Here is a 288,358-nt window from a genome sequence, read left to right as displayed (position 1 = left end):
GGCTCTGGTGTGTAACTGCCAGCGAGTCTCATTCACGTTTCCTTAACAAGGCCTCTGTACCTACCCCTGTAAATGCAACTTTTAAAGTGAATTCTCTTATAACTAAATAATGTGAAGTATTCAGTACCTGTTCCAGTAGCAGCCAGAGCTTGGAGGTGATAAGTGCCTGAAAGCCTAAGGTTACCTTTGGGCAGAGGCTTTAGAACCTTCTGTGACTACTCTTGGTTTTTTCCTAAGCTGTATCAATTCCTCCCAAACATGAAGTATGCTGAAAGAATTGTGAAGGACAGATACAGCCTTGTAAAAAAAAAAACAACTAAATCTTTCTCCAGTCAAAAGCAGCAAGTTCTTATATTTAGTCCTTGATACTAACCATGCCAAAAATTAATTGCATCGACTTCCTTCTCCATCTTACAGAAGTAATTCTGATGCAGCAGCCTTGGTCTTTGAAGTCTCCTCTCTTCTCTGTGAAAACTCAATTCACACAGTACTTTGAGAGGGGAGAAAAAAACCCTTTCAGATACAGAATATCTAGATCATAAAAATATTCTGCAGTGTTATAAACTATACAAATAAGCTGGTCTTACACAGTTGCTTCCTCAATAAATTTATTGCTGCTTTCTCGAAAGCGTCACAGAGAACTGTGGAAGTTGTCTTAGCTCTCGGTCCTGCGCTCCTGGGCCCTGAGGAAGCTGGCCTTCTTCTGAGCAACACGGTCTTTCTTCTGGGCCAGAGACATCTTGGGACAGTTCCATCTGCAATGCAAGCACAGTGTGCAGTAGATCCAATGCAAAAAAGTAGCAGTGCATTACAATTAACTGTGATTAAGAGTGCAGTGAAGAATATATCCCCACTTTTGTACCATGCTTCATTTCCTCATAATGATCTAGGGCTGTAGTTAGGGCACCACAAAAAGCATGGCTGGACAGTTTTTGCTTCTCCAGAGGGAAACTCTGTACTCTCTGTGACTGAAGTACAGGCATTATCAAGCGCAATGTGACAGCTGTGTCAACACTTCCTGTCTCCCACACCCTTAAAAATCAGAAGAGTTTGGTACTGACAAAATAGTCAATGAGCTCTCAGCTGAAGAGAAGCACTTTCACACTGAAAAACACTGGGACCTGAAGATACACCCTGTTCCAGCTGTTCAAGCCACAAGCATTCTTCACTTTAATTCTTTCAATAGTTAAGAGCTCTTGAATTTCATATTCCTACTGCTAAAGTTAACTCCAAAGTTATACGGAACTGCTTGTATCTTAATCTTGTCCAGAACACATGACTAGTGACACAACTGCACAATGGCATTACTTGTTTGACTGTAACGAAGATATTGCCAATAGAAGAGTCACACAGATGCTAAAAACAGTGAGAATTTTACCTCTTTTTCTTGACTTCTCTCTTGGGTTTCTTTTCATGGACTGGATTATCCCGTATAGCAGCATGGGCTTTTTTATACATTTCTTCCATCTGGGGCAGGAAGCGGAAGAAAAAAAAATTAAATGTACCAGTGGTCCAGTTGAAGGATTATCAGAAATCCAAGATCCCTGTACCTGCATTGTCTCCAGGCATGCAATGCTGCTCTGTCCCAAAGGCAACTCTGGCTTCATAATGGCACAAATCATAACCATATTTTTGCTGGTGGTTAATTAAGATCACTAGATCTGAGCTGTGAAAAACTTTTTAGATGTACAAAGAGCAAGTGTCTGTTGAGTGACCTAAGTCCTAGACTCACTTCATCTGAACACAAGCTGTAACTGCTATTTGCTTAGGAAGCAGATGAAGTTAGCATTTACATTATTTTCTTTTAAAAATTTGTTAGAAAAAAATAGCAACTAGTTCAATTTATAAAAACCCCAAACCCCATAGAAATGAAGGGACAGAAAATGAAGTTTGCTGTAGCCTAAAAAGGGTATATGAGGGAGCTGTTTTAAAGCTCCAAGATCACTTACTAGGAGAACCAAGCTAGAATATTACATGCAGCAGGACAAGCCACATGGAAGGAGTTTAATACTTGGAAAAAGCAGAAGAAGCAGCTCTGTATTCTTATCCATCTTCTAGTATTTTATTAAGACTAAAATGTGAAGCAGTACTAAAATTAAGTGTTTTACAGTCTAGATTTTCATAAAATGCTATCTTGGGCTCTCTCTATTCACGTGGAATAGCAGAACTCCCTTCTAGGGTTGCACAAACAGGACCACAGATTTGACCCACAACCACGTGCTCACTCACAGAGCACTACAAGCACTACAGCTACAGAAATGACAGGCTCTGGGGCAGGATAAGGAAACAGCAGAGAGTCTGTACAGGAACTTCTAATTTAGTTTCTCTCTTGGAGAGGGGGGAAAGCGGTCCAGCACAGATTTAGGTCCTGTAAGGCTGGATTTACAGGCAGAATATTAAGTTTCACAGCAGGCAAAAAAGTCCCATTTTCAGAAATTCTACACTATATTACAGAGCCCTTAATGAAGGAAAAAAGTATGTTCTTTGCACGGGTAACACACAACAGTCACGTAATTTCACCTATCAATTAATTGCATCATTACAGAAGTCCTATCAGCATCTCTCTTCAAATGCCCCATCTCCAGCAGGATGACTCTTACCCCATCAGGTGTCACGTTGTTCTTTATGTACTGGGAGAACTGTTTCTTGTAGGCGTCCTCGTCCTCCTCCATCAGGTACCGCATGTAGTCGGCCACGTTCTGGCCCATGATGTGCTTGCGGTGCACCTCCGCGTTGAACTCTTTGCTTTCCGAGTCGTAGCCAGGGAAACGTTTGGTGCTGTCAAACAGCAGGCACAGTCACGTTAAAGCTCTAACTCACAGGCAAGATGCACACTGAAATGACTGATACATCAGCTTCTACTACAGATACCTGAGGGATAGGACCCTCGGAAAAGAATAAAACATACAAGTTTTAAGTTTATCTCAGCTGCCATCAGTCCCGTCTTGAAACTCTGCAGTACATCAAATACACACCATGGACCAACTATGGTGTGTTCAGTCACTGCAAGTATCATCATGTAGCAGCCAAGTCAAAAAAACTGGACAACAAGAAGAGGATAGCATGGGAGAGGGTAGGAACACACAAAAGATCTCAGGATTTTCTTTCCTCCACTGCTGCTAGCAGAAAGTAGCACTCAGCTATATCAGTGTTAGGTAACAGTCAAAAGTGTCCATGTGGAAATTCTAAATGAAGGTGGACTGCTCAGGCTTACTGCTGTATTGACAACTATAGCAAGTACCAGTGGGTTTGTACCTGGTATGTATTTTTTTGCACAGTGAAATCCATACCTGCACACAATTTGGCGAAGACTTAAACCAAGCACATACCCTTTCAAGATCTGGTAAGGGCATTCACTTGATGTTTAGTAAAAGCAACAAGATAGCTCTTTAGTTTCTACAGGTTTCATAACATCTCTTGACAGTTGTAATATTCCCAGCAGCACTATCAGAATTACACTTGCAGATTAAAAACCAACCAAAAAAAGCACTCCAAACCCAGAAACTAATTACATAAGCATTACTATGTCAGTACGAAATTATTTCAGCATGAATCGATGAGAAGTAAGTAGACTGTCACATACAGAAGCATCTCAGTTAACCCTGAAGAAATTCTTTGTAACACACATTACCTGTGAGGGATAGACAGCCCCCCATCCACTGCCCCCTTCAGAGCACCAAAGACTTTGTTTCCAGTGGTAGTTCTGGCAAGACCCGCATCCAGGTAGCATGTAAAAGCACCAGGCTTCCCATCCACACTCTCCACATTGTATTCATCACCAGTGACTTCAACTTGGCCTTCATAGATCTTATCAAGGCCAAATTTATTCAAAAGCTGCGGGAAAAGAAAACACACGTTTGAAATTTCATTCATTTATTGATAATAATGTAGAATTACCACTACTTTAAAATGTGAATTTGCATTAGAATCCCGTTTTTAACAAATTTCTTCACAAAAAGTATGTGCCCAATACCAATAACAAAACTTTTCAATAGCTACCACTCTAAGTGTGTTTGTTAAGTTCCAACCTTCTGTTCCTACAGGTACACCACTGAACTTAACACCTATTCGCGAACCCCTGTGGAAAACGGATGGCTGCTGTTCACACGTTTTTGAACTCTACAAGGTGCATTTCTTACATTTTTATCCTCCCTCCACCAAACTCAAGGGCTGAGACATTAAAGCAGGCTGCTGGAGCTGAGACTGCATGCTGTCATACCTCTCACTGTGACTTGACAGCCACAAGACACAGCAATTTACTATGGTAAAGAGCCAAAGTTACGATTCTGAGAGGCCCCAAGGCTCAGGTGGGGCTGAAGGAAGCCCGTGTACGTACCCTGCGTGCCAGGAGCAGGCCGGTGCAGTAGGCAGCGGCGTAGTTGGTCAGGCCAACCTTGACGCCGTACTTGGGCAGCTCGTGGGCGTAGGCAGCGCAGACGATCATGTCCCCCTCGATTCTGGCATAGGCGATCTGCAACAAGAAACCTTAGTGCTCCACCCTGGGGCTCCGTGCACTGCTCACACCTGGGGCTCCGTGCACCGCTCCTCTGACACCCGCTCAAGCCAACACCAATGCTGGAACCGAGTGACCAAAACACTGCCAAGCTCTGCTTGCAAGCTCAAGCAGTGGTGCTTTGGTTTGTTGGAGGTTGTTTGTTTGCCCTCCCCCTTATGGTCTGTTCGTTGTTGCAAAAGGAGTCATCATCTCTTCAAGACACAAAGAGTTCAAATCTGTATCAGGCCAGCTAAAAATGTTTTTGTTACCAGCAACAACTGGTAGTTACCTCTCCACATAGATCAAGAGCCCAGAAACTGCCAATAAAGCAACCTTTCAAAGAATCATTATGAATTCTGTCCCACTTTCTGATACATCTCAAAATACACAAGAAGCATGTGAGCCTTTGGGGTAACACTGTTAGTAACCTTATGGAACGGTTTTACTAATCATGGTCTGAGACCACCATCACCCCAGGGTCCCCTGTGGGACAACATGAGTATCAGACATATTTCTGCTTTTTCTTCCATGTATAGAACCTTTTCCTTTTGACTCTCACTCCTTCTCTCTACATCCAAACATTGTCCCATTTTTGCAGGATTCTGACATACTGGAAAGGCACTACCAGTCAGATATAAGCCCCTGCCACCACTGATTTCCATTTTGAGTTTCAAAGATAAAATAACCTCATTAATGGCTGAACTGATTGTTCTCAACAGATAACTACTCTATGAAAAAATAAATTAAACTTAGCTGCTTTTTTTTGAGCTCAACAACATATATTTATTACACAACAAGCATTCTTAAGTTTTTAACTTCAAAATTAGTCAAAACATTGTAAATATTAAACATGAAAAGTGAGCCACAGTGAGGAACTGCATATGATGCTACACACTACCACATACTTAATGACCATGAAAAAGTGCCTGCTGTTTCTGTTTACCAACCTCCTTTAATCTCCCAGGAAAGGAAAGCCATCATAAGGCCTCAGTGCTTCACAGAAACATCACAGAAATACAAGTCTCAAATGAGAAGGTACCTTTAGATACAGCACAAGTCAATGCAGGTTGACAGGTCACGCTGTCAACTTGGTTGTCTTCAACCAAGCAAAAAAGGCCTCATTTTGCAGCCCTTAAAATACAGCAAAGAAACCAACCCAAGATATCTTCCCTCTCCCAAAAATGTTCTACATATCCCAGCACCATTAAAGCAGTACAATGTCACTCTGCAAATAACCTCACAGCAGAAGTGCTAACACTTATAAAACTTCTTTTCTACAATGCACACGGTTAACTACTGAAGCCGTGGTAACCCTGAAGATTGTCCTCCTCTGAGGAGCTGTTTCACAAGACAAACACTGCGCAGATCTGGCCTAAAGCCCCCAGGCGCTCCAAGGCTCCCTGTCTGTGCTGCCTTCCCCCGGCAAACACCACAGGCCTTACCTGGCAGATGATGTCTCTGTTGGTAACGCGCACAATCATCCTGTATTTAGGAGTGTTGTACTTGTTTTTATCCTGAATTACCAAACGTTTGCGAGCATAGTAATCAGTTTTTCCCTCTGAAAAACATTTGCAGCGTGCAAAATGCGTGAACAAAGTAGGAATATTCACCAAGGACATTTAATTGTGTGTTATAGGGAATTTAATAATACCTCTCCTTCTCCTGAATTTCACTTGGTATCTCTTGAAGTATGCCTTATTCTTGACAACTTTCACAAACCCCTTGGATAAGAAAAATGAACTACGTGTTATTAACATGTAAAACCCTGTAAGCCAAGACCATGAGAACTACACGTGCCATGAATATACTGCAATCAGGAATTAAACAGATTTTCTCGTATGTTTAGATAAAAATCACCCGGCACATCAAACTCTAATAAAGTCGACCTCCTCCTCTTGAAACAAGAACTAATGTTTCAAGGGAAAACCAAAGTGTATCTTTTACCAAAGTATCTTTGAACTGCAGGCCCGACCGGAGCAGTGCCCGTGCTCATTTCCTGTCACTCCCGCACAGCCGGGGCCTTCTCTGGCACGCTGTGCCTCGGAGCCGCTTCCCCCGCAGCCCCCCGCCCTCGGCCAGTCCGACACCCGCACGCCGGGGCCCGGCGCGGCTGCTGCAGGGCACCGGGGGCTGCACCAGCCCCGGCCCCGCGGCTCGGCCCCGACCCGGCCGCCGCCGGCGGGACCGGGCAGGACGCGGCCCACGGGGGCAGCGCAGCCGGTCACGGGGCCGGGCCGGGCCCCGCTGGAGCCCCTGAGCCGCCCGCGGCGCAGCCCCGGCAGAACGGCAGCCATTGCCACGCCGGCGCCGGGCGGCCGCCCCGAGCCCGCGACAATCGGGCTTCATCCGTGCGGGCGGCGCGGCGCGCCGGGCGCGGAACGACGGAGGCGATGCCCCCGAGCCCCCCCGTGCCGGTACCGACCATCGTGCCAGGCACTGTCCGGTCCCTCAGGCCGGCGCCCGCTCCGCACAACGACTGCGCTCCGCAGCAAACGGGAAAAGGCCGCGCGCGCCGCGCAGCCGCAGCTCCTGCCCTGCCCGGCGGGGCGGGGCCGCGCCAGCGCCGTGCTGCCCCCTGCCGGCCCGGAGGACCCACCGCGCGCCGTGCCAGCAGCGCCGCCGGGACCGGGCGGCTCCCGCCGGGAGCGCTCCCTGCGCCGCCCGCCCAGCCCCCGGAGCCGCCACACATCCAGCACTGCCTCCCGCCGGAGACACTGAGGTGCTGGAGAGAGTCCGGAGCAGGGAAATGGAGCTGGGGACGAGTCTGGAGAATGCACGGATCCTGCGAGGAGCGGCTGAGGGAGCTGGGGTTTAGCCTGGAGAGAAGGAGGCTCAGGGGAGACCGTATCGCTCTACGGCTGCCTGAGAGGAGGTTACAGCAACGTGGGGGTCGGCTCCTTCTCCCAGGCAATCAGCAAAGGACAGGAGGACGTGGTCTAAAGCTGCACTAGGGCAGGTTAGGATAGCCATTGGGAGGATTCCTTCACAGAGTGACTGGAATGGGCTGCCAGGGAGGTGGTGGGGTCACCGTCCCCGGAGGGGTTTGAGACTGGACATGGCACTCAGTGCCATGGTTTGGTTGACAAGGTGGTGTTCAGCCAAAGCTCTGACTCTGTGATCTCAGAGGTCTTCTCCAACTTAATTGATTCTGTGATATCAGAGAAACATAATTCTAAGGAAACAATAATATTGCCTGTCATCTAATGTCCACACATACTGCATGATCGCTTCCAAGTCTCCTTATGTTAAATGTCTGGGTAGCTATTAGCCAGGGATATATCACAGAGAAGGGGTTCTTAAACAGAAAAAACCACCATAGATTTGGTCTTTTAAAAAGTCAGTTATGTATATGTTATAGGATTTTAATTCCCATCATTTTCTAGGGAAAATTCTCAGAACCGATCAAGCAGCAAGGAATTAATAACATCAACCAAAATCTCAATTGAATACAATTCTTACAAGAAATTATAGCTGCTTGGGATTATTGATATTTGATGAATAAAGCAAGAATATAGACTTGCATATATATATATATATATATATATACACTGGATCAAACAGGTCAAGTGGTCTCAGGTTTCTTGACATTGTCAGACAATAGTGAATCTTCATTCCTGATGCATTTGTCTGGTTATGCTCATTAATTTCACTAAAAAATATACCAACAATCCACTTTGTTACTGATACATAAGCCAATATTTTAAAAATATTAATTTGATATAAATAACCAAGAAAATGAAAGGAAAAATAAATGTTTACAGCATCAGGCAAGCACCAGCATGGTTCCTACTCGGTAGGGACCTGCCAGCTTCAGAAGTAATTTAACTGTCTGAAAGGATGTTTTACCAAGATGGAGATTGGCCTCTCCTCCCTGGCAACTAGTGACAAGAGAACATAGCCTCGAGCTGTGCCAGGGGAGGCTCAGGTTGAATAGCAGAAGGATTTTTTTCACTGAAAAGGTGGTTAAGCTTTGGAAGTGGCTGTCCAGGAAAGTGGCATAGTCACAATCCCTGCAGGAGTTCAAGAAATGAGGGATGTGGCACTTAGTGCTCAGCCTAACAGACAAGGTGGTGATCAGAGGTTGGACTCAATGATCTTGGAGATCTTTTCAACCTAAATGAAAAATGATTCTGTGATCTAAGAATGAATTTTAGAAAGTTCAGAATTCTATGTGCTTTTCAATTTGTACAGAAAGTATCTCTAGCAGAGCTGTTTTTTCTCCCCTCTGGCATATAAATCCATAGTCTTCAAAAAGTCTGCTGCTACTACTGGGCAGTTACTTCCCTGACATATGACTCACAGACAATGGTATCATAAGCAAGACTTGTTAGTCTTTCTGTTAAGCAAGGAAAACCAAAATCGATTTCTTGTTCTTCTCTGTAAGAAGACTTTTTACTCCTCAAATAGCTCAGCACAGCCAAAATCAGCCTGTTAACCTACCACACCCACATGCTTTCTTGCTCATTGCCACCCTGCAGAATGGAGACTCCAGCTGGGTTTATTAGCCCCACCCCAGCATCTCTTCAAAATTCAGGGTGGATGGCTCCTCTGGCTTTTTTTCCCTCTGGCTTTTAGTGACCATGTTTGTTGGAAGGGTGACTGCTCTTCATACACGCTCTGAACACGTTAAGGTAAAAGCTAGTATTTTCAATGCTTTAATGAAGTACCTTTTATTCATGACACCTTGATGTGGGAAAAGTACAAGCTTTCTTTTTTCCTTTAGTGCTATTTCTCAGTTCTTCTTGTATGTGATATTTTTACTTGGGTGTGTTCTGGACAGCAAAGGTATCAAGCATGGTTTTTAGACCAAGGTCTAGTATTTGTAAGTCTCTTGGACTGGCAAAACTGATGCTTGAGCAGATCTGCAAGCAGGGACTCTCTCCCTGTTTGTCTGGAGAGGACTCAAGGCAGTAAAGCCGTTGTCCGTGACTGGACTGACTCATGCTGTCACTTGTAGGAACTGTTTTGGATTTTTTTGCTATTGCTTGCAGGAGTGACAGCCTTATTTCAATGAAAAGGAGTTTGGCTGAAGGCCTAGCAATAACCTATCCCTGCCATTGCAGCATGCTTTTTTTTTAAGAGTGTATTCTTTGCATACTTGGCTATAAAGCAGTGTCGTAGAGTAGAGTATATATTCTGGTACTGTTGGAATTATTTTAATAAATATTTTTAAAATAAAAATTATTTATTAAAGGTTTTGTTAGAATTCTTCGAAATGAAAATGTCTGGATGGTTTTGTCCAGGAGTCTCTACTCACTGTCGAAGGACAATGGCGAAGGGGCTCACTATTGGATGGGGAGCTGCTCCGGGCAGGCAGTCTCAGATGTTTGTGTAACCTAATCGGCATCTGGCTGAACCGTGTCTGACAAACGAAGGGAAGGGCCCGTCTAGCCCGAGGCGGCGGTGCTCCGGGGAACGCGTTACTGTATGCAGACGGCGTTATGGAGATGCCTGGGCTGACGCCGATTTCACCATATCCCCGGCTGTTCGCCCCACAGGGGCTTCGCCTCGTGTGGCGGCGCGGTGCCTTCGTGCCGCCGTGAGCAGCGGGCGCGGGCGGCGGGGATGCCGCGGCCGTGCGGAGGCGGCAGCGGTGACACGGCGGGCGACCCGCGCGAGGGCAGCACACGAGCGACCCGCACGCCGAGGGACGGCTCGCCGCTCGGCCTTCCAGCGCACGGCGCCGGGACCCCCGAGACGCGGGGGCAGGAGCCGCGGCAGAGGCCGGGAGCGGCGCCGGTGGGTTCGCAGCCGCGGGCCCGGCCGGCCGCAGGCAGCGCGGCGGGGCAGAGCCGCCGCCCGCCCCTCCCGGGGGGCCCGCGGGGCCGGGGCTGCCCCTCGCGGCGGCTGCGCGCCCAGTGCGCCTGCGCGCGGCGCGGGCAGGGACGTGGCCCGGGAGCGGGGCCGGCGGAGCGGCGCGCGGGGCCGGCGGGCGCGGACGCCGATGCCCGCACGCGCCGCCGCTTCCCGCCGCGGGCAGCGCTCCCAAGGTGAGGCGCGCCGGGCGCGCGGCCCCGCCGCGGGGGGCGGCCGGGCCCGGGCGGGGCGCGGCGATCGCGGCCGCGCTGCGCCGTCCCCTCGGGCGGCGGCGGGGCCGGGCCGAGCGGTGTCGGGGCAGCGCCCGCCGCCCCCGCCCGGGCCCTCCCGGCGCGGTGGGCGGTGGAGCGGGCGGCGCTGCCGGGCAGGGAGCGTTCGCGCCGGGCGGGCTGAGGGGAGGCCGCGCTGCGCGGCCCTGCCCGGCTCGGGGGCCGCGGGGCCGGCGTGTCCCGGCCGCTCCACGCCCCGGCCCGGCGGGACACGAGTGGGCAGCGGGCGCGGTGGGAGAGCCTGAGGCACCGGCCGCGGGAGGGCCGCGGCCCGGGGAGCCGCCGGCGGGTCCGTCTGCAGAGGGCGAGCTCTTCGTGGGCTCGGCGGCGTAACGCCGAGCCGGGAACCCGCGGCTCGGTCATTCTTCACAGAGATAATTTTTAATTTTCAATTGCGAGAACTCCTGCTGCATCAGCCTCAACGTGATTATATAAGGAGGGTTAAAAGTCGATAATAGTGTTCTGGCTACTTGTTATATATTCCAGTTTTAGTTATTCAGTTATGGCCGTGCTTCTGTGCTTCCATGTAACACCTGCTAATCGTCGGCACAGATAAAGAAAGCAATTTTGTAGCAAACGAGAAGTTGGCTTATACGATATCAGTTTCCAGCCTGAGCTGCCATTAACACTGCCCGTATCAAAACATTGCATTCCACATCAGTCTAGGATAACTCTTTCTTTTTCAAAGATCATGTACAAAAGATGTAGAAAGGAGACACTGATACAGAGAACAGATAATAGTCAATATGTTTTACTTACGTCCAAAAGTATTTGCAAAGAAATCAATTTTTAAATTTTTTTTAAATTCACTTTGCTTCACATGCCTATAGGAGATGGCAGTTGGGTCTTGTTTGGCTTAGTGGTAGATAGCATTAAAATGTTTTGTTTAAATGTGCCTGTTTATTTCTTTTCCCTTTCCCAGTGTGAGTTGTCAGCTTTGATCACAATTGTACAGCTCTCTATTTATGCTTATAAAGATTTAAGGCTTATTTTGAAAAGCACAGATACGAGTTCTTTCTCAAGTAAGGATTAGGAGAGGAAATAGAGACAGCCAGTGAAAGAAGGGCATGATCAGGAGGAAAGCACTCAGTATTATGAGTCAGCATTGCCTGAATTTTATCAAGTGGGCTGACAGCAGCTGTAGCGATTGTCGCTGAGTGTCCGTCCAGCCTCAGTACGCGTAAGAGGAACAGATGTTTGGAGAAGAAAGCTTCAACAGAACAGCCCTACTTCCTTCCCATATCTCTTCCTACACTCCCACAGGTTGAGGCTGAAGGACTTCTCGAGCTACAGCTGGTGGCTTGGGTGTTTTGCTTTGGTAATGTTGGTTTGTTTGGTTGGGTTCTTTCAATTTGCTCTTTGTATCTTTGTCTTCTGTGGACTTGTTTAACTGCTGTTGAACAAGTAAGCAGGAGGTGGTTGGAGTAGTTGACAGGAAGAGATAGGAGAAAAGTCCTTCCAGATTTATGGCAGAAGGAGGGATGGAGAAAGTGGCATGCCTAAACAGTTACTGTCAGTTTATTTTCTGGGTAAGGCTGATAGTAAACAGAGAAGTTTTAAAAATGGGAAGACACGTTCTTTGTCAGTGAATTTTGGAAAATAGAAATGCTTACTTTGCTATTTCAAGGTTCTAATATCACCATTTAGAAGGGGGAAAACAGCTGCGTTGGGGATATGCATACTTAAGATTATGTTCACCCTTTCTTACTCTTAAGTTTCCTTAACTTGTACAAAAAAGAAATTCTAATGCTTAAGAAACAGATAGAATTTAACATTTTACATATAATTTTAAGTGTCAAGTGCATAGTTTATAAGAAAAAATCTTTTCTGCTTGATCCAAGAAACAATAATAAAAGATAACCCTGAGTTTCTGAATGTTGTTCTCTAAACCAACCTATAATTGACTTGATTATAGTCTCTTATTTCTTTTTTCTAGACCAAATCAAAACAGTAATAGTTTTAAAAAAGGCAAATAGTAAATATTATAATAATTTGTAATTCTGAGTTGTTAAATGTGTTCCCTGAAGTTCTTGAATACGTCACAAAAATTTGTAGGTGGCATGCTGAATTCCAGGCTTGTGCCTTCTGTGTTTGTAACGCTCGATGTTGTGCGTTGTTTGGGAATCCTGGCTCGCTTTCCTTGCGGTGCTCGGGTGTCTGTGCATCCTTCCCTCTCCAGCAAGGCGTGGCTGGCCATGGACGGTGCCTGGGCCCTGCTCCGCCCCCGCTCGCTTTACCCACGGTTGTGACGCGGTTTTGTCCTGTGTGTGTGCACAGGAACCGCCTGCTCAGAGCAACAGAAGGGATTGAGAGAACTGTCACCTTTCCATAATTACTCCTAATATCACCTAACTTCTGAGAGCTCCAAAAGCTGTTCAGTTTAGCCATCAGGTGGTGTTTTGGGGACAGCCTAGGAGGTGTTGAGCCTGCTCTAGGGCTCAGGCAATGGATCTCGTGTTAGTCATGATGACGGGGTGATGTTGACGGTGTGACTGTCGACTTTGTGTGCTCATTGTCTGCAGAAGTGATCCTCCCCAGTCCCAGCGAGGCGGTTGTGTATTTGGGCTTGAAGTAGAATACTAGGGTGGGTCTTTGTGCTGGACAAGAGGGAAAGTGGTGTGATAGAATGACTGTGGACACCTATTTTGTCCTTATTTCCAACTTGGAAAGCAGCCAAAAGCCATCATCAAATATCTTTTTGTTCTTTTGCTTGAACAAACTTTACCTGTCCCTGATGGGTTGTGTTACTTTATCATCTTGTCAGACCAGTATTGCTTTTGCTTCTATGGTTCAATTCTTTGGGACAAAAAAAACCCCAAACAAACCTAAACTTATCATTTTGGTAGTAGGCTGTGTTAATGTGTTCTGCCATGTGGTAACCTATTGATCTTCCCAAACTCCTGAGTCTTCTTGTGGCCTATTGTCATGACTAAATCTTGGTAATGCTTAGCATAGCATTAAATACCTGTTTGATGATATCATAACATGTTCTTAGCATTCTGACTCATCAGTATCTTGTATGGCATTAACTATATTTTTCTTCATTGTTTTCAATGTTGACGGATTGGCTGGCAGATGGGGTCATCTTACTTTCAGTAGTGGATTGTTGCCATAAATTAACCCTGCACTACTAGCTAAGATAATGTTAGAGGAGCTTACTGCTAATTTTTGTTATAGAAGGCTAAAACTGTCAAATGTCACTTAAAATGAGTGTAAAAATTATTAGTTAGCCAAAACCTAACATTTTGAACATGTACTGTTGACATAACTATTACGTAGAATTAGTTTTATGTCTCTAACTTATCATGCATTCTTCTTGATTATATGTGGCTCAAGCAGTGAACTACTTCCAGGCATAGTAAAAAGAAATTCCAGCTTCTATGCTGTCTGAAACAGCAGAGCTAAAACTCAATATTCATTGAGCAAAGTAATTTTTTCCTCCATTAGAATGCATTACTGGTGGAACTTTATGGGTTTGGCTGAAGTCTTAGTATTTTCCAGCCCTTTGGAGAAATTGTGATTAGTCTTTCTAAAGAAAGATTACAAAAGCAAGTTTAAATTCCATCATGAGACACATTATGTTAACATGGACTTGGAATTTTTACATGAACTTTTCGGTGTCAGACTGATATGAAAAATCACCTGTGTTTCATTGATCTCCTTTGTGTTCTTCCCCTAGTAGGCTGTTTTGAAAGAAGTAAACAGGCCCCTATTTCCAAATAAAAGTCCAGAAGTCAGTGGCCAACTAATCAGAACATAACTGACTTCATTTGATGATGAACAGATAAATCCTTTCTCTGAAGAGCCATTTCCCTTTTCTTTATTAAATATCTAAGGAAAATTAGATTTTTCTGTGCTGTGCTCAAAGAAGGCTGCTGGAGCACAAATACAGACTTGAATAGCATAGAGGGAGACCCTTCTACAGCACAAAAATACATTGCTTCCAGTTATACTGTAAGTGCTTGTGAAGGCAAGTCATGGCTGTGTAAGTAAATTAGAGGGCAAAGTGGAATATTTCTGCAGGACCACAGATGTTGGCACGGACTGTGTTAAAAGAATTGACTGTTGGTGTTTGCAGCCGTGTTTATATCTGCTCTGTTTACTGGATAGCTTGGACACCTTTCCTACGTGGAAATTACTAATTAGTTATGCTTCTCACTGCTGCAACTCTCACATTCTATTTCTTGTCTCTCAGCAGCTGCAGGTTCAGTGAGTTGTAGTTGACAAGAAAGGCTGGTTACCAGTCAGTCACTTAGAAACTGTTTCACTCCTGAGTGTAACTGATAGAAAGTTGGCCTTTTAGCTGATCATTTGAAGGAGAGGAATATCCTGAAGGTGAGGGTCTCACCAACCTCTGTCATGTTTTTTTTTTTTTTTACTTCTAGGAAGTAGTTAATAAAGTTTTAAGTGTTACCATATGCATAAGGGACATGTTTATGCCCTTTGGTTTCTCCATTAAGTCTCATTTCATAAACCTCTTTGGGAACTGTGCACAGCTTGGTAAACGAGGGATGGGCATTTTGGTTGTAACCTGCACATTGTGATGTAAGTTTATCTGGTCTCTGTAAAAAGGAGAATTAGACCTAGAGAATTCTTGAGCTGCTAGTACGTAAACCAAGATGCATGGAATAATATGTTTTCTTGTGTCAGATACTAAATCCTTTAAAACTTACCAATTTAACTACTTGTAAATTTTGTATCCTTTTGAAATGGAGAGTTGTGTAGTAAACACTGATTTTGAATAAGGGTCAGTGAATGTTTAAAAATAGGACTTCCAAAATATGGACCTAAAGCTTTTAGTAAATTTAACTGCATTTGTGTACTTGTGTTTATTTTTTCCTAATGTACCCTAGATACTAGACCTGTCTGCTTTCCAAGAGGAAGCTAGGCTTTGGGGAATGAGTAGGGAAAAAAATCTGTAGAAAGTAGCTATAATGATAAACATGTGTGCTTCAGAGTGTGTTACTCTTTTGTAAGTGCCTGATGATACTTGAACTCCAGTTAAAATAACTGAGCTGTATTTTACTGAAAAGACAAACCCCCTAAATCTTCCAATCTGTTGCATGAAAAAACTTGACATGGTTGATTTTATTTTAGCTGATTAATCTGATTGTTCCCTCTGTTTTGTTAGCCAAGGGGATGGTCCTTCAAGTATATGTGTGTGCCATTGACATGCTGAACCTCAAATACAAAGAATTTTTCCAGACTGAGGTGTAAGAGAACAAAGGAAGTTTTCTGTTAAAGGTTTTTCCTGTAGTCCATCAGTATTTTCTCTTGCAGATCTGAGGAACTCTCAGCCATCTTTTGTACAAAAGCACTGTACCTAGTTCTTTCCTCTTGAAAGAAGGCCTCGGTTTCTTGAAGGTTGTTACATTCCTAGGTCAGACATGAAACCTTTTCTGATTACCTGACCATCTCTAGATGGACAGAAGATAGTGTCAGCAAAAGCTCTGTAGTTTGTCTTCTCAGCACACTGGGACAATGCCTGTAAGCCACACTGGACTGCAGAGGTAATTAAAAACCTGGGATTGTTCTTGGAAAGAAATGAAATTTAGTACAATTTGCTCAGTGACAGAAATATTGCTCATGTGACTTTGAGCAATGGTTTCAACCTTTAGTGGGTTGCTACCACATTTCTAATGAAGTTCCTCTTTAAAACTCCTCATGTATTAATTGTACATGTGAACTGCCACTTCAAGTTTCTCTGGGACCATCAAAACCCCATGACATGTTAGTCAGATGACGAGTTTTAAAAAATGATGCTATGCAAGGCTTTGATAGCCTAAATTTTATACATTCTAAAATATTAGACTGCTTTATTTTTTTGTTTCAGAAAGACTTGGAAAGCTAGTATCTATCAAGTGAAATGAAAGCTAGGGAATGGTAGCCATGATATTCCTGACTATTGTTAGGTGATATTACAAGGAAAATCAGGAATATGAGGGTAAGTAAAGACTTCTCATTCACACTTTGGCAGAAATCAATTATATGAATTTTTAGTGTAAAAGACCCAGATGAAGTTTATAGTGAAGCCATGTTTGAGGTCTGAATTAGGATTTTAGTTTGTCAAGGAGCATGATAGCAGGCTGACTCACCAGCTGCATCTCCTGCATGTGTCATTGACTGAGTTGGTTTAATTTGTTCTACAGATATTAGAATGCTATTAACTTTGAAGCAGGAAGGAGACTGGGTGTATGGAATGCTATAAAACTAGCTTGAAAACCACATATACAATTTCAGACCCAATTATGTCAGGCTTCTTTTTATATGTAGAGTAATATGTAGATTGCTTCCTGCATTCTGGAAGTTCCCATTTCTTTCTCTTTTCATGAAGAGAAGAAATTGTTGAAAGGAAACAATACATACAGTAGTGTTTGTGTAAGGCTTGCAGTTATTTTTACTTTGTCATATGGTAAGAATAGTTGAGACAGTGTTTCAAGATATCTGTAATCTTTTGGGTAATCAAGATATCAAGATACAATTCTTTCATACAAATATTCCTCAAGGAAATGCAGGAAAAAGGTAGTAAGCAAATTGAACATGTACAGTATATAATACCTTTTTAAAAGAAATCTAAATAGACTTTTTTAGAAAAAACAGATTTTGTCTGGAAAATGCAAATACATGGACTGCTAGCATAATTAGGCCTTCTGTAAGGTGCTGCACATGACCTGAGTATTCTCAGGGAAAGGTTTATATGTTTGTATGTAATGTGGAATGTTGCAGTCTACCTTTAGCTGGCCTTACTTAATATTATATATGCATATACAATTTTATATGCAGCCTCATTGCAGTATGGCTTTGAGTAATTTGGAAAACCATACACAGTATTGTAGTCCTCTTGATAGTAAAGCCCTGTAATCATCAGCTAAAGATACTAAACGTAAAATTGAGATACTGAATTTTATATATTTTAGTTGACATATATATATATATCTGCTGCATATCATGCATCTGTGTTAGTATCAATATAAGTACTTACTATCTTTGCAGTGTCTTAGAGGATGTGGCAGACAGGTCTGTGTCTTGCCTGATGGACTCATTGGTGGCTGAGAATTGCTGGTAGTTCTGTTTTCCCGATGGAAACTGCCTAAGAGTACAAAGTCTTTGGTCATTAAGTCTTGTGCCTGTGTGCCCCCATCTTGTTAAAGATCACTATGTTCAAACTGGAAATTCACTCATTTCTTAGGAAGCATCTGCGTGACCTTAGGCAGGCGATGCCAGTGACTTGTCCCTGTGCTCTGGTGCGTTGGCAAGCCGGGACAGTGTAGCTGTTCGTAGTGCTGGGGGCCTGAACGAGTGTGCCTGCTTGGGAGCTCCCTGTGTCCTCCTGCGCAGGGCGTGGACGCTGTGCCCCTGCCTGCTCATCTCCAGGGCTGGCCGTCTTCATGGAAGGAGCTGAGGTCTCAGCCGTGGGCCAGAAGTGGCATTCGTGTTCAAAATCTTGGATAAATTGGCGGGTTCTTGAGTGACCCCTCCAGAGAAAAAGCACGTTTTAAAAGTTGGTTGATTCTATTTTTAATCACACATCAATAATCATTAGTAATAATTTGAGCATCCCAATGGTGTTTTTGATGGTTGGGCGTACATCCCAGCCAATGCAGGTTACCTTTTGTACTCTTTAAAGGTAACTTGGATTTCAGCATCTGAAAAATGCTGGTAATAACAAGGAAACCAATTCTCATTACGGAGTCGAAAAACTGGCTGAGGTGAGTTGAGAAAGAATCCTGTTTGCTGAGGACTTCCAGCCTGGGCTGGTTAGCTGAAGGGGGGTGGACCTGGGAGGTGTTGGGACTCGGAGCAGTGTGGGCTGGAGCTCTGTGTGCGGCGGGAAGCGCCGCTGGAGCAGCTTTGCGGGCGGGGGCTCTGGCAGTGAGGGGGAGCGGCAGAGGTGCAGAAGTGCTGTCTCGTGTGCAGTTGGATTTACCACCGTGACCTAGCTAAGGTCATAAGAGGGGCACTGTGGTGTCTCTGGCTGTCCTTGTTACTGGGACAAGCAGCTGAGCACACGACTACAATTTCTTTTCCGCAGCAATGAGGAGAGCAAAGGGAAAGACGCTTTGTAACTGAAGTGCAGAGCATCCTTACTGCGGGCAGAAGGCAGACACTGCTGCAGGCCTGCAGATGTAGCTGTTAAAATTATAACAACCAGGTTTTTAAAGAACCACTTGTTTGGGAAAGCCTTGAGGACACTGTCCAAAAAAACCAAAGATTAAAGGTTTAATAAGACTTGTTCTCGAGTCTTTCCAGAATATTGTGTTAAGCAAAATCACATCTCTAAAGAAAGGAGATTAAACCAAATGCTCACACGGATTTCCCTGCGTTTGCTGGAGTTGGCAATGCCCAGTGCCTGTCTGCTGTTGTTCATACTAAGTGTATTCTCCTTGCTGTCAATGTGATCTGTAAGTGGGGAGCCCCAGTTTCTCTGTCAGGGCTGCAGTGAAGCCTGTAGCTCTCTCCTTTGTGCTCAGAGGAGAGGTACAGCTCTCCCAGGAGTCAGTGGGACTCCCCTGTGTGCAGTGTGTATTGTCTCGGGGTGTGACCATCTCTGGTTGCAGGGATTGGCAGCAGAAGGGTGGGAGGCAGCAGTGCTGGTTTAGTGAGGGCCAAGTAGAGCTGTTGGCTGGAACAGTGTATGAGGAATTGGAAAGCTGGTGATGTAGCTGGGATTGTCAGTCTTTATTAAGAGGAGGGTAAAGAACTGAAAAGGCAGGTATACTCAATGTGTTCATAAGAATGCTGTGCATCTCTTCATAGGAGGAAAAAAATAATTAAACAAACTATAGATTTGCAGCTTAATTTTAATAAAATAATTAATTCAAGTAATTAGATCTTCACATGTTGATATTGGTGTTTCATGTTTTCCACATCACTAGAATCAGCTCAACTAATGTAACTGCTATTTCCATACTTTCTTGAAAGTTACTAATAAACTACCATCAAAATAATTTGCTTTATTTTACTTTGTTTTATTAGTGGTTTTATATGACCATTTAGACTAAGTTCTATTTGCATGTTAGTATTTAAAAGGAACTTAAAGTAAAAACATACTTAGAGGAAACAAGCAAAAACAAACCCCTAAAATTACTAGTGACAATATATACTCACTTTTAAAAATCCTGGCATTTTATAATTTACTTCCTGGACATTGTAATTCCAAATCAGAGTATTTTATTTCCACTTCTCATTAAAATACTGATTTGTTCTCAGATTAGAGTAAAACCACACAGAGGAAAGAAACACTAAAAACTGTGCATATGACTTATTTTACGCTTAGTGTTCTGATGCATATTGGATTCTGGAGGGAATTCACTAGAGCCATAGATATAAAAACATATAGAATCTTCTTTATTAATGAAGTATGCATTTGTTCAGATCAGGTTTCTTGGGATACAGCTCAAGATTTTCTTGTTTTCAAATTTCAGTGACCTGTTTTCTAGAAGGTCTTGAATCACTTTTCAAAGATTAACTCTGAAATCTTCTGCCACTGTTATAAATTTTAAAATTAAGGTAGGTGAAATGATGAAATATGAAAAATCCTGCTGCTGTATCCTACTTAGGGAAATGGATGATGAACACATAGCTAAATACCTTCATGTCTTGGTTCAGGAGTCTTTACTGATGCTAACAAGTTAAGAGAGCTGTCTTTAGATATTTAGGAAGCCTGGAGAAGCCTGGCAGAAAAGGATGTAGGTGTGACTAGTTAGCTGTTAGATCAGAATTGTCTTTTTCTTGATTGGCCCTAGGTGACTGCCATAACTATTTTCCCCCAAACAAATTCTTCATGTGTTTTTGATGCAAATTTCACTGTGAGCCTTTTGTTCTTCAAATATTTGCTTTTGACAGTTGTGCACTTTGCCTGCTCTGTGTGTCAGTATTTTCAGATGGCTGGCTAGAAATAGTTTTGGGGTACTAATTCTCTGGTACATTCTAATGCACCTCTGAGCTGCCCTGAGAAACAGGATTGTTAGGCACATTGTTTTGACTGACTTAAATGCTGTCTTGCATGGTTTTCTTGAATATTAACTTTTTGATATTCTTCACATAATTGGCTTCTTCACACTCCTGAGTTAATTTTTTTACTGCCCAGTAATATGTTGGTGAATGAATGTTAACAGGATTGTTGATTTCTGTCTCTACACCACCCCCCTTCAGCTCTCTTACTGGACATTGTAAGCCTCATCATTATAAGCCACATTGACCTTGAATTTTGTTTTATGCCTTAAGTCTTCCCAGTTACTTTACTTTGTGAAAAGATAAAAATTGAATGTATGTTTTTTCTTCCTGTTTGCACTGCATAGGGTATTATTCAAAATCACTGCTTTTCTAATCCTTATACCTAAGATCCTTAGAGCGGGTGACTCCTAAAGCCTGCTGCGTGTGGCAGTCATTTTTACTGTGTTAAGATTGGCCCTGTTTCTGCCAGCATTTATTTTTGGAATAGTTGCATTACTTGTGATATTTTAAGCAGTTTAAAGCCTTTGAGAAAATAATCAGTCTTAAGTGAGATGTATGAGTTACCTTCATTATAATGTGATTTTATTCAAAGTAAAACAGCAGTCATTTATCCTTTCATAGCAACAGTGAATAAAGGACATAGACTGAGTGAAATATTAATGCATGTATTAAACTTAGAATTTTGAAACCTCTAGTAATTTTCATTCCTTTCTTTTATAAAATACAGTGTCAAATGCTAGTATTGGAAGTAATTTTTTCCAAGATTATATTTAAAATATATGTGTTGAGATCTCTGTGTTTTGGGTTGTTGTGGGGTTTTTTTCCTTTTTCCTTCTTTTTATATACCTGACTTTTGCTGTCCAGCAGTGACCACTGCTGGAACCAACTGGAACCTTTCTCATACTTATGTTGGTATCTTACTATCCCCACCTGTGGTTTGCATCCCTGCCTCTGAAGACTTCTAGGAAAATTTGACATCATTTTCAGCATGAGTGCTAAGCATGTGGAAATTGGAAACTTCTTCTGGTCTTAGGTGTCATGTTGTTGTTGGAGAGTGAGTGGGAAGGTTGAGTACCACTTGTTTGAGTTTGGTCTGTGTTGTTCTTCTTGTATTCTGAAGATATTTAGTGTGTCTTCTTTCTGATATGAAATGAAAATAAAATACTGCTGGGTTTGATTGACAAAGAAGTTCTTTGTAGCATTATATCCAAATAAAAGCTTCTGTTTCAGCAATCAGTCTATATATTGTGCTTCAGATAAATCAGTGTGATAAGATGGAGTTTTTAATTTAAGTTGAAATTTTGCTTTAATTATATTCTATTGGAGGGTCTTGGGAAGGGATTTTTTCCCTGTAGCTCAGTGTCTTTAGTATCTTAGTAATTATTTATAGGCTGTACTGCAGAATTTTTTGTGGCATTGAGTAATTCAATGTTTTGAGGAAATCAGCAAAGTTTAAAATAAATAGTTACCAGCAACACCACTTCAGAATTTCCTCTTCAGCCTTGGTTTTGCCAACTTTTAACATTTGCTAGGCAGCTAGCTCTTCCTGCAAGGTCTGGATTTCCTCTGAGTTGGGCTGGGGAAGGATTAAACTCTGAGTTACTGTGTGTCAAAGCCTCTTATGTTTTTAGATGCTGAAGGGAAGCTCTAGTGAGGGGTTCACTGGAAGATGCCCCCAGCAGCTGCTCTTTCCATAGCTCTGGTCAGGAAGCAGCAGCAGATAATGATCAGCACCAGTTAACCTTTGCTTTCCCAGCCCACTGCTTCCCTGACTCTAGCAGCACCTCTTACTTTTCCCCCCAACTCTGGGGTCTGTCCAGGCACTCCAGTGGGACTGGGGATCAAGGACACTTGGTGTAGGAGTGACCTGAAGAGAAAGGGAGTAAAGAAGAGAGGCAGTAGTGTGGTGCCTCACTGTGAGGCTTTCAGGTGTTGTAGATTCATGGGCAAAGATTCTTTGTGACTGTTTTCTGCACACTGGCAGTGCTAGAGAATGCTTTGCTTTGGTGTAAATCAGAATTGTGGAGCCCCTGCTCCTCTGTCCTACCACTACAGGGATTAGTGAAGGTGAGCAGTGGGTGGTCTGTGGGGGGTTACACTGATAGTCTGCTTCAGTGTCTGTCAGTAAAGTGGCTGATTGTTTCTATAGCTATGTTTCTACAGTTTCTGTGCCATTATTTTAGTTTATCGAGATGTTTTAAAATAAGCTTTTATTTCTATTTATTTTTATAATGGGAAGTCGGAGCTGATCCTGGATCCTGTGGTATTTCTGTACTGCAGAGATGAGCTCTGTGAGTATACATCAGGAGTTTCTCGGGGTTTGTCTTTGTGGATTAGCAACATACTTGCATGATTCTTCTATAATACTGTATTGCTGGTGATGCGTGTGTTACTTCTGACAGCTTTGGGGTCCTGGAGGAATAAATAATCTCGGTGTTGCTTTGTGCGTATTGTATATTTCCCCCTTTGTTCGATGCAGCAGGTTTGCTGGAAAACAGGAGCTTATGCAGGACAGCTTCTGCATCCTCTTCTTTTTGTCGCTGCAGGTGGCGACAGACAAGGTTGCAGGCAAGCTGAGCTCCACTCTCTCATGGGTGAAGAACACGGTGTCGCACACCGTCAGTCAAATGGCCAGCCAGGTGGCGAGCCCGTCTGCCTCCCTGCACACCACGTCCCCCTCCACCACGCTGTCCACGCCCGCCCTCTCGCCGTCCTCACCCACACAGCTCAGCCCCGACGACCTGGAACTGCTGGCTAAACTCGAGGAGCAGAACAGGTGAATGGGAAACGCTTTGCTCTTCGAAGTACACAGACAAAAACTGGTTTATTGCCATTGTAGCACAGAGGCTGTTGAAGGGGAATTAGTTAAAACTTCATGGCACAGCGCTTCCATTTGAAAGCCCGGAGGTTTAGAAATTCGTATTTTTGTGCTGTATTTTTACAAGTTGTGTTTTTGTGGAACTCTAAAAGGTGTTTTTCTCTCCTGGTTTTACAGGAGTGTTTATAGCTGACTCTAGTAGTAAGAAAATACACTGTGATTTTTAAAGTAGAGTATCTCAAGGATGAGATTTGGGTATAACCTTCTCACCTTCTAAGATCATAACTGTAATTTCTATTAATTTCTTGAAATCTTAAATATTTCTCAATTCACAATATCACTAAGAAATGAAATTGAGCTGTATAATTTCTTAATGCCAAATTTCCAGAAGCCATACTCGTTTGCACTTTTGAGGCAGGACGCCTAAGTCATCTGTTGTTTTGCAAAATCTGGTTATATTTGACAAGTATGTTTCAATAGTTTTTGAGAGGTTGGCCGTAAACAACTTGAGCTCCAAGTAGATTTTTAGACTGGCAGGTAGCTGCAGGGCTTTGTTACCTACTGGAGACAGCTATCCCTGAGCTGTAGTGAAGTGCAAGGTTTGCTAATTTAGCTCAAACTAGCTTCTGTTCCAGCTTCTGTGAGTGTGCTGCCTTTGCACTGAGGCAATTGAGGTACTCGAGTTTTGATTGGGTTGGTTTTTGGTGGTTGTTGTTTGTTGTTTTGTTTCTTTTTGTTGTTGGTTGGTTTGGTGGATTTGGGGAGGGGGAGTTGCTTTTTGGTGATTTTTTGTGGTTTTCTTTTGGTGGTGTTGTTCTGTGTGGGTTGTTTTTTGTGGTTTTTTTTGTTTTGTTTTGTTTGGGGTTTTTTTAATATTATTCTTATTCTTGGTTGGGAGGGGTAATTTGGTTTGGGGTTTTGTTTTTGTTGGTTTGTTTGTGTGGTTTTTTCTCTGCTGAGTCACTTCTGAGGCTCGTAACTTCCAGTGGAGGAAGAGAGTAACTGAGGGGAGGAGAGGCAATGCCTGTGTGTTACCTGGCATGTCTTCTCTCATGTCTGCATTGTGCAGCCTGAGAGCAGCACAATTTGAAGGGAATTTGATACATCTGTCCAGATTTTTACAATAGAAGGAAGCCTCTAGAACCACCTCGTACACTATTCCTTGTCTTCGAAGATTAACTCCATGTAAGTTTTGCTGTGCAAATGAAAAATTATCAAAAGAAGCAAAAAAATAGTTAAGTGGCCCTTTTAAGAAAATTAACTTGTGTGTAATCTGAGGCTTTCTAGTCTGTTCATGACAAAGCAGCTAACTTGTATTTGAAAAGCAAACTGTTCTTTGGACTGCTTATCTATGTTGAGGTGTAATACCTTTACATCTAGAGTATTCTCATTAAGGCCTGCAGTCAGACTGCCTGGCTTGTTGAAGGAATGTGAGCTTGGGCTTTCTGCCTCAAGTCAGCTTTCTTCATTTTAGTAAGTAAACTAGCCAGTCTTGTCTGGTTTTATTTCATTTTAGCCAGACGTGTGGTTAGTCCCACACTGGTCTTGTGTGTGAATTCTGTTTGGAGGCTGCCCTATCGAGTGTGTCTTTGCTGGTGAGACACTGCCCTTTAATACTGAAATTCGATGCTCTGGTGCTGGCTGCACTGTATTTCAGAACAGTTTGCATCTGCAGTTTAGCACAGTGGCACTTTGTTGACAATTGTACTCTGTTCACAGGGAACCATTCTTTCTGCTTGCTGGAAGAACTGCTGCTGGGGATGTTTGTAAAGGTTTTGGGTTTTTTGTAGGCTTCTATGTCAGACAGAGAATATGAATTAGGTAACAGTTAGAATAGGAAAGAACTCAAATTGTTTCAGCTGTGTCTTGTAGCATTCTATAATCTGTAATTGTACTGAAAGTTCCCACAGAATAAAGAGGAAGCTCAGTCCAGAGTCCTGGTGGAACTATTTGGCATTAGTAAATCATTTATAAAGTTTTAAATGAAAGAAAACAGTGACTAAACGTCACAGAACTTGCGACTTACTGTGAAAAGAACTTCCTGTTTTCAAATCTAAGGACAATGAGTTTATCCAGGTAAGGTCAAATTACAGAAACTTAGTATAACTTCTACAGAAACCTGTGAAAACTGGAAGTGTCTCATTAGAACCTTTTTTTTATAATCTTAATGTTTATTCTGTGCTTTTTCCTCTGTGATTATTTTGAATTTGGTGTTTAGGCATTGTCTTGGATTGAGAGGAGTTTCAATTTTTTCGTTACGAATCAGTATAAGCCAGGTTTCTAAACATCTGAAATGGATTTTAAAGTATTTTTTCAAAACTAGATTTTATGCGTCCATTAATAAATGGAAAATTATTTGGGTTTTTTTTAAATAAAATTCCAAATGAAAATTTGTCTTGAAAAGGCTTCATTTTTTTTCTTTTTCCTGAGGTATTACCATTTAACACTTTTCCAAACAAAATACTTCTGCAGAAACTGTACTATTTGTCTTCATGAGTAAAATTACTTTTTCCCTTGCTTTCATAAACACTGGTAGGTGAAAGCTGGGAACAGGGAAGGCTAGTATAAATATCTTTATTGTAGCAGAGAGCTAAAAAATTGTAGGTATGCTGAGATTTCTGTACCATCTCAGACACAATATGCCTAGGGTTATAATTTGTTAAATATCTAAAACATAACCTGACCTTGCTGAAATGCTGGGGATTAATTTTGTGCTGATTTTTGAGAAATTATTCAACCACATGGCTTTGATGTACTGATGCTGGGATTCTTAGAGATTAAAGCACAAATGAAACTCTTGGTGTAGTGAAACACATCCAAGTTAGTCTGAATCTTTGCTCTTAAATAAAACATGGTCTAAAAAACTTCCCCTGCGTATGGGGCTCAATATTAGTTGAGGATAAACAAAGCATTGTCTTTTTGCCAAGTCCATGGCCACAGCAACCAGCTCACAGGGAAATCTCCGCAGGAATTTGTCGAGCACTTGACACATCTTTATTTATACTTTGCTTCTGGATAACCCCAGAGGTTCTCACGTTTGCACTCCTCACTTTAATTAGACATTCATTAGCTTTACTAATCACTTCTGTTGCCTCATCCTTCGTCTTTAGGTCTGGAATTTCTCCTGTGTATTTATAAAACACTGTGTTGATTTGTGAGTTGTCAGCAAATGTTAGTTGTTTTAAAATTACTTCAGAGGTTTTAATTGTTCTGTCTTTATTTATACTGTCAATTTTTAAAAAGTGTAATCAGGCAGACTTCTAGAAGGCTAATTTTTTTGTCTTTTAAATGACTGTATTTTTTAAAATTCTTTGACATTTGATGTTATCATTGAGAATATTTAACATCCTTAGGTTTTATTTGTCAGTCTGATGCATGACAGCTGTGGGTGACTTTTCTGTTTCTTAAAATGCTGCAGTGTGAACTATTCTGTCTGCAGATTTACTTGCAATCTCAAGAGAAAGCAACATTGAACAGTTCTTTTCACATTTAGTCCGAATGAATGCTGGTAAAACGGTTTCACTGAACCTCAGGCTGCATTCTTTGTCAAGAAAACAATAAATAGTATGATCCTTTGATTAGAAGAACTTGAATTTGGTTTTTGTGTGCTTTCTTTGCAGACTCTTGGAAACAGATAGCAAATCCTTACGATCAGTAAATGGGTCAAGAAGAAATAGTGGATCTTCTCTTGTATCTAGTTCATCAGCTTCTAGCAATCTCAGCCATCTTGAAGAAGACTCGTGGATCCTCTGGGGGAGGATTGTGAATGAATGGGAAGATGTACGGAAAAAGAAGGAAAAGCAAGTTAAGGTAGGAGTTGGAAACTATTTTTTGGGTATATTTTTAATGTGATGTAAGTGATACTGTTTTATCTTTGTGATGGGCTTATTCTTTTTAAATAAATATGTAATACAAACCTCCAGTTGAATCTTTCCATCCCTAAGCCTTAGTGCATCCTTTCTAACCTTCCTATGTTCTGTCACCCAGCAAATGTCTCCTGCTGAAAACCAGATGCATTTATTGTATCTTGAATACTAAAGCTTTCAGTTTACTTCTCGTGAGAGATTTCCATGAGTGGAGGGATGATTAGCTTCGTGTTTCCAAAAATGGAATTACTGAAAATCAACTTAAGGGCATCTGATAGCTTGATGCTATGATTATGTATATGTGTGCTGTGCTGCTGTATACTGAGCAGCTCTCTCTTTAAAGCATTCTTAATGTGAGAGCTGATAATTCTACTCAAAGGCTACAATCAGTTTAAGTTTTGGTGCTTGCCAAGTATGTTGACCCCAGAGATGACCTTAGGCAGAAGAACACAGTTTTTGAATTCTGGATGGCTTGGACCAACTTTGACCAGCGTGTCCAGTCTGGGTTAGTTGTGGTCATGTACACAAGTGGAGTTCAATTACACTTTAAATTCAAACTAAAAAGCATTTAGTGTATTTGAACATGGCAATGTTTCAGTGGCGGCAAGCACAGCAGCATGGGATTTTTTTTGTTGGTAGGCCAGTCAGTTCTGCTTTGGTTCTTTATTGGCTGTAGTCTGTAGTTTTATGTGCAGAATACAAATGTGTCAGGTCTTTTGAACAGTTTGAAATGTGTGTCTATGAATAGGTTGTGGGAAGGCACAACAATAGGCTAAAGTAAAGTATCTTCCATACAAAGCAGTTGTGAAGAGAGAACATGACTTGAGAGAGGAAACAAGGGAAGAAAGTGAACTAAAGATTTCCTGCTTGTATAGGGAAAGCAGTTTGTGGAAAGATGTTCCAAAAGGCCATGAAAAGAAGGCCACAGGAGCCTGGCAAGAGAAAGAAAAAGTGAGATGGTAATAAGAGGATATGGTTAGTTAGAATTTGAACATTTTCGAGTGTCACAAGTATCACTTGTTTTTACAGCTGGCCAAGTACAATTTGAAGAGTATTTGACTAACTTTCAGGGAACATTTAATTACATTACTGACTAATATTATATTGAAAAGTAGCCAAGTTTTCATTTGCTGTTGAATAATTCCCAGTATTTTTTTGTCGAAAGTCAACCTTAACTGTGAGTCTGCACTTATGATGGACTATCAGAACATCCACACGTATTCCCTGATTGTGCCAGTAGGTACATAGGCAGCAGCATAGGTGTCTTTGTGGCTGTAAAAGCCAGTGTTATCAGAAATCTGGTAATTTTTTAGGTTTTAGACGTAAGTGTCTCTACCTTCCTCCAAAGATGATGTGTTCCATCCTTTGCATCTCTCAGTCCGCTTCAGAACTTATGGAGCACTTCTGAAGGATGGCTTAAGTCCTGCTGTTCATTTGACATGCCATGCCATGCCATGCCTAGTAGGTGTGTTTTCCTGCTGTTTCTTTTAGGAAAGTTGGAGGTGTTAATTACTCTGTCAAGCAGGTACATTAACGAGGCATTAGCAAGAAGTTTCTTGCTTTATTAGTAGCCACTGAGGTTTTAGATGGCAGATGTACAGTCCAGTTGTGTTGTTGACAAAGGATAGGTAGAGGCAGTTGTGTAAGGCTGCTGTGTTGGGGTTGTTGTCTTGGAGTTGGGAATCTTTTAGGAAGAACACCTTGGTTTTGTGTTGTAGACAGGAGAAATAGTTGGAGTGGCATTACTATTGTGGTTCTGAAGAAGGATGGATTGAGAGCTTAGGGGTACTGGAAAATGGAGGTCAGTGATGCAAAACTCCTGCAGCGGAGGTCAAGCTTAAGAAAAACAAAACTTGACAGCAAGAATCTCTTGGAAAGTTATCAGTGTTGCATTAATCAGTTGTAATGTTGGAGATGTAGGAGAAATATGTGGAACAAACAGGAAGAACAGGAAGCTTTGCAGAATAGGAGATAACTCTGGTTTCAGAATAAATAATAATGAAAGAAATTAGCCTTTATGAGACAGAATACTTTATAACAATTCTTAAGGTACAAAATGGAAATAGTCTTGAAGAGATGATCTTCTAGGTTAGACTGATTCTAGTTGCAGAACGTCCTGCCAAGACAGTCTGTTAAATTCTTGAATAATGCTTCCTTCTCAGGTTTCAGATCAAGCAGCAAGACTACTTGTCCTTGTAATTTCTTCAAGGACAAGTAACAGGTTCTTGGGCATGTTTGAATACATCTAGGCATATTTGAATCTTATAAAACCAAGTAGATTTTTTTTTCAAAAGATAAAGTAAATTTAGTCAATTTAGTAGGTGTAAACTTAATGTTTTCTTGGGCCAGTGTCTGAAACTGCATTTAAATACTTTCTTAGAAGATAACTTGGAAATACTGGCATACCAGAGAAATTAGACATAATTTGTCAAGTTTGTTAAATGATAGTTGTACTGTGCAATTTTTTGTTGCAGTTGACTGTGCTACAGTTAGTTCTACTTTTTGCCATTTACCTATTTTGGAAGTAATTTCTAGTCGATAATTTCTTAGATCTCAATTACTACAAATATTACTAAGGGTGTTACCTTCAGTAATCTTTCATGAAATATAGACATAATTGTATTAAATTCTGTTTAATAAAAGCTCTTGTATAAAATATTTGAATGTTCAGTTTTTTACATAGCTTGGATAAGGGACTACTTTTGGTAGTTCATTTAGCCACTAAAAATTATTCAGACTGCTTACTTTTGTTGGCTTAATAATCCCACTAAATTTGACTTTATAAACTATATGAGTAATTTATGCCATAATGTAATTTTTTTCTGAAATTGTGAGGAACTTGATTTGAATTTCTTTTGTCTCTAGGTTTATTTTTTGTAATATTTTCAGGAAATATAAATTGTCTTTCTGTGCCTTAGGAGCTGGTTCGAAAAGGGATACCTCATCACTTCAGAGCAATTGTTTGGCAACTTTTATGCAGTGCTCAAAGCATGCCAATTAAGGATCAGTATTCAGAGCTTTTAAAAATGACATCTCCTTGTGAAAAATTAATAAGAAGGGACATTGCTAGAACGTACCCTGAACATGATTTTTTCAAAGAAAAAGATAGCCTTGGGCAGGAGGTCTTGTTCAACGTCATGAAGGTGAGTTGGTATTTCAGCCCTTGAAAATATATTAGCAAGAACATGTACCAGCTTGAATTTCATTGTATATAGAGAACTTGCACCAATTTCTTGTGCTGTAAGTTTTTTTTAAACCAAAGACATTGGAATGGTTTAACAAATCCCATTTTAGTTTCAGTGGCATTCCTGTAAGTTTTTTTATGTGTCACAAAGTAAAACCAAGTTGGCACCAGAACAGAGTCACATACTGAGTGCAGATAGTAACGGAATGGAGTGTGCCATGAGTTAAAGTAAACTGCATTGCTCAGGACAAGAACAGTGGCACTCAGAACTCGTATCCAGTGTGCAGGTATGTCTGAAGGGCACGGGGCAGCAGCAGTGGCAGGTACAAGCTAGTGTGCAGTTGTTCCAGTGCCCAAAGACAGAATGAAAATGCCAATGTAGTATTGTTTGCATTACTTAGTCTTCAGTAGAGGTCTGAAGGTCAGACTCTTCCATAGAACATAGTTTCAACAGAAAATTTGGCAGGTTTCCAAATCATAATAATTTCCATAACTCTAAAACAAAGATGCCACCTGCATGGAGATGACCACATTTCATCTGTCTGTAGATAAAACTGCAACACATGTTTTTTCTGAAGACAACTTGTTTCCATATCTGGTCTGTCTCCTATAAAAGTAGAACTTTTTGAGATTTGTATGCCGGTGGTAACTGCAGATGAAAACTGCCTGTGGTTTTGGTAGGTATGCCTTCATTTTAGCTTTGTAGGTGCTCAGAGAGCAGAGTTTGTAGCAGCAGGTAGAAACTACAGTGTCTGACTAAAACTCCTGGATGGGATGTCTGCCCTTGGTGGGTTTGGGGAGAGGAAAAATAAGTTATTAACAAGATAGCAGGATGAGCTATGATTAGTTTTCATTGATAATGAGGTTTTAATTGTTGAGAGTTTTAACTTTATTTCCCAGGCTTACTCTCTGGTGGATCGTGAGGTTGGATACTGTCAAGGAAGTGCTTTTATAGTTGGATTACTGCTTATGCAGGTAAAAATATTTAAAAATATGTGAAACTCTACAATCCATGCTAGAATGCATAATATGCATTGTGGTGGTTTATTGGAATTTTTTGCAATGATTTTCTTTCATAATTTTGTTACAATGGAGTTGTCAAGGGCAGCTGTTAGTCTGGAAATCAAATGAAATTTACTTTGTGACATTCTATTTGCTAAGATACTGTATTGGAGTGGGGGAATGTATTTGTTTCTCAGAGCTAAGGTAGGATTGCAGGCTTGCAGGCTATTTTGGTGAGTGATATTTCAAAAATAAATGAACTTCTCATTTCTATTACAGGAATCCCCTTAGAGTTCAAATGGAACTGAACAGTTGATTTGTTTATTTTAAAGCTGCCTTTGTATTATTGGTTTTTGGTTTATGGCAAAGTAGGGTATATAATAAGAAATTTAAAGACCTCCATTTCAGTTTAGAAATTATTTGCTAGAATGTAATATATACAAATGTTTGTTGGAGTAATTGGCTATAAATCCCTTAAAAAAAATAAAAACCTCATAACAAACAAACCAACAACCAAAAAAACTCTGCTGCGTGCACATGCACACACACACAAAACCCCAGCCCTAAGTCCTCCCAGGCTTTTACTCTGATATATTGCTGTATTTGTCCAGAGTTTTTACTGTGCTTTTTTATTTTTGATATAGATGCCAGAAGAAGAGGCATTCTGTGTGTTTGTTAAATTAATGCAAGATTACAGACTACGAGAACTCTTTAAACCAAGCATGGCTGAACTGGGCCTTTGTATGTACCAGTTTGAATGCATGATACAGGTACATACAAAATCTATCAAACTTGCTCTTCAGTAACCATTAATAAGGAACTTGGGAGTTACAGCTCATGGGCAGGCATGTCTGTTGGCTAACAGGCTCTACTCTTGACAGTAGAACTTCAGAAAGAAATGCATGTGGCTCTGTGAGCAATTTTTTTTTAACCTTTGGCAGACAGTGACTGGTTTTAAACATTGAAGCATGAAGATTTATATTGCTGCAGTTTAAGCATATGAATGTTTAGTTCTGTTTGGACTGAAGACTCTGAATGTCAAAGTCTTCATAGTCAATTTATAGTATCTTAAAAGATGAAAATTGGTAGATACCCTCATAAGTAGAATTGAAATTGCTTTCAGATTGGAATGCAGGTTCTTCCTGGTCAGGCTGACAGGGAAAAATAGGTTTCTGTTTTGTGATCCAGTTTCTAACATGCTGATCAGGGGTGAGATACCACATAGCCTTAGATTTTGTCAGCTCTTTTTAGTAGCCCACTTTGGATATTACTCAGGGATTTACAAGCTTGACTTCCCTGTGGGATCAGGAAGTGTTTTAGTTATCTGCTTTGCAGAGTAGACATTCCATAGGATGTTTTGTATTGGGACTTTTGTTGCATGGTTCTTGATAATGATGGTATGACTATGTCTTTCCTAGTCCTGTTGCTAGTACAGACAGCTGCTGTCTGTACTAAGTATCAACTATTTTCTTGTTTTCAAAATTTTTAAAAGCATGTCTGCACTAAAACTACAAGCAGAAGCTTAACAAACTTGTGTATTTTATTGCTCTTCTTTTCCAGGAACATCTTCCAGAGCTTTATGTGCACTTTCAGTCTCAGAGTTTTCACACTTCTATGTATGCATCGTCATGGTTTTTAACTATATTCCTTACAACTTTTCCACTACCAATTGCAACAAGAATATTTGATATCTTTATGTCTGAGGTAACTACTAAATAGTAGTCATATGTTATATTTCAAGAGTAGCTGTTGAAAGCAGTTATTTAGGTAGTGGTATAAATCCCATTATGATGGACAAATCTCACAGTCTTGCTTTTACTTTCTTATGCTGATGAGATTATTTTAAGGGAAGGTGTCTGTGTGTGCAGTTTGTCAAGGAAGAGTAGCTAAGTCTCTGAATGTTGATATTGTGTGTAGTTTTGTGCTCTAAGCCTGTTGAAGTGTTCCCAAATCTGTTCTTTCTGGATGCAGCAGGGACTTCCATTCCTCAATATTATGGTGAGTTTGCAGTGGAAACTAATGTTGCTTTTGGGCCAAAGTGAAAGTTCATTGAGGATATGCAGGCCAAGGAGTGGGAGTGTGAGTTCCTTTTATTGTCCACATGACGATCGGTGCCAAAGGAATTCAGTGTCATTATCACAAAGACACCTATGCCATGTTTAGGATGAGAGCTTTGCATAATTGTAACAAATCATAGCTTATGTTTGCTCTGCAGTCAGCTTTTAGAAAGCAGTAAGTCAAAGGTGGATCCTTATAGCTCCCCCTCAGGAAAGTCCAAGATGGGATTTATAGAGAGACTTTTTTTTTTCCCCAGTAGTTTAACTGCATTGTACTGTGTCTGAAATTAAAATGGCTTTTTTGAGAAGTCCTAAGGATTTTTCTAGTAGATATACTTAAAATGGTTGTTAGAGCTGACCTAGAGAATTCCTGTCACTCGAGGTTTTGCCTCATCTCTAACCTCTCTGAGGGAGATGTCTGGCATCAGGACAAACGGACAGACTTCTTGTCCTTGGAACTAAAAAAGAAACACAGAACCAATTTGTTGATAGATTTTTTCCGTAGCTCTCTTATTTGTGCTTAGTTAGGTGAGATTTCCAATGTAAGTATATAGCAGAAAAACTCTGTACTGCTGACCGTGCCATGAATAATTGTTGGATATTTTTTAACTTCTCTTTTCAGGGTTTAGAGATAGTATTTCGAGTAGGTTTAGCACTACTTCAGATGAACCAGGCAGAATTACTGCAACTTGACATGGAAGGAATGTTACAGGTAAGCTGTGGTTATAATAATTCTAAGAGATATCTGAAATGTGTGGGGTGTGTATATTTCCTTGCAGCTGTTAATTATATGTAACCTTGTCCTCTGATTGCTTTTAGCACTTTCAAAAGGTCATTCCACATCAGTTTGACAGTGGTCCAGACAAATTAATCCAAGCATCTTATCAAGTCAAATACAATGCAAAAAAGATGAAAAAGTAGGTATTACATTTTGAGAAAATAGATTATACTGTTGCTGAGTTACTGTTTGTTTACCCTCAGGAATTGTTATTCAGTGTTTTATTTTGAATTTTCCATCTTTACATTTCTTTGGGGTTTTATACTACATAAACAGTTAAAACCGAAGTTCTGCCTGCAAAAAATGATTCTAAAGTGGTATTTGCTATTTTTTTTAAATATAATAAAGTAACATCTCATTTACAAAAATAACTAAAAAAGCATTTGAATAAAACTGCAAGTTATGGAGAATTACAGCACTTCAGTAAAAAAAAGAACTGAATAGGAAGGCTGAGTAGGGGGTGGTTTTCTGGTGGGAGGGGAGATTGCTTTTGTTTTTTTCAGGGTGAAGCAGGGAAAGGAGATGAAACTTTTATGATCTGGCCTAAATTTTAAAGATTTTGGTTCTCAGGAACTGGAAGAATAATCACGGTGCTAAAGAGTGCATTTATAGTCAAAATCAGTGCTGTTTAAAATATAAATGGATAAAACTTTGTAGTAACATTGACAACAGTAAAACAACTTTCATTTGGGGTTTGAAATCTTGAGAATACCACTACTGGTTGTTGTTGTTGCTAAGGTTAGTTGCATGTCTCTCCTGCCTTTGGCAAATTTAGTTTTGATTAGCCAAGCTGTGATTTGCCAGGGTTGAATTTGGTGGGTCACCCGCTGGTTGTGAGTATCGTATGTTCATTGTTGCACTGCAGGTTGTGCCCAGGCTCTTCCAAGCTGAATTTGTCAATCTTTATCTTTTTCTTTTCTGTCAGCAGCCTATAATCAGTAGAGTGAGCAGTCTTCTCTAAAAAGGAAGTAACAACAAAGCTTTCAGGAAAAATATTTTCTTTGCAAACCAGTATAAGTGTATGTAGTTGAAAATCCTATCATTCCAAGTCTGAACTTCCTCATTTGCTGCCTTCTGTAGAGACATTGTTATCTCAGCTTGTGGGGTTTTCTTGCTGCCTTTTTCATTTGGTTTGCTGGGGAGAGGCTAAAATTGGTTTATATTTAAGGTACTTTTCTCAGATTTCTTTGCATCTTTTTCTTCTAGGCTTTCTAATGTCTGATTTCTTTTGCCAGAATCTATTGAACTGATGACTGTGTTACATAAAGGGGTTATTACAGAGTAGCTCCAAACTGCTGCCACTGTAAGGTATCCAAGCAAGCTCCTGCACTTCAGAGTGCTGGTTCAGTCTGTTCATATCTACTGAAATATGTGTTTATATTTAAGGTCCAGTCTAAGCATTACCAGGAGTGCATTTCAGAGGAAATATCAATAATCTGTATCTCTGTTCTACTGTTCTTTGTTAGGTATTACACCAACAAGTAAACTATCCAAAATGTGTCTGATCATAATTTACTATTTCTAATTTTTAGGCTAGAAAAAGAGTACACTACAATAAAGACAAAAGAAATGGAAGAACAAGTTGAAATTAAAGTAAGGAACCCTCAACAAATTTATTTATGAATAAATTAAATTCCTAGATGGGGTTACATGTTTGATCTCTGCATGTAGCAGGACATAACTAAGGTCCCTAATTTCTTTTCCTTCAGCATTTTTATTTTGGGATGTCTGTTCATAAAGGACACCTACAGTGAAATTACTGAGACTTCTGGTGGACATTAAAAAAAAATCTTTGAGGGCTTGCTGTACTTACTTTTGTAGTATTTCATGCTGACAAAAGTTTAATAACAGGTGGCCTCATTTATCAGAGATTCCAAATATGCTGGTTTAGATGTAGGTGCTCCACACATGAGGTTTGTATGATACTTGTTAAGATAGACTTCATAGAGTGCACTTGAGTGGTTTCTTGTTCATTTTGAGATCTTGATTTTTCTTATGCATTGGACCCAAGCTGTGATATCTTCTGTTGCAGTCACTTTTTCTTTTGGAGCTTTTGCAGTTAATACAGACTGGGGGGAAAAAGCCAAGCTGCCAGTGGAGTTTATTTTCCCTTTTTACTAACTGACCTACTTCCTGTATGTACTTAATCACTGCATCTTTTTGCTTTTGTGACATAAATAGGCTTTTGATGCTTTTTTCCCTATTTCCCTTTTTTTTTTCACAGCATGTTGTTTGATCTGGATTTTCTTCCTCGTGTTTTTAGCCAGTTTTTTGAGAAAAGACAGTGGGAGAAGTGATGTGCAAGTGTATTATGTAAACCTTTGTTGAGGGAGCTGGTACAGCCTTCCTTCTTCCTGTCCACTGCTAGTCATTTTGCCTTTCAATATCAGTTTTTAAGGTGTCAGTTCTTCAGAAAAAGGACTGTGAGATGCACCTGGGAGCACAAAGGTATTAGTTCAGGCAGTTTGTTATTGTACCAGGCAGTGAGGCAGTTAGCAGCATGAATACCTGCTGTACAGCAGCTGAAATCAGATTTGCAGGGCTCAAATGACAGCTCTCTGCAGAACAGGACAAAGTAAGACCATATGAAAGTCAACTGTAACTTCAGATTCTAGTATATGAATTAATTTCAAATAATTTCCTGCTTCTTGCCACCATCCCCCACCCCCAAAAAGAAGAAAACAAAAAAACTCCCCAAAACAAAATCCACAAAGTCTACCTCAACATAAAAACTACCAAAAAACCCCAACCAAACAATGCAAAGTTATCTGTTTCTAGGCCCTGCTTTGGGACATATGTAAATACTTTCTGACTTAGCAGAGCTTCTTAGCAGAAGAAACTATTTTAGAGGAGATAGAAAAACAAGCTTAGTTTGAGTTTGCCTTTTAGCCTGGCAGAATAAAGCATTTACTAAACTGATATCCCATGCCCTGTTCTGAGGGGTATGGATCTCTTCTATCTGAATCCTGACTGCTAAAATTTACAGCAAGTGCACTGGTAAAGTATAAAGTTCAGTACAAATCTTTCTTACTTCTGGGGCATTTGAGGTAATTCTCAGTATAACCTTACAGATTAATATAAGTTCTTGTGAGGAAATGGAAGGAAACCTTGTAGCTGCTTCATTAGCCTGTCCTAATGCAGGGAGTGCCCTTTCATGTCCCTTAACCATGAAGACTTTGTCTATGAAGGAGAGGCTGGCAAGTCTGGTGTGGGGTTAAGCCCCATGGTTTAGCTGCAGAATACAGCTTTCAGCTAATGCAACATAGATGTTTTCACATAACATGAGATGTGTGTTTAAACTCATTTTGAGCTAGTACATAATATGAAAGGATGTTAAGAAGGTCACTCATTTTTTTTGTACTTATATTGATTTTCATGCATGTGATGAGATAAAGATTTTTTAGTTTGCTTTGCTTTTATCAGACTTTCAATTCATAACTTGAGCAATGGATTTGTGAACTGTTTACCTTCCAGAGGTTACGAACTGAAAATAGACTCCTAAAACAGCGCATTGAAACACTAGAAAAAGTAAGTATGTTGGGGATTAGATATAATCTCTGTTAATTTAGACTTTATTGATGGCAATTTCATTACATGAAATTGGAATCTCAGAATTATAGTTTACTCTTTTCCTAATAATCTCTGGTGTTTACTAGCAGCACTTAGCCAAATAACATGGCTATCACCAAGCAATTAAGGTCAATGCTTTAAAGGATACGTAAGGTTATATCTGCTTCTTAGTGATTATAAAATCAAACATTTTGACATATCCAGCTTGTGTTGTATTGTTTTCTTTCTGAATTAGAAGCATATATTCAAAGTCCAGAAGACTCCATGAAACAGTGGACTGATTGGTTGGAAAAGAGGTCATTGTGAGAGAATCCTCAGTTTTGAAAACCTGAAGTTGCTTGGTGTTTTTATGTAGGAGCAAAGTGACAGACCTACCAATGACCAGAGAGGTGTTGCAGCATTCATCCTGAGAACAGGAACACTGCCATTCATTCGTTCTATGTAGTTTTGAGGTTTTGTGGCAGATTTGGGTACATGATGGGGAGAATATCTAATGACTTACTTCATACGTTTAACCTGGAGTAGAGTTTTGTTAGGTTTTTTTGTAACTGACTGAAACTTCAAAAGTATGTGTGGAGACTGCTGTAGATACATTGCCAGCTGTTCCCCTGTGGCCTCTCTGTGTCCTGGTTTCACACTTCCCGTGACACATTGCATCTGAGCTGCTCTGCTCAGGAATGAGAACGTGCCTGTCCATCTCAAGCACAAACAGGGACAACCTTTCAACAAATGGAACTGAATGCTCTTGTGAGTTGCAAACAGTTGTTCATGTTCCACAGGGAAGAAAATGGTAACCTGTCAATTAAGAGTGACATAATCGAAAGATGGCAAACTTCAGATGTTAAACCCCATTGCAATTTCTTGAAAAGCAGTCCGTCTATATCAGATTGTAATTAACTGATTTCAGAATTTAGTTTGGAAAAGATGCACAATAAGGATGCATTGTGAAAGCTGTGACCAAAACTACAATTTTATAAACATTGTTGTTTCTAGTATTGGAGATGTATAAAATGAATGGAAAAGAGTAGGCTCTCTTTAAGAAGGTTGAAGCTGTAATAAATAGTTTCAAAGCCCTTGGCAAATATATAATAGTTAATATCCTTGTTTTATATTTAACTTGTAGGGGTTTGAAACCTTTTATTTTTTGTTATGAAGTTCATGATGAACTGCCAGATGCTAGTGCTTTTGCAAATTCTGTACTTAGAATTTCAGAATTCACCTTCAGATTATCCCAATCTGATTGGAATCAAAACAATTCAAAATTGGAAAATATTATCTATTAATAAAATTTCTGAAGATCATTATCATTACAGCATTTGAAAAACATCATAAAGTGTGAAAAATACATTAAGTTCTTCTGTTGGAAACTTACTTTTAAAATATTTTTCCATCATTCAAACCCATCTGATTTAGTTGTGATTTCCTTAGCATACCTTAACTTCTAAGTAATAGCTCTTATCTACTGGTTTGAACTTCAGTTTTAATAAAAGTTTCAAGGATGAAGAAGGTCTATTAATAGATGTGTTTCTCTGTTGTAGAATGTTCAAAAAATGAGTGGTTTCAGGGGTGATAAAATAGAAATTAATTAAATGCAACTGCAGGATGATTGGGCTTTGTGCAAAAATGGAATTTTTTCTTGCCAAAGTTTGGCAAGGAAAGACTCCATGAAGTGCTCAATGAGTTACTGCAAGGGTTCAGTAAAACGGAACATGAGGTGTCACAGTTGGCATTTCCTCCCTGTCTGTCAGTTAGCCATTTAACTTCCCTGCTTGGTCTTAGTGGAAGCTGTAGTTGTGCATGAGAGCCTCAGTGCTTAGTGGAATTCCCTCTGTGCTCAAATTGTGCCTTTGTTTCATGCAGTGGGGGACTGTAGATCGTGTCTTGCATCTGTCTATTCGATCATGTCAGAGAATGTTTCAGTAACTTTCGTTAATTAGGGAAGCAAGCCATTCAAATAAAAACACACAGTCTCCTGTAGGTGAATTTTAAATGTTACAGAAATCTGGCTTTGAAACCTTTTTGTATCCAAAAGATTCAAAAGATGGGCTGTGTTAAATCTGTTGCAGAAAAGGCTGCTTCCTGGGACCTTTGGGCTGAGTTGCCTTCATTTATATGATGAGTTGTTAATTTTGCAAAAAGAGTTTGCACAGAAAATGGGTAGAATTTGGGCATTTTCTTTCTATCAGCTCTTGGTCTTTTTTGTCTCTATTGTCAGCCCCTTGTATTTTGGTTTCCCTTTTCCTCATTCCTATCTGAATTTTTCCTTTGTAGGAAAGTGCTTCCTTGGCAGATAGATTGATACAGGTATAGTCTTTTAGTCTTTTACTGTATGACTCTCTTCCTACTCATAAAAAACCCCATCTGCTTTAATGCATGCATATTTGCATGCTGTATTCTATCCCTGCTTTGCTGATTTGGAATAAATACAGAGCTAATACATCTTGCTAGAAACTTGTTTAATTTTGTTTACTAAAAATATATAAACCAAATACCTGCACGTTACAGTAATTTTCCTAACCTATTGTAATTTTTTGTACAAATTCCTGTGGCAAATGGATTCTATGACACTGTATTAACAATGAAATTGAATATTCAGAACTTCAATCTGTGCATGTACAACTGAGTAATAATGCATGAAAGCGATTTTATTGAATGCAAGTACAAAACTGTGCTTGCTAAATGGATGCTGAACTTCGTAATAAATACTAAAGCAGCTGTTTAGTACTACTATGTCCTAAAATTTCTACCAATTGTACTCTGTGCTGTTTGCAAAACCAATCTGATGAAATAAGCAGCTAAGCATCACAAAGGCAGTTTTCCTTGGATTTGTCATCAAGTGCTTAAAAAAATAAATTATGTCCTAAGGGACAAGTGACAAGGGCCCAGGAGGCTGAGGAAAACTACCTCATAAAACGGGAGCTGGCCACCATCAAACAGCAGAGTGATGAGGCCAATACTAAACTGGAGCAAGCTGAGAATACCATCAGGGAGCTCCAGCAACAGCAGCAATGGGTAAGGAGCCTGGCAGCACATCATCTCATCTTTTTCACCCACATGTGTTTAATTTTCCTCATCATTACATGACATGGTCACTGTGCTGTCTTTGTAAACCCCTGTTCATTGTGATTTGCATTCTCAAAATTACATAAATTGGATTAAATGAAATTTTGCTCTGTTCTACTGGTAGATGAGATTCATAACCCTGGATAGGTGTAAGTTATGAGTTAATTAAAAAAACTGGACAACATACCCACAATGAAACACACAAAGCAAAAAAACCCCAATAAACCACAGACCAACCCTAAACCCTTCCACCACAAAAGAAATACTAACCAAAAAACCACACGTACAACCTCTAATGCTAAGAATCTAGTCATTGCAAGTTGTGTATTCAGTCTGAATAGTCAAATTTAAGAATTGATTCACAGTGCCCTTACCTAGTGTAGTTTAAGTCAGTTTCTTTCATGTTAATGTTCTATCTACCTGTATTTGTTTTTTTCCCAATATGCTGAAATTTACTGTTTGCTGAAGTAGAAGACTATTGTCCCTGATTTTGTAACTACAGAACTTGGTTTGAAAGTGTGGGTTTATGTGCAGATGGAGCAGGAAAATATTTTAGTAGCCTTTTATAAAAGGCTGTATTGTGCTGTATTTGTGTGTACTCTGTGTTTTAGGTAGTAAAATGTTCAAGACTTCTGACTTTTGCTGTAAGACTGAAGTTACTTCCCCTAAGACACTTAAAGGGTTCAGCATCTTCTCTTTGAGGGGACAGGGGGAAGCATTTTAGCATCTTCACTTGCTGAATAAACTGAATAAAATGTTGATGTGAATATCTTCATATTGTTTTAAATAAGTGGTATCCAAGTACCTGCCTGGAGTCTTGGGAATCTCAGGTGTATAAAATATGACTTAATAGAACTAAGTACTGCAGCTGCTTACCAGGTTTCTTCATGTCAGTATGGCAGTTTGTTTTATATGTCTTCCACCAAAGCTCTAGAAATACCTGTGTCTCATATTGCAAGGTAAAGATGAAATTTACTATTAGACTGAAAAGAAATCACAACTTAAATGCAACGTTCTAGAACTAGTTTATTATGTCTGTTTAATGCATTTCAGCATAAAAAAGATACGTATTTTAGAGCAGTTGTAAGAGGGATTCATGAGCTGTTACTCTCTCATGTGAAATACTGGTTTTTGTAGACCTTGAACCATTTCTTTAGGGGGAATAATATGAAGAAATTATGATTAGCAAGATGGGGATGGTCCAGTAATGCTTTTCAACATTTTTAGATATATTGTAATCTTTCAAGTGAAATGCAATGAGATGCATTTATAGGCTTGGATATGCAGCTGTTTATTGTCTGGTTACAATAGTACACACACCTTTGGAATGTGTTTTTTAGAGGCATCCATATTAATGAGCTGTATGCAATTAAAAGTAATTAGAAGACTAAGATGCTATATTTATTTATTTGTTAATTGGTGGGAATATGGCTTTTAAAGCTAATGCCTCTAACTGTGCTGAGGGCCTTACTGAGCAGGAATGATGGGGAGGCCTGACAGGTTGCCTAGCTATGGGAACTGATCCTGAGAAACCTTAACACAGGTAATAACTGTGGATTGTGAATTTGGCTGGGTTGGATTTGAGTGCAGACTACTGGACAAGTACTGTGGGAATGGAGAGTAAGTGAATTGATGAGCACACTTCCTTCTTTCCATGCTTGCAGCATTGTTTTCCTCCGCTTACATGTGGACATGGCTGTAGGAAGTTGTCTGACTGTGTGTGGAACCAGGACTATAAATCCTTATTGTTATATAGAGATTTGTGCCTAACAGCTGCCTCATCCTGAAGTGCAGGGAATAGCACTGCGGCTTTGAGACCTATCTGAGTTAGATAACGTGGTGGAAGTGTTAAAATGGTTTAAGTGAGGAGCGTTCTGTGTTCTGCTGCACAGTAAGGCCTGTAACTGAGCAGGCTTTTAATCCTTTCCAAGCGTGCGTGCCTTTAGGACGCCACCTGGTGGGAACGCGCGGGTTTATTTGGAATTCTGGCATTTTACTGTGCACTGGTAAATTTTTTGCCACTTGTTAGTGCCAGTAGCTTTGTTCTTGACAATACTCCTTTTCAGTATTGTATTGCAAGTATCTGCTTTAATGTTTTCTTCTCTAATTATTTCAGCTTTGTTTATTGTTAGCAAAAATTATTGCACTCTAAACTTGTAAATCATTGCATAGTTTATCTGTGCTTATTTAAAGTTACATCTATTGTATATATTTTATCAGCTACATCTTTTTCAGTCTTGAATAGTCTGTTTCAGCATGATAAGCACTGTAATGTTTGGATATGAATCTCAGAATAGAAATGTATGAAAGGAACTGCCTAAGGGTACTTGCAACTGCCTCTTCTGAACAACACTGTGGGATTAAAAAACCCCACTGTTTTGTTGGTAGCAAAAAATTATCTAAACAATAGTGTTTTTAAGAAGGTTAACATATTCTCTGTAAAAAAGTTGTGCATTTGAATTTGAGTATTATCAAGGGTTTGTGGTATCTGTTCTATGAGTTTGGATAGCAAGGTTGGATGGCTTAAGGGGTAAGTATTGAGGGTACTTACTGGATTTTTGTCTGAAGAAATTCACCCCTGCAGCACTTCTGAATACAGAGATGGGTAGAGGAGTATTCTGGTGATCGAAGCCCAACACCAGAAGCCCAAATTACATACAAGTTTATTTTTTCCTGTGCTAAACTATTTATAGGGAGTTTTTAGTTGAACAAGAATGACTTCATTATGAAGTGTGGAGTCTACTTAAAGAGGTAATCATTATACTAATGAATGATACGAATCTCTCTTTGGCTTGTCTGATATTTAAATGTAGAAGCTTGCCAAAGGCAAGCTGTGCTGGGTTACCAAATGATTAAGAGGAAGGTGGCTTCTTCCTCATACTACTAGTAAATCAAGAACTGCATAAAGGAAGTTGTGCCTGACTTGAATGAAATACAGAGTTTTCTTTTGAGGCATGCAAAGGGCAATGGCATTTGAGGAGTCAGGGGAAAGGGTAATCAGCCTGTTGTAACTTACTCCTGATAATTGTGTGCTGAAGGTTTTGTTCTCTGTTCTCTTCCCCTTGTGTTTCTAAATGAAAAGGGTAGCTTCTTGCTGGATGTAAACACCTCCAGAATGCAAATCTTGTCTTTCCCTGTGACACTGTAATTGTCAATGATTACCCAGCTCATCAGTCTGAATGCTTTAAAATTGAATCTGATAAATTGAAAGTTAATCAAGCTAAAATTAGTTCACATCTTATTTTTAAATAGGCTCTTCAGCTATATTATGTGAAGATAGAATTTTAATTGACTAAGCATTCAGATGGAAGCATATGCATTTTGCAAGGTAATTTATAGTGATGTATTTGGTTATTGTTACAGCAACTTCGTAATGCAGTTTCTTTCAGGAACTCATGCTAAAATGACTGATAATATTTAAGAACATAGTAATTGATATTGGGAATATATGCCTGTAAATGAGTATTGTAACTTTATGGAAGGCCTCGCTTTATTTTACACTACATTTCCTAATACTGTGTTCCAATTTGCAACAAAAAAGCAGAAATAAAGAATACTGTATCTAGGGAAGTACTACAATTAGTGCTTAAATGTGTAAACAAAGCTAGCTGGGAGCTGCTGAATCGTCTGTTAATTGATTTCAGTTTTGTGTACTGGAGAAACACTGTGTAATTATATTTGTCATCAGCCAAAATAATATTTGGTACAGTTATGCTTAAGAAAAGTTGGGTGGAAATAAATCCAGTTGTAGGAAACCAAGCAAGGACATTTTTCTTTCAGAGTTAGATGGCTGTAGAACTACAGTTTTAGTCCTTTATATTATATATGTCTCTTCAACATAGGCAAGAAAGTGTCACTGTGGTTAAAATGTTTGGTGGTGCCTGAAAGTCTGTATTTGCATTGTGGCTTTTGTCAGAAATTCTGGGGCTTAAGGCAAGTATATAAAAGCGGATCTTTTTTTCTGCAGTCACTTGAAGAGTAGTTTTCAAACACTGTTTTAGCTATAAATTTGTGTTATCTTTATATATTAAATTACTGAAATTGTGCTTTGTTTTACTAGGTAGCAAAACTCATAACTTCAAATCTGTGAATCTTGATTTCTTCAGTCTGTTTTGATCTTGGCTGGGTTTTTTTTGCCAGTATATCAAGACCTGATTTAGCGTTTGTTGTGACTAAGTAAATAAGTACTCTTAACATATTCCTTAGGCAGGCAAAATCTGAAGACAGATCTAATGAAGGCATGGCTTGTTCCTCAAACTGGATTAATAACTTTTCTTATGTTCTCCAATACTAATTATTTGATAAACATCAATTAGATTTTTATAGAATACACTTACCTTATTGCAAAATCTGCATCTATTCAGTTCTTCAAATCTGCTGTTTTCTCTCAACGTCCTGGAAAACACTAGAGAACTTCTTACCTTACCAGAGAAAGAGACATCATTCCATATGTATCACAGACAGAAATCTGGAATGAAATGTAGAGTCTGTCTAAGTTGCTGTGTGTATGATGGGATGAACTTGTACAAACAGCCAGGGAATAAAAAAGAGTGGTTGCTTCTTCTGTGCCTCTGCATGATGTTACATATGGTACTTGCGTTGCTATGTGATGTGAAGCAGCTGTAGAAATGAATCAGCGTTGTCCACCATCCTCTTCCTTACACTCAAATCAGGTCTGCCTCCACTGCTTGCTGCGGCAAAAACACTGTGTGGGTTGAAAATAATATGAATTCAATTAGTATTGTATAAGGGAAAATTATTATTAATGTACTATATCTGGGTTCTCTGCGTGTTCACATGCCCACAGTATGCCAAGTGCTTAAGTGGACGGTGTCAATGACACTAAAAACTGCCTGCTTGAGCTGCCTTTGCCTTTTAATGCTTTGTACATACCCCCTTCATTACAGCTTCCTGTACATATCTACAGGAAATATAGTAACACTAAGAGTAGTGTACATTTTGAATTTGGATTGTACTGTAAGTCATGACAAAAGGTTTAGTTGGCATGCAGAAGTAGAAAAGCAAATGAAAAAATTATTTCCCTGACCATAGTTCTATTTAAATCCTTGTTTTGTCCTATTTGCCTTTTATTTGTACATAAGAAGTCAGGGAATGTCACACCCCAACAGAAGCATGTGGAACTGAAGACTTCTGTTCATTTTTTACTGTTTTTAGATGCAGAAAACTAAATTGTTTGATACAAACATAAAGTAAGACACAGCTGTATCTATAGTATAATGAATAACCTTTTAGAAGTTGAATTGTTAATTAAAACTTAATCTATGCATCCAAGCATAGTACTTGTATTTCACAATATAGTTAATGACACCAAAATATATTCAATTCTTTTCCTCTAAGTGTAATATTCAGGGTAGCTGTGTAAACACAGTAACTAAACAACGATGCTTTGAGGATTTCAACACCCACATTTTTCTTCAATCAGAAATTTAAAGGCTGATTTAGTTAGGTGCTGCCTATCAAGCAAGTTTGACAATCTGTCAAACTGACAAGTTATTTTAAAGTGACCCAGGAAAGAAATAAAAAGTGTTTTTAAACTATTGATTGGGGAGAAAAGTTAAATGAGTCTTTTGAATATAAGTGCTTCAGTTGGATACATCTGAATCTCAGAAGGAATGTATAGAGTGTGAGCAAATGAGAGCCAAGATCTGGAGTGAAGAAAGCAGCAAACCAAAGCCATTGTGCATTGAAGCATACATAGTTCTATTTCAAATCCAAGATTATGGAAGGATTCTGTTGGAGTTCAAGTGAACAGGGTTTGTGTGATACTTGTATTAACCTTGTAATTAGCTAGTCTTTCCTGAGCATCTTTTTCTGCAGATCACCAAATAATCACAGATTGTTTGAGAATCTTTCCATTTGGTTGAGAATGAGAGAAAAATATGTGTTGTGGCTTGTCAGTACTAGTAGGGGTCTGTTTTGTCAGACACATTTGGCTGTATGGAGGTGCAGTTGTTTGAGAGGCAGAGCAGTAGGGATACATTTCTTTGCACTCTGGATTGATATTAGTAGATTTGTACAAGGTAAGCACTTACCCTGGTATTCCTGATCTTAAGCATTTGAATGTACTTTTCCCACCAAATCTGGTATATAAAACCCCTTTCAAACAATCTGTACTTCATACTAAACATATTTCTGCAAACTTTGTAGCATAAATGCAGTTCACGATACAGTGAAGACTTTGTGCTACAGCTGGAAAAAGAGCTGGTCCAAGCCAGGCTGAGTGAAGCAGAATCCCATTGTGCCCTGAAGGAGATGCAAGATAAAGTTCTAGAGATGGAAAAGGTAAATCAAACCAGGACCCTCTATATAGAACAGCACTAGAAACAGACTACAGGTCCCTGTCATTCTTTGCAGAATTGTGCTCTAGAACCTTCTCCTCTATGCTTCTGTGACTGCAAGATGCTTTTCAAACCTGAAAGTACAACAATAAAACTAAGGTCTGTTTGCACTGGGAAAGGTTTGTGAATAACAGATCACTTTTCTTCTATTCCTGAAACCTGCTGTAGTGGAAAACTTGGATTCTGGTGAAGTCTTGTCAGGAAGCATCAATAGTTTCAAAATTATATCTTGCAACAAGAGCAGTGAGCTTAGAGCGAGCATTGAGATTATGTGAAACTAAATAGTTTGGGAGGGGAAGAAGAAAGGGTTCAATATTACCATTCCCATCCCATTATAAGGGAATGAATCCCTTCACTGCTCAGTATCAGAATATCAAAATCTTTACTGCTTTTCAGGTGCCATGCTAGCTTGTAACTTATTGATGCCAGAGTTCAAGCTGTACTCAAACCTACTGTCAAACATTTACCTTTCTTTGAAGCAAAATTTAACTGGAAGATAAAATGGCAAAAGAAAAAGAACCCGATAACTGACGTGATATAAAGCATGCTTTTCAGATCCTATTGTACTGGCTTTGGATTTAGTTTCCTTTGGAAATTTTAATGAGCTATAGACCCAGGCTTTGGCTAGAACTTACTAGCTAGTTAGATTAACCCTCTGGAGTCAAGATTTATTTTTCAATTATCTGATGGGCTTAGTATTAGTAGTGTGGTAGTTTTTGTATATTGACCATTGGTAAGAATTCAGGATATAAAGTATTCTTCAAAATTCAGGAGACCACTTAATCTTCATCAGCATGGAGACAGCATATAATGAAAACTTATCTGTGAGGAGAAACTGGAATAGTGGGTCAGTTCCAATGTACGAGACACTCAGACATACAGTAATATTCCAGTCTGTCACAATGAACTTATGCACGTGAGAAAGTGGCTGAAGTGAACTCCCTCAGATTCCTCCAGTACAGCTCTTTACTGCTGTTAGTGATGAGTCCTGTAATCTGGGGATCTTCTGCTGAGTAACCCAGGACTTGCATGGCCATAATGGCAGCGCTGTAAACAGTCAGACACATACCCTCTCATTTCTTGTATTTGCCAATGCTCAGATCCCACGATTTTGAAACATGGGATGCTAATCAAAGACTGTTGTGCTGTGTGCTGTTACTCATGTGCTTCACTCAACTCTCAAGAAAACCTGACAACTGTCACAGTACTACACTGCAAAAACACTTGATTTTGCTGAAACAGTTACTGGGAAATAAAGCAGAAAGTGATGAAGAACAGTTCAGCTTTGAATATTTGGTGACCGATGATTTGTTGTAGGGATATTGTAGACAACCTGTCCATTTTCTACCCCTCTTGTTTTTTTCCCAGATTTCCATTATTAGGATTTCATCTCTGTTTTGCTTTTCCTGGTGTTTTCATGTTTTCTGTTTAGCCCTCTCTCACCTCTCTGCTTTTTCCTCATGTGTCTTGCATTGTTGTCTCTAAGACCTCTTGACTGGTTGTTGCTTATAAATATTAACCGATGGTTCCTTTGTCAGCATATCTATTCTCCTTTTCAAAGGCTGATGACCTACTTCTAAAAAATAAATTTTCATTTATTATTTTCCTGTAAACCTAAACAGAAGTTACAGCTTTAAGGTATAATTTCAGTTCCTTGTTTGCTTTACTGTTTATCAACTAGATGAAAACCTTTCAGATTACTCTTCATATTTTTGATGATATGTTCAAGTATTTTGTAAATGTAATGTTTTGTTAGGGATACCATTCAGGGATATCTTGAAGTCAGAATACCTAGAACCTTGTAATTTTTTTTTTTGTAGTTGGGAGTTGGAAGTTTATTTATACACACTCACTATGTCCAGAAACTTAGATTTTTTGATGGTTTTTATTTTGCAGAGGATGTGCACTTAAAGTTTTCTTAGGTATTGTTCCATGTCTATGTTTTTTGACTGGGTTTCACTAAGTATTATTTTATTCAAATACATATTTAAGAGGATGGTCCTTGTTGCAGAGGAACAGCTCCCTCCCTGATGAGGAAAATGTTGCCAGACTACAAGAAGAACTGATTGCAGTAAAATTGAGAGAAGCAGAATCTTTGATGGGTCTCAAAGAACTAAGGCAGCAAGTCAAAGATTTGGAGGAGCACTGGCAGGTATGGGTAGCAATACACTTTTAGGAATTTTTAGTTTCAATGATAAAGCAAAAGACTATAAAATTTTAAGATATTGAGATCAAGTAGAAACTAATGATTATGGATCAAACTGCTGAGGTGAGAAAATCTTTAAATTCAGCTGTCAAAAGAAGCTTAACTTCAAAAGTATGTTAGAAATTGGTGTCTAGTTGTTATAGATGGGAGAGGGCCTGTGCTACCAGCTAACTGTAATGGCAGGAGGGCAGTACCTGATCAGTACTCCTACTTTGCTAAATGTTAAAAAGGGCTAGAAATAGACAACAGTCTCAGGATATACTTGCAATTCACTGACTTACTGTAGCTGGGAATGAATGTGTTCAGTTTTTAATTGTCTGTTCTTAAAACCAGTAAGTCTCCATGGGTTTCTAGCTTTTAGGATCAACAGAGGAGCTGTAGCTATTTGTCCTCATGTAACTCTGAGACCTTAGATGAAGTAAGGAAACACCAGGAAAGATCAGGCTTTACAGCAAATCATGCTGTTTTTCTAGCGTCACCTAGCTCGTACCACTGGCAGATGGAAAGATCCTCCCAGAAAAAATGCAGTGAATGAGCTACAGGATGAGCTGATGACAGTGCGGTTGAGAGAAGCAGAAACTCAGGCTGAGCTGAAAGAGACCAAACAAAGAATGATGGAGGTGGAGACACAGGTATGTTATTGAACACCAGGGCGTGTGAATGGAGCTGGAGGTGGGAGGTTTGGTGTTAAATGGTAGATACACGATGATGATCTTCACTGCCCACAGGCAGGACTTTAGTTGCAAAATGTGGGAGGTTTTTACTTCTGTTAGGCAGGGATGGGAGAATCTAGTCCATACAGTCCAACTTTAATGTCTCTTCTTTAATCTTTTCCAGGACTATGCTTCCTGAATTTCTCATTTGGGTTAGTTGTTAGACACTAAATGTGTGTGCATCTTAATTCATTAAGTTTTAACAGACGTAATAGCAACAAAAGTATGTTTAAGGTGTTTTAAATTTCAGAAATCTAATTGGCAATTCTGATAATAGTAATGTTTAGATTGCAGTGAATGCTTTCTTGTGAAGACATTGATGATTGATTTTCTGCTGAGATCATGAATCTGGTTACTAAGCTGTGGACTCAGCAAGCAGCTGTGTATTGGTCAGGGATTTTTAGCACGAGGTTTGTCTTTTATATGCCAGAATAGAAAAGCATGGGTTACTTCTGCTGAGGTTTGTGCAGAAAAGACAATCATACCTTGACTGCCAAGGTTCTTTTTGTTTAACTAGGTAATAAGTTACTAAGCACCTGAAATGAAAGTGCACTGAAGTGATGAGTTTGTATTATATTAGTAAACTTTCGCTCAAGTTAATAAGCACAATGTACTGATGATTGAGAAGGATTTGTAACAGACTTCTAAGAAATCTTCCCATGAAATACCTGCTAAATGTTACTTTTTTGAAAGAGATCTATGCATCCAAAAAAACTAAACTAAACAGCTTTACTTGACAAGGTTCAGCAATTCCAGAAACCAGGAGAGCATGTAAGGATGTGCTATTGAAGAGAGATTAGCCAACTGCAAGGCATATGAAGGCTTCTTTCTGACAGAGGCACCAATTCGCCTATACCAACTGAACAAGTTTCCTCTTGGCTCACCTTTTAAAATGTTCACTGGCGTGTTAATATTGTTTTGGTCAGTAGGGGGCGGAGAGATCCTGCCGTCTGGCTTGCATGTATTCAGGTGCTTCTCACTTCAGCGTTACACATGGAGCCTTTCTATGCGCTTAGGCTGTTCAGTTGTCATCTGAGAAAAATGCCACTCTCCTGGTATGGTGTGCACAGCTTCACGTACAAATGCTGTGACTTGTACTTGTGCACTGATCTCAACTAAAGTACCATGTTGCTTTCAGCAATTCACTGGACAGGGAAATGTACACTCTATTTCTGACATACCTGATCTTTCCTGGATGCATAAAGTAGTTGGGATACAAGTTCACAAAATCTGCCTTACCTAGGCAAGAAATTGGGAAAAACAGATCTCCTGGAGCTTTGCAATAATGTTCTTACAATGAGTCATCTGTTCAAGAATAATTTTAATATCCTAGTCATAAACAAAATGTCATGAAAACTCTTCTGTTACACTTGGAGAACTCTGAATGCTTTTTCGTCACAAGTTTTTTATGCTAAACGATCTCTAAGTCTATTTTGTCAGACTTTAGGGAGTTAGAATAATACCCTTTCCTTAACAAGTATTTTGTTTCCTTTTTTCTTGTCATAAATTCCAGAATCAGATCAATAGTAATCACTTACGAAGGGCAGAGCAAGAGGTTACCAACCTACAGGAGAAGGTGCAGTATCTTTCTGCGCAGAACAAAGGACTCCTGGCTCAGTTGAATGAAGCAAAACGTAGACAAGCAGAGATCGAATGCAAGGTAAACAACATCCTGAAAAGAATGCTTGTGTGCTAATATATGTACATTTTAGTCTTGTCTGCCACTGTTGGATAAAATTGTGTCTTAACTGAGAAGCATAAATCATAAAATAAAAATTCTTTTTAATGATTTTGACAATATTGTCTTGCATTTACCATCTCACAAAAACCATTTGAGGTTTTGACAGAGCTGCTTCTTTGTGGTCCCACAAAGATGAAGATTTGCTTTAAAGCATGGTTCTACTCAGAAGAGTGTCTGTGTATAACATAAGAAGACACTCCTCAACAACAGCCTCTTTTAGGTTTTCATTTTTCTTGCTGTCTTGCCAGTTCTGCTTGTTTCTAGTGGGACCTGAATGTGCAGTGCAGCAAAGGAACCTCTGCTGACTCATCAAACTACATCACAAGGTTTTAGGAAAAAAAACCTCTGAGTCTTAACTAGAAGAAATTACTTCTACTGACTCTCGTTTGCCATGATCTCTGCTTTCCTAAGTACTATTTTTTTAATGCTGAGGTTATTTTTTATGGATTTTTTTTTAATAATCACAATCTTGGTAATGTCTTTTTCATATAACCCATAACTTAGTATCTTTGATTAGTTTTTGATACTGAAGGTGCTCATTAATCCTTAAGAGACTTAGGATTGAGAGTGTGTAGTCCATATTCTGTTTTTATGTCGACTATATAAAGAACAGTATGTCTTTAACCTGATTAATGAGTTAGTACACATAATTATTCTCAGTGGGGTAATACATTTGTAGAACAATGTTCTAGTATGGACTAGAGAAAAGTATGAGAGCAATAGACAGAGCTCATATTCACCAGTCATATTCCTTAGAGATTCTGTGAAATTCTGAAAGTAGTTGTGGTCAATAGCCAGTCAAATATTTTCACTGACATACACTAACATTAGGTTCTGAATCTTGTTTTCCAGCTAATAGAAAAAAAAGATTACAATTTACACTAAGATGTTTTACAAGTAATATTTGATTATATGTCAGAAACAATGACAATTATTCCTGATTCTGTTGGTAACTGATGTTGGATTCTTTTTTTTCTTCTATTTTCCAAGGTTATTTGAAATCATGCTCTAGTTTTATTTTTTGTCTTGGCTCGGTAGCAATATTTCTACTGTCTGAAAAAGTATATATTTGGATTTTCAACTCCCCAGTTGTTTTATGCATAATGAACTGGTATGTTATTTCAGGAGCTTTTATTTCTAAAAGATGCCTTGAAATGCATAAGCAGAAATTAAAAATGTAGCCAGTTGCATCTCATACCACACCTGCATGGTGACTGTTTTTGTCACAGGTGTGTGTTATTATGTTTTTCCCTTTTTATCTGACTACTGCTTCTACAGCAAGGACTCAATTTCAAATTTTTTCTTGAAACTCACCACTGATCTTTCTAACCAGTGGTGCTAAAGAATTTACAACTTAAGATTTGTGCCCTCACCCAGTCTTGTCTTTCCTACCATATCAACTTCTGTGGTAATTATTGAGAACATGCTCTGTTTCAGAGATAAAGCATCAGTGCCATCTAGAGCAGCACTATTGGCTCATCTCTGATACCAGAGTCAAACCAAGCCAGTCTTCCCTTCAGCTTTCAGTTAAATACATGCAATCCTGTGGACTCGTCGGTTTGGCTTCATTTGAGCAATCGTGCAACAGAATTTAGCAAGAATGGCTAAACTTTGGCTAGCACATGATAGATTTCTCTGAAATGGGCTCCACTGATTACAAATGCAGTTAATTGGGTCCTGTAGATTATATACCTCCATTACAGGAATATTAAAAAAACCCAAACCAAAACAAACAAATAGCATGTTTAGAAGTAGCTACTATGGATAAGCTTTGATATGTGTGATTTGATCTCAGCTGTACTGTCTAATGAAGGGTGATTCAGTACTGTTAGTCTGAAGCACACATTAAAGTAACTGAAGTACTGGAACTGATTTGCAGCAAATGCAGTTTAGATACACCAGTCTGCTATAAAAGTAGGTGTACCTGAGCCTAATCTGTCTCTTCCCCAGAGCTGTTTGCTCTTCAGCTGATAGTATGGCTCACTAATTGTCTAACACTGCTTGCTCTTTGTGCTTGTACCAGGCTGCTGACAATATAATATTGTTTTGTGCTCTGAAGTCTTGAGGACTTGCCTCATAAAACAGGACATTTCTTTCTCTCTTTTTCAAGCTCAAATTGCCTATCATTTCTAGGCAGACTTATAGGTTAAACTTCCAGTAGGAGGCCAATTTTAAGTTATTAAAAGTTATAAAGTTATAAAAAGTTATTAAGTTAGTATTTTATTCCAAAATGTCTTTGTTAAATACTGTGACTAAGATAGCTGGACTAAATGAGGTTGAGAATACATTTGCTTTTGTATTTCATTTTTTTATCTTTTAGGACAAAGGAAATGATGAAATAAGTAACTCTTGTGTAGCTTTGCTGATTCTATCTATATAAAGTCCAAGATTAAAGCATGAGATAGTTTCTTTTATTATGTTGATTCTTTTTCTTAATTAATGGTGTAATATTTCTGGAAAACAAGACACTTGTGTTCTGGACTTTGACATTGATAACAGCAAGTTTTCGAAACTGCACAGATTTTTTTTTAGATTATTATATCTTAGAGTTTATATTAGATTATTACATACTCCTATGGTTTAAAATTAAATTTGAGTTCTTTAGAATAAAGGTAATTTGCACAGCAGTGTATTAAGTTTTCTCAGGATTTTGGATAAAAGCAGTGCACAGTCTTTAATCAGCTAAAACTGGTCCTAGTTAGCTCCCATTTCTGACTCCTTTCAGAGTAAAGAAGAAGTGATGGCAGTACGGCTCCGTGAGGCAGACCGCATTGCAGCTGTGGCAGAACTCCAGCAGCACATTGCTGAATTGGAAATCCAGGTAACAAGTGATGGCATTAAATGTGAAACTTGATACTGATTAGATTTTTTGCTTTGTGAGATTTTTCTTCCTTTCCTGTGTTTCTTTATTAGCCATGAATACATGACACTGCTTTGCCAAGTGGGATAATGCTGTATCGCTGAATTCCTGTACAGGTGAAGCCTTAAATATAACTTAGGTGCATACTTGTGAGCTGTTAATAATTCCTTCTGTACAAATACCATGTTAAAGGCAGCATTCTTTTTAACTCTGACTTCTGATTTTTTTCTTGTAATTGGTACTTCTTACCAATTAATAAATTGGTAAGATTGAAAACATCCTCTGTGCAAAAAAGTATGCATACAATTTTGATTCCAGCAACCCTTTTTTTTTTCTGTGCTTACTCTTCTGCTATGATCCATATTGAAGGATTTATTGTGAAAGTCTTACTCCCTTTATGTAAATCTTGAAACCAGAAATATTTACTACTGCCACGTCACTGTAGGATCTCAAGATGCATCCTTTGGCCTCTGTGTTGTTCCTTATACTTTCAGTTCCTTTTGGAGCTTTCACTGTCCCATGAACTTGCTGCTCCCATGATGAGAAAACCAGAAATTGCTGTGTGTTATATTTTCTTGGCTTTGGGAAATCAAGCTATAGTCTGACCTTTCTATCCTGTCTGAATTCTGATGCAAAGTTTTTTGTGGTTGTTTTTACTAAGTTACAAGCCAGCTACTCTCTGGTTTACTTTTTTAAAACCTCGTGCTGCTATCATGTTTTTTACACATATCTCAAAATGTAGTCAGTATCCTGTGAAAAGGTGAATTCCCTAATGATCAGTTGGGATTTTTTTGATAGTTATTACACAATTCAAATTGTGGTAATTTTTTAATGTAAATACATCTGACTTTATTTTCTGTTGTTTGATCAAATCATCCATGCCCCATCATTTTATTGCTCTCTTGTATTCCCTTTCTATATTTCTGCTTAATTTAGGGATCCCAGAATTACATGTGGATTTTTATAATACCTTGTCATGAGACAGAAAGAAGTGCAGGAACATAATCTATTTTATGACCCTAGCTATACATCCAAAGATCACACTGTTCCTTTTTTTGTCCTAATATTGCACTCTCAGGTTCAGTTGTTTATCCAAATCATCTCTCCTTCCTTTTCACAAGTAGTTCTTTGCACAATGCAATTTTTAGTTATGTTTTTATTATTCTAGATTTTTTGTTTCCTTCCAAAGTGCATTTCAATTTCCAGTCTTTATGGTATTCTCAGATTATCACCTGCTAATGATTTCAAGTTTGATCTCAGTAAAATTCTTCTGATTTTCCTCAAAAAGTGAGAGGGGCTATGCTTGCTTTGTATTTATTGTGGAGTATGAAGTCATTTTATGGCTGAGGTTCACGTTCATTTGATGAGTTTGCTCTATTAGGTTTTTGGTGAACATCTCAAACTTACACTTGCAGGAAAGAGAACTTCTTCAATTGTGAAATACAGGTTTTGAGTGTGAACTTTATAGTGTTTAAAACAAATGATTTAGCAGAAATAGGTTCTGCTAATGTTTATTTATTAATTTTTGACACTGTAGATGTTACTTGAAATGCTTTTATTGAACTATGATAGATGTTTGGGTTTTTTAAAGAGATATTTTTGACCAGTGTGTTTTGCCAGCAAATATGAAACTTATCAAAGCTTCCTTTTTGGGTACTCATGCTCAAAAGCCTTTGAAACACCTGCATCAAAAGAAATGTAATAATGGAGTTGGAAATCCTGAAGTCCCAAAGCTTGTAAACTATAAAACATGCAATTTATAATAGGGGTTAAACAAAAGCAAAATTTAAAGGAAATTGAAAATGTAGATAACTTCTTCCTTATTGGAGGAAGAGCTGCCTCCCATTCTCCTCTGTTTGTCTTGTTGCTGTAGTTGCTGTCACCTGATGTGGGGAGGGAGGTCCTTTTAATCATAACGACATGAAATGCAATATTTCATACCAGAAATAAATTTAGCAAGTCTTGGAGCACAGGTACCAGGATTAAAGTACAGATGCACAGAACATCACAAATAGGTCTACTTGTCATGCTGTTTCAAAGCTGATAAAAAGGAAGGGAGGAAGTTAACCTACCACATAACCTTCCCTTTTTTGGTGGGGGGAGCTGGGGGGGTGGCTTTTCTAAGAAGCTCAAGGGATTCATTGCCAGGTCCCCATGGGCCATAGCAACGCTCAAACTAAATTGCAAGGTTTTCTTTTAAATGTTTATGTAGGTGTAGGTGCAAGACAGTGATGTTAAATTTGTAATGCGGAGTATCACTACTCCCACATAAGAACTGATCTGACATCACACACACACACACATGCTAGATTTAAATCACAGTTTCTGGGTCACTCTTAGTTTTGGTTAGTAATAATGACAGGGATGGAGAGTGAACTATCATTCAATAAGAGATGTAATTCTGCAACAAATTCTCAGTTTATTATGATTTTAAGAAGTTACTTCTTAATATATTTTAAATGTCACCTTGTCTTGTTTGGGCATTCGCTTCATGATGCTGAGCTTTTAAACTTTTGTGTATGTATATTGAAATGCAATGAGTTGTCCAATACATGATGGAAAAACAGCACGGAATTGAAGTATAACTGAAGTTTAACCTACGTTGCACATAGCTAAGCCTCAGAAGTGACAAAGAAAAACCCTGATGTTATAACCCTGTTACGTGGAAACAAAGGTTTGCTTTGTCAGCATTTGTTTACACCTCTATCATGTCTTTATTTTTCTCTCACTTGCCAGCTCAGCTTGTTTGGGAGGCAAACATAGAATCACAGAATGGCTTGGATTGGAAGGAACCTTGAAAATCTTTTTCCAACCTTCCTGCCATGGGCAGGACAGCTTTCCCCTAGACCAGGTTGCTTCACCATCTTCACAGTGAAGAATTTCTTTCTAATATCCAATCTCAATCTACCCACTGTTTAAAGCCATTCCCTGTTGTCTATGACTATATGGCCTTGTCAAAACTCCCTCTCCAGCTCTCTTGTAGCTGCCATAGAAGGGGCTCTTAAGGTGTCCCTGGAGCTTTCTCTTCTGTTGGCTGAGCAGCCCCAACTCTCTCAGCCTGTCTTCCTAGAAGTGCTCCAGCCCTCTGATCATCTTAATGGCCTCCTCTGGACTCACTACACCAAGTCTATGTTCTTCCAGTGCTGGGGACCCCACAGACCCCAGGTGGGGTCTCACAAGTGTGGAGCAGAGGGCAGAATCCCCTTCCTCGAGCTGCTGCCCACACTGCTTTTGATGCAGCCCAGGACACGTTTGGTTTTCTGGGCTCCAAGTGCACATTGCCAGTTCATGTCCAGTCTCTCAGCCACCAGCACCAAGTCCTTCTTGGCGAGGCTGCCCTTGATTCATTCATGCCCCAGCCTCTATTGGTACAGGAGTTTGCCCTGACCCAGCTGTAGCACCTTCCACTGAGCATTACTGAACCTCATGAGGATCCCATGGGCCTGCTCCTGAGGCATGTTCAGGTCTCTCTGGATGGCATCCCTTCCCTAAAATGACTTGGGCATATTTAGCAGGTTTCTGGGTTTTGAACAGGACATGTGAGCAATTTATTAACAGATGAAGGATGGCTTTTTGGATGAGCGGGCTACTATTTTTTGTATTTCCACACTGGGGAGAAGCTTACACAGAATCATACAATCATTTAAGTTGGAAAAGACCTTTAAGATCATCAAGTCCAACTGTTAGCCCAGCGTTGCCAAGTCCAGCACTAAACCATGATCCTAACTGACACATCTACATGTCTTTTAAATACCTCCAGGGATGGAGACTCACCCACTTCTTTGGGCAGCCTGTTCCTATGTTTGACAGCTCTTTCCATAAAGAAAATTTTCCTGATAGCCAATATGAGCCTCACCTAAGTCAGGTTGCACACAATGTGATCCTGTTTGTCTCATCCTTTCCTAAGAGCCAAAGGGGCCAATGAATGGATATTGTCTCTCTCTATGTCTATAGTAAATCAGCAAATCTTCAGGTCTGCGTCCTCAGGAAGATACTCTTTCTTGTTTTCAGCTGAACTGAGAGCTTCAAACTCAGCAAGCAAATATTTTGGCCTAGTACTTAGCAAGTGTTCCTTCTGATTGCATATGGGCAGTCCTGTTGATCCACTGATGTCGTTTTGGTTTGGGGTTTTTAAGGTTTTCCCTACAGTAATTGAAAGAAGAATATAAAAATTCAGTCAAGGTTAAATCAGTTACAAGCTGCAGTCACTCAGCAGCCTAGGGTGAGGAGTTAGATCAGTGGATGTGTAGGTAGGTTGAGGGAGCAGACTGGGGCAGCTGTAGCCTCTGCTTGGCAGCTTAATCCCTTTCCCTCCATGTCTATGTGGGCTGATGACGTGTAGTATCCTCTTAAAATTATCCATGGCTGGGTTGAGTCGAGTGGTATAGAGCATACTTGTAACATGAAAAACTAGTTTTACATCTGAGTAATCTTAAAGCAAAAAATATCAGTAAAAATTAATTCTTCTTTTTGTTAGGTTGATCTGGACAGACAGTAACATCACTTCTTCCTGCTGTGTTTCCTGGCAGATTCAGAGAATTTTGTCACATTTACCCTATCTCTAACCCAGTCAAAGTTGCTTTGAGAACAACTATAAAGGAAATCCATGATTGTGCTAGTAATCTCCCCACAGTTTAAACTTTTAGCACTATTTCTTTAGAATGAAGCCTTTCTATGACCTCTGTTTAATAACTTTTCCAAGTACTGACTGTTCAGTAAAGAAATTGTTTCCATCTTTTCAAATTACAGGAAACCCGTTTTTTACTCTTATCAATAGTGGTGTGTGATGTTAGTGATGTGTTTTTTGAAAGTCTAGAATGAGTCACTGTAAAGTCACTGAAAGGACACTAGTTACCACATCTACCCTTCTGAATATACTTCATTTACATTTTTAATGCAATGTATTTTGCCACAAAGTAAGAATTTTAAAGCCTCCCCTGAAAAGAGGCTGAGGCAAATTGTTACCAAGTAAATATTTCTAAGTCAGAAAAGATCAAATTAAGGCTGTTAGGGAAACTTCCTATCTTCCAGTCATTTTTAGTAAAGATTATCTGAGGAACAGCAACTGTCTAGTGTGCTTGGATTTTGACTGCCTATGTAAACATTTTTTGTTTTTCTGTGTTTTTAAGTTCAGTTATTAAAATGAAAACAACCCTAGATGTTTTCTCGTTATTTAAAATGTCTTATTTTCTTATTGATGTATATTTCCTTTCCTATCTGATGTGATAACTGAGTGTTTTAGAAAACTTGTATTCCTCTTGGGATGAAACACCTGCAACTGGAATTTGATTACCCTGATCTTCTGTATCTTAAACTTTGATCAGGCAGCAAAAGCTGGCTTAAGGCCTCAAGTGTTTTTCAGGTGGTTTCTGGTGATTTATTTAATTGTTGTATAAATTTTTTTTTATTATGAGTACTAAACTTGATTTTGGGAGGCCATTATACAGTAATGGTTTCAGGTATTTTAAATCAGCATTATTCTTAAGCAGTCTGTCCCTGCTCCCTTGTGTTGCCAGCTGTACATCCTGGCCTGATGCTGATTGAGTTTGAAAGGTCCCCACATATTCAGGAGTTCTCAGTAGGATCAGGTGGTTTTTTGAGACTAGCTGTTATTTCTTTGCAAGATGCTTTTCTTTTAGAAAGCCCGACAAAAGAGAATTTAAGTGTGATATGAAAACCATGATTCTCAGCTGATAGGTTTTAGTGGACAGAATTTTTCCTCATTTTAAGGAGCAAATTTTTGGAGTGCAGATTTTTTTTTCTCAGGGGCTCTCAGTGTAACTCTTGGTTTGCACACAAGTACAGTCACTCTACTACTTCACAGCAGGATGAGAGAGGTGAGAGCTTCCAAAACTGTGAAGAGGCCTAAGTGAGTTCTGTTTTAGCAGCGGGGTTTTTTGATCTATAGAGCTCATTTCCTGCTTCACTGCCCGTGCTACTCCCACTTTATACACAGCCTCTGGGGCAGGGGGTTGGATTGTGTACTGGTTGCGTACACTGCTACAAGCACCTGTCCCTAGGGTAGAGGTGCCACGAGGGTGTTTGTTACCCTCATACAGATTTCTAACCCTGGTGGTGCTGTTGAAACTGGTCTGTCAGAAGAGACTAGAAAGGAGCAGTTAAAAATCTTCAAAAGCAGTGAAATAGAGATGATGCATCTTTAATTACAGTGTAACACCAATTGGCATTGCTTTTCTACAGACCCTTCTGGGAAGAGGAGGGGGGCACTGCAGTGGTGCCAGTATGCAGATGCAGTACGCCAGGGATGTGGGTGTAGAGAGGTTCATTCATATGTGACTGCAGGATGTTTTGAACAAACTCCTACATTCTAGAATGGCTAGCTTTCATAATTTTGCAATTCTGATAATCCCCGCACTTTGCCTATTGACATGTTGTCTCATTTTTTCTCTGTATATTAATTCTAAATTTAAAATTACTATGATGTGCCTAGCAGCCAGCTAGTTTTTGTGTTGTGACTGCTCCAAATATCACAGATTTGCTATAATAGTGCACCCCGTCACCCCCACCACCAAAAAACCAAACCAGCAACCCACATCCTATGTGTGTAACTCTAGATTTAAAAAATTAGACGTGGAGTTTACTAATTGCTTATGCTATTCTCTTTTAAAAGGTATGACATTCATAGCTGAAAGACTTCTAAATTGTAAGTGGAGTCTTAACATTCCGTTTTGAACCCATACTGTTGATCTGAGTGCTTTCCTCAGAAGTACAAAGCTGTTCAAGCACAGTAGTACAAAACTATTCAAGCACAGTATACAAGCAATGCAGAGTTGAATGTCCAGTTCCTACAAAAGTGAATGCCACAATAGGAAGCTTTAAATGAATTAAGCTGCATGAAAGCAATTTAATTTTTCTTATGTCAGTGAGACTGTGTAATAACTGGTAGTATGGCCTTACCTTGATTACTGTGTGCTGTCCTGGGCTCCACTATTTCAGAAGGATGTGAAGGGTACTACTTCTGTGTATGTGTGTGGGTTTGGCCATAGGTCACCTTGGAAACTAGATTCACTATGGAATTATGCATTAAAGGATCTTGTTCGTCATGTTACAGATTGTGGGAATTAATAGTGAATATGACAAAATTATTTTTTGAGTAATTTTGTAATGCATACCTCACTGCAAGAAAAAAAAAGCCTGAAAAAAGAGATATTGCTTTGATATTGCCAATACTGATGGTGTTCTAGATTGTTCTCCTCACTCAACAAAAGGGTTTGGAAGGTAGCATGTTATCTCTCCTCACAGTTTTGTCCTAGGGTTTATATTTCAGAGGAATGTTTTAAAGGAATATCTCCATTAAAGTTTTTTGTCTTATTCTTTGACGAACACTTAACATTTTTCATTCTAAAAGGCATTTAACCTCTCTTTGCTAATGACTTTCAGTTTGGCTGTTGAAGTAAATTGTTTGCTTTCTTCAAGTGTAATTAAAACTTAAGCAAAATGGGCCATATATAGAAAAACTACATATTCCCATTATATTTCTGTAATATATTGCTCATATGTGATTTACAGTCAAGGTGAAGAATTAATATAAAACCAAGATGCTTGCATTCTCTAGTGGTGGTGGCTGCTTCAGAAATTGTTTAACTGGAAAAAGGCAAGAGCAGAGTTGTTCTGCATGTTATTAGTAGCAAGTAGAAGACGTGGAGTGCGTGCCTCATCGGGGTAATTATTTATCTCAGATCTGCCAAATTTGGTTCGGTCACATTAGGATTCCCTTTAGGGACAAGATGGGAACCAGTGCTGCAGGCATTCAGTGCAAGTGAAACCTTTCCAAGCATCCTGAAATGTAGGCACTGCATTTGATTGCCAAGTGAGGGAAATGTCATATTCCTCCTAATCTATTTTTGTTTTGCTTTGTGTTTTGGGTTTTTTTACTTGCCAGTTTCTCTGTATACCTCTTGAAGCATTGGTATTAGGGGACATTCCTCTTTTCATTTACACTCTCTGGAACTCCTACGTGACAAAGACCACAATATTTTGGATGTTACAATTCTTCTTACAGGACAAAAGAAGCTTGTCATATGTAGTGTTTCCCAGTGTGTGTCCCACAATGTAAGGAAAGAACTGTTCTGTTTACTTGGAGACAAAAGGAAATGTGTAAATGTAAACTTTACATTAGTGAAAGTAAAATATACTGATGTGTTCCATGTTTTGATAGTATTCTGTAAGAGGGGTTTATTAAAATGCAATCTCATGTACATAGGATGTGGATTCCACCTGTGAAGCTGTTAGCTCTCCATGCCTACCTTGTGCTATTGAGAGAATCAGCTTGGTCTGAGCCACTGTCACCTCTGGACACCTGCTGTAACTTCAGCCAAATGAAAGTGTGGGATGGTGTCTGGGGATAGCTTCTGTTCGAGACAAAAATATGCAAACAGTTAAAATAAGATTTTTAATATAGTAGATCTTTGAATAATTTGAATATGATTCCTTTTTTTAACCAAAACAGAAAGAAGAAGGAAAAATTCAAGGGCAGCTTAATAAGTCTGATTCTAACCAGTACATCAGAGAACTGAAAGATCAGATAGCTGAGCTGCATCATGAGGTAAGTGATATTATACTACAGTGTCTGATCACTTGTACCTTTTGTCCTTTCACCTGTGGCAGGTTTTGCTTATTTAATAGTTATTACATCTTCAGTACCTGTTTTTGCAGAAGTACATTATTTTAAATGAATGGAATAAAAGTCTTGTACATGAATCTTGCCTTTATCTTGGAATGTAAGAGAACAAAATAACTTTTAGTTATGTGATTTGACGTTAAATGAGATTGGCATTTATGTTCCATCTTAGCTTTTTCCTTAGTTTCACGAGTTGATCATATTCATGTTGCATTTACTCCATTTGGAACTGCATATATGAAAATAAGCCCCTTTATGCCTTTATTTGCTACAGCTCTTAAGGCTACTATAGTTAGAAACTAAACCTCATTTGTGCAAGTACAAGAATCCATGCATAAATTTACTGGGTTTTGCTGTTGCAAGGATGAATTTTATGTGGTAGTACACTGAGATTGCTTAAAAAAAAAAGGATGCTTGCTTAATATCAGTTAACAGATTTTTAAGTTTTAAACTGCCAAAACCTTCAATCTATGAAATGTCTGTCTTCAAACTTCCTTGCTCTAATAGTTGAAGTAACTTTCTGTTAGTTAAAAAGATCAGAAGGTCTTGAGACAGAAATGGCTTATGTAACTCCTGTGCGCACTGGCTCCTTTCAGTTCATGCTGCATTGTGAAGAAATGTCTTTACCTAATAGTCCATTGTGTGCAAAATGCCCGGTCATCTTTGCAGTAGAGTCTCTTTCTAGCCTTTTCATACACAGCTCTGAGTGTTGCTTAAAACCATAGGATTGTAGAGCACTTCAACCTAATTATTTGTTGCCTTTTTGCTTTTATTAAGTAAACACATCCTTTCTTTAGGTGTAGATAGTGTTTTCATAACAATCTGAGTAGATCCAAGCTTTTTAGGATCAATCCCTTGAGACTTATAACACAGTTGAGTATCTTGGAATGTTGTCTATGCTATAAATCACTATGCTATAGATGGAGGATAGTCTCTAGGGCCATCAGTCCAGCACCTTTACCAATCATTAGGCTCACTTAAAAACAGATTTAAAAATCAATAATGTGGCTTTCTCCATTAAAGCACTCTAATTAGTTTTCTTTGTTGCTTGCATGAAGAATTCCCAGAAAGCCAAATATTTAGTGTATTTTTGCATTATGAACAAAATAAGGCAGTTGTACTGACTTTTTCCTCTGCTCACTGTAGGCTTAAAAGGTAAGAAACACTGCTTTGGGGGAAAAGTAGAATGACTCTTAAAAAGCTGTTGCATATTTTTCTCTATACAATCATTTGTTATATGCCTGGTTGAGCAACTGAATTGTCATGAAGGCAGCCAATATTGTACATCTTTAATGTGTATAAATTAATGTGAACAGGTTGGAAAGAAGATGAGGTTCATAAGCTCACAGAATAGTGGTAATTCTGTGTAATACCAGTGATTTCCTAAACAATTCAGTCTAGTCAAATCTTTATCAGCATTTTAATTTGATGGAAAGGAAATGCTGTGAAGAACATGAATTTCAGCTATAGCAGAGTTTGAGTAATTCCATGTAGAAGAACACTCCTTTTCCACATATATGCTTTGTAGTGGCTAAATTTTGAATTTCCAAATTAGGTAAACACTATAGGAAGGAATCATTCCAGGATATATAGAAAGAGTAGGAAGAAGTGGTTTGACTTAATGATTTTACAGATCTTTTCTGATTTTAGTCATTCTATGATTTTATGAAACTCTGTATGTAATAGATGTGTGCTACCTTGGCAGCATTCTGCATGTTTCTTTACACAGACTTTATTCAAGTTTGAAGGTCTTTGTTTACTAATTATTTCTTTTTCCCTTCCCCGCTTACTGTTACTTATCTATTTGTCTAGTTTTTAAATGAAATCTTAAGAGGGAAAGCAGTGTTTCCTGCAGTGTTTCCTCAAAAAGCAAAATCTGAAGAAAATGGCAACAGGAAGAGGCAAAAATGTTTGCTCTCAACTGCTAAATGTTAGGAGAAGTATAATTCAGTCATGCCAGTTAAATAAACAACTTCCTTAAATCTGCACTGAAGTGTCTTCATGCATACATCCATTAATGAGCATGTTCTTTGTTTTTGGCTAGCTGCTTTCTGATTCTACTTCTGCAAAAGCTAAAAGAAACGTTACACATTTGCAAATGCATCTTCCTGAAGATAGGGTGATGGTGTATGTGACATGCTGACCACAATCTCCCAACTGGTTAGCATGCAAAAGGCACTGGGAAAGGAACAGAGCTCTTGGTGACTGTATAGTTACCTTCTAGTATGTTGAATTGTGTAACTTTAAACTGCACATAAACGCAAATGTTAATTAAAGCAAAAGTTATAATTTAAGGTAGGTGCGGGACAGATATGTGTGAAACAAGGTGAAATGTCTTGGCAGGGTCATCAGTGTTGAGTCTGCTTATTTAACTTTTTTTTCCTCTCCAGCACTGCATTTTTACAGATTTTTACACCAGAAAAGTTGCAGATTCTCCATCTGAAGGATGGAACAAAATAATGACCAAATCCTATGTTGAATACAAGTAACTGCAGACTAAGTCCATATTCTGGCCTTTGGATAAACACTATTTTGTGCCTTTGGCCAGCAGTGTGAATGTTTCTGTGTCAGTGGAGCCTGGAGCAGCTACATACTTTAATTCTGTTCTGTGATATCATCCATCAGATGCAGTGGTACCAAGTTATGGCAACAGCAATATCCTCCCTAACTGTAGAGTTCTTGTGAAAGGTCTGCTGTTCCATCAGTGTTTGCAAGCCAGGCTAGTAGCCAGGCACAGGGCAAATCCAGAATATCAGTGAGGAACACCAGCAAGGACAGCAGAGAGTCACTATTACTGCCCAGTGTCTAAAGCTGAATTGTTCACTGAAAGGTGGGGTGGGGGTGGGAGTTTGCTGTGGCACAGGTGCAACCAGCTGCTGCTGTACCATCTCTGACTTTCTGGGTGAGAAAAATTTGGCCCTCAGTATTCAGATATTTCTCTCACTCGTTCCAATGTGGTAACCTAAATCAGCTATGTGTTGGAACTCTGCATTCTGTATCAAATGATTTATCAGTGGATTCATAGTACAAAGGGCAATTGGTTGGACGGTTTTGTAAGTATAAACAAAACTTTTTAAAAATCAAATTAATTTTGGTCATTATTCTGAGCTCAAAATTTTGGATGCTTCTTAAGAGTAATGCAGCTTACAGCCTAAAGGATAAATTTCAGCTGCTTTTAGTACTCATCTAGGAATAGTAATGCTACAGTCAGTCTTCAAATAATATTATAAGAAGACTTATTTGTAGGAAATTCACGTTGTGTTCCTGTTACTGAATAAAACTACGTGTACTGGAAATGGGTAGTATGGCATCCAAAACTGAACCAATGAGCCACATTGCTATTAAATGTACAAGGTAATAAAATAGAAGAATATCCCTTCTTTCTTACCATTCAAATACAGTAAAATAACTATAAATGGGATTATTGGAGTTTTGGCTTGTTCTAACAAGCTGCCTGCCTGATTCCTTTTATACCTAACCAGAGGATTTCTGTAGCGTGGCAAGCTGAGTTGAATACTGACTACTTCAGACTAAGTCTTATACATGTAGTTGATGAACACTTCAGGAGAACAAACAGACAAAATCTAGAGCTTTGAGAACATTATAACCAGAAGTTGTGAACTTCTGCTCTACTAGACTGTAGGCTTCTGTAAACTTCTGCTTTACTGGTGAATACTGCAGTGTTAGGTTAATGGTTGAACTCTGTAGAGGCCTTTTCCAGCCTTTAACAATTCTATGGTTCTATGCACATTATTTTAAATCTATTTACATGCACCTCTTTCTTTGCACTGATTCGAAAACCAAATATGGGTTAGAATATAAATATTAAGTCTAATTTGTAATGTTACGTAAAATAATGAATTAATTCTCAGTGCAACCATAACTTCACTCAGAAATCAAATACATGTAGATCAATTATTACTTACTTGCATTTTGAACTTAAGTAAACCGATCTGGTTTTGTGCTCATTCCCTAGAAAGTTACTGATGGCTGTCCTGTAATCTTTTACACAGCCTATCAGTATTCCAAGAACAGCTGATGCATAATGAAAGGACACTCAGACTTAAGTATTTCTAGTTAGCTGGTAGCTAATCCTTTGAGAAGTCACGTATGTTAAGTGCTGTACTTCCTTTCCTCCTTATTGGCTGAGTTTGCATTTTATTGGGCACAAAGTTGTTAGGTGGTTGGGACTTAGGACTATTGTCGAAGGCTGACACTAGTGTGAAAACCTGAAATGCTGAGGATCATCACAAACAGGAAGTCATGACGTAAACTTCTTTGAGAGCTTTTAATATGTACAAGCCTTAGACACTCTGCCTTTTGAGAATCTTGTGTTCAGTTGCCATTTGTTCTTTTCATTGATTGAAGTCTTTCCACCTAGCATTTTCTTTCTTCTTCCATTTCCCTCCCATTCTTAAAGCTATCTCTGCAGCATTCTTGATTTCTAGCTCAGTGGGATTTTAAATGCTTTCTCATTCTCCAGCCCCAACAGGCTGCAGCTTTTGTGAAGCTGCGTTTATTGCTGTTGTCATTAAGTACAGAAGCTTGGTTGCCCTGTGTTTGGCACAGCAGAAGTAAGGTCTGTAGTAAGTGATCAGTCTATTTTGTCACTTGACCTTCCAGTTCATGTGCTTTAACTGGTGTAACATAAATGGCATGAGCACACAGACTCTGTAAGGTTGTACTGTGGTTAGATACTTCCAAGCTGCACGAGGATTGCTACTATTCCACAGAGGTTGCTTTTGATTAGATACAGAAATGTTAAGTGAAAACAATTTCTGTGAAACATTTTTACTGTTCAAGAGAATATCTCACTTAGTACTGAAGTAAAGCTGTTAAACTATGTTGAAATTAATACATTGGAAGTTTGGCCTGCTACAAGTTTTCCATAAGTAAATTTGACTGCTTAAGAAAAACTATGACTATTGAACAAGCTATTATTCTTCTAAACATAAATCATACTGGACAAACAAGGAGGTTGTTTGTAGTTTCCCACCTTTTCCCTTTAATTCAAACTGAATGGAATTAAATGATTTATAAAGTGCTGAAATTCTGCACGTCATGCACTACCTCTCTGTATGTGCAGTCACTTTATATATATTACCCAGCAGCTGCTTCTGCTTCCTGTTGGATGTTGCAAGGCTTGTATGTGTTACCTAGATTACAGGAGTGGTACAAAAGATTAGAATTGATGTGCTTACCCACAAACTACACTGGCAGAGACCACAAGACACCTTTGGAGACAAAAGCAAGTGGTTTCCAGTCTTTCAGACTTTGTGATTTAGGACAGAAGTGCTTAAGTTGTTTCACAAGAAATTTTACAAAGTTTGCCTTTGTCACACTGTTAGGTAATTTTTGTTGCTCTTGGAATCCTTTAATGTGTTTGTTTTTCTGTAAAATTTTAGGGTTTTAATCTTTATATACTATAATATTTCAAATGTGGATTTGGTTTAATCTTATGACAGTTGTCATATTAAAAGCTGATTTCTGCCTAACGTGTTGCTTGTACAAAAGCAAGTACCTCTACAGTTTGGCAGAAAATGGGGTATTTTTAAAGGTATTTCCCATTTCAGTATCTGAAAACTTGATGGCTCTTCAAAATAGTAGTGAGCATTAGTTTTCTAATGCTAAAATTCTCTTCCATTTCCACATATGTATAGTTTATCTAGGAACAGATCTGATATTATGTTTTAAGAACCTAATGCAGTCAGTAAGATTCTGATATAGGTGTTATCTCTTGGTCTGATCATGCTCCTGGTAAGCTAACATTTTAAGATTGGCTTAATGAAAAGAGATATAAAAGTTGGAGATTAAATACTATGCTTTTAAAAGATTTTGCTTGTGTAAATAAAATTCAAGACACTTTAAGTAATGACTTTGAAGATAAATAATGTATAAGTTGTGACCAACAAAGTAATTGCTTATATGACTGAATTAAGGATACATCTTGCAACTCACATTAGCTTTCTAGGCTCTCACTGCTGAAATTAAAGTGGAGAAGGGAAAGTGAACTTGTAGCCGATCTGTGTGAAGGATTAAAAAAAATCCACCTATATGGGCCACTCTATTAAATACCTAAAAAATTCACCTAAAATTCAGTGCACTTTAGTACACAGAATGAAATATTAATCCACATTAACACTTTCTTTTATCTTAAATACCATAAACTTATATGGTTGGTAAACTGTGTTTTAAAGCTGTCAAATTATTTCCTCCTTATATTCTTTATTATTAGCTAATAATCTTAAATCAGTGAGTGGTTCTGGGCCTAGGCACAGATTGATCCAGTTTGTCCCCAGAAGAGATGAGGAAATGTCTTTACAAGCAGCTGAATGACAATTCTTCCATTGGCCATAGATGAGAACAAAATGCTGCTGCTGCTTGTGGCCCATTGCAGTAGCACAAGATGGACTGGCCACTTCTGGCAGCATTCCTGGCTCTTATTTCTCTCATAATAATAATTGCATCTGGGCTTGATGATGGGATATCAGTGGGAAGCATTACTCCTTTCATCTGTTAATTTTATTATTAGGCTTCCATTGAATCAAATTCAATGCATACCAAATCAAATGTTCTCTTATCTGATGCACCACTAGGCTACATTCAGAAGCAGAGCAAATAACTTGGAGTAAATAACATAGCTTTGCATAATGGAGATGAGGAGTAACTGGGAAAAGTGAATTCAAGTTCAACCTACTAGAAATCTTTTCAAGTTCTCTGGAGATGTACTTAGTGATAGATAGCAGCGGATCAGATCATATGTGCAAATGAGAATGAGAGAAGATCAGATTATCACCATTTAAGTACCTGAGGAGCAGAAATAGGTAACATTTCTTTCATCAGAACTAAGGCAAAACCAGCAAGGCCCAAAAGGCCTCAGTCCTCTTTCTCTAATATTTCCTGATAGATAAAATGTTCTTTTACTCAGTCTCTTGCCAAGTTATTTCCCTTCCTGGCCCCTCATTTCTTCTGGAAGAAGTGTACTATTCCTTTTTCATGTAGTACAAGCACAATTACATTTGTCTCTTGGAAACTTTTAGTTGCTCACTTTCATAAAACCAGCTAATATTTGTGGGATTCATTCTAGTCAATTTTTACTTCACTCAACTGTTTTCCCTTCATAGTTCTCAGTAAAACCTAGTTCTCAGTGGTGTTGGTTGAAAGTCTTATATTAACTCTTGTAAAGCACTTGTTTCTCAATACAGACTAGAGTCACATTAACATCTTCTAATAGGTTTTTTTACTAGACAAATGCTTTCAAAATATGTGACTCTCTATAAATGTTTTCTTACTTGATAAGAAATGTTGTCCCTGAAAGGAAATATGTTAGCCTTCAGATTTACAAAGCAAGCACTTCAGCTTGTGGTGGAAGTTTATAGCACAATAAATCATGTGCTTTTCTTTTACCATATCTTGCAAGAACAGTTGGACAAGAGATGATCAGATTTTTCCCTCCCCACAAGTAAAGCTCTTGCAAGGACAGCTAAAAATGTAGTTGCTTTACTAGTATGTGTCAAAGTTAGAGAACTTCTGTGCTGGCAGAGTCTGATTTAAGTGGTTGTGGTCAGTCTGAGGAACCTGTGATGTGATAAGATAGCGTTTGTGAGGTCATGTGGTTTGCAAACACCCAATCTAATGTAGCAGCTTTGTCTACACAGGATAGTTAAATATATACTCTGTACTTTAGAAAACTGAATTGCTTTATTTCTTTAACTCAGCTTGCCCTTAAAATGGTCAGAGATGTTATACTGGCTTGATAATACCCAGATTTATTACTGAAAGCCTGAACTGATTGCGAGACTTAATTATCCAGTAACTTTCTCCAATTTAGTTGTCCTTAATAAAATAACTAGCTTCAGAAACTATCTTGCTAAATAAGCAATCGACAGGCAGATGGAAGGTACAATGAAATCCCTGTATATTTTATGACCATCATTTGTTTAATTCAATTAACTTTGAGTGGTCACAGTGTAATTAACACACACGTTACACTTGCCCAAAATGACAGTATTGATTCCATAATGATGGTACTTCATTCCGTGAATCGTCATCTTTGCATCAGATAAGGTTGATTCCTCTCCCTTCCCCCCCCGGTAACACCATCAACAAAATATTTTCCATCCCTCGTGAGGGTGAAGAAAACCTCTAAATGTGATCAATGTAACCAGGACAGTCATGTAGTCTGTCCTTAAATGGAACAGGTATGACTTTGTTTATGTGGATCAGGGCAATGGTTTTTGGTATGAATCTTAACTGTTTCACTGCCACTAGTGACAGATTGAATTCACTGCTAAAATAAATGAAGATTGGTGATTGCTGTTTTTATAAACATTTTCCCCCTTTTCTTTACTGACTGTAACCTACACATCACAGCTTCAGATCTGTCTTGCTGAGCAATGTAATAGTTCTTGATTGCAGCATTAGAGATAAATGTAGCTAGCTATAATTAATTACACTGTGTCCTTTGAATTTAGTGTGGATTGCCAAAGCAAGTAAACTGATTAGAGATAAAGTTATTTCATTATCATGGCATTATAATGTTCTTGATTGTTGAAGCCGTGTGACCTGTCTGCTTTACTGATTAGAGCTATGTCAGAATCTGTCATGTTTTTCTGCCTATAAATCAAGTTTTGGGGATTGAAAAATGGAGGAATTGAGGTTCTGATGGTTTATCTGAGTTCCTTTCAAAAATTGTGTTGCACAAGTGCCAGCTATGGGAGAAGAGAAGCTCAGGACAAGATTGCTATCCATGAGTTTGTTACAGGTCTTTGTAAGCTTATTGAATGTAAGCGGGGCAAACAGTGGAAGTGGGGTGGAAACACCTCCCAAAATTCTTTTATCAGTTTGAGTGGCAGCCAGCACAGATGAAAGTAATTTCTGCCAGTCAGGGGCAAAAATGTTACTTAGTCCATTTAAAAATGCTGAGTTTAAGTCCTGCTTTTAAAGGACAGAGTAAAAGTGTGAAATGCTCATTTCCTGTAACTGTTGCCTGTAATGGGTGCATTTTCAGCCTCTATCAACCGGTACATTCTAGTTAATGCTTGAGGTTTCAGTAACGTTTGTATTTATAGATGCATATGATAGAGAGGAGGAGTATTGAGATTTAGGTGTTTTCTTGAATGTAATAATCGCAGTATATGAAGTGTGATTATACTGGTGTTTTAAAATATTTTTGTTGTTGTGTCCTCACTTCCATTAGAGCTTCTTGCAGAAAGAGTTTCTGGGAACTTTCTATAAATAACTAGCTAGTAGGTAGAAGGAAAATTCCTAAGCCTATCATCCTGGAACTTGCTTTGGAATCGCACACAGTCTCACCACAACAAACCTGTCAGCTCTTGGAAAAATTCCCTCAAGAAATAAAACCTGACACAGTTACCAAATACTGAGAACTTTTCAAAATAGCATTAAAGTTGGGTATTCCTCAGTGCTGTTGCTATTTCATTGTATATTTGATATGTAACTTCAAAGTTTTACTTGATTACACTGCACTAGATCAACACCTGATACTTTAACTATGTAGTGCAGTGATCAAAAAGTCATGACCTCCCATTGATCGCTGTATTGGTTTCCTGTTCTGATTCACTGGAAACCTTCTGGTCTGAGCCCTTGTTGCTGGTTTTTATCTTTGTCACGTTTACAATGCAGCAGACTTGTCTATGGTAAAACTGGTATATAACATACATTTAATTTAACAGCATATTTCGTTTTAGCTCAAGTACTCTCAAAATGATAATATTGAAAAACCCCACTTTTTATAAAAACTTAAGTCAAGAAATTTAAGAGTACATTCAGAACAGTATGAAATAAATAGGTGGACAGCTGGAGATGAGCTTTCTTTTAATGCATTAAAATTGTTCCGTAGATTTTATTTAAGTTTCCTGACAGCTGTAGGGATTTTGTAACACATTTTATATTACTCTTAGACTGAATAGGACTTACAGAAGCTGGCATTTAAAACAGAGGCCAAATATTTAAATGCTGTTGAAAAACCCCCAAAGCCTGAAATTACTCAGTCTTGGAAATTCTCTGCTGCTCTTTTGCTTTTCACTTACAACACACTGGAGGGGTTTTAGCTCTTTTTAGTGGTATGGTCAGCAAAATTCATTTGAGATAAATATTTCAGGTTGTACAGCAATATGTTGGTCATCCTTTTAAAAAGATGAGTTTCAAAAACAAAGGTAATCGTTTCCTTAAACAGGAGACTTTAGTAATTAATCGCATACATAATCTTGGTTTCCAAAGAACTGAGTGGGGCATGATTCAATTAGTGTTATAGTACCTCATGTCTGTTGCTTTTAAGCCTACTATAGATGGAAAGGGGAAAAAAGAAGTCAGTTCAAAGACTCTCTGGACTTTCAAGAATTGCAGCCATACTGGCACAGCCAGAAAAAGCAGCCTGGGTCTCTTCAGGTATTTAATATTGTCATTTACCACCGTTCTGGCTTGGGCCCACAGCAGGATTATCCAGCCTGGAGTTTACTGCTTCCTCTGATTTCTGATTAGCTACTGCTGCCAGTTTCAAGGGGGTTTTGCTGCAATTGCTTGAAGAAGTGGATAAATTATTCTGCAGCTGTATTAGACTGAATCCATCTATAAACTCCAAAAATCACAGGCTCACCGAATTAACTGGGTAGAAAAAGACCTTTGAGATCACTGAGTCCAACCAATGACCTAACACCCCTTTATCAGCTAGACCGTAGTACTAAGTGGCACATCCAGTCTTAAACACCTCCAGGGATAGTGACTCTACCACCTCCCTGGACAGCCCATTCCCATGCCCACTTTTTCTGTGAAGAATTTTTCTCCTAATGTCCAGCCTAAACCTCCCCTGGCACGGCTTAAGACTTTGTCCTCTTGTCGTGTTGCTGGTTGCCTGGGAGAAGAGCCCCTATCTTGCTATAACCTCCTTTCAGGGAGTTGTAGAGTTATAAGGTCTCCCCTGAGCTGCCTCCTGCCCAGGCCTGACAACCCCAGTGCCCATAGCTGTTCCTCACAGGGCTTGTGTTCCAGACCTTTCCACCAGCCTTGTTGCCCTTCTCTGGATGTGTTCAAGCATCTCAACATCTCTCGTAAACTGAGGGGCCCAGGTCTGAAAACAGCACTTGAAGTGCAGCCTGACCCTGCTGAGTACAGGGGAAGAATGGATTCTGCATTGTAATACCTGCTGCATATAATATTTGGACTGATATTCGTGTCTTTAATGGCAACATAGTTCCCACTAATTACATTGCAGATGCTTCAATTACTTTGCTCTGATAAGCATTTTTCCAAAAGAAGTTAGAGTGTTCTTAAAGAAGTGATAGTGCACTACTGTATGCCTTAAACTGGAGTCATCTTGTTACAATGGGAGAGTCATCACTAAGTAGCTGTTAAGTGTGATAAGAGATCACATCAGATGCTGTGAACAGTTTCAGGAATTTTTAAGGACTCCAATTAATTTGGTTTTAATAATATTAAATGTGATTATCATTTAATAGATCACAACTGATTTTTTTATTGGTTTGTAATTTTCTAAATCTGTTTTCATGGTGCCAAGTTGACATTTTTTTTCTGAAGTATAGGAAAGGTATTTGAAAATCCTTATTACTTGTTTCTTCAGCTAAATATGGTTAGATCGTATTTTCAGCAACATTCTAGTTTTCCTTTGAATCATGTTTGGGTTTTAAATAGGAAATCTTATGAAGAGTTTCAACTGTTACTAAGGTTGGAACAAATAAAGAGGGAACTCTTGATTTTTATATTCCTCTTCTTATGAGTAAAAGAACTGAGAATTCAGGATCTTTATTCTTTAAATAAACATTTCAGTTGATGTCTTCTGCCAAAACCAATTTTATTCACCCAAGGCAGTGGTCATATTTCAGTCTCACTTGTGTATTTCTTGGTTATGTTACTGTGACTAGATTTAATATTTATTGGCAAGCTTTGTTAAAACTTGTCTGTACCACTTTGGAATTGAGTACATTTGAAGAATTAGTTACTGAATCTTTTTAAAGGGAGCAGACAGTGGCATTTAGTTCAATTTCTCACCACTGAACTCCTAGCTTAAAACCTCACAGGTTACAATATAAAAATGTCTCCTAGAGCTTAAATCAAACTCTTTCACAAAGTCACACTTGAAAGTTTAACCTAGGTTCCCTACTCAAAAAAACTAAGGGACTTAGAAATAGAACTTGCTTGCAACTGACTATCACACTTCAAACTTGACTCTATGATTTAATACAGAACACCTTTTAAATTGTTTAAAACTTATAAATTTCTCTTTACTGTTTCTCCTTCATGCCTGGCTTGATGAGGCAGTCAGCATCAGGTAAGAAAGTTTATTCTAAGCTTCAAGGATCTGATTGGTAGCCTTTTTTCAGCTCTTCTATATTTGTGGAAGTACACTGTTACCTGTTAAGAGTATGTACAGTTAAATATTTTCATATGTTGACCGGTAGACATAAAGTTTATCTTTAAAATGCTGAATTCTTTAGACACAAGAAGTCTAAAAATGCACACATTATTAAGATTTTGTTCTTGATTCAGCTGGCTTTTGAAGGGATAATGATGATATGTATTTTGCTCACATAATGTCATTAACCCTGTGAAATGTCCTAAAGACCATGTGAATGTGCTGTAGTGAAAACTGGGTTGAAGCTGCAGTCATCTAAACAATATGACCTGGATTTGAGAATTAAAAGCAAAGCACATAGGGTTTACCAGACCTGGTTTTTTATTGGTTGCCTTTTTTTTTTTTTTTTAGCAGATGTGATAAGATTTGAGATTCTTGCAAAACTGAAGCAGTAAGAAACAGGTTCCTTTAAATGTTTCTTGTTGGAGTGACAGATCTAGTTCCCTTCACATGAAGGAAGGCCAGACCCAAAACTGAAAGCCTTTAACCAGTATTGACCGTACAAATGAGAACAGAAACTAGAAGACCCTGGGGTGCAAGTCCATGCTTTGCTAAACATGGCTGTAGTTCCTTCAGGGATAAGTATAGAGTAGAACTAGGGTATGGGGAGAGTGTTTGGGTTGGGTGCACGCATCCTGCATTCCAAGCCCCTGGTTGGATTTCCTGTTGTCTCGATATGCTTGGCTGGATGAATGGCAAGATCTTGGCCTAATGCTTTATGTCCTAACTTAAGCTCTTTTTCCATGTTGAAATGAAACACTGACAGCAAGAATCTCAAGTCTTGTCTTAAAAAGCTGACAAATTAATTTCAGTGTGAATAAGGTGATTATTCATCTATTGCAAAATGTAAGCCATACCTACACAATGGCAAACATAGAATTGGTAGTTACAAATCAGGAAAGGTGTTTTCACTTGGTATTGAGTCCTCTGACACTGCCTTAGCATGCAGCACCCGGCAAATCAGACAAGGCAACATTGGGCATTAATAGGAACTATATTAAAAAACAAATAAAGGGAGTTGTATTGCCACTTGATATCTAGATGGATGTAGAGAGTTTAAAGGTCTCTAGGGAGGTTAAAGATAATTGAATGCTGATTGTCTTGATTACTGCCTGTTATGGGAAGCTAAAATGGATCGGAACTCATCTGCTCTAGTGAGAAAACTGAAGGTACTTTGATGTAAGTTTCAGAATAATGACCACAGAACTGCTTTTCGCCACTTGTTCCTGCATTATTAGAATTTGGGGGCAGTTACTAAAACAAGGAGATTAGTTTAAAACAGATAAAGGAATTTCTGGAATTTACTGCCACAGGAAGATCTGGAGGTAAACAGCAAATTATATAATCAGTCATGGACAGCTGGTCTATAAACATATGCCAAAGCAGCTAGAAAAAGATTTCACTCATATTTGCTACAACAGCTTTGGGATAAGTGAATGGAGACCTGGTAATATGAACATCCTGTTGTCACTGTTGGAGGCACCATATTAGGCTGATGGACCATTGTCCTGAGCCAGTAGGACAGTAATGTTCCTCCCTTGAAAAAAGATATTGCTTTTCCTTTTAGAAGTGTGGAGTCTCACTTGCAAGACTGTAAAGTTATGTGAAAGTACAAAACTTCATTTTAGGAAACCTCCATTTTAGAGCTTTATGCTGGCACTGGCCACTGGTATTTCATAGCATTGGAGTGCAGGCTATCTGCAAGTTGTTTCAAATGCTTTGAGGAGCCATACAAAGCCTTCCTGTTACAATAAAAATTCCAAATAATCAAGCTCCTTGAGAAGCTCCTCCTGAACAGTTATTAGGTTGAAGAGCCCCTGAACAATCTTCACCTACAAAAGCACACTTGCCCTTGTCCCTGCAGCCTTGTATGGTGTTAGCCTTCACCACTGCCCAGAGACAGTGTGGATTTGAGCTTAGCCCCTGTGTGTCAGGGTCCCATTGTCCTGTGCAGCAGTGTTGCTCTCCACCTGTTAATCCCCACAATACAAACAAGGTCTGTGCCACAGTGTTGTGGCTGAGGGGGCCCTTTCTGAAGCAGACAGAAGTTCTGGAGTTCTGTGACCATTGACAGATGTGTAGTGTGTATTCTCTGCAGTATGTTCATGTTTCTTCACAGCAGTCTGTTTGCCTTGCATGTGAGGAGTACTTAAGAAAAAAAAGGTAGGCAAGTGTAAAGCTGCAGATCAGAAGTGTTTCTGGAAAGTCAGAGATTTGTTATTCTTATGAAAGGATGCACAAAGATAACACAGTGTTTTCTGAGACTCCCTAGGAACTGGCAAAGACTGTGTCTATTCATGATTATTTTCACCAACAGCATTTTCCACAGACTCCAATTTGGAAAGGTTGCTGCCTAAAAGCGTGAAACCATGATTTTGTCATGTTACCTAAATAACTTCATCTAAAGGTATCATGTTTAAGTCTTCACGAAAACATTTGAGGTCATTGGCTTGGCTTTCTCAGTGTTCAAAACAACTAACATTGAGTATCAGCTTTATAATTTCAGGTGAACCAATGGCTTAACTGTACAGACCTAGAAGCATATAATTTCTTACTCTAATATGAAGTTTGTAGCCACTTGTACAGCATTTTTTTTCCCCTGTGGTGAGGGTGGAGAGAATTGTTGGGTTTCTGTGTTTTATTTTCATAGTGACTAAAATTGATAGCTGTTTTGGAAAATTCATGTGGTAGCTAATCTGATCATATTGCAGGGTATTTTCAGGAATAATATTTCTAAATAACACAAGAGTGTCTATACTAGGCTTTCTGCATCTAGGTAGATAAGCTAGTAAAAATTATCCATTCCAGATACATTTATTTTTGGTATAAGCTGATTTTGCTTGCATTCTGGGTTATGCTGTACAAGTGTGCAGTTCTGTTTTGCCTGTCTTTATACAAAGTCCTTATGAAACAACAGCAGCCTTTGTGTATGTGAAGAAAATGCAAAAAACTAATGTTAGTATGCACAGTAACAATACAGGTTTAGGTCTACATCATGTATCCATATTCCTAATGGATTTTTTTGCTATTATATCAAAAGCTGGAGTTTTTACATGCTAACATGGAATTTAATGGCTTCTAGCATGATTATGACTCTTGTGATCTTTTTTCAAATCCTTTTTTATTCTCATCTTCTGCACAAGCCCATGGTAAGTACAGAGATTCCTTCTTCCCCAAAGGGACAGGTAAAAATCTCATATTGGTGTCAGTACCGAGGACATACAAGCACTTCTTATTTACCAAAGTGAATATTGCTTCAGATCTCTGAAACACCAAACAGATTTTGGTAAAGAAAATCTTCAGCATATTATTCCTTCTATTCTCCAGATTTCTTACTGTAAAAAGTCGCTTCCAAAGTAGTACTTGGTGCGTCTTCCTTTTTAAGCTTTTAGAGTGACATTAGGAAGGTTCTATATTCCATTTTTAATGTTTATCTGCATGCTCAGGATTTTTTATCTTAATACTCTTAGACTGTCAAACTGACCCTGAGAAATTTGCTACTAAAAGCTAACAAAAATGAAATTCTAGATCAAACAAACCAAAACGCCATAAAAGCAACCAAGCTCCAGAATGTCTTCATGAGTTGCAGTTGTTTTTCATTAAATTAGTAGAGGACTTGCCAGAATTTACTGCTTTGGGTTTTAGTTTCAAGTAGCTTGAGTGCATGGTTGAAATTGTGTATCACTTCAGCACATTGAATTAAAAAGTTGTCTGTCTATGGTCAGACAATTTTTGTCTTGTTTGATGTTCTCTTAGAATTGCAACTACAATCTCATTGTGCTGTACAGAGATGTTTCTCTCCTACTACTTGATCTGAAATCTCATTGGATCTGAATTAGATAATGAAGACACTTAATGTTACAATGTAGACCAAACTAAACATATTCTCAGGATTTTTTTCTGTGACTGTGAGAAGCTGGCAATATTCACTTGGGACCCTGTTCTTTGAAGGGGGGGCTTTCTCAAGTAAGAAATCAGACAATACGAGAAAGAATGGAGCTGTAAAAGTAAAATGTTAATTAAAAGTGCTGTCAAAACAAATAGGCCACTCTAGAAAATAGAAACCATCCTTGTGGGGATATTAAAGATGCAGTAAAAGAGGAATCTCTCATGACTGATTTTAAGTACCTTCATTATTAAGCCTTAAAACTGTAATCACTTGAAGTGATCATCAAATGTACTACTTTCACATCTTTCATTTTATCCAGTAAGAGTTCAATGAGGCATTTCTGGAAAATACACTTGTTGTTTTGGTTTGTTTTTGTTGTTGTTGTTGTTGTTGTTTGGGGTTTTTTATTGCTGGACTCTTGAGCTCTAATTAATTGTCAACTTCCACTTTTTCTAACAGATCAAATGCCTAAAAGGCCAGAGAAACTTCTCAGACCAACCCACTTTTGATGGGATTCACATTGTCAACCATTTCACAGGAGATGACGAATCATTTCATTCTTCTGATGAAGATTTTATAACTAACTCCATACAGGAGAGTGGGGTGAACTTTCATCTTCCCAGGAGGACTGGTCAGATGTCTTTGGATCACACACTTGTAGACAGCAGTGACAGTGACACAGAGGAAAGTGCCCTTCAGACTGGGAATTCGGGCAAGATCGTTTCTAAGCAGAGAAGAATGGAATCCTACTCTACTACTGTGTGATTATCACTGTGACTAGCACTGAAGACTTCCATATTACTTTAAGGCTGAAATTGTGAGGGAACTGAAACCATCCAGCAGTTGGTTTAGGTATCTATTGGATTTGGTCTGGCCTGTGATAAATATATACATGTACTGTCTCTCTGCCTTCTCTCTTTGCCAAATCTTGCTAATGACATACCATTGCCATAAAATAGGCTGGGAGGAAGTTGATGGATGACAGTTTTGACAGTATTACTGAATGTTCTTTGGTTTAGAAACTGCAAATATTTCTTTAATGTGTAAGAAGCATTTTGCTGTTCACAAACACAGGAATTATTTTCCTCAAAAGAAATTGCTTTTGTGCAATATTTTATGCTCTGAACAAATGTGTATGTTTTACGTTGTTATCCTTTTGTGATCAAGATGGACTCTAGTAAACCATCTGATCATGACACATATATATATAATTATCTTACGCTTCTCAGTTAGTTTTGGTTTTTTTACTGAAGTTATTGGATACCCACAGAAGGCTTGAAAGACATGCCTTTATCTGTACTACTTCATATATGCAAATAATGGTCACTAATGTCATAAAGGTGTTTTTCACCATTTTCACTTAAACTTATGTGCATCTGCTTTTGATGTTGCTAAATAATAACTGGTCTGAATATGTTAATTACAATAATGTTTATTTTGTACATATTTATGTATCTACACCAAGCTGAAACTGTACATTACTCCATTTTATATGAGGAATGTAAATGTTGCGATATTACTGTCTCTGGTATTCTAACAGGAAAATGAATTCTGTATATACACACTAAAAGTGAATTACTAAATAAAGGCAAAACACTAACTTTGCATTAAGTTTCAGCCTAGCTACACTAACAGGCTCATGTCAGAAATGCTTGTTCAAAACACTATTGATGAAATCTTTTACCTTCATGTATATGTAATGAAAATAAATTTTTCATGATTTAACAAGGTTGCAGCATTTACTGTTTAGTCCCTTTAGTTGCCACACAGTTGCTTGCAGGCTCTAGCTAGGTTCACATAAGGTGAAGAATTATTCATGTTTTAGTTTCAATGAAGACATGGTCAGGGCAGTGGAAATACTGTTCAGTCCTCTTGCAGTTTGTATTACGGAGCTATCTAGGAAATGAGCTATTGGTGCCATCACCAGATAGCTGTGATTGAGCAAAGCAGTAAGAGCTGAGCTGAGCATTCTGCTTCCAGCCTCCTGAAAACTGAGATCCAGTCAAACAGCCTTAGCTTCTTGAACAGAACAAGATATTCTACTGTTGTCATATCAACATTTACGTGCACCGTGCACTTGCAGTCAAGAATATTGACAAGAATATCTGTTATTGCCATCTTATGTAATTAGGCAAGCCTTAAGACTTCTTTTAGCAATGTTTGCAACTGTTCTGTTAAATAAAAAGTGGCAATGCAGAAGTTTGGTGCTGACAGGCAGTGGGTATGTTAACTGGTTTGCTACCCACGAGAAGCAGTGTAGTTGTTTAAAATTGCAAGAAGTGTGGAAGTGTTCTGCTGAATGCATCTGCTAGTCCCAGTAGGGATTTCCTTTCCCTTTGTTTTGAACGTGTTTTCAGAAAAAAACAGCACGACTAGGAAATAACAGACACTCAAAGAATGATAGAGAAGACCATACAGAAACTGCACATTATGGGCATCTCAACAGTATTACCTGCCCAGGTGCAATCTAATTTAATGTTTAAGCATGTAGGCGACAAATTCCAAATTACCGATTTCTGCAGCTCCTAACTTGGTTCAGTATTTCTGCCCAATTTCCCCACATCTACCAGTGAATGTGCAGTTCCAAGTACAGCCTGTGGAAATCGCCACTTCTGAGTTGGATTAGCTGAGTGATTCTTATTCCTGTTGAAAATGTCATGTATGCAAAACCAGATCAGGAGCACTTCAGTAGACAAATGAGTAACAGTTGTCTTCTTCCCTTCCAATGAGCATCTGCTAACTTATGTTTGCACCTGGAGCATTGCTGCCCAAGAGGATAGGTGACAAATGTCTCCTTGCCTGTCATCAATACCAGCTGCAAGCCTCTCTTAAAGGTAATGTTCTGTAATAAGTGGCAGGCATAAAATTCAGTTGGAGGGCCATAAAAACTCTGTCTGTTTGAATAGTGAAGTGTTATGATTTTGCAATAACTGCCTTACTGTTCAAGTGATAGCAAATGAGATTAGATGGCAAGGGTTGTTTCCTGAACTTTTGTGGTTTTAAAGTATACAAATAGAATAAATACTGATACTGAATAACAGCATAAATAAAAATATGCAAAAGTCCTTATCCAAATGACTACATCTCTTCTAGCAGATAAAAGTGAATCACTGAACATACTGCAGTTTCAGACTGGGTTATACACTGACTATCCAGAAAGACAGCCCAGGATAGGCTCTTCAGAATCATTCTGCTTTTTCTCCAACTCTTCTGGCAAATAAATGTCACTGATCTCTTTGCCTATGTATATTACAATTTGAATATACATCAGAATAACGACAAATCATTAACATAATAGACAATATATATAATAATGTGTCAATAAATAAAACATACTAATTATGATACACACCATGGTCTTTCTTTTGTGACCTTCTAACAAACATTGCTGTTTGCTTAGATTTGCTCTTGCATCCAGAAAGCTCAATATGAATACCAGAAGCATAAGGTAAAAAAGCATGTAAATGAAAATTCAGATTCCTGAATATGCAAGTGCTACAGCTGAGAAAACAGGTGGAATAGAGAAGAGGAATGCCCTGCTGTATGTGGAAGTTTTGTGCAAATTACATTTTATGTTTGGTAGTGAAAATGGCTCTGATTTCCCCAATCCGATAATCAAGTGTCTTTGCTAATCAGCAAATCCTCAACATTTACATTTTCTTATTTCTCCATGCTACAGGAGTGAATATTTTAGGTACTGATAGCATTTATCATTAGACTTCTTCTAAGTCCTTTCATTTCATGTAACATTTATGAAAAATCTGTAATGTGGCTAGTTGGGAGAAAGTACATTTGTGGAGTTAAGGAATGTGTATTGCATTTACAGTTCAACAACTATTTGTTGACTTCGGTCAGGTTTTTTGTTGTTTTGTTTCTTAACAAAAAGCAGACATCATCCATATACACATCCACAAAGTACTATCTTCCACTAAATTCAATTTTCAACTGTACGTGCAATTTCTTTATTAACTAAACTACATTGCTGCAAAAAGGATTAAAAGAAGCATTCACATTGGAGTTTGCATAAATTCATCGAAACACTTTGTACATCCTGCTATTGAACTTGATCAGTACTGAAGCCTTTTGTGGAAGTGCAACATGGAACTGTGTGTTTTACTGGGGTATTAAGAAGGAAGATGAAAGCTATGGATAATTAATGGATTTCTAGATTCAATGAAGTACACTTTTGTTCTATGAAATACTCTTATCAGTATATATCCTGTATATATCCATACATATCAGTATGTATCCTGTATCAGTATATATCCCTCTGAGGGTTTTACCTGGGGATGGAGTTTTTTTGGTTTTGTTGGGGTTTTTTTGGGGGGGGGAGGGAGGTTGTTGGTTTTGGTTTGGGTTTTTTGTTGTTGTTGTTTACAAACTAGTCCAAGACATAAGAAAAATCAGTAAAATGCATTTACACAGTAGGCAACAGAACCAGAAATTCTGAATGATGGAAAATACACAATAAATTGACTTTCAATATAACCTCCATATAGCATGAAGTTTCAGCTTCAGAGTAAACATGCTAATGTATGCATGCTTACTCATTCCTGGACACTAAGATACAACAGCTTAATGCTCTCTTTTCCAGGAACTAATACCTTATTTCCCAATTGTGAAAAACAGAGGCAATGTGGCATACTCTTTGAATTGCATAGTACTGCACAAGTGACTGAAATTTCTCGTGCCTCACTATGAGAACTAGAATTCCTATGAGAACATTTTGCATTGTCTATGTTCTATAACAATTGATTCAACTTTTTTCTCTTTCTAATGGAGGTACATTCTGAGTCCACTCCTTCCCAAAGTTGGGATCCCTCTTTTCATCACAGCCTTCAACACCACTGTCACTTTCCCTCTGCAGTTTGTGCTCACAGGGATCATTTTCTAATCTGATCTGGGAGCAGCAGAAGTTATTTTGGTTTCCCCAGCAATCAAAAAACTGCAATCAAAATCACTGATTAATTTCTGACATATTTACAGCATGCATTTGTGCCACAAGGAGGACCACAGAGAAGGTAGTGACAAGATGCTGGGAGAAAAAATAAACAATAAGCAGCATGTTAAAAGTAATTTTTAAAAAGTTTAAAAAAAGTAAAGACACAGTTCCCAACAGAAGGCACAGTTCTACAAGTTCTAGCAGCTTTTCATAGTGGAACTGTTCTGCATAACTGTGATCCCAAGTTTTATCGCTTTAAAGTGGGTATAAATTCCCCACAGTATCATCCCTTTTGCTGCCTTCTCCCAGTCCTGATTGCCCCCCACAGGAAACTGCTTCTCCTCCCCTCTGTACCAAGCAGCTAACCTGTCAAACCCTGTCCTTCAAGTCCTCCTTTCTGTTGCCAGTGTCTCATCACTCCTGAGCCCGAAGAACTCACCTCTAGCTTGTCACCTTTGGTGCCTTATCTGGTGTTTTAGCTCTAATTCTGACACCGGGCAGCTACTGTAAACGTGCAGTGAATTACACTGACTAGCTCTTCGATCTTAAACACGACTATAACATAATCCCACCCTACTTTAAACACCTCCTTTTATTTATTTTTTCCCCACTCTTGTCACTGCGGTGTAACGATCATGTGCCATTGCATTAAACTGCATCTTACCAAGTTTTTAACTTTGAATATCACACTCCCTTTGAGAGAAGCATTAGAGCAACTTCGTTACAACACAGCCCTACATTTCCCATTAATTACATCGCTGTGCCAGCTCTGGGCTTGGCTTACGGCTTTTCCACGCTGGACGACAGAACACTTGGCACTGTCACACAGCTCGGCACTGCACACGCAAGGCCATCTCAGTGGTTACTGAGCTGCGGCACGCAGGTCACACTGTAACCCAAATAAAAGCTGAACCCCTTCACCTCTGTTCGGCGTGCTGGTACTGCAGGTGGCAGCTCCTCTCGGGCGGGAAGAGCCCCGGGACGATGCCTGGGGCAGCCCGGGACGATGCCTGGGGCAGGCCGCGCTGAGGGCTCCCCTCAGGGCCGAGCGCGCGCGCGGCCTCTCGCCTCGCCGGCCTCGTGCCACCGCCCGCGGGCACGTGACGCAGCAGCCCGCGCGCACGAGGCGGCCCCGCGCCCGGCCCCGCTAACGCCGGCGCTGCCGGGGGCACGGCGGGCACTGCGGGCACTGCGGGCACGGCGGGCTGTGCCAGCCCTACGGGCCCCGCTAACGCCGGCCCGTGCCGTGACCCGCAGCCCGGCATGTCCCGGCCAAGGCTGCTGCCCGCGCACCTTCCGGTGACAGAGCTAAAGACAAGACTTCGCTCGCAGCCTCGGGTCATCCTCGGCACCCCTCGGGGGGCAGCGCCCGCCCGCGTCCCGCTTCCCCGTTCTCACCGGCGGCGTGAAACAAATCGCCCGTCCAGCCGAGACCGGGGAAGGCAGAGGATGTACTTCAGGCACGAACTAGTTTTGCAAAACACGAAACACAGCCGGTTTCATACCATTTCTCCTCTAATCGTTTGAGAAAGCTGACACCAAATGAGCCGGGGATCCGTTCCCGGTGCCCGTGCAGCACCCACCCTCACACGAGAGATTATATGCCGGATTTAGCATTTGCTTTGTTCACTAGTTTGATTTATTTCTTTCTGCTGAAGGGGTTTAACCTGATTAGGAAGCAGTAGGTGAGAAAGGGGCGTCTGCAGGTGGGCTGAGCACCGAGGGCTCAGCAGGTTCCCTCCGCAGGACAGCTCCGAGCCGAGGCACTCGGGGCCGGCAGCACATCCCGCTTCCCGAAGGGCTGCGAGCACCCTCCGAACGGAGATCACTACACCTCACAGCCCCCAGCAGCCTGTGTACATTTTGAATTTAGACGTATAAAGACGAATGTGTATTTTCTTGTAACGAGGTTACAATTATTTATGAGCGTTACTAGTAATTTAATGTGTTCTGGTGCTTTCACTATACAGTCAAAGCGGTGTGTAGAAAGGTAAACGAAAGGGCATGAATTTATCATCCCATTTCAGACGCAAACGAGAAAGAATGTTTTGCAAAAAGTAACAACGAATGAAGGAAGACGCATACACGAAATCACGCCTAGCTGTTAGGTGATTCCAGCATTGATTCTTGAAGCCGCAGGCGTGAATGATTTTCGAAGTAATCAACCTAAGGTGCAGCAAGGCGATTGCGTTACACAGATGCCGTAAGTAAAACTGCTGTACCCAGCACCGGCAAAAATGAAGGTGTCAGCTGTGTTCTTCAGCTTCCTTTTGTGTCACAGTAAAACATCACTCAGTTGTTGGACAGTTTTACTCGAAGCGGTGTTCGCTTGCTTAGTTAGATTTTGGGGAGTCAGGCTAGTCCTATGAACCATGGGGGCTCACAGGCACCAAGGGGCTAACTTTCTGTAAATGTTTTGGGCTGATGGTGAAAAAAAAGCATCTGGTCTCAAAGCCAGCATACTCCTGAGCGTGAGAGAGGCTGAAGTTTGCTTCTGTCATGTCCGACTTTAGTCTCAGCCGTTTCTGAACGGGAAATGGTGTTAAACCTCGATTCGCTCACTGCAGGGTCGCACTTTAGGCGACCTTACAGTCACCAAAACGAGGTGCTGGTGGCCTGACATATCTGAGAGCGACGCCCAGAACCACCTCAAGAAAGATACAGAGGACCCGAGCCTGACTTCCTGGCTGCATTAGGAATCCGAGATCAGACCCGGAAAACTGTATTTTGGGGTCGTGTGTGTGCATAAAACAAGGCGAAACTTTTTCTTTTTGCAGATGGGAGCAGGCTACCACATTGTGCAATGCAGGGGTCCCCACATCAGGATGCTGCCTGACGCGAATCCCGGTACCGCACGGATCCTCCCGTGTGCACCTGAGCAGCGGCACGCAGACAAGCAGGGCAATCTCTCCCCACTCGCCTGGCTCCGCTCCCCTTTCGCCTTAGTGTTTGAATCGCTGTCAAGCAACAGGAGCCGGAGGGGGTGGGACGGGACGGGGGGACGGCACCTCTCGCCTACCCCTTCCATATTTAACCATTACCTAAATCCGAAGGGAAATGAGCAAACCTCTAGGCTTGGGTCTTAAGGTATTTTCAGCGCCGTTGGGCGTATTTATCCCAGAAGAGTTTTCCACAACAAGTTATTTCTAGTCTAGGAGAGGTCTCCGTCGCGGAGGGCCCGGCCTTAGCCCCGATTACAACGCCACGCGCGGCCCGATGGTGGCGGGAGGAGATCCCGCAGCGCCGGGCCAGCGGCAGCGGATGCGGCGCGGGCTCGGCAGGGCGAGCGCCGGCTGCCCCAGCCCCTGCCCTCTGCCCGCCAGAGTCAATCTGTGTTTTGAATCTGTGACTTGTTCTCGTTGCGGAAGTCGAAGGGGATCCAAGAATAGTTCAGATAGATGTGTGTAATTTCTAGAGCAGAACCCCGAGAGAAACGAAACGCCCGATTCCAGAATGACACTTCGATGTCACTTCAGCAAGCCCTGTGAGGTGGAATACGGTAAGACGTTTTCATTTAAGGAAAACTGAGAGAGAAATAGAGGCGGGGAACACTACTGATTTGTGAGGCTTTGGCGCTTTTTGTAACTTTTTTTTTTTTTTTTCAGAAGCTCCTAACTAACGCTCAGGAAGTGGAATTTGTGGTTTAGGGGGCCGAGCTCTGAAGGAGTTGAGAGAGACAGAAAACTTAAAAAAAAAAAAGCCAACTCAAGCACCATTGCTCCTTAAAGGGAGGCTAAATTTAAAGTCACACAAACTAGCAGGCTACCGCGCATACCCCGTCTGCAGCCCAGCTTCCTTCGGCCCTCCAAATGGGTAAGCGTCTCGCTTCTGTCGCCTCGCGTGGGCAGCTGTCGGCGGGCGGGCCGGAGCGGCAGCGACCCCTCTGCTCTCGGCTGGGACCCCGCGCCGCTCCGGCCCCGCCTCAGCCACGGGGCCCGGAGCCAGCCCTGCGCCCCCGCAGCGACGGCCGCCGGGCAGGCGCGGCCAGCGGGAGCCGAGGCGAAAGGCGGCCAGGTGGGTTTCAGGACTCGCCTTCCCACGGGCCCGGCACCTGCCTGGCCAGCTCCGGCCTTGGGAAGCCGGCGGCGCCCCCGCAGTGTGCCTTTTGGAGGGAAACACGCGGCAGCAGAGGCGCCCGGAGCCCCCAACGGCTGCGGCGGCCGTTGATGTCGGGGCGCGGGTGGGCAATGCGTTATCGGGCCGCTTTGATTTCTCTGCCCCCTCCGTGCGGGCCCGGTGGCTGGTAGCCCCTGCTCAAGGATGAACGCAGACACAGGTGGGTCTGCGCAGCAAAGCTCCCACCCGGCTGCGTGCCGAGGGGCGGCGCCTCCCCAGCAGCGCTGAGCAGCCCTGCCCCTGTCGGGCACGGACGGGCCGGAGCTTTGTGGTGCAGTCAGTGCCGCCACCTGCGGGGCAGTTCCTGGGCCCCAGCTGACGGGCTGGGCCTCTTCCCTCTCTTCCCCGTTTGCAACCCTACGAAGTCACCCAATCCCCCAAAAGAACGTGGATTAAACTCGCTATTTGCAAAGTCAAGTGTAAGGGCAGAGGCGGCCCGGTGCTGGATAGGTTCGAATTAACTTCTTCGGCCTTCCCCCGAGGAGTCGGGGTAGTTTTGTTTAACTTGGTCCTTCCCGACTCCCGCAGGAGGTTTTCCACCTCGTCTCCTTTCCCCGCCCTGGCTTTCGATGCCCGCAGCTGCAAGGTGGCGCGGCGCCGACAGCTGCGGGCTGCGGGACAGATTCCGTTTTGTTCGTTTTCGTGTTATCGTGGTTCGCGCGCGATGGGTGAATCAGTCCCTCCGACAGCAACAGCCTCTCAGGCGCCAGGTTTAGGCCGTGGGGTTTGCAACAACTCCCCCTCCCGTCCCGGTTCCAACCCCGGGCCGGCCAGCCCGTCCGGGCTGGTGGGACGGGATAAGCTGTTTCGCATGGGGGTTGTGTTGGCGCCGCTTCTGCCGTGGCTGCCGGCGCGGGGGCAAGCACGGAGGCGCGGTGCGCCCACTTGGAGAGACGAGATAACACCGGACCGCGCCCCCCAGCTCCCTCGGCCCCCGCTCGTCGGAAGAACGGTGCCCAGCTGCTGCTACTGCCTGTTCGCCGCAATCCGGCAGCGGCCGTCGGAGCGTGGCCGGGGCGGCCCCAAGACCACGGTGGGAGGGAGGGAGGTACAAGGCGTTGGCTGGGGGCGGTTGGAGGCTGAGGTGTCTGCGCTCCTGGAAGAGGGGGCGAGGCGAGCGGGGCCGGGGGCGGTGGCCGGAGCCACCTGCGCGCCGCCACCTGGCGCACCGCCCCTGGCGAGCGGCCCCTCCTGGCCGGCGCCCCCGGCCCTCACCGGCGGGCGCGGCGCCTTCCCGCAGGTCGCCTCCCCGCCGCCGCCCCGCAGGAGATTCGGGGGTGACGCTGGCCGCCGCCGCCGGGCCCTGCGCTTAGAGAGGGAGTGCGGCCGAGCCGGCCGTGACAGCAGCCCACCATGCCGAGGTCCTTCCTAGTGAAGAGCAAGAAAGCGCACAGCTACCACCAGCCTCGCTCCGCCGACGAGGACTACAGCCTGCGGCTGGAGACGGTGCTGGCCCAGATCTGTGCAGGTAGGAGTCCCTCGGTCGCAGCCTCGCTCGGAGACTGCCCACCCGCCCGACATCACCCCGGGGCTCGTGGCTCCGGGCGGCCGCTCTGCAGCCCCTGCGGGACGCCGGAGAGGCTGATGCGGGCTTGGAGAGGGTCGGGCATCAAACCGTGGCTAGCTCCCACCACAGGCCCACACTGAGGAGTTCCCTCTTCTCCTTTGCCCTGCAGACAGCAAGATCCCCGAGGACACGGAGCTGTGCCGCACCGCCCTGCCCGATCCGGAGCCTTCCCAGGGTCGCTTTTCCCCGGAATCCCACCTTACCGAGGCTGCCGATGGCACCTCCGAGTCAGCGCCCAGCTGCGAGGGCAGTGTCTGTGACAGAGTGTCCGAGTTCGAGGATTTCTGGAGACCTCCCTCGCCCTCCGTCTCGCCAGGTAGGAGCGGGGCGAGCAGCGCCCAGAGATTGTCCGGCTGCACGTCTGTGCCCGTGCCGTGGGGCAGCGGAGCGTGCATCTCATGGCTAGGCGCCACCACCACAAACGAGCAGAAGGGACAGATTTGCCTGTCCCTTTTAAAAATTATTATGTTTTCCCCAGATTTGCCAGAATCTGTTCCTTCCGCTTGTTTTCGGGTTACCTCTTTCGGGTTGATTTTCCAGCCCACATCGTGCTGCTGAGGGAGCAGCGGGTGACAGGCTGTAGGAAAGTTGTCATGACATCGGGTGTTGATTTTTTTGTTTGTGATTAAATGTTAGAGGCAAGTCGGGTTATGTTTAAAAGGTCCCAGCACTCTCCTACAGGGTCGTGCTTACACGGAGTTTTTAAGTCTTTCAAGACAGTACAGGCAATCTATATACCTGTATTAAACAGCGCTGATTTTGTTTTGTACAACCTGCTAGACATTTTTCCTAACGCCCTTTCAGGTTACTTCTTGCCTATAAAAAAGATCTGGCTCTTCCTTTCCCCGTCCCCCTCTCTTTTGCTATTTTTTAAAATGTTTGTTTATTTTTCTTTTCTAAAAACACATTTCTAAAAAACAGAGAAGAAAAAACCAACGACGGTCAGATTTAAACACCCCAAATACAGGAAACTCACACTTATGGCTGCAGCTCCTGTCTCTAGCTCCCTTGTCCTATCTTTGATGTGGTTGGAGCAGTGGGAGATGCTGTCCCCAGCCTGGCATAAATACTTATCTCGTTTAAAAACACAATGGTGTCATTTTAGGAAAAAAAAATATATATAAAACCACTTTTTATTGCCTCGATTAAAAAGAGACAGCTGGAAAAAAAAGACAATTTTTGTCTTGATGAAGGAAAAATTGTGTCAGCTTTACCGATTGACAGCAAACAAATCTTTAGCCGCGGTTTGCCACCATTTCCCACCTCGTCTTTACAGTGTCCTTGCATATGAATGGCTAATTGTAATGATGTGGATTTGCATTTTTAAAGCCTCATCTTCTTTCAAGAATCCTAAGCTCCTTTGAGGGGACATTCAAAATGCTGTCTAGCATCAGCCACAGGACACTTTCAGTCTGTGCAAATGACACACCAGACCAAATGCAGCATTGCTGCATTACTCTTCTGGTAATATTTCTGCACAAACTGTAGCAATGTGTGTAATTTTTGTTCTAATGAATTTTCCTGCTCCTCCGCTCCCAAATAACTACAATCTCTGCACAGAGAACAGACCATTTTCACGGGGTGTCAGAAAGACAGATGTAAAATAGAGCAGGTATTTTACCAGGTCTGCTCTGCGTTTTCCTCTTTCCCTGTTATTTCTTCCCTCACTGTGGGATTCATCAGCTTCCAGCCAACCACCAGGCTGTTCAGGAAAGATAACTTTACAAAATGAGGATGATGTCCTCAGATCAAGATTTTTCAGGGTGGGGTGGGCAGTCCTGGGGCTCCATTCACAGGAGGTCCGGGAAGGTATGGGACTCCAAGTACTGTAAGAGCTTTATTAAATGAATCTCAGTGCATTGAAAGAGGTGCTGTTATATTAATGATGAAGGCAGTGGCAACAGGATTAGATAGCTGGGCTTTCCCCTACAACTTGCCTCCTGCAGCTCCTCTGCGTTCCTGCTGCTTTGTCAGATTCAGTGTGAAGCTGGAATTTGTGTCTAGGTCACTTCTGCAAGATGCAGTGGTGAGAGACTGTATTCCCACAATTATGTCTGGATGGGACAGAATTTTTGTGCTTTGCCAGGCACTATCATGCCCTTATCTCTAGAAGTGAACATAGGTGCAGGTTGCACTTAATATGCAGTGAAAGCTGTATTTATTTCACTTCTGTCTTTGAGTGCTGTGCTGCTGAGGTAGGAGGTCATACAACATAATACCTGTTAACTCCATCAGAGCAAATCACTTTGTTATTTAACCTCACTTTCTACATGTGTCTGTAATCACAAGCATGTGCATATGCAGAAGGTGCATGGGAGCTCAGTGCAGCAGTGTGTGTATCTCCTGATGAGTCTGTTCATGCTGCAGAAGGAGAGAGACTTTTCCTGGGTATAATGGAGTTGTGCAGAAAGTATGCTGTTTTGTGTAAGAGGACACTTGGATTTTCTTTGCTGTGCATATCAATCTGTTCCCACCCATTTAAGATTGAATTTGTCTTGCTTTCAAAAACAAGCATAGATTTTTTTCTCCCAGAAGTAGTTTCTATAACGGCTGCACAGAATTTCTAGGAAAATGGGGGGGAATATTTCTCTGTCTCTGCTCTCCCCTATATGCTGTGGAGAAGAGGCACATAGCAATGCCCTGCAGTGTGGCACAGCAGGGTTTGGAGGTTGCTTTGCCTCTGGGTTTGGACAGCTTGAGTATAATGTGAGGAACTTCCCTGCATTTGTGCTTGAGAGGGCTCCAAAACACGTGAGGTGATGGAAGGAACATAGCAAACTGATCTGTGGTGCAGTGTTCACTGTATACTGTATTGCCAATTCCAAGGGCTCAAAAATCAGGTCAGCCTTCCCTCTCACTCAATGAACTGGCTCAGAAATCAAGATTGTAAGTAATACCTTATGGGCATTCAGTTCTAGTGTTGAAATATTGGGGGTTTATATTTTCATGCTTTTACAGTTCAAGCTAGAAGTTGACTTTCAAAGGAAAAATAGTTATAACAAGAACAAACAAAAGCAAAGCTGAGGGCCTGATGAAATCATGCCATTTTAAGAGCTGGGACTTTAAGATAGGTTTAAATTTTGCGATAAAATCGTGAGAGATGGCAACACTGAAACCGGTTGCAAAGACACAAGATAGATGATGAGATGCTGACCACAACTTTGCAGTCAGTGCAGAACAGGAAAAATCATGCTGAACACCATGTCAGCTAATTTGATTTCATCACTCTCTTCAAATGTCCCAGCTGGTATGTGTGCATATATTTCCAGCCAAAAGACTGATAATTTCTTTCAATGGAAGAATATGAGACTGTTAACATCTGAGATTATGTCAAAGATAGGAAAAAGTCAAGTCATTCAAAGCTCAATTTAAACCTTGTTTCTTACTGGCTTCTGTAACTCCTCAGTGATCACTTGCCTATCCAAATAGATAGCCTAACATATCGTGCCTTCTTTCCCTAGTACATCCCATTTATATTGGTTTGCCAAAGGCAAAAGGCATGGGAGGTGACATAAATAAGAGATCCATTGTGAGTGGACAAGTTCTGGTTAAGAGATGTTACTCTGGAAGCCCAGGTTATAAGGGATGCCAGTATCTCTATACAGGCATCAGCATTTCAGTAGTTAATTGATTCATCTCTTCCTTGGCTCACTAAAACTGTTGTCCAGTGGAGATTTGACTCTCCCAGTGCTGCTGCCTGTTGTGATGAGCAGTCAGAGCAGTGCACCTTGGGCATTAATCAGCATCTCTGGCAGACACAGTTGGGATCTGGTGCCTTATGTTCCATGCCCAGTTGTGCTTTTCTCCATGTGAGGCTCTTTGAGCAGTTGTGCTTTTACACACTCCTCTCAAAGGCTGTGCTCCTGCCAATGTATCAGTCTGTGCTGTGGGCCCCCAAGTGTGATTCTTGTGGCCACTGCGTTGGTGAGATGCCACTGCTGAAGGCCTTAGAGCCTGCTGAATCCATTTGAGCTTGCCCTGGTGGAAATTTGCTTTGATTTCAACTGCTAGGAAAATGGGTTTGTGTCTTCAGGTTTTAATGTGGGCCATCCCAATGATTTTACAAAGCCCTGTGTTCCAGGTGGACTCAATTTCTTTATATGGAGAACCTCAGAGCAATCTCAAACAACCATGATTTTCTTTCAGATGAGGAGTAATTTTTTTTTTTCCTGAAAAAGTGAAGCACAACAAGCAAGAACCTCAGAAGGTGTTACTTATTTAAGTTATGCTGTAGTATAGTTATGGTCAGTTGTGGCATGAATTTGAGAGATTAGATTTGGGCATTAAATTGTGCAACAAGATTTTTTCATTTTGTTGACCAGATAAATCTCAGCACATTTTCTCTGTCTGGCACCTCTGTAAGGTTATATTTGCACACACACACACACACACACATATATATATATATATATATATATGGGGGGTGACGGGGGTGATCTCCATCAAAGCTTAAACATGTGGACTGTCAGCTTCGATGTCCCCCCTGGGACATGGTAGATACATATTTCCAAGAAGCTGCAGATAAAACGATAGGAAGTTGCAGACTGAGCTGTTTAGAGTCTTGCTAGTCAGATCAGTGTGTACACACCCAGGTAGCCAGAGATGGAGGTAGACAAAACTGGTGTTGGCTTTAAATAATTTCGCTGGGACATTGGACACTCAGACCCTAATGTGCAATATAAAATGTCCTCCCACTGAGATGGAAGGGCAGCCTCATAGTGCAGTACAGGGGTCTGGCTCTGGACATAAGCCTGAGTGCTGACACTGTTCTGCCTCATTATAGTGTCTGTATCATGAAGCACTCCAATTCCCATGCCCTTGTGTTTCCACAGCCTCGGAGAGATCTGTGTGTCCATCCCTAGACGAAGCACCCCCTTTCTCGGTGCCCTTCAAACCATACATGTGGAACAGCCTGGGTGGCTCCGAGCTCAGGCACCTTGTGCAAAGCTACCGGCCCTGCCCGGCGCTGGAGCGGACCTCAGCCCTGGGGCTCTTCTGCGACCGAGGCTCCGAGCCCGCCCTCTACGGCGCCGAGTGTAGCTCTTCCCTGGGACTGTATGGTGACTTCAGCTCCCCGGGTCCAGGGCTCTTTGAGCAGCCACCAGCAGCACCTCCTGGACTCTATGCCGAAACGCAGCCTGGGCTGCAACAGGAGAAGGGGCCAGGTGGCATCAAAGTGGAGTCTGACCTCTTGTGCCGCCCACTGCTCATCAGCACTGGCTCTTACAAGTGTGTCAAGTGCAGCAAGGTAGGGATCCCTTCTCTCACACTGGATGTAACTCTCCCCCAGGCCCTTCTCCCTGGCAAACTTGACACCGTGTACCGTCCTTCCTCAGGTCTTCTCCACCCCGCACGGCCTTGAGGTGCATGTGCGCCGCTCACACAGCGGCACGAGGCCCTTCGCCTGCGACATGTGTGGCAAGACCTTCGGCCATGCAGTCAGCCTGGAGCAGCACAAGGCCGTGCACTCGCAGGTGAGAGCGGGCAGGCCGCCAGCATGGACGGCGGGGGCCGGGGCCAGCTGCTCTATTCTGCTGCCTGGGGGAGCCAGGAAGGCAAACACAGGGCAAGGAGGGGGGACCTCAACTGAGGAGGGGAGGAGAACGGGGGGGCTGCAGTGGGCAGCTGTAGGTGAAGAATATGGTGACAATCAGAGGAAAGGGTGGCCAGTCAGTGTGCAAGGGAGCTAATCACGTAATTAAAGAGCCAGGCTTTGTTTCCATTCTTCACACCTGGCATGTGTCTGTATTAAGCAATGGGCACTTCTGGCACTCCAGAAGTAACAGAAAATAATAAATGTTCACTCTCAGAGCTGGAAATTGTAATGCAGATGCTGGCTATTTTTTAACAGCTAAAGCAGCTCAGTGTGCTTTCCTCTGATGCAGCACTCCTCATTCTTTCTCCTCCCTCCCACAAAGAAGTGACTCTTCCCTTGTTTGTAGTCATTTTTGTCAGTGCAGGGAACATCTGAACGACCATTCAGGTACAGAGCACTGACTTCACCCGTCTTGACAACTGAGTCACCCACCAAAAGAATATGGTGGTTAATTTTGGTAGGAGGACTTGTAACATTTTCCACCTGCTGATAGTATGCCATAATTCCCCTTCCCCACCCACTTGACCTGGCAAATCTTCCTTCTTCAGATTGACTTTTGGAGGATAGAGTTACAGCAATGTTTTTTTGCTCTTTAATTTATAATTTCGTGAGTGTGCAACCAGCAGAGCACACAATGAAAGGATATAATCTCATTATCCATCAAACAGTGGCAGCACTGAATAATGTGTCCATGAAAGGGACAGCATTTTGGGGAGAATGCAATAAAGCCAAATAAAGAAGGTGATTGTGTGAAAGCATAGAAGGAAGAGGAAGGTGCAATGGAAGTTAAAGGATGGAAAGAAGAGATAATATATGGTATAAGAAACTGTTGGAGGAGAGTGTGTGAGGGAGAGGTGAGAGACAGTGATGCTTTTGGTTTTATATGTAAAAGAACTAAGCTGAAAAGCTGTTTGTCCCAGGTGCTCTACATACCTTCCACTTGGATTTTAACGGAACTAAAAAAAGCAGTTAGTTGTTACCATGCCAGAACTCAGTCTACCACAGGGATTTCCCAAGAGACCCAAGCAGCCCTTGGCACCCACTTTCCTGTGTACAGTGGAGAAGTGGCCTCTGAACAGTGCTGCAGCTGTTGGGCTTCCCAGTGGACTGATTGTGTCTCAGGCCTCTGATAAAGGGTGTTGGCAGACTCTGCCCAGTCCATCAGGGTTGCTCCCACCTGACCATTCCTGCCAGCAGGAAGAGCTGTTCAATTAAATTTTAGTAATGCACAGCACTATGAGAGGATTCATTATCTTTTTTATCATGTGGTGCTATCAAGCCAGTGTTATCATCTGTGTAGGCCAGTCCAGCTCTCTGGAGAAGTGCAAGTTCTTGCTAAGGCAGAAGTGGGGGTGAGGGGCAACACTCCTGTGCTGCTGGGCAGTTTGTTGCTGATGGAGTCTCTGGTGTGATGTAATGTGTGTGTCTGGGCTCTTCTCTCTGCAGGAACGCAGCTTTGATTGTAAGATTTGTGGCAAGAGCTTTAAGAGATCTTCTACTCTGTCCACTCACCTGCTCATCCACTCAGACACCCGACCCTATCCGTGCCAGTACTGTGGGAAGCGGTTCCACCAGAAATCTGATATGAAGAAACACACCTTCATCCACACAGGTCAGCCCTGCAGCTGCTGGTGTCAGCCCCAGCACGAGGGCAGGTCTCTGAAGAGGTTTCTCTGCAGCAATCCCTTCCTCCTCAGCTGGGACAGCACACACACCTCCCTATGCTTCTCACTGCTGCTCATGCTATCTGAGCTGTACTTGGGCAAAGGAGGGTGTTCTGAAGGTGGTTTAATGAATAGCAGCTGCAAAATAACCTACAAAAATCCTCGCAATCCAATCAGTGTTCTCTTAATAGGATCCACCAATGTTTATTCAAAGGGCTTTTGTGTAAGATGATTTGTAGAGTATTATATTCGTGTGGCCTTGATTTACAGCTGAGGTCCCGGGAAAATGACAGGTGAATTTGATTACAGCATTGCTTTTTGCAGGATCTACCAATTTACAGTAGGAACAACAGGAGTCTCCTCCTCTAGATCAAACACTAAACTGGAGGGCCTAGGTCTTAGTCTAAATATTTGTTCAGAGATTGTCTGCACTTCCACCTGGACTTTCTGAGAAATGGCTGCAGTTTGATACAGAATGGAAGGAGAGGTGCAGAGTTCTCAAGTTTCACTGTTACTAATGAACGTGGAAACTAATATAAAGTGCAGGTGAATCACCAAAGGAAATTGTTTCAAAAGTATCATTCAGTGAGAAGGCAGGTTTATCAGAAATCATTAAAAGAATATCTTGCCTTTCAGACCTGCACCGTTCACTTGAAGTAGAAGGAAATGAATGTGTAAGATATGGAAGAATCTGTAGATATGAAGTATCAGTTGTACCAGCCAGACCTACGGTTCAGATGACCAAAATCCTTTTTCTTGACAGTAGCCACTAGCAGATATAAAGGGTGAAGCCTAAAAAGGGCAAATATGTAGAGAAATGGCACTATATGTAGCACTGCTTGGCTGTGACTTTTCTAGGTGAGAACCAGTGAATAATAAATGTTACTTACAAAGATTTTTCACTGTAGGTTGCTGGATGAAAATGAACTATTTACGAAGTAGAATAAAAAGTATTTCCATAGTAATATTTTCAAATGAGGTTTGATTAAGTAGAATTTCAGACAAATTCTGAATCAGTCAGACTATTTTCTTGTGGGATCAGAAACTGTGCCTGGGCTTTTAAATTGCTATTATAAAAGCAGGTCCTTAACTGAATGAGGGATTCCTTTCATATGCACCATATATTTGTGAAATGAGCCTTCAGCACATTTTGCATTATTTTTTTGATTCTAAGAATCTGATCTTCAAACACCCAAAGAGTTTGTTGTTCCCAGCTGAAACCAGTGGGCTCTGCAGGTGCAAAGCCACTCTGAAAATCCGGCTTGGTATTGTGGTTGGGTTCCCTTTTACTTGTTATTTGATAGTAAACAGCATGAAAATACACCTGATACTTATATAAAATATATAAAGGTCCTGCTCCCATGGAGTTTTGCCACTGACTCCTCCACAGAAGTTCCAGAGGCTGCATTTATTCCCATTTACATTATTTGCCTGCAGGAGAACTTCAGGACTCTGACTGCTAGCATTGCAGTGTGGGGAACAGAGGGAACAGATGTCTGGATGAACCCTGCCCTTCAGGATTTACTTAATGGTCCCCATACCTCCCTTGGGGACAGACCCCAGATCACTGGGTTTGTTTTAACAACCTCTGTCTACCTATTCCACCTGCCCTCATGCTGATGGTACAGTAATCGATGTCAGGCATTCATCACTTTTCCAGGAGCTCCTCATGTTTCTAGGACACTTTCTAAAGCCAGTTAAAATTGCACAGAGTCATGCAGACAAATACATTCACAAGGTGTGGTGTCCTGAGAGCACTCTGTGCTTCTCCCAGTGCTGTACTGGGCTGATGGAGGTGCACCCAAGCCCAGGCCTGCTCAGCTGCAGTGGAGGCTCAGCTTATGCTCTCTCTGGGGCTCCCAACTGCATGTTTTTTTGTAAGAATGACTTCTTAGGTAATCACACAAAAATCTATTTGATAAACTTGAAGTACAAGTGTATATCTGCTGTAGTCCCATGTAAGCAGCGTGTTGCCTCTTTCACAGCCTCTCTTTCCCACCTCCTGCTTGCAGGTGAGAAGCCTCACAAGTGCCAGGTGTGTGGAAAAGCCTTTAGTCAGAGCTCCAACCTCATCACCCACAGTCGGAAGCACACAGGCTTCAAGCCCTTTGGCTGTGATCTGTGTGGCAAAGGCTTCCAGCGAAAGGTGGATTTACGGAGACACCGGGAGACACAGCATGGCCTGAAATGAGTCCAGACTACAGCACAGAAAGCGCCTACAACACTATGAGAACAGACTCCCTCGGCTTCCCTGCTGGACCCAAGCCCTGTCTTGAACACAGACCTGGCATTACCTTTATGAAAAGGAGCTCAAGGCAGAAAGAAGAGGACAGAGCCATGTCTTGACGGCTCAACCTGAATGACTGTGAAAGAGGGAAGTAAAGGCTGGGGTTTCTCTCTCTTCACCTTGTTGTCTCTGAAATAACACTGAAATATAAGTCTTTTTCATATAAAGCCTAATACTCCAAAGATGGATAAGCTACCAAATATCTGCAAGCTGGAAAATATTTCTCCCATGGTCATGATGAACCCCTTCAAGTTTTCAGTAGCTTGGATCAGCTGGCAGGGAAACATGGATATAACAGTGTTTACATGGGGTAATGACAGAGAACCATCAGCACCTGCCCCAGTTGAGTTTGGTGCTCAATGGGTTCACTCTTGGTTACCTTCCTGTCAGGAAAACTTGGAGGATCAGGACTGTCAAAGTTTGACATCTTGCTGGTTTTTAACCAAAGGTACCAGCTTGGGTCTGATCCTGCTCTCACTTATTCTGGTGCAAATCAGGAGCTGCATTAACAGTTACAGAGAGGTGCATTTTATCCTCCCTGAGCCATCTCTGTCTGTGCAAGGCCCGACTGCCAGTGTGTTTGAAGCATGGAGGGTTCCTTCTTCCTACATCCACTAGGGAGAAGGAAGCTTGTGAAAGACCAGTGGAAAAGCCAAAGCACAGAACTATGCCTTAGAACTAGAAACCAATCCAACAGGTGAACCTGCCTGAGGAGGGCAGGAGCACCAGGGAAGCACAGACTCTCTGTCCAGAACCATTACTGGCTTCCACATTCTGGGCTTGTTCTAGCAACTGGAATATAGCTACTCAATAGCATCAGTTGTATATTTGTTTCTGTTTTTTTAATTTTAAAGGGGAAAGTTTCTGAGGTGGGCAGGACTTACTATAAAAGTATAATTTACTTAATTTGCCTTAACAACTCTGCATGTACCTCAGTTAAAAAAAAAGCTGTTTTTACTTTGTCAATAAGTTTGTAAATGTCCTTATTTAGATTTTATGGAGTGTCTTACATTTCTTGGTACATATTTATTAGAACAATGTTTTAAGTTAATAAAGTATAGAGGATGGTCCAGAGTGATTTTTACGTAATATGTAACTGCACATTTGTGAATGTCAGCCATTACAACAATACACCGCAGTGATTGTCAGGGATGCAGCATCCAAGGAGGGAATGCAGGCACAAGGGCTGTACTGATTAAAGAACACAACCACCATATTTATTTGTCCACCTCCTACTGATTTCAGATAAACATTCACACTTTTGAGGACTAGGGTATACTGTGGCCTGGACTATCACCATAAAAAGGTTTAGAGGGAAAACAGCAGGCTCTGCTTTGGAAACATAGACAGCCAGAAGTCCCTGCTTAGCTCAGGAGCAACTTGAATGTCTCCTACAAGATTAAATGTCTGTGCCTGGGAGTTTGCAGGGACACCTGAGCAGCAGGTGCATCATTTATACTTAAGCCTGTTGGGACTCACAATACAGCCTTTTGCCTGCCTTGTCAGCAGGGCGGGCTCCATCTGGCAGTTGCAGCCCATACAAAAGAGAAGCAGGAGGATGATGGAGGGGTCCCTTGTCCTTTTAAACCCAACAAAGCACAGCATGGTAGCTTGTTTTTTAAAACGTGCATGTGACCTTGTGTGCCCACACGGGTATATACTCGTGTTTCCAGCTTTGTACATTTATTCTGGACAAACCCAATGAGCAGAGTCGCCCTGTGCCCTGCTGGGCTGGCCCAGCCCTGGGGCACCCCGCCTACCCAAGGCCGGAACACTTACCTGCCATGGTGCCACCGAGGTCCTCCCTGTGTTTCTGCTTTCCGCCACCTTTGAGAACCTCCGCTGGTTCCCCTCAGAGCTCCCCTGGCAGGCTGTGACCATGTCCTCTCGGGGCTGTCCTGGCAGGCTGTGACCATGTCCCCTCAGAGCTCCCCTGGCAGGCTGTGGCTGTGTCCTCTCGGGGCTGTCCTGGCAGGCTGTGACCATGTCCCCTCAGGGCGCTGTCCTGGCAGGCTGTGGCCGTGTCCCCTCGGGGCTGCCCTGGCAGGCTGTGGCCGTGTCCCCTCAGGGCGCTGTCCTGGCAGGCTGTGGCTGTGTCCCCTCGGGGCTGCCCTGGCAGGCTGTGGCTGTGTCCTCTCGGGGCTGTCCTGGCAGGCTGTGACCATGTCCCCTCAGGGCGCTGTCCTGGCAGGCTGTGGCCGTGTCCCCTCGGGGCTGCCCTGGCAGGCTGTGGCCGTGTCCCCTCAGGGCGCTGTCCTGGCAGGCTGTGGCCGTGTCCCCTCGGGGCTGCCCTGGCAGGCTGTGGCCGTGTCCCCTCAGGGCGCTGTCCTGGCAGGCTGTGGCTGTGTCCCCTCGGGGCTGCCCTGGCAGGCTGTGGCCGTGTCCCCTCAGGGCGCTGTCCTGGCAGGCTGTGGCCGTGTCCCCTCGGGGCTGCCCTGGCAGGCTGTGGCCGTGTCCCCTCAGGGCGCTGTCCTGGCTGGCTGTGGCTGTGTCCCCTCGGGGCTGTCCTGGCAGGCTGTGGCCGTGTCCCCTCGGGGTGCTGTCCTGGCAGGCTGTGGCCGTGTTCCCTCTGGGCTGCCCTGGCAGGCTGTGGCCGTGTCCCCTCGGGGCTGTCCTGGCAGGCTGTGGCCGTGTCCCCTCTGGGCTGCCCTGGCAGGCTGTGGCCGTGTCCCCTCGGGGCTGTCCTGGCAGGCTGTGGCCGTGTCCCCTCAGGGCGCTGTCCTGGCTGGCTGTGGCCGTGTCCCCTCGGGGCTGTCCTGGCAGGCTGTGGCCGTGTCCCCTCAGGGCGCTGTCCTGGCAGGCTGTGGCCGTGTCCCCTCAGGGCGTTGTCCTGGCAGGCTGTGGCCGTGTCCCCTCAGGGCTCGCCCCCTCGGGCGGGGCTGCGCTCTGGCCCTGGGGCTGCCCGGGCCGGGCGCCGCAGGCCGAGCTCTCAGTGAGCAGAAACGCGGCCACAATCACGGCAAGCGGGCCGAAGGGATGCGGTACAGACACCGCAGGAGGTGCCAGGTGCTCTGAAGGCTACATTAGGCCCATTATGCTGGATTAGTTAATGCAGAAGGTCAGTGCAGGAAGCAGTGTTTATGCGGAAGGCCTGTGATGCCGTGGGTCCCACCCAGGCCAGGGGGGCTCCAAGGCGCGGCTCAGCTGGTGGCTCAGGTAGGCCTGGGGATGCCCAGGGTGAGGCTCAGTATTTATGTTACAGGGAAGCTGTTGTTGTGGATGGAGTGAGTGCTGGCCAGAGGGTCTGGGTTGGCTGGGGTGCAGCTGTTGCCCCCAGTCCCTCTGCCCTCAGGAGGGCCTTTCCTGCCAGACACAGCCTCTCTCCTTCCTCCTTATAGGCAGGCTTTGCTCCAGCAGGCTCTGAGCGGGCTCAGTTGTTGGCATTTACCTTTAAATACAATAGCAATATGTGCTTGCCCCCCTGGAACATCCCATTTCCAAACAGGGCAACGAGTGTGGTTTGAGTGCTGCCCGCAGGGTGGGGTGGGTGCTGAGGAGGCAGCACGGACACAGCACAGCTGGCAGGAATGTTCTTCATGGGAAGAAACCTGCAGGTGGTTATTGGTTTAAGTGTCTGCTCCCAGAGCAGGTTGCAATTAGTGGTGTGTCTCAGGGCACCATGGATGGGCTGCAGCTCACACCCAAACCCCCTGAAATGTTTGTGCCTTGCTGCATTGGAGGGTTTTCCCATTTCCCCAGCCCTGCTTGCACGAGTGCCAGCTGCTGGTTTGGGTGAATTGCAGCTACCCGTGGGGAAAAGTCATGGCTTTAAGGTGGGGAATTGAAATGAAGAAGAGGAAAAGAAGATTTATCTGGGGACAATCAGAACAGGCTACTGAGAGGCTGTGGAGCAAGTCTGAAGATTGGAAATATCTCTCTCAGTGTTATTACTGTGTGCCATTAAAAATACATTATGCATATTACATGACCCATTATTCATGAAGCAGGTTCCATACCTTTTGTTTGCCAGAGTAACACTAGAAAGGGTAAGGAGAGACACTGGAGCACACCTTTGTTTCTTTCTGTAAATTTTTAATGACACCTCTAGCTAACCAGTTGGTGAAGCTCAGTTCCTGCATAAAAGTGGAAAGGCAGAGCTATCTACGGGACAACTAAGCCTTTCAGAAGCTAATTTGAGCTTGTGTTCATCCACACCAACAATGATTAAATTACCTATCAAGTGTGCAGAGCTATCAGGATTCAGGGCATTGAAAAACAAGGTGAATTTATCTGATTGATTTAAAAGACATGGGTGGAACAAGTGGGTTATAAAAATAAAAGATCTATTCCTTATAGATATTATAGAAGTATTTATCTGTGAAGCTAAAGAACTTTTTACTTTGCTTCCAAAAGTTTGTACTTTTGCCTGCACGGAAAACAAGTTTATTAGTTGGAATCAAAATGCTTTATCCAAATCAGTTAGCAGGCTGAATTAATTCATGAGGCAGAAACAAAGTGCCTTATTAGGTTCCATCCGTATGCCAAGCAGAGATGTTTAAAATTCAAATATGCAAACATCATCTGTATTTTCTATACAGTCAGTTTCCAAAAGCTGATAGTAACACTCAGATTGGATATTGCAACACAAGTTAGAGAGCAGCTCTTCTGGGTCTTGCTCCTTCCTCAAGCAAAACATTTGTTGCAGTTGATAGGAGGAGGGAGGAAGAGGTTTCTAGAATAAGCCTTGGGTGAAAGATTGCAGACTTGTGCAACTCTGCTTGCAAGCTGTGCTGCTGTTGCACGTTGACAAAGGTGTGCTCCTCAAGTCTCTGCATTTTCCACCCGTAAGAGAGAAAAACCAGACAGGTCAGTTGTGTCAAATTCATCTCCAGCATGATCCCAGTTCACATCAGGAATGGATTTTGCCTTTACTCTGTAAGATCTGGGTCTTATTCTAAACAGTAAAACATAGCTCAGCATACAGCCCTTTGAGGAAATTCTGATTTAGAAAAGCTCTGAAATATGCATGTAAGTCAATGGAGTGTGTCTCTTGCAGACACCTTACTAGATGCCTGCTCTGAGTTAAAATTCCAGAGATTTTCCCTACTGAATCTTAGACCTTACTCCACTGCCAAGCCACATCCTGTCTATCTGTTTTCACCTGCAGTGGAGGTGGCTTCTGAGAATGCCTAGGATATATATTTTTTAATTTTCAATAGGCTAGTGATAGTTTCCAGTATTTTTTCCCCTAAGTAATAAAGCAATCTAAATCAATTTCAGGGATGTAAATAGGTTGTGTATTATGAGGTGTGTAAAATGATGGAACCAGATTTTAAAGGTATTTGTGCATCTAAAACTGCAGATATGCCTGAATGTGCATTGGATATAGGTATCTAGTTTTGTCTATGACTTCTTTACTGGGAGAAGAAAAATGAAAAAAGCCTCGACACACGAGTCTCAGAAAGTTTCTTGAGTCTGTGTCACACCAGTTTGTGATACACACAACACACGGTAAAGAGATAGCACAGAAATCTGAAGGAAATGTTTCATACATTATAAAAATGCTGGCCACATCTTGCTGGAATAATGTTGCCTAACGGATTTACCTGGAACATGTGACAAAGCTTTCATATAAGTTGAAAGCAAACCGCTTCTATGTGCTTGTTCCAACATGCTGCTTCTTATCTGCGTTTTTGTTTTTTTTTTTTAGTAGAGGTGACATAACAATAATATTGAATAAGATAAACATGAAAGGACAATAATGTAACAGGTACTGAAATTATTTTCTTTTAATACTGTCCAGCCAAGTTTCTGACACATGTAGTGGTCTCCCAGCCAGCTGGATACTGCAGTGCATGGGGTACACCCAGCCCAGCTCGCTCAGGCTCAGCCTCCCAAGGCACTGGCAGTGGCTGCAGCAATGCTGGGCTCTGCTCGAGCAGCCCAGAAGGCAGCTCAGCTGCTGGCTGCTGCCAGCTCTCCCAGTGGCACAAGGCTCAGAGATGGCTGCTCACCACCTCGGGCACTGGCTGGCAGCACAGCAGGTGTTGAAAATGGCCAAGACACTCCATTGATTTAGGTACTGTAATAGCGCCAGCTGGCATTAAAGGAAAATTGTAGTCTTCTGAGGTGATAGACAGTTCATTATGATATAGAACTTATGTTTTACACTTTTTTTCCCCCCCTATGAATAGTACATTCCCAAAGCTCACTGATAGACTCAAGGGGTGAGTTCAAAGGGGAAAAAGAGGTGTCATTGAAAGACACAAGAAGCTAACTCCCAGAGTTCAAAAGAACACACTCATCTGAAAAGAGGCAAAAGTATGTTTTTAGTATTTCATATAGGAAAGTTTAAGTGTTGAAGTGAAGAGCCACAACAAATTAATAGTATTTTATTATGTGGTCAGCCAGAAAAGAATAGACATTACTTTGGTCTAAATTGCTTTGAAGGACTCCTTCTAGCAATTAACTGTAACTGATTTAAGACAAGGGATCTTATGTTGCCTGTTATACCTGCTAAATTCCCAATTTTATAGACTGTCAGCTCTGCCTCTACTATTGCTCTTTGTGTCCCTGAAACACAGCAACATGGATAGGCAGACAGGAGGGTGAAACCCAGAAAAGGAATGGGTGAAAAATAGTCTTGATCCTCTTTATGTAGCTGTTCTAACTCTTTGAGGTGCTGCAGGAGTGATGGTTGCAGGTAGACATCCCTTATTGCAAAGCTGCAGTCAGGGAGCTCAGACCTTTTGGGCTGGGATGCTCTTGCTCACACTGAGTAATAGTGAGTGTGAGTCAGAGTGCTGTCACCTCGAGCTCAGAGAGCAAAGAGCTGGGTCTTCCTGTGTGCTTGTGCTGGGCTTTGTGCTGCAGGGGCCTGACCTTTGCTAAGCTCTGCTGTGTACTCTATGTATCTGCTGTCAGTTGGTTTTGGAATTATTTGTGTTTTCAGTAGCTTAAATTAACATTAATGGCAACTGAGAAGTCTCCTTCCTGTGTGATATTTCCACCATGGCTGAGGTGTTTTCTTGTGAGCTCCTCTACTAAGCCAGGTAGTTTCACCCTCTCCCTGCCATTTGTCAGCTGGGGCTAGCTCTGGCAGGGCTCACTGCGGTTGTTCCCTACAGTGTTTGGCAATCTTTGGATTGATTCCTGTGGCCATTGAGGTGGTGAGGCCGTTTGCCACCTCTCCCTTCATCCCAGGCGAGGGGGGTGATGTTCCAGCGGGTGCTTCCTTCCCAGTTTCCCCAGCCTAAGTTGCATCACAGACCCTTGCAGAGATGGAAAAGAACGGTTGCATTTATGGGAGGAAGGGGTTTTTATGCAACTGGGGTGAGCTCTGTCCTCTTTTACTTTTCCCTAAATTCTAAATATGTCTGTCTGAAACCTTTCACATCACTCACCATACTCCAGGAAGACATGGGGCCATGGAAGAACATGTGCCTGCTTAAGTGTGAAGTGCCTCAAACTGCTAGGCACCAAATAATTGCAGAAGGAGAGATTCTTGACTGTTACTTCTCTCTTCTGAGACTGCTGTGGTTTAGTTTTTAACTGTGGCTCTTTCCACTTGCCATTTGGATGTCAGTTTTGTTCCTCTGCATGCTTGGTTGCTGAAATCTCATGTTTGAGCAATTTTTTCTGTGAACTTCTGTATGTTGGAGAAGGCTGCCACAGCCTTTGTATTGATGCTTTGGCAAGGTTAAGGACTCCTGGTGTTTAGATCTCAGTAGTGGCTAGAGCGCCAATATGCTCTCTACAAAATGCAAGTGTAAGGAGGTGTGGTTCTCACCCAGAAACTGTTGGATCCAACGAGTCCATACATAAAGAGTAACACAAAAGAACAACTGCACAGGTTGAGTTGGTTCTGCCACTGTTCACCCGAATCAGGGGAAATGCTGCAGTTAAGCAGCACGACTGAATGTGCAGCGTGTGTTACAGTGAGGGTGTCTGTTGGTGCTGGTAGTGAGAATCTCCTAGGCAAATGTTATTGCCCTCTCTCCAGTCCCTCTTCCTGTTAGCCTGTGGTGGGAATTCAGCTGACAATCACTGAAGCTCCCTGCGAGCACAAGTACTGGCGTGTGAATCAGTCTCCAGTGGTGGTACCAGTGCATCTTGGCCAGAGACATGGCAGCCCTAAAGCTCTGGTGGCCTTTGTTTTGCAGAGGGGCAAAAAGGGTAAAAAAGCCTGTCAACAATGACAAAAAATTGTTTCCTTGTGCTTCATTTTCCTGACTAGCGTAGAAGCCAAAAAATACCAGGTCTTGCTTTCTACCCAAAAAGCTGCTTCTCCTCTTTCTCTGGCTGGGCTGCAGGCATTGCTGTGCCTGTTCTCTGCTGCTGCTGGGGGTGACTCAGGGCTGTGTGTTTTCTCGGGCCACTATGCTGGGAAGGGGGAGTGTCACCTCTGTGTGAGAGCTGGTGGCAGTCCACCTTGCCAAGCGCTGGCTCCTGTGTGTGGGCCCCCAGGCAACACACTGGTCTGTGATGGTGCAGCCCTGCTCCTAGTGTGTGTTTTGGGTGCTGTTTCCTATTTCTTCAATCCCTTTATTCCAGCAGGATGCTCTTATATATATTGACAATAAAAGGGTGGTAACTGAAATCGGGTTTATGGGCTAAAGGAGCTAAAGTGCCCTTTTAGCACTGCCCACAGTAACCAGGGACATGATAAAATCTCTGATCATCTTGACACCACAGCTGCCCGGCCATGCTTCTGAGAGGTTTGATGTTTTCCACAGTACAACAAAGTATTTTGTCAACTTAAACGAGTGTAAATGAGCCCAATTTCTCATCCGTTGATAAGCAGGTTTTCATTGTTAGCTCTGACAAAGCCTTGTTCATGGGACTGACAATATTGACTTAATTTTATATGATGCCCTGAGGACTGAAACTCATGGCTGTTAGAAATAAACTAAGCTGCCCCTATGTGTAAAGGCTGGCCAGGACAGAGGAGCAGAGGGAACAGGGAAGATGCCATCAGCATAAGAAAATCATGGGCCAGAGGAGATTGTGTTCAAGTCCACCTGTCCCTGCTATGGATTCCTTGTGTGTGTTTGGAGTCCTATAAACTTGAAAGAGAAATTTAAAATAGAGTGATTGCACATCTTGCTAACAGTGGTGTTTGGTTTTATGTTGTAACAGTGGTTGACAAAGAGGTGGAGGAAACTCCACCACAGTACTGAGAGAAAATGTGTGTGCAGCAAGTGCCTCTGGCACATTCAGGCTCTGGGCAGTCACAGCCAGAAAGGTCAGGCTAAGGTTTCACAAGGTGATGCTGGACAGATTTGATTCTTCCACAGGAAACCCTTAAACACCTTGAAGGGGGACTGTACCCCGAATATGACTTTGGAGGTGGAGTAGTCAAATGCATGCTGCAGTCTGGAGGAAGGAAGCCTAGGCTGAACTCACTCAGACAGGCAGAGCTAAGAGCATGCTGGACTGGCAATAATTAGCTGGGGAGGGAGCTCCTATCCCTATCAGTAGATGCTGGGGATGATGGCTCAGAAGCCGCTGGGGATGAGGCATAATTGACTGTAACATATCTAAAAAGTTTCCTTGGCTGGGAGAAACCTCAAATGGCCTTTCTAGATTTACTACTGCATTAGGAGGCTTTGCATGCTGCTGTGACACTGGGGCCTGAGCCTAACTACTTTACCATGGGTACAGAGAAGTGTCTTTCTAGGGCTCCTCTGAAATAACCTTAGCTCCTGAACCTGTGGGATGTTACTGTGAAGTGTCTTGGCCTCTGGTAATGAACTTGGAATATTTTCAAGGAAACATATAGCTAAAAATTCATCTCTTTCCTAGTGCTGGTTTAACTGATCATGGCGTTGAAACCAATCTGTAACTCCCCTTTTGGGAGGTGCGATATTCCTGCAGCTCAGCGTTACCAGATGAATTGCAAGCTTAATGGTTAAGTAGTTTTCAGGGTTAGTTTTCTGCAGAGATTCACAGTAAGCCTGTAGGTGGGCTGTCTGGAAGGATGGGTTGGGCGCTGTTGTGGTCCTTAATGACCAGGAAAGTTCCAACACCCCTGCATTTCCAGCAAGGTTAGGAGGCATTGCATTAGAGGTAGGTGTATGTGTGGATCAGTATGTGGCTTGCTGGTTTTTCTTGCTCTGGGCAAAATCTGTTGACTGTTCAGAGGGTATAAAAGACCCAGGTGTCAGGTGTTGTGTTTCTGGTTAAAAGATTCACTTGTGGAAAAAGACTCAGCAAAATGTTACTCTTGTACTTCTCAAGTGCTGTCTGGGATGTGCTGCTGATCCAGTTATTTTAAAAGAGGTAGTTAAAGGGCATTGCTATGAATTTCCAGTCCCGAAAGAATAATTCTGTTCTGTACAAAATTCTACCGAGTTTGGCCCTGAGTGGTCCAGCAAACAAATATTTCACTAGGGTTTTCCTGCAAATCCACTGTTCTTCCTGCAAATATACTGAACAAAATTCTGTGTTTTTTCTTTTCTTTTATACTTATTTGGTAAATACAGAAAATAACCTCTTTTCACACTCTTGTTCCTTCTGAAAGGCCCCTCTAATGAATGCACATCAATTCCCACAATGAAAATATTGGATAGTAGGAATATGCATTGGTCACTGAAGGGTGCTGAAGTGCTTTCCCTCCCTCTCCCAGTTTCCATAAGCAAGCTCTGCGACTGCCAAAGCTGTACCTGGCTGATGATTTTTAGCAAAAGAATAGATGTACATGAGGAATTGACAGTTGGGGCATGGAGGGACCTAAGAATCAAAAACTGAAGTAATTTAAACTAGTAACTACCTTTCTGTTGCTTTCAGCCTTCTAACAAAAGGTGTTTCTCTGCTTAGATGTGTGCTTTCGATGTGTATTTTTTACTGGAACTCCAATTTCTAATTAGCTGGGGCAAGAGAAATGGGAGAGGAGTGGGAAGTTACCTTCCCTTCCCTTGGAACAGTGTCTGCATTTCCAAACCTGCTGTGGGCCACAGAAATGGCACTCAAGTTCCTGCAGAAAGCAAGAAAGCCCCAAAACTACATGCCAAGAACTTTGGAGGCTGTGTCCTAATAAGCTCAGTAATTGTTGTGCAGCTAACAGACCTTTTCAGGTGTCTTCAGAGCAGGAATCCATGGACCCGTTAACGTCTCCCCGGTGATCCTCAGCCCTTCCTCTGTCATGTGGTGAGCTGCAGGCGCAGGGATGCACGTGCACACAGTTTTACTGTGCATCGCGGCACTTAGAGCTGCCTTTCTTCCTGTGGGTGAAACCTCCATGCACACTTCTGGCATCTGGGCACAATGTGAACAACCTTGCAAAGTAAACACATCCACCTACAATTTTTATTTTCCCAAATCACTCCTTTAGCTAATGTTTCAAAGATATACACGCACCACATCTGGTGCAAACCAAATATTTTCAGTCTGTTGGATCCGAGTCAATATTTGCCCAAGGTATTACAAAGACGGTCATGAAGCTGTGACTGACTAAAGGTAAAAGTGCCCTGGTTGAGGACTTGTCTTGGGCTTATATATGAGAAAGGACACAGAGCTTTGTGACGGGGCATCTCTGACAGCACTGCTCCCATGCTGATGGTGCTTGTGGCTAGTTTCAGATGGCCCCCTTGATCACTGCCCCCCATATGGATGTGCAGATAGGGCTTGTCTCATCACTGGGGCTGCTGGAGGACTGGCACTGCTCATGCACCTCCTCCAGCCCTCTGGGCATTCCCCTGGGAGAGCCAGATGCAATGGATGCATTTGCAGGAGGGCTCCTCTCTGGAGTGAAGGTGGTGAATAAATCAGTGCATTCTATCATGCTGGCTCTGCTCCTGTTTCAGATTTTTGCACCAAAGTGTTTATTTTGTGCAACTTGCGGGTTCCTGGTGCCTCTTGCAGTCTTTGTGTAGGCTTCCTGCTGACAGATGTGCTGTACTTGCAGTCAAGTTGTGGAAGTTGGCCGGTCAGAGCTGAATCAATCCTAGAAAAGCTATTAAAATCTGACGTGCCTTTTGGTCAATTGTGACTCGCTTGGGTAAACAAAGGTCAAATCTTTAGTTTCTTTTTTGGTATTTACATAGTTCTGTATAGAAGCAAACTCCCGCTGCTCCAAGAGCATTTCGAAGCTGACTCACATGTGGCAGGTTTGTCTCACTCTAACTGAAATTAAAGAACGGGAACCTGACTGTAGGATGACCTACATTTAATATGTCGTATTTAGTGTAAATCTGAATGGTCTGTGCTCTGAACAGAACATATTTGCAGCTCTGTAACTCAGTCAATAATGTGTGGATAGCATCTAATTGGTACTGCAGGAGTCTCACTGGTACTGGTGGGGTGTCTCTGCAGATTGAGCTTGGCAATGATCAGTCTGCTGGGGAAAAAGGGTCATTTCCTGGTCGCTGCTGGAAAGGCCGGGTCAGTGGGTGTTACTCTTATCTTCAGTACTTCTACTGCAAGTGTGTGGTTCAGCACATTTGGTTTTTGTGCTTATGGCAGCATCTGTTTTTTACTTTGTTCTTCCTTGAGGCCAGCGACTAACATAACACTAAAGGCTACTCTTAAATCTTCCTGGAGAAAGAACTCATGCTAAGTAGCTGCGCACCTGATTGTGGTCAGCCTGAAATTCATTGCATTGAACTGGAAGTGACATATCCAGTGCTGTAACAAAACAGTAAATCCTCCAAAACCAGGGTGAAGGATGCCTCCAGCCTTCGTGGAGAGGGGAGGTTATTGTGTGACAGAAGCCTCCTTGCAGTGGGATTACACCCACTGCCTGACTGCTCTGTGGTTTGGGGTGTGGGTTGCTCTAACTAGCAGAACACACAGAGCAAGGTTTGACAATTTTATAGCAATACTTGCTATTTTGTAGCAAGTATTTACTTCAAATTACTTTTTTAAAAAATCTTTTTTATTGCATTTAAAAAGCAGAATTATGTAGTGCCTTTTTTTTTTTTTAAATTTTGGGTGACTTATCCATCATTAGGACCTAAGAGAACTTGTTCATGGCAATTGCTATATGTTATGAGCATATAGGAAACACTGTGTTTAAATGTTGCGTAACAGTTGATGCTGTGGTCCCTCTTCTCATTTGCCTGTAACTGTCAACAAAATAGGCTGAGCTCTCTTATGACAGTGCTTGACCTTTTATGTTGCTGTTTGCTTGGGTGTACAGGCAGTCACTGTAGTTCAGCCATCTTTGAGAATGAGATGTTGGGAAAATGTCACTCTTGCTTTGTGCCCTCCTCCTTAGGAAGATGCAGTTCCCTCTCATGGCATGTTGGGTGGGATGTCTTCCCTTCTCCACGCTCCTGTTTGCTGGGACATGCAAAATTGCTTTGTTCCAAGGGTGGAAAAAGCAGCTGAAAATCCCTCTCAAGCTGCTGTTCTGAGGTGGGCACTTTTGTCTCTTCACCTGAAAGTGTGTGACAAGGAAATGAGACCTGTACATGGGCAAACAAGGCAGTATGGACTTTCCTCTGTCCAACCTGCAACTCCTATTGCAAGTTGTGAACACACAATTCATGCGGATTTGGTGAAGACTTTCAAGGGCTCTGCAGCTAAATTCCCTTAATTGCCTCACTTTGGTTCCTTGCATCCAGGAGAGACAGGAGAGAACAGTCAGGCAACCTCCAGAGTCCTCCTCCTCCCACAGCCTCAAAACACCAAGTGCCACAGCCAGAAGGGTAGGTTCTGATTAAGAAGTGGGCCAACACCTACAGATACGGTGATAATAACACTGAAAATACTGTGCTGTATTCACCCACTACTGCAGAAATAACAGATGTGCAGCAGTAATAAATTAGCTAAACACTTAATTAGAGATATGTAGAACTGAGTGGTTGAGAGAGAATACTGCTTTCTAGAAGTAATTTCTGAACTAATACCTAAATCTAAAGAGAGAAGTGATTTCTGAGTGCAGTCATGAATTATGCTGCTGTGACAGGATGTTATGCCCCATCTCAATCTGTTTCATTCTTAGAGGCATGCTTTGCATAAACTAACAGAAATCACACTGGTTATAAAAATCTATTCTAACACACTACAGGACTACCCCTTAAGTAGGACCTCATCACATCCTTACATATTGATAGAAATGTAATTCTGTTAGTCTGTTTAGAAGTGTAAGGACGTTTTCTTGTGCTTTCACTCAGAATTGCACCTACATGTGGTTTCAGGAAGCCTAATGTACCAGTCAGATTAAGTGCTTTCTTGCCTATGGCTATTTTACTGGAAATCCTGGTAATGAAGACCTCAGAATAAGCATTTATGTCAAAACCCCATATTTTCAGTACTGCCACCCTGGAAAGGGATGCAGTAGGAGTCTGTTTCTCTTCTATTATTGATTATTTATTGTAGTTCTCACTAGAGGATAGAAGACTCACCCACTCTGTCTCAAAATGTCAAACCTTAACCTTTGGGCAAACTTTCTGAAGTTCAGCAAGCTGTGTGAAAATGGGCCACTGTGATTGAATAACGTTAATGTGGAAATAGTTAACTCCCACACAGTGCTGTGTTTCACCATCTGCAGAATGGTTTGGGTCTGCAATGGTTTCACAGGTCTGTGACATTTGTGCAGATTTTGTGGTGGTTCTCCCATTTATAATTACTACCGTACTTAAAGAAATGTCTCTACAGAGATAAGCAGTACATAACATTGATCCCTAGATGCAAAAAATATAATTGCACTTTTGTGCTGAGCATTCAGCTATCCAGCCTGACTTAATATCCTGTATTCATCATTGCTTTCAGAGGCAGATTCTCACCCTACTAGAGGAGCTTTCTTTCTTTTCTCCTGGATGGTTTCTCTTGCATTTTGTTGTATTAAAACAGATTTTGTGACCTTGTGAATCAGATCAGTCTGTAACACTGACCTACCCTCCTTATCACCCTACGGCTCCACATGCTCTAACATTCTCTGCACAGATCTTTAGCGTGACAGCTTCTTCCCCACACCCTTTCTCCTCACTGTGAGCTCATCTCCCTCCTGTGACAAACCTCTGTTGACATCATTCTTTTCTTTACTAAACCTCTGCTGAAGTTTCCACATGGCACCTGCTGCTGGCCCTTCCCTACCCCTCTCTCTGAACAAGTGTTAATCCCAGGCAAGTTCAGTACCAGCTGCAGGTTTACTGTCACAGACACGCTGTAAGTACCTTGCCTGTTGTGCTTGATGGAATTCATTGCATGAAAAGTGCACGGATGGCCTTGATTAAAAAAAAATACCCCCAACAGCTGCCCAAAACCAACCCACCATGAACCAAGAACTAATATTTACATTCTTTGCTCATAGTCAGCCCCATTTACTACTGGATTCCACTCTGAGATTCAGTCATTCAAGCTAGTTTTCAATACACTTAATGTGCATCCCTGTTATTTTTGTTCTCCCTAATAGAAGGGTTAATTTTTAGTAAGAATGCCTGGTAGAAGAAACTCAAGATTTGCAGTCTTACTAGTTTGTAATAACAGCTTCCACCCATGTCAACCCCCCATGCATTTATTTCTTGCTCTGTATTCATAATGAACTAGAACTACTGGGTTGTACACTGGTGTAGTAGTAACTGGGTGTAGTAGTTAACCACGTGGCTTGGGCTTCCTTGGACCATCTCTCATATCCTCTTTTACCTTTTACTGCTACAAACATACTGAAGTTCACTGCCGCTTTCAAACACACTTTGATTTTGCAAGACTCTTAGAAATAACCTTATTTGGTCTAGTCCATCCTGCTTTCTTTCTTCTATAGCCTAGAACAGTCCATTTCACGAGTGGCCACATTATCTTCTCCCCGAGAGCTGTTTACTGTTAGGTGGCCTCAATGAGCAGCTCTGAACTAGAGGATCTCAAGCTCTCAAACGTCTGCTGAGGTGTAGCTCTGTGCCAGCCATCAGCTCCCCTTACATCTGTAGCCTTCTTCCATGGACAGAATGGTTATAAATAGAGAAGATGGATGGAGTGGCCCAGATTCCTCAAAAGAGCTCAGCATTCACTTTTGAGGCCAGAGCAAATGGTCTGCTTTTAGTCTCTTACTTCAAAGTGCTTGGCCTCAACATACTTAACCATGTTCAAAACTGAGTCTAAAGGTTGCAGTGGCTGTATCTATAGATATGACCCAAATCTGGTGGTGATTACTTATGAAAATCTGACCCAGTTCAGCTGCAGTGTTTCTGTTTGGTGTGCAGCCAAGTTTACAGTATCAGCAACATCAATGCAAAGCAACTGATATGGAAAAATATGATCAATGGGCTTTTATATTTCTTCCAGCTCTGTGTAGGGTTAGGCAAAAGAGTAAGGGAGGCATTACAGCACGTATTGCCAAAAAGCAAGCAAATATATTTTGAATTTCAAATGCATGTTCCAGCAGAAGGGGATGTTCCTTTGCAACATGGTGGGACGCCTGCTATCAGTTTTGGTACAAGTTGTGTTAATGCCCAGTCCATGAGTGTGGGTACCAGGAGCTCAGAGTCTATTTCTGGCTGTGCATGTGACATAGTCTATGTGCCTGCATGAGTCACTCTGCTCCCCTTTCACTTTCTTTTTCTGTGAAAAGGAGTGTAGTATCTTTGAAAAATGCTTTGAAATTGATGATCAAACTGCCCATTGATAATCATTCTAAAGGAGACTGTTAATGGTAAAGAGTTCACCTCAATGCATGTAAACATTCCATAGAGACCATTAGCTCCAACAAAAAAAAAAAAGGGAATAAAAATAAGCATGAACCTGTGAAGTCACTGATCAGTTTGATCCATCTTTAGTGGTGAATTTGTAACCCTGGTCAAAGTTCTGAAGCTAAACAATTTCTTACAACAATTAATTCAAAGTAGGAATGCATCTCGTTTTTTCAGTAAAAAAAATCTTCCCTGAGGTCGCATTATGAAAGGTAATGGCCTTAATAGGTAACAGCCTACAGAGATACAGGGGCTGTTAAATGGGAATTCTTACATAGCAAGGAATTCTGAACAAAGCTGTTAATGCACCAGTTGATCATATAATAAAATTTAACCCATCTTAAAATGAAAAGTGACTTGAAACTTTATTTTCTTCTTTTGTCTTTCCTTCTCTGTATGTTTAGAAGTGTCAAAGTGAAACACTGACAAATTGGACACTTTTTCAAGTTGAGAAATTAATCAAAACCAACCTTTTCCTGCAGAGGTTTCATTTTCAACCAAGTATGCCTCTTCTGATTAAAGAAGTTGCATAAGAATTCTTAATCATCTCTGCACAGGAGTACTGCTGTAGCTGTTGGGTGATTCGTACCTGTTCTAGAGACAGCTTTCATAATAATCTATAGGTGCTGCTGTAAGACTCTTTATAAGAGTACTTTTGTCTGTGCACAAGTCATGTGGCCCTGGGGCACTGCCCTCCCAGCTGCAGAGGGGCACCTGTGGACACAGGCACCAAACCAAGGCCACACTTTGGAGGGGCAAGGGAAGTGGCCCATTGGCCATCCTGAGTGGAGGGAACCTGCAGCAGGCTCCCCACAGCAAGGCCATGAGTGCACGGGAGGTGGGAGGCACGAGCCCGGACAGAGCCAGCCCCTCCTGGGCTGCAGGGAGCCACTGGGAGGGGCAGGGGTCTCCTGCTGGGGAAGATGACTCTTGGGTGGGATTTTTACAGTGGCACACTGGGAGCAGGCAGGAGGATGAGAGCTAACTGTTGGAATTAGTGAAGTGGTTCGGTGGAAAGGAACCGCCACGCACTGGGATGGGAAGAACAGGAAGGACTTGGAAGACGGGACAGAAACAGAGCAGAGATATGAAACAGGGTGGGGTGAGTGTCCGTAACTCTGGCTTTATACTCAGTTTTGAATTTTCAGTAGAAGTTTTTCAGAAGCAAAATGTATAGAGTATTATTTATGGAGTATTATCTGAAATTCTGAATTCAACACTTTAAAGAGCCTGTGGCTCTTAGAAATTGTACTCTTTTTCAACTGTAAGAGCGGATACTCTTTGGCTAACCTGCAGGGAACTTCCTTCCTCCATTTGTACAGGAAATAAGGATGTGAAGATATGTATCTATGTTGTTGTGCTTTCATTCCTCCCTCCCTTGTGCTTCTTAGCACTGGTGACTTTATCAGCTTTGCTTCAGGCGTCATCTGTCTTGTAGTCAAGATTATCAGGTAGAGATGAACTAGGAAAAAAAGAAATCCAGCTTTTGACTCAAACCTTTAAGCTAAAAATGACGTAACCCAGAATCCAGCATCACTCCTACACAGATCAGCAGTCAAGTACAAGAACTGGAGGTCAGTGTTTCACCTTTGAATCATCAGATTAAAAACAAGAGTTTCTTTAAGTGAAGTGAACACAACAGCACTACTTAAATTTAGATACTGACAGAGCCTTCAAGGCACCTAGGTAAATGTTTGTAGCTACACTTTAAATTATATTTTATTTTTTTAATGCTGTGACAAATTTTGAACTGTAGGGAGGAGATAACATGCTGTAAAATGTGAAGCGTGCTTGACGATTTCAGAAAACAGCTAGGTCATCTTGAGTATTTGAGCATGAAAATGACCCCTTCATTCCTGGCAGGACAGTATCATAAAACCTTTTAGATAAGTTACAGCATTACTGCCAAGCCAAATGATACGTATTTGATACTTTAGCACTACAGCATTGCGGACTCAATCTTGCCCCCCATCGGCCCTGGGAGAAGGGATGGCTTGCAGAGGCACAACAGCTGAAAGAGCTGTGGGTGCTGCTGTAGCCCGGCCACGGAGGGCTGGACAAAGCACTGCGCTGTGCCCAGAGCGCCTCCGTGCCGCTCTCAGCCGGGGGAGCTGTCACGGGCTGCGGCGCTGAGCGGCTCCGCGGCGCACAAACCGCCCGGAGCAGCGGCCTCACTTACCCCCTGTAACTCAGCCTGCACGGCAACACCCACGCCGCTTCTTGGCAGAAAGGACACCCAGCTCGGTCCCGCAGCAGGGCTCCAGTTCAGCTCAGAGAGTGAGAAAACTTAACAAGGAAATAAAAAGTTGTTCAAATGAATCTCTTCTTTCTGAGAGCAGTCTCTGCTTATAGAGTAAGTGAGCATAAAAATGGCATTTGCATTCTTAGGAAACAATGCCTGTGCACACTTTGCAATGTTTCAGATTCATTCTTTGGAAACAATTTGTGTGATTTATTCTGTTTTTCTTCAAGCGTGATTCTGTTTTTCTTCAGGGCTGCTTGGGGTGTGTGGTTTGACACTCAGCTTGTCAGTTTAGCATTGTGAGATTGTGAGTTTTTTGAAGAGGGCACATCTGTGGTTATAGAAGAATAACAAGAAGCATCAGATGTTCAGAGAACAAAAAAGCAGAGCTTGAGAGGATTTTAGAAATGAATACTTAGCAGAGATGACATATATATGACCCAGAGCTGTAGAGGGCTAATGTGGTATCTGTAAAATAACTTATTTTTCAAATTTTCAAATGGTCTTAATTATCTTAATAGGGAACAAACACTTTAACTACCTTTCTAATTGTGAAATTTTATAATAAGCCAAGGATCTTAAGCAGCAAAAGTATCTACTTGTTTGGTTTGGTGGTTTTAATTCTCTTTTTTTTAATTTACAGAGAGCCCATAGTTCAAAAAAAAAAAGTACTCAAAAAAGCTTTTGAGTCAGTCAGAGCTTTAAGCAGTAAAACTACTGCCCTTTTGAAAACAGAAGGAAATGTCAGGACTGCAGCTTCATCCCCTGTATTCCCAAGACTGCTTGGGAGTAATTAAGGCTGATGGACAATTGACCAGTCTTTGTGCAAGAAGAGTCAAGTCCAAGTACAGGTGTGTGTAGGCTTATGCAGGTTTCTGTGTAACAGTGAACTGGACCTAAACCTTGTTCAAAAATCAGCAGCCATTGGGGTTTACAACAGCGTCTGCCTTTGTTAAATTATTATTCTAGCTTAACCACCCACATTGTTATCAAAGGAACACAGCATTTTCAAACTTATTTTTTAATCTTTCTCTACTATACTGATGTGAATTCACCCTCTGTTTTATGGCTATGCAGGTAAAGATATTACACCAACACAACTTCGCTTGCACCATCTCACCAAAGTATTTTTAACAGATCACATGCTTTGAGACCATGTCCTCAATCTGAAACCTTTGAACAAGAAGTGCAAAAGTTAGTAATTATCTTCATGAATTCTGTGCTAAAGTGATATGTACCATTTCATTTGCCAAAGTAATGTACCTACACTTTAAACTACAGCCAGCCTTGCTAAATCAGTACTAGCCATAGATTGGCAACCCTTAGTCTATTTATTAAATTAACAAATCAGAAGTGTCTGCAAAAGATTTTCTCCTGACTGTGGATAGCACTTGCAGTAGTGAGGTGTTTACGGAAAATCCTGCTTAGTGGCAAATCCTGATTAGGAAACGTTATCATTTTTCTGCATAGTAGGTGAGATAGACGTGCCTAACATATGGTTGCTATAAAATACCTTAGATGAGTCAGATCTTAGCTGACAGCTGTAAGCAGGGTTGCTGTGGCTTCTTAGATAATACTACCAATTAGAGTACTTTTTCATACTTAACTACTGTACTGTTAAATTATATTAACCTGATTTGTAGACACTCCTGTTTGAGTAGAACAAAAAGGCAAGATTTATGATGTAAATCCTGATCTAATGTTTGCAGCTAACTAAAGCTGTATCCAAAGTCCTTCAAGCTCTCTGTAGTGATGACTAATTCTAACCTAATGGTAGGACTCCCCAGGAAGCTGCTGCTGCCCCACTAAGCATTCAATTCAGCCACATATACCATGAAATTTAAGAGGGTAAGAAGTCCCAGAAAAGGCACTGATTTGATGATGCAGGATGTATCGGCCAAGTAGCCCCAGTGGCTTTGTGCTCTGATCCTTGCCTGCAGCACCCACAGGTAATCACAGTGTACAAAGGTGTACTGAAGAGTTTGCCTTTGAAGTACAGGCCACTACAGGGTCCTGGGGACTGACTTCCAAGGAGAGACTCTGTCGAGTGGCAAGAGGCAACTGCCTTAGAACCTGTGGTTCTGCTCTAGCCTGTTGATGGGGCTCATTAGAGCTCTTGTCTTGAGGTAACTGCAGGATAGCACAGTAAGCCAACAAACAGGTGGACAGCTGCCGTGTACAGGGGCCACCCTTACTGCCCTGCTCTGATTGATTAGCCTTACCAGGTCTAGGAGTTTAGTCTACACATTCAATTCTCACAGCACAGTTTATCTATTTCCTTCAGAACTCCAGCCTGCACTTTGTTCTGCTCTACAGCTACATGCGACTCAGGGGGAATGACTTTATCACACATGTTCATGCATTGCTCAGAGGCTCATCTGCTGTTCCCTGCTTTTTGAAACCAGAGTGCTACATGAGAATCACCTGAAGACACGTGTTTTCAGCTTCTCCCCCTCACCTCACCAAATCCTGTGTAGCACCACAAATGCCACAGGCTCACGTTCCACAGCATCTTTCAGGCAGCCATCTCCCAAAATACTCTCAACACTCTGTGTAGAGAAGTGCTTCTAAGATGAGGAGTCACAAAAAGAAAACTCACAAGAGGAAAAGTCTCCACCAATATTATTTTCTGCCTTTGCTAATGGAAGGCACACCCACTTCCTTTCACTCTAATCAGAGGAGAACTGGCTGTCAGGTGGTAGAGATATACAGTTGAGAAACAAGAGGTCTTTATAGTTAGGTGCCTTGCCTTGTATACCATCTGCTTCTAATGGAAACTTAAGACTTGCCAAAAAGAGGGGCTGAGTCTGTGCTTTCAATATTTAATGCTCACTGGAAATGACAGTTCAGCATTACCTGCTGTCCCATTGAGATCAATCTAAACCCCACCCACAGTACTGTGTGTTCACATGCAATTGCAGAAATAAACAGTAAGCATGGAAAACTTAGAGGCAAACTCTTGAACTAGAGTGTGACTCAATTTCAACATAGGGGCATTATTTTTTCCCCTAAAGACTGCCAGTCACTTGAATTCTTTTGGTGTTAACTCTTACAGGTTAAAAAAAATTGTGTGATGTAGTAGCCATCAAAATAAGTGAGTAATAGGATCAGATTGCTTAGAAACTCCCCACAGTGCAGGGGCAGGTCCCCATTCAGTTTTGTGCCACACTCTACTACAAATTACTCCAAGGAGAGCCAGTCTACTGTGTCACCATTCTCTGCTGACTTTCCTGCTTTCTTTCCCCCATGAGGGAATAGGAGCAGAGCCATTACCACCATCCACTTCATAAATGCACTAAGGTAAGATTTGGAGACCCTAAATTTAAGAGCATCAGTTCTCTCTGAAGCAAATGAAGACAGGCAGGTACCTAAGTTTGGATGCCTAAATTTAGAAGGTATGAGTACTGCTTTCCCCTTTCCTCATCCTTTTTCTTCTCTCTGTGCCAGTCCTTTTTTCTCAGCAGTTAAAAGAGATGTCCAGCTGAGCTGCTCATCCCCTCCTGCACTTTGTAGAGTCCAGGTTCTCTCAAACTAGGGGGAGAAGGGTAAGACATGGAACATCGAGATTCACAAAACCGTTATTTCCCCCTAAAACCACAACAGATGTCTTTTTTAAGCCACTTTTAAGCTACTCATTGAGACTGAGGAGTGAGAATACAGGTGACTCTTTTATGTGTTGTGCGGACACAGCCTGTGAGGCCCCAGACACATCTCATGCATGTACCACGCTCCTTGTCGCTCCCTGCATCTTCCTTTAAAAGACAGGGTAGATCTAAATTTCCAGCCCTCAGTTTAGACAGAGGCACAGCCCTGGTCTGTTGTGCTGCTCTAGTTTTACTAAGGATTTTTTTTTTTGTTTTGATAGTTTTCAATTAAATAAATCAGGCTCTCTTCTGCTTGTTTTAATGTAGAATTTTGCATTACCATATCTAGCTTGATTTGCAAACTTTACACTGATTCAAGGTAATCTCTTCAAAAACCCTAACGTGTATGGATTACATTATGACTTTTCTACTTTCCTGAAATGGTGAACATCATGTGAACCACTCTGACTCCTCTTTTTCTCTCCAAAATCCAAGAAAAATCACTAAATATGGTCAATGGACAAAAATAATCAAATGGCAGCAGTGAAGGACTCTGCGCTCGGAAATTCAGTATTACAGAGTGCTTACACTGAGAGTATTTACCAGACTGTGAACTGAACTTTGGTGGGAAAATAGACACAAAAGTCTTTCCATCAGCCTCTCTGGCCAGCATAAAGACTGCTTTGAATAATGTTGAGAAAATATGACTCTGTGGATGTGCTTGTTCTCTTTCTGACATTATTTCATTACAGCTATGAAAAACTTGGTAAGAAATCCATTCTATGACATGCAAGTATGTGTCACACATTCCTCCACTGAGGCAGAACAGCATGAAGCAAGCTTTGCTTTAAGCTTTAAACTAAGCTGTTCTTCTTTACTAAATTGATTATGTATGTCAGGAAAAAAAAATTACCATATAAGTCTGGTTTCCTTCCTGCCCCCCCTGCAATTAAAAGAAACACATCATTCTCTAATTGCCCTGCTACAGGGCCATGGCCAGACAGTGTTGGATGCTTTACATGATTATGGCAGTGGACTTCTGAGACTTTATGATCCTTATCATCCGAGGTGCTGATGGCTTTACCAAGTTTACACCCCTTTCACAGAGCTGTTCAGAAATAGAGGCTTCTGTCCCATTTACCCTAAACCCTAGATTCATGATGTCTCTCCACACCTGCAGCTCAGAAGTCAGTCACTACAATTCAGTGGCTGAAACCACCACTGACCCAAATGTCAACTGCTCTCAACTATTTAACTAACACAGAAGGAAAAACAGTAAGCACAGAAACAAGGCCACAAGGAAGCAATCTGTCTGCCAACATAAGCAAAATGAGAAGGGGCAGAACAACACCAAAAACCAGCTGAGTTAAGAAGGAGTGACATCTTCTGAAGGACAGTTGTGACAGGAATTTGCTTTAAGACAAAAAATGGTGTCTAGATTTGAACATTTCTAAGCCATTAGGCTGTTAAAAAGCATGCTCACAAGAAAATGACATAAATGAACTGATTTTGTGGAACTTGAGTTGTAATTTTTACACGCAAGTTAAGGCTGACAGTATTGAAAGATCCTTTTGGGGTGAGTCTATAGCCTCTCTCCTGTCCAAAAGTATTTGGTATATATGTATCCTTTCTATATTTATTTATATGTGTATTACTGATGTCTAATGGAAATGAAATCATTACAAGTAAGTGGAGAATATCCCTTCAGGATGTGCCCAGCATACCACAGAACATTCTTCTGTCCTCATGCATGGAGAAATGTTATTTTGTTCGCATAGGGCAAGGAAAAGAATGAGGGAGCTTACTATACAGCAGTGAAAGAAGAGATGCAAAACTCCTGAAAGCTTACTTTTTTGAGCTGCTGAGGCAGACAGTAAAAGCAGTTATAGTGAAGCCTGGTAAAGAGGCCTTTGAGCCTGCAACCTATTCATTCTTATTACAAGATCATACATTTCCTACACAGTAGGTGCTGAAGACCAAGCCTAAAAAAATTAAAATTAAAAAAAAAAATCACACAACTGGCAGGAAGTGACAGGAAGTGTAAAAGTGTAAAAACTTTCCAAATGAGAGCCATCAAACCTGATGAAACACAGTTGCATTCCTGGTACGATGTACATTTGTGATGCCTTCTAGATGTACTCTGTATGATGGAACTGTTGGGAGGCAATCTTTGTGCCCCAAAGTAAACATGGATGAGGATAATGGCTTGCTCAGAATCCACTAGCTACAAATAGAAATTTAGTCAGCTTCCAAAATCAGAAGTGAATAGATACAAATTCAAGGTTTAAGTTTGGCTTAGAGCATCACACCTATAACTCAGTCTTCTGTAGAAGTTTATCTTTTGGTGAGGTCTTGACCCTTCTCTCCATATGTATCAAGTAAACTTCTTCCATCATGGTACAAAATCAATGTAACTTCTATCCATTAATTCTTATAAATTTTGTATCAGACACACTCTGTTCATAATGGGTATTTTTCCCCCTACTGATACTTAGAAAAACACATAGCTGTAACTCTGCATTAAAGGTTATCCTAATTCTAAATTGTTGCGTTTACAACTTACACTGAATGTAACTTCCCATTACAAGGTAAGTTTGGAAACGTCAAGCATCTCCTAAATAAAGTCTACTACACAATGAAACAGTTAAGAAGAATGCACAGTGAAGAAGTAAGTGTAGAGTTCCTTTCTGGTATCCAATTACAGAGGCAAACCAGAGGAATAAACTTTGGTTTTTTAAGTGGAGTGGATGTGTAGCAGCCCTGGCAAGGCTTGCCTCAGCCTTAATTATTGCTGGCATTTACTGCAGACTAAGCAGTGTCAGTTACAACTTTCTTCTCAAGTCTCTCAAAATACAGTGTCCTATGTGAGAATTATGCAATGAAACATATTATGGAATCATGAAGAATTACTAGTGGACTAGTTTTAAAGTGCAATTTATAATCAGTGTCTATTAAAATCAGAAGCAATTCCAAACACACTCAGCCTAAATACCACAACTCTTTAAAATGAAATGACTATTGAAAGCAAAGAATTTTTAATTATTAAAATATATTTTAAAAATCCAAATTAGTAATAACTAGAGTCTGTTTAAAAATAACTTTTACACAAGTTCAAAGACTATCCCTTTTCTTAGAAGTAGCAAGACAAACAGGCTATGAATCAGACATATTTGTGTACTGTTGTCGTCATTCTTAAAGGTTCCTGCTCCGTGCACGAGGGCAATTGGAAAAATGTCAGCAGCACTACTCTCACCATCGGAGGCTGACACACTTTTCCCCCCACCTTCCCTGATCCCTGCAGACAAACTTGGACTGAGAGTTTCCAAACCAGGAAAAACCAAACCAAATTCCTTTCTACTGCTTTTGAACACTTTTCAGGTGATCCATATTTTAACTTAAACAACTGTGGTTAGTCAGCTTTTCACAAGACTTCAAAATTCTTACCCATAGGAAGGAAATGAAAAAGCAGAAATGCAAGTACTACAATTCATTCTAAATTTCATTTTTTCATTTAAAAAAGCTCAAACAACTGAAGGTGTTCTTTTGTTCTCTGTGCAACTATTTCAGGCAGTAGGAGATGTTAAGATGATCATGTTCTTCTGCGGGGAACAAAGGAGTGAGATCAGTAATGATATAGTGCTATATTCATTGAATCAATTGAGTATGATCAATGTAAGTAAAGTATTTGCTCTTAAATTCTTTGGCCTATCTGGAATGAAAAATGGAATCTCAAGATTATGCAAAAAATACACAGCTCTTGACTCAATTTTATATCACAAACCCTAACAATTTCATTGTAATAATTTAAAAAACCCTGCTGAGTCTTAGGCATTGTAGCCACACAGATTTTTTTTAATAAATTGTGGTAGTAAAAATTCCGCTCAAAATTGCAGTAAACCAACCATATATTATCAAAAGATTAGTGTGATAAGTAAGCAGCTACCATTTACTGTAAGTGACAAAATGATGACACTCATTTCCATACCAAACATATTTCTTTACTTTAAAATTTGCTTCACACATTTTCTGCTCCAGCTGATACAATCTGTAGTTACTATACATACTTACAAAATGCTGAAAATCGAACCCGTGGTTAACCAGCTTGGTTTTAATACATACAAAGCAGCTTAAAGTTGACTGACCATTCAAGTTGTCAGTCCATTCTAAATATTCTTGTTAAACTTTCCAGATCTTCCTTTTTGAAATGCAGTTCTTCCAGTAATGTGGTTAGGAACTGTGTGTACATAGGGCTTGTCTGAGTATTCTTGAAAAGTGGAGTTGTTTGTGACAATCTGGAAAAAACCCAAACATATTTCATACAGTAATGCAACTTTTAAGTGGCAGATGTTAAAAAGCAATGCTTGTGAGTTCAAACAACTGTATTGAAGAAAAGCAGTTTATTATGTCACATTTAATTACAGCATATAATAGACTGTATGATATAAAAGTGATACCAAAATATGATTTTTTATTAGTATGTAGTAAAAAAAAAAAACCTCATCAGAAAAAATGAAAGTAGTTTGTATGCCTCTAATCAATTGCACATATATATATAATGTAGACAGATGTCAGAATGAACAAGGTGCAGAACCTACACTTACACATATAAAAGGAAGGATCCCAGTCATTATTTATTTCTTTACCAAAAAGCTCCTAAACAGTCACACAGTAGAAGTTATGTACTTCTTCATATGACTAAAATATAAAAGAGATATAAAAGTTTGGAAGGAGCTACCACTATGCACATCACGTATATATATATAGTATCTGTATGCAGTGTATAACACCTGTATGCAGATGAGGTGAAATACTGAGCTGTTTGTTCTCATTTGCCCTTAATTTATCTGAATATATTTTTATCCTCAAGTCCTTCCTTTTTCTCCTAACTCTATTGCAAAATATTGCAAAGGTAGTAATAGCTGAATCTTCCTAGGCCCAAATATTTAAAAAAAAATCGTTAATGAACAAAATCAAGTATTGAAGCTCATGCTGAATGTTAAGAAACATCAACACCAAAGATTACTGACAAGATCATTTAACAAGAACTCCTATCCCAGCAACAGTTACTTTGTCTCAAATACTGTAGATAAACAGTACCATTGACACAAAAGAGATATTTTAGAATACGTTTGTGGAATGATGTACTTTTAGTAAGAAATTCAAGATAGTCTACAGCTTCCTAAAAGCTTCCCAGTTCAGGAAGTCTTCAAGTGAGTAACAGCTAGGATCAATCTCCCTGTAGTCACTGGTATTAAGACCACCTCCACTTGAAAAAAGCTGGATATCAGAGAAGAATCTTTTAAATTAAACAAAAAGAGTAAACAAAGATAAAACAGAAACAAAGGACCTTACAAGACACACTAAATAGGAATCCCTTAATAATTTTAATTAAAAAAACCCCAAAAGTAATGAAAAAAAAATTAACTTTTAATGAGTTAAAATTACTTCCCATTTCTTTCTGGATTCCGTTTCAGTATGTACATTTAGCTAAATCGTTGAGCTCTCAAACGCTGACACTTGGTGAGAAGGACTTTCAGAGATGCTTGAAGTAAGGGTAAGGTGTGGAAAGAAATGACTTAAGCATAGACTCTGCTGTATGTATATAAAAGAGTCAAGCTGGTGATTTTTGGCCTGAGGCCGCTGGGTTTTGTAAGGCACTTCACGGCAGACAGAACTCATGCCCGGGGTTTCTTTCCCGGTGGGGGCACTGGGGTTACTCCCTGCTGGTGAATCAGAGCCCCCTGAGGAGGCAGGAGCTGCGTTTGCAGGGTGCCGCTTTATCAGCGGGGAGCACAGGAAGCGCTGAGAGGGGATCAGAGGAACCGCAGCAGTGTTAGCCTGGAGACAGGGACAGCGGGAGGAAGACCAGGAGACACCTTCTACTTGTCTGCAATTCACCCTTCTCAGAATTAGGCAGGTTGTATATGAAAAAAGACTGGTGGCAGAAACAGTCATGACTTCCTGAGTGCTGGTGCGAGGTGGCTGTAGCACTGTGAACCATTCTCCTGGCCATGATATAGATTTACATGCATTTTAATCTGAATTTTCTTAGTCCTGCCATGGGCTTAATTATTTTCAAAAGCAGCAGAAGGCTTGTGCCACTTTAAGGAATACTCTAAAATCAAAATATTTATTACCATGAAGCTCACATGCTCTTTTTTTTGGAACTGCAGTTGGTGATATTATATAGTTTCATGTATTACAAGCGTATTCTAAATGTCAGACCCTGTTTTAGACACACTGTTTAAAGAATAGCTATTATAGCTTACACCAAGAAAGAAACAAAAAGGTATTGCTATTTCCAGAGAAGTTGCCAGTCATTAAATATTGAGAAATTGTAGTTAAAAATTAAGTTTTAGACATGGATCAATTTTTTCTTACCTGAACTTTATTTTAAAACTAATTAAGCTACTGATTATCGAATAAGCAAGACAAATAAGTAATTCCAGAGAGGCACGTGCAAGTTTGTAGAAATTAGTTAAAAGTAGCATCTTGATGGGGCAACATGTTAAATATTTATGAATATACGTACAAATGCTTTTCTCTTGGAAAAGTGTGTCCTTTTGACCTTTAAATGATGCTTTAACTTGTCATTTGAAAAGTAGTTATCATCGAGTACTTTTCTAGTTTCAGGTGGCTGTTGCAGCAGAAACAGAAGCTTTTATCTGGGAAAGGAGCAAGCACAAGTTGCTGGTTTGCATGCAGAGGTAAGTTACATGCTCTAATACTGGTCCAGTGTATATTTGAGGTATTGCACAAGAGAGGAGTGAGGGACTGCTTAACTGAATTAAACCTTAACTGTAAGCAAAAAAACCAGAACAGCATTTGGGATCAACATCTTCAAGTCACAGAAAATTACAATGATCTTATCTCTGAAGGAACTATGATGACTAATTCAATGTAATGACACATAGGATTTCAGTTCAAAGATTGTAGAATTCCCTTGAAAGTCTGCAGCATCTTCTATAGATGTAGAATATAAACAGGAAATAGGATATTTAGGACCACAATAATAACAACTGGCTAGTGCAGTTGTTAGTGGAAAGAAAATATAAGTTTTGCTTTTCTGTTACCTTTTGCACATGTTGCAGCATGAACCTGGAACAAACTTTTATGAAGAAAGTCAAATAAAAATAAGAAAAGCTAAAGGATTAATTGATTTTAAAATAACCACATACAGAAGTACACAAATGTAAATTTACAGTCCAAAATTACACACTCATTCTTCAAAGGCTTGCCTTCAGCAAGAGCTACTAAAAGGAACTGTTCATGCTCAGATCGTGGAAAAGCAGTATATCAGACTTGAAGAGAATGTTGTTTCCTGCACACCCACTTACACCATATGGTAAACAGGCATTTGTAACGTTTAAAAAGTGTTAAAAATGTCAAACTGTATCTGATTGATACAATTTGTATTTGCTGGCTATTCCACATATGTTATATGTTCAAGAAAAAACCCACTAAAGTGAAATTCATGTGAAGAATAATCAATTATTATCAAGCTATTAAAGGACATCTGGCTACCACAAAATGTTTACATAGTTTCAGTGCTTCAGCTCAAGACCCAAGCTTTCTATGAATCAGCTGCCTTACAAAAACATTTGGCAAGTATATTTAGGAGTTCAACCTCAATTATTTTTAGGAATAGGTTTCATTAATTGATATGGTAGGGTGTGCAACTTGTTCTTAGATCTATGCACACCTTAACAAAGACAGCTGAATACATTCAAAATTATAAAACTTACATAGTTGAAACCATTAACTGGCATTTCCTATCCAGGTGTGTGAATATTCTTTCTAAAACCCAAACCAATTGTCCAGTACCACCCTTCCCTCAGCTACTAGATCTCAGGGAAAGCTTTCTGAAGTGTTAGGATTAATACCATGATTCCCTTTGAAAAAGTTAAAGATTTCTAAAGCCACCACTGTGTTCCCACTGTGTAACAGTCAGGTACAGCTCTCTGAAACAGACACCTGAAAACAGGGATAAAAACACAACCACATGAGCGTTGGGTTCCTTTCCACTTCTCAAAATTAGTCACTTATACATAAATTGTTGAGAATTTGAGTGCATATAAATTGCCCCACTATCAAGGAAAGCACTTGTATACTCATGAAGAAAAGCCATATGCTAATTCTCAGTAGACTAATAATAAGCTCCTCCTAGAAAAACATAAGCATTGCCAGTCTTATTTTTTTCCCAATGCTAAAAGCTTGCAGAAGTAAAAGCCTCTGCTTGTGGCAGAAGCCATGGATCAAACCACAATTTTTTAAGTCCCTTACCTTGTTTGATGTGCTTGGAATTTGAACAAGAACAGAAGTATAAAAGAGAATGATGGAAAACGCGAGCACTACCTCTTTTTCCAAAGTAAGCTTTGGAAAATAAGTTATCTTTCTGCCAGTTACATGTGTTTAAGCACTGTGAATAAGACTCTTAACCACCACAACATAAGGCTTGAAGTTTTTTATTCTCTGTTTCTTTCTACCTTTTGTTTTGGTCACTTAAGACTTAATTTTTAAGATCATCATAACCAGGATCACTGATAACTAGTTTTCTATCAGAATGATGGAGCTGAACTAATGAATGATCACACAAGTTTCCTTAACACTTGTTTCAGAACACAGAAATGAAGCAAGAGCTGGCAGCACTACAGGCAGCATCTTTCCCACTTCCCTGACAAAACCACAGACACAGACTACTGCATGTGTGCTACAAGGGTGCCAACAAACCTCTGACCAATAGACTCCTGCTCTAGATAAAACCATGCAGATAACCTTGCCATTCTAATGGGTTCTACTGCATCAACACAGAAGGGCTGCGGTGTTTTGATTTTATGGGGTTTTTTAACACCCCAAATATATTTGCACTACTCATGTTACAGATTTGATGGGCTTAGCAATGCAATAAAAATGTTAGTAATCAGAAGTACCTTTCTTTTAATATAGCAGTTTTATAGGGAACACTTATAGATCCCATTTTAGTTATGTTCCTTTTAAGGAAGTCTCTTAACACAACTGCAATTGTTTTGTTTAAGACAACTGGCTAGACTGAGTCAATCCAACAAGTGTTACACATCAGCAATAAAACTCAGAGAATTGGATGTACACTGCAGCCCAGACCATCTGCCTAATACAACTGTGATGCTGCCGTGCATCCATCACTTACAACAGTGCTTCAGTTGGTGAGGTGAACTCCAGCACTGGCTGAATTTGCCCATTTCATGGATCCCTACCCAAAGGCACTCCGACGTTTGGGCAGAGTAAATTAAAACCATCACTGTAATTTTGCATGTTCTTCATAGTACACAGGCTGCTTGCTTAATTTGAGGTAGAATCTCTCACTTCCAGTATCTCACTAGATACAGTACACTTGTCTAGGGACTGCAATTTTGTTAGTAAAGTATCTTAAATCCCAAAGCATGGTGTATCCATCAGGCCAAAGTTAGTATTGGACAGAAAGCTGATCTGAAGCACAACATGAGTATAGCTGTAAGATAAAGATGCAACACCAGGGAGCTTAAAAAATCATTAACTTTGGTGTAATTAAGTGGTTACACTTAATTACTATGTTTAAACATATGCTCAGAAATCAGAACATATGACAGCCTTAACTTACATAATTTAGCTGTTATGTTTGCAGTTTCAGTGAAAAAACCCCAAAACCCTACTTGTTTCTTATAACTTTAGTTTGAGCATGATTTAAAAAACTCAACATTAAAAAACCCCAAACCCGTAAAAGCAAAAGGCTGTCTCCAGAGTGAACAATTTCCATTAGAACACATTAATATTTGACAGACAATCTTGAACTGGAAGCATCTAACTTACAAACAAGATGCAAAAATATCTAAATATATCTTTGGAATTGAGTCTTTTAAACTAAACTGTACTAGTAGTGGAAAAAAGGTAATTATGATCAGTGTCACTTGCAACTCTGCAATTAAAGTAGTTTTTAGTTTGGAGCTTTTTGTTACCATATCCGATTGGTCAAAGAGGAAACCAGCATTCAGGGGCAGTTTTCTGTAATCTCCCCCAATACATTTCTGTATTATACTTTCTTAATGAAAGATAAAACACTTTATAAAGCCCACAGTATTAAAAAGCAATAACTGACAGAAATAAGCAATTTTCTTACTGAGATAAAAAAGCCCCTTCTGGTCTAGTTTTAAATATAGCCTGAAGATCCTATTCTCATCATAAAGACAAGAATTTTGTAACTGAAGTGCAACTTATGTTTTATTTATTATTTAACTTCCTTTCATTATTGTGTACTGACTTGTCCACAGAATCCAGCACAGGCACTTTAATCCTCTGATGGCAACAGAAACTAAATTATTCATGCTTTAAAATTTTTGTCCACTACATTTAAATCAATGCTACCAACAGTGATTCAAAATCAACGGCTGGAATTCCTATATAATCCAAGTATACAGCAATTAGGTTCATTCAAAAGTTAACTTTGTTAATTGTTTCCACTACCTTAATTTTTTACTATGCAGCTTCTACAAGTCTCTTCAATAAATATGTTCTTTGATAAATGTTTATGTATATAGCTAAGCAAAATACATTTTTTCTTCATGTAAAGTTCACCTTCCACACACATTTTTCATACAGTTGTTGTCCAGATGCAAGTCACCTTCCCTTCCCTTTTAGCGGGGCCAACATTTCACCTGTGGTGTAGCCAGATGGATACCACTAAAGATAAAAGAAAAGCCTTTCTAACAGTAGCAGGGCTTATCCAAGCATTTGATGGAAGTGCTTGCTATCAACTGAAAAAAGGACAATGGATCTGCTTTTCTTTCTTTCCTTCTTGCCCCACCCTCTTCCCCACTGCGTTATTTGTATCCAAACAGGCAAGTGGCTATTGAGAGAACGGGCTGGGGCTGCTAAAGCTGCAGCAGCCCAAGCCCCAGCACTGCCCAGGACAGGGGCAGGGCCTCGGGCAGGCCCTGGGGTGCAGCCTGGGCAGCTCCCTCATGTCACATCATGCTCCTCACAGGGCTTTGGAGGCCCAGGGGACATTTGCAAAATATTCAGGCTCTACTCTAACATTCCATATGAGCAGTCATTTCTTGTCTTTCCCTTTGTATGAGAGTTCAGCTTTTGTTTTTCCATTAAGCTACATAAGGAAAAAATTTTAAGGCATTTAAGTGTTTTAACTAAACTATGCAGAAGGGAAGAGTTGAGGCCATAGACTTAGAGCTACCTTATCAGGTACAGAAATTATTAATTTAAAATGGATTTAAGAAAATGCAAATGTTCTGGATCTTTGGGGTTTTTTTTTAGCTAACAAACAAACAATTTGCATGAATATCAGGGTGTATTGTTTATGCCAATTTCTTCCTCTCCCTTGAAAGTTAGGGATCACTCCATCAGCTGCTAGCTGTTATTTATAACAAACAGCTGTATAACTAAAAAGATCCTGCAATGAAAAAAATTTATAGTAATGTTGCACTGATGCAAAAAAGACACAGAAAAGGAAAAACTCAAGTAAATTTCGACTATCCTCAAAATATTTACTTCTGTAAGATAGATGACCATTGCTTTTAATGAAGGATAACTAAAAAACCTTTTCATATATATATAAAATTTCTATCACGAGGCCAAGAAATTAATTTTACAGACAGAGTAAAGGTCTAATGCAAAGGAACACCCAAAAGAATGTGTTCAAAGAACTCACGGTGACATTTCATCAAATGATGTGACAATTAATTACAGTCATTTGCTGCTATTTGTATCAGATCAGTACACTGTATACTTGCAGGCAACATGCCTTAGAATGTACATTCTGTGGACAATTACCTGCAAAAAATTTTTAAATGCCTCAAAAATTAGCTAAGCATCTGAAACTTTCAGTTCACGTAACTCATACTATTTTGCCACAATGTAATTAATTATAACACAACCCTTCTCAGAAAGTAACTACAAGATGGCATTTCTTACTATTCCTGTATTTCAGTTCCCCATGACTGACCAATAGCACATAAACACAATAGCAACAATTTCTATTCAGTTGAGACTAAATTTAGAAGTCTATTGCTTTCTACAACTATTTTAACCTTTCCACTGGGTCTTCTCACACAGCATCACTCCTACAATGTTCCTTCTGAGCAAGTGTCTTGCCTTACATATGCACACACAGAATAGAGTCAGTTCCCTCAGCAGTTGTCCAGGAGAGGAACTAACATTCAGCAGGTGGAAAATGACATCACATTGCCTGCAAGAACTTGCTAGCATGATGCTGATGCTGTAACACAAAGCACTTGGCTTCATTAGGCACTCTGTGACTGCTGCTTTTAACCCAGGCTTATCCTGGCTAATGAGAAGGATGACAGCCAATACTCCAGAAATATTGTGCTAATAACAATGGGAGTGATAAAAATTCCAGGACCCATGACTCCTTTAAAGCCACAATAATAATATGGAATGGTTCTATTTGCCTCCTCTTATAGTGATATGTCAAATACCTATTTTTAAAGACAGTAATTTTTTAACTGACTTCCAAGACTGCCATCAACAGAAATATACTAGAGGTCTGAAAAAAAATTACTTGGGTAATTATATGCAAAACAGCACTTCCAGATTTCTTCAACAGTGGATTAGAAAGACCTTGAGCCAGACAAGAAGACTAAGGAAGCACCAATTCCAGCTTAACAACATCTACAGTTTCTTATCCAGATTTCTCTCCTACAAAGTTTGGCAAATCAGACTTTGTTTCACTATTTTGTACAACAGATACTGCAAGATGATTTCCTAAAAAACAAATGGAGCGTGGTACATGTCTACATTATCCTATTCCAAATGATGACTACAACGTTAATTCACAGACAAAGCATTATAACACCTATAATACTGTGTGCCATTTAAAGCCCTTGCATTCATACAGGGATTTGTTCCACAAACTTTTAGTTTAGCTTACTTATCACCATAATGCCAAGGCAAAAAAAAAATTCCTAATATGAACTCACAAGAAATCACTATCAGCTGTTTCTCCCTATCAATTCTAAGTTTCTTATGTACACATTTCAAGGACAGGCTTTGTTTAAAGAGCTCCATTTATTTGAAGCTTGTTTCCTGCTAACCAGCTGACAGATCAAAGGTACTTCTCAGTTTGATCACCTATTCCCATTTCCCTCCTCTTCTTTAACTTAGTCAAAAATTTAACTCTAGTACATTTAAAATGTATTTTAAAATCGATCCTCTCACCCTTTTCAGTCTTCTTTTCCTTTTTATGTTCCACAAAGTATTCCTGTGAGACCTCTCAAATATGGAATCTATGCACTGAAGTATCTGGATTAACTAGGTACATGACATTAAGCACAGGTATAAGTCTTGGATTAAAAAATGCTAAAATGTAACCTTTTGAGAACCTGAACCTCTTAAGTACATACACACCTTTGTATGAATTATTGTGCACATTCAGTGGAAGAATTTAATATCTAAACATGACTTTATATTCAAACCTGATACGTTTTATGAATTCGATGTTGTTTTATACATATATATATCTCCTTTTTTGCAAGCGCTGAACTTTATTCTTCCACATACGGATATTCCTATCAATTCATTACCTTAGTGATATGTAAGAAAAAAAAATCAAAAAAGACAGAATAAAATATACTGACTTATAGTAAGTTATAACAGCTACAATGCAATATGCTTAGGTAAATAATGTCAATACTTGACTTTATAAAATGTACTCACCTATGCTCAGTTACTAGGGAAACAATGATCATAAAATTGATGATAGTTTAGTTTCACAACTTTTTAACATTGTGACTTGATTACAGTCCAGTATACAGATCAAGCATCTGGAATAATGCAGCTGAGTAAAGAAACATGCTAGGAACAGCCTTGCTTACACTATGTCCAAATTTTTTAAATTCAGATGTTAAACGTAACAACCTCAACACTTTTCTACTTGTCATTCCCAATTTTGAAAAGAAATGCCAGTGTGATTTCGGACCTCTCAAAATGAGGTTCTTAGAAATCCCCGAAAGTTATGAATTCTTAAGCATTTTTTTCCCAGAAATAACAGCACACAGAAGGTTTAAGAGACAAACAAACCCAAACCAAAACAACCCCAAGCCCTTTTTCCAGCTTATTTCCTAGTCTATTACTGGCTTGATGATGTGCAGTAAATCACTTTTCTACCCTTAATCTCAGTCTAACCAGCTCTACAGCAGAAGAGCATTATTGACACTGATTTGTGAAAGTACTCTCAGCTAAACATATGTCTAAACCCAGCAGAATATGGTGAGGTGAGGTAGTGAGGTTTGCAACAAATATGAAGAGCCAGACAAATCTCAACTATTCTTTAACTTTTTAAAAACCGGAGTACCTCATCTCAGAAATACTGAGTTTTATGATGAATTTATTAGCTCTATTCAGTGTCTTCTTAAGATGTTCATATGGACAGAGGGTGGAAGAGAGAGTGAAATGTGCATTTCTGTGGAACATAGGGTGTAAGTATGGCATACATCAGAATGAAATGTGCTGGCAGCTCAAGCCTCTAAACAACCAAGCATCTGCACTTTTTGCACTGATACTGGGTTTGCACCTATGGTATGCAATTACACATAAACACTTTGCAGTTTCTGCAGCAAGCTCCCACTTGCTGGTTGGTTATGTTTGCTACCAGCCAATTCAAGCACACTTTCTCTGGTGGGGAGGAATGGGAAGTGAACACATACTGCTGCAGACGTGTTCTGCAAAACAATCTAGATTGTTCCAGATTCTTTTTATTGTGACAGGAAAAATTTATAAAGATATGATTATGTTTACTTACACAACATTCTGGTTAATTGACTGGTTGCAGTCTTCTTATCCCCAGTATTTATTTTAATTATACACGTGTAAAAAGAGCCACCTGCCCTGATGCTAAATCCACTGGCTTGGATTGTCTGTAAATTCTGAGAGCTTTATCATAGCTCACTGTGTAGAGAAACACTTTATACAGCATCTTTGGGTGATAATGCATTTCCTTCCTTCCTTCCTTCCCAAAAGAAGCTGTATTTTTCAGTTTTTGTAAATACAAAAGGAAAACATTTCAGAAAATACTGTACATTTTTGCCCTCACTGTTAACATCTCACTTCAGGTCAGAACTTAATTGCCAGACTGGATGAGTACCACTGAGTGTCAAAATGTTTTTGTACCTCAAGAAGTAATGAGAAGTACAAACTGCCTTTGCATTTGATTCCTACAATATCAGGACACAAAACCAGGTCTCCATCAGTGTACTGCCCACTATCAATTATCACAGAAAAATAATTAGGCTCCTCTCGAAGTTAATCTTCTGTCCCCTCCAAATTTTTGTGCATCTGAGTAATTTCCAATTTATTCCTGATCACTGTGGAATACTATAGCACTACTAATATTCTCCAATCTAACACTATTGATGTGAAAAATAAAAGGCATCTATTTCCCCCAGCTGACATAGCTGGGTCTTCAGGTAGGTCTGTGAAGCAGTGTTAATCCAAATAAATTATAATAGATCAATCATTCAAATAAGTTTATTTTCTAAGACATAATTCAAGCTTAAGGCAGCATTTTTAGGGCTTTCATGGTTTTTAATCACCTTTAGGATTCTTCTTCCTTAAAAACCATTATACACGTCACAGAAAAAAGATTGGCTATCATGTCAAGCCTGACACCATAAGGGGGGATGATTAGATCTTCAAATAATACTGATCTTTCACGGGGATTTTTTCTGTGATAGTGATTCCAGGACAGTTAAGGAATGCAGTACTTCTACTTTGGGCACAAATGACTTCTGAGCTAAAAAAGAACAGGACACACCATTCAGCCTACTAGAGGTACCATTATGACTGCCTGCATGGAACCAAACACATTAATCCAGAATCCATGCTAAAAACTGCTGGTACAAAATACCTGGGGATCACATGACAGGAAGCTATACTAGGCTTTCTGGTGATGTGCATCTCTACAAATTTTTTTGCCAAATTAACACAGATTTTGGTCTGAAAATGAAGTTTTCTTTTAGTCAAAAACACTGCTTATATGTCATATCCCCACTAAAGTAGGCTGTTCTTGACAAAGTTAGGAAAGATAAAATTAAAACTCTGAATATAAAGGATTCAAGTGTGTGCCAGTCATGTTTTTCTTTTAACAGATGGGTAGTCTTTCATGATAAAAAAAATGTTTGCATTGAATGTATTAAGATTAATTATTAATGAGGAAGGAAGTATATTTTCATAGGGCTATAGTTGCAGGATTCAGTTGAAAGTGAACATGTCTGTTTGCTCAGTGGATGAAGTAAAACCACATTTAGTTTAAAACTAAGTTTAGGGCAGCTGTTTATGTGAATTACGAATGTCTCCACTTGCAGCATTAGTTCAGAGCTGTCTATATTACTACTACTGTACAACTTTTTCTCGGCAACTATTTTAAGCCACTCTACTACTTATGACTTCCAATAAGCAAAGCACTGATTATGGAAGGAGGAAAAACATGACATTACAAAAGAAATCTTCTAAATGTATACCTTTTAAGGAAACATCAATTTAAAACAGTTCTCTCTCTGGGCAATTTTTCCATCTGCTTGATCATAGCTGTGGCATAAAGTTCAATGGGACATGAACTGCACTGACCAAGTCAGCTCCCCAGTGAGTCAACCTGCTGAAGCAACCCTCTGAAACCGAGCACACTGTGTCAGAGCTTCAAACACAAGAGGCAACAACTCACACAAAAGGCTACAATGAAGTGTCAGAAGAAAGTACTTTCCCTACTACCATAGTCTTAATTGACAAGTATATTTGGAATATAGTTGCCAACGGACTGAAGCCCACCCAAAATGATGTTTCACATATAAGTTTTTCTGGATTCTAACAAAAAGATTTGTCAGAACACCACCACGAAGGACAATTTATAGCTGGTGATGCACTTTGCACACCAGCTCTGCCGGCTGTGCATGTCAGTCTGAATGCCCACACACACAGCTGCTGGGAACATGCAGATTTCTATCTCTTGGAGGGATTTCCAAGACACCTGGCAGGCAGCCATGCCCCTGCTCGTCCCCTGCACTGGGCAGCAGAGCTGGCAGGTGCAGAGATGGCAGCTTTCTGAGCCAGCTCAATCCATGCAGCAGGAGTCCAGGACACAGCACAGGCTCCACTCCTGCTGATGACGCCAAGCTCCAGCACTGTAAAGGGGAATTAATTATCCTGGACTCAGAGAGTTTGTGCTGGGCATACATGGAAGTCACACAGCATATCCAAATATCCCATTCAGAAGGCTACCCATGAGAATACCAGCATGGCAAAGACTGCAGCTACTGCATGGGCTGCAGTGAGATTCACGGTGTCACTTCTTGCATAACATCACTGCAGCAACAGTGGGGTTCTTTTGTTCCAGGAGAAACACCTTGGAAACTGTTAAGGTTTCTTCTGTTTTCTACCTTATGATAGAGGAAGATATTTAAGTAATTTTAAGTTGGCACTGACTAATATCCTAATTAACGACAATGAAATCCCTCATAGTACTGTTCTATGTATGTTTCCTAAGTAATACTGGAACATGCCAGAAAGAACTAAGATAATACTGATCATGTCCACAATATGCCAAATTAGCAGCTTCAAGTTTGCTTAGAAATGGCTAAGTAAGCAAGCTTAATAGAAAAAACTGCTTAGAAGACTTAAGAACTGCTTAACAGAAAATCTATTTGAATTCACACTTAGCAAATGACAGCCTAAAATTAACAGAAAAAGGGAAGAATATGTTTTAATGCATTAAGACAACGTTGACTTTTCTCTATTTCACTCAATAATATAACTCTACAGATAAACACAACACTATAACTACATTCAAATGCTTTTATTGAAAGACTCCTCGGATTTTTGGTCCTGCAAGCTCAGCTCTGTTGCAGAATGGGAAACAATTCTATTTCTAGGTTAATGAGAAATGATTTTTCTCAGCTGAAACCAAACTTCCATCATCAGACATGCTAAATAAAATATCATCCAGCTGACTTGTATGTGGTTTCTGTAGGAAAAAGAGTCACTCTGCAAGTCTGATTCATATCCTATATGTATTTGTACATTAGATTCATACATTTCAAACATGCACACATTTTCAGATAAGAACACAGTAGTGATATCAGAAACATCTAAATTCCTGTTAAAACGATTTAGAAATGTCAGTGCTGAGCAATACATGTGCTCTTGTGTGCAGAGGAGTTAAAACATATACTCGAGCCCAAGATTCTCCAGTCCCTGAACTGCTATGTCCAAGAGAGTAAACCTCCAGAGTACATCTCCACATGACACATTTATCTAAAGTGGCTGCACACATATGATGACGGCTTTTGTTTAGTGATCATGGTCATTTTGAGTTTGTTTAAATACTGCAGCCAAATGCTTATAAACTAATCCCAGAACATTTTGAAATGCTTCAAAGCTTTTAGCGGGGGAACCTCTTGCATAGGCTTTGCAAATGAAGCTGACCACAGTTCACTGGAAGCAGCCAGCTCAGATAAGTAAGATGAAAGCAGACATTTCCTGAAAATATCTTGAAAGCTTTCCATTAGTCTGTACCAGGGGTATACACTAAAAACAGAAAGTGCCCACGCTTGTATAGCAACCAATCTTCCCACTGCTTTCTCCATTCTTTCTTGAACTACTGTATTTATATCTATTTATCTGCTTCATTTGGTATCTTGCAAAGTTCTTTGGCAGAAAAAGATGCAACTTCTGCATTCTAGTTTACAATGCATTATAAAGCAGCTAGAACAAAAAATTCTATTTAACATATTAAACAATGTAATAGGAAGAAACCAAAATCTACCAATGCCAAAATTACTAAAAATTACAAGTAATTAAGAAATTTGACGTACAGATATTTTTTATGGTCATCCACTCCATGAAAGGGAAGAATACCACTGCTTGAAATCTCTGGCTGTCAAAGTGTACTACTCTAACAAGGTCGATTCAGCATTGCTGAATGTGCCATATTCATAGGAGTGCCTCAGGCTAGATTTTCAATAAAGGCAGAGACTGGCTGTGTTCATATTTTATACAATAATTTGATTGAATAAATCCAACTGTTCACTAGGAACACGAAATAATCCACTGCTGAAATCTCCAACATTTTATACCTTGAGACGTGCCACACTGTCCAGTTCCAGGCACTTTATTTCAATGAAGGAGATGCCCAGGTTTCTTTAGCAGCCAGTAGACTCAAGGGCATGTAAGTACTTTCAGCAGCTTATGAATGACCTGCAGACTATGAAGTGTGCCTGGGTCTAATTTAAGCACCAAAATTAGGCATTAATGATACCCATCATGGTGTATATTACATACACTACAGTTAATATGCACACTCAAACAAAGAGAGGAGAGCATGATGATACCACAATACACTAGAATTCAACAGCAGTAATGCTAACAGCTATTCTGTCCAGTACCTTATCACAAAAAGGGTTGGGGCACTCTGAAAGTGCACTGTGAAATGAAGTACACCAAGTCCTCAGCACATACTAGCCATATATGTTTGAGAAGGAAGTGGTGAGCCACAACATTGATGCACAAAATAGGCTGCAAGCAAAGTCCAACAGTTGCTAGTTGAAATAAAACAACCTTGCCCCCTTTAACACAAAACAAAAAATGTTTGAAGTCTTAGATTTTTTTTTGAGGTGTACTTGAACCCATGCTCACTCTGCCTTCTGCAATCCCTGCACCACAGGATACCTGCAGTATGGTCTGGCACCCCCCTGGGAAGAGGAAGCATTATCCTCTACCAGGATGTTGCTTATGCAGCTTTACTGGTTAGTGCTGGCAGTAAAATGGTCGTCCAATGTTTGAAACCAGGTCAAGAACTGTGAATAAATGTGAAAGTGTGACTGAAGCTCCTAAAGACCCAGTCTGAGTCAGGCCCCACACAACTCTATGATCTAAATAACATTAGATTTGCTACAATGTGCACAGTGTCTCAGTACAATTAAGGGAGAAGACTTAAATAGGGTATAATTCTTTTTATGAGAATTATTAGCAATATATGACAGATTTCTTGGCAGACTGCAGGAGGTGAGAGAGGGCCTGAGTGAGCACCTGTGAAGGTTGTCCAGGTCCTCAGCAGCCTTTCCCTGCCTGGTTCTGGCTTCCACTGAATACTCAAGCTTGATTAGAATTTCCAAATAATTAAATTTTCTACTTTAATCTTTCTGGAAATTATGCAACATGCATCATTTTATTAGAGGAATCTTAACACTCATTCTATTCCACCTACATTCTTCCACATTCTCTCCTAAGAGGCAGCTGAGAGAAGTTGTTAAAAATCTCAAGATCATGAGAATTGCAAGAACCTTACAGTAAGCAGAAATCAGCAGAGGTTTTATTTATGATTTCACTAATATTATAAATAAAAATCTACTCTTTTTTATGATCAAATACAACTTATTTCTTTAGGGATGGACCTTTAGTAAGCAAAGGTAAAAAGAGACTTGGTTCTCTGCTTATACTGACTGCTACCAGGACTGCCTACTACTTGTATAACATTTGAAAGCAGCTGTAAAACAATCATTACTTATGTAAACATTTACAGCTCAGCATATGCAGAGACCGGCTACATATTTTAACTTCTGATCAAAAAGAGACACCATTTCCTTAACTACAGAAACTACTTGAAAAATTCATAAGATCTGTTTCACAAATTACCAATTCAACCATAAGAATATATAGTAAAAATGACAAAAGATTTGTTCTTATAGTTGATAAAAAATTTATGCCAAGGCATTCAAGTAAAGTTACTTTCTGTGTTCTGATTTAATGAATCATTTGAGCGGTCTCTGGCTGGGTGACACAGATGTAAGGCTCGCTGAAGCCTGCTCTAATGCCTGCTGGTACCGTCTTCCTTGGGACAGCAGAGCCAGAACAATGTGTCAGACTGCAGTAAGATCAAGGAAGGTAAGTGCAGTGCTGGGCCTGCGTGAGGCTGGCCCACAGTACTTCCTGACCTGTGGGTGTCTGTAAGAACCTCTGTCCTGCAGGCTCCACTGACCCAGCAAGCACAAAAGAAGCAGCAGCAGCACAGTAATGAACAGACTCTGCAATAAAGATTTTTGCAGTCTCGTCATTCAAGCTCAAGACATGCAAAGGATGGTTGATGGTTTAATCCTAATGGAAGCCAGAGCCTGGCACTGTGAAACCACCATTGATTTCTTAAACATTTAACATTAGTTCACCTTTTAATACAAATTTCTGTCTGTTTAACACAGGGAAAATTTTGTGTCTCTAACTTCAGAAATGTACGTGAATTTGCAAAATACAAGTTAAGGAACTCACTTGATGCACAGGAATACAGCTTTTATAGATCATGCTTCTGTGTAGAGATTTACTGAAAGACACTGTAATACAATCAGGCTTCCCACTAGGGAAATCACTGTAAAGAATTTAATTCTACAGTAAGCAAAACAAAGCTAAGGAGGACTGTAGGCACTGTACTGTTGTAAGCTTAACCAACAAAGCTAATCCTCATAAAAATAAAATACTGGGTCTAAGTATTCCTTGGGAGGAATTCTCCTGCTAAAAGAGATTTCCCCTCGAAAAGAAGTTTGCTAGAATACTTATACCTATTTAGAAGAACTTATATCTTTATAGAAATAATTTGAGTTTAATCATAAAAGTGAAACCTTTTAAGAAATTAGAAGCAAAATAAAAAATGAAAAGCCTAACAGTTATGCCAAATCCAAATAATGTCATTTTGTCCTAATGTCTGAGAGGGGGAGAATGCATGTCAGCAGCAAATGGAACAGGGTGAATTATTCTCCTACTTCATCCTGCAAGGCCTCTTTAAAACCCCCTAAAGCTTAGGTTTTCTTTTTTTAACATAAATTTGTCCATTGATAACATTTGATGCAAGGAGGACAATTCTATTTTGTCAAGAAAATTCCGTTAATTTGCATGAAAGAAATATTTCTGTTGATTCCACAGTTAGTTCCATGAAATCTTTCTTTTCTTTTACCTGAGAATTACATCTTTTTCCAATAGGCTAATAAGACAGTTGCACATAAGAATATTTGACATTTAAGGGTACTTACACAGATAACAAAACAATAGCAATGAGAGTCCATTCAGGCATTTTGTGAATAATATTTCTGTTTGTTAACCTGAAAAATAATTTTTAAAAGATCAGTAAATTTCACAGTAAAAGTAAGCAGATTTTAACAGCTGAATTTTAAGTCTACCATTAATACACTGAGTTACAAAGAAGGAATTACAGCTGTATCTGAGCAATTCACCAGCTCTCCAGCTTCTGTCATACTCTAATGGAGGAACTGCAGAATTTCCAATGTCCTCTTTTTTTGTATGATGGTGGGATGGGGAAGACTGAACAGAAGCTATTTCTTGTAAGTTGCTCACAAATAGTCCTTGCTGCTGTGAGGGCCCAGCTCTCACTCACACCCACTGGGAAATTCTCCAGAACTGCACACGAGTTTCTGAAAAGATGGACCTTCTTACACTTAGTTTCCCTCCTGTTGGCTTCAGACCCAGATTTGCTGTAAAAGTTGATGTGGACATTGACTGAATTTTATAAGGTGGCAGTGACAATCCTCTGATGATTCTTGTTTTTAAAATGGAAATACAGAATTCTAACTTATGCAATGGGAGCCAGAGCAAATATAAGAGCCGTATAAATATAAATGAAGTGTGAATAAAGAACCACATGGGTGTTCAACTGAAGTGCTGCTGCACTGAATATCAGCTGACCCCTTCAGCTGAACTGACTAAAAAACCAGATCTGCTTTAAGTCAAGTACTAATCTGTGTTAAAACAATTCATCTGTGAATTGCTCTCTCAATTTAGGCATGACCCTTGGTGTTCCAAACAAGCAACTTCATGGAAAAGTCACATCAAAAATGAAGCTGTGGCTATGCAGGCACCCAAAAGAGCCAGCAGAATGAATTGTATTCAGAAACATGGCACCGTCCAACAGATACAGTGAGGGGTGAATGCCTCTCTATGTTTCCTTCCTTCTTGCTTTTAGCTTCCCTTCCATGACCTTTTACAAATTCAGATCCAGAATGAAGATACACTGTCACTTATACTCACTCCTACAGGCACTGGTGAAGATAGTTCATTTTCAGCAAGCTCCAATTTGGCAACAAATTCAAATCAAGGGTTTTCTTCCTCAGTAAGATTACTTTGGGCAAATATATAATTACCCAAAAAACAGGCTAAAAATTTGAGAAAGCAGAATTATTTGTAGTTGTCATTGTTAAAATTCAGATTCTAATAAGTAATTCTCCAAGATTATATTCAAAATGGTCATTAAAATGTAGTTATCAGTAAGATCTTTTATAGTATTTTTTTGCATTTCTCTATTTCAGAAAGATATTAAAAATTAATAAATTTATAATTATCAAAGCAATATTATCCCATTTTCCCCCTCAAATCTCCAAGTCTTCAAACCAAAATAAGATACTGAAGCAATAATTACTCAAGTAGTGTCTCAGCAATCTGAGTTTTGTTCAGTTATTAAAGGAAAAACAATGTTTTGCACTACATACACAAGAATGAACATCAAACCAGAACCAACAGTTCTGGCAAATACTGATTGTATTTGTTATTAAAAGGTTCATTTTAGCAACTATTATTTGAAATAGCTAATGGATTTAGCTGGCAAGAATGTTTGTACCTAGTAAACCGTTACATTTTTCTGGCTCCAGAATAAGAGACAAAGAAAGGCTGAACATCTTGACTCAACACTGATGACAGTGATAAACACTACCAAGAAATGCCTGATGGAATCATCTTGACAGGCAATTCATATGTAGCATTCCAGTTAATCTGTTATGATGAGACACAATGAAAGAGACAGCTCCAAGCCGCCTGGGGAAACTCTGTCAAATAGAGAAAGGAGCTTTATTTCAATGCTTTACAAGGAGCTGGTATTGATTAGGGCACAGGAAGGTGTCATTCTTGTACACAAACTGAGAGATGCAGTTATTTGTGTCAAATTAACTCTTATTCAATGTTAGTATTGATTGGCAAGGCCTGAACACTGGTCATTGCCATCAATATGCTATTTCTGAAGGAGGCAGTCAAAAGACACAGATAACAGCAGGACAGCAGTATGGATCTGCTGATGTACCACAGGCACTGCACTGGATGAACAGTCAGGCCTCTGCAACTGAGTAACCTCTCAGTACAACACCTGTCCTAAAACACTTGTGCAGCTGGAAAAAAACTACATTTCAGAAAGATCAGAGTAAAGCAAGCAACCTACAGGTGTGAAGCCTTAAATAATAAGGAGCAGTGGAAGGGCAGTGACTTTCAAACAAGTTCTGTGTCAACACCAAGTCCTCTGAAGAGCAACGTGTTCAGACTGCAGGGCCTCTGTAAAAATGGTTCATTAATTCTTTGTCTTGCCTCTAGCCAAAACTGCTACTTCAGAATAATCCATGAAAGAAGTCACTAGATTTCTGTCCTAAAAATATAATGTGGAAATGTTAAAATTGTACAAAACTTTGTGTGTGTGACTTGAGTTTTGCAGTGAAATCTTTTCTGTTTAAGAGTTTAAGAGTTTGTTCTGTTTAAGAGTTTGGCCAAATTCTCCCTCACCTACCTAGAGAAAGAAAACAATATGCAACTTCCCAAAATGGAATGTGCCCACTTTCTTGGCATGTGTAGGGCAGGATATGCAAGCCAGGAAAGTTGGATGATCCCAAATAGCCGTGTGGGTTGCTCAGTTGCTGGTTTGTGGGTCTTGTGGTTCTCTCCAGCAAGACACAGCAGGCACCCAGCAGGACCCACGCGCTTCCCACACTGAGGGCGCCTGGCTGAGCACACGGATCCAAGCGGCAGAAGCTCCCAGACTGAAGGACTACGGAGTAAGATGCATGAAAATTCCATCTCAAATGACCTCCTGATAACTGACTAGTGCCCAGCCTACAGAGCAAGGGAACTCCAATAGGGAAATTGTAGTAATCCAGAGTAAATAAAACCAGGAGACCCAGACATCCAGATTCCCAGGCGTGGGCATGTATAACTGCAGTTCAAGAACCTGCCCGTTCCATAGACCAGGAAACTGAGTTCATGGGATTAGGATCAAAGTCGTGACTTTAGGGGACCTCAGCTACACCTGTATTTTTTCCAAACCTTGCACTAAGATGAGTGAAGGTTAACTAACCCAGGGCTACATAGGCAAATACTGAAGTATATATTGTTTTTCTTTAGGTTTCAACTAGGCCAATTTAACCATATAAGACAGCTTTTCTATCTCCTGGAAAACAACAACAGATTTACATACTGTAATATCACTTAGTTTGATGACAACCAGCAAAAATAAGTTAATATTTAACTTTAGGCTTCCTTTGAGAGAAGCCTAATTACTTGAGAAAGGCAGTAACATCCTGATACTCCCCTATTTCCAGACAGAACTTTGTCTACGACCAAGTACTACTGATTGACTTGAAACCTGGAACTCAAAATTCCACTGAACAAGGGTAATAGGTAAAATATGTATTAATAAGTGTATATACCAGATAACATATATTCATGATACATACTTAAAAGCTAAAAGACTGTCTTAAGCACACGATAAAACCACGTTGTAACAAGAAGTCTTGAACATAACTCATATCTGATTCATTTGTAGAGTTCAATGTCAGTGATAAGCTCCATAATGGGAATTAAAATACTCATAACCATAAAATACAAATGGGCTCCTATTTCCAAAACAAGGTATTATGCCTTAAAAAAACCAACCACACATTCAAAATCACTTATCCTCAATTTATATATAAGAAGCTAATTTTCTCTAGATATTTTAACAAAGTGCCCTTACACACTCTGGAGAATTATTTGACATCTCAGTTTTCGTAACAAAAGCTTACAGGCACTGAGGGACTTTGTTTGGGAAGAGCTCTAACCATTCTAAAATGTCTCTTGAGATCTCTCTAGTGTATTTCTTAGCAGTGGTGATTGAATAAAATGCTGCCCAAAGGAGGCTGAACTGCAAGTGTTCCTTTAAAAACCAATGGAGCTGAAAATCGTTGTTGCTTAGTTCACCACATGCTCTTTTACCCTTCTTCAGCTAAGCTCTACTACAGCCATGTGTTTTATCTACTACCCTCTTTGGAAAGCTCTTCAGCCTGAAATATCTTCAGTACAAAAAACAGGAAAGAGCACGAGCATTTATCAGTGCTCGTCCATTGTCATTCAGCATTTGAACCACATTAACTAAGAAAGTAACATTTGAATTTCTATACCCTGTAAATATAAATACCGTTTAAAATTTATCCCAAGTCTCCCTGCCAAAGATTCAATTCAAAACTTAAGAGATTACTAATATTAAATAAACTTAAACCTACATACCGAACTGGAGATTCAAGTCTATGGCTTCATCTTAATATCCATGAGCCAGCTCTTGTGTACCAACAGACCCGTGCACATCAGTAATGCAAGACAGAAAAAGGGCCCAAAGCTTTTACTGCTTCCCTATTTCCTGTATTTTTGTATTATTTTGCTATCAGTGACAACAAAACTCCAGTTATTTGGAGATATATATTATATTAAGGCCTTTTAAATTCTTGTATAGTGCCCACAATTGTCTTTAACTATCCCCCACTCAGAATCCTGAATTTCTAAGCAACTGATCTGGAATCTCCACAGTAAGAGAACCCCAAGAAGTTGCTACCATTACCTTCAACTTAATTCCTAACAAAAAAGACACAAAAATAAACTCACAAAGTGTTGTCTAGAGATCAAAGCAGATTAGGGGAGACCTTTAAATTAAGATTAATTACTGCTACATGAATGAAGTATTGGGTTAAAGTCCAAATAAACTGGATTTGGTTCTATTCTGTAAACCTACAGTGTGTGTGTATATACATACATATACATGTATGTGTTTTAGAAGTCTATTTTGGTTTCCAGTCTCATTTGATATAAACCACTGAAAATTTTATATTATGTCCTATTGTCTTTCAGTAGGAAAAATTATTTTAAATGGAAGCTTTGTTTTAGAAAACCTCCAAGCCTTCTTAGATAATCAATCATAAAAAAGAAGTTTGAAAGACACCAAGTGTAGTTTCTCCAATTTTATCAATCCATAAGCTAAAGTGACTATTAAGCATTTAAACTGCAGAGCAAGTAAACTGTTTTAAGACATAAAGATCTTACTCAAACAATAAGTATCTATACACTATATACAAAAATATTTTCACTGGTTTCAGTGGTGTTGTTAAAATAAAAGGTGAATCAGAACTTAAAAGACTGCAATCACAGAATCAAATTCAAATAGTATCAATGTTTTTATTTAAAAGAGATCATGCACAGAGTTACCAGAAAGAATCTTCCACAGTAAGAAATCTTGCAGAGATATCTGTGTTTTAGTGGTGTCCTCCCAGACATGGGATAGATCACAAGGAATTGGACAAGAGCTGGTTTCTGTTCACCAACGTCTAGATTCCTTGTGGCAAATGCTACGTGAATGAGTTTTGGAAAATTTACATGTAAACGTCATGCAGATTGAGGATGTGGGAAGGACATTTCAGGAGTGACAATGTACACACAGTTAGCAACTGCTGTTGCTTTTTTCTGACAATACTCGAGTATGCGGGACACAATCTGGGTCCAGGTTATGAGAGCTGTTTCCCAAAGAGAACCTAAAAATGTTCAGAGAAGTTACCATTCTGTTTTCCCTCCTTCGTCTCACTGTTTCCAAATACTGTCTTTAGTCCTACTGACTGAAGTAGAAGCTTCACCTGTGGTGATGTAAGTGCCCACTACATCTAGTTCCCTTTGAAATCAGGAACAAGACAGATCCAATGGACTGACTCTAGAAGTCAGTGGTAAAAATTATTAATCAGATTAAAACCAGCTGCCCAGCTGCAGGGAGCTGTAGCAAAAGAAAGGGACAGATCTCAGAAACTCACGCTTAATAGGAGGTGACGAGGTAGCAGAACCTTTAAAAGACTCACCAGCATCCTCCAGAGACCACTGGCCTAGTTTTTAAAAATCTACAAATACTCCTGGTGACCCAGCCACTGTCAGGAGCAGGGAAAGGGCTGACTTGTTATTCCACAGGGAATGCGACATTACCTACATGAACACACAGCTAGAGAAGGGCAGATCTGCAATAGGGCCCTCTCTGTGCCCAAATCACAAATTATTCCACAGCATGGTTAATTCACCTCTTTCTAAGAATCTCTAAGTAAAGACCAATACTCACCGGAAAGTTTTGACAAGATTTTTTAGCTCTGTGTAAACATCACCTGATGCAATCTGAAGAGGGCCCAAAACTGCAGATAATCTAGAAAGCAAAAGACACCAATCAATAAACCTTTCCTCTCTTTCTCAAATTTTCTCAGGTAGGACTTCCACCAAAGCTTATCAAAGTGAGTAAAAAAAGGAAAAGATTGACTTTTGTGCAGCAGATCAGGCCTGTAGTTTTTATTTCAGCTTTCTCTGTGCGCTGTTTGGGCCAACATGACTTTGCAACTGCTTGTTTGTAAAAAAAAGAAGCTCTAGTTCAGTGTGAATGTGAAGATTTAAATATAGTTCAATATACATATACTTACTGATTTCACCTTTCAGTTCTGAAAAAATATTCTTACAAATTAAGAGGATTAGAACTACAGGCCTAAATTTGTTAAGCTTTATATTTACTTGGCTCAAAAATAACAATACAAAAGGAAACTGCACGTCTAAATGAGGTGTTCACACATAATATACCTGCTAACCTCAAACTAACACAGATGCAACAGAAATGTCAGTCCACTGTGAGTTTGATAGTTGAAATACAGATGACAGTTATCAGAAAATTTCAAAAGAGCGAAAAAGGCAGGTGTCCTCCTTACTTATCTGTGCATAAAAACAGATAGACCACAAAAACTGCACATACTCTTTCACTAGTTGTCAGGATTCTCAAATGATGGAAATAAGATCCTTTGTTTTTCACATTTAGGATTAAACTTTTGCCTGTATTTATTTGTTTAATAGTTAAAATTCTCTGGCATTTGAATACCCAGTGATTTGCATTTAAATGCACATCAGACATAGTGCATCAGTATTCTGGAAGACTGCATGTTTTACAAACACTAAACACAGGACTCTTATGATGCTGGGCTATTCATTGCTTTATCACAATGAAAATTATGTCTTGATTGTGATAGGTTGACTGCATCAGCTCAGGAAATTTAAAACAATCAACACTTACAGACAAGACACTTGAGGTATGGTTTGGTTCCATGTTGGTGGCCTATCCACACATGGTGCAGGTAGAGAAAAACAGAAAGGATTTTCTTTTTATTTTGGCGAGGACGGAGGGGTTGGTTGTGAGGTTTTTAAGTTAAAAAAAAAAAAAGCTTCTGCAAAACCTACTTTGGCTGGGTAACACAAACTATAGTGTTAGAAAAGTAAATACCCCTACCAAAACCCAAAAGAATCATGACCTTCAAACACTCATTTATCTGCACTGCCTTGACAAGGAGAGTATTTTCCCAACTTTGACAATTTAGTAATTCTAACAGCTACATCAGAAATGCCTTATCTCTTTGGTGTAGGTGTGTGTAAAGCCCTTTTATGTATGTGAAGAAGGTCTGATGTTTGGAAAGTTTTAAGATCCAATTCCGAGGGCCTTTAGTGATTGTAGCTAGGGGCATACTGATACCAGCCATCCAAACATGCACTAGAAACTCTCTCTTTGTGCTTAAACAAAGATTAGTTTACAACTGACAGTATGCTTAATGTACAAGACAAATATTTGCACTCCTCTCAATCAATTCCAAGTTTTTCTGTCTAAACTTCAGCAGTCGGTTCCTACAGACTGTGCAAACTGACACCTGCAACTGTACTACAGCTGACTGCTGCAGAAATAAGTAATTCCTTTAGGGCAGTAATGGGCTTGAGCTATGACTAGGGCCACCTAGAAAGAGCCAGGCCCATCCTTGGACAGTGTGTTTGTTACTTAAAACAATGATGAATTGAATGAGAACCAACTTCAGACTGACATTCACCAAAGTAAAGGGTACTTACGCTTTTCTCAGTTTTTCAAGGACGATTCGCTTCCTAATCTGCATTTGTGCATTTGAATCAACAAGTGGGAAGGTGGGATCTTCCTCTTGATCATCCTGTATTAGACAAGAAACTTTAACAGTTATAACCTAGTGTTTAATTACAGTCAGTACATCAAAAAAGTCACAGATAATCAATAAATATTTAAACATTAAATAACTCTTATATCTGAATAAAAAAACAACCCCAAACTACTTTTTAATGGGCAGACACTTGCAAAATACTGCAACATACAGTATGCAGCCAACAGAATTTTCTTTTTCCATGTGAGATACCTATCCACTTATGATAGCAGAAACAAAGTAGTAATTCTTTGAAGGTCTATTCCAGCTTCACACAACCTCCACACTGTTCCACCAGACACTTACTTTGTCTTTGCTTGGATGTTCCCCTGCTTGTGCTCGTGTCGCTGCCTCTTCAGCCAAGATGCACCTTCCTTTATAGAACTCCTTCACTCGGAGTTCTAGGAACTCTGTTTCTTCTTTTAACTTCTCATAACTAGGCACAGGCTTAACTATTCCACCTGAGCCTGTGAAAGGTAAAGAGTAGTTCAAACTGTTTTCAGACTCCCCTACAGCAACAGTGTCGAGATCATCAGGTGTATCCAAGTCATCCTCATCAAGTTCTTCAGTCTCCTGGTTGACAGATGCTATGCACTCTGAAGAGCACAAAGAAGTATAGTTTGGGCCATAGAGAAATTTTAAAGTTTCCTCAGTTCTCCATTCCGTAAGTGTTTGCCTAAGCACTTCCAGTAAACTGCCTTTGGAATTAACTGGATGTGTCTGTTCAGGGGTTTTATGTTCTGTTGCATTAGCTAGTGTTCTTTTCAGATGTTCTGCTCCTCTTTTGCTCACACCTAGGAAAACTATCTGTGATCCACATGTATTTTCAAAGATTTCTGGAGCACTTGATTTCCCAGGAGCAGTATTGCTTGAAGGTGGTGCGGTTACTTCACTATGAACAGAGCAAGCATGTCCTTCTTCCTGAGGGTCTAATTTACAACAAGAGAGTTGTTCAGTGGCCTCTGCCACATCTGTGTCTTCAGTTTTAGGGCTGGCACGGACTTTCTGAGCATGCTTCTTTTTGAGGATGCCTTTTCTGTGCAATTGCTGTGCAAAAGTGGCTGAACTTGACTGACCTCCTGGTAGAACAGAAGAAATAAATCCTTGTTCAGTATCAGTACTGCTGTCACTGGCTGTGTCATGAGAACCAGATTCACATGGATCTGAAGATATCCTGGGATTTTCAATGTCAGATGCTTTAATTACTTCATCGCGTAGTTTCACCTCTTCTCCAGACTGGCCACTACAATAGAAAACACAAGTCATCAGGCAAATAAGAAATAGCTTTGACCTGCAATAGCTTTTCATTCTCATGTAAGAATGATAAACAAAGCATTTTCCACCTTATAGCAAAAGTGTAATTCTTTGCTTTAAGAATCCGAAATGCTCTTCTAAAAGTCTTCTTATTCTGTAATATTCTACAATCAATATGACAAGTAGAGACTAAATTATTTAGAGAAGTGAGTTCTCAGCTGATTATTGGTAGTTAGAAAAGAACAGTATAAACAAGATACTATTAAAGACAGCAGAACAGTGTCAGACTTAGCATCATGAATAGTGCAATTTTAAAATGAAGAGAGACATGCTAACATATATAGGAACACAGCACCCTTAAATCAGGGGCACAGCTCAGCTGTTTCAGCATATATAAGTTTGCCACCTAATGGCAATGCATTGCAAAAGAAAACAAACAGAAAGCTGCACAATACACAGCGAGGTACAGTGAGATGACAGAGTAGTGTGATTTCATTTTGGCTGATATGGATCTTTTAGATTAAGAACTAAAGAAGCTTTCATCACATATAATTGGCACAATTTTCTTTATAAAGAATAGATGGCATAAAATATTCAAAGTACAAACAGTGTATTTGTTTCAGATTTCAACAGGCTCAATTAAGACACACAATCCAAGAGCAGCTGTACACTAAATCATACAGATCAAATATGCTGGGTTAGAACCACAAAAACCCCCCAGTGTTTGCACAGGTTCTAGTAAGGTCTTTTTTATAACACAACAAATCAAAGATTCCATTTTCATCTGCTATGATGCTAAAATTTCTAACTATAGGTGCATCTAACAAAGAAAAATTGTTCATTGTACCTCCGTCCCTCCTTCAGCAGCTCTATGTCTGGTGGTCTGGAAAAACAAGACAGAATGAAAAAAAGAAGAGAGTATGATTTTCTTGTAAAATCTATTCTCTTGAAATACACATAAATACAAAAATAGTTGAGTTTGGAAGGGACATCTGAGGATCTTCTAGTCCACCATCCTCTGTTCAAACCAAGGCTAGCAAGAGCAGGTTTCTGCACGTGTTCAGGGAGTGTGACTCGTGTGCTTGCAGTACAACACTGCTCCAGTGAACAGAATTTAACCCAGTCACCAGGTCACACAAAGGTTTGTCAGAAAGAACCTCTGGAAGGCTCCAGTCTGATCTACTGTCTGAAATGCAACTGGCACCAGCACTAGGTTAGGTCAGTCACAGTTTAAATCTTGAAAACCTCCAAAGATGGAGATTTCAAAACATTGCTGAGTGTCCTGTTTCATTCCACCACGGCCTTAGTACAGTATTTCTCCAAATGTCCAACCTCAACCATTCATGCAATTATCTGTGGCCATCAACCAAGAACAGTGTGGCTCTGTAATCCTTCTAACTTTTATCAGCTAGTTTAACACTGCTTTCAGATCACCCTTTGGTCTCTTCTTCAAACAAGTGATGCCGAGATCTTCATGAATCATAAGGTTCCTATAGTAAAGACAATCCTGGGCTATTTCTAGGAAAATGTTCCAATTAATGTAAAAATATGAATATTCAGGATATTTTTATTTATTTTAAATTTTACTTTGTTAAAAGTTAGGGTATCAAGTTATATTTTTTAAGAAAATTGTTTTCAAAGGTTTCCAGAAACTAAAAATATTACTAAACAAATTCTGATGAGTTTCTTTCCAAAGCTCTACTTGCAATTAATCTACTTCAATTCAGTTATGAAGCAGCATCACAGTTCTATTCCTCTTATCCAATACCAAGTGTTAAAAATCTCATGTATCCTATGACTGGAAGAAAACTTTTTAAACAGGCACTAAATGCAAGTTAGGGCACTATCACCTTTAAATATGCAAAGACCTCGCAGGAAAGCTGCACCACTCATATCAATAAGCCAAGTTTAGAAACTAAAAGTGGTAACATAGAGTGATTTCAATTATTAGCTCTATATAACTCTTCTTTGGAGTTTTAAGTGGAGGTTGTGGTCTCTTCTGTCAAGGGAATTTCAGATATTCTACCGTGTCAGTATGTATCAGTGTGTGCACATGTATGTGGTTGTGCAAAGAGGTGTAGCTAGCCAAGAACTATCTGGGAGTTTGTTTGTTTGTTTGTTGAAAATACTGCTTCCCCACCACCACCCAGAACAAATAATGAACTGTATCAGGCATGACAGAACTATACACTTTTGATGTGAAGAGTAAAGGGAGATTTTAGAAATACTTTTCTTAAAGACAGCAAAACAACACCTCAAAAGCACTGGTAAACCTGAACTTTGAATGAAGAATCTAGTTTTACCTACTAGAATACCTCAGATGTGATGAAGCTGCTCTAAAGCTCTTCTCTCATTGACCATGTATTTCACATGACACATATAACTCCAGCTAGTTTCTTTTGTGGAAATCCAGGAGACTGAGAAGTAGTGTCTTGCAGAATGAAAGCTCAGTAAATTTGCTGAACATCCTCTATGCCAGTCTTTATTGTTCAACAGTGACACCCATTGGCGCCATTGATTATTTACAAGCCTGTGTTTCCCAGGCTGGGCACACGGACTGCAGACACTGTTCCAAAATGTGTATTGCAGGAAGAACAAGAAATGGGCCATCAGAAATTTAGATTGGATAAACAACCTCCTCATGTTATAGACTGCTTTCAGATGCAAGCATTCACTAAGTTTAAAATCAATGCTAAGTGCCATGCTAAAATTAGAAAATCTCTTGTAACAGAGTAAGATCATTTCACCCTGTACATTATATGGTTTGTAAAAATTCTATCCTAGTCAGTCATTTTAAAGTTAATAGGAGTTAACTATTATTTCTGCCTAGTCTGCCCTCTAAACAAACCTGGTCATGTCTTCTAAGTAGATGTGAGTAGTACTGAACCCTGTCAATTACTGCAATCCATACAGCTAAAAGACTTCTAAAACAAACACCATGCTAAGCTAACATGTTAACATCAGCTACCTCTGCTTCAGCCAAATCACTTTGATGTGCTGCAGCTACTTAATTACCAGTGCAGGTTCACAGAGAGATCATATTCTCAAAGGTGCAATGAAATGTATAAGATTATACTTACTTTTCTTCTTCTCTCATCCACACTGGACTTTTGGAAATCTGAGCTTCAAAATATTTAGATGCTTTATAGCAAAAGTTGCTGCAAAAGCTCTGACAATGAGAGAAAGCAAGAAAACATGACTAAGGCCAACTTTAATACATACAAAGGTACAAAAGTAATTGTTTTTAATGCCTGTAAAATTAAATACCAATACATTTTTTTCAAGCCTGTGGCCAGGTTTTTAGTTCACCTGGGAACCCAACCTATCAAATACGTCTATCCCATTCCACACAAGCCACATTTAGCTGCTTCTTTCTCCCCCATTTTTCTGCTTTCTGCACTCTTATTACACACTGAGAAGCAAACAAGTGTTGGATTCTGTATAACAATAATTTTAAAAAACCCCAACAAACCAATAGGTTCAAAGAGTAACCGATAACCCAATATGCTGTTCTTACAATTTGGACGACATACAATAACATTCAGATGTTTAATAACGAAAATTTTGGTTAGCAACAGAACCTGGTGTTTTGCAATACATGGAACAACACCTAAAAATCTGCAGCATCTTTGAAAAATTGATTTGCAAACTTGCATCACAAGGGAAGAAGACAAAGCATCCCACTTCTTGTTGGAGTCTTGCCTGATTGCTCAAGAAAGCAATTCCTAAAATTCTGTGTATCCCAGAGTTTTAATCAGAGGAAAGGAATGCATGTTAGTGACACTGAAGGAATTTGTTCTATAACTGGAAACATTCATCTTACAATTTAGTGTCTAAGTGCCTGTAGGTGACTGTGTATCCTGTGAACTGGCAAAGATAATTTTTAAGCAACCACATGTGAATATGCTTCCAGAAAGAAACATTTTGTGAAGAGTTAGGTTTTAAGGTAAAAAGTGCTCAAAAAAAAAATAGGTTTTATGTTAAAAAGTCCTCAAAAATGTTCCCCCAAAAACAACACTAAGGAATATATTAAGATGTAAGTTGTACTACGTTACTGCAAACTTCAGTGATTGAAAGGGATGTGCACTTTGACCCTACTAGAACTCACTGACTATGCTGGATAACAAAATAAAGAACACTTCTTCACAAATGCCTTTAACAGATCAGCTGTGCCACATTCAAACAGCTATCCAAGTAAAACTTCCCATGTTCAAACAGTTCATGTTTTCCATGTTCAAACAGTTTGTGAAAATTATTTTTGTAAGAACTCCTAACATATTTGCCTCTGGATCAAGCCACTGCATGAGCTGTTACAAAATGCATTTCTGATGTTGCCATTAAACATGGTGTAGAAACACACTTGTTACCATACCTTTCTTTCAGTGATATCATAAACTCTGTTTGTTTTTGTTGAAATTCTGTACTTCTGCTTCGGCACCTAAAACAACAGACTTTCATCAGCAAGATTGTCAGTTCCATCATGACTACAGAGAAAACTTCATTCTCAATTCACATATTTGGGTACCTGCAATATATTCTATTTAACTGAATTGCACACTACAACCACCTCTTCTCTCAATTCTTCTGATGTTGCACCTTCTCAGATGTAAGAATGGCAATTTATCTTTAATCATACACATCTCATTAATCAGTAAAGGGCAGCTCCTCAGCTATAAGAAAACCAGGTCTTATAAAACAATGGAGAATGGCAGAAGCTTTTCTCATGTTTAAGTGCTGAGCAATTACAGACAGGTCCTTCCTTAACCCAGATCTATTTACATGCATGTGAGACTGAACTGTGAGACCCCCACCAGTACCCAGACAAACGCAGAGGAACTTAGGTAAACTGTAAGCTTTGAAATGAACATCTGTGTCCATGTCCAAACCAGTAAATAGTTTTGTACTTGACTAGATTGTTATCAGATAATCACGTGGAGCACTGGTATGACAGGTTATCTAACTGACCTCTGAGTTCTGCTTAAGCTCTCACACATCATACCTAAAGAGGAGTATTTCATCTTGACACAGTTGATATACATTTCCATAGCAGATATACATGCATGCACATAATAATATCTCTGCATTGTATTGTTTTTTCACTTCAATCTTTCTCAGAGATATCTGTTGCTACACTGACAGAAGAACAAGATTTCAAAGTTTTTTCATTCACAAAGGAAGGCCATGAAGCCCCAACTTATTCATCTTGATCACTGTCAAAAGAGATGCACAGATTGTGATTCTGATCATACAGGAACTGATTCTGTCATACAACAACTGCTGTCTACTGATTAAATTTTACCTTTCACTGCAGAAGGATTATACTGGAATGGAATGATATGATGCCTTGCTCATTACTTGACAGTAATCTGTGGTTAATATTCTAAGTTTAAAATTTAAAAAAATTGCAAGAGAATAAAAATTGTGAAAAGATTGCTTTTGATAACAGCATTAAGGAAAAGCAACTTACATTTTCCAGTTTGTTCTGACACAGAGGATACCCACACAGTTTGATGATAGACCGTTCATCGACAACATCTTTATAGTGAGATGGAGTAATACATTTCCCCTAAAATGACAAGGAAATAGTTCAACAACAGATAGTGGAAAACTTGTCAGTTTTTGTACTCAAAACATCTCTTAAGCATATAAATGTCTTAAATTTTATAATAGTTATCTATTAAGTTTAATAAACAACATTGAGAACCCACACAGTAGAAAAGGTAAAGGGTAAACAGAGAAGGAAAACAGACGTGGGCATTTCTTTTTTACATATACAAGACCTTTACAATTTTGCCTCTAGTGTGGCACCCATTTCTTTAATTTTCCGCTATTTATGTGTTTTGTACACCTATTAATCAATTTAATTAAAACCTTAACAAGAGTAATCCTCATACCACTCTAGCAAAGTTCTGCTGCCAGATAACTGGTGCATTATATAGACCTTGTCTAAATTTACAGATGATGTAAACCTAAATTTTTACAATTCATCTGGGAGTCCAGAACCACAGAGGTATAAACAAAGGCTGTGATAAAAGAGTGAGGATTCATTAATGTACACAGTCCTGCAAAATTAGGGCATGTTTTCACTAGAGAACCCTTAAAAATAAGGAAATTGTTATCAGAGCTGGTTCAAGAGGGAATCAGTGGTTTGGTTATTTTAAACTGCAGCAAATCGTTCCAAAAAGATTTTTTAAAGAAGTACCACACTAAGATACAAAACAGTATAAAAACTTGTAGCACCTACACAATTTAGAAGGAACTCTTCAGTAATGTCCTCTTCCAGGAGCTGTTCTACAATAGACAATGCTTTTTTCTCACATTCAATCTTCTTTCTCAGTGCAGCCTCCAGAGCTGCTTTCCTGTCACAGAACAGACACTGAATGACACAGAGGGCAAATTTCCATAAACAATTTTCCAATCGTATTTTTTTTTCTGAAATACAGCTTACATTTTTCTGCATCAAACCACGTTGGCCAAACAAAGCAACAAGTAACTGGACTAGTAATTCTGTTCTAACTACAAAGAGTTATGTATTTTATACTGGTTTGCTTTATTTACTGGTCAAGAAAAGTATTTACTCTTATTGTATTGCAATACACTCCTCAAATTTTCTTGCAGGAGGGAAATCCAGAACTGGCTGGACAAAGAACCTGGGACAATTTATGGAGGGTTGTCAGGACAGAGGAACTGTGTAAGACATGAAGAATGGGAAGGAAAAAAGAAATAGGACATGAGTGTGAAGTTACAAAGTAAAGGAGGGAATAAAATAAATGCTACTTCCTGAGTATTTTTTGATGTAAATAATTATAAACGGCAGGTATGCAAAGAAGTAAGACAGCAAAAAGCAACTACTACAGAAATACAGTTTTGGATGTTAGATTACAAACTTTTAATATCCTACACAATGTTCAGATGTGCATGATGTTAGAATTACACAGCTTTACCCCAATCATGTCTACATGATGCTGACACTGGTGATTTACTAAAGTTAGTTGTGGTACTCTGAGAAAGCAAAGCCTCCGCAACACAGAGACTGCAATTTCAAAGTGAGGCAAACCAACACAAATATCCACATACTGTTCCTCAGAAATATACCTTTGAGCAGCATCTTCATTTTTCTGAGCAGCTGAATGCTTATTTCCTAGAAAGCAAATATACAAATATAGAAATTAGTGTATTTTCTTAACGGCTGAAAATACTGGAACATGAAAAATATTAAAACCTGTAAACACAATCAAGATAATTGCTTAGTGACTTGCTTTTGATGGCTGTGATTTCAATAAGCTGGTATTCAGCAAACAGACACACTTTTAAAAGTGTGAAAACAGGACCAATTCTTCTCATACTCTCATTCACATGTTCTGTATACACAAAAAAGCTAAGGGAAAAACCAATTCTAACAACAATTTTGTGCCAGCCACACCCCCCGTCTGTGCCCCGGCACCCCACTGCTGTCCCCACAGCTGCCCCGCCGCAGGGCTTTGCTCCGGGCCAGGTCCAACGCCGGCACCCTCACACCGAGCCCCCTCTCACACCGAGCCCCCTCCCACACCGAGCCCCCAGTCACACCGAGCCCCCAGTCACACCGAGCCCCCAGTCACACCGAGCCCCCAGTCACACCGAGCCCCCCGTCACACCGAGCCCCCTCACACACCGAGCCCCCTCACACACCGAGCCCCCCGTCACACCGAGCCCCCCGTCACACCGAGCCCCCTCACACACCGAGACCCTCTCACACACCGAGACCCCTCACACACCGAGACCCCTCTCACACCGAGACCCCTCACACACCGAGCCCCCTCACACACCGCGCCCCCCGTCACACCGAGCCCCTCTCACACCGAGCCCCCCGTCACACCGAGACCCTCTCACACACCGAGACCCTCTCACACACCGAGACCCCTCACACACCGAGACCCCTCTCACACCGAGCCCCCCGTCACACCGAGCCGCTATTGCCGCCCTCGCTGCCGCCCTGCCCTGCCCCAGCTCCCGACAGGGATGTCCCGGGTTGCTGCTCCGCTACGACAAGGGCAACAGGCAGGGAGATACGGGGCTGTTACCCGAGGAAGGACGCTGGGCTTTAGGAAGGGCACAGCGCTCTGACCAGCTGCACGACCGCCGTCACAGCCCGTCCCAGCGCTCAGAGCGGGCCGGGGCGGGCTGGCTGTGATCCTCACAGCCTGAGGGGACGGCGGCTCCCGTCCTCCCCTCGCCCGGCCCGCCGCCCATGGCAGCCCCGCACGCGGCCCGGCACAGGCCCACAGAGCCGACCACGGCCGGCCCGCCGCTCCCCTCGGCGTGGCGGGTTGGGCGAGCCCGCCGCTGTGCCGGTCTGGGGGCGCAGGGAGAGCCCAAAGCGCCAGGCGGGGGGAGCGGGGCTGGCGCGCGAATCCTGGCGCCCACCTGCGCGCCGCCGGCGGGGCTTGCCCGTGCCGGCCGCCATCGTCGCCATCACCGCCGCTCCGCCCGCCGACCTCTCACCCGGGGCGGAGCCGCTGCCACCGCGGGGCCGAGAGAGGCGGCAGCGCGGAGCTGAGGGGCTCGTGTGGCACGGGCTGAGGCCAGGTGAGGTGAGGTGAGGTGAGGTGGGGTGGGGTGGTGCCGTGCCGTGCCCTTTTGGTTTTTAATTCAGCCGTGTGTTACAGGCCCAGGCTGGCAGCCTCTTCGTCCCAGCCGGGGTGTTGTACCGCCCAGAGAAGGGGCTGGGGTGTCTGTTTATTCGGAGGGAGTTTGGTGACTATTAATAGAACGTTTCACATGATTCAGGTGCTGTCCACTTGCTGCTGAAAGCTCCTAAAAGATCCAGTTGTAAACCGGATTAAGTATTAAGGCCGGAGACCATCTGCGAGCTCAGCCAGCAAATCCCTGGAACAGGCACACGGTGGGTGCTTGCGGCGCGTTTCAAGGCTGTAAGTACATTGTGAAGTTACTGAGGGCTGAAAATGCAACACTTCTGGAGTTCGAAAGTGTGTTAAATTGTTTTGGCGGGATTAGTAACATTCTGTAAAATGAGGAGCTTAAATAGTACAACGTATGGTAAGGCAGTGTGTGATAGTGACCTGGTTAAAATGGCAGGCTAGAAAGGAAAGGTTTCAGTGACATACAGATGTCAAAATGAGCCAAGAAGAATAGAAAGTGAGTTCTCCATTTTTTAAATAAAGAAGGTCACACAGAGATGTCTTTTAAGCTTTTGTGAGCTGTCCCCCTTCTGTCAGCATCCAGGTAGGTTGGTTGTCTCCAAGTTGTCTCACGTGGGCACACTGGTGTTGGGCCAGGGTCAACCCAACCACATTAGGTCAAACGTAAGAGGGAAGGCTGAGGATGTTGCATGGAGATGTCTGTGTTTTGATGAATAGTTACCTAATAACCCAGGTGTAAGGGTAATTGATACTCACAGTGATCATATAACCAGGTTTAGGCCCATGGCATTACTTAAAAACATAAAGATTATGGTTGCTGTTATGATATGTCACAGCCAGGCTTGGTTGTGTTTGTAATTCATGGTCCTGGCTATGTAAAACTTGGTATGTACTTGACCCTACTTATGTATAACGTTGTTGTTTTTAGCAAGAAATTTTAAAATTTTAATACCTAGAGGTAAAAGGCCACTGAACTAGTCCAACCTAGACACTAGAAAGACATAAATGAAGTATATGTAACCTTGACTGGACTGGTGCTATAAACTGGCATGGTGTTTGGATCAGTGCCTTCACATCCCAGACATTGTGTTAGTGTGTTCCAGCCAGGGCTGAGCAGAAGCTCCTCTGGTCAGAATAATCACAGAAAATGTTGTGTATCATGGGCGTGCACACTCAGCGTGCAGTGAGGCCACACTTGCTCTGTGTTAGCTTCAGTTTTCCAAGTATATTCCCACAGTAGTCACTGTTTCCCTGTACACTGTTTACCTGTAGAATGCAGGTTATTTCCTGTCTGTAATACTGTCTCCTGCAAGTATGGGGAGTAGAATAAAAATGTATTTTCCCTTATTTTCTAATTATGTAGTCTTAATATTTGTCTATATTGTTCTTATTCATCTATTAACATTTTTTTAATAATGTGATTATTTTTCAGCTTCTGTTTTAAATTTGCGTGATATAATACTGCCCTCTTTATAATAAATTTTCATGCCAGAAGAACACAGCCACACTATAATGGCAGTTGATGAACTTCAAGCCATAATACAAAGATGCGTAAGTAGTTTTCTTTCCTTAGAGGTAACAAGTAGTGTGACTTTTTCTTCGTATATTACAATTAAAGCCAAAAGCATCTCAAAAGACAAGGCAGCTGTTAGTAGAACTCCTCGTGGGGCAGCTAAGTTCAGCCTCCATGTTTCATTGACCTCTCTGTGGTGCTTATCCCAAGATGCTTGATTATTTCTGCTTCTTGGAGAAGGAAGTGTTCTTGTACCTAGGAACAAAAGCTGGTTGTTGTAGAAAACAGATCTTCCAAACAGAATGCTGTACTCTAGACCTAGTACTATTGAAATACTGCTTTGTCTTCTGTAGTTACTCAGTAACTTTTTTAATATGTGAAACATGTATAAAAGTTACAATGATACTACATTTAATTATGAAATGAAAGCATGGGTTTTCTTATTTCTTATTTGACTTCAATAAGTATGGAGTTGAACAGTCATATTTTCTTTCTAGCAAATTCTGGAAGAAGCTGATTTCAAAGGAGAAGATTTTAATCTGTTTCAGGTAGCAGGTCAGAAATGTTTGGAAGATGGATATGCAGCTCAGTTATTAGAAGTAATTCAAAATGAGAAAAACAAGGTGAGTTTAAGTTTGTATTACATACTAGTGTTTATTAACATCATTAAATATAAAACTGCTCATTAAGAGGGGAGGGCTCCTTTCCCTGTGGAGCAAGGCTGTACATAGGAATAGCTAGTAAGCTGCCCTATGTTAAGTGCACATTATTCTGTATTCAGGTAGTTCACAGAAACCCAAGTCAAAGTAATATTAAAAAAGCCATTAATAACTCTTCTTCTGTGAGTGAAGCAAAGAGAGAAGGAAGCAGAAAAGCATAATTAGGGACAGTGTCCCACTTCTGCAGCACAGGGATTTCAGATGGTGTACTTGGTCTGGCTGGCATGGAGTGGGTTTTCTTCATGGCAGCCTGCATGGTGCTGTGTTTTAGATTTGTGACCAAAAAGGTGCTGATAATGCACCAGTGTTTCACTGCTGCTGATCTGTGCTTGTGCAGCATCAAGGCCTTCTCCAATTCTCACTCTGCCCCCAGTAAGCAGGGAATTTGGGAGGAGACACAGCTGGCCCAAAGCAGTGAGATACTCCACACCATCCAACACTAATACGTGCTCAGCAGTAAAGACGTGTGGATGGGGACCCATTCCAAAGGAGCTGTTGTTTGGAGGTTGGCTTGGCATTGGTCTCCACGTGGGAGTTGATCTGCATCACTCCCTCTGTCATGCCCAGCTGTTTTTTGTCTTTCATTTATTACATTGTCCTTATCTCATATTCAGAATTCCTCTGTTTTGCTCTTTTGGCTCTCACTCCCATCCCACTGAGGGACAAGAGCAAGCACACAGCTGAGGGGTGCTTAGTTGCTGTCAGGGGTCAGCCTACCACAAGTGAATATAATAATATTGGCCAACTGTAGGAGCCAAATAGGCTGATGCTAATTTGAAATACTAATATCTATGGGCATTAGGGATGCTGAGACAGTATACCATTTTAAACAGAGATAAATAGGAAGTTCAGAAAGAAAGTGAAGGGTAGAATATTTTAGCAATGTTACATGGGGTTCACAATCTGGTTTTGAATTTTGTGAGTTTGGAGTAACAACTGAAAGTCTCTATCCCCTCGTGAATAATTTGTCCAAGTGTTCTTTCAGCACAACTCCTCTGCTCAGTCTTGTTTTAAATGCATTATCATAGATATTTAGAAGTATATATTGATATGTCAATGTTAATAATTAGAGGAAAACTATACAAAATATGCAGCTGTGTTTATGGGGAAAGGATACAATGTGTGTCAAATTATGGTAACATTTGCTGAATATTCAATGAGAGTGACAGTACTGGTTACAACCAGGACGTTGATCTGTTGTTGCTTTTGGTCCTTATATGTACAATCCTTCTGGGTTTAGAAGACATCCAGTTTTGGTTTATTGTCTGAATATCTGGTTTTTAGGTTATCATCAAGAATATGGGTTGGAATCTCATTTCTCCTCTTGTTAGATGTATTTTGATGTATAAACAAGACGATGATAAGCGAGAACACTGCCTGAGGATACTGGATCAGTTGGCACAGGTATGGTTTTGAAAAACATGATTATGATACAACAATGTTAGGGAAGTTCTGCACCAAAAGGAGTGCTAGATCATTAATCCATGAAGCTGGTACACCAAAGGCCCGTTACACAAACATTTTTATACAATTTGATTCTGACAATATTTGCATATTGGATCTACATCACTACTCAGATAAGCTGCTCTTAGTTTAATGTTCCCTAACCTCAATTTAAAGGTACAGAAAATTCTAAATTCATGGTGCCTGTGAGGCTCTCTGGAAGTGGTAGGCTCAGCATCAGAGGTGTGGTTTTCACATTAAAATGAGCCAAGTTGATCTGAAGGACACAATCTTATCTGAGTTAGCTAGCCTGAGTAAAACTCACAATATGTTGCTAAATGTGCTTTCTAGTATCTATTTCAAGGTCTCTCTGTTTGTGTTCTCTCTTCAGTTGCTTCAAAACCATTCTGCAAGACCTTGCCATTTTCCACTTATCTGTGTCTGAATAGTATTTATTGTTCTCTTTTCTTGAGATTCACTTGGCAAAGTCTTTGCCTTAAAACATTCACACTTTTTCAATGTGAGAATCATTACCTGATGATTCTGATGGAGTAGGAGCGGAAAAATGATTTAACCTGTAAGAAACTCATTCTCTTTCATTTATGCACTCCAAAAACAACTTGCAAACCTTATAGCTTAGTTAAATTCACACTCAAATTCTACTTCTCTCTCAGCTCCTAAGGATTTTGCAAAGGTACTGTTTTTACAGCCCATAAAAATCAGCTTTAGTGTCAGATTTTACTGTTGTATGTTTTCAGCTCATATGAAACTGTACACACAGGTATGCTCTTCAGTAGATGTTAATTGTAGGCATGTACTTCTTTTCTCATATTTGTTTTCTTAAATCTTACCTTGGATGTTCAGATCTTTCTTGACATTCAGGAACTTCTGTATTGAAGTTTGCATGTGATTAATTGTTTTGGTTATGACCACGGTTATTTAAAAATATGCATTTTTCCTGTCTTGCAGCTCTGCAATCCAAAGGAGCTTTTTTTGGGTTTACTTGAGCAGATTGAGCAGACCTCTGGAGAGCAAGTGTGTCAAACTGTCATGTTACTGCTTCAGCCACTGCAGACAGGTAGGATTCATCGTGTGATTTCTGAATGAAATTATTTTCTCATTTATTTATCAATTTAGTTTAGCCTTTGCTGGAATGGTTTCAGAATACATCTGTCCTGAGTAGCTTTACAGTCTGTTACATCCTGCAGAGTAACACAAGGCAGAAATTTCATGCTTATATTGGCCTGTTAAAGAAAGATTTTAGGTGGGACTAATAGCATCAGTTGAAAAAGCAATATTCAGCTATTTTTCACCATTTACAGAAATGTGGTCCAATGACAATTATATTTAGAGGTGTAAAGCACTTCTATGTTGTTATGGTTTTCGGACGGCACAGAAATAACAACATGACTCTCTATGATGGTAAAGATGAGAGTAAACTTTATTCTTCTAAATTCTACTTTTATAGAGTAGTTCGGTACAAAGAACATGATTGGTTATTCAGCGTCTACACTTTTTTGTAAATATTTCTTTCCAGTAAACATGTTGGAAAAACACCACTTGCAGATAGTTTTTCACTTCTCAAGGTTTGTTTGAATTCCTCCTTTAGATTTCTCAGGCTAACATGAGAAAGTTGCTCACTTGCCTGTCACACAGACACTAGCAGAGCCTGAAGCCTAAGATCAGACTAATGTTAGGCCCACACTTCTACTGTTGTTGTAGAAATAAGGAATCACTTGGATTGGACATTCTTCATTATTTGCCTTTTAAAACATGCGGTTCTATTTTTTTTATGGTATAAAACTGTATTTTGATTGGAGCATGTTGAAATATTTTATTGGTGAGGGGGGAGTGTGGCTTACATGTGAAAATTTAAAATGTTAGGTTTGGCCCCTCTCTGCATAGGTAACAAGCAGTAGTTTCTGTTCTGTTCTGTGAGATGAAATTAAGTGTTTCAAGTTGAAGTTTGACTGTAGCAATCTCCAGCAAATGTTATTGTATTATATTAGAATTTAACAAGAGAAATACCTAGGTTTTTGAACAGCCAGACTTTGGAGAGTGTTATTTTTGTCACAGAGTGAAAACCAGAGTCAATTCTCAGCAGAAAAGCTGGGCTGTTGTCTCTGGTTTTGCCAAGCAGAAAAGGAGTCAAGTAATAAATGCATTTTCCAGGTCAGATATGTATCATTTCACTTATCCCAGTTCTAGAAAAGCAGAAATTTTTTGGTCCTCATCCTGGTGCTGTGGAGAAAGGAAGAACATTGAAATGTGGGACAGGTTTAATCTTTGTAATTTGCAAATATATGGCCATGTTGACTACAGTATATTAAACTAGGCAATGATGTTTTGCTGGATTTGCTCATGTGATTTCACATATCAGTCCCTCTGCTTCTCTGAAAACAAAATGTTTTCTTACCTAGTCACGTTGTTTTTCTTCATGTTTTCCTCTACTAAGTAAGTAATAATTCAATGTCTCAAAATGTTCTCTCTTCTTTTCCCTTTTTTATTTTCTTTCTCCCAGTGCTTCTGAAACTTCAGAACAAGAAGGCCTACTCAGTGGGCTTGTCATTGGCCATGATTATGAATCAGCTCACTCCCTTACCTGTACCTTATACAAAACAACAAATACAAGAAGATAAACTTGGTCTCTGTCAATGTTGTAAGGCAGTGGTGGACTTCACTAAACCTTTTGTGAATGAAGTTGTTAAAAATAGGGAAAAGTCATCAGAATACAATGACATGGAGCTGAAAGAAGAATTAATACAATTGTGAGCATTTTATGTCTGTGTTATATATTCCTTTAATTTAACAAAATGAATAGTTGGCATTTATTATATGGGGAGCACAAAAATCATCTTTTAGTGTTTTACAATGCTGCCAACATATATCTAACTAATGTGATGTTTTGACAAAGAACCCCTAAATAGGCCTTACATATTTATGCTTTCTGTTTAGTAGAGGGAAATGATAATGAGCTATTAGCTCCTGCATTGTGAAGCTGAGTTGGTATTCCTCTGTTCCTCAAATTTACAGCAGTGAGAATAATCATAGTCTGGAGGTGAAGTCTAAATAATGCTTCTGCAGGAGATAGTGGGTTTTTATTTTTTTATTCTCCTTGGAATACCTTGACTAGCAGCAGCTGATGTGAATGTAGGCATTATTCTTTGTCATCAGTGACACTATCGTAGTCTGTATTTATGACTGTATTGGTGATTTATTCCACCCCTTTCTTTTTCAGCTGTATGAAAAGCCTGAAATACCCATTATTGACAGCTCAGCTTGAACAACTCGAGGGCATTGAAGAACATCCTTTTCGCCATTTTGCATCTGAAATTATAGTGAGTGCAGTCAAAATTAATTACAGTGTGTGCAGAACCAGTGGGCGAGTGCACAATTGCCTGTAATTTGTTCTAGTGCTCGTTCTGATTTCTGTACTGGTTAGTGGGGTGACTTTGTGGGCTGTGTAAGGTATATCCTGCCTTTCCTGTTGGGCACAGTCTGAAACCATGTTTTTAATGCTAATTATGAATTACCTTTTCTTCTCTTTCTCAGTAAAGTTCTGTTTATGGCATTGGGTAGTGAGAGCTGAGGCTATGGTCAGTAAGTCATGCTTTGACTGTGACATCTTGCATAATCCTAATTTTCCAAAATGTGCCATCCTGGATGTTGGGTTTGGACAACTGCAGAACAGTGAGCTGACCTTGATCTCCCTATTTTTCTGTAATATCTACAAGAGGACTTACACAATATCCTCAGCTACCTGAAGGGCGTGAGGGGGTAACCACTGCAGTATTTCTGATGTTCCCATGGCAGGTGTTCCTTGTGTTGTGCATCATGGGAAAGAAAGGCTGTACAAAGCAAATCTTACTTGAAATCAAGGCTTGCCTTTAGCAGCTAAATGTTGTATTTCATATTGATTAGTGAGAAAAAAACCAAAAACTGAATATTCTGTCATCTGAAAAACACAGAGATTTTGTGACATAATGTTTTCATGAATCTATTTTTACTCACAGCATTGGGGATAAAGGAGCTGAACTAGGAGTTTGCAGATGGTCTTCATTCTGTCTTTTGCCAGCTTTGTGTGCTTGACTTTGCTATCTTAGTAACATTTTTCTAACACTAGTTATTTTTCTTCCAGGATTTTTTTGGTGTATTTGTGCATATATCACAAATATCACATATTTATATTAATTTATATATTAAAAACATAACATTTATATTAATTTATACACATGCTGTACAAGAGAATGTATGCAAATACAGTTAGAGCTTTAAAACCTAATTGGTGTACAGCTGCTTGAAAGGCAACTATAGGAAATCTGTTTTTATTTTTTAGGACATTTTGTTGAATATAGGAGAATTGATACCATTAATGTTTGTACATCATAAACGCAAAAGTCCTCACTGGGAGGATCAGGAGTTTGCAGACATAGAGCGAAAGAATTCTGCTGATTCTTTGGCCTGTCTGTCATACCTGGTGTTTGTTCAACATTTTGGTGCCGAATGCTTTCCAGTGGTTTTTAGGTAAGAACTATTCTTTCTTGCTTGTTGTGAGTCTGTACTTTGAAGATTCTTTCTGAGTGGAAGAGAACTTTATTTGTGAATAGTTATGAAGGAAAAGTATTTTTCAGTAGTATTAATTTTACGTCAACATTTATGCATTCATATTTCATATAACTTACATTATATAAAGAATGTACTCCTGCAGATTAGTCTATTGTAGTTTATTTTAGATGAGCTGTCCTTTAAAAGAAACTATTATGATTAGTCACATGCTGAAAATTAATGTGTATTAATTGTTCCTTTACATATCTATAGACAGTTTCCCCATAAGAGTTCTTAACAGTGATTTGACTTACAATCTTTTTGTCTATTTAAAAATCAATAATTTTAGAAAAAAATTTGAATTTTTTAAAAGAATACTAATCCTGTCAAATATATTAATTATGTGCAAATGTATATGGCTTATGCAGCTTAATGTAGCTTGATCCTTCTCTTCTAGTCCTTCCTACCTTCTGCTGTGCAATATGACACATATTGAAGTGCTGCTGAAAAGGTAGGGTTTGTGGAATTTGCAGGTCTAGGTAGGGGGTGTGATCTTTTACAGTAATTCATAAAAGCAAATTTGAAATATAGGTAAGTTCAGAGGAGGTTATAAACTTGAGCATTAAAATGGCAACTTCCACTACAAGATGGCTTCTCTTGCTAAGAAGCAGAAGTTGTCCAAATGTCTTTGTAGTGTTTTCATCTTGTATTCTGATACCATTTTCAGAAACTTTGTTCTGAAAATGTAAAATTAGTAAACACATGCAGAATAATTAGAGTGTATACTTACTTGCCCTTTTATAAAAATTACTACTAAAAGCAACTATTGTGAAAATATTTGTTTGAATGTATTCTGACATGATATGCAAAATGATTAAAGGTCAGGCTTTCTAAAGGAAACCAAACTTTTCTATCCATTGTGATTATTTCACCTTCCATAAGCAGCAATGTTACCAAACAGCTTCTAGCAGTGCTGTTCTGACTGCTTACCATTTTCCTTGGTAATCAGTGTCTCAATACCTGTGGGAGATGACACTGCTTTTGAGCATGTATCAATACTGAGGGGAAAAAAGTAATTTTTGACTGTGAAGAGATGAGTCTAATGTTCAATTTCTCATCAGCAAGTTTATTCTAAAAATCTTTGGAAAGAGTAACAAAGATTCAATATTTAAAAAATAGAAGGAAAATTGTTGAGGGACAAGTTCTTGTTGACCTCTGTTCTACTATTTCTTCTAAAATACCAACTGTCTTTTTAATTAACAACTTAAATTTATTTTTTTTCTAGAACAGAAGAATCTGTATTATCTAAAGGACTTGTAAGTTGTTCTTCTAAATTAAATTTTCAATGTTAGAAAGTTTTATTTTTTCAGTTTAAGGAATGGTAAAACTTTTGTTTCCCCTTCTCAGAGAAGTATAGCTGACAGTTCATAATACTTCTAGAAATATTTTGAGGCTTAATTAAGTATTCTTCAGTGTTACAAATACCTATATTTATTGAACTTTACAATCCTGCATAAATGTTTAATTTACAGCTATCACTTAAAATTGCAGCTGCTTGGAACTTGCAATATCTGAATGAGGATTTATGAGTGAAGGCTGTTTTAGCCATGAAATGTTTAGGTGATAGATGAATGTCCTGTGTATGTGCATACTGTTGGCATAATTCTTTTCTGTTCCCCACCTGCAGGATCTGTTTGAGAGCTGTTTGTTGAGAATGGAAGATAACAGCCTTCTCCATCACTATTTAGAATTCAGAGACTTTATTAATGTTCCTCAGGTAATAAGAAACAGTGTAGAGGAGTCTTGGAAGTTTGATTAGAAATAATACCTAGCTGTCCTCTACGTGTTTGAGAGAGGGTATCTGACTGGACCTTTATACACCTGTGCTGTTAAATAGAAACCTTCAGTGTCCTGCTATACAGAGTTGATTATCTTTTCCACCTGCTGCAGCGTGAACTTACAATGACAATTAAAATACCCCCAGGGCATGTACAGGTCCCTGAAGCAGGTGGGCACAGATCTGAGTTGAAAGGGGGTTCTTGCTCGTTCCTGTCTCCTCCTTGCCAATCTGCTGCTTGGCTACATTCGTACCTGGAACCAAGAGTACAGAACAGTGTTCTTGTGGGTCACCCTGGGATTCTGACCACTGAAGCTGGCAGGAATTCTCTGATGAGAATCTGCTATAATCACTAGACATTCTCAAGTGGGCTGTGGGTTTTTTGTTTGGTTCATATTTTTAAAGTCTTGAGTAGATTTTAGTGAGTGTGATGTAATGTAATAATCTGTATCTAATTATAAATTGTATTTCCTTTTTCTGACTGCAGGATTTGGTGAAAATTATGACCCTTTGTCCCATGGAGCATATGGTATGTTCAGTGGCCTACAGAATCAGTTGGATTCTGAATGCTGAATTAATTTTTTTTTTGATTCATCTGATAAACATCTCTGTTTTCTTTAGAGAAAGAAGAGTTTAAATATTTTGCAGTTGTTCATAGACAAGTTTGATATAGAGGGAAAATACACATTATTCAGGTATGCGTCCCTGTTACTGTAGATTGTGTAATATCAGCCCTCGTGCACCTTAATTGCATCAATATAATGGTTTCTGACAATTTCCATCTGATAAGCCACATTGATTTTACTATGTTAATTTTTTGATAAATAATGAACTTCAATTGCCTCATATAAAATTAGCTGTCTTACGTAAGCCAGTGTTTAAAGGTTACATAGTCATACTGTTCTGTGGTAAAACTCCCACTTGGTGAATGTTATCTAAGTTTTGAACTAACCTTATGGGCAGCTTTAATGAGCTAATGTCTTTGTTTTGTTTGTTTGAAGGTGTTTACTGAAGACAAGCAATCATGCTGGTGTGGAAGGATATATTATTAAAAATATAAAAGATCAGATTCACTTAGCGTTAACGGTGAGGTTACCAATAAAAAAACAAATTGCCTTCTCAAAATTCTATCAGTATGATGTTGAGAAAATGTCTACAACATAAACTTCGAGTGAAGCATTAAAAGAAATCATCTTTGAAAAGATATATAAGATTAGAAAATTCTATTAAAAACATTACTTTGGCTTTTTCTGTCTATGCATATTTAGGTTATAATTGTACAACTGTATTCTTAATTGCACTATCTTGTTGTATTTTGCTAAGAAGTTATTACCTTTTCTGTGCTTGAAAATACATTTCTTTGTTGAAGTGGAACTGCTCAGTACATTGTTTTATCCCCACAGCTCCTCATTTTTAAAATATAATTCAAATATTACAGTCCTGATAGAATTATTAATTTTTTCTTTGCTTTTATGATGACAGTCAGCATTTTATTATGAGTGCTTTGCAAATGATAAATCCATCAGGAATGGGCTGGGCTAGATCAAAGCCATTTTAATCTCATATTTTAAGATAATTATACCAGGAAGTTGGGAAAATTAATTAAAACTAAATGATTAACTTTTTACTATGCAGCTTCAGAATTCTCGTACTGCTTTTCTTCCATTTCTTTCCTGGCTGTCAAAAAGACAAATAATTTTAAAATTATGAAGTGACTGGTTTGTGTACTTCACTCACAGGTCAATATTAGAATCCATATCTTCCAGTGTTTGATTTTTTTTAAACTTTTCTCCTTTATGCGAGTTATTGTTACATTACTTAAGACCTAAATTTTGCACTCAGCTGAACTTTTTGTATTTTTTTTTTTCAGAAGGAGTATGACAACATTTGGTTTACAGGACATCACCTGATCTCCCTTCTAGATTTAGTACTTTCACTTCCAGAAGGTGCTGAGACGGATCTTCTGCAAAACTCAGACAGGTGAGTTGTAACAGTTAAAAGCTTTCCTCCTTTCTTCATTATAAAAAAGACTTTAAACTACTGTACTACAATGATGTATGCTGTCATGTAATTAGTGAGGTGGCAACAGCAATGTATTTTAAGGTTTTGGAACTAGAAATGGAAATGGTCACTTATTTTAACCAGCTCTGCATAGAAGAATGTCACAATGGCATTATGGTAATTTTTAACAATAAAAAAGGATGTCCTCCTCCATCCCCTGAGGATGTAGGACTTCAGATGTGACATGAAATAACTAATGGGTAAAGCATTGTTTCCTCAGGAATGTACAGTTTGTCAGCTCTCTGCAGAACTAGTTGGAGGAATAAAAGCAAAGTGATGTGGTGTCTAATGGTATGGGGGAATAACAATTCTCAGATACAACCTGTGGTGCAAGGCATCTTTGAGGCAGTTTCACAGATTGCTGCTGGGAGTCCAGTGTCTCATGAGTAGGATTGCAGATCCACCTGAACAGTAAATAATTGCATTAAAAAAAAACCCCAAAAAATCCCAAACTGAAATGTGTCTGAAAAATCTTGTGTATATAGGCTGTCTTCCTGTATAATAAGTAATATGATGATGCTTGGGCTTGTAAATCAGTGGGGTGGTGATGTCCACATGGACACATACCTGCTTTAAAAACCCAGAAGTATGTTTAACTGTACTTGTTATCTGGAAAAAACAATAAATAATTTCTGCTGAAAAATATGGTAAAACAAAGGCAAAACCCAATTATTTTACAAAGCACACTCAAAAGTAAAACTTCAGTACAGTAATAAAGAAAATTGTCACACTAGTTTCAAATCAACTTGGATCGCCAGTGACACATTGTATAAATTCTGTCATGAGGTTCTGCCTCTTGAGGGAACTCTTTCCCTCACCATCACCAGCCTTGTCCAGTCTGGTGACAGTTCCAGTTTTACTTGCAAAGTGTGAACTGTTGTGTGGCCACCACTGCACCCTGGTGCTCTAGGTGGAGCTGTGCTGCTCGGCAGAGGGGTGGTTGCTTTTGTACAAATGGATACTCCTAGCAGCTCAGGCTAATGGACAATTGAAATGACTGTCCTGGTAATAGGTATCTGTATGTTTTTAATTCACAGGATTATGGCATCGCTAAATCTGCTGAGATACTTAGTCATTAAGGATTGTGAAAGTGACAATCAAGTACGTACTATTTGATTTGAAACTTATTGATTAGCTGAGAGGTGGATTCACATGGACACTGTTATCCTTGATGCAGAAAATGTGGGGTTTGCATTTTTCTTTGCAGTGGTTAGCTCCCCAGAAGTGATGCTTTTATTAAGACATTAGGAAATATATGATATGTTCCTTTGTTTTGATGAAATTGTTTGCATATATACTCCTATAAACAATCTCATTCTTTTACTCTGCCTGTTAAACTGTGATCTATGTCCATAACATTAGAGTATGTCACCAGAAAATCACATACATACCCAACTAGTATTCCCAGATGGAAAAGTAGTTATTTCTGCTTATTTATTTGCTGGTATCCCTCAAACCTCCAACTGGATTTCCTTATAGCAGTAATAATACAATAATATATGTATATACAATAATAATATAAAAATTTTAAAAAATGTTCTGGTTTCTAAAATACAGAAAAAAATTCTGATCTGCCTGTAGACTAATCTCAGATCTAGGAATAAATTTTGTAAGTGCCTAATAATGTTACTAACCTAAGTAGAATAACAGTGAAATAACATGTACTGATTGCTGAAACTATAATGAAAGTGAAAAGCAAAAATAGCTTTCAATGGGTGCATTTCTATTTTACTATTTATGTAATTAGTTCATATTGGTAGACTGTTTGTCATATTAAAAGGGTGATTACTATTTAAGTACCCATAATGGTCTACTCAGTTACATGCAAATACATAGCTTTGTAAGAAAAGTAAGAATTCCTCATTTATTCTTAATGAGAAACTACACATAGTAACACTCAGCTGCTCTAACAGTGCTGTCTAGTACCTGGCAAAAAGAATGTTCATACAGTTTGAGGAAAAAATAGCATCACATCTTCTGAAGATTTTCCCTTAAATTTAGCCTCTGTCAGTTCTTCTTGACTTCCTCCCTGTCTCTCTTCATACAGTGCAAGTGAGGCAGAAAGAAAATGCCTCCTTTCATGTCAGTTCAGATATTTTGATTGTTGTGTAACAAGCATTTTCATTAATCAACTTTAAAAATAAGCCTTTTTCTAGAAAGTTCCCTTTTTTAGCCACATTCTGGTGGAAATAATGACTGTTCTTCTCATTTGAACTGTTAACTGTGTCATTTAGTATTGAAAATTGGTGAATTTTCCACTGCTATTAGTGGATTCACTGTATTTAACATTGAAAATTCTTATTTTTATCATCCTTATCCTGCCCTTTGAGGATACTGCCTGAAGGAGTTGTATAAATGGTTCCTATATCCAAGGACACAGAGGCTGCTTTGTATTTGTTTCCTTCTATAGCAAACCCAGTCTTATTTTCCTCTCTGTAACCCTGAACATCTTTTCCTTGCACCTCCTGCTTCCTGAATGCCATTATTGTAAACTCTGTCTTTCTACCCGTGTCAAAAGGGGGGAGAATTTCGTTGTCACTGTGGCTGCTGTGCTGGAGGATGTGAGAGCAGCATTTCCAGTAACATTCTTACAGTGCTTTTAAAATGCAGTATAGACATTTGGGAAGCACAATATTTATCACAACTTCCGTTTGGCATTGCAATTCAGGGTTAATTCAGGAATGTTAATTTAAATATTTGTTCTGTTTTACTGCTGAATTATCTGAGAGGAGCCTACAGTTGCCATTTACTTGCTGTGGAGATTCTGGCCTGAGAAAGGGCCTAGAACCTCCCCTCCAACACATCAAGATTCTTTCAGCTTTGCTTATGAGAACAAGCTGAAAATGTGCATTTCCATTGCTGTAGTTACCAGTCTGCACACTAGGTCCTCCCTCCCTCTGCACCCTTGTTTTTGATTAATTCATTGGCCAATCAACAAATAATGTAATGGAGAGGAAGAGGAGCCTCAATGTCCATCACAATGCTGTTCATGCTTAAATGCATGCATCTAAATTATTTTTTTTTCTCTTTTCCTCCCACCACAGGGGTGTATGTTATAAAGAGTAGTCAAAAAACTTGTGCTCAAAAGCTCAGCATTGCAGTCCTTCATTAAAACTGTTGTGTAACCTTCTCTGTCCTGTTTGACCAGAGCGGTGTATGGACCACACTTGGCAGGATAGAGCAGAATTTCTTAAAACCACTGCGTGTAGGACTCAATATGTCAAAAGCACATTATGAAGCAGAAATAAAAAATAAGAAGGAAAACAGAAAAGGTCAGTTTTTGTAGTTTTTTTTGTTCTTAGCTTTGTTCATATCTAGAAACTTCGGTAGTCCTTCGGAAATGGGGAACTGGTGAATGCTGCATAGATCAGGTTTTATTTAACTGTTGATACTATTCCAAACTTCAAATAATTCAGTAGTTGCTGTATTAAAACTTTTCATAGTTGATCAGAAAAATCTGAACTTACCTGTCATCCCATTTGTAAATCTTATGGAAACCTGATAGAGCTGTCACATGAAGACCTTCAGAGCTTTTTCTGCATTTATACTTTTGTTTTTAATGTTACAAAGGAGAAACTAAGTTTCTGTGACTACATAACCCTTAGGTTTCATACCAGGTGTGGGAGGGTTAACAAGAGAAAAAATAAGTCACAGAGCTCTCTAAAGCCCGAAGCATTACATTCATTTTCTTTTAATACATTTTTTTAATCTGACACACAGAATCAGATTCTGCACTGGGTTAAGCAGACACATTGCACAGGGCAAAGAGCTGTAGCTGCTTTAGGCAATCTCTGTATGTCAGATCCTCTGTTCCTTGTGGTCTCCAGTATAATTAAGATAGCCCAAGGAATTTGTGTCTGCTACTAAAAATGTCAATACAGCTTTTTGCCTCTGGTCTTATCCTCTTCCTTTGCAAACTATGTACTTATGAGGCAAAGAAGGGGATTTTTTTCTCAAGACAACCTGTGGATATCTTTCTAAAGGGAATCCTTCAAAATTAATCAGGAAGCATTTTCTTAAGTCCCTCTTACACTTCTCTAGCCTTCAACAAAGTATAAAGAGATTTGAGTTTGGGAGAGAACATCTCACTTGTAACAGTAAATGGTTCAGTTTTCTTCCCTAGTGTTTACTCTTTGTAAGCATTACATTGACTTTCAAATATGTGGTCTGAATGTAAAACGTTTTCCCCTAATTTTTCAGACCTGTCCTTGTAGTTTAGCCTGCTGCAAGTAATCTGTCCAAAAAAGAGAAGCATGCAGCCTTTTCTTAATAAAATAAGTATTTAATGTCTGGATTCATTAAGTCAAGCTAAAGAACCTCTTATCTCCCTGGATGTGGAAATATTATAAATGTATCAGAACTGGGCCAGATAACATTTTATTTTTCCATTCAAAGAGCATGTGAGCTCTATAAAATTGGTTCCAGTTGCAGATCTTGCCTGTTTAGTAATGTAGGCATTTATGTTATATAAAGTATAAAGATATCCAACTCTATCTTCCTCTTAAGATTCAGCACCCTCTGTCATCTGTTTCATCAATCCCTAGATTTCTGTTCTTACTGCCATGAAATGCTGATATTTAAAATACTTTTTTAATTCTAAAGAGTCATGTTGGTTTCTTAATGTTTTCTTCTACAGAGGCACAGAGTTCTAACACAGTTTGCTCTGTAACTGTTAGTGGGGAGAAGATGCCTCCCATGACTACTGGAATGCAGCTTCAAGTGAGTTTGCACTTCCCTTCAGTCACTCAGAAGTACTGACTTTTTTTTTCAATGTGTAGATAAAAGTAAATGTAAAATGGGAAAAAAATCTAATAAAAATAACACTCATCTTTCTTGTCCTTTCAGGTTTTACACTCAGCTCTCTTCACATTTGATTTAATAGAAAGTATTCTAGCTCGAGTAGAAGAACTCATTGAAGTGAAAACAAAAGCTGTAATGGATGAAAGCAGTTAAAGCAGCTGAAGTGTTTGAATTAACATACTCCTGACAAGATCCTTTGGACTATGAGACTTCAGTTGCAGGGGAAGCTAGGGCCCTTTAAAGACGAGCAATTCAGAGTGGCCTCCAGAAGAACTGCAAATGCTGCTCTTCATTAAGAACTGCAAATGCTGCTCTTCATTAAGTCTTGTTGCTGGGGTTTTTTTCTTTTGCTCTTTTTGCATGTGATTTGCAGATACGGTCTATTTACTCCTCTTCAGAATTTGATGCTTTTTCTAAAGTTTAGAAACCAAAACCAAAGCGGGGGTGTGTTCTTCTCTGTGGCAAAGGAGGTATGGTTAGGCATTTATTTTTTTAATTTTCAGCATTTTTTGGGTAATAGTTCATGACTGGTGGTGTGAATTATAAACAATTTTATCAAGTGATTGAGGAACCGTTAATTAAAAAGCCCTGTTTAAACATAAGGTATTTTTATTAGCACATTTTAGTGTTGACAGACAAGCTTCTCTATTTGCAGACAGGACTGTAAGGTACAGATAGATAACAGTATTGAATATACTTTCTATAAATAGTAAAAACACTGTGGCAAAGGAAACCAGGTTTAAAGAAAAACACATCAACTTTGAGCCAAATAGCATGTTAGAACTTAGTAACATAACAGATGACACTTGTGTTTAAAAAACAGTGTAAGGTTGTATACATACAGCTGCTGTTTTTAGGGATACCTGTATTTTGGAATTGTTTTGATCATTCTTATCTTTAATCATACAGTTTTGCTTAAGATATAGTTAATATTTTGGGGAATTATTAATAAACAGATGAGCCTGTAAGGTCTGAACCAAGTTAAAAACAAGGATGACTTCTATAGTGCAGCTAAACCACTTTTTTTCCCTCCCTAGAAAGCACATTTGGTATCAAGTATATTTTTCACTGTACAGCTATTTAATACAGATTTTCATTCCAAATGCGTATGTTGTACGTATGTATGTAGTATTTGAAATGTAACTATATTTTTAGGAACGTTCTATATTTTGTTTAAAATGTAGTAACTATTTATGAATAAAAAACCAAATATTAACTTAATTACAGTGCGATTGATACTCCTGAAGCATCTTCCGAACTGGACTTTTTTCTATTATTTGGGCTTTTGTCATTTCCATTTTGCAACGAGTATCATCTGCTTGTGGCTTGGAAGTTATCTTAGAGAAAGGAGAAATAATATGAGTAAAACACTGTGACTTTCAGGTAATAGAATATTCAACATTTTATTTCTCCAACAGTAGAAATGCAAAATTATTCAGCAGTGGAGTTTGAATCGTGTGTTCTGAAGCAGGTGTTCAGGAATGCTGGACACAGAAGTGACAGTATTTCAACAGGAGTTAACAGTAAACTAAGACATCCTAACCTAACAATGGTAAATAGGAGCCAAACAAGCTCTTAAATATCTAATTTCTTTTCTTAGGTGCTATTAAGAGCTATTAAGTTACCTTTAACTGTAGTTTAAAGACTCAGCTAATGCATCAGAGTACCAGTCCTACCTTAGTGTATTAATGGATTGTGGTCAGTCTAACACAGAAGGTTCCATTAAGGAAAACCAAGTATTTTATAGTTCTTAGCTTTTCCTGAGTCATGCACTAATGTTTTTAAGTGTATGAACTGGATTTACCTTAGCCATTGTTAGCATTAATTTAACAGTTTCAGCAGGATTATGAACTGGTATTATACGTAAATTGCTGCCCAGGAATCTGCACATCAAAATAAATAAAGAAGGTTACTTTTAGAATACGTATTTTATTTGTTATGCCATAAAACTCAAACAGCATTCACACATGATGTAAACAGCTTTTTAGTGTGCAGTTTTACTTACAGAGAAGGCTGCTTTTATCTTGAAAGGCAAGTGCAGCATTCATGCTGTTTGTAAAGCCATCTGTCCCATTTCTGTACCACTTATTTAGATGGGATTTGGAAGGGCTCATTTGTTTATCTAGGTCTCTTTAACCATCAATCAGCACTTCTTAAGCATGTGTACATTCAGAGAGAGCTAAACCCTCTTGTGTGATACTGCTGAAGACTTCTCAGTGACAGTAAAAAATATTTGGGTTGTTTTTATGGCTGTGGAAGAACACAGCAAAGTATCTAAAAACACTGTGGTAAAAATACTTCAGAATTTGAACTAAATCTTTTGTAATGTACTATAAATACAACAACCTATATTCCAGACACAATTAAGATAGTGGGATAATTCCACTACTTTCATGTAAAGGCTTGTTCACTCAATACTTTAACCTAAAATGAATTCTTTCTATAAATAGTGTTATTCATATGCATTCATTCTTGAGAAGGGGATCTGAAGATTTAAAATAGTAGCATGAGTTGTCATTCAGTGAGGTTATGGAAGAGAGACATCAAAGCTTAGGCAAGCACAGAGCCTTTCCCCAAGAACTGCACCTTAACTAAAAATGATGTTACCTTTACTGCTGTTTTCTGTTGTGGAGCTAAAGCAGGAGAGGGACTTCACAACAAAGAGTGAGGAGTTTTAAATAACCAAGCCAAATTTCAATAATGCAGATGAAGTGCCCAGCTGCTTGGTTGCACAGTCCCCTGTGCCCTCCCCTTGTGCCTGCCACCTGCTCTTCCCCGCAGTCTGTCTGAGGGCTTGGACTCGTTCACATTAAGACCTCCTGCTGGTGAGGTATCTCATCTGAACTTGTCTGCCCTTGCTTCTAATTAGCAAAAATAAATGTTACAGGCACTGCCCTTCTCTAAGCAGAGGCACTCAGGTCCTGGTGAGCTTTGCTAAAATGTAATGTAGGAACAAGGATTTACATTTAGAGATTAGGGGAATAAATTGATGCAATTTTGCTAATACTAGAATGGGCTAAACAAAGCATGAATGAGCAAAGTGCAACGACGAAACAATTATATGTGCTTACCTAGATCCATGAAAATCTATTTCTATAAATAGTTTTGCTGCCAATAACAGCAGGCCTAAATTTAGGGTTATTAATTTGATTGATGAACAGAATACAGGGTATTTGAATGTGTCTGGCCTTTCCTCCAAGGTGTTTAAAACTTACCATAGAGATGTACTGAGGTTATTTGTGCAATGCTCATTTAAGCTGTGATGATAAACATTAACTTTCTCCCACTTCCCCATGCTATGCACAACTCTACATAAAGTGTTCATGTTGTTAACAAGAATCTTGTAATTTTCTTGTTAATAGTAATTAAAAATAATCCTTCCCCAGCTGCAGCAAAACCATAGATAAGCAGAAAGAAGTAATAGTAGAAGACCACCTGACAATACTAAGGGGCTTTGTTTTTAACAAATCCAACAGGTGGCTTGTAGTTTCAAAGAACATGGCACAAGTTTCGACCCCTCCAGGAAAAGCTCAGTCAGTGATTTACAAACAATATCAGAACTTCAAGCTGCCAGGTACTAAAAAAAGCACATGCATTTAAATATACATATATTTATATATATAATTGTCCCTTGTCAACATCAATTTGATATTACTTGCAATGAAAAAACATTTCTTATTTTAATAAAATTACTGACTTGCTAAATGGAATACAGTTCGAAACCATCACATTTTAGTGATCAGCACGTGCACAACACCCATTGTACATAACCACAAAGTAGGCTGAGAATTAGCATTGCCATCACCTGAATAACGTGGTCTTGCTGAGTGGTGGCTGAACTTTCAAAACCTCTCATGAAAATTTACATTTCCACAAATGGGTAATAGATTTCTTACATTTCATCTCATACACTCATTATTCATCAGCATTTGGCAGTATGCCCAGGATTTAATGAAACTGGTGCTAGTTACCTAAAGGAGGTAAAGATCAAAGACTTCATTAGAACAGTCACTTCTTTGAGGCCAAGAATGACAATCAGCAGCAGTGAGGGCTACTGTACCTACAAGAAAATAATTCTGACTACAAGCATGGAGCATAATCTAATCGCTGTTGTCAGCAGGTATGTACTAAAATATGCAAGTTTTCAGACTTCATTAGAAATCAGAGATAAGAGTTTAAAACCAGTTTTAATACAGTTTTATACTTTTGGTGTAAAATAACATTGATTATTTACTTGTTCTAGCACAATGTAATAAGTAAACATTTTAAAAGCTGGTAAAAAAATCTGCACTTTACAATAAAGCCTTTTCTCATGATGTAAACTTGCCTATTCTGTTTTGAGAATGACCATGAAAATGTGGCTACAGAGCTAAGAAAGTTATCTAATTTTCCAATTAGAGACAAAACTTTAAAAATAATTATAGTACATAGCCCTAAAATGACTGAAAGGAATCTTATTCACTGTTTTGAGGGACATCCTCTTTTGTTACCTGTGATATGTCAGATTGATTCACTTGGTATATTTTATTTGCTATTAATAAACAAATGCTTTAAATATTTTTTTACAGTGCATTAGTAAAATAAAATTTGTGTATTCCTGAAATAATTCACAAAAGGTAAGGTTGGAAGGAACCACTCCAACCTCGCTGCTCAAGCAGGGTCATCCCAGAGCACACTGCACAGGATGGCATCCAGAGGTTCTGGAATATCTCCACACCACCTCTGGGCAATCTGTTCAGTGCTCAGTCACCCTCACAGTGAAGAAGTCCTTCCTCATATTCAGGTGAGATTTCCTGTGCATCAGTTTCTTGTCCTATTTATTCCTAAAATAGTATTTCCGATTCCAAGACTGTTATTTCATTTCTTCTCAGCAATATAAATTTCAGTTCGGTGTTGAAACTATACCTTCTCTGAATCCTGAACATGACACTCCATTCTTCTGGTCCATGGAGAGCAGCTGACAAAACCAAAAAGCTGTTCCGATGAATGTTTATGAACTTCTGAATTTTTTTGGAAAACTCTTCTTCTCCTGTCCTAAGCAAGTCTTGAGTGTCTGACAGTATAAATGCAATGCCTATTGAAGAATCTGCTGTGAGTGTGCAGGTCATGGCAGTAATGGGGTTAAGTTCTCATCACAAACTGGGAAGCACAAGTCTTAAAGCAACCATTAGTTTATAAATGCAGTGGAAAAGAGCATGAATGAATGTCCACATCTCTGACAGGGAGATTTGGCCAGTGATGATTAGTACTTTTAAGACAAAACTACAAATATCTCAGATTATTTTTCTACCATAACATCAAAAAAAAAAAAACAACCCCACCAACTATTCAACCCACTCCAAGTAGACACCTCTGAATGCCTTTGAGAGCACATGCTTCAGGAACAAGCAACTGCTATAATGGAATTAATATGGGGCAAATGCAAAGGCTGACTGAAAAGCTCAGGAAGTCCAGTTTCTCAGTGAAAGAAACAGTTGTAAAATCTTAAAAGTTAGCTAAACTGTCTACCATGAAAAATGAATTTACAGCTCTGTCAACTTAAGTTGTTCTGAAAGGGAAAGTTAAGAAGGCTGAAGTTTAGGAGGGCTAACTACTGTGGAATCCTCCGTTTCTAAAGGGCTGAAATCTGATCTTACTCTCCTTGTGTTAACCCCTCCTTGTGTTAACCCCTCCTTTGACCCAAACCCTAAAACTCCACCCCTACAACACCCTATAAAACCCCACGACTCTGCCATCTCTCTCGGTCCTGCCCCTCCCCGGTGCTGGGGGAAATAAAAATGGTTTCTCGAGCTTAACAAAAAAGGGGCTGTCTCGTGTGTTTCCTGGCCGGCGGCTTGTACCTCCCTGGACACCATGGTCACTGTTGCCACACCATGCAACAAACAACCGAGCATACAAAAGTCTATCTCAGTGTGTGCTAGTCCTTACAGTTCAGGAGAACTGAACTATCTCATCTACTTGTCTAGAATATCTTCTGTTCTAAAAAGGAAAACAGCTATTTCACGTTTACAGTTTCAGTGATGTCCTAATCAAATCCGCTCAAATAATCCTTTCCTTCCTCCTCTGCTACCACGAGCCGTGCAAATTCATCTTGGAACTTGAAAGCCAAAGGTGTTGGTTCACTCTTACATTTACAGCCATGGATACTAAAGATCTCGATGGCAGCTTACATGTTAGTGGCATTTAGCATGTTTGCTCAGCTATAACACATTTACTGAACAGTTCAGTATCAGGTAATCACCAAATCCCAGGTAGCTGTTCTATAATATGTCCAAAAAAAAAAAACAACAATGGAATTGTTTAATCCCCAACATTACCTGTTTCATCCTCTGATTTACACACAATCACAGCACAGCTCCTTCCACTACTGCACGACATCCCAACGAGGCAGATTTTATTCAGTTTAGTGTAGCTCACAATTAACTGACTGGCCTGACTTTGTACTGTACTTCTTTGGATTTTATGATTTAAAAACTTCCAAGTACTGTACCAGAAAGAGGAAAAATCACAGATCCAGTTTCCACTGATTCTGAATAACGCACTCGGTGTTGTTGTCTCTGCAGAACTGTAGAAATTTCATGATCCTAAATAAGTTTTAAAAGGTTATTTTGAAAAGTTTTCGGCCAACAAGTTAGAAATATTCTTAAAGTATCAGCTGAGCCACTATAGATAGACCTTTGGCACTGTTGTTCAAAAAAGTATTTTTTATTCCACTTAAAATTAAAAAAAATACTAAAATGTTAAACCTGATCAGTTAAGGAAATTTTGAAGTATTTGATTGGAAGTTACAAACACTGAATAACAGTTCTGTATGTGTTCAGTTTGTCTCTGGAAACTCTTGCATAATGTATAAAGAAGCTCAAACATTTTACAGTTTTAGTAAGATGAGCTAAAGGAAGATTTGGAGAACTGAAGATCATACAGTAGTGTGTTTCTATGACTGGTTAATTAGGCTGCATTATTTTCACAGATGTCAGCATCTCAGCTGGAAAATCGTTCAGAAATTCTGTATGGGACATGATTTTCTTTAAAGCTTTTTGACAGAATGCAATCCACAGAGGAAAACTAGAACATTGCACTATGCAGCATAATCATCTACAGAAGGGAATGTGCTTGGATATATTTTTCAGCCTGCAAAAAGCATTTCTGCAGTATGTTCCACAGAGGCTGCATGAACACATATATTAAAGGTTAAATCACTGAACCTTTTTAGCTAATAACATGTTCTTTAACCTACCCATTCAGAACACAGCCAGCCTGCTTGTATAGGGAAGTGCCATGATTTAGTGGAAGAGTACAACAGAAAATCTGGATTGCAAGTGAACCTTGAAGGAGACATTAACTAGAAATGTCATGCTTTCATTTGGTCTGGAAAGGGAATACTCCGTGGCAACTGCTTGTAAGGTTTAGCTACATTTTGGAAAAAAATCTCAGCTTCAAAGCCACTGCTGAATTATTTAATGTGCAAATACAAACAACAGCTATATGAAAATGATAGCTCATAACCAAAACCAATATAGAAAAGCCATCTTGGATTTGTATTCAGTGACCTCCATCACTTTGCTAATGTAGAGCCCTTACTAAGGGCAGTAGTTTTGAGTAGAGCTGGGGTTAGGAGCTGGCACAGCTGATGAAATCACTGCCATCCTTTCCCTCTCTCCATATTATGGCACAAACACACACAGCTTTCAGGCTGTAAATCCCAAAATGAGCAGGCAAGCAAAGGCTTTAAACTAAGGCCATTCAGGAATTACTTCAACGCGGTTCACCCATTTACACAGCGGAGATGGGGTGATAACCCTGTCAGCCAAGCTAGCACAAGACATCCTTGCTTGTGAATCAAAGCTCTCCTGCCTCTAAATTCTCGCCAGCTGGCACGAAATTGGCCTCAGCTGCAGAAGCTAATTACCAGCTCCTTGACATATCCTTTCTCTTTACTCGGGAACGGAGTCAAGGCTTCTGATGTTAACAGATAAAAATAGATATTAATATATAAAAGACTCAATATTTTAAACTGAATTATGTACTTATGGAGTAATTGTCTACCCCATGTTGATACGGTATAGGAAAAAATAAAGTATTTAGGGAGAAATTCAGAAAATTCAGCAACATTTCTGATGGAATTATTTATAGAGCAACTGAAAGAGGAATCAGTGCAGTGCAAAAACGATGAGTCAGGAGTATATCCTAAAGCAGTGCAACTCAGAATAGCAGGTGGCAAGAATACTAAACAGATATGGAAGTAGCTAGGAGAAAATACAGTTGCACACAAAAAGAACCAGTATTCTAATAGAAGCAGCTTGAGACTAATACCCGGGTTATCCTGAAAAAACTGTATTCAGTGACACTGAATAAAATATTTCCATATACAGAATATAAGAAATTCTTCTTTCAGCCTTTCCTAGTGAGTCAGATGCTGGTCCTGACAAGAGGCATCCTACCTGCAGAGCTGTGCTCATAATGACCGTCGTTATCCACCTCGTCTGCTCCTGCCCGCAACTTTCTGACATTGTTTTCAGTGGTTTAATAGCTCTGCAGTGAGGTACACTTCTGAAAAGTTTAGGAAAAGAGAGACGACAAATATTTCTCGCCTGTGAACGAGGTGAAATGTTTGAAGCACACGGAGACATTAAAGAGCTGGTTAAAAACCAGCGGCGGGCCGGCAGGGGCGAGAGGCAGCCCGGGGCCTGGCTGTTCCCGTTAGCCTTTGTGCTCCCAGAGCCCGCCGCACCCGGCCCTTCCCCGCCCTCAAACCTGTCCTGGCCCGGGGCTGCGGGCCGTGGCGCCGCCGGGAGGGCGGGAAGGGAGCGGGGCCCGCTCACAGCCCTCACCCTCACCCTCAGCCCCCAGCCCCCAGCCCCCAGCCCTCAGCCCCCAGCCCCCAGCCCTCAGCCCCCAGCCCTCAGCCCCCAGCCCTCAGCCCTCAGCCCTCAGCCCTCAGCCCTCAGCCCCCAGCCCTCACCCTCAGCCCCCAGCCCTCACCCTCAGCCCCCAGCCCTCACCCTCAGCCCTCAGCCCTCACCCTCAGCTCTCAGCCCTCACCCTCAGCCCCCAGCCCTCACCCTCAGCCCCCAGCCCTCACCCTCAGCCCCCAGCCCTCACCTTCAGCCCTCAACCATCACCTTCAGCTCATCCCTCACACCCAGCCCTCACCCTCAGCCCTCAGGAGAAGCGCTGGAGCCCGAGGCTCGAGGGAAGGTTTGGAATGGGCAGTGAACTTTCTGGGCAAGAACAAGCCACGTTATTGTCCATAGAAATTACGTAAAACCAGAATTTTCACAGGACAAAAATGTGAAAGCAAGAGATAGCACCACTTTCAATGAAGAAGAAATACTGAGTGTGTTGAAGCTTCTTGTTTAATCATGTAAGAGGAAGTAATACTTCCGCATGGTTCAGCAATGGTATCCCGCTCTGCTCTTTACCCATGAGAGTCTAGCTTCTCATACTGTCTTCTGAAACTGGTATTTTAACAAAAAATCAAATATTTTCATAAAAGCTTTTTCTTTTTAATCAGTTTTTAAGGCATTTTAAAATAGAAGAAGCTAACCTCATTTATATAAATTTTAAAATTCTGTACATTCATATAGCAAATTGGTTGGCATAGGAATAATTAGATATTCTATTAATTTAAAACTTTCTCTTTTTCTTCCAGGTAAGACATGGATTCACATCTGATTTGCCTCTCGTGTTGGTCAAATGCACCCAAGTTAGATAGAGTAAACCTGCTCTGCAAGGGTATAGAAATGTCCTGCTGCTTTACATAGTAAGTAAAACATTTCTAATACCTAATTTTTAAGTATTTGTGGAGTATAAATGTGAAAGTCAGCAAATTAAAGGAAAATAACAGATGTATTGGGTATCCCGACTACAGCATTCCAGAGAGCAGTGACAGGGCCCACAAACTGAAACCGTGTTCTGTAACACAGTGGAACCATGTGCCCTGACTGCGTACAAAAATCAGGGACTTAGGAACATCAGGAATTACTTTAAAGTACAATTACAAAATAATAGAGCAGTTTTATGAAGAGGATTGGTGATCCTGCTGACATTTGTCAATATGAATTTTGAATTTATGCACACGATGAATGAATTTGTTTCAGTACTAGAGAGGGGTAAAGAGTAGGAATTGCTTAGTTTGAAAGGGTTATACTTGATCTATAACACTACACTGTATCTGAATTCATATTTTGGATTATGTTTAATATGTATGTGCATTCATTGAATTACAACAATTCTGATAGAGAAAAAATAGTGGTAGGGAATAGAATGGAATAAAGAATGATTCCCTGAGTAAATCTTCAATGGGTGAGTAGATTTCTGTTTCTTAAGGTGTAATACTGTTGTAGATGGGCAGTACATAAAAGAAAGGGTAAATTATTACATCAAAAAAATGTAATTACAAAGAAATACAAATACTGGATTTAGGCTCCTGGGATACCAGCAGATATCTTTTTTCACTGATAGCCACTTACTATGCATGAAGTTGGACACCCTGAAACTCAGAATATCACTTGAGAAGCATCAAAGTACAATGATGGGCAAGTGTGGGACAATAAGAAAACCCCAAATCTTAACAGAAAATGCTTCCTATCAGTATTTTGACTCCAGTTGTTACACATTTGCTTGTGTAAATTTTGTGTCTTAATCACAGTTGGCAAATATTTATACCAGAAACTTAATATATTTCTGCTTGTCACTTACATTTGACAATAGCTGCTATTTGAAATAAAAATAGGACTTTTTCTGAGACAGAAGCTTGTGGGCAGAGTGGACCCTGGACCCCGCACTGTCTCCTGTGTGAGAGCTACCCTGGCCCAATGCCTGTCTGGTGCAAGTCTGATGCAATAATGGGACATGTGGACATGCTGAGTCCCTGGGACTCTGCCCAAGGGACAATTCTGGTAGAAGTTTGTTCTGCAATACCATTTGAGTATTTCATGACTTGGTTTTCTTTTTTCTTTTTTCTTTTTTTTTTTTTTTCTTTTTTTTTTTTTTTTTTTTTTTTTGAGCCAGAACACTAATTAAGTAGAGCTCAGACTCAAAAAAAAAAAAAAAAAGGATTTTTCTGAATTGTGTGTTCTTCAGAGCATTCTTCTCCACGGTAATTTCCTTTCCCAAAAGGAATGTCTGAGGGATCCTGTGCTGATGAGCTGAAGGTATTTTCCTACTTACTGTTAGCTCTGCTGTTACAGTTTCTGACATTTGGCTAGTGCTAGCTGTAAATCTCAGAAGCATTTCTCTCCCACATACTACCCATATGGTGCATTCACATACAGGTGAAGGTGCAGGAGAGAGAAGGAACAGGGCTGAGCCTGGCAGCAAACCAAACATTTCCTGGAAGCAGAGTACAGAACCCCACTTAGGCAGGAATAGAAGGATCTTGGGACTAGAACTCCCCTATGATGAAGATAATGGCATAACCATTTGAATGAATAACTAATTTATGACAAGGCAAAATCTATCATCAAGTTAGTGTTTCTCTGTGCTCTTCTGTCCCATATCCTGTATGTTCTCCATCAGCACCATTGTTTGATTTTGTGGGATTGTTACACAGGTGTCTTCCTCTCTATGTATTTTTATATGAACACTGATTGTCCAACTTCACCCACACATCACCTGTCCTAGTCTCTGATGACACAATCAAAGATAAATCAATATTTTCCTTTAAAGGAGAAAAAGGAGTGAATGTTCACTAAACAGAAGGAAAAGGAAAGTAACTTTTTTTTTGCCATTTATAGAGAACAAATAAAAATTGATGTCAGCAATCCACAAGTTGAATTAAGTACAGTGACTCAGCATTTAACTTACACATGGATTTATTATTATCTGTCATACAGAAATCAACTAAAAACCTTCAGTATGTAACATGGGAAGAAAGGTTGTGGGACTATGCAACCATACAGATATTCTGGAAACAGAACACCATGTTGACAAGGAATCATTTCAAAATAGGGTGACTTAGGCCCGAGCTCGTTAGCTATGTCTGGAGAGCAAGCGGGTGGGGAACATGCAAGCATTCGGTTTGAGAGCTTAACACCCTCCCCTCCACAGGACTGAGTGAGCAAAATATTCACAAAGCCATGGACTACAGGTAGTGACTCAAACTTGTCTTCATATGCATCCCATTATACACATATTGGATTAATCTTGGTTACTAGAACATGATAATCCAGAAAATAGAGCTTGTAGGGGGTTTTTCTTTACAGATACAGAAGGAGATTTTTTTACAGGCAGGAAGTTTGACTTAGAGGCGAGTCTCTTGTGTAGGGCTATTACCTCATTCTGTGAGAATCACAAAAAGTTTTTACTCTACCTACACTGAATCTGGCATGTACACAGGGTTGGTCCTATCTGTATTGATGTTAAGCACACTGATATCACTCTACTGCCAGGATGTCATGCCACATTCAAAAGAGGGTTATTAGGGAAAAAAAAGTGAAGAACGAAAATGATTTTGTTAAGCACAACTCTAAGAAAATTGAAAGAATTTCTGCATAAGGATTGCATAGGTGAGGATATTGTAGGTTAAAGTAAGTTGGTGAGATCAGTCTCAAAAGTGTTTTATACATTTAAGGTACACAGGCCAAATTTTTACTCCAGTAACTAGTCTTTCTGTTCAGACAAATAAAGTGATCTTTATAAATGTGCATCTGTCACACTAACTTCAGTGGGAGCTGAAAAAGAGGTAGTCACTGTCACTTGAATGCATAAAAACAAAGTATGATGGACTACCTGGGTAACTGGGCTGAGTCCCAAATTTGTGCACTTCTGTTCAGGTTCACCAGAATATGCACTCTAGTCCAGTTAACAGTCATCATTATTAAGTACACAAACCCTATTTTGACCATCAGTGTCCTTGTTAAATGTATCTAGTTACTGAGTTATAGTTGGCCCCTCCTACCGAAGTCTGAGTTATTGAAGGTATGTATTCATATTTTACTATGCAATAGAGAAAGAACTCTTGTTGCATGTAATGTAAAAAGTTAGATTCTTAGGACTTTGATTTCTTTAACTGGACAGTCTTCTGAGCAATCATTTAAGGAGAAAAGGGAAGCAATTTAATGGAATTCCATTATTAATTATTTCATACTTTAATTGCATCCAGATGGTTCATGAGGATTAGAACCTCATTAAGCTGAGTAGCGTATAAAAACACAAGTATGCACAGTGCCTGCCCCCGGTGTCAGCTCCATTACCCTCTCTGAAAAGAGAATGTTAAGCTGAAAGCCAATCTGCAGATGTGGCTGTGGATTCACTTCTGTGTTTGCGGAACTGTGGCTTAATGGGGTGTACAGTGCAGATTGCAAAGAGAAGTATGAAAGGAAGGTCAAATGCAAGAAACAAACAGGTGTGTGTGTGCACCTGTTCTGTGTAGCTTCTTCTGGTTTTAGTTACCAAATGTAAAAAACTAAAGAAATTACCAAACTCAGTATTTTTCCCCTCTTGATATCCAGCTTTTTGATACATCGCTTTTCTCTGTTCCAGGTTTAGTTTCCTTAAACACACAGTAATTGTCAATAGGAAGAAGCTAGGTTTTAAATTAGCTAAAGAAGACATTTGAGTTGTAATTTTTTCAAAGTTGAACATTAAAGCTTATTTTAAAAAAATTGCATATAGCTTTTGTTCAAGAGAGAAAGATGAAAATCAGTATGGATTTTCTGCAAGAGATGAAAGCTTCTAATCATATTTGATTTCAGATCTAAAAGCCCATTTCCAAAGAATCATCTGTAGTAATAAAGCTGCAATAATTCTCATTTTATCTTTTGTCCTCAGTTCCTGTGTAGTCCTGGCAAGAACGTCATCCATCAATGTACAAATGTTAAATCACCCCAGTCATGAAATATTAACAGAATGCATACAATTATGACTCCTAAATTGAACTCTTTCTAGCTGTAATTTGTCATACCTACAGTTGTACAATGTTACTAGTAGAGTAAAACTAGAAAACTACGAAATAGATATATTGGAAAAATAGCATTTCTAGTACATGCATTCATATAGACAAGCCCTGAAACTGATTCAGCTGAGGTCAACAAGAGGTTTTCTTGACATTAGTGAAGGCAAAATAATGAATTCCTAAATGTCTTGGTTCTGAGCAACAGATGAACAACATAAGAGCAGTTCTTATCTCCTTCATGCAAAAGTTTAGGTTTTCTGGAGCAAAATAGAATGAGCATGCTACTTATTATTTTCCAGATGGCAATAATATATACTGAAATAGATATAAAATAGTCTCCTACAGCATGTACCTAGAAGAGGTATGTGATTTTTTGTAACATATTCCCTGAAACAAACTGATAGACAATGCTAGGGGAACACATCCTAAGGACAGTCTTTGTGAGAAACATGTGAAATTCTCTTCCCCTAGTTCCTCCAAAACAATAATAAAATTTGCCATCTCAAAAATTGAATGTAATTTTGAAATAATTTAAAACCTTAAAAACTATGGAATAGGATTACTACACATGTACAGTTCCGTCACATATCATCCAGAACTTAAAAACACTGCAAGCTAGCAATATTTCTTGTACTCAATTATTAATATTTTCCAACAACACCTCAAGTACTTTTATTTTAATGAGAATAGTTTAATCTCAAATATCTGTTTCTCATGAGCATTGTGTTTCTGCCTGCTGGTTTTATTATAATTTTATGTGCTCTGGACATTGATGAGGCCCTAAGAACCTGATCTAACTTTGAAGTTACCCCTGCTTTTTGTAGGAGGTTGGACTACAGACCTTCAGTATTCAGTTCAAGCCTGCATTTTCCTGTATTGCTATGATTTTTCTGATTTTTTTTCTGTAATTCTTTGATTCTGGAAGAAGCTTTTCTAAGGGAAAACCTTACGAATTTATGAAGTGTCCTTTCCATTACCCCTATGCCACAAAAGCAGATGTCTGGGGTTTTTATGCACTTATCTGATCACTTGTAGCAGTCCAGACTGCCTGCTGATCTCATTTCATGCTTACTTATCTCTTCTGATCTTCACTGTGTGTCTCAGCCTCTGCATTTCTTTTGCTACCCTGTATAAACATGGTATAATCTCATACATTGAAAAAGCAACCCCAAATATATTATTAACCCATCTGCTTTTCTAACTGCTGTTTCTCTCTTAGTGGCTAGGCTCAGTTTCCTTCCTGCAGTTCTGGCAGGCTCTACCAAACTGCTGTCTGTTGCCTTTGGCTCTGGGGGCCAATCTCTCATTTTGACCATAGCCCCCAGGAACTCTTTCCTAATCAACCTCAAAACTGATAGTTTATACTCATCTGCCTTGTGGGCTATGTTCAGTGGTGTAGCTTTCCTTAAATCCTCTCATCCTCATTTTACTCCTGCCTCCATCCTTTTATTTCCTTTACTTCCCTAATTTATTTTTTTAATAGATTATTTGGAAGAACTTCCCCTTTCCTCACTTTCCTTCCAAGGATACAGTTCCAAGCATCTGGCCTTCCATTTTGTCTGCAATATGTCTGTCGGTGACTTACTCCACAAATGCAATTTTAGCTATTTTCTGTATGTAAAAACTCTGCAGAGCTGCTTCTGCAGTTCAGACTAGACTCCAACTTTCCAAGTGAAAAAAAAAAAAAAAAAAGTAATTATGCCTACTTATCACTTTTGGAAGTCTAGCCTTTTTTAAACTTAATACATTCATACATATAAAACATCTTTCCGTATTTTTTGCTTTCATAACATGTCATTCAAGGTAGGCCAAATCAGGGTCATTATCTGAGAATGATTTCCAAGTCCTCTCCTTTAAATTTCACTGATAGTTTACTAAAAGTGGTGTTGCTGTCTGTAGGATACAGACATCTTTGCCCATTCACAGAACAGTCTCAGGTAAGCTGTCACTTTCACCTGTTAACTGCAACCTGGTCTTCTCAGGCTTTGGCAAAGCAATTTCACTGCTCTTATTCCAAATACTACTGCAAGGGTGGTATTCTGACTATGCCACCTTTTCAGTTTCCTCAGTGGTGCCCTTTCACTGTTTCATCAGATGTATCTACCTTGCTTTTCATTTAGAGGTCTTTCAGGACCTCATAATCACTATTCACTTGGAGCCCGTGGCACTGGCTTTGATTGTTGCTCTATGAAACCTTTATCCATTCTCTCACGTTTTGGAGGAGAGGTGAATACAGTGATAAAATCACTGCCAGGAGGTATGAGAAGGACTCCAAAGAACTCAGGTGACTGATACAGTTAAACAAATAGCTACCTACACCTGGCTTAAAGCTTGAACACTCTCCTGAATGAGGTCAGGGTCAAACAGTTTAGGGAACACACAAGGCTAGGCAGGAATATACATTCTTCCAGCTCCCTCATTAGCCAGCCTTCAAATATCACCCTAAAGTTTCCCCTTCTCATAATGCATACAGGAGAAAAAATGACTATTTAAACTGATGATGTGCTGAAACCATTGCTAATCAGTTAGACAAATATTGACACTCTCATTTTACTTTTCCATTCGTATGCATTCTTTTTTTGTCTTTTGTCTTATCTTAGATTCTAGCCACTCTGTGGGAAGTCTTTGTTTTTGCTCTTTGTTTGTACAATGTCTAGCCAGTGGGATGCTGGTCTGATTAAGCCTCACAGGCACTCTAGTAACGGGAATTAAAAACAATACCACTTTCTATTCCTGCTACTTCTACAGACACTATTAGGCTGTGGGAAGCTGAATTCTATGGCTGCCTATGTACCAACTGAACAATACCATATCCTAATCAGTGGTCTGCTGCAAAGCTGTTAAAGGAATTGCAACAACATCACTGGGGACTCAAAGAGAGCAGCTAATTTAATTTTGATACAACTGAAAAGTAAATGCAAAGACAAAAACCACAATTAAAAAACCCTATATGGGATTGTATTTCATACAATAAACCTGAAATTTTATGTCAATTTTCAGTGTCACTTTATCAATTCAGTAAGAAGTCAAAAATATGGGCGAAGTGAAAAATGGTCTTTCACGTTCTGTCACTTCTCCTTTCCACCATGTCATCTTTTTTAATGTGTGAATGCCAACTGTCAGAATCTCATCAGGATTTTAAAGTTAAATTAAACTTTTTGGTAAACAACTTTTACTTTAGTGCTTTGCATAGACATTAAAAAACACTATTCCTTAGCCTCCGGTAAGAGCTTCTTTTGAACTTCTTCATGGCCAGTACTATAGTTCTTTATTTTATCCAAACAATTATCACCTATTGATGTACCTTGTAAACGCTGAAGGTGAAAAATAGGTTTTCTTGATGTTTTGCACTTCTAAAGGTTGTTCTAACTCCCTCAATATGAAGACTGGGTTAAATACAGAGCATTACATTTATAATGTTTTGAATTACAATATCTCAGACTATTTATGATGCTGCTAAAAGATATTAAAGAACAAGATAAAATTCTTCCTCCATTCATTTTGAGAATAAAATATTACTTTTACTTTTGTACCAGAAATTCAACCAAATGCCTCAAAGACCTTTATTCTGTCAAATCCAAAGTCAAAACTTCTTTAATCATACATGAGGGTAAGTTTACATTTCCACAGAACTGAGTTTCTGACTATGCATAAAAAGAAATGAAGTTTGTCAAGAAAGTTAAGGTGCACTGCTGGAATTGTGCAAAACCTTGCAAAACTGACCATGTTATCAATGGTTACAGTCAGCTCAAGTTGTATACTTAGTTTCAACCTAAATCAATGTTAGTTGCCTTTTATATGGCACCCACTTCTGAAGGCACTTCTGTTAATGACTTAGAGGAGGTAGAATACTTCCTTTTTAGATTTTAAGCTGTGTGAAAGACAAGCTCCAGTGTTTCCATAAAGCAGATCTCTTAAGAGGGTCCAACCTTTGCAGGGAAAAAAAAAAACCAAACCTGTATGTGTCAGGGGTTCTGACTTGGTAAGAATTGCAAAAAGTTCCTCACTCCTTCCTCGCCTGTCAACCAGAAAAGATATCCTGTCCACACCCAAAGAGAGAAAAGCAGCAAAATGATCTGTATATCCTGTTTCACTCAGAGTCAAAAGAAAGGTTATGGTGATGTTTAGTCTCAATTTATAAAAGCTACACTAGAGATAATAATGAAGATGCAAGAATCCTATTGCCACTCCCAAAACTATGGCATCTATGAAAACGCACAAAACCAAATTCCTGAGACTCTTGCTACACCTTAGCATGAGAACATGCAAGTATAATTAATTAATGCCTGAAGGTAATTCTAATTATCATCAAACTTCAGATGTAACACTGACCACAACTTCAGATTCAGATGTACTTTTGGAGACATCAGACATGCTGTTTCTTAGAACAGGAGCAACATTCTACCAACTCCTTTGAATTCATGCACTATGCCATTTAAAAAATTTATTTAAATATGTGCATTTTCATGAAAGAAATAGTGGTCTTCATACAGCACAGACCCTCTGAAGTCTTATATTTGAAGAAAAGGCAATTTAAAAATTTATTGGAAATTTCTAAACAGAAGAAACCAAAATACAAAAGTCAAATCTGGAAGAAACAGATGAAACAAGCCGCTCATATTAATAAGGCCCAAGGCAGAATCGGATTGAAACATTTTCTTTGAATTGTAAGTATGTTTTCCTGTCAGTTAAAGCAGTGTTGGCACACATCACCTTTTGACACAACCATTCTGAATCTTTATTGTTGTAAAATGAAGTCACCATATGGGGGGTGGGGGGGAAGGAGAGGAATAGCTCTACTAATAGTGCATTCATCTTTAAATTTTTGATCAATGAGAACATTAAATGTCAAAAAAGAAGATAAAAGAGAGGGTGGAAACCCAGTCTTTTCTTTCATGTCATCTAGTTTTTCTAACAATTCTAGAAAATACATGCTCAAAGTTCATTTTTAGAAAAGACATACATTTAAGTCTTGAAAAATTATTGTACTTGTGATTAAGTCTAGATGATAAGTTAACATATTTACCTCATTTTATCAGAAAGATTGCCTCAGTATCAAGAATTGGTCGTTCTTGACTGATGCAGTATTTCATTATGGAATGGAAACAACTCATCAAAAATAGATTTGGGGAATGGGTTGGAGTTCAGTTGCAAAGAGCTGACACCTTAATGATGGGTTTCCAGTTCAAGAATTGTCCATTCCCCTTGAGGGGATGAACAGTCTTCAGATGAAAAGCTTGCCACTGTAATGCTTGCTGAGGAATCGTCAAGAGGAGACATGAGTTCAGTCCACCTACTGAATGTGTCAACTTGTGAGGTACCCTGAGGATTCGAACCATCTCGTGCCAGAAACAGTGTCTGATTGATAAGACATTGTGCTAAGTTAAGGTCTTCAGGAACAGAGTTTTTGAAATCTATATTTGAGTCCTGCTCAGATAACAATTGCCTGAGTAGAGTCCAGTCCTGTTCTGCAAACTGTTGATCTTCAAAATCCATCTCTAGAACTGCTGTTTCTGAATCCATCCTCTGCTCAATTGCTTCTCCAACATCCATCTCATATATTGGAGAAAGGGTTTTTGAAGGCCGATGTTCAAACATGCAGGTTTGTGCCATTGTGTCATAATCATCTATGTCTCCTGAAATAATTCACAATACTGTACAATGTAAAAATTGTAGATGATCCTCCCCTCAGGGCTGTGTAGAGCAAAATTTAATTCATTCAGGAAGGACAATCCAATCAGGTTAAAAAAGGGGGGATGGAGGGTTATACAAAATTGACAAAATTTGAGGCATTTATTTCCTATATAAAAAACAAAGTATGATTTATAAATTAAGTTAAAGCAGCAATCACCACTGGTAATTAACAATAACCTCCATAATTAAGTTTCTGATACAGAAAATGACAATGTAAATATACACTTAATGCACATGAAATTTCTCATTTACTACATAAATTAAATTTAGACCAGGAGGTGCATAGAGGGAATTAATAGAGAATGATTACTGAATGGTGACTTAAGCTATGTCAGCTTAGAAGAGAATTAAAACCAAAATTGTTTATCCACAGGCTTATTTCTACACTGCACATGCAAGGGCAGCAGCAGGCAAGGGCAAGCAAACTTAAAAAAAATAGTACAACTTTTAATGTCTTCTTGTTCTGTGGTCTGGCTGAACATAGATCATCATCAGTGTTTCATTACTCTCGAATACACAATAGTTGTAATCAACACTATTGTATATTTTTGATGGGATAAACAGACTGAATTATTGATATAAAGAAGACAAAACACAAAACTAGACACGTATTCATCTAGCTACATAAACAAGTTAGAACTTTTTTGTATATAAGCATCAGTTCTAAGTATAATCTCTCTTTTAGGAAATAAGCTTTTACTGGTAAAATTTAGAATTTTAGACATCTCATAAGCTCTAAAGCAGAGTTCAAACCTGCTCCCACTGGTGTATATGGCAAATATTCAGTTATATTCAGTGGGAGAATGATCCAAATTTGTATATAATATATAAATAAATAAATTACAACAATAATGCATATAGCTGTTCAGGTAAACAGTTCAGTGCGCTTTAGTTAAGATTATTACTTTAGTTATTGCACATCCCATTCAGACATACTATATGTTGTCAAGCAGACAAAACAAATACTAAGATTCCATCAAAAGCTGATGCTGTCAATGTTAGATTGGATCAAAAATAACTGAAGTACAGACAACTGCATCCAATCTTTTAGCATTACATAAAATCTCTTTTCTTGTAGTCAAATTTTCATTGAACAGCAGGGTATTGACAGATATTTGAAACAGACAAGCATTCTCTACCCAAGTGAAATACTTAAAAATATTTAAATATAGTTTCAGCCAAAATTACTTCAGTTCAGGATTCAATCCGAGACAAATTGTCAAAGCTTTCCCTATTAATTTGGTTTTGAAAGACTGAATGTTTCTATTTCTGTACATTACCTGGAAGTAAATCAGTATTAGCGCATTCAGTAGTTGCTGGTTGACTGTCTCTCACTTGACTTTCCTGAGTCAGCATCTGATTCTTACTGGCTTCTACAGGTTTTGCAGAGCTGCTCTTTTGCACATCAGAATTAGTTTCTCTCTGCTGAAGATCCAGATGACATGGTCTTTCTTGAGATTTTGCATCATTGTCTAAGTACTTATTGCACTGGTGGACTTCACTAGCCACCTCATTCTTCATATTTACTTGCTGGTTTTCTCCTGGATGTGGACTATCTGCTGAATATACTTGCTCTGGGCAATTTTTCTCAGTCAATGAAGCACCTTGATTCTCCTTTCCTGGGATTTCAGTACTATGATGATGCAGGAGAGAACTTCCACTTTTATCTAATCTATTGTCTCTATCCTTGTGCTGTTTGCCATCCAGGAATCCATCTTCAGTTTCCAATGAGTATCTTGAATAAAATGTCTTTCCATGGTGCTCTTGAGAAGCAGTGTCAAATACTTCCGAAGGAGTAAGAGAATCTACTGAGTGCTGACGTGAAGTGTGGGTTTCCACTTTATCATCAGCTCCCAATTCTTCACATTCATCTACTGAAAGTAAAACAGATCGTTTGAAATTTTTAGTTCTAGAAAACTCCTGACTTGCATTATCATTTTCTGTTGCATCCTCAAAAGCTAAATTATCAATTCCTTGGAACTGCTGAGTAGGAACATTTGTTGGGGGAAAGTTTCCTGCAACATTCTCTGCTTCAGATCTGTCATCTTCTGTTTCATCGGCAGAAGAAGAAACTTGGTCTGCTTCCTGAGTAAACTGTGCATTAGCAAAAGTAGAACTTTTGCTTTCTCTAGTAGTGGTCCGGGAACTCTCTTGGTGGGACCAAATTTCAGGTCTTTTTCTTGGTATTTCATCATCACTTGTTGAATTAACACGGAAGAGATCAGAACCCTCTTTTTTCATTTTCACTTCTATTCTTAGGCTACTATCATAAATTTTTAATTCCTCCGGTGTACTTGTGTCACTGCTGCTTCTTCCAAGAAAGTCGTGACATAACATAGTACTGCATTTAGAAATCCCTCTTTCATTGGATCCCTCATCATCCTGAGAGCCTCCGGCATCATAATCTTCTGATCTTGGTTTTATATCATCAGAGGATGTGGTTGCACTGCCAGTATCTGATTCAGGACTCTCTTTTGGATCTACAGCACCAGTACTCCAATGGTCCACAAAGGGAATTTCTGCATTTTCAGGGTTTTCTGGTGTTTCCATAGGCTCTATAAGCTCTGTGTAATTAGGTGAATATTTTTCTGTTATTTGTTCTGTGGAACATTCTGAAGCATCATCTAGATCTGTTGTAACTGATTTACAGTCAGTCAAGGCTGACATATCACACAATTCATCAACTGTGAGAAATCCTTCCACATGGATCTGAGGAGATGATGTCTCATCCTCTTTATTGGTTACTTGGGAAAAGCTTGACAAAGCATTTTCACCATAGTTAAGACCTGTTTCAGAGTTTATTTTATCACTGTGTTCATTACAGATTTTTGTTGCTTTTGAATCTTTCACCAGTTCTCCTAAAACAATAGCTTTTTGACTGGTTTCCTTGGAAAAGTCTGAATATCCATCATTGGAAGACTGTGCATGACAGTGAAATTCAGCTGTATTACCATCTTTCTCTGGACCATCAATCTTTCCAATTCCAGTCTGATCTCCACAGATTTGTCTTGTCTCCATGTCATTTGGTAGTGAAACATTCAGTTTATTACTAATTTCTTCTGCAATTTGAGGAGAAGGTTTGGATTGTATTTCATGCTGCACAGTTTCAGAAGAATCTGGTAATTTTTGCTTATTGGATTGATAGGAATCCAGCAATTTATTGTCAGTGCCACTTTCCATGGCAGATTTTAGAGATTCCTTTGCAGAATAGCATTCATTATTGTTATGGAGCTGACCTGCCACAGCATCAGCTGTGTTTTTCTCAAGTTTCTGTCCTGAGCCTGTGTGCTCAGAGGTGTGCACATTCTTCTGGACAACAGGAGAATCACTCCTTGAATGCTTTTGGGCAGAGGACTGAGATTTTAATACAGCTGTTTTCTGTTTCGAGTCTTTACTATTGGTAATCTCAGCATTCTTAGATGGAGCCGGAGTCTTAGGTATTATTTTTGAAGTGGACTTTGTTACAGGTGTTTGTGATTGTTTAATACTCTTCTTCTTAGCTGCAGGATGTTTTTCTGGGAGTGTTGTCTGAACCAGGTGTTGTAACACATTTTTGTCTTCATTATGTTTTGGAGACACTCCCGATTTCAATGAATTTGGTGATTCCCCCTGAGGTCCTAACAAACAGTAAAAAAGACTATAAAGGTTGCATGTGCCAGTCACAGCGTATTCACCAAATTTTTGTTAATGTTTATGTTAAGAAACAAGTTACTGAACTTTTAACCTAGCTAAGGGGTTAAAGGCTTGTTAAAGAACTAAGATTTGAAATAACAAAGAGTAGACAAAAATACCATCTTGGCATCTTTAAAGCAGTTCATAGACTATAGTACAGGAATCACTTCAGCCTGGAACTGAAGTAGTCATCCCTGGAGTAGAAAGCAGCAGCTCTCTAATAATGCATACAAACACTGCAGCTTAGCACAGGAAGTGATGAGTACTGTATTCAATTTATGTTGTAGAGGAAATGAGCAAAGGCAGAAAATAATTACATTAGTTATAATGTGATTAGAATAGCAGAGTTAATGTCCCTGCCCAGTCAGAAAATATTGCAAAATCTTTAATGACCACAAATTGACAGAACCTGTGTCTTCTGTATCACAGTGCATTTAAGATAATATAACTTGAATATTGGACCTCCATCTTTAACACTTTGTATCCTTCTAAAGTGTTTCCTCTCTGTGTTTTACCTACCCCTGCTATCAGTAGCTGTTGAAATTGAGTATTTGTTTGGGGGCCCATATCAGTAGCACAGCTGTGAGGAGGAAACAGGAAAACACCAAAATAGGGAGGCATAAAGCAGTCTGCAGCCTAGAGGCTTATTACAAATGCTCAACCTACAGGATTTCTGTTGAGCTCACTCGTGGTTCCAAATACAGAACTGCAGGGGATCAGCAAATGGAAGACTCTGCAATGCAGATTTAACAAGCAGAAGAAAACACCGACTGGCACTGAAGACTGTCTTTTAAGTATTTTGAAGTTGACACATTAATTTGCATTTTACAGTTTAGGATTGTCACCAGAAGTGAAATATGGAAAAAAACCCAGAATTCTCCAAAAGATTTTTCCAAATAGTTGTGCTAAAAACCAAACAAGCCTCAAAGCTTTGCATAACAGTGGCAGATCATTTAACTGCTGTATGAAACTTTACCTTGGCTCTTGGGAGAATTGGTAGGTGTGTTTTGAGTCTTTTGCTGTGCTGCAGAATTTGTACTCACATTCCCTTTTTTCTTTAGAACAGCTTGTACATTTTGCTCATTACACACTTTTCCTGTTGGTTTTTTTGTCACACTGCAAAGAAATCATTACTTCCATTATTTCCAGGCTTAGATCTAGCGATGTATAATTATATTTAAGCAAGAAATATATGTGTTCTAATGTGCACACATATATAAACATTGAAAATGCAACCTAAAAAGTAAATTTTTGAAAATAAAAATTAAATAGATTTTGATATTTTAAATTTATATACAAACATATATATAATGTCCAGTTTAATCTAAACTATTCCAGAAATGGTAAGTTTACAACACCTTGTGTAGTCATTAACTGTTCCAGTATGCAGAATTCTGAATGACCTATAACAATTTAAAAATGATTAGCATGCAACAGTCCAACACAAAAGCCAGACCAATTCTATCTTTACAGCAATGATGTCAATAACGAACTCAAATTGTTTCGCAAATGATAAGTTTAATAGCTCACCTAAAACCTTTCTTCCCAAACTCATACACTCATACACAAATCTATAAAGCAGCATATTGCTTTGTGACATACCTGCTTGTTGTGACATTAGCCTCAAGTTCAGTCTTTTTTTTTTTGGTTGTGACTCCATTTGATACCTTCACAGATGCTTTTGTTTTCACTACTGTGAAGTAAATTCAAAGTTAATTACAGGGAGAAATGCATTGCAAATAAGTACTGAAAAAAATCTAATATATGAACATCAGTTATTGAGAAGATCATACATGCTAAAGTTGCAAAATTTTTACTGTTTTAGATGGCTATTAATTGATATACAAAATAAAGTCAGTTTATGCTCATTTACAGGAAAAGAATGTGACTTTTAGCAATTTATAGTAGATTGTCCTAAAGCTTCCCTGGCTAGTTTTCAGTGTATGACCAGCCTGAGACCACTCAGAAGGGGACTTTAAAGAAAGAATTATAAAAAATTACCAGTCTGTTTCTTCCCTTCCTCTACTGATTTATCCTCTTTGGGTTCCTCTGTCTGTTCACCCACAGTCTGGATATCCATGTTTGAATTTGCTGACTTGCTGGTAGTTGCTGCCACAGTCACCAAGGAGGGAGATTCCTTCCCTGTAGATTTTTTCAATGGCTTTGTTTTGTTCTGCATGCTTGAGGTTACTGTCAGCACTTTAGGTCTGGCACCTGCAGTTTTTCCTTCATGGTTCTTTAGTCCTTTGCTGCTTCCTGAATTTTTCTGTCCACTTGCAGATGATGTCTTCTCTATGTCTTGCTTGGTAAGCATGCTTTCAGCCTTCACATTTCCATTATTTTCTATTTTTGTCTTTATAACAGCTCTAGCCTTTGGCAAAGCAGCTTTTTCCCCAGGTTTGGAATCCTTGGTAATCTTGGAAACTAATTTTTTGCCATCTTTCCCCTTTACATCCTCATGCTTTGAAGTCTTATTAACAGTGTTTCTATTGGTGGATGCATGTCCAGATGCTCCTAATCCATCAGATTTCATTTTATCCTGATTAGTGGAAGAATCTCCCCAGCAATCTTTCTTGCTGTGTTCTGCCCAGGAAGTGTTCTTTATACCAACAGATGCAGTAGTAGTTTTATTTAGCTGGGGAAAAAAAAAAAGGCATCTGAAAAAACACCAAACAAAACGCCAAACTATCCATAACCTATAATTTCTGAAACACATCTACTTTAAAAGTAGTACATGAGTCTAAAGCAACAAGATTCAACATTGAAATATATATGTGTATATATATATATACACACACATATTTTAGCTCAGTTTGCTGGCTTTCAAGAATATTAAAGTACTGCTCTATGTAGAGGAGACAGAAATATCTGAGTTTCACATTTACTCTAGACAAATTACTCTGTAATATTTACTTATTTTTATTATTAGTGACTGCCTAAGTAAGAAAATTCTTTTGAGTTATAGGTGCATATTTTCCAAAAAGGAATAAAGACTATTACTTTATTAGAAACATAAAGCCAAAAATGATATTACAGCACATGATGTTGTTAACCATTACCAACAGCATATCCACACAGTAATGGCAATACTGATTCTCTAAGGTAAAGAGGAACTCAAACATGGAGAAATAAGTGCATGAAAGGGAATCTTTGTGATACCAGTGTCAATGTATGCAAGACTGTCAAATCATGTGAAACCCATACTGGTTTTTTACCAATTACTAATGTAGTTTTGAGTGTGAGCTTCAATAGGAGAGTTGTTGAGGGCACTAATAAATATTTTTCAGAGCAGGGCGTGTAACAGACTCAGTGTTGTGGTGGCTTGTAATAATAGCAGAGATTCATTAGCTCAGTAGCAAACCATTTGCTCTGGGAAACAGATGAGTTTCATTATGTAGCATGAGAGGAATGTGAAGTTCTGAACACAAATTCCTGCCTTTTATTTGAGCTTATCCGTTTGAAAATGTCGCAGAACACAGTCTGAGTCCTAAGATGTTTCCAGTGATCAACATTACTGATTCTGCAGAAACAGTTTACAAGAAAATACAGATTTTTCAAAAACAAGTTCCATTAAGCAATATGGAAAATAAGTATTAATTTAAAACAAATAATGAAAATAGTTTTGTTTGCAATTATCTGAATGTTTTTAATGTTTGGATATAAATGTTTACCTGAGAACTGGTGAATACAGGTTTTTTGCCAAGTCTTCGGTCATCACCCTTGTCAAATGCAGCTGCAAAAGAAACAAGCAGTTTCCTCACTGTTTGGTAGGAAAGAAGGGGGACAGAAATCAAGCCAGCCTACTCAGCTAACATCATGTGAAATCACAAAGTACTTCTTTGGGTCCTGATTTACTCTAGAAAGGCTAATTTTGGTGACATGGCAAATGGTTACATGGTTTTATGTTTGGAACAAAAAATGTGGGCTCTGTAATAACATCACATGGCCATAAGCAAGTTAGTTAACTCTTCTGTTTCCCCATGTCCATAGGAAGACTTTTGTTTATCCAAGCTCAATTCATTTAAAGCTAGCAGTGCACTGAGACCTTTGAAAGTGTACAAAATTTACAAAAGAGACCTTCAAATTTAGAGTACTAATGGCTCTTAAGTGTATGATTAATTATAAGGTATTTATACTATATAAAGAACAGATTAATTCCAATAAAGTAAATGGTATTAGTCTTCAAAATTAGCAAAGCCAAAATACCTAAATGTACACACTAAAGTCATAGTGCCCCTTTAGATAGCATGCAGCATAATGTCATGAGAATTATCCCTGTGATTGTCATGTGGAGTTTTCAGGCAGTGAATGCCTTTTTTCAATCTCATGTACTCTGGGAGGAAAGCAGTTTCAACAAAGCTTTTAAATCAATTGCACTTGTAGAATACAAAAGGGATATTTATAGACACTGTACAGACCCACAATCGATAGGTTTCATTTATGTCTGTATTCATATTTCAGCTGGAAAAAAAGGTTTTGCAAAAAATATATAAAAAATGTAGGCATTCAGTGCCTCATGTTCTGAGGTACTATACATGGAAACATTTTCTGTATGTATAATAAAATTCTGCTGAATTCTTACTAAAGATACTAAAAATAATTTTTATATAGGTCTCTAAAAATCACACAAAAGGTATGCTGAAAATGGCACCCCAGGGATCTAATTCTTTTTCTAGCAGTGACTCTGCATATTAATACATACCAATATATTAAGACAAAATCCTTATAAACTTGTGCCTAAGAAAACACAAGACAGGTTGTAAATGAAAAACCACAACATCATCTCTTATTTTGGCATTTTTCCTCCTCTATTATAGCCTTCTAAATCTATATAGGTTAAATTTCTAGGTGAAAAGCCACTACCAGAAATCTTTAAGATGAAAGTTGATTTAAGTTATCTGAGATATAATTCACCTGAGGATTAAAATTTGTCTACCAATATTGTACGATCGCTTTGTCTGTAATTAAAACCAGACAATTCATGCAAACATTTCAGCCTTTTCTTATATAAAATGCATGCAGCTTCAGTCAGAATTTAACCTAAAAGAAAACAAAACAGTTTTGGGCAAGATGGAGTTTGGAAAATTAAGACACATCTTGATTTTAAATATTTTTTCCCATTGAAAGCACTAGTGTAAAGTAGCCAAAACATCATTCACAATAGAGACACGATCATCTTAAAAGTAAACCACCCCAAATCAGAACAACCCACCCTTTTTTCCAAAGCCAACTCCTCTGCTTCTGAAGGATTTTATAATCAAGAAGAAATCCTCTCCCTGTTTTACAGAGTAGTATGAGATATTGTTTGACTACATCCCTAAATCATGCTTAGAAGGACTGTCACTGCATCTTTCAGCATGTAATTGTAGAATAAAATCTTCATCTACCTCTAGGCATAAACATTTTTGTAACTATTATATCCTTGCTACTAATGTCTTTAAGGAAAAGGATATAAAAATGTTCACGTCTCCTTTGAATCAAAAGTGTTTTGAATTCAGAGAAGTACTTAACATTCTTTTCTTTTACAGCACTGTACTGTCAAAGCTAATATTAAACCATAACCTGAACTCCATCATCAGCACCACATCCTCAGAATACTCGTGTACTTCAAAACAAAGGAGCATTCAGAACAAAAACTCCTTTTTGTTGGCAGTGCTGTCTGTTAAGATGTTGAGAGCACACCATGCAGCTCCTTAGGGGCTCTCTGCAGCAGCACACACCAGATCACAATGCCAGTCAGCCGAGGAGCCCAGCTATCTGCATTTGCTCACAGTGCACAGGATGAGCATTATGCAAGAGATGAGCAACATTTATACATCACGGAGAAAACGATAAAGGACAGAAACAGAACTCATGGAACAGATAATCTGCTTTGTGCAAATTTAATTCATCCACAGCTCTTATCGCCTTAAAAATGAGGCAGATCAGGTTTTTAATCCTACTGCAGTGTTTTCAGTAATTTAGAGTAGCTGTAAATAAGAATAGAATTCATCTACATGATGGTGGGGGTGGGGGTTTTCTATCATATATACTCCTAAAAAGAAAAGCAGGGAAGGCTCTTCACAGAAAATTACTTACTGATTCTCATGTTTGAAACTAGCTAAGCATGCAATCATGCTTCTATTCTAAAACACCACTTCAAAACACAAAGCAGCAAAATTTTTGCTTTAATTCGTATCAGGCTTCACAATTCCATCTGCATTGTATCCACTAAACAGATTGCTAAAATATTGCAATGGGGTTTGATGCCAGACATACCTGCTTGTATTTTCTGTTGATGGTCTGGCCTCAGCAGCTTCCAGCCTTCTGTGTGACGAACAGCATAAAAAGACTGAACCAGGAAGACCCAGAGCTTATCACGCAGCGCCTGGATCTTGCACGTAAAACCCTGTGTTCAAGTAACAAATCAGCAGCTGGCGAGGGGCATATTGTCATAGCAACCAGTCATTATTCCTTTCAGAATCTACTTACTCCCTAAGCTAGATCAATGATGTCATCACTTATATTTTATAACGGTCTGCTAGATGGAGATGCTGTTTTTGAAGGATTATTGCCCACCACAGTGATTTTTTTCTATAGTTTAAAACCAACAAATTACAGCACTAGTAAACACTACATTGCTCTCATTGCTCTTTTTTTTTTTGCCTTTTTTTTTATGAACTCCATAATAGCTCTTCACTGTCAGCTGTGTCACAACAAGGTCAAATACTCCAGGGAAAAATAATGTATTTGATTAAATTTTCATTGCTTTGACCAAGTAAATCTATAATAGCACCAGATTGCAGTAATTAATGTTTCATTTACTTTTTTATTCTTTGTCATATTTATGAATTGTTCCCAGAATTAGTGAACCACAGCTTAAATATCATTATTTAGATTGTGTGAATATACATGGTTTGTTACACACATAGACCTGACACCTCCACCCAATCCAAAAAACACACACTGGATTAAGTCTCAGTCCTTGCTTTAGAGGACAGTTTTAAACAAAAGCATGTGTACCTGTGACCTTCACAAAAAACAGGGGAAATATTTAGAGGAAGAAGAGAATAAGCTCTCTTCCCCTGTAAGTTTTAGGTAATGCAACATTTTGCTAAGTTTTTCTCTTCCCACAAATTTAAAGTGATAGTAAAGATCAATAGGGCAGTGCTGCACACAGGACACGTATTTTCAGTAATACAGGAACTTTCGGTTGCCAGGATGGGTTTCTCTTTAAAGTAAAGAAATGCCTATGTTTTCTGTACTTCCAAAAGGACCTTTGATTTATGCAGATGCTTTTCTGTGTGACCCCAGTTGCATGACTGAGCCATCTGAGCTCACACCATATCATCTGATTGGAACCATGACATGCAACTGTACCAGAACAGTTTTTCTACAAACACTGCACAGTGAAGAACCTACCATCTCCTTCACATTTGCAGACTCCAACAACATATCCACCGCTACCAGAAGACAGCAGCTATTTTCATTATGAATGCTTTTTTCAATTGCATTGGAAATTAGTTCTAGAAGGTCAGGTTTGCTGCTCATTGCCTGTGCCTGAGGAAACAACAAAACGCAGCCGTTTAAAACAAAAGCGTGTACTTTGTATGCAAAAGCATTACTGAGCAGAGAGGATCTGCTATCAAGCTGTGCAGGAGGTATTACAAAGAAGCATCTTCTTTTGTATCCACTCCATAACCCCACCCCTCTCCAGGCCTCTAGCAAATTATCCTGAGGCCTCACTCATTAACAGAAATTCTAGGAACAACCACACTGTGATAAACTTACAGCCCAATGCAACTCTGGATCCAAAAGCAAATTGTTTTACCATTTCTCTCTTGATCTTTTTCACTCCTCTGTACATATTAACAAACATTTCACAGGAGAAATTAACTCACTAGAACCTGCAGCATTGCCACATTGGTACAATTCAACACAAATCAGTACAAGTTTGAGTACTGCACTCATACTCGTAATCTTGTAAATCCATGCTGTTATTCCAGGGGTCTGAAAGCTTTTCCAAAGCTGATATCTATACCTTTTGCAACACAGAAACTGTCCCACTAAATCAATTGGAACTTTTGCTTAACTGAAGCATGTAAACTGAATGCAGTATTAACCCTGTGTATCAAAGCTTTTCATGCTTTAAAACAAACCTGAAACACGCCCCCCCCCCCCCCCAAATCTTAGTGCTTCCCCGACTTGTTTATTTGTTTGTTTTCTGTAGTTGAAACTATTTTGGCAATTTAGCAGCCTGGACTTTCCAAAATGTGATATAATTCAATTTATTTAGAAGCACCTAAGAACTTGAGGACACTTTTACCTGCAACAAAACAGAGAAGCCTTCACTTTGTACCACGTGTAGGAAGTTTGCGACAATAAAGGTTACACATTCCTCATGCAGCCGTGATGCCGAGGCCACAGCTGCCTGTGTCCATTTCACTCGGGGAAGGCTGTTGATCAGCCGGTCACTCTCCATCAGACGGGAAGCAGCATTCTTGTGGTTCTTGAAACAGAAACAGAAATTAGCCTGTTGCCAAGCAATTACCTAAGAATTGCTGATTGTAAAACAGTGTCTGTTAAGTTACTGAGCTTTTACACAGGGACCCAATCATGTCATTATTTCCCTTATTTAAAAAAAATTTGGGGTTTATAATTCTTAATATTATGTGTGCTTTTGAGACTAAAGCAGAAAAAGAAATCTCTATTTTTTCTGTTTTGCCTGAAGTTAGGTAGTAAATTTTTCAATAGCTTTTATTATCTTTTTTCAACTGCATTATTACATACTGCTGTCCTGAAGAAAATAAGGCAAATGTTAGCTGGAGAAGCTGAATAGAGAAAAAGATCATAGATCACTAAAAAATGTAATAAATTCTTGAATGACACTGCTAAGTTGAGGTTTTAGGTGAGTGTGGATGGCCTAGCATACAGTATACAGAGAAAACCTTTTTGTAATTATGAATCCTTTTGCTTTATTTAAAGAAGTCAGACAACAAATATTTGTCTTCTCAGATCAAGTTTTAACTGAACTTACCCTCTTTGTTTTCTACAGTTTCTCAAAGAAAAGTAACTGTTATGTTTCTAGTTACATTTCAAACATGCAAACAGATTTGCTAATATTTATTATCCTGGTCTGTGTCTTTGGTTCTTCCATGCATTGCATCAGCACAGTACCTGAGGGCAACTTCTATGGATTAACACATCACTTGAAAAGAACTTAGAATTTATGGTTATCCACGTTAGAATGGCCTGAAAGCTCTATTCAATGTGACCTAGCAGGACACTGATAAATTATGCAGTAACACTTGACAAAGCAACAATTCAGATAAATATTTGACACAAAAATCCCTACTGCAAATTCAGGTCACAATCACAATTTGTCCTAGGTGAGTTAGAAAGCAAGGAGTACCTTCTTTGTGCATATTACTGTTAAAAGATAAAATCTGACCATCCATTGTTAAAATATATTTTAAAAATTATTTTACTCATCTCTGGGCAATCTCTGTTTGCTTCTCTGCAGATCACATAAATTAAGAATTACATATATGCTTATGGTTTGATTTTGCTCCCACTGGACTCAATTAACAAGCTTTTTGAATTGTCTCGAATTCAACCCCTGCTCACAAGGCAATAAGCATTGACTCCCATTAGACACTTACAGTGAAATACAAAATGCCTTCATTGACTTCTAATTAAATCAGCACTTTGTAGAAGTGGTTCTAACTGAATTTTACTAATCTTATTGTACCTTTTTCCTAACCATTTTAAAGTGGAGTCCACTTTACTTATCTAAAATCCCAGTAATTTTCTTGCATGAAAGTTGAGACATCAGGGTTAGGCACACATAAAACACCTGGACAGGGCTTTAAATGGCACTCGCATTTCAATGTTTCTGTGTTCATCATTGTGGTTTCCCAGGGATTCTCCCACCAACAATCTCCTTTTCTTTGCACCTTCTTTTTCCTCTGAAGGGCTGTAACATTAACTAGGTATTGCATTTCCAGCATCAGTAAATGAAAGGATCAGCAGAGTTATACTGTTGAACTGGGTATAACTATTAAAAGTTTTAGATCAGAGAACTCTAGCAGCAGAGTAAAAGGACTGTAAATCTTACAGTAGCCCCTGCAAAATCAATGTCAGACCTTCTCTTCTTCATCCCTCAAGCAGGCTTAAAGCATTTTTGCAGATTGTGAAAAACTCTCCTGAGAATTCCACAAGTTTTTGTAATGGTTGTCTTAAATGCTGAAATGAATGCTCACCAGAACCATTCTCTGGGCAGAAGAAGCTTGTGCTTTATTGTTTAATTTTGTAGCTCTAGACGCTTTCAGACTTCAGTCCATAAAATAACAGTGAATCTTGCAAAGACACACCAACACAAATCTTAAATCATTAATACAGGAATTAAAACCCACTTTAGTCCAAACTGCAAAAACCTTCCAGAGAAGGTGGGTACACAGCAAGTATCACAGTGCCAGGACTGTTCTGCAAATGCTGGCAAGGTAGCACATGAATTTTAACACAAACTGTAACCACAGCATCTTTATCTACTAGAACAAGCAGAGGGGAAGGAAGGCCTGAACATTTACCTTTCAGCTTCCTAATAATGTTGCACAAGGGCCTAGAGAAGAACCTGGAACTGTGTCTACATGTGCTCACAGCTGCAGTACTCACCTGAGGTAGTTTGGTCGTGGGTGGTGGTTTAACTATAAACAGCTGTAGATCAGAATGAGCTGATCTATATCTGAAAATGTTACTTAAAACTCTCCAATCTTATACAGTGGATGATACACATTGCTATGAATATATTCTAAGAATAGCTCAGCATCCTGATATAATATAGTGGCAGAGCCACCCGGCATCTTGAGATACTAAACAATCTTGAGGTATTATAGCTGCCATCTTTATTGTGTTAGATTTACGCATTGTGGTAGAACTGTTCAGGTTTATAACTGTGGAAATTCTCAAGCTTCTCTTGATCACAGAATCACAGCTGAGCTGAAAGGTACCCCCATGGATCACAGAGTCCAATTCCTGCCCTGCACAGCACCATCCCCAAGAGTCACACCCTGTGCCTGAGAGCGTTGTCCAAACACTTTTTGACCTCTGTCAGGCTGTGACCACTGCCCTGGGGAGCTGTTCCAGTGCCCAAACACACTCTGGGGGAAGAACCTTTACCTAATATCCAACCTAAAGGCATGGAGCTCTGAAATCTGTCGTTCTGCAGGCTTTCACCTGAATATGCATTTGCAGCTGCCACTCCTAGCTGACCTGCTGGCCTTAGCACTTTAAGAACTTCATCCCAGAAGTCCTTAAAAAACCAGTCCCAAGAAGGCTTCACAGACCTTTCAGCAAGGGGTAGTTCTGGGCCAGAACCATTCAAGAGTGCAGCTCTTGAGCTAGGGCTATGTTTGACAGTGTGCAGGCCACACTGGAGCTATTTAGTTCGGGTAACACAGTAACACAGACATGGAGACAAGGACTTCAGCATGAGATATGTAAGATGTCACATATTTAGTTGTCAGTTGTGTGCTAAAACCAAAATGATGCTGTGAATGTTGCCTGAACTGGTTAGATTACATTTTGTCTGTGACAATCCACATTATAGCTACATACATAGACAGTCATGTTTGGCAGCTGCTCTACAGATTTACCTTTATTCTACATACTTTTCATAAATCTGTTACAATTCAGTGTGTTTACAGGATGAGTACGTGACCAAAGTTCTGTTAACAGGTTTAGCTCAAATCAATTACCCTAAGTCAGCTCTGAGCATAGTTTTATACAGAAATACAATTAGAAAATACCTAAATCTAAGCAGGTCTAAATTGGAACAACTAAAGTAAGTGCCACAAAAAAAGAAAGCTGAGCTTTGGGGGGCCAGTGTAGTACAGTTATCTAAGAAGTGAAAGTTATGAATACTGTACTACTACTTCATTTTTGTAAAGTCAGCCTGCCTGTAAACAAATAGCTTATGATCCCTGATAGCCAGTGACCACCTGAGGTCTGAAAAACAAAAAAGTCAATTTTTCCAAATTACAATGCATGTAAAGATGAAAAGGCAATCACAAATGATGTATGCCACCACATAACACAGAAATTAATAATTTCCTGTTTCCAGCTCTCCAAGTACATAATCAGAGAATCAGAGGATGGCCTGGGTTGAAAGGGACTTTACAGGTCCTCCAATCCCAGCCTCACTGGAGGCAGGGGCACTTTCCACTAGACCAGGTTTCTTAGAGACCCATCCAGTCTGGCCTTGAATACTTCCAGAATGTTGCATTACAATGTCACAGTTGTATTTCATAAACATATTTTCTATTATTATGGTGGACTTCAATGTGGTGATCAGGAGACTGTGTGTCGTAAGGCATGACAATGACATTTCACATCAAAATAGTTTTAAAAATTGTTATTTTAATTGGAACTTTTACATATTATAAATGTACTACAGATTTAAGATACTGTATTTATTATCTCTTAAATTACATTGTACAGCTAAATAAGGAAGTAATTTACATTGCTCTATTTTTATACAAAGCACACTACTTACCAAAGAGTTAATCAACATAACAAGACAATTGTTCTGAAGTTCAGTAGGTAAATTGGCAAAGCTTTTCTCTGAAAAACATCTTGCAAAATGTTTTCCTACCCATCTGTTGAAAAGAGAGCCATTCTTAGGTAAGGAAGATGAAAAATGTTCTATCTTCACTTGTTAGCATAAGTGAAATCTCCAAAGTATTGTGAAGAAAAAACATTTAAAATGGACACATTTCATATATATGCCAAATATATGCCATTTCATATATGCCAAAATAAACCCTATCTTGCAAAATTAAAGTATTTCAACAGAAAGTAGATAAATTAAAACCAATTTTATCTTATTTTACTTACTTCATGCAAGCAGCGTATAGGTTTTCCACTCCCCATGAATGAGCAATAGCCATGCATTCTAGTACAGGTTGCTGTTTGCCAGGAACAGGCTAGAGTTGTTAGAAAATTATCACAATTATTGGACATTTTGATTTACAGAAACCATGCAGAAGTACAAAATCTTCAGATAAAACATTCAGAAGTAATGTCAGCTGCAATGGTACTTAAGTTTGTTTGCCTTTATGTAGCCATCTATTTCCACATGTCAGTAAAGTAGGATTCAGCCTCATGAGCCTAATGCATGAAAATGCTCAACTCTAGGCAGGTGTTTGTTTTTAAACCAATTTTAATTGAACAGACATTTTTTCTAAATATATGCCCATGAAACAAGATATGCAAATATATAGCATTTCCACATGCCCAGCAAGAACAGTTACATTTACAATAGCACAATATTAGACTACACTCAGTGTAAATTAATACATTGAATTAATCACGTGGAATACTGCTTTTTATCAGCTGGGGTTTCCAAGTGTCTATAAATGGGTGGATGATATCACAGGCCTCATTCCCACCATCTAGCCCAGATTCACACCTGAGAACAGGGACTGTTGATTCAGCCAACACCTTGGTCACGTAGGTCTGACCTATCTTGTCACTATGATTTAGTGACATTTTATGGAATTCTCAGGCTCTATAGCTCAGAAAGTAGCATGAGAAGTGACATACCTTTTGGAAAAAATTGCAGTAATCTCTTTTCAAAATGTAGATAGCTACTTCTTTTAGTCCATCCAGCCCATACATGTCTGCAATGCCCAACATGCGACTAAAGAGAAAGGAGTAGTGACAGGAATCAAAAAACCCTTGTGATATCTGCATTTCCCTTAGAGGACAATTTACATGCTAACTTCACCTCTTGGTTCAGTCAGAACTTACTGCAGATAGAGACTGATAACCAAGGGTGACACTTGCTAAAGAATTATCTTCAAAACAGAAACAAATATTGACCTAATAATAATCTCCCAGCCATCAAGTTCAGCCTGTATAAAAACAAGCTTCAGTCACTAGCTGAGAAACTGTTTAGAAGACTCTCAGTTTCTCTATTTCAAGGATGGCAAATGAAAAAAAAATTTGTGCCAGTGGAGTTGTGGAATTTTGAGGGTTTTTTCCCCAAAGATTACATAAAATGCTATTGATGACATTCTTAAAAAGCAGAATGAGAAAACTATCAATTATTTTATACACTAATCAATATTATAATTTTATTTTATATATCAATTCATTAGCTAAACATTGATATTGGGACAATTACAAACAATCCCATATTTTTAGGAAATTGTAGCATTTTAATGTTTAGTGGCAGAGTTTATCATCTAATATATAAATGATTTCAAAGAATAATTCACAAATTCAGAATTTACTTCACTAATATAGGATTATGTATAAAACTGTGATTAAAAACCATCCCAGAAGAAAATGCCAACATTTACATTGGTTCCTATATATCATCTTTCATGGATCCAAGACTAACTACTTAGCCTTCTCACCACCTCGAGTGATTATTCAAAAAGAAATTAAAAATATTAACTTTTATATACTAACACACATTGTATATATTATTCTGAAAACTAAAAGGAAGGTACAGGCAAATGGGGAATCATTTTGGTATAAAACATCACATCTCGTAGAGTATTCCAAAACCAGCTGGCACACCTTTTCCAGTAGCTGTCAAATAAATAAGATTTCTTCAACAGCTTTATTTTTGGAGCTTTCCTTTTGACTTTTAACGGAGAAAATATAGAACAAGCAAACAAGCAGAAACTAAAATTAAAAAAATAATAAAATTTGACATATACCCAACATCAACTTCATCTGGGAAGTCCAAAATAGCTCCATATATAAAATGCAAGATGACATTCATTTCTGCATGGCTTATGCTGCAAAAAAGAAGAATGGAAAAATACAAATAAAGCCATGCCCATAATAAAATGCATCACATTTCTCAGCCAAAGGAAGCTGGTCAAAAAGCTGATACATCATCCAGCTGCTCTGTGAATGGAAGGCAAATGATCTGGTGAAATTAAAGCAATAAGATTTTGCAATGTAAAAGTATCTGAATGGACTACATTTGGGGTGAATTTAGGTACTTGATGGACTTGATGAAAGTTTCTAACACTTTAGACCTTTAAAAAAAAGTAATAAGCAGACTAATATTAATAACTATACTATTTACTGATAAAATGGAAGGATTTTTTCATCATTGCCAAGCTCTTTACTAGAAATAAGTCAACTATTAAGTAACTATATATTTCAAAATGATTTCATTACAATTAATCCAAGTCTTTATTTTATGATATGATGATGCTTTTGCAACACTAAAAATACATTTAGTAGTTTTATTACAATAAGTAGAAATGTTACTCAGAATATTTAGAATATTTAGAAAGTGTTTATTCAGGTTAAGGAAGCTGGCAGTCCCACACAGCAGCGTTTGCATCCTTTCACAGTCCCAGCCTCTTAATGCAGAAAGGCACAAATGCCTCAGTGATGGACATGGGCTGAACAACACTGTCTTGAACCTGTGCACATACATTTTTGTGTGCAACCTCCAGGACCCACAAGGGCTGTGTGCATTACTGTAAATGGAATATTCATGCAGAGCTAAGACCCTTTAAACATTAGACATGTTTAAGCAATTGACATTGATGACTAGAAGCAAAAGGAAAAAACCCAGCGCTGCAACGTGCAAAGAAGCAAAATCAGCACAGCTGTCTCCCTGTATAGCAGTACACACAACAGCCATAAAGTCAGCAAGATGGAGTTTCCCCACAGTCTTGACAGCTGTTACCTCAAGAAGAATTTTCATTATTTCAGAGTAAGCCATATGTACTTCATTTATAAGTGTTGTAGAAGACAGCACAGAAACCAGCACTAAGCAGAAAAGTGAACTGAAAAAGGTAAAATTATGCATATGACTCATAATAACAGAAATTATGAGACATTGGCATGAGAACAGTCTTATATAAGGATTCAGTACTTCTCAGGAAAATGCCTCTACTGAAAAATAAAGATGAAAATTTCTTAACCACAGAGAAATCAATTACAGAGAGAAAAGTGTAAAACAGAATAATCAGCCTCTAAAACACTATTAAACCTAAGAAATAAATTAAATTGCAAATATATTACTTTATAAGGATTTGGAAGTTATAACCAAATAAACACATAACATTTCTGATTTTGCAGCAGCATTATTACACTGACAGGAACCCAAAATGACCATTTAAGAAAGTATCACTTGGCCAAGAGATTTTATATTAACACAAAGCAGTTACATTTTGCAGCACTGTAAGGTACACAGTTCTTTCTGAAGAAAATGAGTCAGCCAACGTCATGCCTAAAAAAGCGCCAACATGTACATGGATCAGTACTCCTTTGCTTTTAAAGAAAATGGAATGTATTTCAATTGAGTTTTCTGATTCTGAAAAGAACTAACCTGGCAGTTCCCAGCCTATCTATGAAGTCTTAAGTATTCATCCTACAGTGACAGCTCCACTATTCCCCCACAGAAAGCCATGGTGAACAAACCCACTAGATCAAATTGCTTTACTATATGCTGCTGGAATATGATAATTAAACACTATTTAGGAAATAGTGTTTAATTATTATATATCTTTACATTGTAAATATACTTACTGTACAAATAAGTATGAAAATCACATTGTTCAGACACAGTATTTTTCATGACATGTACAACAAGATGTGAAAGAAAAGAATTCTCAAGTAGATTGTGAATATTAAAACACACTCTACACAAAAGGATTAGTGCCCTTCTGCTGATGAAAAAGACTTTTCTGAATCATCTGACAATATTAACAAATACACTACACACAGTTTCATCCTGAAGTCAAAACAGTACTCAGGAAATGTATCAGGCTGGAGAAAAGTGTCAAGGCACATTAATCTTCAGCGCTGTGTACACAGCACAGTTGTTACATATTTGCAGCGATTGTAAATTGCCTACCTTTGCTCCCACATGACTTGCAAAGACAACACTTACCCTTGAAGAGTGATGTGCTCTTGAGAGCTCTCAGCCCAACTTCCACTCAGCATAGCAGCAAAGTAACTAGATCTGGCACATAAAATGGCCCTGAGAGAGAAAAAGTAAACATTATTCCCCTACATACAAATATTCATGATGAGACTCTTTGATAACATTGACTTAAATCTTTGCCCTTTATGCATTAAGGTGTCAGTTGTGTACTGCATGCCTTTTCTCACAGTATGTTTGGAATGTCAAAATATGCTACAGAAAAAAACCCCAAGCAGTACTCTATAAATTTTTCAGTTAAAGCTTGTTTTTAGTATGATTTGAGATTCACACAGAGGAAATTATTACCACAAGCATCTTCCTTTTACTTAAAATTTCACATTTGTTTCTCCTGGTTTATTTACCAAACACGAGTGAATAACAGACTTATTAAATAAAGAGTTTATACAGCCCCAATATAAATAATGATATCTGCTCATCTTGAATTCTTCTTATATTACAAAATATGTATTTATCAAGATAAGTATGTAAGGTCTTGTATTCAGGGGCAATATGATGTGTTTTTACAACAAGAGCTATCAGTTGCTTCTGTTTACACTTACTGCCCTTCTATATTTAAAAGGCATAACTGGCCATAACTGAGCTAATTCGATTTACTACTGCTTCCAGAAAAGACAATAAAGAAACCCCAGAGCTGCAGCCTGTAGCTCAGTATCTTTACCAGTATCAGACTTCAGAATATCAGGTGAGAAGACCTTTGCAACAGGACTCTTAAGGTGGAAGTGCAGTAGCAGAGAAGAAAAGATAGTGATGAAAACTGCTTTGTGATTTCAGTTTTCCAGATCCACACCAGTTATAGTGTTAGCCTTTATGTATCTTATCTGGCTTACTACAGCCACAGATAATACTCTCACACATAGAATCTCTTCATGACACTTGCTAAGCTTCCTATATTTATAAAATTAGCTTATGTCATGTATTTCCTGTGGCAGAAAAAGCAAAATATTATACTAGGCATGAGAATCCTTTCTGTTACGTGTATTTATTGTCTCTTAAAATGCTTCTGAGCACTTTCATTTTGCGTAGGAAGAAGCATGAAGAATACTATTTATGGTCTCTTTTCTAGTCATTTTATATTCTGTATTTTCTCATCTCTCTTCCCTCTTCCTGCTTCAGAAGTCTCAATAGTTTAAATTAGAAACTTCTCGCACATTCCTCCTGTGAGTCATCCAGCAAAAATAACAACAACAAAGCTTTTACTGAACGTTTCATATCTAAGTGAAATATGTCCACATGTAAATGGGTATTACATCCTAACTTGAAGTGTATGAAATTCTGGGTATACACACAACCTTTTTTTTATAAGATACAGTAACACAATATCATAGAGATATGGAATACACTTATCTCCAGGGTTTTTTTTCCGTTCCAAATAAATTTTAGTGATGAATAGTGATCAATCAACTTCAAGGGCATAGTTAGAGTGGATATTTCAAAGAATTATTTTAAATAAGACAGATACTCAACAGAATATGGACACGTATGCAGTACCTAAATTTAAATTTTACCAGCATATATTTATAAAATATATGGAGATGCCAAATTGTTTTGAAATAATTTGATCTGTGCTTTCCTATACTGATGGTTAGTGCCAGTTTTATTAGCAAACAAATCTGACCTGCTTCATGCAGAGCTCTGTAAGAATGCAACACTATGAAGACATAAACCAGCAACTCTAAAGTCTACTGGAAGTTCACAGGACTTCATGAGAAAGTAAGGAATACTGACACAAGTGGTAGGAGACTCTGAGGTCCTAACCTGTCTCCTGTTTGAGAACTTAAAGAAAACCATTACAATAAGTGAATCATTCTGGTGCTTTCACCACAATGATATTGAAAGTTCCACTGCCAATACAGCTCCTACTGTTCACATAACACAATGCTAAAATGAGCTCAAGCCCTCTGCCTGTTTCAGAACATCCTTGTTTTCTCTATGATTTGCTGCTGTATATTTTGATGCTAGTTAAACTAGATACATAGCTCCAGGCAGTAAGTGGCCTAAATTAAAGAAGCTCTGCTGATAGAAGCTCTTTGTTACTTTATTTTTTCTGCATTAAAGCATTTGTTTCTCAGACTTATGTATCTGAGAACATATAATGTACACCAGAAGAAACAAACATTCTTTACTACACTTCATTCTGAAAATGTAGCATATATCCAAATACCCCCTCAATTATGACATACCTTCTATAAAGGTGTTGTAAGGTCAGTAATAAACACCCCCCCGCCCCAGTTTTGTGTTTAGGAAGTACTAAAAGTAATGGAGGGTTTTTATAGTCCCTCTCAGTTACTTAATATACTCAAAGGAAACAAAATACAGGCTTGTCTAGTTTGCTATCTCATAGGCAAAGGGACGAATATGAACGGTCCAAGGAATGGGACTGACACTCTAATTTGCTTTCCCAAGTCACAGGAGTATGATAAGCCAAAGTTCTTAAACGGTCTTGGACTTTTGATCTAGGAAAGGCTCCTGATAATCTTTACATCTACATAACTGACATAATGAAAGTAAAACCAGATTTTGTATGCACAGATTTTGAAGAGCCAAAACAAAAATTACTACTCCAGAAATTTTCTGCCTATGTAGTAATTTCATTCAGCATTAATAACTGAATAATAATTTTATTCAGCATTAATGAACTGAATAGTTCATTAGTACATTTTTTTATTTTCTTTGCAGAGCACAAATTATTTTTTACTATTTTGTATTTCATATAGATATATAAAGTTAGGAAAAAATCTACAAGTATTTCCATGAGTATATACACAATATATGAGTTTACAATGGCAATTTTAGAAGTGCTAAAAATGCAGTTGTTTTCAAAATAGTTGCTGTTGATGATAAATTATATTCATTAATATCAAAGTACAGCCACTCCACTCATAAGACCTAAAAGCTGTAACAGTTCACAGATAGGGAACAGCATCAACAACAACTTCCTATAGATACACAGTAACAGCAGCATTTTATACCAGATGATTATTGATTGAAAAGCTTTTTACTGTAAATACTTATGTACCTGTGAGCTTGAAAATCTTTGCCTTCTACGCAAATATTAATATCTGGACAACAGCACTTCTTGTAGAGCATCAATAAGTCTTCTCCTAATGCAGAAGCAGTTTCTACTTTGGAATTACCTGCATATAGGGAGAAAAAGCTGTTTTCACTTCATCAGGTGTGCAAGAAACTATTGACAGTGCACAGACAAAATATTTGAAAAGAATCTGACTTTATTTTATTTTTGCACATGCAAGCTAGGATTTTCCTTGCCAAGTTTTCCAAACATTGCTTTTTACTTCTTATTTTGACTCATCAGAAGCTTGACCAGTGCTCCCTATTTGGTATCTACAGAAGAAATGCTACAGTTACTCTTTCATAAGATGAGGCACCCAGTTCATTTTTTTCTGCAGAGCTCTGGAACCTCTGCACTTAAGAAGAGCAGTCCCTGAGGAAGGTCGGGGTCATGCCGTGCTCAGGCTCCCACCTCAACACATCTGCTGCTCGAGCCCCTTCACTGAGACAGCTGTAGCAGCCAGCACCTCTGGGGAAGATGCAGTTAAACATTTCCTTGTATTATTTCATTCAGAGCTGTAGTATGGAAGATTCTGAAAGGTTCCAGAACCCTCATGAGACAACAGTGGAAGCAGGAAAGGAAAACAAGGGAGATACTCTGCTGTGTGGAAGTCCCACACGGTGAGGAGTGGAGCTCACTATTCCAGTGAAAAGACAGGACATATTGATGGCCACGCCTGATGCCTGGCCATTCCAGATTTGTTATACCACACGTTGGCTGGGAACTGTGCCTGCCTAACTTCTACAGCAATTCAATTCTTCAAACAATGAGACAATGAGGTGGGCCATAAAAAAGAATATCTGCAACAGCTGTGCTGTAATAATAGTTTTAATTTTGCCTGCATTTTTACAACTGTAGAAGTATTTGAAGAATTATTTAAAAGACAAAAAGAGAAAAAAGTGTAATTTCAAACCTACCTGCAGCAGCTTTGTTGCTTTCTGAATCGATGACTTCTTCTGGAATTTCTTCCTCAATACCAGACAAACAAACAACTTCTTTCTGCACAGCTCTACTGGGACTATTCTGATCAACTGGTGTTCTTTTGCTTTGTTCAAGACAATTTACATTTTCTTGAGCCTTCTGAAGAGTAGTACTGTTGCTTTCTTGTATTTTCCTCATAAACAGCTCCTCAATGTCTTTAATATTTGTATCAGATGAATATAGAATCCTAGAAAATGACACTAGTTTTTACTCCTGTAATTTTTTAATTGAAAAACATAAATAAAACATTACTTTTTTTTGATCTAACAAAATTCATGACCAGAAAACAAAGAGTTGAACTCTCCAGTGTTTAAAAAAACCCCAATATTTTAAAAAATATATCTCTGGAAAACCTGTTTCTTCAAATGCTTTAAAAGCATAAATAAGCACCACAAAATATCAAAACCTTCTAACATCAATGCTACAGTAAAAAAGCATAAAAATTGTATAGAGATATAAATGAATTGGAGAAATAAATTTTAATTGCAAAGGAAGCACTTAAAGGACAAAAATTTGCAGTTAAGATTACCCAAGAACTTTCACTTTGCCCATCTAGTAATTCCAGCTTCCCACTTTCCCATCTGTTTCACCAGCTTATTTTTGGCTCAGGATCTGGAAAGGCTAACAAAGCCTGCCGTCTGTGCCTGCAAAGCTCTCACATTTCCAGAAACATACTGCACTCCAGCACAGACAACATGTTTTATTCCTGGTCTCATACCATCTAGATGAAGTTAACACAGTTTAACAGCAGAGCTACAGTTCCTACAGTTCCTTTCCTACAGCAGAAATACTCAGATCTGCTTTAGTCACTGATTCCATGGCAAAGAGGCTTTTTTGTTAATACCCAGAGAACAGCCATTTGAGTGTGTTATTTGAACACTGTACTCTGACAGGGCAGAGAAAACATAAAAAGAAAGCATCTTCCTTCTTAAGTCCTCTGTTGGAGATGGGTAGAATTTACTTTTACCTAGGTGATACAGGCCCTCACCAGGAGAGTAGAAATAAGAATGTAGGGAATGAGAATGTTAATATTTTCTTGGATTTTGAAAGCAAGCACCAGGAAAGGATGTAACAGGAACAATAAGATTTCACATGGAAAGAGTAAGATTGGTGGAACCTTTTTACATGTGATTTTAAGGTTGTTGTGTATGGATGTGCTTTCAGAACTCCTAACCTGAACTGGCCATCTATTGCTTTTCATATTTAAAGTGCTTTCCAACCTACCATAGGGAAAGACAAGTAATAATATCCACATTACCAAGAATGGGAGCAAAGGTGCTTGATGGAACAGGGAAACTTAGCAATTCTTAAGAAAATTCAAGACCACAACTGCCATACATTTTTCCCCATTCACTGTGCTTCACAGTAGGTAACATCTGTGTTTTACAGCTCTAAGGCACTAGGAATCAAGAATAGAAATTCAGAATAGAAACACACTTAAGCTAGAGATTTCAAAATTTCACAGAAGTATCCTGAAGTTTTATCTTCAAGTTTTTTGTCCACGTTAGACCTTCCAAGAACTGTCACTTAAGGTCACAGACAATACCAGTACTAGAAAAAAAAAAAAGAAAAAAAATCCAATACTTTGCCCTTTATCACTCCATCTTCACCAGATGTAAGCTAATACCACAATAACACAAGCACACTGGTCACATACTGAATTTAAAAATTGCAGAAGTTCCCTAGGAAGGGTTTGTTGGAAAAAAAATTGCTACTGAACATGTTAGGCTAAATTTGCACTGGAACTTTTCTTATTCACCTTTCTGTTGCTACAGAGCTTTTGCATATTTAAAATGTAGACAGTACAAATTGACTTTGAGGGAGAGAGAAAATTAGCAGCAACAGATAGAGTGTTTTAGCATAAATTAATTATTTTAATATTCTTACTTACTTTCTGCAGTAACTGAAAAACATCCATAGGGAATCTCATAAGCTAGGCAATGAGGCAACAATCTCCTGGGAATGCTCAGGCTATTTCCAGAGAATCTACATAAGAAATCTCAGGAATGTAATTAATTTTGTTATCACTAGGCTTTGATCAATAAAAACAGCATCCTTACCACAACTAGGAACTCAGTAAATAAAACAAATAAGATGGCATTTTAAACCAGAACTAAGTAATTGGTTTCTGGATCTGAAAAAGTTAATTCTATTTTAAGTAAGTTTTTTCCTGTAAAAAGTCAAGAAACTTTGACTCTTTCAGTTAACATTTAAAATCCAGTCACATGCCTGGATTTATTACTTCCTGAAATTCAGCAGGTTATCTTAATATTAGAGTTCTGCTTAATACAGGCAGATAATACTACTTTGAAAGACTCATGGATGCATCCATCATTTTGCTTCACAGACAGCAAAATGATTTTGGCACATCTTTTAGGAATTTCCTTTTATCTCAGTAAATCCCATTAGATGTTTCCAGAATGCAAGATTCTGCAGTTTCCTATAACTTGCTATAAAAAACTTTCTTGGCAGTGCCCTGTATTTTATAGGCTCATTTCTAAAGCAGAGTGAAGTTTTCTAGACTGTCTCCTCCAGAGTATTAAATGGTGCCTTTTTGCATAAATAAAAGCTAGGGAAATCTGGCATCCTTGGACCTTGGAGCTCAGATGGTTTAGTGGTATTATAAAACCATCTCTTCAAAGCAGTTGCTTTAAGAATCCAGGACCCTTACTGCAGAATTGTATTAGGAATAGTTTTTAAAAACTGTTTCAAACCTCTTGAGCAGGCATCATTCAAATGTGCCATCCTAGTTTCATTACCTAAAGAGCAGAAGACAACAATTCTATAAGGTTATAAATCTCTTCTTTAAGTCAGATAGGGGTGTATCATCAGAAGGTGATCCCCAGAGCCTTCTCTTCTCCAGGCTGAACAACTCCAGGTCTCTCAACCTGTCTTCATGGGAGAGTGCTCCAGACCTCTGACCAGCTTTGTTGCCCTCTCCTGACTCATTCCAACAGGTGTTTCTTATGCTGGGGGCCCCAGAGCTGGATGAGCACTCCAGGAGGAGTCTCAGGAGAGCAGACCAGAGGGGCTGAATTACTCCATCCCCCTGCTGGCCATGCTGCTTCGGATGCAGCCCAGGCTAGGGCTGGCTTTCCAAGCTGCGAGTGCACATTCAAAGGTGTGCATACATAGACTCTACAGAAAAAATAATTGCCATCATGCTGTCTAGAGTTTACCTTCTAAAAGGTTTCTGCCTGCACTTAAGCTCTATGTAGCATCTCTGTCCTGCCTGACACAGCACAACACGGTCGAAGGCTTGGCTGGTCGACTTTGAATCAACTGCTGGTATTGCAAACTAACCCCTGTGGCAGTAAACGTCACAATGACAATCGTATTCCCTTGTGTTTGATTGTATTTATTGCTTTTTTACTGTCATTAGGTCCTTCTCTGTCCTTCCTAGTATCAGCCCCCTCTAATAGAAATATTAAGAGACAATATCTAGGCTTTTATTGCTAAAGCAATATTTTGTCCCACTGCAAGAGAAAATAAAAAGCAGTTTGCCTCTCAGCAGGCAAGACAGTAATGATCTAATGATCTATGACAGACAGCCATCCTTCTGGGACTCTAAGTTCTCTTCTTGAGGCACACTGCAGAACCCTGCCTAGGCAGTCATCTCCAGCCATCAATGTACTGGCAACTGTTGACATTTTTCTAGTTGTGTTCTGAAGAATGACAGAAAGCTATTGGAGGGCAGGGTGAATGTTACATGAACTTTACCAGGCAAAAACGTAGGGTGCATAGTGTCTACAACATAGATCCTAAATGTCTGGGGACCAGAAGTTTCTTCCTGGTGTCCTCAGATAGTGCAAGCGTACAGAGGGAAACAAAGCACTGCTTAGTTGCTCATCTACTTCATGCTGAGGCTATGCAGAAAGATCAGCATGAAGTTTCCTATGTCCTATCTCCTGCTCAAAAGAGGAGGCAAGAGAAGCTGCACAGCTGTCAAGCACACAAGGGACACATAGCCCACTTCATCTCTCCTGATGAGGAGAGACAGAGGCCCAAAGGAAATGTGCCTCACTGAGATGCAGGCCAGATATAGCTCGTGAGAAAATAAAGTCCCCAAATCCCCATGGAAAGAAAACATAAGCAAAGCTGAATACAAACAGGAAAAGGAATGAGATTTTGTTATAGCTTTGATGAACTCTGCAATACTATTACTAGCATTTCACTGTCCATATATACAAGAAACCAGAACTTCTGCAGAAGACAACTTCCTCTCAGGAGCTCAGCTGCAGCTACAGGTCCCTGTTACAACTCATCCTGGCAGTTCACATGCTCCAAGAACTAAGCTGGCTTCCAGTAAAACTAAAGCTCTAATTTAAGGCACTGTTTTGCACTTAGATCTAATTAATTTGCATCTGAACAATAAGAAACCACTGAGATTCTATTGATATTACTTGATCATTGGAACAATGGATTAAGCTAGGCTCTTTTCAACCAATCATTTCTTTAGTCCAAATGAGTTCATTGTTATCAAACTTCAGTGCACTCTACAGAATGTGCTAGGTTAAAAAAGCACCAAAGACTAAGTTAAGAAAAGCAATTATCTTGCAAAGCGCACTTCAAACACAACTTAGGACATATAGGGAGGTTCATTTTAAGATTCTAAACTCATTGTGAAAAGACACAAGGTTCACAATTAGTTGAGCTGAGCATAAAGGTGTTTTTCAATACCATGCTTTTTGGAGAACATGCAGGACTCCAGACATCATTCCTTGCCTTATAGCTAAGCCAGATAAAATTGAAAGCAAGGATCAGTGACATATTAAATGCTTACCATTAGGAATACAACCCCCCCGTATAACAGTATATAAATTATTATTCAGAATAATTGCTTCAAAATAATCTTGGTTTTTTTAAAAAAGTGCATTACCATGCTTCTCCATGGAATTCTTCTGTACCACCACTTACATGAATGTGAAAAAAATTAATGATAGCATAGTAGCAATGGAATGAAGAAAAATACAAGACACAACCCATGCTGTTTTGTTTCTTACCGCTTGCTTTGCTAATGCTCCTACTAGGCTGTGGCAGCAACCCAACAAATGCCTGGTAATCAACCTGCTCCACTGCGAGGATTCTATGTTTCAGATATTACTCTGGCTTCAGAAAGTTTTCTTTCAAAATTAGGTTGTGTTTCAAGCACTTAACTTTAAAACTGCAACACTATCCCGTTGCTGTTGGCAACAATCTCAGGAGCCTGCAAGTACCTGCATTTTCTAGGCAGATCCTGAATTCATGTGAAATCCCAGAATGTTTTCTGCCACTTTGCTCCTTCTGCATCCCTGTAAGTGCTGATTGGCTCTAACACCAACTCTTTTTTATGGAAAGTAGGTGGCACCACCACAGCTCTGTTAGAGAAAAGCGGTTCTTTGAAAAAAGGATTAGAGGAACTTATAAGGAGTATTGCAAGGTCTGGTGGCAGCACCAGCCAACACCCCTCATGTAACTCACCTAAGGTTTGGAGCAAGGCATGAGAGATGTTGCATGTGTGGCAATGGGAAAACAGCTGGCAGTGCAAAAACGTGCTGGCCCTTGCACCAGTCCCCGGGGAGCAGCCAGCCCACACACCTCCCTCTGGGATCCCAGCTCGCATCAAAGCCACGCCGTGTTTGGCCCAGCCCATGGCTCCCGAGGACTTGAGAGATGAGTTTTGAACTTAATGCATTTTCATCCAACTTGCCGAAGTTCTCCTAGATTCCTATATCCACAACTTTTTAAAATATGAGGCAAGAGTCGGTTTTATTTGCTGTTTTCATCTGGGAATCCAGCTAAAAAAGGTTTTAGTAGGCACAGACAATCTCAAAGGATTTTTGCTGTTTTTTTCTCTTTTTCTATTACGATTTATTTACATACCACAAAAAAGCACGCTAAGGTGGAGAGTACAGCCATGTGCTATCAGCAGAAGGACAAAGGCAGAGGAAAAGAAAGAAGTTACAGGAAAGTCCTCTGCAAACTCTGCAGGAAGGCTGTGAAGGTACTGCCCTGAATGGGAAAAGCTTTAAAACAGGTGCTGGCACCGGGAAAAAAGAAAAGGCAGGACACAAGAGAGGTGGTGCCGGGGCCAGCCCATCAATCCCGCCGCTGCCGCGCACTCACCGCAGGAACTCCCGTAACTCCGCGGGTTCCACGCCGCCCAGCTGCAGCTGCCCCCCCGCCAGATCTTCGCAGACCAGCGGCGCCCGCGCCAGCAGCACCGCCCGGTGCAGCCGCACTTCCTCATCGCCTACTCGGAAGGTCACGTCGGAGTGGGTCCCCTCCACCAGCAGCCTGCGGGACGGCACCGTTACCGCGAGTCCCCGCCCCGCCCGGGGCCGCCCCCGGCTCGGCCGCCGCCCCGCGCTCACCTGTCGAGGTCCTGCCGGAGCTGCTCGGCCAGCGCCTCCTTCAGCCGCTGCCGCTCCGCCGCCGCCGCCGGGCCGGGGCCCTTCGGCACCGCGCCGCCGCCGCAGCGCGCCATGTGCCGGCTGCCACTCCGCCCCGCGCCCGGCACGGCGACAGACGCGCGGGGCGGGACTGGCAGTCGGTGCCTTGGCGGCGGGAGGCAGCACCGAGGGAGAGCAGCGGGACGGCGCTCGGGGCGCGAGCACCGACCGGCCCCGGAGCGGCAGCGACGCGGGACCCGCGCCGTGCGGGACGCGGCGCCTTCCCCGCGCCGCTCGCGGAGCGGGGCCAGCACGGGCCTCCGCCAATGAGAGCTCGCGGCACGGGCCTGGCCCCGCCCCCGGCAGGGAACCCGAGGGGAAGGCGTGGCCCCCTCTAGGGGGCGTGGCCTCAATGGGGCGGGGCCTCCTCGGCCGGCCGAGTGCGGCTGCCGCAGGGAGGGCGCCCCCTGCCGCCCTGCGCCGGCCGCTCCCGCCGCGCCCCGGAGCGCAGCGCCCCCGTGCGCGGGCCCGGCGTTCCCGGGCCGCCCTGCCGGGTGTCCGGCCGTGTGTCCGGCCGTGTGTCCCTGCTGCAGGGAAGGAAGAGGGCTGCAGCTTCCAGCCAGCCGACGCTCTGCAGGAAAATCCGTGCTCCCCAGCACTGGCTGTCGTGCCAGAGCAAAACTCCTGCACGGGTGGTGGAAGTCTTTCTGTGCTACCTCCTGAGACAAGGGAGAGCCTTTCCAGCTTCATAGGGTGAGAAAAGCACATACCATTTAAGTTGCTAAGTACTGAAAATATTCAAGGAAAAATTCTTGAAAGGCAGGTACAAGTGGTGGATGTAAGGAGGCAAGTTCAACACCATTGTCATGATCCTGAGGAGACTCTTCTGGGGTTTGGAGAAGGGGACGACAGCACGTCTCCAGCCGTGAGCAAACGCTGGGCAGACAGCACCGCCTGGCCTTCCTTGTGAGGGTAACACTGAGCAGGGACTGCACCGAGTACCCGAGTGGGACACATCAAAAGAGATGACACCCATGGCAGTGTGGGGATGTGTTGGGACTCCCCAGTGTCTCTTGGCTCTATTCTGCTCTGGTGTGGACAGTTGGTTCAGGCTCACTTGGCCCTGATGCCTCCCTCAGTGGGCTCTTGTTCACCTTTGATTGCAGGGCACTGTGCTTGCTCTGCAGGTGGAGAGGGAGGCTTTGGAAACCTGGTGGCAGGTGACACCTATTCTGTGGTCTCATACTTTTGCTTCTTTTTGCTTTGTAGTTAGCATACAGTTTTCTTCTCCCCTGCCATCATACAAAAATTAATTCTACCCCTTGTGTCCATAATCACTGTGCCTCTTCCTCCTATAAACACAGGACCTTGGAAGCAGTTCTTGGAGACAAGAACAGTAGTTGCTGACACGGAAAGGACAGTGCCAACAGTGAGGCATTATTTTCAAGAAATGACAACAATCATAGCATGAGTGTCCAGGCTGAATACTGGACCAGACACTCCAGCTTTTCAGACCCAGTTCTTAGCTTCAGCAAACCTCTCTGCAGAAGTCAGATTAAGGGAGTCGTGTAAGTTGCATTTTATTAGACAGAGGTGGATTTGATACATCTTATACCTTAATTTCCATTGTTGTTGTTCAGACATGTGGAGTGTACAGGTTTCCCATTTTTTAGTCAAGGAAGAAAAACACATTGCACAAAGCAGCTGCATTCAACAATACAACAAGATACGGATCATTATTCACTTGAAGACTAGAAACGTACCCGGAAAATTTTCAATCGTTCAGTATGCTAAAATATAGATAAAAAGAGTTAATTACTGTTTAATGATAAAATACATTAAAAAAATTCAGGCAAATCTAGAATGAAAACTTGTGACTTTCTTCAGTATGGCACCACTCTATTGTTTCATTATAAATTTGTAAAAGGCACCACACATTAAAACTGTAAAGCAAGGGAGAAAACAAAACCAAGCAACTTTCCATGATATTCTTTCTGTACAAATACATATGTATTTTAAGGCAGGTGTTTTTATGTGCAAAATACAAGTATACAAGTAAAACCAATGTTGGTATCATATATTCTCATACTCACTTCTTTTAGCTGTACGATTAGTGTCCAAATGTACAGTACAATGAAAACACTTTTCTCTAACAGAGCTCAAAATAGAAGGCAGGCTGGAAATATGGCCCTGATAACAATTAGGTTTTAAATCCAAAGAGCTTTTATTTAGACCCCTTAAACATGTACAAACAGTCATTCTCTTTTTCTTTTTGTCTCTTCCTTAAGAAAGGTCCATATCAACTTGTTCACTATGTCAGGTTGATCCTGCTGGAGCCAATGGCTGGCTTCGGACAAAATAGTTAATCTGAAATGATTTTTAACGTAAATCCTTGTAATTTCCGCCATCTCAACTTCCATAAACGCATCTCTTTCTCCCCATAACAGCAGGGTTGGCATGATGACTTCATGGTGCTGCAGAGGTAGGCAGCTTTAAAAATAAAACACACTTAGTTAAGTCTTATTTTAATAAAAAATCACCAAGACATATTTCATTCAACACAGCTTTTGAAATCAATGCAGTGAATCTCTGAATTGCAAACTTTCTGGGTTCCACCATATCTTCTACAATACCAAAAAAAACCCTGTGACTCCAAGTTCTACCAAAATAACCTACTTAAAATTTCAGTAAAATTTAAAAAATGTTTTCTTAATGCAATTATTTAAAATTGAATATTTTGTAAATATTACCTCATATTGGAAGCATTATGAAACATACAAGTAGCTAGAATGACAAACTTGTTATAAACTTTTATGACATATGTAAGTACTAGTTTTAAACTTAAGAGTTGGTTAAGAGACTATGCTCTGTAAAACGAGGAAGACAAAAAAGGTGACATGTCTTAGTTTAAAGTAAGACAAAGAAATTGAGACTTTGAAGACATTCTTCCTCTCTACTTACATGAGAAGTCAAGAAACGTTAATAAAAGACCACTTCAGATAATAATTTCATCTTGATCTATGAATTACAAGAATTCTTAAAATGCACTTTTTTACCAGTGCATTTACATCTCATTTTGCAAACAACCTGACCTCATCCACTGAACCACAGCTTATTCATAGTACCAGTTTTAAAAATTGATAATCTGATGATCTGATTCAGTGCATTTACACTAATCTCTTTACCTTTAATCCAGTATCCTGGATCTCTTCACTACTGACATGTGTGTTTCTTCACTTCTGTAGAGTTTACTGTTTTGTGCCTTGCAAGATTTCTATCTTCACTTAGGTGAACTCTATCAAGGCTTTTCTTTACAGGCTTTTTTTGTTTTTTGACTTTTCATTGCCTATGAACTACATTAAATTTCTGTTCAGTCTGGAATATGGGAAATTATATCATGCTTGAAGTTTCTACAAATCATCTGCAATGATTAGAGCACGGACTTCACATTTAGAAGGGAAGTTCCATCCATGAAATGTCAATGTCTTTGAAAAACAGACTCAGACCCTCAAACAGCTTTGTTATACAGCTTCTCTGTAAACAGTAAAGTACTTAACTGTTCTGTGAGAACTAGTCCCATTTTCTAAACAAATGGCATATCAGAAGAAATTCAAGTTCCAGCTTCTTACCTATCTCTCTTAACCAAACACAATAGAAAAACTTCATGGATTTATTCTCAATGTGTTTGTATTTAATATATAGTGAAGGGAATGACTCTGTGCTATTTATGAAAAGATGTATTGGTGACGGGTGGAAATAAGTTATTTCAGTCACCTCTTTGGAAGTAACATTCCAGAAAAATTAGGTTCTGAAGAATGAAACTCCAAGTGGGTACTAATGAGTCAGAAACCTTTAACACGTGGGTCAGCAGAATCAGCCCACTGGGAGTTATGGTGAATACAACTCAATAACATCCAAGTGCTGCTTAATGATTTAGATGGGAGAAAGGGAAAATTCCAATCTAGTTTTCGTATTTAACGATTCCCATCCCATAAGGCATGACCGTCAGAACTGATGAGCACAACTGAACGACTGATCCTCTCATTCCAGTCCAAAGCCTGCTGCATGTGGCTGATACACTTAGATAAGAGTCTCTGAATTCAGTGCAGGGGTACTTTCATTGGAAGAATAAAGCAAACAGTGCACAAACACACACACAAAACACACAGAGGAATTAACAGCTGTGAAGATACTTTCTGACTTATAACCGATACTACACTGAAACAATAGTTTAAACATTCTCAACTCTTCCATTTGTCGCACGTGGCTCCCCGAGCGGTTCGGCTGTCACAGGCACATCGCTGCTGCTGTCACAGGAGCATCTGGTGCCCGCACACGCAGCGAGGCGCGGCGGCGATGGAGCGACCCTGCCCGGGGCGCCCCCGCCTCGGAGCTGCTGCTCAGCCCTGCCCGGGGCTCCTGCGGAGCAGCTGCGGGGCCGGGGGCTGCTGGGCAGCCAGGCAGCCCCGCGGCCCTGGGACATCCCAGCTGATGTCACCGGCTGCTCTCTGCACAGCTCGAAATGAGCGTACTGTCACCAGCGCAGCCATCTCGTTTATTCCCCATTGCCAGCCATGCTTGGCGTTGGCTTTCTGCTTTCTCGTCCCAGTTCTGTCTCAGCCTGTGCAAGACAGCACCTAGCGCACATCCCTGCTTTCCTCACCGTGGTTCCCTGCGGATTGCTCTCCTGACAGTGACAGCATGGATGGCACAGAAAGAGCAAAGTGAATAAAAGTGGCAGTAAATTTGGACCATGGAAAATGAAAAGTTAATCTACTTCAAAAACCTATTGCCCAAATTTAGGGAAAGAAGAGAATCGGCATTTTAAAGGAAATTGGGAAGCCGGTCATTTGCTAGAGAAGCATGCAGGATATTTATCACTGCTGAAGACTGGAGACAGTAAAGGAAAAACAAATTCAATGGCACTCTTCTTGATACAATCCTTCAAGTTAGTGCTATAAGTAGAATATATGCAGAGTTAACACATCTGGCCCTGTTTTTGGTAGATAAAAAGGGGGTGTCAGTCTGTAAGGCCAAGCCAATTCCTTTCAGGAAAGTTAAAACCATTAGAAAACTGATTGAGAAAATAAAATAAATATTAATCTTGCAAAAATATTTCCTATTATGATGCTATCTCTGTTTTACTCTATGGAGTCTGCTAAGACCAATAAAGGAACAAAAAAAGCCCAAATCAAGGAAGGTTAGTTTTAGGCTTAGTTATAAAAGTTATCTCTCCCACCTTTCTGAAAAAAAGAAATAGCCTAAACACAATAGAATAGTCCCAGATATGGTTTTGTAAAGTTACAAGTGAGGGTAACATTCTTGGATGCCATATAATCTGATATTATAATATAATAATAAGCTTTTGATAGATATTATCATAATATGAATTGTAATTCAAACAATTAATTAATGTTAGTTTTAAAAGTATTGTTTAGAGGTGGATTTTTGGGATTGCAGTGGGGGCTGTGAATGAGGAAGGGTCTTTGCTTTATTAGATTTTGAAACAAAGATTTTCCTGATGTGCACTCTGCTTGTTTTGCCGTTTTGTGTGGACACCTCACAGCACACACCGGGTCTCACTGCTTTACCGGGCTGTGCCCACCTGCTGAGGCTCCAGGAACACACCTGGGGTCTTCCCCTGCTTCAGCAGCAGGAGAGGAGCCGCAGGAACACTTTTGGGCTCCAGGGGCCTCTCCAGAATATTCTCCTTTGGGAATATTATACTGACCTGAAAATAGTTCTGTAATGGTTAATAGGTCCTGTTAATGCTCCAGGTTGTGAAAAGACATAGAGATAAGCCTCAATATCTTCTGCAGTTAATCTGCAGCCTTTCCTTCCAATTCCAGTGGCCTGGCTGGTAAATAAACTTTTCAGAACCTACAAAAGCAAGAGGAAAAAGATATTATGTAAGATAGCTGGAAAATGTGATTTCTCTCTTTCAGCTGGACACGTCTTTCTAAAATCCGTTTATGCATATTTATAAATCTATGTTCAAAGTACAATGAATGGTTCAAAGGAGTTTTTAGGAAGCTATGTGTAAATGAAGTACAGAGAAATACCAAGTTACTGCCACTTGTGAGAGGCACGGCAAGTGCAGGCACACAGGTTTTTTTGGGCTGGACTCCAGCAGATGACAGGGCAGGAGGAAGGATGATTCCTGACCCCACAGCTGGCTGTGCCCTGTGTGTGCAGCACTGGGAGCTCTGCACAGGGCTGTGTAGGAGGGTGTATCCTGCAGCTGCATCGTCCTTTCCTATCTGCTCCTCCCTATCTAAGGTTTTATGAAGTGTTGGCCTTGGCTTCCCAGGCAGAGTGAATCCCCTGGCGGGATGTGAGGCCCACACTCCCACAGGGCCTGCCCTGCAGCAGGCTCTGAGAGGTCAGAGGATGTCCCACTGCACACAGGAACTTCAGAGAAGTCAGCAGGAATTCCCCAGGCACCAACTGTGTCCCACTGGTCAGGTCAAACTGGCTGACTCTAGGCGGGCTAATGCACTGCAGTGCTCGAGGTTAAAGCACATCCCGCAGCACCCCCAGAAATGCAGAAGTAAGAGTGCATCTCAGACACTCTGTGTACTTGTATGCTAATTTATATAAAGCTTAAGAAGGAAAAGAAGAAAGCTCCATATTTTTTCCAGTAATTATGACTGCATCAGAAGGGATCAATGTAGATGGCAATACTTCCATTACTCACAGTTAGATACATAAACAAGAGCATTCATTTTGCTCACCTTGAAATCATTTAGTGTAAACATGAATTCAGGAAACCATGGCATTTGGAAAAAGAAGTAGTAACCAGATTTAATCAATTGTGATGGATGTCGTAGAATGTATTCTGAAACAAAAATGTCCATGGATTAAAAATGAAAACTGATGACTCAAACAAAATTACTATTAATATTACTATTTTTTAAACTTAAAGGAATGTTTTAAAAATATTACATTAAAGTATGCTGTGTGACAAAAGATGGTTATTGTTTCAGGAGTAAATATATGATGGGGCCATTGAAAGATACTTATTTTATAAATGTTAGTAGAAACAGCCAGCAAAACAGAAGTTTGCCAAAGATTAGGTGAAGACAGCAACACTGGAGAGCTTAATTGCATGGTGGGTTTTCACTTAGAGATCTATTTGTGTAGCTAGTCCAAAGCATTTTTTTCCAGATATGGAATAAAAGGCATAAATAGGTATTTCTCTCATCAATTATGTGATGCACAGAAATTTGTAGATGATGATCCATTGACATTCTAAAGACTGCATCTCTCCTGTTCATAGAAGTATAGAATTTTTCAAGCAGTGTCTTTTTGCCAATTTCAGGAACCGTAATCAAGGTTTCATAGAGTCACTTTTTAAAGATTTTTACAGTTATTTTTAAAGACATAGAAGCATATAGAGCAAAAGAAAATTATATATAACAAACTTGCATTGACTGTTTGGGGTTTTTTAATTGTAAATTTCTGTCTCCAGTGAGTTTCAAGAGCCAACATTGACATTCAAATATCAACTTCCTCAAAGCAAGCACACAATGTGTGCAGGTACTAGGAAGTCTAGAACTTTTCCTTTACAGGGTCAAATTCAGGAATGTAAAAACTGCATTCCCAACACAGGACATAGCTCTGAAATATTAATTCTGACAGTGAATAAAAATGGGTTTTAAGGAAACATAAACTGAAGTGTTAGCTAGCTTCTAAACTTTCGTATCTTATACATTCTTAAATTACATCACCGTTTATATTTTTCCTGATGGACCATTGTCAACACTGATCACTTTACTTTTCTGTATTATTTAGAAACTGTAATTTCTTTTAATCCACAGTAGAATAAATTTGATGTAGGGAGAATTTGTCAAGCTACAGAGATTTTGTAGTTCAACAAATATGCAAACATTATAATAAAATGCAACTGTCTTCTCTACAGCCTTGCTCCTGCTCTCAGTGAAAACACTGCAAAAAGCTCCTGCTTGCTCGTGTGGTGAACAGACCTCTCCATGGGTGAGTGTGGATTAACCACCTGGCAAAATGTTCTTTAGTATCTTAGAAAGGTGCCTGAGAACACTGTGAGAACAACAAGTGTGATGGTGTGGCTTGATCTCACAGTGTAAGGTCAGATTTGCATTCAACTGAAATGAAAATTAAAGCTGTGCTGTATATTCTTAGCTATTTATGGGAAAATGGGCTGACTTTTTAAATGGAGACAGGGTAAGGCAATTGAAAAAATTAAAATTAGTGAGATAGTACTTTCCTTTTCATTAATGAATGTTGATATAATTCCTATGAAATGTTTTGTAATTCTGAGTAGTAGACAAACTCAACTCTATCACAACAAACAGCAAAACAAGTCCTGTTTCAGCAAAGTACTGGTATATATCTGAGCATCTAGTAAGCAACCTGGAAAGATTTCTTCCAATGAATATTGCACCAGATCATAGATTGTCACTTGTCACCTAAATCAGGACATAATTCTACGTGTCTGATTCACATTCATACAAAGGTAGGTTTATGTAGATTGAATGATGCAGTGTGGCCTTTACCGAAGTGTAATACAATACAGATACCTCTTTGGGAATTTTTTCCTGATAAAGTGGAACAAAGCAGATTCATGTGTATGAAAATTATGTTTGTGGACCCTCAAAGATTAAAAAAACTCTGTAACTTGTGTTGCAAGCATTCCCACTTCCTACAATAAATGTATTTCCAGAAGTCAAATAAACACTTGATACCTTACTGCTTCACAAATACAGTCCAGACTGTGAGAGCCATAGAGTGCTGGCAGCTCATCTACTGGGGCAGGCTGTTGGTTCTCAGAGCAAACACAATCCTGACCAAAATGCAGATTCTTTGGATTAACAAAGACTACTGTAAAACTTACCTGTAAATACAGAAGGATGAGGGAAGTTAACCACAATCAGCTTGGTCACCATCTCAGGGTAACAGATGGCCACTAACCAAGCGATCATTCCTCCCCAGTCATGGCCAATCAACACACACTTGTTGTATCCTACCACATAAACACATTTACATGCTTTTATTTAAAGGAATTAGCACCCACGAAATTATCACATACAATAAAATCATTATTGGGCTAAATAGGTGGTTCAGCACATTTAATAATGGAACTTTAATACTGCCCTGCTTCCATTACTAACAGTCAGAAAAAATAGGGCACTGTTATAGTTCAAAAATCTACAAATACTTGAAAGTATTTAATTTGACTTCATTAACCATACTTCCTCCATGTCACCCTAAAGTCACTCAGTGTGCAGATGGCCACCGTGGCCAGTGCAGGGTCAGACAGACAGCTCAGTCTGCAGTCATTATAACACATGGACATTGCCATGTTTAGGCAGTTTGGAATTTGAAACTGCACACAAGAAAACAGAGCAATCTCCTGAGCACCTCCGGAACAAAATAATCCTAAGGAATTTCTCTGAATATGAGAGGTCATCTAAGCACTCAATGCCATCCTTATGCAAAATGTGGGCATTACACTTAATAGCCATATGCACAGCATGTGTAAACACTCCCATTTATATACTTAGGAGGCCCGTAGCTTTTCTCCATAAGCTGTTTTGTTGGTAATTTTTTAAGTTCTGGACATTCACACGCTTATTCTTTCATCAATAATAAGTGCATTTTAACAGAAATAGAAGCAGCATGGGCAGGATAGTGATCCGGTGTTTTGAAAGCTTAACCACTCCTTCTTTTACCACTGCTGGAAAACAACAGTGGTTGTTTGGAAAACAACAGATACTGTAGTGTCAGATACCATCACCTTTCTCATTGAGGAATGTTGTGTTGGGCACACAGACTACAAATGAAACATATAAAAGCCAAGATGTTTAGAATTTTGACATAAATTTGGATGCAGTTGCCAAAGAACTTTATAAATCCTCTTGGACAGAAATCTTTTGGAGCACTTTTGATGTAATTGAGTCCTCCAAAAGAATTTAACTTGGGATTAGGACAAACAAAGATAACAAGGCTCTGAAGTACTTTTTCCAAAAAAATTTGGTTCCTCTGAAATTGAATTATGCTGAGAGCCCTTCTCAAGCATAACCATGGCATTACCATGGAGATTAACACAACCAGTAAAGGCTGGAAAATGTCAACACTGTGTGAGGACTGCCTGCCCAATCTTTTGCCAATACTGAAACATCACAAGCAAGCAAATCCTAAATTCAAATCTCAGAACTTGAATCACTACTTTATTATTTCTTCATATGAAATGCAGTAAGTTGTTTTACTATTGCTAGAGTATCTAGGGAATTAAAATGATTCAGAGAACGACAATCTAATCCCTTGTGTTGTTCTTGGTACGGAAGGGGAATTCCCCTCACCAGGGGTTACAATTTACCATCCAAACAGGGACACTTCAAGCTGAACTGGAGGGGCAAATTTTGCACTTCAGCTCCAGACTTTGCCCCGTGTATTTGCCACAGAGAGCATTCTCATTCTCCCTTCTGCTCTCCCTGTTGTGTAAGACAGAGTGATTCAGCTCTTGAGAACTGACTGTTGTGCAGGAGTAGTATTTTCAGAGGGCTTTCTTTTTTTTTCCAATACAGCAGATGTACTCTCATCATCTCTGTAAAGCCCACTATATTTATTATGTCTTGTTTGTGCAAAAAGAATGTCATCTGATATAAATTCCTTGGTCTGCAAGTGCTTTAAGACTCTAACTCAGAATATTATCCACTAAGTGCAAGTGGTTAGGAGGAAAAACTTCTTAGGGAAAAAGACCTTAGGTTTGTACTGCTGGATTTTAGAGCATGTAGGATTTTTCTTTTCAAAACTCATGATGGAAAACTTACCTTTACATATTGCTTATACTGACATACACATTGTAATTAGAAAACAACCCTTTTTCATTTATAATTTCCAAAAAAAATCAGTATCCTTAAATTTATATCTATACACCTCTGTAATGCATATATATTAAAAACACCCCAGTGCTAGATATTTATGTGGGGGTTTTTTCCTAGAAAATCAAGTAATTTATGAGTCAAGTAGGTTTTTCTACTAACGCACCTAGAGATTCCAAAATATCCTTTATGTCTGCTATCAGGCAATCTAACTTGTAATTTTCTTTGTGAGGAGGAGCATCTGTTTCTCCATAACCTCTCAAATCCAGGGCCACCACTCGATATTCACTTTTAAATTCCCGCAATTGATGGCGCCAGGAATACCTAACAAAAGGGAAAAAAAGTTGGAGTTACAAGGTCAAGCAGTATGATACACAAAATGCGCTCAACGCTTTTGCACCCAAATATTTGAGGGTAAACTAGCATGGCTTTGTTTGCTATGAGAATCTTTTTTCTTTCTGTGCTGTGCTGATGGTTCTTTGTGGCTGCAGCAGTTTTGTGCTCACTTCTTGAATTCCCCAGTAACAAAGTGCAGCTGCCAGCAAGGGGGCATGGCCAGAGCCAGGGTTTTTCAACAATTCCTGGAGTCTGGCACAGTCCCTTTGCTGCAAAGGACGCAGGCATAAACCAGAGCACTGGGAGGGGTATTCTGTTTTATCCTTGGAGCCATAGTAGCATCAAAAAAGTAAGGTCTGAAAAGCTTTCTCTTCTCCATGGCAGCCATGTTTTGACTTTTTTTTTTTCTATTCAGAAAAAGAATGTCAGATAATTCATACACTAAATAAACTAAAGAAAGAAATCTAGTTAATAACAAATGATCTTGATGAAGTTTATGGGTTTTATCCTGTGTACACTTTCATCTGTGTCTCTGTACCAGAACTGTTGCAGAGCAAGCTCTCTGTGTGTTGGTACTACACAAAGTATTTCATCCTTGTGTTTCCATGGAAGACAGTGATAGCATTACATACATCAAAAGGCATACAAAGGCAAGAACTCAGGCAAAGGCCTGGGCTGTTCCTCACTCTGTAACTGGATGTAGTGACTAGATGGGTGTTATGAAGGAAAAACAAAAAGAAAATGCTGGGTCTTATCCTGCAAGAACTACTTGCCCCTCAGCTGTCATTGACACCAAATGAATTTCAGAATAGCCAGTACCAGGACAGACATGGCCTGATCTTACACTGTAATAGAAAGATTTATGAAAAACATGATCCTTCTGGACATGTATAACAGTCCCTCTGTGCTAGGATCTAGCTCTTACTTCTGCTTATTTCAACAGTTCCAGATAAAGGATATATAACATTTGGCTCATCGGTGGTTGTAAGAGTGATGCACAGAATTCTACCTTAATCCAAACAGTGTTTGTATCAGACCATGGGCTCTTCCACTTTACCTTTGCCTCCAGCCTATTGGGGACTTTGAACTTATATAGTGTTACAGGAACTCTCAGTGATACAAATCTGTGTTCGCATAAACAAAATAGTCAGAACATTTTCATTTCAGTGCTATACAATGCTAAGGCAAGGTTTAGCTGAGATCTCCAGGAATGAATTTTTCACAGGCATTATATAATGACTTGGAAGCTGAATTTGCCATGGTAACTGTTGTAGCTGTTCTATATACTTCAGTAAGAAGAAAGAACCAGGCCAATAAATAATCAACTATTTTTGTTTTGAGAAAATGTCTACAAGCTATTCTCATCCTCTGTTTTCACAACAGTCCATCATTCTCCAAATGTCTGACCTATCACAGGCAGGTTTTACATTCAAAGAAACCCTTATATCCCATATGATATATAACCATTGGACAGCAGTTCTGCAAGCAGAATTTGGAAATTGAGTTGTGAACCTCCATGTTCATAAGGTTGAATCTATTTTGAGACTTTCTGATCACATTCTTTCTAAAAGGCAAGTAGTATAAAATGTAGCAGCTCACACAACTTTTATGTACTCAGCTGCCTCAACACATTATGCCCAATTTCAAGTATTTTATTATTGACCTTCCACAATTTATTTATTTTCAAGTTCTTATCCATCTAAAACACTCACTGGTTCTGGTGTGTTACATTCTTTTGTGATCTGTCACCCTCAGACATTCTCTGTCACTCTTAGTGGTCAGTATTGTCTGGTTATGTTTGTCCTATTTATAACCTTGAGACATTCGAAGGCAGATGATTTGTTAAAATGAAGAAGTTTAATTGTGGACAGTATTCTTTTTGCTTTCCTAGACAAACAATACAAATCTGATGCTGCTTTACATCTCTCTTAAACTGTGGTTATTTTATCTTGTGCTCTCAGAAACAATCACTATTCCTGAATGAAAAAGTATTCCCTGAGTGAATGAACAACCTAACACAAATATTGGTAATATGACTGGTTTACAGACTATTAGCATGTAGTGTTCTTTTTAAAAACAGTGATAGAAACTGTGCTATTGGTGGTCCCAGTGACCTACATAGGAGGTTTTTTTATTCATCTCTTTTGAATGGTCAGACAATACAATCTAGTAGCTGCCACTTATAGCCTGACCCACTATTCTAAACTGTAAGAATGACTTTCTGCTTTTTAAAAATAATACACCTGATCTCAGTAGAATACATATATAAAATGCTAATTTCTCCATCACTATTCCTCCATAGGGAAAACCAGCTGTAGTCTTATTGCCTGTGTTAGAATATGCTTTATGCATATTTATATGCATAATATTTGAATAGAATATGCACTGGCCCATCTACCTGTCCTTTCAATCAAAGTTTACAGCTTTAATATTTTTAGATAGCAATTTATTACTAGAATAAAGTCCTTCTTTGAAAATTTAACATAAATGTGACTGTCCCATCACCTTCAAGGGCATTAGTACCTAGGGGAAACTGCTGGGGGAAGAGAACTGACCTCTCTTCTCCTTGGATCCGTTTAGCCTGGTATGACTGAGTGCAGATTGAAAGATCACAGTCCCAGCAGTGGCCTCTAGCCCCACAGCTGAGTTTGGAAAGGAAAAGGATCATTTACCTTGCTGAATTACTGGCATTAGTACTTCCCTTATTCTCTTTCTGTTTTTTCCATGCAATTTCTGTAAGCCATGCTTCACTAGTTAAACCTGACAATGACAGCCTGAGCAATTTGGTTAAATCATTGGACATATGACTGCTTTTCATAGTTATAAACAAACATTTAGGATTGGCTTTGATTCACATTCATCTTGTGATGAACTAATAATAGAACCTTTTTCCCTGAGTAACATTCTGAAATTAGGCTGCACAATAGCCTATAGAACTCATAGTTCTTCTCCTCCCCAGTTAAAAATTAATGTATAGTATTTTTAATAAATGGAGCAAACCAGGTTGCACTTAACATATAATGGATCATTATTTTAACACACTCTGCTATAATTCATAACTTTAGCCATATAGTACAAATACTATCCAAAAGGAAATTTGTTTAAAATTCGCACTTCCTTCACAAAGTTTCAGGAAAGGGTACATACCTGAGGAAAAATGGATTGACAGTACAAAAAAGAGGGTTGGTTTGTGTTTGTCTGAAGGATTTTTTTTGCAGATGCTGCAGTTAAAATAACATTTCAGTGGTTTGTTGTCTACTGAAACTTCATGCCATTAGTATTCATAAATACATATAAGGGATCACACTGGGGATATTTAAGCAGAGATGTTCATCCTTGGCTATCTTATGCAGCCTCTTTTATAACAGAAAATGATGAAGGGAGTTTTACCAGAATTCTGGAAAGCCATGAAGCAGCAACATGAGTGGTTTGCCTCTTTCTCCAGCAGCCACATAGTGGAATCGTAACCCTGAATCCTAAAGTAAGAGAAAAAGGAGTGTGTTTATTGCTGCATAAAACTGCTAGTTTGGGATTTGAGAATGATGATGATTTCATATTCTAAGAAACAATATATTGCCCCTAAAACCCATCAAATTTTCAGTTTTGAAGCTGAAGCCTTCTGTACTTCTGAGATCAGGTATCTGCTACACCCCGGCAATGCTGAGTACCCCACACCCTGCCCAGCCACCACAGCCTCTTCCAGGAGGGACCATCCCCCTCACCTGCCGGGCTCTGTGCCTGTGGCCACCCCGAGCACACAGAGCACTGCCCGGCACAGCCACCGGGAAATGCAGGACAGTGTCACAGCAACACAGTGCCTCCACACAGACACCAGCCATGGGCTTTACAGAGAGACTGTAAAACACAGTATGTTTGAAATGCACTCCCAATCTTTCAGTTAGCTGCTAAGATTATGCAACTATTTAAAACCATCACAGTGCACTCTGGCACCGTAAAGGACCACGTGGATTCTTAACGACCAAAAGCAATCAAAATGAAGGAACAAGAGAGCAAGACATTATTGCTAGTTTTTATCATTCTAGGCTTCAGACTCACTTCAGAAAATTAAGCTTTAATGTTATAATCTTCTTTCTGCCTTGTCAATAGTCACTTTCTGATGGATCTTTTAGGAAAATGGGTCTTAAGAGAATTACAAGCAGGCAACTTACTTATTGCAGAAGCTGATCACTGAAATGCCATTGAAATGAATGGATGTACACAAGCTTACACTGACTGAAGGTCAAGTCCAGTGGAATTTAGATAAGCTTTGATTATGGCCTAGAGGTTTCACTGAATTCTGACACAGAAGTGGATACAGAAGTTAGGAGTTAGCTCACAAAATACTGTTTAGAAGTCATGTGAAAGAAACTACAGGAAGAGGAGTTGTACAGCTCCTGAACAAATGTCAAAGCCTGCACCGCCTCTGCTATTTCAAAAAGGAAAGAAAAACTCAGAGCCTTTGCTGCACATCAAGAGCTAATATTAGGGCAAGGACCACAAATATATACAAAAAAGGTTTTCTTGCCAAAGATGCTTCAAATGCTCTGAGATATCTTGACACTCATTAGTCACCAACGAGCAGCAAACCCATTAATTTATAATCTCATTCTTGAAAGGGCTCTGAAGAGGGAACCATTTGGATTTTCTATACTTGCTGTGGATATATTAGGGACCTTTTTATCAGTTTTGCCCCTAATTACACTGATATTTCACCTCTGGGATGCCAATGAACTTGAAGTCCCTAGAGGCAAAAGTAAATTTCTAGTAAATTTGGGGGCCATTATATCATCTGTATCATTCTCCAGAGTCACTCTGCCTTCGCTTCTTTTTTTTAAATTATAAAATTATATATATAATTTTATAATTAAAATAAATTATATTTAATAATATATATTATATTTTATATTAAAAAGTAGAAGTTTCTCAGTTTCCTTCCACAGTTTCCCATTTAGTGAGTAATGGGTAAGCCCCCCTCCATGCTGCTTCCTTCAGTCAGCGTCCTCTTGGTATTTACCCTCCATGTTTTTTATTTCAATCTATTTGTTGCTTTTAAGGAACTTCCCTTTACTCCTGAAAATTCCATTCCACTTGTACAGCAGCAGTTTAAATATCACCCAAACTACGCCCGTCCTCGACTTTTTCAGTTGCTGCTGTTCCCTTTTTTCACCCCCTAGAACAGATATAGGATGCTGCCACCTTTTCCAACACTGCCTGTTCTATGGAAATCTGAATGGCTTTGTAGGATGTATGTGTTTGGAAAGTAATCCATTAGCCTGCTGCTATCCAACAGCAAGAGCTTCTTATTTCCTGAAATGAGTGATCAATTGTCATATTGACAACAATTCGATTTGCCCCCAAATGCTCTTCTATTACTGTCATACCGCTCTCACTTCCCCAGCAGCCTGCTCATTTACTGCTTTGTGCTGCAGGAAAAAAAGAACGTGTCATATGAGTGAAAAAGCCCACACATGCCTTCTAATGATGTTGCCAAAAGAAAACAAGCAAATCATGACAAACTGTAGGTCACTAATTTGTATTAGTACTGCCTGGCACAATATCGTGTGCACAGAACCCTGGAAACAGAGATCTTTGTGCTTATTTTATGAAAAATAGCCCTTGACAAAACTTGCAAAAAAACCCTAGCAAATACTTCATTTAGAGCACTCAGTAAAGGAGCAAATCACAGGCAGAGACCTGAGACAAGTACCGACACTGACCGGTGGCTTAAACTGTACAGCCTGAGGGACAGCAATTGGCTTCTCGCTCTACGTTTTCCCTGTAACAGCGATGCACGAAACGAGGTGCCCTGTGCAACTGGGCAAACCGCACACAGCACAGAGAGCAGAGGCGGTGCAGGCAGCGCTGAGCTGCGGGAGACCCTGGGCAGATGAACCCCTCACCGCCCACCCAGGGCTCCGCACCCGGGCGGGCCGGGCACCGCGTCCTCCCGGCCTGAGGCCCCGCAGCCCAGTCGGGCACGGCACCGCTCCCCGGGCAGCGCAGGCAGGCGCTGGATGCGCGCAGCTGTGCGAGCACGGCAGGGCAGGTGGGCTGCCCGCGCTCCGCACACAGCAGGGCGGGCAGGCAGGGGTGCCTGCACAGAGCATCGCACACAGCAGGGCGGGCAGGGGTGCCATGCACAGCGCTCCGCACACAGCAGGGCGGGCAGGGGTGCCGTGCACAGCGCTCCGCACACAGCAGGGCGGGCAGGGGTGCCGTGCACAGAGCACGCAGCAGGGCGGGCGGGCAGGGGTGCCGTGCACAGAGCACGCAGCAGGGCGGGCGGGCAGGGGTGCCATGCACAGAGCACACAGCAGGGCGGGCGGGCAGGGGTGCCATGCAGAGCGCGGGGGTGGGTGCCTGCGCGCCCAGCGGGGCCCGCTCCCCCCGCCCGCGCCCTCACCTTGATGCGGACGTAGCAGTGGGTGCCCAGGGAGGGGTCGTTGAGGCAGGCGGGGGGGTTCTCCCGCACCACCCAGCGGAAGGTCTCGCCCGGCCGCCGGCCGATGCTCCAGAGCAGCCGCAGCCCGGCGATGCAGGCGCACACTCCGCAGTAGCTGTAGACCAGCGCCCAGAAGAGCAGCGCCCGGGCGGCCACCATCACCCGGCGGGCGGGCTGAGGGCACGCAGCGCCGGGTCTCGCCATCGGGCCCCGCCGCCGCCGTCCCCGCCGGCCGGGAGGGGCTCGGAGCGCCGCCGCCGCCAGGAGCCGCCCGAGCGGAGGCACCGGGAGCGGCGGCGGCGCGCCCGCCCCGCGGCCCTCGCCCTGCGCCGCCGCCGGGCACAGCGCCGGGCACAGCGCCGGGCACAGCGCCGGGCACAGCGCCGGGCACAGCGCCGGGCACAGCGCCGGGCACAGCGCCGGGCACAGCGCCGGGCACAGCGCCGGGCACAGCGCCGGGCACAGCGCCGGCCGCCCGCACGCCCCGGGCTCGCCGGGCCCCGGGCGGTGCCTCGGGGGCGGCGGCGCTGCGGGGTCGCGCCCGCCCGCGCAGGGCTCGGCCAAGGAGGGCTCCGCTCCCCGGATATTTGGCGGTGAAAAGGGGCGAAGCCGTCCTAGGGCGGCGGGGCGCGGCTGTGTTACCTGCGCGCTCCGGCAGAGCCGCCAGACACATCGGAAGGCGCTGGGAATGTCACGGGGAGCAGCGCGCCCGGGGGGCCTGCCCCGGGCCCCGGAGCGACCGCGCTGCGCGCTCCGAGCGCGCCCTTGAGAGCCCGCACCTTATCGCCTGCCAGAGTGATGGGTACAGGCACGGGGCCGTGTGCTCGCTACGCAGTGCTTTTCAAAACTGCCTTCTTTCACTGCCGCTTCACTATTACCCATTTAAAGGGGATTTTGTAAACGTATTTACAGTTTTAGTTATTATATGCTATTACTAGTGAATATTTCTTAAAAAGATAAATCGTGCAAACTTAACTTAGTCTGTATCAATATCTCCACTCCTGAGGGCTGGTAGAGGCTGAACAATTCCCTGCCTGCCCATTAATAAATCACTACAAGCATGCACCAAGGAGTCACTGTCTCGTACAAGGCCACAGATACCAGGGTAAGAAGAAAATCTCCAGTCTGTCTCCTATTAACAAACTGATATGCAAGGTAAAGGGTAATTTAAAACTAGAATGGCTCACACAATCCAAAACTGTAAGTACGTACAAGGGTAACTACAGGAAGCAATTGATTTTACAGGTTGTAAAAGTGCATTATAAGAAATTACAGTTATATAGCTCTAGAAGATAACAAAATATGGACATGGTATTTACTGACTACAAGAAAGGTATAATTGAGCTTGCACGTCAAATCCTGATTCAACTCACTGCATGGCCTGCTCACCTTCAGTCCTAAGTCTTTTGCTTCTCAGACTAGAGGATATGGGCAGGTTCAAAGCTTCTGGAGGCCACATGAGAGTCACAGCTCATATGTAGGCCTATGTGCAGCTTCTTGCCATTTGAAGAGATCAGGTTGCCAAATTTTGTGAATTTAATGGAAAACAAAATTTGTTCTTGGTCCAGTTGAGTCTGTAGGATTAGAACTTAAGAAATATTTATTCCAGGAAATATTTTTGCTCTGTCCAGCAGTGCAAGTAGAAACTGGTACAAAGACACCATCCATCTGTTAACTCTAGGATGTGTAATTCAATGAGCTAGTTTTAAAAAAATTGGATAAGCATGTATGCAGATAGAATATATATAATTTTTCACTATGCATCTACAGCTTGTAGATGACTTTTGTCTGTAACATACCAAATACTTTCTCCTACTTGTTCTAAATTCAGTCTTACAAATATAGACACTGATGCTGAATTCTAGGCCCATTGAAGGCAGTGACAGAATTAATGCTGGTTTCAACAAGGTCAAAAATTTTCCTTTTTTAGAAACATCAAATAAAATGAACTAACACAGCAGAAAGAAATGTTATAAAGAATGGCCTGTTAGTGCATTTTTATGAATTTAAAAGTTGAAACAAGTTACAACCCTAATATGAATTTATTTTCTATTACTAAACATGACATTTTAAGTAGCTATAAAAAGCTGCCAAGCTTCCTGTTATCAATAACACAAATTAAATACCAGCAACCTACATCAGCTGCCAGTGCCAAATACACTCTTCATGATCCCTGCTCCTTGTCTGAACACAAGCCTTACAAACTTAAGGTCAGGAGCGTTATCAGTCTGCTGGGGAAAAAGGTGCAGGGCTGTTTAAGGCTCCCTCGTTCTCCTGGGCAAGAAGAGAAGGAACATCAGATGCAGATGATTCAGTTCAGACACCGACCTCTGCAGACTCCAGCAGGATTATATGAATCATGCCTACCGAGCCTGAGCTTTCCCCGCGTGCTCAGATTACTCACACCGCCAACCCCAGGATTAGCATACAGCTAATTTCTTATGCATCAGACTCCGTGCTAACGACCTTCCTTGTGGGGAAGAAGCCTTTGCAGCTTCTCAATATCAGACTAAGCAGCAGCAGTATTTTCCCTGAAGTGCACCTCAGTAAACCAGTGGCCCAGTTAGGTAAGCTTGGAAGGAGCAGAACAATGAATCATGGTAGCCATCAAATTTCTTAATAAACCAGTAATCAGAATTAATTACCGGAAAACATCCCTTAAGAAATATTGGAAAACACATTTGAAATCCTGAAAGTGACCACAAGCTTTCACTTGCCTTCAAAGAAAGACTGATGAAAGATTTAGGCACAGCAATCACAAAATTCCCTTAGTCATCTAAATACAAGAAGGAATAAAGATGGAACCATGATATGCCTTATTATACAAAAGTATTTGGCCAAGCTATGCAGTACTTGTACAAAGAAGCAGAGCAATTTTTTCACAAGAATAGAACCAAGTCTGGTTTTATTTTATTCATCACTAACTACCTCAATAGTTATGTCAAATTATAAATTCTAAATTATATTCTTCTAAATTATACAAACCTTTTGGCTATGGAGCTTAGCTGTGCCATCTTCAGGTAGTGGATATGGATCTGGTATCAAAGTTGGGAAGAAGGTAGAGCTGCTGGCCTAGCAGTTCTGAGCAGTGTTTGCACAATTAAATTGCTGCTCACCCTAATGCAGGATTTCTGGGCACCTCCACCTGTGCTGCCTTAACTTTTCCAAGAAAGCTGTAGAATTCCTCTATTATTTAGAAACACTTTGTACTCTAGGACCACACTGTCCACATAGGTGTGGCAAACCTGTTTGTATGAGGCAAATACCTTCAACATCTTTTCCAGGATTTTGCAGAAGAAAGCTTAGAATCTTCTACATGTCATATGAATAAGAAGCATTAAGAGACCCAACCATTATTTTTCTGTCTTCTTTATATTTTGATTTTCTCACTTCTGCTCTAAATTATTGTTCTAATGGGTGCCAAGCCAAACAACCCCCAGGGCAGATGGTCTTACGTGCTTTGACAGTGTGCTTTGCCCTCCATAAGGTGCCATCTGCCTGTTTATCTTTTGTCAGCTCAGATAATTCTGGTTCTCTGAGGGACAAAGGAGGACAACTTTGCACATCACTGAATCTGCCTCTGCAGCCTGACCCTCTCACAGTGGATAGTAAGACATTTACCATATTCCATTTATCAGTGACAGAGGAACTTCTTAAGCTAATAACTATCTTACCTTTAATTTATATGTAGATACACTCTATAGCATAGACAAGTATGCAAGTGACACATTAAAGCAGCTGTTTTCACAAATGAGAAAGGTAAATTAATGGTGTAACACAACTTAATACACCTTTTATCTGTTAGGTAGCTAACAGTTTAGTTAAGCAGGGGCACCTACCCAAGTGGTATTTCTGTGTCTTTGAGTGTGCTCATGGCTTTGGGCAAACAGTCCTTAGAGCTTGTTACTCACATTTGGAGGCCATCTCCCTTACCTCTGGGTTCAGCCTTCTGTCTGGAAACAGGAACTGATTATCCTCTTCAAGTGACTTGGAGGTTGCAAATAAAGGGTTTATCAGATTAGCATTAGCAGCACTGACTTTGTGACTAAGCCATCATGACAGTAGAGAGTCATGGAAGCTGGAATTAGTTTCTGAAAGGACAAAAGTGCCAGTTCATACCAGCAATGCCCATATAACCGTATTCAATGGATGAAATGCTCAGAAGGAATTCTTGCCCTTTCTTCTGTCACCTATTTCCAAAGCAGGAACTCTTGTGCTTGCATTAAAAAAACATATCCAAGTGACAGCAAGGCAGAGAGTCCTGCATGTGAACTGCAGTATTTTATTGCAGAACAAATAGCTCTTAACAATGTATAAGCTACAAATGAAGGCAGGTCACTTTTGATGTGGATATGAAAGCCATCCTAACAGCACCACTTTACATTACAACCCATCTTTCATCCTAAATCCCTGTCCTAGCCAAGTTCTCAAATCTCCCAAACAGTGGACACTTGAGCATGTCTCCAGGCCAGGACATCCCTAGATGTTTCAAAGGGTGCTGGCGCAATCCGAGCATTTATCATACACACTCTTTGTGCTATTGAATGAAATAACACCATTCCAGCACGACTACTTTATTGAATAAATCTATTGGAACTAGCACTAACTCATCAGCCTGCTACCTGAAAGACCAGGCTACCAGATCTTTTTGTCACAAGCCAAGTTTTGTGCAGGTGTGTCACAGTAAAGTGATTTTTTTAATACCATATATGCACAACAGATGAAACTGTAATCAAATGAAGAACTCCATTCCACTGTGTAGCAGACTAGACTACATGTTATAAACAAGCAGTGAAAAGAAATCTTATGACACTTCAGGTATTAATGAACAAGCTTTTAATACAAAGTATTTAAGAGAAGATCCTTAAAATAGTCTTAACATTTAAGATCCTAACTAGTACAAAACTGTGCTGTTTGTAGTAGTTTGAAGTTAAATTCTATATAAACTACTGCTTTCACTCAAGGTATTCTTCAAAAGATGCCATAATATCTCTCTGCAGATTCACATCAATTATCCAAGCTGTCTGCAAGAAAGCAAACAAGTGTCTTTTCAGAGCCATCAGACATTAATGAATACTATGCAGGTCAAATACTTAATGATTTAAGAGAAAACTATAAAACATCTTCTCAAAAAATACATGTCTCCTCTGTTATGACAAGTTTGAGTGTGCATGTTGTTGAAGCCCTCAGAAAAGAGCTGAAGGATGAAAGCTTCAGTTGAACTTATCTGAATCCAGCATGGTCTCAACTGGTACTTACATCCCATTGTACAGCACTATGAATTTTTTAAAAATGTTTAATCTAAAAAAGGTAGCAATTAAAAAACATTAATTACTGTTACCAATGAAACCAGTTAGTTTTATAAAGGCTCAGGCCTGGTATTTCACACCAGAACAGCAGGACTAGCACTTCTGTTGACATGCAGCACATTAAGGAGGATGGACAGCTTGCAACACTCAAGATGTGAAATTATTTAGAGGGCAGGGACTCCTCTTCAGAATTTTATTTTACCACACAATTATTCCAAGCTAATTGGTGTACTAGGGCCAATCAGACAGCTTTTCATATGATGTCACTTGAAGACATACTTTGAGTTTCCTATGGCATTTTCTGGACTAACTCTTCAGGCAGTATACTTCTGTTGTTTTCAATCATTCAGATCCTTTGAAATATGGACCTGATGTAATATTTGTTTATTCTCTAGTAAAGCTGAAAAAAATCATGTAGCAAGAGTCAGAAACTTACTGCTTCCTTCCTCCTGCGTTCTTGTTCCATTTTTCTAGCCAAGTTCCGATCTTGATCAAGGATCTGTTGTTGAGCTTCAGGCAGTTTACTCTCATGTATTTCTTTTTCAGGCTCACAGTCTGTCACTGCCGTGGCATCCAATCCTGTGCTTTCAGGGCCCCTTTAAAGACAGGAGAAGAAATCAGTTTAGGATAAAAGTTTTTCTTTTTTTCATAACAACTTGATAGAATTCTGCAAATAATTTAAATCAGTGCCTAGCACTTAGAGTGTGGTTCCCTTTCACATTATTTCATAGTGATTTCCCTTCACAAGAGTTATGTGCACGTAATTGTTGGGCTGTAGTAGGTCTGTGTTTCCTGTGTCCAATTTCTAACCTGTATGCATGTGGGACTTATAGATGTGCTACACAAAATTTACATACATTTGCTTTGAAATTCTTTTTTTTCTGTTACTTTCTTGGCCTGTAGTGTTTTTCTTCTACCTTCTTCCTCTTCAATTACTTATTTGAGGTAAATTTCACTAACTTCTGAACCAGGAATATACTCATTAATCTCTCAAATGCTCTGATTATTAAAATAAAACAATCCAAACAATTGAGTTTTTCTAATACATCCAGCCAAGAGCAATTGCAGGAGAATTTAGGAACCAGCTCAGATTTATCTTTCATAGGGGGAAACAGGCAAGGAAAAAATTGCAGACTATTGGAGAGGGAAATATTGCAAACAGGGTTTCCAAAAGGTGGCAAACAAACTCCAGGATATTACTGCAATGCAGAAATTAGTGGCAGTCACTTATCCCACTCAGCATGGCCACAGACCTCAGGGCACTGCCTGAAGCAGCAGCTGCAAACAGCTAGGGAAGAACACTGCAGCAGGGGCTTACTGAAGGTGCTTTTCCACAGCAATGCAAGGAGCTCTGCTGTGGGAAGTGGTGCACCCTGGAACCCCTGTAAAGCTACATTAACACTGTGCTCTCAAAGCTTAGACCATCCTGTATCCCCTTAGGAGAGCACTAAGATGAGGACATTCCTGGCTACAGGTACAGGAAAATAGGACAAATGTGAACTCTGGTCATGAGTGCTCCAGGGGACCAAAACCCCTCACTTTAGTACCCAAACAAAAACCAAACTCCTCTCCATCAAAAAAAAAACCTCTACAAAAACAAACAAACAAAACCCAACAAACAAACAAAACAACAACACAAAACAACACACCAAATCCAGAAGCAACGTAACAGCAACAACAAAGAAATAAATTCCTGGGAAGTTTCTCTGGCCACTGAAATAATACTGATTTGAAGAGAAAAAGCTGCTTTGTGCATATTGGATGTGCAGTTTTGCTTAGCATGGTACAGATCTCCAGTTTCATCTGCCATGTGGCAATTACCTAATCCAAACCCCTTGTTCCTGAATAATTAAGCCCCCCAGTACCATAGAGGCAAAACCCAGAATAATACTTACACAGAAGTGGTTACAAACTTTTTGTTTTCTTGTGGAAGATTTTGCAGCTCCCTCTCTGCTTGCACAAGAGACCTTTTTGACTCCTGCACTTGCCCACTCCTCTTCAATACTGCATCCCTGAACTGGTTGAAGCTCTCAGCAGATGCTTTGATTGGAGCTGGAAGCTTCATCGTTTTACATAGACTTACCCAGGAGTCTACAGTCTTCAGTTCTGTATCCTGAAGTTGTTAGGAAAAGGAAAACACAGAAGAGGAAAAAATACTCTGCAACTACGTTGCCTGCTTAGTTCTTACATTAGCACAATGTTGTTTGACTGGTCCTGTTGGAAATATCTACACCAGAATATCCTTCCTTCGGCTGGGGCAAATGCAGTAACCTGAGCAGATTTTGCTGTGCTTTCTCATCAACTTTGAGAGTCTTTGGCAATATGCCAGTAACTATTGGCATTTCTAGCTATTCTGACCATTTAAGTCTACCTCCCCACTTTTTCATTTCAGAAAACATGAATTCACAAGGCTGAGTTTATGCAAGGTCCATTGACAAGGTTTTAATACTGAGAACATCCATCTAATTTCTATATATAATCCTTACATAACAATAATTTTATGTTAGGCCTTGTGGGTTTTGTTTGTTCCCCTGTGACATTTTCTTTACAGCATAAACCAGAATAAAACCAGATAAGAAATCCTGCTTCTAGTAGAAGCATGTGCTTATGAAGGAAATATATATTTTTGGAATTGAATTCAATGTTACTTAATAGCTTTCTGAAAGCTAAGTGCCTAAAGAAAAATCCTACAAACATTTTAGTTCAACAGGCGATATAGAAAACTTTTTAGGTCCAGAGGCTGACATGATCTATTATCAGTAATTTTGATGTAATGCTTTCAATTAGCTGATTACACGAGAAGCATTTAGTAGATAAGAAAATATCTCTGTCCTCCCAATTAAGATAACTTACTGTATGCTAGGAAAGATTTTGCTTATCTGTCATAAATACCTTTAGTCACTAAAAGTGCCTTGCCTTATTTCAGAACAGGTTTTCCAATAGCCCCAAGACTGTATTCCACATTACTCTTATTTTTGTTACTGGATCAGTAAAGGAAAGCACACTTATAACTTGGACACCAGAACTGGAGCAAGGAACACTAGTTCCTTGTTTAAATATTAAAAGCAGATGAAACAAGCCATATTTTAATATACCAACATGGGCATATTATATATATGTATATGTATGTATATATCTTATATGCTTTACCTCCTGCAATGAAGAGAGTCCATACATTTGTCTGGTTTTAGCACTAAAAATGAGATAAGTCTGCACAGATTATAACAATGACAAAGGCTTATTATCCGTTAAATATTCTAATCATAAAAGAATAGATTTTTAGACAAGATCCTAGGTCAGGAGTTATTCAACTTGGTAAATAAATTCAACCTCTTCTCAAACAGAACTTGAGCACCACTTACCTTTCTTGGAAGAAGTTCAGACACTGGTTCTAGTATATTTTTATCATTAGATTTATCATTGAGTGTACAATGACCTGATGGAAGAATAAAAAAAGCCTTTTCAATCTTGTTGATTTTATAGACTATTCTTTCTCAAATTTAAATTTTAAAATTTCAGACATTCAAGGAATTGATTTAAAAGCTTACAGTGAAGTTTATTATTTCGTTCATAATGACAGAAACTCTCCTAAACATTTCCTAAGCTTAAGTAGGACTGGACCACTTCTCTACACTTTTGGGCAGGAAAAAGTACAGTTAGCTCAACTATAGCTGACACATTAACTCCAGGTTAATTCTAGGAGAGGTCCCAGCAGAATGCTCAAAAGGTTTGGTCAGGAAGCCTCAACACCGCACTTTGCCTGTTACTCATTTCCTCCCCTTCCACCCAGCCCTCTTTCCTTTTGATTTCAGCATTAAGAGTACCTGATTGATCATGCAAACTCATTTCACCGACAGCTCTCAACCCTATTTACTTTTTTTTAAAAGCAGATAGGTCAGCCATCAAGGGCTAGTCCTCACGTTTCCAGCCTACAGATATACAAATACTCCATGATGTTACCTGCTTTGTTATTTGAGGGGAAAACATCCTCAAACACTATTTTCAACCCAGAGATAAACAACACATTTTATTTCATTCAGCAACAATCCTCTACTGTAGTTTGAGATGTTTCAGTATTTAGGTAAATGCTTGATAAAAAACTTAAGGTAAGGTGTTGGCTTTTTTTGTTTGTTTGTTATGCAAAGGATAAGTTTTACAATGTTTGAATCCATAATTCTGGATTCAAAGTATCAAACCCTCAGCCAGTTTGTTATTAAAAGGGTTTTCAGAAGGATCTCACAGTTTCAAAACTTTGTAAGTGAAAATCCTTAGCTGAGGCCATGCACCAGTTCCAGCTGCTGCAAGTCTAGGCAAAATGTAAATGTAGGGCTTGGTGTGTTAAGACCCTAAAATGAAGAGAAATTCAGAGAGAATTAAATCTCCATTTTTAGAATTGCTTTAACACACTGCAACTGCTTAACATTATTCTTTGCCAAAATGAAGAGTTCATCAGTGAACAAGCTCTGCCTTTTAATTTCATCAAGTTTTCAGAAGATTCTTCCCCCTCCCTGTAGAGGTGTTCTAGAGGGCAAAGAATAAAGGAGAAACCAAAACATATCATGTCTGGTAATACTGGAGACAACAGAACATGGATGTTCAGTCAAGCCTTTAGTTTGAAATATGTATGTAGTACAAAATGCAGCTTACAGAGGACCAGTGTTCCTGTAGTAATTGCAAGTTTATTCCATAGTGAAAGTCACTTTGACATTGTTTTGCTGTCAGATCCTTGTCACCAAGAGCCAAATATAATAACTCAAAATACATAAGAAGTGCCCTGGGAAAAGAGCTCCATGAAGCTTCAGCAGAAGACATGTCAAAGGCCAGTGAAGTTCAACAGATTGAAGCATCAATTCTCAGACTTCATGGAAGATGGGGTTACTTATCCCTAGTACTACATTCAGAAAGCTAAATTCTTAAAGCAAAAAGTAATTTGTAATTTTCTTTATATATTTTAACACAGAAAAAGAACCAAACATCTGTTTAATTTCACTTTTTTTGTTGTTGTTTTTAAGCAGCAAATCAAAAAAAGCAAGGGAAAACTTGCACACCCACTGTTATCCTGCAAACTCAGTATACAAATGTGCAATATAATATTTCTTAAACCAGTTTAATATGCATTTTTAACTTTGCACCCTGATAATGGTCACAGTTTTTATTATGGCATTACATACTTTGTTCTTCACTTATAGATAGTAAATCAGTAGTTCTCATGCTGGTCTTGTTTTGAAGTTTATTTGATTTGTCTAGATGTCTTGTTTGCTCAGTTTGTTTACTCCAGTCAGCACTGTCAACTTGGAAAATGGTGTTGGACACCTAGAAGAGAAGCTAGACTTCAAAATAAGTTCTTCATATTACTTGTGTTTAGCATATGAGGATTCTTATTATACAGCATCAGGATTAAAGGTTTAGAAGCTTAGAGCAGTAAATTCCTGCAGCTCTAGCTTCTGTAAACACCAGGGAAGAAATAGATTTCATTCATTTTATGGTAACCAAAGCAAGTTTATACATCAAGACTTCAGATTTAGAATATGCACGGCTCAGCAATGCCAAGTGATGGAGTGGGTAAGCATGAGAAACTGATGCAAGATCTTTAACCCTTAACATTGTACTGCAGAATAAAGCTGTCCTAAAGGCAGTTCCTGGATTGTAGCTTGTGGATCAGGGTACAGGGTAACTGATTTCCAGTGTATTCATTCCTCTGTGCAGTGATCTCTTGAACTAAGGACAGTGCTGCACAAACCTGAGTCATAATTTGCATTACCTGCTACCTGGGACAGTGGACACCAATAGGAAAGGGTGAGCTGCTTTTCATCCTTACTTGCAGGACACATTTTTGTGCCCATAGATGCAACAGGCAGTTTCTACCCATTGCCAAAACGAAAGCTGGTACAGCCTGATTAAAGCAGCTAAATTTCCAACCGTGTTCAGAAAGATTATTAATCAACATAGGATGGAAGTGCTAATGCTGCAGTAACACAAATAACTGTTGGTTTACAGGGTGGACTTCTAACCTCTAAGTGTGCAAGGGTTACTTAAGTTCAAGCTATAGCCACGAAAAGAAATAAAATAAGCATTATAGTACACTATAAATGTGATCAGCCAAACTTTCCTTTTGTGTTGCAGCCAACAGGCAATGAAGTAATACCCTATTAAAGGATAAGAATCACTTTATTACTGGGGTTTTAGAAAACTTTTGTTGTAAACCTTAAATGACCTTTATCACATCAAATTCAAGCCTGAAGTATTATATTACATCTTATTTAAAGGGTAAGAACATGCTTTACAGATGCTGTTTGACATTAATTCATTGGAGAAGCACATATTCACCTCTGGAAGAACACTTCTGGAGTGGGTGACAGAAGACTGATTTGTCTTTGAAGTGCTCTGAGGAGTTTTCTGGTCTGGAGCATCATGCAGAGCAGGCATAGCTGAGATTTTACCTGAGAAAGAAGGTAGGGTATGATTTTTTTCCCCTATTGTGCAAAATGCAGTCCTACATCTCAAAATTAGGTCACTGTTTAGATCTGTGGAGTAACTCAGTATGGAGACATGTATTCTAGCCACATGATTTAACAGAGTTATTTTTAATTAGTTTTTAATTAATTTCTCAGTTAATCAGCTACCAGTTCATGCTGCCTTCTACCAAAATCTCAGAAGTGTCTAACATTATTAGACTTTTTGAAATGAGGGAGGGAAAAGAATAGCTCCTTGGATCAAGTTCCTAAGCAACTTCATGTATGTGATGTGTCTAGACAACAGCAATCAGTTCAGAGGACCTGTGGCACCAAGCCTTACATTTGGCTAACAGGATTTTCAGACATGAACTTGGGTAGTGGGCAGGGGTTTAAGCATCTAATCCTGCCTTAAGATGTTCAACCCTTCCTGTCACTCCAAGTTCATTATGGAATCCTTTCCATCTCATTGGAAGGAAGCACAAATACCTCCTGTATTTAATACTACCCTGCCCCATCACTAGCGTCCCAGTAATCTGAACCCCCTAGCCAACCCTCAGTGCTGCCATGCTTTTATTTACATCATGCTCTTTGGTAAGCCATACCCTGCTAGAACTTTTTTCAGTTATCCACTTGCTAACCTCTAAAATTCCCAGATAAGCTTGTTGGGCAACACAAGCATCCTGACAACCCTTCTTTCCTCAGCAGTCACATGTAGCTATAAAGCATTACCTGAGAGAGTCTGAGCATTTTGTTCTGCTGGATTAAGTGATCTACACTGAAGCCTTTGCAGTACATTGGGAGGTGCCTGCTGCAGTTCAGATGATCCATGATCTTGCAAGCCACCAGTAAGAGAGGAAGGCTGTGCTCGCAGAACAGCATTGCAGGATGTCCCCTGTAAACAAATATTCTCTATAAAGAGACTGCAGTAGTTAATACAGCCAATTTTTGATAGCTATTTGACCCTCTTTTCCCACCATTTCCCATTTCCACTGTATCAGATTCAGTACCCCTTGTATTGTGATACTGATCCATCATTTTCTAAGTGTTTTGATGACAAAAAACCATGGAGTAAAATGCACTCACTGCCTTGGCCTGACAGGTACAAAAAAACCCTGAGAACAAAATGTAATATGAGGATTTCAAGAATGTTTGTTGCTACTCAGAAGATCAGTAAGGGGCTGTTACAACTGACCAAGTTGAAGCTCATTTCTTGGATCCTGTTTTCTCAAGTTTATTGCTGTCATTCTGTCACTGCAGAGGCTGCAGCTCTTCAGCAAAAAAAAGGGTGTTGCATAATTCCTTCCCTGAATCTTTGCTTATGAAGATGTAGAAGGAGCAGCTGAATAATAAATTTGCAGCCTAGTTTCCTGTACTTTAAGGGAAAGTCAGTCTATTGCAAAAAGAATAAAGGTTTAGCTGTGATTTTCCTTTGAAATTCAAGGTCTCTGTCTCTGGTAGCTTCAAGGGAAATTGTTAAAGGCAGCTAACCTTGACAAGAAATAACTCCCACTGTATAATACAGGAATAGAGCAAGTCAATCTAAGAGGCATTAAGAATTATTTCAAGATAAAACTGCTGTTGGTTCTAATAATACCATAACAATAAGCAACCTTATTAAAGTATCCTGAAAATAAGTAGTATATTGTACAATTTATTTATTTTCAGGGGTAGATGTGAGGTTATTAATAGATCAAAAAACATTCAAGTGGGGCATACACTGATGGTTAGGTCAATTCTGTACTCAGAGAATGATTTGGAGAGTATGGGCCTTTTTGGGTGGTGGGTGGGGTATGTGGAGAATTCTGCCCTTCTTCATCAAACTCATAATGACCACAATGATTACAAAAGGTGAAAGCCTCAGCAGTTCTACCAGTACCTCTGTTTCTACAGAGATGTATAAGGTACTGTTAACAGCTCATGGGACATCTTTGTATCAATCAGTCCTACAGAACAAATAGCATTCAAGCCATATTCATTATTTCATGATAAAGTTGCATCATTTCTATTACCATTGTATGTTAAAAACTAACTTTAACCAAGTTATTTGTGTAATAACTTTGTTATTTGTTTAGGACAAAATTATTATATCCTTTCCATCCAGGTTTACCTTAGGCTTTTCCACAGAAGCTGGACAGTTCTGCCTGGCTCCAGTCTGTTTTGAACAGGTTTCTGTAACTGTAAATACAGTGAGGTGGGAAGAAAAAGGGGGATGGAAAAAACCAAAATCAGTCATTCACATATGTTTCATTATTCACACATGTAAGGTGTGAGTTGAAGTTACACCTAGAGTCAAATCTCACTGTGAAAGGAACATTCCTTTCTTGAATACTTCGGCTTGAGCTTGATGTGTTTAGACAACTTCTCCCAGATACAAAAAGAGACCACAAAGATTCCTGCAGTGTCAAGGTCTTCATTGCCATTGATTCACTGTGTTTGCTCCCCCACACTGCAGAGGGTTGAGCATCCTTCTCACACTACACCTCATATAGAGATATACACTGTAAACCTCCAGTTTGGCAGATCTATTCTGTCCTAGAAAATTAAAGAGTTCTGTGTGCAGAGAAACATAATTCAGTGTTCTGATGCTGTCATGTCCTTTAAACAAGCTTGAAACATTTTAAACGCCAGGGTGGATTTTGGCTCTACAGTTAAAGCTGTAGGCACTTTTGCTGCTCACATCACCCTTCATGCTGCAGACCAGAAGATGAAAATAAAGTGAATCACACTTTCAAAAAGGGATCAAAGCTTCAAGAGTAAGCCATAGCCCGATAGTCAAGTGTCCAGTTTAGATACAAAGGCCTTTTGCTAGCTTATTTTGGTGCCTAAAGATTTTCACTGGTAAGTGGAATGGATGTAGTGGGATTTGGTTGTTTTGTGTTACCTGGAACCTCAGTATTAAGGCATTCATTTCCTTTCATAGCATTGGAATTGTGCCTTCAAAATGGAGTGAACCAAACCAAAGATAACTAAAATCCTTAGTAAGCATGTGGAACAGTAGGTGCTAAGAGAAAAGTTATTTTGCCTACACAAACACAAAAATAAGCTTTCTAACCTGATTCAGAGTCACTGCTATCTGAGGAGCTAGAATCACTGCTAGTGCTGCTGCCAGAATCTGAGGAGCTGCTACTGCTGTCACTCAGTCTGCTCGGCCCAGTACTTGACTCAGCATTGTTTTCAACTGCAGGAGAAAAAGAAAAAAAATCAGAACAACCTACAATGGAGCATTCTTCGTATACAAGACTATGATCAACCCTGTTAGGCCTATTCTCTCATGTAAGAGTTCATTTGATTTCATTTCCTGGTCTACTGTCCATTTAGCAGTAGACTTGAAAACAAAGGCTTCCCCCTAGAGAGGAGAGGAGTGGGATATACCAGCAACAAGTTCCTTGAATTAGTGAAACATCCAAGGAGAAGCTGTAGTCATAAAATTTACAATTATGAAGTTGATTAAAACTGTACAGACTTAAGACACAATTCAAGCAATTTTCTCCCACAAGCTTTCCTGTGGTTAAGAACCTGTTTCTGTGCACGTTGCTGCTGCCAGACTTGCCTGCAGAGTTCTTTATCTGTAGCCAGCTCTTTTTTCTCTAGCCATGTGCACTCCCAAATTGCCATCTTTTGCCACCTCCCCACCATCTGACTATTTTGCATCTGCAGGGCTGATTTAACTCAGCTTATAATGATTTTGCAGTCAAACCTTTTTCAAAGATTTTGCTCTGTGAAGGTTTTGAAAATGAGAAGTTACATGGATACCTGTTTCCCTGGGCACAAGCTCAGATTTAGCTCTTGTAAACAAGCCAGATACCAGCTGCAAAGATTTCCTAGCTGGCTTCTTCCCTCTCCTCACAACATACAGTTCATAATTGATTTCAGCTGCTTCTGTAAGCTTTTCTTTGCAGGATATTTTCAAGCCATTGTGTATATCAGACAGGAAGACTTGACTGAGCTAATGCTGGATACAAGTGTCCCTGTGTCTTCCAGAGCTGCTTCTATCATTTCAGCTAACAGATTTTACATAGGAGCTAAATAGATAACCAGTGGAGGGCAATAATAGCACTCAGTATTTTAATGAGGAACAGCTTGACTTATAATAGCAGCATCAGCTGCATTGATCCATTTTCAGCCCCTGATGAGAACCATCAGTAAATGTACAGCTCAAGTATGCACTGAATTTCTGGCTTTGATCTTGAAAGCATTATTGCCTGAAAAACTGAATTATTCTCCTAGGACACTTTTTAAAGTCTAAGATAACACAGCACACCTGTCACTGATACACAAGTTTTGTCAGCATGACAGCATTAGTGACACTGCCACGTAACAAGTATTGTTAGAATTGGTTATTCTTGTGACCCTGAATCACAGAAAATGACTTGTAAACAAATAGACTGCATGACCCTCCACACTCCCCCCCATGTTTTCATGTATTAGCATAAGGGAATTGTTCAGTGTCCCTTAATGTCTGGAACTGTTACCATCTTGACCTATGGGAACATATTAGGTGCAGGAATAAGGAAGCTGCGTTAGACAGGACGAGTAATTGGCCAGATTTGCTGCTGTGACTCCAGCTCACTCAGCATAGAAAGAATCTTCAGACTAGCAGTGGGAAGCCTAAGACCCCAACTATTTGGAGGAGAAAGTCCCCAGATACCTAACAGGACTAAAGCCTGAGGGAAGAATTCCACTTCAAGCTATTTCCATTGCAAATGAATAAAAATAAGAGCTACGTTACTTGTGAAGCTCTCCTTCTTTGGGTTTAATTGACCATTGACATCCAGTAGTCTCTTCTCTAGCTCTTGTTTCCTCTCAAAATTAAGTGCTTCTTTTGACTTTGTTGGTTTTTTAGCTGCACATAAAACAGAAGTTAACATGAAACCAAACCAGAAAGCAAATCTAACGGGCTTTTTAGAACATCATTTATGCTACATACCCTGCTTTCTTTGTTTCTTCTTTAAACAGGTAGCTACATATTTCTCTAGTTCTCTGAGTGTTGAAGCATTTAAAGTTTCAAAGTCTATTTCTATCTCATCAGGGTTAGAGTTCCTCAGTACAGGTTCTCTCGACTGTATTATATGGACTACTTTCCCAAGCTTATCTCCAGGGAGTTTATTTATGTCCAAACTCAACTGTCGTTTTTCATCGTAATTCATAGGTTTGGCACCATCTTCATCTTCTGAATTACGTGCCAACAAGACCTGCCGCATGGCTTTCTTTGATTGACTGCAGGAAAAAAGTATACTGCAGCAACAGCAGTTTAAAATAATTTGACACCCACACAAGTTCCCCACACTTACATGTTTAAAGACAGCTTTTTCTTAGATTTCTTCATGTATTTCAGATTTTTCTTCTTTTGAATCAAGCTTTTTGTTTCAGCTTTTTCCTTGTTCTTTCTTTTCCCACTTTTAGCCTTCCCTTTTTTCTTATCAGGTCTAGATAAGCATGCTTTGGTCAAATCCCACAACTGCTGGTGAAGAGCTGTAAGCTATCAAAAACAAAAAGAAAACCAAGAAATCCAAACCACTGATAATCTTGGGCCATGTAGGAGGAACAATAAACTGGTCCTAAATATCACAGGAAATTTGTGGCAGCCAAGTGGATATTAATAGGATGTCTGCTTTCCAAATGAGATTTATTTTCCAAACATTTTACTACATTGTATCTTAGTCAGATTATGCATCTAGAGGATGTAGGACTGTTTATTTTATGCAGATATCTCTAACAGCATGTTCCTTTTTGTATGTCAGGAACATACAAACACCCCCTCCTTGCCCCCCGAAAAGAAAAAGATGACTGTAGGGGTTTCCAGCAGCCTCTCTAATTTCAGGAATTTGGGATGCATGTCAATGCCTTATTAGGTTACATTACTAAAGCATTGCTGAATTAGGCAAGTGAGGCTGGGCTCATACATCTTATTTTGCAATATAAAGTGGCTAGTTGGGACATACTAAGAATTTTGGAGACAATCTTAACACAACTTTCTTTAAACCTCAGGAATCGGAAGATAGATGATGAGATTAGAAATCAGACACACTGAAATACCTCACTACTGTAAAGGTTGGCTTGTACACTTGCATTCATCCCTCTGCCTACATTCATAAATTGATGATGCTAATCTGACAAGGATCAAAAACTGTCCCTCATTTGACTAACAGAAATGTTAATTTTCCTCAGGGTTTATAGATACAGCAGCAACAGGTTAAAAAGTTACATTCAAGCAGAAGCAACACACACCTATCCCCCTCTAATGTGAAACACAGCTTTGCTTCACTGGTTCGCATGAGATACCTTCTTTTCTCTCTCATACTGCACTTTCTGGAGAAGAAATTAATGACTTGCTTTTGTGTGGCTCAGAAGAGGCTGAGGGTAAGTACAGTGCTTTTTGACCACATTAAAGAAATTATCCTGTTGGAAGAACGTGCCACTAAGCTACACGTGGAGTGCCTGGAGGCTCTCATTCCACAGAAACACAGTTTTTTTTAGGTAGTTTGAGAGTCCTCTGAAGAGGTGGTAGGCAAGAGTAGAAGAACAATTGCTTACTTTGTATTTATTGAGGTGCTATTCAACTAACATTTGGCAGCACTTTCAAATGGGAATAAAGTTCTGAATTAAAAATACAAGTCACTAGAATATTTTAAAAACTACTTTTTGTGGCTAAACCTTGGAATAGACCATTCAAATGGAAATACCAGAGAGATCTTAAGTCAACACATTAAGTACTAATGCTTACTTGCTCCTGAAGCTTTTTGAGGTGCAGTTTCCTCTCATCTTCAGAGTCTTCAGATGATTTTTCTTCTGAAGAGTTATCATCACTACTTTCACTGGAATAAGCTTCTGTCATTTCTCTCACAGGCGGTGGCAGATTATCACTCGCAACAGGTTCATCAGGAATTTTAGCAAAGTGCATTTCAAAAACATCCTGAAGAGTCAGGTTTGGGAACAGCAGATTTTTCAGATTTCTAAAAGTGTTATGCAGATACTACTTGTAGAACTACACAGCAACACAGTAGTTCAATAATAGCAGTAGATTCTACATCAGGGCATGAGATCAACTACTCTTCTTTCAAGTCTGACTTAAAAGATAACTCACCTGAAGTTTTCTTGCCATAGCAACTATTTCATGGTCTGAAGAATTCCGTTTGTAGCAGCTCATGAACATTAATCTAACATCTGTAGCAAATTCTTGTATATCATTATATTCAAAGTTATCCATTTTCTTCTAGAGGAAAAGAAAATTAAGGCACACTTAAACAGCATCAAACCATGAACTAGCAGAAAGAAAGGAGGAACAAGAATTTTAACATAGATATTCAGGTTCAGCTTGTATCAGACAGTAAATATTATAAAAAACATTATGGAAATACCTGCATCTCATTTCAACATTGTCTCTTTAACACAGTAAGATTTTTTTTTCTTTTAAGCAGATTTAATTGTAATTGTTGGAAGGACTTCATAGTAGTAGTTTCAGCACTTAGTCAAGAGAACAATGTTTGGGTGGTTTTATTTGGTTCTGAACTCAGCATCTGTTTTTGATTCTATGCATGGTATTTACACAAAGCTTATTCCATAATAGCTGGAGTCAAACTAATAGACTAGAAATTGGGAAATAACTTTTGTATTGTGCAAGTCAGCTTTCAAGATAATTCAGTAAGCTATTAAAATTGAACATTCCCCAAAAAGTGGAGCTTAACTGGGCTAAATACCCCATAAAAATACACTCAGTGTTCACAGAGCACTCTCCACATATCTCCATCTAGAATGGTTGATTTCCACTAAAAAAGGTGAAATGTTCACCAAGAATATTGAGATTGAGAGAAAAGCAGAATTGCATTTTGTTTTACAGGGCATTAACAACAGCACTGTATGTACAGAGATATTTAACAAGTGGCATCCTTGGAAGGCCTTCATGGAGACCATTATTCCTGCACTACTTAAATTTGCCTTTTCAGGAGTTAGGTAGATTAGATGTGTCACAACGAGACACAGAAGACTTTCTCTGGTGACCTTGGCTAAGTTTGAGAAACAGAAACTTATCTGGTCTTTAGGCCCATTATGTCTTTCACAGGAAAAGCAGCTTTCATGACACCTTGTCAGCTAACATTTAAAACCTTGTAATTACACCAACTCCCCAGAAACAGACTTACTTTAATGGTTCCTAGGTCTGTAGGATATTTGGCAATGGCTTGGTTCATACCACTGGAGAAAGATGCCACATCTACAGGTTTTATGAAAGGCCACGCATATGCTGCATGTTTCTTTGAAAACATTTCTTTAAGTATTGCATTACAATGTTTTAGTTGTTCTGACAACTGAATCTTTTTAGTAATTCCAGGTGGCTGTTGAGAATCTGGAAAGGGTTTCTTCAGAAGCTTATTTGTCACCATACATTCATTTTCATCTCTACATGCTTTAAAAGCTTTTCTTTCACTGAACTTTGCGGAAGATTCACCACTTCCTGTGATTATTGATGTAGTAGGAGTAGTAGTGTCAGCCTTCCTTTTCACACCTTTTTTTGCCTAAAAAAGGAAAAAATATCCAAGTGTCCAGAGCAGTAAGAGAATGGTCAGTTTTAGATTATTCTCTTTTGTGTGTAGTCCAAAAAAAAGTGTCAGAACTTTTACAGCTATTGAAGTCAGAGCAGAATGCAGCAATCCCACAAGCTTTGACTAAAAACCTACAATGTATAACAAGACCAGCACAGCAAGCTCCATCTCAGATGTAAAAGAAAGATGTACTGTAGGTCATGCTGTGGTCAGATTTTAGCCATTTGTGAAGATGCAGGAAGCTGGCAGGTTATGAAATTACCTGCAAATTGGAAGGGGGAAAACTACTGCAACCCATTTTAGGCCTGGCTGAGGGCATTATGTACATGGTTTATCTTGGTTTTTCTTTAACTTGTGTGGTATTTGGTTTGGAAGCCATATAGTGTGTGCTTTGTCATCAGTGTTCAGATCCCGTGTGAGTGAAGTGTAAATACACACTACAGGAGAGCCTGGCCAAAGTGCCTACTCCTCACTGGAAGAGCAAAACCAAAACTAAGTCAATACAGGAGCGTTTTTCAGATGTTCACATACAACTCAGATTGAAGTAACAAGAATTTGCTTTTGTGAGCTACAAACACCTTCCAGGCTAGTTACACAGTGTTTAAGCAAACATTAATGTTAATTTTTGAAGAATCAAGCATTTGATTTACATTAAAAAACTGTGAGAAATTATTAAATAAAACTTAGAGCTTTATTTTAGTACTAAATCCATTATCCTCAAGGTGCAGCATGTAGAAGTGTATATAGTAATACACTTCAAGAACGATAATATTAAACTTAATTTTGTTTCTTTGAGAACATTTTAAAACCACATTTATAAGAAAAGATGTGCCAAGCAATCATACCAATTTCTGTTTAGTTTCTAGAATTAGTACTGGCCCAGTTACTTAGCAGAGACATACAAGATTTAATGGAGATATCTTACTATCTTCTATTATAACAAAAGTTTCAAAAACATACAGCAATACGCATGGCTCCTACAGTTTTGCCATCAATGCCTGAAGGAGTAATTTCTTTCTGAAAGTTATTTGAGGAAACTTACTTTTGTTATAGAGACTGCAGCTGGCATTAAAGCAGTCAGCTGAGCCGCAGACAAAGGAGCCAGTGTAACCTGCTGTCGCTCTTGAGTCATCACTGGAGGCTGCTCACTGCTTTCAGCTTGTTTCTCATTTGTGCTTTGTTCATTTGAAGTCCCAGGGTTGGGCTGCCACGTTTCTGGTTATTTTAATACAGGACAGTTTTAGGAATTAAGTCTTAAATGTTGCAGTTAATTTCTTTCATGATCAAATTGACCAGTTATCAACATAACCACTCTTCTATACAGGAATACCACAAATAAATGCAAACAAGAGTGTTTGTTACTTACAGCAACATTGGTATCCCCTCTAATTGCACCTTTAGTGCTTCAGCTAGAATATCATGCCAAGTTACACATTATTTGGCTTCAAGAAAGTGTGGATTAACTTCAGACCAAAGATTAAAGAGGCATCATACTACACTCTGTATATTGTAAAAATGTTCTTGCCAACAAAAGCATCCAGTTGTTTTCTACAAACACAAAGACCAAGCAGCAAAGAGTGCAGACTGAATCATGTAGGTTCATGTATCCTAAGCATAGTTAACACCTGCATATATTGCTTAGCAATATTACAGATCTCCTCTACTGAGATCTGAGAACAGTTTAGACCAATGTTTTTCTGTGTTTGGCTTGGCTGATTAAATTATTCATGTCTTTTTCAGCTGTTACTCTGTTTAGTTCCCACAGATGTTCACACCTCTTCGTTTATATAACACAATGCTGAGCAGCATGACAGTCTCTAAATTGGAAGTCAGTTTCTTTTCTAAAAAAAAAAAAAAACCCCAACCCTTTAAAATTTTAAGATAATCTTCTAAAGCCTTCTAGCAGTATTATTATTTGACAGATTGTTCTGGAAAATGGAGAGAACACCAAACTGTTCCAGGGTTGAGTTGTGACAAAAAGGATTTCCTTTTTCCAGTTCTGCTTGTTTAATATATTACAAATTCAGCAAATAATACAGGCCTTACCTTCTGTCTTCCTTCCTTTTCTCTTTCCTTTATTGAGACTCACTAGTCTTTCTTCTGGTGGCATATGGGCTATTTTCTGCATAAAAACTTTTTCCAGTTCTTCGGCCATAAGCACAATGTCATCACCTGGCTGCAAAATATGGTCAGCACCATTCAGCAAAGGGGAGGCTGCAGTAATGGGAGCTACCTCTCAAAACAACCAGGCTAGAGAGTCCTGCCTCAGACTGAAAAAAGCCACCAGTACCAGAGAGGTCTAGAAATCATTGCCATCCCTGCCTCTGCAACTCACTTTAAAGCAAATTACTTCACCATTGAAATACTCTCACTGCCCCATTGAAAAATCCTCCTTTACCTCTGCATACTTCTACAGCAAAGGCCAAAGGGGGCAGATCTGCAACTCCCTTATTTACCCATGTTCTGAAGAAGCTGTTGAAGCTCAAAGATACTAAGACACAGCCAACAAATATCCAAGCACGGGGAGATGCTCACATTTCATTAGGTTAAACTTGTTGAAAGAACAGAGCACAGGTCATGGCTAGAGCATTGCTAGCCTTGGACTTGTGCAGCAGTGACATTATGCTTGCTGCTCATGAGCACTGCAGTGAAACTGCAGAGATTCTGGATGTGGAGTCCTTGTGCAGAAAAAACTAGGCACTCGGTTGTTGGAACAGCAAGCAAGACTTCACTTATGTGTCCTCAGTCAATCCTAGCTAAAAAAACCTCCCCAACATTTCAGAGAAAATAGTTTCAAAGAAATAATGAAAATGTTGAGTAACTTACTGTGTGTTCCAATAACCATGTGCTTGTTTTGGACTTGTTTGTACCATTCAATAGAACCAGTTACTGGTAAGAGTTGGTGTTTCACATACCTTGTTGTACATGTAGCAGTTCCAGAACATAGTTTTAAAGTCTTCAATACATTCTGCAGCTCTTGTGTAGTAATTGTGTTCCAGACGCTTTTTAATGGTGCCCAAGTCCATAGGTTTTTTTACGATAGTGTAATAATCCTGTGGTATTGAAAGAATCAGTCACCAAACATATCTTAATATTAGGACATGAAGATTTTTACACATTTAATTATGAAAGCCAAACTGCAAGAGAGAATTGCATTATATTAGAAGCAGCATTTTATTTAAAGGAAAACTTCCCCCTATAGTCATAGGTACCAAAAATGTAGGTGTTCAGGAAATCTTCACCTTATATTTTGTCCTTGTTCTTCCTTGTAACATATATCATTCAAAGTCCCAAAGAATATTTATTTCAATAGGCTCCAGAGCTCTAGTGCTAGTAGTACTTATTCAAAATATATGCACTTCTCATTTGTTATGTCAAAGTCATTTACACAAAGCAGCACTCCAGTTTACAGAACAGAGGAAAAAGAAGCCAAATTTCAGCAAAGTCTCAGTCACTAACAAAAAGAAGCTGCCAAGTTTTCACAATTGCTGTCCAAATACTTGAACTCTAGCTATACTGCCTCTCCTCTCAGGGCTGGTCTAGTGAAGAAGTGGCAATATAACTGAAAGCCAGCTGGAATGGGAACTGTCATGATTATTTCAGTAGCACAGCTAAAACTTTGTGAGTGAGACCATGAGGCTGTTTGCCTGATGGGGCATTTAAGAAATTGGAATGGAAATACCCACTAAGTTCACATATATATTGTAACATATACACAGTAATTGTACAAAGTGACTACTACTTCTAGAGTGTTCTACAGGTATCCTAACAATCTGTTTTGGTGAAATAGAAAAACTAAATACACCAGAGTGCAGGCTATTTAACTTAACAAAAATGCAATTCATAATCAAAACAAAAATGCAATTAATAATTAAGCATTGTCCATTCTTTATGTTCTAACATTTGGAGGAGAATGCAAAGGGGGAAAATACTTTTATTGTCCTTGCCATGGAGCCAGACATTTGTTTGTTACTGTGTAATGGCTGAACTAATGCATACTCTGAGAAGTCAAGAGGCTGCCTTAGAAATCCAGAGAGGCAGAACTGGCCTGAAGCCAGCTGCAAATGTTGCCACAGCTCTGATGGAATGCTCCTTAATATTAACCTTAACTGACAGCTCCTTCCAAGAAGGAGAAAAGGTAAAAAAAGACAGAGAGATAGTCCTTTTGACTGTGCTTTTGTACAAACTGACCAAATGAGTTTATCACAAGAAACAGCCACAGATAAAGGCTTTTGTCTGTTCTAAACAGAACCAGTGAATTAGTAGAATTAGTCTTGAAAATTTGTGAAAAAAATATTGATGCTTAAGCTGTTGGAGGGGAAAAAAAGGAAATAATCTAAGGGAACGCATCATGGTTTTCTTTAACACCTTTCTACTTATCTACCAAGAGCAATGTCCTCCACGTAATCTGAAATACCAATGTGCCAATCACCTCTGTTTTCATTTGACTTAAAAACATCCAAAACTGGAGTCTAAAAATACCTGGATGAAAACTACATGTCACAAGACATTATAATTACATACTTTGCTACTATTAAATTGTAGGATAAATAGTATGCATGCAGCAGAACAGAAAACAAATTTAAGCATCATATCTATTTTATGAAATAAAGTTTTCTCTTCCAATATGGTATGATGAGAACTATAGCTTTTTTTTATTTCCCTATTTTTGCAGGGACATTTATTTCCTCTAGAAACTTCAGAGCAAAATGATTTGAAATCAACGAATACTATAGGTGTAATGACCTCTCTGCAACAAGACGGTTCCAGGTTTGCCTGTTTACTTCAGGGTCAACCAGATCTGATTTTCCATCATAACATATTTGACATTAAGGCTGCCTAATATTAAAAAAATACTCAAAGGCAAAAGAAAATACTCATTATATGCAGCGTTAATAGATACGTCTAAACCAGAAGACAAATATGAACACCAATATACAGAAGCTCTAAGAGGCCTGTTTAAGCATTATTATCCCTTAGAAATACTGATTTACTAGTTTCAGATCAGAAAAATGAGCAAAAATGCAGCATTTCTCTAGAAGGAAAACACATTTCTTGTACACTTGCATTAATGACAGCAGTTCAATAGCAAAAATAGTCTTCCACAATCTGTTGCATTAGAAAAAACACTGTTTAACATTAATTCACACAATTTACATATTAATACCCTCGTTGCAAAATGGTCCTTACAGGCAGATTCAGTGCTGCTGCATCTACAGGTTGGTGAAACGGCCAGGAAAAGTTGTGTCTCCACATGGCTCTCATGACCACCCTCTGTAAGTACTGAAGTTGGTTTGTCTGACATCCATTACTTTTGTTATTTATGTATTCAGGTGGAGGAGGGTTAATTATAATGGAACGGTGCTGGCTCTGAACAGACATCTTTAGCAAGTCTGTATAGCCTCTTGTTCAAAGATCATTACGCATTTAACCTGAGGGAACAAAAGAAGTATTCAGTGAAGATACCCAGATTTAACACGGTTTACACGTTCACTTCTGTTACTAGAACATCAATACTGTAGCCACAGGCATACCTTAGTGTTCTAGGCAAGACATTGGCTTTAAAGTGAATATTTGGACACACTGTACCCCTAAAGTCTAGGGATGCACACTAGCTTTCTCCTAAAAAAATCTGAAGCCTGCTTCTCATGAGAGAATGAAGTATTTAATGAGGTGTGAAAAAGGTCATAACAAGGTAGACAGCTCCTGTAATCAGCACACTGCTGGAACAGTACATAAGGCCCACTCTTACAACAACTGTAGCATCCCAGCAGATATTGCTGATCACACATCTTATACTTTCATCTGTTTATTTCAGCTTTCAAAGCATTCCTTTTCTAAGCTCCTGAAGCCTACAGCTTAGCTAATAAAGTGAATACTATTTGCACTACCACACATCATTAGCTAAATGCTAATCCTTTCACCAAAGTATCTGTCTCAGAAGGGAAAGATCCAGGCACATACAGGATCTGCCTCCTATAACTGGCCAGCATTAGAAGAGAAGTTCTGAGGTAGTTTTAAGTACCTCAGAACCCAGCCAAGCCCATCATACACTATTTTCAACTATTAGGATACATTAACATTTTTCCTGCTTTTTTCTGCCAAAACCCCCCCCACGATAGATGATATGAAGTGCAAGCTGTTCACTTTCCTCATCCAAAACTCCAAGGCTAGAAATGGAAGACAGGAGCAAAAGAGTATAGTTTGAAGTTAGCAAAAAATCTTACAGCAACAAGCAGATAAATAACAACATTTAATACTTAAATAAGAACATAATATAATGTCTAAGCTCTTGAACATTTTTAAATTAGTACAGTAGAGTCTAGAATAAAATCTCAGACTTGGCATCAAGGGTGCATAGGGAACCAAGAGACTGAAGTTTTGTGTACATAACAGTGTCTTGGGCCCAGATGCTTAGCTTTTAAAACCTTAATTTATGCTTTGAAAACTAAGTTCTATGGTAACAAGAAAGCTAAGGCTGCACCATCTAAAGACAGACACAAGTTTTGTGTTTTGGTCAATCCATCCTTTACTGCCTCCTGCTCCATCTCCCCACAGAAAAGCCACAGAAGACTCTCCCCTATCTTAAAAAAAACCCCTTATATTTACATACTGAAGCAAAAGTGTGATCAGATTCCGACCAGTTTTTTGATATTTTTCAAACCACACCTTCCCAGCCCCATGTGTCCTTGAGCTGCTAAGCCAGGTCCCAAAGGCCAAGAAGTCTTAAAATGAGAAGCCTTGAATATTTCCTTAAGACCCAGTTTGAAGTTCTAGCTAACCTGACAGAAATGTGTTTTTACTTTAAGAGTAAAATGCAAATAGCTTACATGAATTACATTGCTAGAAAATTCAAGGCTTTTGGCAAAGTATCACATCTTATGAGAATCAGATTTTTGTCCTTTTTTTTGGTGAGATTATTTGCTATCAGTGAGTGCTCTCTGAAAGCATGCATTAAAGAGCCTGCTGAAAAGACATCTATTTCTTCTTGTTTTAGCTCATTATCACAGCTACCAGCATAAAACCTGTATACATCATATACTGGTCAAGAACAGCAGCTTGGACACATATTAACATACCACATAGAGAACAAAGGCAGGCAGTGTACTGGATTCTACACACTAAGAACATTTCATTCTTCAAAGCCTTTTTAACTAATTTTGTTTAGGTGATTGTAAATAATCACACTGAAGATGCATAGATAACATTGCAACCTCCCTTAGGTAACTATATTAAGACTACACAAAACAGAGCACCAGCTCTTCTTTCAAAAGGACAACTATCTCCACCAGGGCCCCATAAAACAGCACTTCTGTATGTTTGGGACCTCTTTTGGGATACATTAGTTTTAAAGACAATCCATATAAATATTATGTGTTAAGAAGACACTGACATACAGCTCTTACCATAACCAACACCAACCACTCTTGGGCAATTCAGAACTACAATTCCCCCCTCAAAGCAGATCAGTCACCTTTTTTACCTTAATTCTGGGGAAAGCCCCAACTCACTTCCTCCCCTCCCAAAAGACAAAGGAAGAAGAGAGCTTTAGAAGGCAGAGAGAGTAGCCTTTATAGCCTACACACACCCTCATTTTATTCTCTAGCAATAACTCCATCAAAAACCTGCAACCCCACCTAAAACCTGCCCTATCAATGGTTCTCATTGGGACGTTATCAACATAAAATAGGAACAGCTGCTAAGGACTAAAGCACACCAGTTGGTTATTGATGCCACATCTGCTCTCTCAGTAGTCAATAAGAGAGTGTAGAGGGATGCAAGAAGGTGTATGAATGTACCTACATGAATTTTGGTTTGATTTTCTTACCTTAACTTCTAAGTCTTAAATTTAATGTGATGGGAATGCTCATGTTTTATCAATTATCACCAGGTTATGGTATAAGAAGAGTGCATAAATAGTATGTCTGGTTAGGAGTGGTAAATTATTCATATTTTCCTTCACGCCACAGATTCATTAGTCAAATTAAACCCCAAATCTATTCAGTAAATGCACAGTAGTATAAAAATGAGGACTAGGTTGTTTCATAATAAATTTCATTTGTTGTTATTAAAACCACAAATTTTTGGAACTTAGCCAGCTTATTTTGAATTTTGGCTGTTGACTAAGCATTTGTTTCTCTCAGTACATCTACAAAGCTCCATCCCCAGCATGCTTTAGTACAAGGTAGGTCTGCAAAATCAGATTTCTATTTAATTTGTTGTTCCATTCATGTTTATGCCCCAACTTGGGATCAAAACCTGCTTGGATTCTTATCATGGAAGTAATTAATCTGCATTTTTTTAAATTTCCCTTATTTTTTTTCACCAAGATGTGCTGGTGACTTTGAGACTGTTGCTTTGACATTGCTGCATCACCCTCATAAACACATGAAACACAAAATTGAAACCTTGTGATTGAAGACTTTGATTTATTTTAATTTATAAGAGTTGAATTGTATTTTACAGAAGTATTTACTTTCAGCATGTTAAAATTAGTGACAGCATTTAAAACACTGCTTCACCTAGTGAATGCTGTATGAGAGGACCCCTAACTATGCAAGTAAGAAACACTTAAAGAACCACTGGAAACAGTAACAGGTACTGGAGCTCCTCCAAAATAAAATGTGATTACAGGAGTCAGCTTTGTATCACAGTAAGACATAGAAATTGAGGTTAATGACTACTGCTTTGTGTCTAGGACAAATATGGTTCTTGGATAGCTCCCTAAATTTGGAATAACCCAGCTAATTTCAACAGAGTTGCCTTAGGTTTTCATCACGGTAAATGATAGGAAAGTGTCATTTCCTTATGCTGTTTACCTCACTCTATCACTATCCTAGATATTTATAACTGTTCATCTGCAACTCTGTGGCAGAGTACCCACGAAAGTTTTACAGGCACATACAGGAAATGACAGTGAAAAACATTCATCCCTCCCAGAAAGTTGCACTATTCCAGCTTGCTTTCTCACCCATTAGATTGTTCTCACACCCAGGGAAATCTCACACTTCATCCACTCAGCCTTCAGCTAGTGTCCAACCAAGGGGTTATTGCAGAATCATGCCTGACTGGGGACATATTATATCATCACCTAATGCAGCCAGCAACTATCTATTTTTCTCTCTGAGAATGAATTCCTAAAGTCTTTCTTTACAATTGAGTCAATTATTTCTGACATTCAGCTGGTGGGATGCTCCTTGCACCCCTGCTGTGGCTCTCCTTGCCTTCCCCAGCCTGTGAATAAGCAGCTTTCCCTTCCCTGCTCTCCCTTCTGGCACTTCAGCTTCTCGCCCCAAACAAACGTGTCCCTCCACCTGCTCTGTTCCTGCCTGGCCTCACTGTTCATTCGATTGGTAAGAGGTATCTCTTTACTTCTTGGATCGTCTAAGTTTTTTCTTTTCCCATAGTTCCTTACTAATTACCTCCTCAAAATAATTTCACTGTGGTCAGGCCTTCATTTTTGATGGCCAGCTTGTTTCTGTGCTTTCAGAGATCATAACTGGATGTGGATGTGGGGGCTGCTCTGCTTTGAAAGGGAGGTATGCTGTGAAAACTTCCATTCCTCTGTAAACTGAGCAGGAAAAGAAGCCCACAGTTACCAGGCTTCTCTGGACAGCACTTCAATGCATTATTCTGAGAAGTTCAAGTATACGTCAGTTCTTTGTCCCATCCCATGACCTTTGGCCATCTTACAGAGAGAATGGGAAAAAAAGTTCAAAATTCTCTGGATGTGGAAAAGGGAACTCTTTTTATTGTGTGTAAAATTAGCAGGATGAAATTCTCAGCATGCTTTTCACAACTGAAGATTTAAATAGCTTGCCAAGGGAAAATGACTGGCTTGTTCAGTATATTTTTGTACTCCCCAGGATGTTGATACTCAATATCAGCACTAAATTTGTGGTTATTAGAACTAACTAGGGTGCAAAGAACAGAAACAAAACAGTTCCCTAAGTCTGATTTTCACCTTTTTATTTTCCTTCGTGTGATATATTTATAGATATTACAGGAAATAAGCTGTTCTTTTCTAGGAAGTCCTCGAATGTTTTCCTAAAGAAACAGTACATGATAAAATCCTATGTGTTTAGCCATAAATTAGGGATCTAATTTCTGTTATGCAATTATGGCGTGGCTGTGCTGCTGTGATATGATTGAATCCAAAGAATGTGAGTGTCCCTTCCATGTGTATCAAAGTTTGGGTTCACCTCATGCTGTTAAGCTATTCTTGTGCTGTATGAAAAACTGAGGGTGGAAAAGATGCATCCACAGCCTTGTCTGCTCACTGAATTGAATTTGTTGAAGTAATGTTCTTAAAGTTGCTTGAGTCCCTGAGAAAACAATCTTTCTGACCGTAATTTGAATTTTTTAATCCTCTTCAGTCGTGGCTTTGTGCAAGCTGAGGTGGCTCCATATTACAGCTGGCTAGGGTAATGTACATGCTATTAATTACTGCGCCTCAGTTGAAACCTAAGAACTTTTTGAACAGCTTTAACAAACTTGCAAACTATTATGTGTTCATTCCCTTCATGATCTAAGCTAACCCAAAGCAGATCTGACTAAAATGAATTTCAGCAGTCATTTCCATAAATAAAATTGGCTCAAAGTCATGCTTGAAATGCAAAACTTGAGGTGATGATTGAGTAGTTACATCCCCAAGCGATGTGCCTGATTCCTCTGTGAGAGATTATACCCTTGCAGCAGAACTGCATAAATTTATACTTTCATGAGCTCTTATCCTTTCAAATCCCAAATCATTCACCAGGTACCAATTGGAGATCCTTAAGAAAACTCTTTGTTTTCTGTTGAACTGTTGCAGTTTTCTGCCAGTAGATGTCAGCTCAGAACTGGTGAAAGTTTATTCTGTTTGTTTCAAGGTAATTAGAATTAGTAGTTCTGTGACCTTGGCCTTAATTGTTAATATCAGATTGTGTATTCAGAACATCAGAAAGCATGATGTCACTATTCAAACATTGAACATATGACCAGTGTAACATTTGCACACTTGGTGACATTTGTAAAGAGAGAATTCAGACTGAATTCACTGTGATTGAAAAAATAAAGCCAGGTAGTCAGTTATTAAACTTTAAGGAAAAATTTTTCAAGATAGGACTCTGATTCCAAGTTAACTCTGATTCTAGATTATGCTAAGAAGCCAGGGGAAAGGAACCACCGTGTTACAGAGAGTGGTAGTAATTTGTGGCAATATCTATGCTGCTACAAACAAAATTACTGGAGCGTTCCGAGGAGTCCCTGCCCCCGTAAACTGGTTATCCCTGTGAGACGACTGAGGGAGGGATATGCTTGCTGCTGGGATTTTTTTCCCCCTTTTGTTAGAACTGTAGGACTCATTTGTATGTGTGTATGGCTGTAGTTTGTATATGTTGCTAGAACAGCATTTGAGGTAAACCTTTGACCACTGATCTTTACAGTAACATGGCACTGTACATCCAAGCACCTGCTGGAACAGGAGGAGCTGTGCTTCTCTGCACACTGTGCAGACAGGCGCTGCAGCACTGTCTTTGCTCGCTTGATGGCATCTGCTCTGCAGGCAGACAGAAAGACTGATTACATGTTCTTGGGACAAGGTCATGCTTCATGCTTTGTGAGAAACATGGGGGAGTCAGTCTTGCCTTCAGAAATTTCTGCTTCAGGGATAGAAGCATGATATTAGTGTATTCACAGTTTCTGTATTGCTGTAGCTATTTCTCCCCAGGACTCTGGAGATCTACCCCAGAGATGTGAGTGCCTGAGCCATGGAGCTGTGCTGAGTTGGTCTGTGGTACAGGAAAGCTCGTGGTGCCCTGTGAGGCAGTAACTTCAGCCCACTGTCATACCCTGATGGGTGTGCTTCTGAGCCCTGCCTGCTCAAATCATGCTTTAGAAGTGGGTTGGCTGCTCATTCTTGCAGTGAGTTGTTTATGCTGTGGAGTACGTATTTGATGAAATCATTGGCATTTCCTCCTTGAAATGCAGAAGGCATAGGACATGGAGGACAGACAAGGACAGAGACAGGTATGTGAATGCTGCAGTTACTGTGCAATACTGTGAAGGGACCCAGGGTTTGAGATCATAGAATCATGCAATGGCTGGGGTTGGAAGGGAGCTTAAAGATCACCTGGTTCTAACCCCATGCCATGGGCAGGAACAACTCCTAATAGAGCACGTTGTTCAAAGCCCCATTCTGTCTGGCCTTGAATGCTGCCAGGGTTGGGCCATCCACAGTTTCTCTGGCCAACCTGTTCCAGTGCCTCACCATGCTCACAGTAAAGAATTTCCTCCTAACATCTAAACTAAATCTCCCCTCTATTAGTTCAAATACCATCCTCCCATGTCCTGTCCCATTATTTGGGATGGGCTGAAGCCATGTTTGTAGACACCTGGGAGAACCAACAGTTCTCTTCCTGCATTCAAGGCCGGCCCTGACACAGTGCAGCTGTGTAGCCTTGGATGGAACTGGGAAGAGAGCGATGTGAGAAAGGGCTGTGAGCAACATCATCAGGATCTCCCTCTTTTGGCTCAGGTCTGTGCCCTTGCCTGAGCTATGTGGTACTTGTACACATTCCTGGCCATATCCTTGCTAGTCATGATCCCTAGTTGGCTTCCTGGCTTTACCTGGGACCTTCTTGGTCACCACCAGCTTCTCTGACAACCACTGGACTATCAGCTGACCCTAGTTACTGTTGGCAGACCAAGTTCCTGCTGCTCCCTGACACTAACCTGCTGCTACCAGGCAGCTATCACAGGCTGATTTATCTTCTGTAGATTACAAATCAAAATTTAAAAATACATGTATAAATTAAAATTAAAACTTGTCTTGGCAGTTCAGTTCTCTGTACTAGAACCATGGAGTCTGTTAAGTGATTAATGATGTGTCTCCTCAAAATTCATGAAGATAAGAATTTATAAATTATTTTCAGAGATTAGTCTTTTGAACTGCTAAGTGTCTTATAGATGGCGTATCTGCTCCCACTTGATCCTCTAAAAAGAAAGTATGGATACAGGAATTCCAAGAAAACCTTATTCCTTCTTTTTGCAGACTGCAGCCCAAGTCAATGCACAGTTGTGGATGTCAATACAATAAATTCAGAAAAGTTGAGTTGCACAGTTCCAATGTCTTTAGAAGATTAACTGCCTGTTTGTTTAAAAAATTGTTTCTAGTGACCTTGCTCCTTACCATGTGTCATTACTTTTTTTTCTTTGGAAGCGGGGAGGTTCCTCACTGCTGCAATTGCTCATCAAATGAAACTTTTTTAACATCAGAGGGCCAGGGATAGTACAACCGGCTGTAAATGTTTGACGGTGGCAAGAGGTGATTTTGTTGAACTGCATGAAGGTTGATGCTGGTGACAAAAATCCATTTGCGTACCAGTGTTCTCAGGGCCCTCAATTAGACTGTTAATTGAGTTAAAAAGCCTTGCACTGTAGACCCAGAGGTATTTCTGTATGGTGTGCTTTCAGGAGCCTGCTTGTTTAGGGGGCTGATATGGGCAACCAGGAAGTCCCATTGTTCCTGGGGCTGGCTGAAGATGGGTGGGGAACTAAGATACACCCTGCATACCGACTTCCAAGGGGCATAGGAGGGGAGTTTCTGAGAGGAGCCATAAGGGCTTGAACACTTCCAATAAAATTTTAATTTGATTTAACTATACAACCATCAGTTAATTTGTCACAGGCTTTATGGGTTTATAGGTTTAGGGAGATTTTTAGGTTTTAAGTGACCATATGTTTTACTTAATATGGCTTTAGGTTTTAGACAATTGTGACATTTTGCAAGTTTTTTAAAGCTTAGTAATTCGTTCCTTGGTTCTTCCTGTGTGCAGAACCCATATAACAATGTATTTTAATAACAACCCAAATCATTAACTATTCAGTTAAAGCCAACCATTTTAAGCTTACTAGGTTCTCATTTGCATACAGAGAAAATAACTCAAGTAAAATGTGATTTGAAAAGATATGTGCTTTATATGCTCAAAACATTTAAAATAGCTATAGTGAAATTACGTGAGCCCCTAATAATTACAGTAATGGAGGTCAGTCCCGTTGGTAATGGATAATTGAAGAACTCTGCATTCCCAGACTTGAGCAGTTCTTAAAACTGCTTGTGTGAAGTGGCTTGAAGCTGAGCATATGGGTGCTGGTGCTTCAGAGCAGTAGCACTGGTGTTGAAGCTGGTAGAAAAGCCACTATGAAACTGTGTGTGCAAGCTCTCGTCCCCAGACTGGTGACAGATTTCATAAGCACGAGGTCCTCCTCCCAAGCCTCTATCCTTCTGCAAGGAACTTGCCCTGCTTATTTATGCCTGTGCATTCTACATCCACCTCTGTGGAAATCTCATCCAAGGCCCACTTGACTTTTCTCCATTGCTAAACACTCCCTGCTCTGTGAATGTCAGCAGCAGCTCTTGATATTAGTGTCCACAGGCACATTATGTTAAGGACAATTAAATAATGTTAGAACTTGGCCTTCCTCTATTACCAGTGCTGATTCTAACTTTGTTTCAGGCCGGAGAACTCCTGAAGAGTACAACAGTTGCTAAAATATCCTAATGGAAAAAAGAACTAATATTTGAGGCCAGTGGGAATATTCCAGCTTTCTGTGCCAAGGAGCCTACGAAGCCCAGTCCAGGAATCTGATAGGCTTCACTGCTCTTGCTCTAGTAGGTAATGCTGACCAGCATTATTTATTAGGGAGGAGGAAGGATAACGCAGTGCTGCACTAGGATGCACACGCTTGCTATCAGAATGGCTTCTCCTTCTTCATCCTCTTACCTATGCTCTGCAAATAACTGAGGAAGGATAAACAGCGTGGATTTGCAGCTCTGTTCTTACAATATTAACAGTCCTTGCAGGAAATGTTTATCACTGTATCAATGTGGTGATATGTGACTATTCCGGGGGTTGAGGTGTTGTGATAACTAAAGCCACAATCTGTAGAAAGGGAATGAGGAACTTCACACAGACGGAGATGAGAGAAAGGTCCTTGCTGCATCCCAACTCTTGCAGCTAGGAGTGTCCCAGCTTCTGCACGTGGCCACTGCCTGAAGCTGAACAATTCCTGTAAGGGGTTTGAACTTTGAAGGTGGCAAAGGAGAACACAGTGCTCAGGTTGAGAATGCATCTTGAGTGCCTCTGACCCAGCTTCGAGGGTTGAAATGCCTTTGGCTGGAATGGGCAGTGGAGTGTATGGAGAGACATGTTTCTGGGATTGAGAGGTGCCTCGATTCAAGACTCTGGTACTCGGTGAGAACAAATAATGAGACAGAAGAGAAGGGGATTTTGGCACAATCATTTTTTTTACTGTTGCAAAACTGAGAGATTTTTCAATAAAATAATAGTATTTAAATAATTATTTGGAGGATTTAGCCCTTCAGCATGAAACTCCACTGTGCAAATTTGGTTTTCTTCATGGAAGGGTCAAAGTATGTTTAAATAATCTTTAAAAAAATAAAGTTGAGGCTTTTTGAGGGGAGAAAAAGCTGAGGGCAAGTTGTAGATGGGAAAACTGTGTTTTTTTGAGATAAATGGCTGGCTGGAGTCTGTTTTAGCTTAAACAAGGGTAATACAACTTGTGTAAGACTGACAGCAGAGCCTGTTTATCTAACTTTTGTTTATTGTTATCTAGCTTTCTGAATTTCTAAACCTCTGTTTCAACATATTTAGAATTCCCATTTCATTTTCGCAAGATGCTGTATTTTGCATGATGCATTTGGCTGCATTGCATGTGCAGGGGTTACAGAAAAGGCATTATATGTACATTAGTGCTGTACCTTTATATTTATCTACATGCCAGGATTAATCCAAGATGCGGTAATGTTTTGCCCAGAGCAATTGTACCAAGGAACCTTAACCCTGATCTTAAGAGACTTACTCTCTGTTTCTGTGACAGTTTGTTTATTCTTCACTTCAGGGCCTCTTCTGAGCTAAAACAGCCATTAAGAGCAAATTGTTCTGGACAGCTTTTCTGCCTCCGAGTAACAAAAACTGTGCAACTTATTTTCATTTCTTCCTATATCTTTTCCAGGTGATTCTTAAAAACATAAATCCAGTGTGGTATCCATCCAGCACTGGAATGTTCTAAATGCAGAGATATTACTCAACTCATAACCAGTGTGACCTTTCAGCATTCCCTATTCAGCAGGGGACAAATCCCACTGTCATTTGTGTACCTATTATTGTGAATACAGTGCGTACAATGTCCATATTGCAGGAAAAAATGCATCCAGGTACTTTGTCTATTTTCAGCTCTTTCTGTGGGTTCTTGTGCTGTGTGAGTGCCAGATGAAATTACAGCTGTATTGTGAAATAATGTTATGCATTAAGAGTTTAGTGCTAAAGTAGATCTAAACTCCTGTAATTCTGTGGAAGGTGTAAGTTATCTGTATTCATTTGAGTATTTGATTAATCCAATCAACCAACTTAATCATTACAATTATTAATCTCAAAAAATGAATGAAAATATATTCCTATATTAGGCAGAAAATAGTTTTTTACTTCATTATAAACAAATATATTATCTGTGAAAGGGTAGAAGAAAAGAAACAAAAAGGATTGTTTGCCTGTAGTACAGTGGAGATATCAAGGGAACACTGGAGCTTTTGTTAAAGTAATAAGAGCTGGATCAAACCTAGGATTTCTTACAGCTCTCATGAGGCACCACAGCTCTTGACTTCACTAGTCAAGAATTAAAAATGAATAATTATGAACTGCATCTTTCTCTTCACTAAAGAAGAAATAACTCCCAGGTAGATTTAACATGGTAAAACTGGCTTTATGAAACCTTTTTTAATTAACCAGATACCTTACACTATTTCAGGTCCTGCTGTTCTGTTCCTTCTTATAGGAGGACTGCTGAAATGGAAACAAAGGTCAGTTTAGTAATATAAAACTTACTTTAGAACTACATCTAAAATGAAAAGTTAATCAGAAATAAAAGTATAATTTTCTATCAAGTTAAAATCTTAGGGTGGCAATGCAAATAGGTTTACAGTAGAAGAATAAATTAATTACTTCCCTTTGAAAACATATTTTGTTGAATTGCAATTGCAACATAATTGTTGGAAAATTGTTGGAAAGAAGGTAGAATTTTTTGGTTTGCATTTTCACAGAGACTTTTCTGTGGCTGCACAGAACAGAGACAGCAGTTACTTCTGTAGTATGGCAGATACTCTTCCTTTCTGTTTGTATAATTTTAACATAACTGAAAGATGTCACTACTTGGAATGAAAAAAAAAATACATGTACAGATCTATATGTACAACAGTTATGTGATTATGGATTTTTTCAATAGAAGTAATTTTATTGCTAACAGTAACTGAGGTTTTTATCTTGTCCCCTCTTTCACTTTATTAGAAATTACCATCTAGGAAAATATGAACAAGTGAAAAATCTGATTTACTGTTTCATATTGCATCTCATTAATTTTAAAGCTGCATAATTGTAAATTACAGTAATACTTTTGAACAACTTTATTTATGGGTAGTTGAATAGCTAGATTGAGGAGCTGAAGTGGAATCTTACAGGATACTTAAGATATTCTATGAACACTTTGTACTACATGCATTAATGGTAAATTTTGAGAAGTGTTGAGTGTTGATGGATGCGATAGTGGGAGGGAGGTGGGATTGAGCTTCATTACAGCTGCAGCAGTTTGTAAATATGAGGCTTGTGACAGCTTATCCTTGCACAATAAACCCCTGCTTGTTAGCTATGTTACCCAGCAAATGAAACACTGAGAGAAATCTCAGACTGGTGTCTCTGTGCAAATTCTGCTTGTGTTCAGGTATTATTGTCCTGTAGTGAGGATCTGAGGACAAAAGTACAATTTACCACCTGAAGCAATCTTGTCTTGTCTGTATGATTTTACTCAGAACATGTAAATTTCTCAGGTGGTGCTCAGTTAGCTGTAGCTTTCTGCAAAATTATGTAGGAACATAAATAATTCTGATAGTTCATGAAATATGAATAAAGGCCTATCCAATACTTTCTCTTTTTTTGAGGCTCTTGGGAAACCTAAATTGAATTGTGTTGCTGAAGTTCTTTTGAACACATATTCTGTAACATTTTTAATGTGCCATTTACTTTTCCATTAAACTGAATTAACTTTCAATACTTTCAGCCAGTCCTTATTTGTACAAGGTTTCCAGCAAGGGCTACTGGACATGTCCTAAAATGATTAACCTCAGTGCTGGAAACATTTCACTTTTCTGCATTGCTACTTCTTGTTAATACAGAGAGAAACTGTCTTCTGTTATTGCTGGGCAAAATGTTTTGCCTCTAAGTAAAATTATAGAGATGTTATTTGTCTTTTTGACATCTATGAATACAGAAAGCCCAGTGCTGCTGCTTGCAAGGCATCCTCAATTCCCCGGGTGCGCTCTTGCACGGGGCTTTCCCTGCATCTCATCACTGTGCACTGTGAATGTAACAGGAACATAAAAGACAGAGTATCTGTCACAGATGTTCCTAAGACTGCTGCTGCTGCAATGTCTTTCTCACCTCGAATTACACCAGGGTACATCAAGATTAGTTTGCTCAAAAGAAATGATAAAAATGCAGAAAAGCTTTCAAACTCAGAGAGGTGAAAAACTTCAAAATAAGATAATTATATATCTTAGATAAGTAAGATGTGCCATAACTAATCTGGTTTTAAAAAGTAATAGCAAATGTTGATAAGTTAGAGAAGAAATGGCTGTTCACTTTATCTTACAAAACACAGTGAATAAGATAGTCATGAAACTGAAATATTTTGCCTGCAAAATTGAAAGGAATTTTTTCATGCAATGCATATTGTCCCTGGGGAAATCATTATTTCAGCATATCTAGAGTTTATCAGGATTTAGAAAAAGGGTTGTCCATGAATAATACCAAACAAAACTAAAACCAAAACTAAACTCAGATTTGACATTCTGTTAAGTAAAAAATTAAGTATTTTAGAGTTGAGATAAACATGCTACTGACTTTTGGGATCTAGGAGAATCTTAACCTGAGGCAGGTGTGACCTAACTACCTCTTGCAAAACACCTTCAAGTTTTGTGAGGTAGCTGTGGCCAAGGGCAAAGCTCTGCACCAGTTGAACCACGGGCCTGATCCCGCACAACCACACTCGCCGAGGGCTGTAACTCCCCATGGTGTGGAAGAGGCCCTCGCGGTGCCCTGACACCTGCTAGCTTTAGGGGGAACCTGTGTGTGTTTCCTGGATCGTAGGGGGTAAGAAAACTCCAGCTCAACCTCCAACATTGCACTGGCCTGTAGAAGCACCCAGGTTAAAAGCTGCTCTTTCAGTGTTGGGGCCATCGGTGTAGCTGGAGTTGGTCAGGTACCACCAGCGCTGCTGGTGAGGAGCCGGAGCTCCCACTGCTCCTGCCAGGAATCCTGTGTCCCTCTGTGGGGACAGGGCACTGCCAGGCACCCCTCTGGCTGCTTAGGGCTGGGCAAAGGAACTGTTGGGCCATCTCCTACTAACCTCCAACACAGGGGCCTAGGGAGACTCCAGGAGTGCTTTCCTTTCTTGCTCCCCTGCCAGCAAACCTGGATGCCAGACACAGCTGATGCATTCACACACATTCTGGTGTCTTTTTGCTGGAAAAAATGCTGATTGGCATCCTAATGAAAATCTAATTGATGCAGTCAAATTGTCTCTGATCCTGAAGTACATGTGATGACAGACACTGTAAACAATTTATTTTCATGTGTAAAGGAAATAGGTCAGCTCCAGTGTGCCCCTGGTTTACATGAAAGACACACTGTTTAGTGTTTTATCTGATAATTAAGAACTAGCATGAAGATCAACTGTAATTTAAATTTATACAGATAATTTCTATGAAACAGCTACTTTGAATGAGACTATCTGAAATTGAAACCTTGGAAGTACTTTCCAATAAATGAGGTACTCAGCATTCTAACATTTACTGCTGAAATATGATTAATTATACACTTTACTATGAAAACTGGATGCACATAAACATAAACTCTCCTCAACATATACGAACTACCCAACTTGGATGCTTTTTTGTTCCCTTTTTAGCAGCAAATTTCATACATTCTAAGTAAAAACTCTCTTTTTTCTCATTTCTGTCCCAAGTCTGAATTCAAATCTCTCTCCTGTAATGCTGGGTGTGGTTTTACTTGCTTTATCACTGGCATTTCCAACAGTTTTGTGGTGATTTGGAATCTAAATGCTAAAGACATCCCATCTCTTAAGTAATGGCAAAATTATAAGAAAACCTGAGCACCTAAATTAGGCCTCTTTTACCCTCTTTGCACTTCCCTGTCCCAAGAGCTGAAGTTGGCTGAGCCACAACCTCTTCAGTCAACAAGCTTATTTACAGTCTGATGCAAGGGGTTTTAATTCTGCATATGTTACAGATAATAGCTTTGGACAAACAGAAAGATCCTAGAACACTGCTCTGCCATCTGTAAGTGATTATTGGAAGTTACATTCCTGGTTGAAGGATCACTCCAACTCTCCCTCCTCCTTTTCTCCCAGATCTCTGCTGGAAAAAAGCCACTCTCTGTATGTTTGAAGAAACTGTTTCTGGATCTCTTGTAGTAGGTATGTTGATAATCCTCATGGTAGAAGTCCAGTCTTGCTTCTGTGTACCAACAGTGGCTTAGCTATATGACAAT

At 39.7% G+C, this 288,358-nt stretch overlaps 9 protein-coding genes and 1 non-coding gene across 22 annotated transcripts; 3 read left to right on the top strand and 7 right to left on the bottom strand.

The window, feature by feature from the left end:
* Positions 1–591: 591 nt before the first annotated feature.
* Positions 592–7,395, bottom strand: RPL5 (ribosomal protein L5). Its single transcript, XM_063407511.1, has 8 exons — positions 6,918–7,395; positions 6,147–6,216; positions 5,938–6,053; positions 4,337–4,471; positions 3,632–3,834; positions 2,601–2,778; positions 1,379–1,467; positions 592–755 (listed from the first exon to the last, which is right to left on the bottom strand). Exons 1-8 carry the CDS (start codon positions 7,182–7,184, stop codon positions 656–658), a joined length of 1,158 nt encoding a protein of 385 aa, XP_063263581.1. The 5' UTR covers positions 7,185–7,395; the 3' UTR covers positions 592–655.
* On the bottom strand, positions 2,928–3,024 carry LOC134555804 (small nucleolar RNA SNORD21). Its single transcript, XR_010081496.1, has one exon. It is a non-coding gene; the product is annotated as a small nucleolar RNA SNORD21 (small nucleolar RNA).
* Positions 7,396–9,735: 2,340 nt separating the features above from the next.
* On the top strand, positions 9,736–81,404 carry EVI5 (ecotropic viral integration site 5). Of its 6 annotated transcripts, none has more exons than XM_063407505.1 (21): positions 10,144–10,234; positions 22,778–22,829; positions 23,085–23,314; positions 26,977–27,166; positions 30,141–30,365; positions 31,307–31,381; positions 32,053–32,178; positions 32,969–33,112; positions 34,088–34,177; positions 34,285–34,382; positions 35,776–35,836; positions 37,718–37,771; positions 40,085–40,117; positions 40,679–40,825; positions 47,045–47,179; positions 49,247–49,387; positions 49,915–50,073; positions 51,668–51,814; positions 54,621–54,716; positions 63,226–63,321; positions 80,136–81,404. In XM_063407505.1, exons 2-21 carry the CDS (start codon positions 22,821–22,823, stop codon positions 80,439–80,441), a joined length of 2,562 nt encoding a protein of 853 aa, XP_063263575.1. In that variant the 5' UTR covers positions 10,144–10,234; positions 22,778–22,820; the 3' UTR covers positions 80,442–81,404. The 6 variants fall into 6 exon arrangements, with proteins under 6 accessions (XP_063263573.1, XP_063263576.1, XP_063263575.1 ...); XM_063407504.1 differs by lacking the exon at positions 10,144–10,234 and adding an exon at positions 10,354–10,485; XM_063407503.1 differs by lacking the exon at positions 22,778–22,829 and having other exon boundaries at positions 9,736–10,234.
* An 8,410-nt stretch (positions 81,405–89,814) lies between these two features.
* On the top strand, positions 89,815–100,915 carry GFI1 (growth factor independent 1 transcriptional repressor). Its single transcript, XM_063406814.1, has 6 exons — positions 89,815–90,202; positions 90,411–90,617; positions 95,134–95,549; positions 95,638–95,775; positions 97,344–97,509; positions 99,574–100,915. Exons 1-6 carry the CDS (start codon positions 90,088–90,090, stop codon positions 99,750–99,752), a joined length of 1,221 nt encoding a protein of 406 aa, XP_063262884.1. The 5' UTR covers positions 89,815–90,087; the 3' UTR covers positions 99,753–100,915.
* A 24,336-nt stretch (positions 100,916–125,251) lies between these two features.
* RPAP2 (RNA polymerase II associated protein 2) lies at positions 125,252–162,060 on the bottom strand. The gene is made up of 12 exons (XM_063407493.1): positions 161,995–162,060; positions 160,684–160,729; positions 159,833–159,947; positions 159,056–159,154; positions 157,961–158,026; positions 156,669–156,757; positions 154,436–154,471; positions 152,641–153,577; positions 152,234–152,328; positions 150,429–150,509; positions 144,292–144,360; positions 125,252–126,534 (listed from the first exon to the last, which is right to left on the bottom strand). The coding sequence occupies exons 1-12, from the start codon at positions 162,041–162,043 to the stop codon at positions 126,396–126,398; spliced, it is 1,821 nt and encodes a 606-aa protein (XP_063263563.1). The 5' UTR covers positions 162,044–162,060; the 3' UTR covers positions 125,252–126,395.
* On the top strand, positions 162,049–180,347 carry GLMN (glomulin, FKBP associated protein). 7 transcript variants are annotated; one of them, XM_063407496.1, is made up of 20 exons: positions 162,049–162,166; positions 162,358–162,500; positions 163,663–163,781; positions 164,241–164,366; positions 165,747–165,866; positions 166,875–166,983; positions 168,427–168,673; positions 169,144–169,243; positions 170,242–170,429; positions 170,908–170,961; positions 171,736–171,766; positions 172,138–172,227; positions 172,775–172,816; positions 172,909–172,982; positions 173,289–173,373; positions 174,158–174,267; positions 175,386–175,449; positions 177,497–177,620; positions 178,985–179,067; positions 179,194–180,345. In XM_063407496.1, the coding sequence occupies exons 3-20, from the start codon at positions 163,716–163,718 to the stop codon at positions 179,299–179,301; spliced, it is 1,821 nt and encodes a 606-aa protein (XP_063263566.1). In that variant the 5' UTR covers positions 162,049–162,166; positions 162,358–162,500; positions 163,663–163,715; the 3' UTR covers positions 179,302–180,345. The 7 variants fall into 7 exon arrangements, with proteins under 7 accessions (XP_063263566.1, XP_063263569.1, XP_063263567.1 ...); XM_063407499.1 differs by having other exon boundaries at positions 162,066–162,156; positions 174,161–174,267; positions 179,194–180,347; XM_063407497.1 differs by having other exon boundaries at positions 162,066–162,156; positions 162,358–162,472; positions 179,194–180,346.
* Positions 180,348–180,365: 18 nt separating this feature from the next.
* Positions 180,366–187,658, bottom strand: C10H1orf146 (chromosome 10 C1orf146 homolog). Its single transcript, XM_063407502.1, has 5 exons — positions 187,590–187,658; positions 185,639–185,732; positions 184,054–184,222; positions 180,953–181,031; positions 180,366–180,485 (listed from the first exon to the last, which is right to left on the bottom strand). Exons 1-5 carry the CDS (start codon positions 187,656–187,658, stop codon positions 180,366–180,368), a joined length of 531 nt encoding a protein of 176 aa, XP_063263572.1.
* A 3,305-nt stretch (positions 187,659–190,963) lies between these two features.
* On the bottom strand, positions 190,964–230,107 carry BTBD8 (BTB domain containing 8). 2 transcript variants are annotated; one of them, XM_063407490.1, is made up of 18 exons: positions 229,779–230,107; positions 229,531–229,701; positions 223,362–223,612; positions 222,391–222,508; positions 219,321–219,410; positions 217,120–217,200; positions 215,993–216,089; positions 215,285–215,373; positions 214,944–215,046; positions 210,717–210,899; positions 209,813–209,950; positions 208,670–208,799; positions 206,083–206,144; positions 204,413–205,046; positions 204,014–204,104; positions 203,388–203,527; positions 200,020–202,356; positions 190,964–198,681 (listed from the first exon to the last, which is right to left on the bottom strand). In XM_063407490.1, the coding sequence occupies exons 1-18, from the start codon at positions 229,889–229,891 to the stop codon at positions 198,212–198,214; spliced, it is 5,298 nt and encodes a 1,765-aa protein (XP_063263560.1). In that variant the 5' UTR covers positions 229,892–230,107; the 3' UTR covers positions 190,964–198,211. The 2 variants fall into 2 exon arrangements, with proteins under 2 accessions (XP_063263560.1, XP_063263562.1); XM_063407492.1 differs by having other exon boundaries at positions 204,014–204,101.
* Positions 230,108–231,369: 1,262 nt separating this feature from the next.
* Positions 231,370–247,782, bottom strand: EPHX4 (epoxide hydrolase 4). Its single transcript, XM_063406812.1, has 7 exons — positions 247,398–247,782; positions 244,385–244,470; positions 240,825–240,982; positions 238,669–238,797; positions 236,531–236,634; positions 235,528–235,676; positions 231,370–232,286 (listed from the first exon to the last, which is right to left on the bottom strand). Exons 1-7 carry the CDS (start codon positions 247,638–247,640, stop codon positions 232,052–232,054), a joined length of 1,104 nt encoding a protein of 367 aa, XP_063262882.1. The 5' UTR covers positions 247,641–247,782; the 3' UTR covers positions 231,370–232,051.
* Positions 247,783–252,391: 4,609 nt separating this feature from the next.
* Positions 252,392–273,119, bottom strand: BRDT (bromodomain testis associated). Its single transcript, XM_063406809.1, has 19 exons — positions 272,928–273,119; positions 270,653–270,790; positions 269,784–269,913; positions 268,780–268,952; positions 267,339–267,710; positions 266,285–266,413; positions 265,925–266,113; positions 264,492–264,679; positions 264,128–264,417; positions 263,930–264,043; positions 262,253–262,378; positions 261,308–261,375; positions 259,930–260,092; positions 259,073–259,185; positions 257,917–258,058; positions 256,108–256,181; positions 254,641–254,858; positions 253,182–253,341; positions 252,392–252,460 (listed from the first exon to the last, which is right to left on the bottom strand). Exons 1-19 carry the CDS (start codon positions 273,117–273,119, stop codon positions 252,392–252,394), a joined length of 3,048 nt encoding a protein of 1,015 aa, XP_063262879.1.
* Positions 273,120–288,358: the final 15,239 nt, after the last annotated feature.

The sequence above is a fragment of the Prinia subflava genome, chromosome 10 (assembly GCF_021018805.1).
Source record: "Prinia subflava isolate CZ2003 ecotype Zambia chromosome 10, Cam_Psub_1.2, whole genome shotgun sequence".
NCBI classification, from domain to species: Eukaryota; Metazoa; Chordata; class Aves; order Passeriformes; family Cisticolidae; genus Prinia; species Prinia subflava.
Note: the sequence above shows the minus strand (reverse complement) of the source record. Positions and strands in the feature narration are given on the sequence as shown.

Excerpts from the sequence above, each read along its gene's own strand:
- GFI1 (XM_063406814.1), top strand. The coding sequence starts at position 90,088 with ATGCCGAGGTCCTTCCTAGTGAAGAGCAAGAAAGCGCACAGCTACCAC. Across the intron at positions 90,618-95,133 it reads CTCGCCCTCCGTCTCGCCAG|CCTCGGAGAGATCTGTGTGT; the intron begins GTAGGAGCGGGG and ends GTGTTTCCACAG. Across the intron at positions 95,550-95,637 it reads AGTGTGTCAAGTGCAGCAAG|GTCTTCTCCACCCCGCACGG; the intron begins GTAGGGATCCCT and ends GTCCTTCCTCAG.
- BTBD8 (XM_063407490.1), bottom strand. The coding sequence starts at position 229,891 with ATGGCGCGCTGCGGCGGCGGCGCGGTGCCGAAGGGCCCCGGCCCGGCG. Across the intron at positions 223,613-229,530 it reads GAGTTACGGGAGTTCCTGCG|GATTCTATATTCATCTGATA; the intron begins GTGAGTGCGCGG and ends GTCATTTTCTAG. Across the intron at positions 208,800-209,812 it reads CTGCAAATGTGAAGGAGATG|GGTTTTACGTGCAAGATCCA; the intron begins GTAGGTTCTTCA and ends ACTTGAACACAG.
- RPL5 (XM_063407511.1), bottom strand. The coding sequence starts at position 7,184 with ATGTGTGGCGGCTCCGGGGGCTGGGCGGGCGGCGCAGGGAGCGCTCCC. Across the intron at positions 3,835-4,336 it reads GCCTGCTCCTGGCACGCAGG|CTTTTGAATAAATTTGGCCT; the intron begins GTACGTACACGG and ends CTTTTCCCGCAG. Across the intron at positions 2,779-3,631 it reads GGGCTGTCTATCCCTCACAG|CACCAAACGTTTCCCTGGCT; the intron begins GTAATGTGTGTT and ends GCTGTTTGACAG.
- EPHX4 (XM_063406812.1), bottom strand. The coding sequence starts at position 247,640 with ATGGCGAGACCCGGCGCTGCGTGCCCTCAGCCCGCCCGCCGGGTGATG. Across the intron at positions 244,471-247,397 it reads ACTGCTACGTCCGCATCAAG|GATTCAGGGTTACGATTCCA; the intron begins GTGAGGGCGCGG and ends CTCTTACTTTAG. Across the intron at positions 236,635-238,668 it reads TCATCCTTCTGTATTTACAG|AATACATTCTACGACATCCA; the intron begins GTAAGTTTTACA and ends TTTTTGTTTCAG.
- C10H1orf146 (XM_063407502.1), bottom strand. The coding sequence starts at position 187,658 with ATGTCAGAAAGTTGCGGGCAGGAGCAGACGAGGTGGATAACGACGGTC. Across the intron at positions 184,223-185,638 it reads TGTGATTTTTCCTCTTTCTG|GCATTGCATTTATACTGTCA; the intron begins GTACAGTACTTG and ends ATTCTTCAATAG. Across the intron at positions 180,486-180,952 it reads TAATGCTAACAATGGCTAAG|ATAACTTCCAAGCCACAAGC; the intron begins GTAAATCCAGTT and ends CCTTTCTCTAAG.
- BRDT (XM_063406809.1), bottom strand. The coding sequence starts at position 273,119 with ATGTCTGTTCAGAGCCAGCACCGTTCCATTATAATTAACCCTCCTCCA. Across the intron at positions 264,418-264,491 it reads AAAAAGCTGTCTTTAAACAT|TCAATCAAAGAAAGCCATGC; the intron begins GTAAGTGTGGGG and ends TTTTTCCTGCAG. Across the intron at positions 254,859-256,107 it reads CTGAACTTCTTCCAAGAAAG|GATACAGAACTGAAGACTGT; the intron begins GTAAGTGGTGCT and ends TAACAACTTCAG.
- GLMN (XM_063407497.1), top strand. The coding sequence starts at position 163,716 with ATGCCAGAAGAACACAGCCACACTATAATGGCAGTTGATGAACTTCAA. Across the intron at positions 171,767-172,137 it reads CTGTATTATCTAAAGGACTT|GATCTGTTTGAGAGCTGTTT; the intron begins GTAAGTTGTTCT and ends CCCCACCTGCAG. Across the intron at positions 173,374-174,157 it reads AGATTCACTTAGCGTTAACG|AAGGAGTATGACAACATTTG; the intron begins GTGAGGTTACCA and ends TTTTTTTTTCAG.
- RPAP2 (XM_063407493.1), bottom strand. The coding sequence starts at position 162,043 with ATGGCGACGATGGCGGCCGGCACGGGCAAGCCCCGCCGGCGGCGCGCA. Across the intron at positions 156,758-157,960 it reads ATGATATCACTGAAAGAAAG|AGCTTTTGCAGCAACTTTTG; the intron begins GTATGGTAACAA and ends TCTCATTGTCAG. Across the intron at positions 152,329-152,640 it reads AACATCCAAGCAAAGACAAA|GATGATCAAGAGGAAGATCC; the intron begins GTAAGTGTCTGG and ends TGTCTAATACAG.
- EVI5 (XM_063407503.1), top strand. The coding sequence starts at position 10,061 with ATGCCGCGGCCGTGCGGAGGCGGCAGCGGTGACACGGCGGGCGACCCG. Across the intron at positions 23,315-26,976 it reads AAACTCGAGGAGCAGAACAG|ACTCTTGGAAACAGATAGCA; the intron begins GTGAATGGGAAA and ends CTTTCTTTGCAG. Across the intron at positions 40,118-40,678 it reads TGGCAGATAGATTGATACAG|GGACAAGTGACAAGGGCCCA; the intron begins GTATAGTCTTTT and ends TTATGTCCTAAG.